Raw genomic sequence first — 288,358 nt, 5'->3', positions numbered from 1 at the left:
TGGCATCTGGTCCTATCACTTCATGACAAATAGACTGAAAAACAGTGGAAACAGTGGAAGACTTAATTTTGGGGGCTCCAAAATCACTGCAGATGGTGATTGCAGCCATGAAATTAAAAGATGTTTGCTCCTTGGAAGAAAAGCTATGACTGACCTAGACAGCATATTAAAAAGCAGAGACATTACTTTGCCAACAAAATAGTCAAGGCTATGGTTTTTCCAGTAGTCATGTATGGATGTGAGAGTTGGACTATAAAGAAAGCTGAGCGCTAAGAAGTGATGCTTTTGAACTGTGGTGTTGGAGAAGACGCCTGAGAATCCCTTGGACTGCAAGGAGATCCAACCAGTCCATTCTAAAGGAAATCAGTCCTGAATATTCAATGGAAAGACTGATGTTGAAGCTGAAACTCCAATACTTTGGTCACCTGATGAGAAGGGCTGACTCATTGGAAAAGATCCTGTTGCTGGGAAAGATTGAAGATGGGAGGAGAAGGGGATGACGGAGGATGAAATGGTTGGATGGCATCACTGACTCAATGGGCATGAGTTGGGGTAAACTCCGGGAGTTGGTGATAGACAGGGAGGCCTGGCATGCTGTAGTCCATGGGGGTCACAAGAATCCGACACAACTGAGTGACTGAACTGAACTGACTGAAGAATTTTGAGATTCATCCACCTTGCTGTGTTTGCCAGTAGCTCACATTTTTTTATTACTAAGTAGGCATCTTTTAGATAGACCTCATTTTGTTTATTGACCCCCCAATTAATGGACATTTGGATTGCTTCCAGGTTTGGACTTTGTAAATAAAGATGCAATGAACATCCACATAAAAGTCTTTGCATGGACATATGCTTTCATTACTTTTGGATAAGTACCTAGTAGTGAAAATGCTTGGTCATTTGGTAGGTGTATGTTCATATCATTTTATGTCCCCACCAGTAGCGTATGAGTGTTCCAGTTGTCTCATATCCTCTTCAACACTTGGTATTGTCAGTGTACATTGTTTTAATTTTATTTTTTTAATTTATGTTTGGTTGTGCTGGGTCTTTGTTGCTACACACAGGCTTTTCTCTAGTTCCTGAGAGAGAGGGCTAGTTTTTAGTTGCGGTGCACAGACTTCTCATTGCAGTGGCTTCTCTTGTTGTGGAGCATGGGCTCTAGGGGCAGGAGCGTCAGTATTTGCAGCATGCAGGCTCAGTGGTGCCTGGGCTCAGTGGTTGTGACTTGTGGGCTTCAGAGCACAGGCTCAGTAGTTGTACACGGGCTTAGTTGCCCCTTGGGCACATGGAATCTTTAGGGACCAGAGATGAATCTGTGCCCCCTGCGTTGGCAGGTAGATTCCTACCCACTGGATCACCAAGGAAGCCCAGTATTGTCCGTCTTTTTAATTCCAGCTGCTCTAATGAATATGTGGGCTTCCCAGGTGGCTCAGTGGTAAAGAATCTGCCTGCAAAGCAGGAGACATAGGTTCAACTGAACCCTGAGTTGGTTAGATCCCCTTTAGAAGTAAATGGCAACCCACTCCAGTATCTGTGCTTGGGAAATCCCGTGGACAGAGGAGATAGTGACTGAACACAATATGCACACAATGAACACGTAGTAGAGTTTCACTGTGGTTTTCATTTGTATTTCCCTATGTCAAATGACATGCTTATTTACCATTCTTATATCTTATTTTGTGAAGTGTCTGTTCAAATTTTTGCTCATTTAAGAATTTATTTTCTTTTTTTATTGACTTGGAAGAGTTTTTTATGTATCCTGGATACAATCTTTTGTCAGATCTACCTACATTTATCAATACTCATCTATCTACTTATTTTCCTCCATTCTGTGACTTGCCTTTTGTTTATTTAATGGTGTATTTTGAACAAAAGGTTTTAATTTGAATGAAGTTCAGTTTATCAATTCTCTGTTTTATGGAGTACACCATTTTGTGGCTAAGGAATATTTGAATGTTTAAAGTTTTCAAAGATTATTTTCTTTTACACATTGTTTTAGGAGTTTTATGTTTTGCTTTTACATCTGTGACCCATTTGGGGTTAATTTTATTGTATGATAGGATAAAAGCCTGTGTTCCCCATAAGATATCCAATTATTCTAGCACTATTTTTATCAGGAAGACTTCATTTAAAAAACAAACTTTTTATTTTGTATTAGCGTATAGCCAATCCCAGCACTATTTCTTCAAAAAGACTTTACTTTTCCTTGTTGAATTTTTCTGGCACCTTTGTTGAAACATCAATTATCTATATAAGTGTGGATGTCTATTTCTCACTCTGTTCTATTGGTCTATCCTTTCATCAACACTGAATTGATTTTTATAATTTTATAGAAATAAGGTAATGATATCCTGGATGGCATCACCGACTCGATGGACATGAGTTTGAGTGAACTCCGGGAGTTGGTGATGGACAGGGAGGCCTGGCGTGCTGTGATTCATGGGGTCGCGGAGAGTCGGACACGACTGAGCGACTGAACTGAACTGAACTGAACTGATCTTCTCATTTTGTTCTTTAAAAAATTGCATTAGTTATTCCAAGGCACTTGCATTTTGTTATATATTTCAATATCAGCTTGACAATTTTGGGGATTGCCTACTGAGATTTTGGTGTTTTCAGTTTTTAGTTTATTAATCACTTTGTGGATAACTGACTTCCTAAGAATACTGTCTTCCAATTCATGACAATAGAATGTTTCCACTAATTTAGGATTAAAATTTTTTTCCTGGTAATTTTTAGCAACTGTAGGGGTCTTGCGTACAATTTCTTATGATTTTATTTGTAAGTAGGTTTTGTTTTTGGATACTGTTATAAATGGAATTTATTTTTTGAACTTAATTTTCTAATTGCTTGTGGCCACTATATAGATGTATAGCTGATTTTGTTATACTAACCTTGTAGCTTATGATCTTACTAAACTTACTTATTAGTTCTAGTAATTTTGTTTTCGGTTCATTAGCATTTTCTCTATAGTCATGTCTTCAGCAAATAAATGATTTCTTTTTCTCTCCAGTATTTATAACTTTTGTCTTATCTTATTGCAATGGCTTGGACCCCCTGGTACAATGCTGAATAAACAGCAAGCATGTATGCAATTTCCCAATCTTTTTCATATTGTGATGATAATTTTTAAATCATAAATTGATATTAATCATGTCAAAAGTTTTTCTGACCCCATGGAAGTTATATAGTTTTTCTTTTTTATTATATTAATATAGTGATTGTGCTTATATGATTGATTTTATATATAAAACTACCTTCCAGTTAGATCCTGTATAAACCCTCCCTGGTCAAAATGTATAAATTTTTTTAAAATATTGTTGAATATTATTTGCTAATTTGTGTTAAGAATTGCCCTTTATGTTTAAGCGGGATCTTAATCTGTTATCTTCCCTTTTTAATTTTTTTGGATCATCCTTCTCACCCTGTCATCGTTTGGTAGAGAGGATTTGATATCTGTATAGCAGTGTGCTCTGTAACTCTAGAACCCCTCTTCTAATCAAGATAGTAGTTTGCATCTTTTTATATTAAGAGGTTTAATTAACAAAATGAGTTTATAACATTTATCAATATTAAGAAGATGAAGTGTAAATATTCACAAATCACTCCAGGGCAGCAGTAGTTTGTATTACAATTTCATTTCTGATAAGATGCCCTATTTAAGCTGTGCCTGAGTGGGCACAATTAAGGTTTTCCCCAGTCCAGATGTCTTACCGTAACAAATCTGAATGAGGTGCTTTTAAAATACACTTTTGGAAATTAGGGCTTCTCTGATAGCTCATTTGGTAAAGAATCCACCTGCAATGCAGGAGACCCCTGTTTAAATCCTGGGTCAGGAAGATCTGCTGGAGAAGGGATAGGCTAGCTACTCCAGTATTCTTGGGCTTCCCTTGTGGCTCAGCTGGTAAAGAATCTGCCCGCAATGTGGGAGACCTGGGTTCGATTCCTGGGTTGAGAAGATCCCCTGGAGAAGTGAAAGGCTACTGCAGTATTCTAGCCTAGAGAATTCCATGGACCGTGTATTCCATGGGGTCCCAAAGAATCGGACATGACTGAGTGACTTTAGCTTTACTTTACTTTGGAAGTTATCTGAATTATACTATAGGGGAATTTATATATTCAGAATTACTCACTATTAACTTAGATGTACAATGGTCTTATTTCAATACAAGTTCTCCTTTCCTAGAAAGTGGATCTATAGCCACAGACAACTGAGTCTTATTCTGATGTTTTTCTGCTTCTTTTCTGCTTTGTACTTTTCTATCCTACCTGAGACACTCTCTTCTTAGGTCCTATGCTGTCCTAGGTGAGCAGTGGACATCTTCTTGGGGTATAGTTGGGGTACTGCCTATAGTTGTCCAGAGGTCACAGAGCTTCACTGACTCCCTTTGTGAACTGTGCTATGTCCTTATAGTACAGAAGTTTGCTGCCCTAACAGCAAAAAATGTCCTCTGTTACTGGTGGTCTTTCTAAATTTTCACTGTTCCTTTGCCTTACACATTCCATACAACACCAGGCTTCTTTCTCTTAGCTTATCAACTCCACCCAAGGTTGAGCAGGAAGCAATGGAGGAAAGTTTTTAAGTCTATTTCAAATAGAACTATTATGAAAATCACTCTCCCCTCCAGAAAGCTAGAACAAAGTCTCACTGTGGTTTTTCATTTTCCACTTCAGAATGACCCCTTGGCTGTCACAAAGGAACTAGGATCAAAGGTGCTATCCAGCAGTAAAATGCTACTGACTCCTCTACTAATGTTTTGTTAATAATGATTTTTAGTACATTAATGCAAAAAGACAGCCAAAATTTATAAAAAATTGAATCACTTAGCTTTTACTCCTCTCATATCACACAGGAATATGGGGTAGACCAGTTGGTTATAACCTCAGATATGCAGATGACACCACCCTTATGGTGGAAAGTGAAGAGGAACTCAAAAGCCTCTTGATGAAAGTGAAAGAGGAAAGTGAAAAGGTTGGCTTGAAGCTCAACATTCAGAAAACAAAGATCATGGCATCTGGTCCCATCACTTCATGGGAAATAGATGGGGAAACAGTGGAAACAGTGTCAGACTTTATTTTTCTGGGCTCCAAAATCACTGCAGATGCTGATTGCAGCCATGAAATTAAAAGACACTTACTCCTTGGAAGGAAGGTTATGACCAACCTAGACAGTATATTAAAAAGCAGAGACATTACTTTGCCAACCAAGGTCCATCTAGTCAAGGCTATGGTTTTTCCAGTGGTCATGGATGGATGTGAGAGTTGGACTGTGAAGAAAGCTGATCGCCAAAGAATTGATGCTTTTGAACTGTGGTGCTGGAGAAGACTCTTGAGAGTCCCTTGGACTGCAAGGAGATCCAACCAGTCCATTCTAAAGGAGATCAATCCTGAGTGTTCATTGGAGGGACTGATGCTAAAGCTGAAACTCCAATACTTTGGCCACCTCATGTGACGAGTTGACTCACTGGAAAAGACTCTGATGCTGGGAAGGATTGGGGGCGGTAGGAGAAGGGGACGACAGAGAATGAGATGGCTGGATGGCATCACCGACTCGATGGACATGAGTTTGAGTGTACTCCGGGAGTTGGTGATGGACAGGGAGGCCTGGCGTGCTGTGATTCATGGGGTCGCAAAAAGTCGGACACGACTGAGCGACTGAACTGAACTGAACTGAACTGAGGCTAGGTTGCTGCTACCACCCCTCCTCTTCTGGGAGTTTTAGGCAGTCCTGTGCTGTCTAATCCTTTTGCCTACCCTGAACATTTACCAATAGCTTCTGGAAAATACACTGTCATACAACCATCCTTAAAGATATGATCCTTAGAAGAACAATTCAGTTGGACATTTCTTAAATTTTTCCCAATACCCTAGATTTCTGAGCCTTTAATGGAGACTCGTTCATTGTCTAGTTAGGGGTTGAACTCAACTCTACAATATAGATATATATATCCTAAACAAGCTCTGAATCTAGGGTCAGGGATGTGCCTTGAAGGTCCCAGAGTGACAAGTAACTGCTAATTTTATGAAGTCTTGTCTTTCTTTTAAAAGAATAGGTGTACTATTCTTTTAAGTGTACTTTAGACGTACTAAAATGCCATTTCCTATGAAGACTCACAAAAACATAATGAAAAGAGGAAAAAAGAGTAGACTTATCATTCAATAATTCTCAGTCTTATTGCCTGATTCTTTAAGTAAAAGACAGATCTATCATTGTTTCCTCTGGCATGGTCCCTGCTTGGAGAGGCCACAAGTTACATGAGCCCACCCTATGGCCACAACTCATGACCAGGGTAAAATATCTAATCAAGGGGAGCCAGTCAAATTTTCAATCTTGTGAATCTGCATTAAGAGCTGAAGAGAATAGCTGCCAGCACTGGAAGGTCATGCAGACATGGGTGTGATGGCCAGGTTTTGCCACATGTGAGATGAATAGATACTGCCAGTCAAGCAGTAAGGAGGAGCAGGCAAATGAAGAAGATGCCAGAGAGAAATAAAGACAAGAGATCCTGTAGGCCTAAGAAAGACAGAAAGACTTCTTGAGGGTCTTTCCAGGAGATAAGATACTACTTTTATTTTTAAATAATTTTTTATTTTTAAATAAAACAGTTTTATTTTCTATCCTCGGATTCTGTGAGAACTGGATCTTTACAGTAGACTGCTCTTTTATTTGCACCAGCTTGAGCGGGCTTCCCTGATGGCTCAGAAAGTAAAGAATCCACCAGCAATGTAGGAGACCTGGGTTCAACCCCTGGGTTGGGAAGGTTCCCTGGAGAAGGAAATGGCTACCTAGTCCAGTGTTCTTGCCTGGAGAATTCCATGGACAGAGTCTGGCAGGGTATAGTCCATGGGAGTGCCGAAGAGTCTGACACAACTGAGCCACTAACACTTTCAGTTTTTTCTTCATTTTCAGTAAACTATGTTCTCATCTTGGAAGTTCGCTGCAGCATACTAAAGGCTCTGAGAAGTTGTGCAATAAAGAAATCTACCGAAGCCTACTTATGTTGGGTTTGGTGGAGGTGAGTAAGGCATACCCATTGAGGAAACTGTCAGGTTTAGCATAATGACTCTGCCACCCACCTGTTGGGTGACTTAGACAAAAATCATATTAGGATAATAGTAGCCCTATCTTACAGATTTATTGGGAAAATTAAATGAGGTCTTAAATGAGGAATATAAAGCACTTAGCCAGCACATAAAAGCACTCAGTAAAAGCTGTTCTTATTATTAACATAACTTTTTCTACACCCCCCCCACCCCGTGGTCATGTATGCATGTGAGAGTTGGACTGTGAAGAAAGCTGACCACTGAAGAATCGATGCTTTTGAACTGTGGTGTTGGAGAAGACTCTTGAGAGTCCCTTGGACTGCAAGGAGATCCAACCGGTCCATTCTAAAGGAGATCAATCCTGGGTGTTCATTGGAGGGACTGATGCTAAAGCTGAAACTGCAATACTTTGGCCACCTCATGCGACGAGTTGACTCACTGGAAAAGACTCTGATGCTGGGAAAGGTTGGGGGCGGGAGGAGAAGGGGACGACAGAGAATGAGATGGCTGGATGGCATCACCGACTCTGTGGACATGAGTTTGAGTGAACTCCGGGAGTTGGTGATGGACAGGGAGGCCTGTCGTGCTGTGATTCATGGGGTCACGGAGAGTCGGACACGACTGAGCGAGTGAACTGAACTGAACTGACTGAAACTTTCTGAACTGTACCCAGTAAGTGCAATCACTATTAAGATCTCTCAGAATACAGTCTTTGGAGGATGTCAGGAGGAAAAAAGCTGTTTAAGAGAAGAAAGAAGCAAGAAATGCTGAAAGAGAAAAAAGTGAAATGGACAAAGGTAACTTTGCTTCGTTTATTATTCTGTTTAATTTAGCAATGCTAAATTTAGGCATAGGCCTCTCTTCAAGCCTAGTAGAGTGCAGGCTTATAGCAGGCATTTAATAGAAAGGCTTGCTCTTTAATTAAAAATACAAACTGCAAAAAAACAAATGGCAAGTTTAACTCTCTTGTATATGCTATCACCTTATGTTTCAGAGCAAGAAAAAAATTTTGATCTAGAAAAAGTCTTAAAAAGTACTGATCACTATGTATTTCCAAGCAGCCTGAGAGTTCACTTTCAGGGCTACAGAAGCACTTCTAGTGTTCCAGAGACGGCAAAGCCAAAGCATGTCCCCACAACCCTAGTTTCTTCAGGCTTAGAACCTAAGGCCAAACTCCAGTGTTAGGATGAAAGCAAAATAAAATAACAACACCCTGATCGTTAGAAAACAAAGACTGAACAAGCAGAGACTGATCTGAGCTCTAGTGCAATTTTAACTGCTTTTGTCTTGTGACTCGACACAAGGGTGTGACTAGTGTTACCTCAGCCTTGTGTAAGAAACTAGCAGCATCCATTCAAAAGAAAAATGATAATTGCTCAGTGGAAAGAAAAATAACATAAAAGGCCCTTCAGAGTATTGTTTCAGAAACACCCAAATTAAGAACATATAATTAGGGGTAAACAAGCCCAGCTCTGACGGAAGTTTGATAAACATCTTTAAGTCTCAAACCAGTCTTCAAGAGTTCAAGTTTCATTAAATCTGTCATTGCTTTTGTGGCCAGCACTTCTCCTTTGCTTTTCATAAGATAGAAGGCAGATAGACAGACAGATGCATGGAGAGGAATCTTCCAATGGCCATTCAAATATAAAATGTTCTTATATTGTATGTGCTACACCATCCCCCACCACCGGCAGTTATAGGGTGTCCGACAGACATAAGGATTCAGGAATAAGTGAGGAAAGGGAAAACTGTACAGCCAAAGACAGTCTGCCCAGTGGTTAAGGCAGAGGTTCTAGAATCAGGGAGACCTGGACTCTCAATTATGGCCTCTCCACATAGTAACAATGTGACAGTAGGAAAAGCACTTACCTTCCTCAGTTTCAATTTACTGAAAGCAATGACATCTAAATTTTCAGGTGTTGTAAGGATTCAGTGAGCTAGTAGACATAAAATATTTAGCACAGTGTCTGGCACATAGCCATAACAGCTAACATTTAGTGATCCTGTGTACCAGGCATTGTGCTAAATGCTTTAAATGTAATATTTCCCTGAGTCCTCAAAATAATTTTTTCAGGAGTAGATGCATTGACTAATTCCTCTTTATAGGTCAGAAGTCGGAACTTCAAAGACATTACATAATTGACCCAAATAAGTGGCAGAGCTAGGATCTGAGTCCATGTCTGGTTAACTCCAGACACCTTATAAGGCAGTCAGATGGCAGTTACTGTTTTTACCAAGAAACCACTGTGTGTCTGGAGCATCACAAATTTCACAAATAACTCATTTAATATCTGTTACACTAAAAAGCCAGTGTTTCCTCTCAGTCTACAGATAAAGAACTTAAGGTACCAAGGGATTAACTGTGACTGTCAGGTAGGAGTGGCTCCAGGGTCTTTGACCTGTGCAATTACACAGGACCTTGTGCTTAGACAGGCCCCAAGCTTGGTTTATTGCTGTGCTGTTGCCATCTTGAAATTCTTAAACCATATATATATTTCCTTTCTGTTTTTTTTTTTTTTTTGCATTGGGTTCCACCAAATAAACAGCCAGTCATGCCCTTCCTGCACTGCACTTGGCAGACCGTGGAATTCAAGCTGAAGTTAGGGGGCTACTCCTTTCTCTGAAGCCAGCATTAGTAGAATCAGTGCCTTCAGGATCCTAAAAATAGAAGCCCACCAATTAATGTCTGCAAGTGCTGCCTATGATGGGGCAGTCTTAGAAAATGAATGGAATGGTAATAGAGTTGAAGTAAGAAATTTAAAAATATGCATTTACACTGCATTCTTATAAGTACTCTTCAAAGGAAGGGAAACTCGCGGTCTGCTTTGAAAGTGTTCATGGCAGCAACACCATAGATTTATTATCAAAGAACAGATGTGAGATATATCACATCTGGCCACCACCCTACTCAGTAGAATTTTAGAGAAATGATGCCAAACGTATAAGAAAATACATGTTTATAGTGGCACAGTGGCGAAGATGATGGCTTTGTGTAACGTGTGTTGTAGGGTAAGAAACTGCAACTGAGTTTATCTGGCATTTCTAGGGGAAGAGTACTTAATCACAATCAAACCTAAGCACAGAATAGGAGGCATACTTCCAAACAGAAGAAATGGTCAGAACACTTTGTCTTCATTTCTGGTCCTTTGTACAGTACTTTTTTTTTTTTTTTTTTACCTACAGCACTTAGCATTTTTTCTTACCTACTGTATGCAGGCTCTTTCCAAATGTCAGAAAAAATGACTGCTGTCCACCTAGCTGGAATCCTTGTAGCTTGCAACACAAAAGGAAAAGAGACCATCTCTCTCCCAGATTCCTTATATCAAATCACATGGAAAGGCTGTGATTGGCCCTACTTGGGACAATATTTATGCATTAGACCAATCAATGTGAACAGAGGGTTATAGATACTGTGATTGGCCAGTCCTGGGTCACATGCACTTCTGTGAACATTCTGCTTGGCAGATAGAGTTGGCCATTTATTTATTGCTTTTATGAAATTCTAGTTTAGCTGGATATTGTGTATTTTATCTGGCAACTCTGACACCAGAACCACACAAAAGCTAGAAGGAGCAGTTCTCAAAGGAAGGAAGGGTTGTGGACTAATACTTCTTAAAGACAGAGTTAAATTCTATTGGTTTGATCCCCTTAAAGCTAGATCTCCTTTCCAAGTTCCCTGAGAATATGCTGATTTCTAGGTATAGCCCCAATTTTAGGGCCAAATCCTTCCTTTTTGAGTTAACACTTGATGCTCTAAGTTGATTTCCCTGTCCGAAAACTATTGAAAGTGAAACGTGTTAATTGCTCAGTCGTGTCCAACTCTTTCGGACCCCACGGACTATACCCCAGCAGGGTCCTCTGCCCATGGAATTCTCCTTAAAACTTTTAATTCGTTTCTCTAGTTAAATTAATATTAATGAATCCAACAAAGTCACAGTACTTATTACCATTTATGCATTTGGGTTTGTCATGTTAAAATTTCAATGTAACATTTCGGTTTTAAAATACATGAAAGTCTAGTTACTTTTTTTTAACAAACCAGGACATACATTATTAAAATGTTGAACCAAAAAATATATTTTGCCAAAGGTTTATACAGTCAAATCTTGTTGCAGAAATCAATCTATTTAATTGAAAAATATTTAAGGGAACTCTAGCCAATGGCCCAAATATTACAGCCAATATAGAGTAAAATTAAATTACTGAGCAAAAGGAAAATTTGGATGGCCCTCTACAATATGTTAAAATGTAATTTAGCTTTGAAAACCAAGCTCAAGTATTGTGACCCTGCTGCTACTGCTACTACTGCTAAGTCACCTCAGTTGTGTCCGACTCTTTAGACCCCATGGACTGTAGCCCACCAGGTTCCTCTGTCCCTGGGATTCTCCAGGCAAGAACACTGGAGTGGGTTGCCATTTCCTTCTCCAATGCATGAAAGTGAAAAGTGAAAGTGAAGTCGCTCAGTCTTGTTTGACTCTTTGTGACCCCATGGACTGCAGCCTACCAGGCTCCTCCTCCCATGGGATTTTCCAGGCAAGAGTACTGGAGTGGGGTGCCATCGTGACCCTGAAGCATATTTAAAAAAGAAAAAAGTTCTTCTGCCCTCCCTTGGATTCTTATTCTCATGTAAAACATGATGAAAATGTAGGAAAAAATATAGAACAGCACTGTGCAATTGCAGTATCATGGGAGCCAAATATATAAATATGCCTATGTAATTTTCAAATAGGTGCATTTAGAAACATGAAACAAGTGAAAGCAATTTTACTAGTATATTTTATTTAGCCTAATATATTCAAATTCTTATTATTTTGACATGTAATCACTATTAAAAATTAATAAGGAGATTCTATATTCTTTTTATGTTTATAGTACATTTCAATTTGACACTAATTTAAGTGGGAATATTTGATCTGTATTTAGATTTTACAAAATTTACAGTTAGAAAAGTAGACTAACATACCCAAGTTGTTTGTTCCAAAAATAGTTGATAATTTTCCAATAAGTGAATTGAGTTTTGTTTCAAGATATGTATCAGTTAGGGTCCACTCAGGAGACAAAACCACATCAGTATTGGAACAGAGAGAATTTAATTCAAAGAATTGTTAGCTATACAAAATTTTAGCTTTTGCATAGGACAGGGAGGCCTGGCATGCTACAGTCTATGGGGCTGCAAAGAGTATAACACAACTGAGTGACTGAACAACAACATACAAAATTATCAACTTGATAACTAAACAGTTTTTAAAGAAGGTAACTGCATGTTCTCCCAGACATAGCAATTGCAAGAAGCAGCTGCAAGGTCTGGGAAAACAAAAGGAAGAAATTGGAATTAATGAAACTTAGAAACTTAAAGGTGTAGTCCTGTGAAGATGAAATTCAACCATGGAGAAAGGAGCACTGCTTGCTTAGTGCTGTGTCAGCATTAAAGATTTCTAATGAGCCCTAGTAAAACTTTTATATACATTTTTAAACATTTCAATACCAAAGCTAGTACATTCTTATAGGGCTGCTGAAATGAGTCTACACTCTTTGTAGGCATAAAATTAATAGTATTTAAATTGATGAAGATATGAAATACATGGGTCACAAAAGCTGTGATTTTTAAATTTTTTTATGGTAGGAGGAGATACCAAAAAAAAAAAAAAATGTTTTTTTCAATTTTGAATATTGACAAATGATTGTCCAAGCCAAGTATCAGCAAACGATGGCCCATGGATCAAATCTAGCCTGCTTCTTGTTTTGTAAGTTTTTATTTATTAAATTTTTATAAAGTTTAATTGGAATACAACCATGCTCATTTCGGAGAAGGCAATGGCAACCCACTGGAAAATCCCATGGACAGAGGAGCCTGGTAGGCTGCAGTCCATGGGGTCACTAAGAGTCGGACACGACTGAGCAACTTCACTTTCACTTTTCAGTTTCATGCATTGGAGAAGGAAATGGCAACCCACTCCAGTGTTCTTGCCTTGAGAATTCCAGAGATGGGGGAGCCTGGTGGGCTGCCGTCTATGGGGTCGCACAGAGTCGGACACGACTGAAGTGACTTAACAGCAGCAGCAGCAGCATGTTCATTTATCTATGTATTGTCTATGGTTGCTTTTCCACAATGACACAGTTGAGTAGTTATAACAGAGCTCATATGTTTTACAAAGTCTAAAATATATAGTTTTGCTTTTACAGAAAAGTTTGCAGAACCTTCATATAAATTTTTGCTGAGACAAATGCTTTGCTCATTTAAACATGACACTACTAGCAAAGCATTTCCTAGTGTGCCAGACTATACATATTCTTATATTGCATAGCCAACTTTTGGCATACTGGCATCTGTTTCTTAAAATTGGCTAACTTTAAGCTTTCCCAACAAGCAAATCAAAAATAGCCTGGCTGATGGTATTCCCTCCTCTATATTTCTAAATTCTGTTGTACTTATTTTTTCATGGAATATAATCTAAATTTAAGACTACTGTATATCCACATATTCCTTTAACTCATATTAAAGGATATGAGTTAAACTCCCTCATAATACTAAATAATATAATATTTAGGATAATATTAAACTCCCTCATAATAAACAAACTATTCAGTCAGTACAAGAAACAGAAATAAAAACTCAACACTCATATTGTGGGATAAAATATATCTTATTCATTGTCAAAGTCAGTTGCACTATGAAATTATATTTATTTTTCTACTCATTACATTAAAATTGCATAAAGTGTCAGAATCTTTCCAAATATTTTTTGATAACATAATTTTCCCAGAAATGGGAAAATGAATATTTTTACAGTTATTTTAAAGCTCTAATTTTAAAAAAATTTTGAGGTTTTATTTAGGCTCTCATTTAGAAAGTTTAGTACTTTAGTACTTTGTACTAAATTTTAGTACTTAGACAAAAGCTGTGATTCTTAAAGGAAGGAAAAAAATCTAGACTTCTCTCTTTGACTTCTAAATAATGGCTTTCATATCGGCCTTCATCATGTGGGCATTCCACCCCTTCATGTATCTAAAATCATAGCTAGACACACAAATAAACAAGAAGACAATAGTCACTTATATTACTTAAAATGTAACTAGCTCTGAAATTTGGGCTTAAAATAAAATAAAAAGCTTACCATTATGGGAATAATGAGCAGTAAACTTGCCTGATCTTTGCCCCTAAAGGGACAGATTACTTTTATTCTATTGGACAGTAAGTAAATTTGCTTTTTGGACTGGAAAATGACACAATCTTTGTCTTCTGAGGCTGTTTGCCATACAAGAACTCTTGAAAAGGTATTTGGAACAAAGAAATGCTGGAGAAGACTCTTGAGAGTCCCTTGGACTGCAAGGAAATCCAACCAGTCCATCCTAAAGGAGATCAATCCTGGGTGTTCACTGGAAGGACTTATGCTAAAGCTGAAACTCCAATACTTTGGCCACCTCATGCGACGAGTTGACTCACTGGAAAAGAGTCTGATGCTAGGTGGGATTGGGGGTAGGAGGAGACGGTGACGACAGAGAATGAGATGGCTGGATGGCATCACCGACTCGATGGACATGAGTTTGAGTGAACTCCAGGAGTTGGTGATGGACAGGGAGGCCTGGCGTGCTGTGGTTCATGGGGTCGCAAAGAGTCAGACACGACTAAGCGACTGAACTGAACTGAACTGAAGGAATAAGGGCATAGAGAAATTGACTAGTAAAAGCAATAAGGTAGATGTAATAAAATTATATATAATACTTTGTTTCCTACAAACTCAGAGTGTGCATTTTTGTATGACTATAAAACATGCAGAAATTGATGGTGTATTTGACTACAAAGAAAACTTTAAAAAAAATTTTTTTTTTTAAGGAGAATACTCAGAAATCACAAAATTAGAAGCAAGTAAAAACTAACGCCCAAAACATCTTTACATTTTGGAAGTTAAGAAACATTCTCCTAAATAACCGCTCAGAGAGAAATTTTTAAACTGAAATTACATATTATCTAGAAAGCATGCAAAAGCGAGCGTTTAACATTAAACTCTTAATATTAAAAAAACAATTTATTTTCAGAGAACAATGTATAGCCTCAAATTCTTTCATGTTTGAAGAAATTTGAAAATAAAGTAATTTAGACTTATTGTTAGGGCTGAGTTATGTCTTCCCAAAATTCATATGTCGAAATCCTAATACCTAGCATCTCCAAAAGTAACCATATTTGATTATAGGGCCTTTAACAGACTGGTTCCAAATAGGAAAAGGAGTACGTCAAGGTTGTATATTGTCACCCTGCTTATTTAACTTATATGCAGAGTACATCATGAGGAACACTGGGCTGGAAGAAGCACAAGCTGGAATCAAGATTGCCGGGAGAAATATCAATAACCTCAGATATGCAGATGACACCACCTTTATGGCAGAAAGTGAAGAGGAACTCAAAAGCCTCTTGATGAAAGTGAAAAAGGAGAGTGAAAAGGTTGGCTTGAAGCTCAACATTCAGAAAATGAAGATCATGGTATCTGGTCCCATCACTTCGTGGGAAATAGATGGAAAAACAGTTGAAACAGTGTCAGACTTTATTTTTCTGGGCTCCAAAATCACTGCAGATGCTGATTGCAGCCATGAAATTAAAAGACGCTTACTCCTTGGAAGGAAGGGTATGACCAACCTAGATAGCATATTAAAAAGCAGAGACATTACTTTGCCAACCAAGGTCCGTCTAGTCAAGGCTATGGTTTTTCCCGTGGTCATGTATGGATGTGAGAGTTGGACTGTGAAGAAAGCTGAGCACCGAAGAATTGATGCTTTTGAACAGTGGTGTTGGAGAAGACTCTTGAGAGTCCCTTGTACTGCAAGGAGATCCAACCAGTCCATTCTAAAGGAGATCAATCCTGGGTGTTCATTGGAAGGACTGATGCTAAAGCTTAAACTCCAATGCTTTGGCCACCTCATGCGACGAGCTGACTCACTGGAAAAGCCTCTGATGCTGGGAAGGATTGGGGGCGGGAGGAGTAGGGGACGATAGAGAATGAGATGGCTGGATGGCATCACCGCCTCGATGGACATGAGTTTGGGTGAACTCCGGGAATTGGTGATGGACAGGGAGGTCTGGCGTGCTGTGATTCATGGGGTCGCAAAGAATCGGACACGACTGAGCGACTGAACGGAACGGAATGGAGAGAGCTAATTTAGGTAAAATGAGGTCATATGGGTGGTCTCTGATTCAATATGACTGGTGTCCTTATAAGAAGAGATTAGGACACAGACAACACACTGACCAAGAAACAATCATGAGAGAACACAGGGATAAGAAAGTTATCAGCAAGTCAAGGAGGGAGGTGTCAGAAGAACCCAGACCTGCCCACACCTTGATCTTGGACTTCTAGCCTCCAGAACTGTGAGAGATAAATTTCTGTTGTTTAAACCACCCACTCCAAGGTAGTTTGTTATGGTAGTCTGAGAAAATTAATACATTCATCTTAAGAATTAGTAAAAGGATCCTTAGATAAACTGAAGAGAGTATACAGAGGGAATTAATAAAGACAAAAGATAGTTAATAAAATAGGAAACACAAAAATGAAAGAAGGAAAAAATAACAAAAAAGATGTTATAAAAACAATAATAAATTGCTATTAAACTGAATAGGAGAAAAGAACTGGGAAGCCCACATGATACTAAAGCATGTTTACTAATTTTGTTAGTTGTGGTGATGGCGAGTTATATTTAAAATGCCCTTATCTGTTAAACAGGAAGACTGAGGTATTTGTGAGTGACATTATTAGTGTTTGAAATTAAATTTTAAGTACTCCAGAATTTTCTTAAAAAGATATCTATGTGTGATGGGGGAACCTATATAGAGAAAATAAAATTTACAAAACTTTTGAAGCTTAAATGAGTACACTGGGATTCAACAGGTTATCCTCTTCACTTTGGTATATATTTTAAAATATTTCTTATTAAAATTATTAGTTCAGACTTTCAGGTGAAGAAAAAATATTTCTGCTCATGGTTTGGTATGAATGGACATTGTTCAAATTTGCAAATGTGAGCATCATTATTCTTTAGAAATTCAGATCTGATATCTCAACTGGAACAAATAGATATTCGGGAATTCTGTTTAAACTTATTTAACATATATATATATATATATATATGTAGGTTTTTGAAAATGGTAAGGAAAATCATAGGGTAAAACAGATTTGGAGAAGCTGTTGTGAGAGGAAATACATTTGAAAAGCCAAAAAAAGAAATAAAACTGTTGTAAGTTTGTTCTTTCTAAAGTCTTCTTAAGAATAACTGAGACCTTCAGGGTCCCTGGAGAAGTGGATGGCTATCCACTCGAGTATTCTTGCCTGGAGAATTCCGTGGACAGGGGAGCCTGGCGGGCTACAGTCCATGGGGTTGCAGAGTCTGACACGGCTGAGTGAGTAACACACTCTTCAGAGTCCCTGAGAAGGAATAAGGGTCTCCATAGACATGGTCTGCATGTCCAAAGGGCAGTTTAGTGAAAAGGGGGAAATAAAAGGAATCATGAGTATTTTTTACAAATTTATTTATTTTGGCTCTGTTGGATCTTCACTGTGGTACACGGGCTTAGTTAGCCCACCACATGTGGGATCTTAATTCCCCAACCAGGAATCAAACCTGTGCCCCCTGCATTGGAAAGCGGATTCCTAATCACTGGACTACCATGGAAGTCCTCAAGAGCATTTTTAAAGTTGCATTCTCTCTGGTAGACTAGATGTCCAAATCCTGCGAGGAGATGCCCTTAGTTCTCTCTGAATTGGGAGACTGTCAAGTCTATCCTCACATTTTCCTTAGGTATAACTAACTTGCCACACTTGCTCTGTACCTATCCTGCCCACTAGAGTGTAAGAGTCACGAGAACAGGGACCCTGTCTGCAGAATCATTGAGCAACCCCCACCCCGCCACAGTGCCTGGCACACAGTGAGTGCTCAGTGAATATTATTTAATGAGTTTATTATCTTTTTTGTTATAAAATTACTTCCCAATCTCTTCTACCCTATTCTATATGATAAAAGTTTGTTTTTATTGATAAATGGAAAAAATAAAGACTTTAGAACTCCTGAAGATTAAATACTAAAATTTCCCACAATTTTTTGATTTTTATGAGACTGCAGGGATGTGAAGGACATTTGTAATGCCTAATAATGCTCTAGGAAGTTAGCCAAGAACTCCACCATCACCCAGGAGTTTCAAAACCTTGAGAACTTTTCTCCTGGTGTGTTTAAGAGTATTCAAACTCACTCTGCACGAGCAATGCACTGGCTTATGCTGACATTTTTGTCTCCCCTCGGCTCCCCCCTCAGTCACACTGTGGTTTCTTTTCAGGGTCACACGCGATTCCAGCAGCTTTTTTGGTGTGAGGAAGATAGCCCTACATGCTTCGCTCAGCTCTCACGGCTCTAATAAGAGACAATCCCTACAGCCGAATATAGTTGCTCAGCAGGATAAAAGCTAGTTTCTGTAAGGTAATATTTCTCTTGAGAAAGTATAGTTTGTAACTCTGGCACTATCAAATTTCCAGGTCATCTCTGCTTGCTGGGAGAAAGAATCCTTATGAAGAGAAGTTGAACCCTGGAGGGAGAAGAAGGGAACGATCAGCACCTAAAATGACCCTGTGTCCAGCAAGGCTGACTACAGTGGCCCCAGGGAGGCTGCCGAGTGGTCGGGCAGAGGAGGTTTGGGTGACCACAGAAGGGAAGAAGATCTCTGAAATGGAGTGACTTTCCTGGCCCTTCTCTAAAACTTTCACAAACTGGCCAGGATGGTCATCGACTACACTCTGTTCATTTTCAAGTTGCCAAAGTAGCTCACCGGATTAATAGGACTTTGCACACGCACAAAGTCATTTAATGCCATTGTCAAGGGCACAGGAAAGACATCTGATAGCCCTGCAAGTGAGCAAATAACAACATAAAACCATCATTAGCACCAAACAGGGAAAACACTTCATGGGAGAACTCATGTCCTCCCATAGCCCTGCCCTACACCCCCTCCAAATAAACTCTGCTTTCCCATCCCAACTTTACCAGGTCCCACTTCAGATACTGGGTGCCCGACTCAGAACCAGAGGAGGGGAACATCCATGTCTCCTCAACACAAATCCTTTCCTCTTAACGTACATGTGCGCGCATCTCATTGCGTGTCTAGCCTCATCCCAGTCAGAAGAACAACTTTTTTTTGATCTTTGGAGTTTATCTTGATTTTTAAAATCTAGATGGATCTAGTAAAGGGGGAAAGATCACTTGGTATAGAATCCTATCCTGAATAGCTGATTCGGGTTGAGGTTTTACAACATCGTTATTTGGTCATATTTACTAAATGTCTTTACTTGCTCTATTATCTGCCTTTTCAGATGTGTAATGTTTTTGATGTTTAATTGCCCTTATTTCCCAAATGTCTTATTCATTGTATTATCTGGTTTTTCAGATGTGCTCTCTTTTTTATTTCACTGCTAAGAGAGCCTAGCCTAACAAAATCAGTGACTTGCTTAATAATCCAAGAACTGGGAAGCATCCTATGCAGGTTGAGCTGACTGATTCCATGGCAGTGACTGGCGTTTCTGTAAGTCTTCCTTCTTCCAATCAGTGCTTTTTAGAACTTAAAGAATTTACCCTCAAAAGGGAATTTTAGATGCTGACAATTTATTTGATAAGGATCAAATATTTATTGTATCAAATGTTTTCAAATATTCAAAAGGACTGTTTCAATAGTCCTCCCACCATCTTCTAAAATCAAACAAGCAAACAAATAAATCTTTGGAATCTTTTGTAATTTAAAGAAGTTACTTTAGTGCTTCAATTTCTGACAATACCCATGTGGACAAATATATCCTAATATGTCTATGGGAGGAGGTGACAGTGGAAAATATTTCCAAAAAGTATAAAGTCAATGATTGAGTGCAATATACTCCCAATATACTCAATGGCTTCCCTGGTGGCTCAGAGGTTAAAGCGTCTGCCTCCAATGCGGGAGACCCGGGCTCGATCCCTGAGTCGGGAAGATCCCCTAGAGAAGGAAACGGTAACCCACTCCGGTATTCTTGCCTGGAGAATCCCATGGATGGAGAAGCCTGGTAGGCTACAGTCCACGAGGTCACAAAGAGTCGGACACGACTGAGCGACGGAATGGATACTCAATGGGAACAATATACTTTATAATATTTTAGACGTTTACATTTGACTTTTTTTTTCATTTATCTAGTGGACAGAAAAATATTTTGCCTTTTCTATTCTCTTCTAAGAAAATCCAGACTATTTTACTTGTGGCCAAGCACAGAATTAGCTAAAACTCTATACTAGTACTTATTAGCTAGAACTCTGTGCTTCCCTGGTGACTCAGATGCTAAAGAATCTGCCTGAAATGCGGAAGACTCAGGTTTGATCCTTGGGTCAGGAAGATCCCCTGGAGAAGGAAATGGTAACCCATTCCAGTATTCTTGCTGGGAGAATTCCATGGACAGAGGAGCCTGGTGGGCTGTGTACAGTCCATGGGGTTGCAAAAGTCAGATATGGCCGAGTGACTAACATTTTCACTTTCACTGTACCAATACACTTCACTGTACAGATTGAGAGAGGCTGTGAGACAAATCATGTCCAAGAAAAAAATATAGCCATGTAGAGAAAAAGTCTTAAATAGCAGAGCTCATCCCTATCTATTTGTTTTCCTCCTAAGGCTTTTACTTTCATGATGCACTAGACTTTTTTGGCCAACTATATTATCATTTGAGTTTTAATCAATACTTATAAACTATATAGTTTATATGGGCTTCTCTGGTGGCTCAGAGGTTAAAGCATCTGCCTCCAATGCGGGAGACCCGGGTTCAATCCCTGGGTCAGGAAGATCCCCTGGAGAAGGAAACGGTAACCCACTCCAGTATTCTTGCCTGGAGAATCCCATGGACGGAGAAGCCTGGTAGGCTACAGTCCACGGGGTCGCAAAGAGTCAGACACGACTGAGTAACGGAACGGATATAGTTTATATTATATAATGTATGTATAATATGTATGTAAAATACTGTATATATGTTAATATATATATAAAGTATACTTAAATGAATAAATATATATATGTAAAAAGCTGTGTGTATATATTAATATATATAAAATATACCTAAAATGAATTTACAGATCCTTACAAGTCCTTTAGTCACCTTTCATGAATGTGTTTAATTATCAAAGAGATCTTTCAGATTTCTCTGTCTCAAAGTTATTAAAGAACTAACTGCTTTGGAATGACCATCATCAAAAACTCTACAAACAATGAATGCTGGAGAGGGTGTGGAGAAAAGGGAACCCTCTTGCACTGTTGGTGGGAATGTAAACTGATACAGCCACTATGGAAGACGGTATGGAGATTCTTTAAAAAACTAGGAATAAAACCACCGTATGACCCAGCAATCTTATTACTAGGCATATACCCTGCTGCTGCTGCTGCTGCTAAGTCACTTCAGTCGTACCTGACTCTGTGCGACCCCATAGACGGAAGCCCACCAGGCTCCCCCATCCCTGGGATTCTCTAGGCAAGAACACTGGAGTGGGTTGCCATTTCCTTCTCCAATGTGTGAAAGTGAAAAGTGAAAGTGAAGTCACTCAGTCGTGTCCGACCCTTAGCGACCCCACGGACTGCAGCCTACCAGGCTCCTCCATCCATGGGATTTTCTAGGCAAGAGTACTGGAGTGGCTTGCCATTGCCTTCTCCGGCATATACCCTGAGGAAACCAAAATTGAAGAAGACACATGTAACCCAATGTTCATTGCAGCACTGTTTACAATACCTAGAACATGGAAGCAACCTAAATGTCCATTAACAGATGAATGGATAAAGAAGACATGGTACGTATATACAATGGAATACTACTCAGCCATAAAAAAGAATGCATTTGAGTCAGTTCTAATGAGGTAGATGAACCTAGAGCCTATTACACAGAGTAAGGTAAGTCAAAAAGAGAAGGATAAATATAGTATACTAATGCATATATATGGAATCTAGAAAGATGGGACTGATGAACTTACTTGTAGGACAGCAGTGGAGAAACAGACATAGGGAACAGACTTACAGACATGGGGAGAGGGGAAGAGGGAGAGGGTGAGATGTATGGAGAGAGTAACATGGAAACTTACAGTACCATATGTCAAATAGACAGCCAATGGGAATTTTCTGTATGACTCAGGGAGCTCAAACAGGGGCTCTGAATCAACCTAGAGGGGTGGGATGGGAAGGGAGATGGGAGAGAGTTTCGGGAGGGAGGGAACATGGGTGCATCTGTGGCTGATTCATGTTGATGTTTGACAGAAAACAACAAAATTCTGTAAAGCAATTATCCTTCAATTAGAAAAATTAACAAATTTTTTAAAGAGAAAAAAGAACTAACTGTTTTGCAGCCACAATTATTAAGGAATAGCTTCATAAAAGAAATTTTTAGTCAGGAGAAGTTCTGTGTGTCCATAAAACAGATGGATCAAACTATTCTAAGCTTTTTCAGTTTTTTCCTTCTAACTTTAAGGCTTCAGATGACCCAGGAGACTCCACAGAAAGACCAAAAATCCACACACTTTCACATGTTCACATCTGACTCACTTCAACAAATTTTCACTGGGACTAGGCCCTGAGCTTCAAAGATGAGTAAGAGTTCCTCTTCAAGGAGCTATCAGAGAATAAATCGGTAAATAGAGAGCCAACCATGTAAAGCTGTCTGTAGGAAAGGTTACAAGGGTACATGAGAAGAAATGATTCATTCCTCCAAAAGGACGCGTAGAAAGATGATAGATTCTCTATACTGCTGTTTCCCAATATCCAGTTTTCCCTTTGGATCAGATTATAAATAACTGACCCTCCATTTAGGTTCTAGGGGAGAATCTTCATACATGTCAGCCACTCAGCACAATCTGAGACCCTCTTTGAGTGATTAGCTCAAAAATGGATGCTATTATTTTCATTGACTATAGAGTCTGGTTCAAGGAAACTAAACTGGTCCAGTAGGAGTCCACCCTTCCTCCCATTTTCTTTCTATTCTGAGTCTCATTAGTCACCTTCCCTGGTTCCCTTCTTCTCCCAGTCCTCTTAGTTTTAAGGTCCCCATGACTCAGTCCTTGATCTTCTCTTCTTACCTACCCTTGCTTCATTGGAGATCCATACAGTCTTATGTCTTTGAATATTATCTCTATGCTGATAATGCTGAAAGATGAATCAACAGTCTAGACTCCTATCCCAAATGCAGACTCAGGTACATGTGCCTACTCAACATCTACACATGGATGTTGGTGGACTTCTAAAATTCAGTGTGTCTGAAACTCAAGCCTGGATCTTCCTTCTCTTACCTGCTCTAGCTACAGCCTTCTCCATCTCAACAAAAATCTGGGAGTCACTCCTGACACTTCTATCATCTCCCACATCCAGTCTGTTAGGAAATCCTGTTAGTCCTACACTCATTCTCTTTCCAGAATTCCAACATGTCTCATTACCTCCACCACTACTCATCCAGCCACTGTCATATCTTGTCTGGATTACTAGGAGAGGTTCTTACTGGTTTTCTGGATTCTACTCTTGCTCCTTTGTGATCTACTTTCAACCCAGCAGCTGGCAAGATGCTCTTAAACTTGGATTGGCTCATTTACTCTTTGACTCAACATGCTGCAGATGAAAAGGCAAAGCCCTTTCAGTGGGTCCATATGACTTGGTCCTCTTTTGCTTCCATGATCCAGTCTCTGACTGCTAATCCTTCGCTCATTTCACTCCAGCCACACTGGCCTCTCTGAAGCTGTTCAAACATACGGCTCCCAGTGGGGACCTTTGCACTGGTTGTTCCTTACAAACACCGTTCCCCAAGCTATCGCATATCTCACTCTCATATTCTCATGTCTTTCCTCAAATGCCATTTTCTTGGTGAAGTCTTCTCTGATCACCTTATAAAAATGAAACCACTTCCTACACACCCAATCCTCTTTGCCCTGTACTATGTTTCTCTTTTTCCATAGACTTCATCATCATGTAACATGTTATGTGATTTGCATGTGTGTATACACACACATATATATACACATTTATAACTATGTGTGCATATGTGTGTGTGTGTGTGTGTAGATATAGATATTCCAAATGTGTGTCTTCCCTCATTTGAATTTTTGCTCCACAAGGGCAGGAATACTTACTTAGTTTTGTTTACTAATGTATTTCACCACCTAGAAGACACCTCCTCGTAGGCCACCCACAGAAATCTTAAACATGATAAAGGGAATTCATTCATTTCAGAGTAAACTCTTACCCCATACTCCCTGCCTATTTGAGCGGTCCCACCTACCTCTTGGAGAAGGCAATGGCAACCCATTCCAGTACTCTTGCCTGGAAAATCCCATGGATGGAGGAGCCTGGTAGGCTGCAGTCTACGGGGTTGCGAAGAATTGGACACGACTGAGCGACTTCACTTTCACTTTTCACTTTCATGGAGGAGGAAATGGCAACCCACTCCAGTGTTCTTGCCTGGAGAATCCCAGGGACGGGGGAGCCTGGTGGGCTGCCGTCTATGGGGTCGCACAGAGTCGGACACGACTGAAGCGACTTAGCAGCAGCAGCAGCAGCAACCTACCTCCTGGCATGCAGCAGGTACACTATAAATATTTGTTAAATAAATAAATAAGATAGGGAAATTTGTCTGAGGGTAAATCCAATACACAAAGGAAAAAGCTTAGAGAATTGGACCCAAAGCCCTGGTCAAACCATGCCTAAAGTCCATACTAGACTTTTTTCAGTAGCCTGAAATCATCATTGAATTTTACGTTCTAAGCCAGTTTGAGTTCAGTTTTCTTTTACCAGCAAAAGCAACAAAGGAGACATAGACATTTCGGACACAGTGGGGGAAGGAGAGGGAGGGATGATTATGAGAGAATAGCACTGAAACATAGACATTCGGTTCAGTTCAGTTCAGTTCAGTCGCTCAGTAGTGACCGACTCTTTCCAACCCCATGAATCACAGCACGCCAGGCCTCCCTGTCCATCACCAACTCCCAGAGTTCACTCAAACTCACGCCCATCGAGTCAGTGATGCCATCCAGCCATCTCATTCTCTGTCGTCCCCTTCTCCTCCTGCCCCCAATCCCTCCCAGCATCAGAGTCTTTTCCAGTGAGTCAACTCTTTGCCAAAGTATTGGAGTTCCAGCTTTAGCATCAGTCCTTCCAATGAACACCCAGGACTGATATCCTTTAGAATGGGTTGGTTGGATCTTCTTGCAGTATAAGGGACTCTCAAGAGTCTTCTCCAACACCACAGTTCAAAAGCATCAATTCTTCAGCAATCAGCTTTCTTCACAGTCCAACTCTCACATCCATACATGACCACGGGAAAAACCATAGCCTTGACTAGAGGGACCTTTGTTGGCAAAGTAATGTCTCTGCTTTTTAATATGCTATCTAGGTTGGTCATAACTTTCCTTCCAAGGAGTAAGCATATTTTAATTTCATGGCTGCAATCAGCATCTGCCGTGATTTTGGAGCCCAAAAAAATAAAGTCTGACACTGTTTCCACTGTTTCCCCATCTATTTCCCATGAAGTGGTGGGACCAGATGCCATGATCTTTGTTTTCTGAATGTTGAGCTTTAAGCCAACTTTTTCACTCTCCTCTTTCACTTTCATCAAGAGGCTCTTTAGTTCCTCTTCACTTTCTGCCATAAGGGTGGTGTCATCTGCATATCTGAGGTTATTGACATTTCTCCTGGTAATCTTGATTCCAGCTTGTGCTTCTTCCAGCCCAGCATTCCTCATGATGTACTCTGCATATAAGTTAAATAAGCAGGGTGACAATATACAGCCTTGACGTTCTCCTTTTCCTATTTGGAACCAGTCTGTTGTTCCATGTCCAGTTCTAACTGTTGCTTCCTGACCTGCATATAGGTTTCTCAAGAGGCAGGTCAGGTGGTCTGGGATTCCCATCTCTTTCAGAATGTTCCACAGTTTATTGTGATCCACACAATCAAAGGCTTTGGCATAGTCAATGAAGCAGAAATAGATGTTTTTCTGGAACTCTCTTGCTTTTTTGATGATCCAGCAGATGTTGGCAATTTGATCTCTGGTGCCTCTGCCTTTTCTAAAACCTGCTTGAACATCTGGAAGTTCACGGTTCACATATTGCTGAAGCCTGGCTTGGATAACTTTGAGCATGACTTTACTAGTGTGTGAGATGAGTGCAATTGTATGGTAGTTTGAGCATTCTTTGGCATTGCCTTTCTTTGGGATTGGAATGAAATACATTACCATATGTAAAACAGCCAGTGGGAGTTCGATGTATGACACAGGCAACCCAAAGCCAGTGCTCTGTGATGACCTAGAGGAGTGGGATGGGGAGGGAGGTGGGAAGGAGGTGGGAAGGGGAGTTCAACAGGACAGGGACATATGTATATCTAATGATGATTCATGTTGATGTATGGCAAAAGCCATCACAATATTGTAAAGAAATTAGCCTCTCATTTTTGTTGTTCAGTTGCTCAGTCATGTCTGACACCATGAACTGCAGCACACCAGGCTTCCCTGTCCTTCACTATCTCCCAGAGTTCACACAAACTCATGTCCACTGAGTTTGTAATGCCATCCAACCATCTCATCCTTTGTTATCCCCTTCTTCTCCTGCCCTCAACCTTTCCCAGCATCAGGGTCTTTTCCAATGAGTTGGCTCTGCTCATCAGGTGGCCGAAATATTAGAGCTTCAGTTTTAGCATCAGTCCTTCCAATGAATATTCAGGATTGGTTTTCTTTAGGATGGACTGGTTTGATTTCTTTGCAGTCCAAGTGACTCTCAAGAGTATACTCCAGCAGTACAATTCCAAAGCATCAATTCTTTGGTGCTCAACCTTTTTTATGGTCCAACTCTCACATCGATACATGACTAGTGGAAAAACCATAGATTAGACTATCACTTTATTGACAAAGTGATGTCTCTGCTTTTTAATACACTATTTAGGTTTGTCAGTAAATTTGTCTAGGTTTGTCAGCAATATGCCAGTAAATCTGGAAAACTCAATAGTGCCCATGGGACTGGAAAAGGTCAGTTTTCATTCCAACACCAAAGAAGGGCAATGCCAAAGAATGTTCTACCACACAATTACACTCATTTCATATGCTAGCAAGGTCATGCTCAAAATCCTCCAAGCTTGACTTCAACAGTATGTGAACCGAGAACTTCCAGATGTCCAAGCTGGATTTAGAAAAGGCAGAGGATCCAGAGATCAAATTGCCAACATCTGTTGGATCATAGAAAAAGCAAGAGAATTCCAGAAAAACATCTACTTCGGCTTCATTGACTATGTAAAGACTTCAACTGTGTGGGTCACAACAAACTATGGAAAATTCTTAAAGAGATGGGAATGCCAGACCAACTTACCCGCCTCCCTGGTGGCTCAGATGATAAAGAATCTATGTGCAGTGCAGAAGACCTGGTTTTGATCCCTGGGTTGGGAAGATCCCTTGGAGAAGGGAACAGCTACACACTCCAGTATTCTGGCCTGGAGAATTCCATGGGTTGCAAAGAGTGGGACATGACTGAGCAACTTTCACTTTCACTTTTACCTGCCTCCTGCGAAACCTGTATACAGGTCGAGAAGCAACAGTTAGAAATGGACACGGAACAACTGACTGGTTCCAGATTGGGAAAGGAGTACATCAAAGTTATATATTGTCACCCTGCTTATTTAACTTATATGCAGAGGACATCATGTGAAATGCCAGGCTAAATGAAACACAGGCTGGAATCAAGACTGCCGGGAGAAATAACAATATTAATATGCAGATGACAGCTCAAATATGCAGATGACCACCCTTATGGCAGAAAATGAAGAGGAACTAAAGAACCTCTTGATGAACGTGAAAGAGGAGAGTGAAAACGCTGGCTTAAAACTTGACATTCAAAAAACTAAGATCATAGCATCCAGTCCCATCACTTCATGGCAAATAGATGGGGAAACAGTGGAAACAGTGACAGACTTTATTTTCTTGGGCTCCAAAATCACTGCAGATGGTGACTGCAGCCATGAAATTGAAAGATGCTTGCTCCTTGGAAGAAAAGCTATGACAAACCTTGTTGTTGTTGCATGATCTTAGATTTTGAGTGTTGAGTTTTAAGAGTTTTTTCACTCTCTTCTTTCACCCTCATCAAGAGGCTCTTTAGTTCCTCTTCATTTTCTGCCATTAGAGTGGTGTCATCTGCATACTGTGTGTCAATGGCCAAGCACAGGGCTGGCTGTTCATAGTAAGGGTTCAGGAATTTCAGTTGCTTTGTGCGGCATCCAGCTGCGTGTCACCTCCTCAGGCTGCTTCCTGCAGGAAAGCAAAGGAGAGGTGACCTTACAGAGTGGAGAGGAAGTAACAGTTCCTGCTCAGAAGGCCCCTGCTCAGTATACATTTGGTATTTACTGAGGCCACCTGCTCTCTGCTACAGATTAGGCAACGTTTCTATTGCTTTCCTCCTACCTTATTAGGAGTGATGTTTAGGGACCTAAAATAACTGCTTCCCTCCTCATCAGTAAGGGAAGGGTTCGCTGCAGGCAACATTGTGGTGGGTGAACATCACCAGGGGCCTCCTCTCTCGTAACTCCCTGGTCCTTGAGAATGAGGCCTTGACATCATCCTGACACAGTGAGACTCTGGGGGAAGCTGCTCTCATCCTGCTCCCAACCCGGGGCTCCAGGGAGAAGTTGCAGCAGTTGTTTCTCTCTGATCTTTTCTATCTTCTGTTCCCCAAGTTCTGCAGAGGTGGCTGAAGGCAGCCTGACTAGTTAATTCCCACAAAAGGGACAATGGATTAATGTGCGAAGCCTCTCACATCCTAATGAAGGCTCGTAAGTCTCCACATAGGAGGTGAGTATTCCCAGACTTTAAGGCCCTAGAAGCCAATGGGAAGGAGTCAGGGGACTGAGGAGGCTTTGAGAAGATTGAGAACATGTGTAAGGTCAGAAGGAGCGACTCTGCTGGTCTTTGTTTTACCCTGAAATCTATAGAATTGCCCTTGGCTCTGAAGAAGAAGAGGAAAAAGTTTGAAAGCCGCCAACAGAATTCGGATCCCATATTTTGCACAAAAGGAAACTAAGGACCAGAGAGGTTAAGTGGATTGAATGCGGTCACTCAGCAGCCAAGGCAGGACCAGAACCCAGGTCTTGCTTTCTAGCCCAAGGCTCTCTCTGCCAAGAGCGTAGTTCTAGGAGGCCCTTGGGCCTCAAGGGGAAGTGGCTGTGCTGGGGGAAGGACAGTGCAGCAGGTTCTTAGGGTGGAGTCTTACCAGTTAGCTAGGGCCTCCCTGAATGGTTCCACCCCACCAGCTTTGTTGGGATGCAGCTCTGACCCACAGGGTGAGTTTTCCCCTGAGCCTGCCGGGGAGGCCCTGGGCATTTTAGCCCACTGTGCACATTGCCACCAACAGAACACAGTTCATTTGCGAGACTCTGCTACTGAAAATGATGTTATGAATAGAACTGAGGAATGTTGACTTTCTAAAGAGCATGGAGAGGAAGGATCTGGGATCCCTGAGGGATAGAGGAAGGAAGGAAAGAGGGATGGAAGGAAGGGAGAAAGGAAGGGAGGAAAGTAGGGAGGAGGACCGTTGGTAGCTATTATGTGCTCCTGGCTCTGCCATGTGCTTCCAAAGTTCTCCCCATCAGCTCACCTGAGTTCTGTGACCCTAACCTCCTGCTGAACAGGTCTTATCCTTGCTTTTCCTGTAAGGACACAGAGGCTCTGAGAGCTGAAGTGACTTGCCCAGTGTCACACTAGATGTGGGTTTTGCTCCAGCCCCCGGACGACAGCTGAGTGTCCTGTTACTGTAGCTGCCACTGTATGGGGCATTTCGGCCACTGAATAAGGTCACCCATATAAACTCTTCTGTTTCTTGTGAATTATCTTATGTGTGCTGCATAGACTTACTGAGAAAAGATTGTCTCACATAAAACTGTTCCTCTGAATATCTAGCAGAAATGATGGGAGGGTTTCATCCCTGTAAAATTAGGGAAACTCTCCTTGAAAAGAGGCCCAGATGCCTTGTGCCCTTTTTGATCCCACTCCTTTCCTTACATTGCCCGGGGCGTTCAGTGGGGTGGACGCTCCCACATGTGGCTTGTCTGGTGACGCAGATGTGATTATGGCACCTTAATTAGATACTGATATCCTGGAGTAACTCCCTGCTTCACCTGCAGAAAAAGAGAATTGGGTGCTATCTCTCTCTTTACACACACACACACATATAATACATACATGCTTTTGTGTACACACATACAGGTATGTATGTATATAGAACATTTTGTGGTAGCCATTAGTGCTGTTCCCTAATATTCCCAGTCTCCTGCCTCTAAGTATACACCTTCCTGGCCCCTTTGTGAGCTGGCAAGTTCGTAGGACTGATACTGACCAATGAATGTGATGAGATGTGTGTCACTTCTACACTGAGCCCATTACTGCTGCCATGAAACCCTTAGAGCTATTTTGCCCATCACATGTGACCAACAAAGTCCAAGATAGCCACCACTCCATCACCTGGACATTTGAATGGCTATCACGAGCAGAGCCCCCACCTCACCAGCCAACAGCAGCAAAAATTAGAAATATTTAGTTATTTCAAGCCTGTGACAACATGGGGCTGTTTGTTATGCAGTATAAGAAGCCTAGCTAGACTGATTCAATTTATGTATCAAGTACTTTTGAGGCATATTCTATTTCATCCTACAAGTAAATCTAGTAGGTGGGTATTATTGTCATGCCCATTTTACAGATGGAAATGCCTAGGCTGAGAGAAGTGAATTTCTCTAAGATCAGTGCAGATGGCTAAGACAGTTTTCTGTTCCACATTTCTGTGGCTTCAAATCCTGGTTCTTAATCAGCACTTCCCCCTCTGTTCTCTCTGCCTGGGTACTTTCTGAGCCAAAAGGAAAGTAATACTTATTATGCATTCTCCCAGACCACATATTTGTTTCATCAATGACATTTCACATATAACCTCAAATTTCCTATTGTGGTCAAAATTTGCATGTTAAAAAAAGGAAAATTTGGTTGTGGACAAACAGCATCATAAATTATAGTTTAATGATTGGCATTCTACCACTTTCTAAAAAATATGACCTGGCGATATAAATCCTTCTCACAGCAAGCAGCCCTCAGCTAAGAAAATTAGTTTTATTAACCAAAAAATCATTCTTAGAATTGATGGCTGTGTAGATGACCTTTGGCCTACTGTAATATAGCAATGTGTCTACCGCGGTAAAAATGCCAGAGTAAGACAGGTCCCACAAAAGGCAATAAAGGAACAACATTCCAAAGACAAATGCACTTGAGACACATATGACAGCCATGGGAAGGGCGGAGTAATCAGTTATAAGAAATGACAGTGTTTTGGCAGCCTCAGTTCCTTTAACTGACAGGACAGATAAAACTAATGTAAATTATTTTTTTAAAGAGCAAGTCAAAAGAGTTACAAGTAAAAATCAGAGTTATTTTTGGACTTGGATTTAAGATTACTGGGTATCCCTCCTTTTTCGATGTTCTGAGGTCGGCATTTGCCTCTTACAAACATTAAAACCTTTCTTGTTCTTCTACTAATTTTTCTTTGGTTATTTGATTTAATCTGGGCTTTATTCTTCTGTTAATCCTCTCAGACTTACTTTGCCTTCTGATATTCTCTTTGAGGCATATCTTCATCAGGATGTTCCTTATGGTTAAGTGCAAATCTCGCGTGAATTTCATTGGGAATATAGAGGGCAGTCCATGAAAACAGGCATTGTTGTTTCCAGTGCAAGCTGTTCTAAAGAGAATATGATATATTTTAACTTTTGGACTTTCTAAAATTTAGATCCTAACATACTAACAGGACTTATTTTTTTATGTGACCATCGGTTCTTGCAGGGAGGTAGAAATGAAAGTCTTCCTTAAGCTACGTTCACATTTATTCTGTGACCAGAAATAAGAAACCAACCAAACAAACAAAGAAAATAAATACCCCCTCCTGACGCTAACGCTTCACCAAGCATATCACTACTAGAAGGGGGATGAGCCGGGTCCATGCTATTTGCTGGTCAAAGACAAGGGTATTGAGATTCTTGCTGAAGAACAGGACAGAAATCCAGGGGCTTTTGAAGTCCTTAGTGGCTTAATGTTCAAAACTTTGCTTCCTCAAGATGAAGGTTCAAACACAATTTAGGTCAGAGGTTAAAGAAGTCTGCCACTTCAGTGGACAGATAAGGGTTTTGAAGGTTGCGGCTGAAGCCTGGTGGCTGGGCCAGGCAGGGAAGATAGAGGATAAAGGAGAGCCAGCTCCACCCTCCCTTATCTGCCTCTGGTTTCCTTAAGAGCTAATGTTCATTAAATTCCTCTCCCTTAATAAAGAAGAGAAATTCCCAACAACCGAAAAAGTAAATCCTGTCTTTGTTACGGCAAACTAGGTCAGCATCATGTGTTCCCTGCTGTCAGTTTTCTGCAGCTTGGGCTTCACAATGAGTCGCAGGTATTTATGAAACTGTGCTTGATTAAACTTTTCCTTTTTCCCCGTCCGAGGGCTCCAGTGTCTCTTAGTCAGAGAGAGATTGAGTTGGCGGGTGTTTCTCTCGGAAGACTCCTGACTGCAGACCGCAGATCTGAGGACTACCTTTGCACCAGCTTGATTTGGAACCGAAGCATCACAAACATATACGCCGCCTGCCGAGATGCCACTGCCACATAAAAGCAGCTTAGCAGCATGGAAACTTTATTTTTTTTACAACCCGTTTTAATGGGATTGGATTCAGTGCTATAAATTTCCCCTAAGTCTGCCTTTAAACAAAAAAAAAGAAAGAAACTCATTCACATTTTCTCCAGACTTCTGGTTCTCTCCCCAGACTCGTCAATATTGCTATTTAGCACTTCTGTGTTGATTTCAAAGCCAAAATAAGGATTTTCTTACATAAGCAGTAAGACAATCGCTGTCTTTGGATATAGTTCCGAGGCATCAAAGCAGAGTAGCTCAGGCTATAGATGTCAGTGTGCAAATACAGAAGGCAAATCTCCCATCCACGAGCAGACGAGGTGGCATTCATGATTTCCTCCACGTGCACAGCCTCAGAAATGGAGACAAGGGTTCCCAGGGCAAGGTTTTTGTAAGGGCGGACTCAATAATCACTACAAAAGATGATTTCACGTGTGTGGTCCCGTTGCTAGAGCCAGGGCATAAGAGCTAGGAATTCTTGGGTCTTGTGATCACATCTATGCACCGGAGCCTTCGCTACCCTCCACCTCTGTTTTTCATGACTATAAGTGAGTGTGACTCAGGCACCAGGCAGCACAAAAAAGATGGGAGGGACAATGTTTTCCCTCCACGTCAGGGAGCCTCTCGGAAACTTCTTGACGCATAGCTTCTCCTGTTCGAATAGGTAGAGACTGCCCAGGCATGGAGCTGGCATTCAAGAGCGAGCAGATAGTCACAGCTGTGATGCCAGGTCCCCACTTCTCTTTTCATGCATCCCCAAAGACTTCTTGAGCTGTGCCAGATGCATTGCCATTGGTTAGAAGTGCTCCTGTCTTAAGGGAAAAATTCTCACCTCAAACTACAGATACATCCATCTGAGAGGGAATTAAAGAACAAGAACTTGAAGGTAAGCCTCGGGGTTAGTGATCTGCACACGAGGCTCAGCAGCTGGCCTTCCTCAGGGCTTCAAAAGCAGGGTTTTCGTGGATCACCTGAGCATTGTGTTACATGCAGATTCTGATCAGCATCTCTGGCCCTGAGATTCGAGATTTGGCATTTCTAGCAAGGCCTCCAGTAACGCGATGTTGCAGGTCTCTGGACCACACTTTCAGAGAACAGACTTCATTTTGTGTACCAAAGCATAATATGTGGTTCAAATCCTGGTACCAACAATTGTCACCACAAGTACCAATGACTTAATCTAACTAAGCTTCAGTTTTTTCTTCTGGAAAATGGGGCTGTTTGAGTATTAACTAAGATGGCGTGTTAAAATCCAGATGAAAACAGACAAGGGTCTGAGAGAAGGTAAATAGGGGTGGGAATAAGGACAAATGTCCCTGGGACATTAAGGCACTTGAATGGACAGGACTGACTGAGTGTGGAAAGAATCCAGGGTGATCCCCAGACTTTGGTCATGGACGGCCGGGTAGGAGGGGTCACACTCATTGAACATAGAAGGTACATATGGTGAGTGAAGAGTGGGTCACTCTGGGAAGACATGATGAATACAGTTTTGGACACTTTGAGCTGAGGGTCTGGGCTGGAGATGTAGGAACTCTTTTGGAAGCAAAATGGCAAACGACTGATCTGAATACTTCTTTGACAGAATAGGCCAAACTGCTGGACAAGTTTGAGAAGTCCATGTGAGCTTGAGATGTTCACCGTGCTCTTTGTTGGTACAGAATTTTGGGCTGTGTATTCTACATTAGCTCTAATGATACACCTTAGATAACAGACTTTGTTGCTCTTTTAATTCTTCCTGCTCATGCAGTGACAGGAAAGTCAAAATCTGTCCCTAGATCTAGAAATTGTCAAGTGAAAATTCTAATATGATTCAGAACACAGAAAAGGTTAGGGTCAAAATGAACATTAAAAGTTGGGACTATGACCTTGTCTCATTCATCCTATCATCCTAGATGTTCATAGACCCAGGACCCAGCCCACAGAAGCACTTACTTCACAAACGTTTGTTGAATAAAAAGCAACATAAAATATTGCATTTATCAAGAGCTCTTCAAATCCCACTACTTCAGAGGGCTTTTGCCGACGAATTCTACTCTCAGAAAGCACTTTGTACTCGTGGATTTCTATATAAGCTTTTAATCTTGCCATCTTGCAATTATTATTATTCATGTGTTTTTTTAATTATTCTCTTATTAATTTGTGTGTGTCTGTGTACACACACACACACATGCACGTGTGCTTCACTTCTCCCTTGACAACAGGTGTCTTAAGGCAGATCTTTTAATTTCCCTCTGTTTCGAATTTCGAAAGTACCTTGTACAGATCTTGGCACAGTGTACACTTAAAAATACTTGTTGATGAAATGTCTCTCCTCTACCTGGACTGCGCTGTCAAAAATTTTAAGCACTGACAATAATTCTTTTGCCCCTAGTATATGTGCTTTTCTACTTGACAGAAAAATGAACAATTGGAAATATTTGAGTGCTAAGATTTCATAGAGTGAATTTCTGAAAGAATTAAAATGATTCTTCCCTAGACGTCTTGTAGAGCTTTTAATTTTTGTCAGCTCACTTCCACATGTACCTACAGACTAGTGTTCTGTAGATAGCACGTTACATACAAGATGGAGCGCTTCCACATCAAATATATACAGCACTCTGCTCCTGTAGATCATAGGTAGAACTATACTCCCAATTTCACATGCAAACATACATATTATAGAAAGGATCAAAGCAGCAATCATAAAGACTAATGGAATTCCTTAAGAATTACTTAAAAACAGACATTTCCCTGATGAGCATTCATTTGAATAAGATCATTTTCTGAAAGCAGAAATTTATCCAAGGCAGAGAAGAATCACTTTTTCTGTTAGATGCAACAACATTAAAAGGCTAGGGGACTTTCCTGGTGGTCCCGTGGTTAAGAATCTGCCTTGCAATGCAGGGAACGTTGGTTTGATCCCTAGTCTGGGAAGGTTCCACACACTAAGGGGCAACTAAGCCTGTGTGCCATGCCTCAGCTACAGAGCCCACATATTCTGGAGCCTGCATTCCACAACTAGAGAGAAGCCCGCATGCCACCAGCCTCTGCAACTAAGACCCGACACAACCTAAATAGATAAACAAATATTTTTAAAAGATGGGCTAAGGACTCCCTGTTCATATTTAGGGGGATATAAACATCAAAAGGCAAGTTCTGTTTTTATTGTGACAACCATAATTATAGTCTTCACATTATTATATAACTAAAATATAATATTTTATCAGCTTAGCACAGAATTCACTCATTCATTCAACAGCTATTTATTGAGCTCCTATATGTCAGGTGCTGCTGAGGATACATAAGAAGACAAAACAAAATACCTATCCTCAGCTACAACATTCTGGTTTAATAAAATAATACTAGCCCAATGACATTATACTTTTAAACTGAAAGAAATGGCTAAGGGGTTAATTTTTTTTTTTTTTTTAGAATTGTTGAATATGTAAAACTAAGAATAACACTATGGTAAACTGAGGAGATAATTTCATATAAAAACTTTGAAATATTTTTGATGTAGTATTTCAAGCCCAGCAAATAACTGCATAAAAGAATCAGTACTTATTCTTTCACAAGGGGCATATTGAGCCTCTTAGGAAATGAGGCTCCCAACTTTTAGGCTTTTATGACTGATGACTTGGGATCATCTATAACATACAGCCTGATTAAATACCAGGTTAATTAAAATATCTTTCCTAAGTTTCATAACAAAACTTCATTGACCAATCAACATGAGTTTCAATCCAGACTTAATAGTTTGATTTTTATCTTTGAAGCTACTAGGATGAGCAGTCTTCTGGTGCCAAGTTCTTAACTCAAGCCCCACACAGATAGCTATGCTTTGAAAAGACCATTTGACTGATGGATTCTTTCAGTCTCCATGTTGACCTTATTTGTTCTCTTCCCCAAAGCCATTCATGTTGTGGTTACTGTCATAAAACCCAGCTATTGAAAAGCTGAAGCTATGCCTCATAGCATGTGCTTATCATATGACATGTTTACTATTTTTCCTTCTGTTGGTTTCATGGTACGTTACCACAGTGACATATGAGTCACCATAGGTATTTGTTTTTGAGGTGAGTGAGTTGGCTCAGAGAGAGACAACAGTGCTAGCCACACCTGTGGCTGTGAGCTTATTACTGTAGAATTCCAAGAACTGAAAAGGACCCAAGGAGCTCCTAGTACCTTTGAGCAATATGGCTCTAAGACTGTGATTCACAACTCATTTATTAGTAGGTCTGTTAGTTGGTTTGTCTCCTTCCTCTACTACAAACAAAAGCGAATGAGTTAGGTTACGGGGATGCCAAAATTCTAATCTTCATCTCTTCACCATTCCCTTGTATTGAAAAATTTAACCTCTTTGAGAGAAAAGATCCTTCAGCAACATCATTTAGTCTGATGTAAGAAAGTCCAACTAGTTGATTGTCATGAGGAGAGAAAAGCCAACTATTACTTGTCAATATTACTTAATATAGGAACTGTTATCACATAAGAAATACTTATTTTTAACATTTGCTTGAAAACATTTTTATAAACAAATACAGTTGATTCTCTTGTTAAAATATCAAATATTAGAAAATCTACTTGGTCAGTATTTTTGAGGTCTGCTACTGTGTCACATTGTTTTCCCCATTAGAGACTTTGACTTTCTCATTGGTTCATGATTAAAATTCCTTGGACTGCCTCAAACGGCAATCCCTTAGACAAATTTAGTTGCCTTTAAAAGAAAACACCAGCAATAGAAAGTGCAATAGGAAAACAAGCGGTATTCTAGGAAGCAGCAACCCTGGAAAGACAGTTTTGTTAGTGGAAACACATTAGTCTTTCACAAACTAAGCAGTGATGATATTTACAGAGCAGTTTATGAAAGGTCAAATGCCCTTCTGCCAGCAAGTGATGCAAGTCCCTACAAAAGGAAAAGGAGGTTTTCGAATAGTGGTCCATGAACAGATTCTCAGGGTTTTGAGACTTTTACTTTTCAAAATGTTGAAAATATTTTTCATTGTTTTATTTAAATAACAGGAAAGATGTAAAAAATTAACTTTTTAGCAGTAAATCAAGACAGAACTTTACTTTGCCGTTAAAATTCTCAACTGAAAGGCACTGATGTAGAATAAGATCCTTACTTTTAAGCTGCTATTTTCCAAAGTGAACTCCACTGATATATTGTGGATTGCATGAAGATGCTTTTCCGCATTTAAAAGGGGTACGGGCCTCATTCAAGTTTGAGAACCGGCACCCTGCAGCATGAACCTCTGGCTCCCTACTGCAGAAGTGGCGGGCAAAGGTAGAGGGCGCCACCGTGAGGCTCCCATTTCAACGCTTGTCATTTCAATTGTGGTGGGTTAGAGATCACAGGAAGCAGTGCTATCTGTTGAAGAGACATCAGACAGTGTAGTAAAAAGGGTAATCCATTTATTTTTAGAGAAGTTTTCCACTCAGAGATCATACACGCTGCAGATCACAGAAACACATGCAAGCATGAAATTTAATTTTTAGGAACTCTTTCCTGGGGCTTCCATAGAAAGCAACAGTGAAAGGAAAATGATAATCATGACAAGGCAATTATAGAGAGGTTGGAGGCAAATGAACAACTTTGAAAAACACATAGTTTTTAAAAAAGTTTTCTTAATGAAAAATCATGCAAATGACATTATTTTAGCTCAAAAGAAATAAATTAACATCAGAGAGACCGCACTTTAAAACAGTCAAGAAAAAATGATGCTCAAGCTTTTCCCTCATATGATGTTTTCCCTAGTGATTCACAATTTATAAATGTGATAAATATTGACTTACTAGGCTTCCAACCGATGGAATGAAACACATGGTAAAACAAAAGCAATACATTTGTGCTTTTGGCATGAAATCAGTGAGAGATTAGGCTGAGGCTTCACTAGATTATTAACAGGAAACAAAGTGGATAATATTAGTGTTTATGCAAAACTGCATGCCGTTTTCAGCAAATAAATACAAAGAATTAAAAAAAAACACCTCACAACCATTATTTTTTTTTCCCCAGGGTGAGAATTCCCTTTCCTGTAATTATTTTTTTAAATAAGATTGGTGAAAACCAATAATAAAAAGGTTATGTTCATGTCTTCAACTAAACACTCAGTGAAGATTTATTTCAAAAGAGAATTAAGATTTAACAATGCGAAGAATACCAGTGCAGCAGAAGACTGGCTTACAGAAATTCCCTAGTATTTAGCAAATACGACCAACAGAGGAAGGACTTTTCAAAACTTACACTCAAATCTTCCCTGGTAGCAAAAGGTACAATGTAATGGAAATTCAAATTATAGACAAACTAGTTAATAACTGTGACATGATATGGTCACATTGAAATATAAGAGAGTTTTCCTCAATAAAAAATCTTTGGAAAGAACTTTTAGCTGAAGAACAGACCAAAATGACAATTTTTCCTTGAAAGTATTGGATGAAATAACATATGAAGAAAATGTGAAAATCCATTTAGCGATATTTTGATAGACATAGATATATTTATATAGATAGATACACATATTTTCTCTTTTTATTATATAAACATAATTTTAAAAACAATTATACTTATATAATTGCATTGATATATATTGATTGAATATATATCAATATATAGAGAGATGTATATTGACTGTATATATGTATCAATTTCATTGATACAATGCTCTCTAGGTCCGGTGGAAAGAAGGGAGATCTCAGGGAACTAAAGTCTTACATGTCAAGTTTTCCAAACCGTCATCACGGCAACAAAATAATTTGTTAAATTCTTAAAATTTACAGCCATCCCAGACACAAGGGATTTTGACCAAGTTTGTGTCTTCAGATACGGAGCTAATCTCACTCCTGGAGCTGTAAACATGATGGCCGAAGTGACAGCCTGACTACAGACCTGTCTGGCAGCTTCATTAGACATCTCTTGCCTGACTGATTAAACTGCCTTTAAGACCCACTTTTACTTTTTCAAGCCTTTTGTTTAAATTACAAAGTCACCTTTTCAAGCAAATGATATGCTGCACCCCTTAGTGCAGCACCATAGTACAGTTTCATTATTACTAGTATGACTTTGGGTGACGATTAAACTGCCCAGGCACATGGGCCCCGGTCCTTCCCCTGGGGACAGCCACGACACTGGGGAGGGGGCTGTTATTTATTTGCAGTAGAAACCTAGTGAGGGGGCCTGGCTGGGGAATGATCAAGTTGTTCATTCCCAACAAAATCCTGATGGAGTCCTAATGGGAAAACTGGGTTCCATATGTAGGACACACCGGCAACTTTCCTTTCAAACATTAGCAGTGACTTTTTTATCTGAGTTAAGTGACACCATTTCATAAACCTCCATATTTTATCACTGTCCACTTTTTAAAAACAACCAAACTATCAACTTTCTCAGATAATGGATTATTGCATCAAAAAAATAGAAACACACACCATACTTCAAATAATAAACACTAACTTTTTACTGTAATAAATCAAGAGGTTTTACATAATGTATAAAACAGAGAGCAGGTCCACACTCATGAGCCCTTCCTGAGGGCATTCAAGCTAAACAAGGAAACCTCACTTACTCTCTCCTCAGATTTTTCTGTTGGTGTGATGGCAGATACAGAAGAACCATCCGCGAGATAAACCGTTACCAAGCTATTTTAACTTTGTGGGCAACCACTGACGGCTATTCCCCATACATTTCACAGCAGGCGCAAGATGAGGAGTCGAAAAACTGGAGACCACAGATGCAAGGGATCTCTGCTTTAATGTGAGAGAGGAAGAGACTGTGTCTCTTTGCAGCCCTGTTTTTGCCTTTATCTCACATGGTTTGTATTGTTTATAATGCCTGCCTTTATTTCATAATGTATTTGCCATGCCTCAGTGTGAGACCAATTCCTTTGTGATGAAGTGTATGAAAGAAGCCAGGTCGGGAAGCATCTACACAGGTGTAGACGGATGCTGAGAGAGCCTTATTTCCTAGTGCTGACATTTTTCATTTGTTAGTTATAGAATTTTAAACTTTTATCTGTTATTAAATTCTATGCAAAATTGATTTTGGGATTATATTTTTTTCTTTTTTTTTTCTTTTTACATTTTCAATTATAATTAAATCCTCCATAATCGTGAAGGGTTGAGTAGAACTGCTGTTGGCAAACTCCCACTGAGCGTCAGTAACTCGGTGTGAACAGGGTTAGTGAACCATATTAAAGAAATAGTATTGCCTTTTTCATTTTCATTTCAATGAGATTCAATTTATAATAAATAAATTTGCATATTGATACTGCAAATAAAATCCAAAAATTAAAAAAAAAACCCACAAGTTTTCATGTACTTGAAAGGTAAACAGTTTCTAGATCTTTGAGAATATTACTAGGCTGTCTTAACCACAAAGCCCAAGTTCTTGACACAGATTCACGTCAGCCTAGTTGTGGGAGACTTTGCTGCTGCTGACATGTGGGGAGTTCACACATGGGCACTGATGAGAAAAGAGAATGGAGATTTTTAAACTTAAGGGATTCTTTTTTTTTTTTTTTTGAGTTTTATCTCTCTAAATTTCTGATGCTGAAAATCAAACAAAACAAGAAAGCTGGTTGTAGAAAATAAAATTCAAGTAATGATATCAAGCCATTATTTAACCTGAATAATTAAATCAGTTTAAATACAATGAGTTTTAAATGATTCAGACACCTAAAATTTGATTCCTAATGAAAATATCTTTTGAAGGGTATAGAATTCTAAAACTGCCTGCTTGCAAATTTCATTAGTTAAGAAATTAGTTTTAAGCTTTTTAAAAAACTTGTTATAAAAATATATTAACACATTCTCTAAGATCACTTGAGAAATTATGTGATTACATACAGTTCAAACTTCAAAGTAATTTTAAACTGTAAGATTAATACGAATCACGTAAGCAAGGAAACACATGTAAAGTGCTTTGAACCTAGCAAGTGTCTAGCAAGTATTGGTTGTCCTTACTTAGTTATTGGAGTATTTTCTAGACAACTATCTGACTGCTAATGATCAAAGTAACTGATATTTTACAACATCTATTCCCTATCTTATATTTCAATAAAATAAGCCTATCATTACTTACAGAAAACAAACAAATAAAAGTATTTTCAGGATGTTTTTGGGTACCAAACCCTTTTTAAAATTAATTCAGTGTAAACAATTTTAGTTTAGATGCAAAAAATCCCCCCACATAACAGTGTCAGAGTGTTAGGGAGAAGGGGTGATAATTTTCTAGTCTTTCATATGATGTTTTTAATCTGAAAATAAGAGTCTATTTGAAAATCTCTACCAAGTGGGTCTGAATCCAAATAACTTACAATTTGTTCCACTCACTAATCATGTAAGCTCTAAATATGTTTTCGAAAAAAAGTATATTAATATTGATGGACGTATTTGGCAAAGCAATATCAGCTATATACAAAAGCCATTTTAAACTGCCTTTTTAATAAGGCAGGAGATGAAAAATACCAGCTCACAATAGTATGTGTTTAATTAGGAGGTATACTGTACTTAGGGACATTCTAATGAATAATAAATGATGTTTTATTTCCTGTGTCTGAGACACAAAGCCAAATAATCAAGAATCAAAGCGACTCAAAGTATTAGGTAACAATCAGTAAACTTGGGCAAGATCCTTTTTCCCTCTCAAGTTTAATTGGCTCATTGTTCCCAGGAACTATAAACCAGGGGGTTGGTGGCAGCCTGAAGTTTACTTCTATAAAGGAAGATTAACATATTCTGGAACTTTACACTAATCCTTGTTTTGAGTTAACTCAAGCAGATTGGATTAGTAATTCTTACCTACCACCCACTAGAAGAGACCCCGGCTTCGCTTCTTTGACAGCCCGTGGTATTGTACACCTTCTCTGCATTATCTCCCACTGAAAACATTCTCAGGAAAGAAATTATGTTGTGGGGAAAAGGAACTGTTTTACACTCGGGGGGCCAAGAACCAAGGCCTCTCAGAGTCAAACCCGGTAGTTTTTCTATTATCAACTTGGTGCACATTTGGTCAATTCAGTCGGTGGTGGGGTATTCTGAGAAGTTCATTAAAACTTTCCTTGTCACTGAATTGGCTTTTCTCTGCTCCCCATGTGGGGAGGGCTGCAGCAGAAAGACAAGGGGAAAGACATCTCCCTCAAACCTTCTAGAACCTTTTCTGCATGCTTTCTTTTCTTGTATCCCCTCAACTCTCAGATGTGAACAAACCAATCAAACAAAACAACAGTAAAAAACAAAAACACTGACCAATTCTCTAAGGGAATGATTATTTACCCCTTATTTTATTAGGCTCAGATGGTAAAGAATCTGCCTGTAATGTGGGAGATCCAGGTTCAATCCCTGGGTTGGGAAGATCCCCTGGAGAAGGAAATGGCCACTCCAGTATTCTTGCCCGGAGAACCCCATGGACAGATGAGCCTTGCAGGCTACAGTCCATAGGGTCACAAAGAGTCAGACATGACTGAGCGGCTAACACTTTCAGTCTATTTATTACTGCAGTGAATTCATATACCCCACTGACGTGGACTGTTTATAGAAAGAATACCAACAAATCAAGTTCTGCCAGACTCTACAAGAAAGATGCTCTGGGCCTATAGGTTCAGATCTCATAGACCTAAGTTTGTTACCACATGGCTGAAGAACTTTGATTTTCCCTGTATGAATAAATAACTTAAAATTTCCTTTTTCCCCAGTTTTATTGAGATATAGTTAACATACAGCACTAAGGTTTTTTTAAAATTTACTTACAAATATTGTGAAATGATTAACACAATAAGTTTAGTTAACATCCATCATCTCATGTAGATATCCCTCAAAAAAGCTTTTTTCCCTTGTGATGAGAACTCTTACGATTTATTTTCTGAGCAACTTTCAAATATACTATACGGCAGTGCAACTACAGTCTTCATGTTGTAACTATATTCCTAGTACTTATTTATATTATAACTTTTGACTACCTTTATCCAATTCTCTGTTTATTCCTTTCTTTAATTTTCTAAATGTCTTAAACTGTGAATCACAACTATTTATGATCTTCTTCCTTTCTCTAAAGAACACTGTCATAAAAATCCACTCTGTCCTTATTTTCTTGGTTGCTTCTGCTACAGAGCAGTCAGATGGCCCTTTTGTAATGATGAGGCATAGTTAATTACTGCTTTTACTATTTAAAAAATGACTAGAAACAGATAAAATATTTCATTTTTCACTCTATAAGTGAAAGTCTAAATATTAGTTGTTGTTTTATTCCAAATAATCAATATAATGTAATTTGAAGCAATAAGTGCAAACTTTTTGTCAATAATTTATTGACAATAAAGTAATTTTAAAAATTAATCTGATGTTTAAGATTACTTGACCTCATTTCTTTTAGTAGACTCTAATCAAATGAAAACTATCTACTAATCACTAAACGGGGAAAATTGGTCTATGATTTTGAGGAATTTGAAAAGAGTAAGTTCAGTTCAGTTCAGTCGCTCAGTCGTGTCCGACTCTTTGCGAAGAGAAGGCTAATTACTTAGCACCCAGGTGTTGGCTAAGCAATTTATATACAATCCTGAGTGAAATAGACATGTTTCCCAAGTGTACAGATACAGAATCTGGGAAGTTAGATAATGTGTCCAGGGCTATGCAGCAAGCATTTGAGTTTGAACCCACATCAACTGGCCTGTAATACACACATTGTTGATCAATATCAAGTGTCTTTATGTTTCAGATAATAACATTTTGAGGGCCAGATGTTAACAAATTAAAAAACACTGAACAATACATGAATTAACTTGAATACACTTTTGCCACCAGCACATGACATTGACTGAAAGAAAGAGACGAGCTTGGAGCAAGATCCCCTCTTAGAAGGACAGGCCTCGGTAGGACTTGGAGCATCTGTTGCCTTTGGTAATGATACAACTAGGACAGTAAAAGAATCTTCCTGCAATGCAGGAGACCGGGGTTCAATCCCTGGGTTGGGAAGAACCTGGAGAAGGGAATGGTAACCCGCTCCAGTATTTCTGCCTGGAGAATTCCATGGATAGAGGAGCCTAACAGGCTACAGTCCATGGGGTCGCAAAGAGTTGGACCTGACTGAGCTACAGTTAAAAAAAAAATGATGCCTAGATAGTTGATTAAGGGGGTCTCCAAATGTGGAGGTGAAGGCTTTAAGCAAGAATATCACCTACCTCTAAACCGTGCTTCCTTCATCCCACTCCCATCCCTCTCAGCACTATCTGTTCAAAGCTGGCCTAGAGACCAGCTCTACCACCCTCCTGGCCTGCAGAGGTAAAGCTCCCAAGAGCCAAGGGCCAAGACCCAGGCCCCTCCCCTCAACTCTGCCTCTTAGCAGTGTTTCAATTCCGTTTTCACTGACTCTGAAATTTCGGTCTCATGACCTCTGTGCCCACCCTTCCCTCTCCAGCCCCTCGGAGCTCCTCTGCCAACACTGCTGGGCTCACCCTTCAGCTGGAGAGTCTCCCATCTGGCCCCCTGCTGGCCCTCTAGGGTTCAGTGTCTCATGCACCTCTCACGAGATCTCTTTCTGGGATGGGAAATACTCCCCACCACACTCCATCTCAGGAAACCCTGCCAAGAATGAGGCATCCAGGGCTTTAGTGTGAACACATTGGTCGACTCTTCCTTTCAACCCCACCCCCATCATTGCTCCAGCAGCAGCAGCAGGGTTCAGTCAGGGGGTGTCCTCCCCAAACTTCCACCACATTTTCTGCTCCTGTTCCCTTCCACCCCCTAAGGGAAGGAAACAAAGAGAAAAGGAGACAAAAGGTAACAGTATAAAAATAAGTGAATCTTCCTAAAATGAGAAGGAAATGGCAGCCCACTCCAGCATTCTTTTGCTTCCCAGGTAGCTCAGTGGTTAAGAAACCACCTGCAATGCAGGAGACCCAGGTTCGATCCCTAGGTTGGGAAGATCCCCTGGAGGAAGAAATGGCAACCCACTCCAGTACTCTTGCCTGGGAAATTCCAGGGACAGAGGACAGGCTACAGCCCATGGTGTCGCAAAGGGTCAGACGTGAGTTAGTGACTAAACAACAATCTTGCTAGAGACTCAGAGGCCCATGCACTAAGGTGAGGAACTTTTAAGAAAGGAGGGAAGAGGAGGGAGGGACAGGAAGAGGGGGTCCTCCAAAGCTGGAGTCCTTCCCTGACAGAGATGTGATGGGAATGCGTCCGCCATGCTTCTCACCCCCCCTTGTGCGGCGGCTGTGATGTCTGGGGCACATGATTCTGAGATGCTGCTTTCCTTCCATAAAGAAGGACATCTCACAGGGAGGGGGAAGAGGGAAGGCAGCAACTTGCCTGAAAACCTAGACACTTCCCTCTGCCAACTAGCAACACCAAGGTGTCAGACAATCTTTCCCTTCACACACACACACCAGGATCTGGGTGTGGGTCCCTGAGGAAGTCTCAGAACAATCCTTGCTGTATTTCACCTGCCTCCGGTAGAGGGGACCCTGTTCAAGTCTCGTGTAAGTTGTGCCCCTATGTCTGCCCAGCAACCGGCAGGACAGTGACGGCCGTGCACACTTGTGTGTCAGATGACTTGTCAGGTCTCTTCTGCTCTGGAGTTTGACTGTGTATCTGCCTAGTCTTCTGAGAGGTCTGCTCAGGAAGCACAGGTGGCCACACACCATGTGAAAAAATGAAAAGGTCCATCGTTTTCTTGTGTGTTATTCACAACCATCTCCCTGGTCATGCTGTTTTCTGCAATATTCAATAGTCACCGAGCACCTGCATCACTCTACTGCCCCAGGAACATGAAGAAGAGCGGAACCTTGGCCTTATGGGGCTCACAGTTTAGTAGGTGACAGCAAGTTTGACTAACAAGTTGAATAAAAAAGCACTATTGTGTTCCTGTTAAATCACTTCCGTTGTGTCCAAGTCTTTGCGACCCCATGGACTGTAGCCTGCCAGGCTCCGCTGTCCATGGAATTCTCCTGGCAAAAATACTGGAGTGGGTTGCCATTTCCTTCTTCAGGGGATCTTCCCAACCCAGGAATTGAACCCATGTCTCTTGCACCTCCTGCATTAGCTGGAGTGTTCTTTATCACTGGCGCCACCGGGGAAGCTAGCAAGTTGAATAAAAATCACTATCCAAGTTATACTATTAACAGATGTGATTGCACTTGTTCCTGAGTGTTAATTACTAGTGTCCCTTTCAGTTTAAAAAATGTCTCATTTTAAAGGGTAAATTATGTATTTACCCTAGCTGATGGGTAAATACACACACACACACACACACACACACACACACACACACATGTCCATCAACCAAACTCCTGAGCTTTCCTTAAAGACATACCTACCCAAGCAACAGTGGCAGTTTCTGTGAAAGGCAAGTGACAAACTACATTCTAACCTTTCCTCCTAAGTCACGTGCTGTGACTGGAGTGGGAAATAGAAAGCAAGCCTGCATTATTTAGTTGCTTCCTTCCTGTGTCAGCCAGCCTGGCAAATAGGTTTCAGAGGTGTGTCGTCCCAGCAAGTGGCAGTATCTATGTGGGCGTCTATGGGAGACTGGGCACTTTGTCCATGCTCAGCGGTACAGACAGCATTACTGATTCACGCTGTTGGCAGCATCTGCAGAAGGAGCTAGGGATTGGTTCCACTGGAAAACATGGTATTAGTTTCTGAATATACTTTACAGACTAAATTTCAAAACTCCATCTTTATTTAATAAACTCTGTCATGTGTCTTGGATCTTTCCTTTTCTGTTTCCTCAATATTCCTTTCAGTCCACGCTGGTGAAGAAAATTATCTGACAATGCATGCAATATTTTTCTTTTTACTGTCCTGTATATGTTTAAATCTATAGAATATTCTTTGAATATGCTTTGGGGTGCCCCACGCAGTAGTCAGAATTCTTTGGAGATGTTAGTAACACACACACACACCTACACAATCATATAATGAACAGAGAAGGATTGCTAAGAGCAAATGTCAAATGGCATGCCATATGACACTGCTTCTAAGACTTCCTTATGTTTTCCCTTTCTTCCTTCTTTCTCCTTTCTTTTCTTTCTTCTTTTCTTTTGTTTTTTTCTCTAATTTTTTGAGCATTTTAACACCTGCTATTACCAGGTGGCAGTCGAGACCCAGTTGTCTTTACCTGGATATGCACATAAATATTTGCAGAAAGGATATCTGTGGCTTGGGAAAAAAGTCCCAAGACTCTAACAGAGCACTATTTCCAGAAATACCACGTCACTGCTATTCCCGGTGACACAAAGAACACTGGGTGAAAAAAAAATGTATGGCAACAACTACAAGCCCAAAAATGATTCAGAAGAATTGAACACTGCAAAGAATGAAGCTCTGGAGATACCACTGGTCTTGTTTCTATCTTCTTTTTATTTAAACACAAGAGTAAGGCATCTTAGATCAGTATCTAAATAAGTCTGAAAGAGTTCTTTCAGTATATATAAAATTTCATAACTATGCAATTTACAATCAAGGGCACCTCTGTGCAAAAGAAATAGGTGATGTCTACAAATCTACATGCATTTTCTGCTCACAAGGCTAGGATTATAGACAAGTCCCAAGTTTAAACTGATAGAAGCATAATTCTTCAGTGTTATAACACTATTTCTGATCTGCATTAAAAAAATTTTTTATTGAGGTACAATTGACATATCACATTATGTTAGTTTCAGGTGTACAACACAATGACTTACTTGATATTTGTATATACTGCAACACGATCACCACAATAGTCTAGTTAACATTGATCTGCATATTATGTTTACACATGAGATCATGGGAGGGGAGCTAGGAGAACTTCCTTGAGCTGGTATAATAGAAAGGGTGCTGGCCAATTAGAAGGGAACTGCTCACCAGCAAACTTAGGAGACTCACTTTATCTCTCTGCCTCTCAATTTCCTTATCTGTAACAGAAATTGCGTAATCACTAAGATCTCTTCCGGTTATAAAATGTTTAAAGTGAACAATGGTATATGCTGTATAAACCTAGTGTTCTTACTGCAGAATTACATTGATTATGTTAGAATTTCTCAAGCATGGCAACTATATCACAAAGAAAATTTATTCATAGTAATTCATGGTACCTATTAGAGCAGCAACACTCACAGTTTTTCCTAAATCCATCAAAACAGCACAAAATACTAGGTTAAACATTATTAAATTGTTTTTCTTTTAACCTACCCATGATAAACACACCAAGATATCCAGTGTAAGTGCTAATGAGTTCAGGGTTATTAGGAAACATCAGGAAATAGTAATTCCTAACTACTTTCGGCAGGTTGATTCTATATGTGTAGAAAAGGTGTCAGTCAATTTCTTTTTTTTTTCCTCAAAGAATCAAGAGAAGGAAGTGGTCAATAGGTAAACAGACCAGACCAAAGGCATCCCACAGCTAAGAATCAGAGTGCAAAGAAAAAACAGCTTGGTGTTCAGAATTACATGAAATTTCTATTAGAACACAATGCAGGCTAAATATTCAAGCTTACAAAAAAGTCTTACCAACTAAGAAAAGGAGAAAACATACAATAGAAGTATGGCAACCTAACAATAGCGACGGTCTTTCTAATGAGACTGGGTGCTAACTCCAGCATGGAATATCAAGAATAAAAAATATTCTTTATTTTGTCCTAGTTATAGTCTTATTCCTTTCTTTTCATTGCATCTGCATAAAGACCCCAGGATATTGGTGCTTCTGAGTTTTGCAACGTACATAAAGAGTAAGAAGCAGGAAAAGGAAAAAAAAAAAGTTTTACTTAGCTTTAGAAGGCCATATGCTAACTGTACAGCAGAATCTCCTTGGCAGGTGGTTTTGTATCTTTTTTTTTTTTTGGTGAGGAAATGGAGACAATTAAAGAATGAGTTATCCAGAGTCACAAAAGGAATTGGTTCTTAGAATAACTGATTTCTGAGCCATTGATTATGTGTAAAATCGAGCTCTCATGTCAATGACTGCCTAGGGACATGCACAAGAGCAAAAAAATTTGTGGATAGACATAAGGGCAACTTCTCTAATATTAAAATATAAGATAGTAGAGTATCTATCTGCTGTCAAGGAGGGAGAATGTCCAACCTCTTCCCATTCCAAAAAAAGAGGTATCAGTGAATGTATTGTTCTATAAAACCACTGCTGGCCTGGTATCCTTTCAGACCTGGAAATGTTTGATTCCTACCTATAGCTCTGATAGCTTCTTTCCAGTTTCTTTCAATAACTTACACTTCCTTTTACTATTCCATCATTCTCCTGTGTCTGAAGCTACTTTATCCATAGCATTTTTAAATGCTGTGGCCCAGACTAAATGTAACACTCCAAGACGGTCTGGCCAATAAAGAAGAGTCCACTAGTCCATTAATACTAAAGTATTAATGCAACTAGTGCTCCCTGTGGCTTTTTAAACTTTTTGGTAAATTCTGGCCCCAGTTTGACGGGGTCACAAAGAGTAGGACAGGACTGAGTGACTAAATACCAACAACAGTTGCTTTCATGCCTTAAAGGCAGAGTTGAGTTGTTGTAACAAAGACCAGAGGGCCCTCAACATCTAAAATATTTACTACATGATCCTTACTTTATTCTTTTTTTTTTTGGCTGCACCGAGCTGCTTGTGGGATCTCAGTTGTCTGAAAAGGGACTGAATCCAGGCTGGGAAAGTGCCGAATCCTAACCATTAGACCACCAGGGGACTCCTTTACTGTTTACTTTAAAAGCCAGCCCCTGGGTCTATAATTTGCCAAATCCAACTACTTCCATCTTCTTAACAGCAAACATTCCCCATCTATAGCCTTTCCATGTCTTTTCAATCTTCTATTTTATCTGTTAGATAGTCAATAGTGGTTGGTCAATTTTCTTTGCTCTTTCTCTTAGGGGGACTTAAAATGTCCCCATCATAGCCTGCAAGACCCTTTACAAATGGGCCCTTCCTACTTCTCTAACTTCATCTACCATCCCTCTGCCCTTGTGCTTTCCTGCTAAATTCCATCTTGTTTGGGTTGATCCATTGAAACATGTTTAGATTCTGATTCTCATTAATCCTTAGGACATGCTAGGCACACCCCACCTCAGGATCTACGCAGTTGTCATTCCTTCTGACTGGACGTCTTGCACCCCAGATGTTTACAGGGATGCCCTCCACACTCGTTGGCTGAAGACTCACTTCTCAGTGAACCTTTCCTGACTTTCCTGTTCTAAAATGCAATCACCATCTGTCTCTCTGGAGCATTCCCCCTCTCCATCTCTGCTTTACTCTTCTACATGGCACTTATCACCTTCTGACATAGCTCTTTGCTTACTGTCTGTTCTTCTTCCAACTTCCCTAGAATATAAAACCAAGAGGCCAGATTTTTATCTGCTTTGTTCACTAATATACTTCCAGCCTCTACAACAGTGTCAGGTAGGCAATAATAATTCTTGAGTAAAGGAATGCAGATCAGGAGGCTAACAAATCCATTTGGAGCAACTGGCTACTTTCATCTTTTCACCCATTTCAGGGTCTCTTTAACGTCATATTCTGCAGGCAGGGAAAGCTGGTGAAAAACAATCTCCGCAGCTGGACCCGAAGAGGACTTCAACATGGCAAGAAAAAGAAAACTAAGGCATTAAGGATCTATGAGAGTCTGTATACAGATGTGTCACAAAGGGGTCTGCAGGCAACATTTTAAAACTCAAGATTAAGAAAATCTTGAAAGAGCCAGGTCTAGTAAGCTGCCCTGATTTTTAATTGTTGCTCCAAGGACTTGTCCCTTCCCCACACATACTCATGATTCTCCTTTAACAAAGTTGCTCTGGCTTAACCCTACATGAATGTAATGACCATATCCTAAGAGCTCTGAGAATTTTAACTCATCGAGCCACAAGACATCTTTCCAGCACCTACGTCAGAAATAGTATTTGTTCTTAGAATCTATAAACTTATAAACCCTAAAAAATTTGTCAGAAATACAATAATGATGATAAATAAAAATAAATATGAAGAGACTTCCCTGGCAGTTCAGTGGTTAAGACTCCATGCTTCCAATGCAAGGGGCATGGGTTTGATCCCTGGTTGGGGAACTAAGACTTCACATGCTATGTGGTGCAGCCAAAAAATGAAAACAAGGAAACTTAGCAAAAATTATATAAAAATATAAAAATAATAAATCTGATGATTATACATAAAAGAGAAATTGTATTTGTTCACAACTATTCCTTTGCCTTTTCTCAATCCATAAAAAGGTCTTCAGGGTGATAAAACTGAGAAACCAGCACTCATTACACACAGAGTCTTGCCAAGGATCTGGTGACTAAACCATGCCTGGTCAAAATATATTTGCTTTATTATAAATTTGGCAAACTTTTTATTTCACTGTCAATAATTACTGGCTTTAGGACTGCTTTTACTGATCAAGTTGACTTTAAAATTTTGAAATATGCATAACTACATAATACTGCATTTTTTTCAGCATGAAGTTTTGGTTTTTTTTACTGAACATTTTGAATGCAAGCCTTCAGCACAACTGAATTTTTTGCACTTTCTTGATGTTAACATTTTGTCTTCTTTTTCCCCAAATAAACCTTTACTTTCCAAGTATCGTTTCCTTACTCAAACACTTGTCTGTCTTCACTGTTCTTATACATGTGACTCTTTCTCATCTGGGGATTTAAAATGTATCTTTTGTTATTTTACTTTAGAGAAACATTTTATGAGTGTTCAGGTCATTAAAACTTTGCTTAAGATCTGTAAGATAACGTCATTGCTATTTCAAAGTTAGAGGTGAAGCTATTCTGCCTGAAAGTCTTTGTTCTGTGTCACTGGAAAGAAGCTGATACAAGTAAACTATGAAATGATCTAAGCTCTTTCAGTCATCCTTTAGGTTCTCTTGTATACAATGCTTATAATTTATTTTTAAAATATCTGTATATCTAATAAAAGTATGTTTAAAAGAAAGATTCAATGGCACCTTTAGTTCTAACCTAAAACTGTTTCAAATGACCCCCATTTCATTATTCCACAATAGCCCCTTGTTCTGGGTTTTTCCATCTGTTTGCTAAGCATTTTTCAATGGAAGTCTCAATTAGAAGGAAAAAAAAAAGGAGGGGAGACAATCATTTAATTCAAAAATTAATTTGGAGATCAGGCAACTGACTTAGGCTCATGCCAGCAACTTAAGGCTTTCAGCCTTGGCCACATGATCTGAAGGAACTGAGCAACAACTGTCTGGCGGCTTTAATCCTCCTTAATTTGAGAGCAAAGAAACTCACATGTGTTTCTAAGAACATTTTCGGAGTACAAGAAGTCCGTTTCTGGGGGACACCATTTAATGCCCTTGTTTCACTGATCTCATGCACTCTAAATTCATTTTTAAACTATACATGAGCAGAGGTGGGGTGTGGCAGGATGGGGGTAATAACAACAGTTAGGCAACTGTCCCGTGTTGTTAAAGTAACTACTGAAGGAAGCTTCAAAGACTCCCTTCATACCATGACATGAATTTTCTTTACAGTATGCTAAAGTCGGGCCCAGTCACGGAAAAGACAAAAGTGGAGAATGCTCACCTTACCTTCTCTGAGAAACTGGTGAAAGGTGCACCCCTGGCAGGTTTCTCCCTGCTTTGTGTGGAGCCCTCTAGGTTCACTGGGCTTTAGAATAACTTAATTAAAATCTGTGGATAATTTTCCAGGAATTTGATTAGGCCCTTATGGTAAACACGTTCTTTTTGGGGGCTTTGATTCTCTCCACTTGTCTTACTTGAGAGGGGAAAAGCTGAAAGACTGAAAAGTTGGCAAGTCTCCTATGCATTTCAAGTCTGATGAATCCTCAAAACTTTTTAGCTGGGCTTTACTCATCAAAATGGAAACGCAAGAAACCAGGTAGGATGGGACTTCCTTGGGCAACATTTCAAAATAAAAGGTGTTATTCCCTGCACTGTGTTTCTGCTTTCTTTAACTTCCTCCTGCTTTGTTCCTATCTCCAGTCCTTCGAAGAATGGGCTTCCCTAAAGTAAAACTCTCTTCTTGCCCCTCATCTACACAAAGCCAAAACTTACTCTCAAGAGAGAGTCTGATCAAACCCTTCAACCCAAAGAGTAAATAACAGCTGGTATATCCTGATCTCTCACTTTCTGCCAGGTGTTGTTCTAAGCATTTGACATGTATTTCATTTAGTTCTCCCAGCAACCCTATAGGATAAGCATTGTCTCCATCCCCATTTTATAGATGAGGCTCGGTATTTGCTAAAATTCACACAGGGATTCCAACCTAGGAAGTTTCATTGCAAAGCTTGTTTTCTCTCTCTCTCTCTCTCTCTTTCTTGAGTCATTATTAAATTTGTTACAATATTGCTTCTGTTTTAAGCTTTTGGTTTTTTGACACAGAGGCATGTGGGATCTTAGTTCCCCTACCAGGGATCCAACCTACACCCCCTGCACTGAAAGGTGAAGTCTTAACCACTGGACTGCCTGGGAAGTCCCAAAGCTCATTCTCTTAAACACAGGACTCTGCAGTCATTATGCCTCCGTGCACGGGGACAAGATGACTGGTAACACTGCATTACTTTCCCAGACAGCTGCATCGGCGAGGGGACACAGCCTTAAGTAAAAGAGTGAGGCTGTAACTGTGACAGCTTCTAATCCTCAGTGCCTTCCTGAGTCCTTTGAAACCCAATCCTGGGAATAGTTGCCTATTCTGACCTTGCTATTGGTCTTCATGTACAATAAGGAGCCAATTTGGAAACAGAATCAAATAGTATGCATAAATCGAATGACAGATTTCTGTTAATGACATGCAGGAAATCACAGTCCTTTCAGTTTTATGAATCTTAGAAGTCATCTATCCAACTTTCCATCCAAAATAGGAACCCCCTTTCCAAATCCTTGAAAGATAGTCTTTAAACTTCTTATCTAAAAAGATAGTCTTTAAACCTCAGCCAACTGATCTACCCTAATTGTTACAATGTTCTTATGCATACTTAGTGCCAACCTGTCTCCCCATAAGTCCAATTTGCACTGAGGGTGAGACAGATACAGGCACTGCTTCCTCTTCTCTACTCAGAACTTTCTAAATAGAATGAATGATACTCTCAAGGACCAGAAGGGACATAAGTGGGCCCAGGATTTGACAGCCTATGAGGTCAGCTCCACCAGCAGCTCTGAGAGCAAAGCCACTAAAGTTACCATTTTGCACAGCACTGACACTGCTAGGGAGACTAACTCTGGGAGTAGTCTTTAGTTTCCCCACCCATCAGACATCTGATCTGCCTTCAATCCCCAATCGACACTCTAAATTTCTATGACCTTGATAACATATCCACCCTTTGACCTTAACGCCCCTATCCTGGCTTCTAACAATGACTCACAAAAACAAAGAAAAGAGAACTGTTCGCCTTCAGTGCCTGGGCTGTGGGCCTCACTTTGTTGAGAGCAACCTGCTTTCACAGACCTAAACTATTTGAGGTTTGCAATATGTGATTCTTTTCAGAACTCGTGGCTGTATTTTTAAAACATATTAGCCACTGTGATAAAACAAACAAACAAACAAACAAGCAACACATCAATAAGAAACTGCCTTTAAGATGTGAATAAAGAAAAGGAAGCTGCTGTGAATAAGATGTCTGCCCCAAAAAGCAAGTCTAGTTTGCTCCAGTTTTGATTAGCTGATTTCTAGAAATTAGGCATGTTTTTAAATGTAAAAAGGTCTATGTAGTTTCTGGAACTAAATTTATATGAAAAGTGGAGAGGATAAGAGGAACTGAGGAGCTCATCTTTTGGCCTCCAGACTCAGACCTAGAGTTCACCTTATCCAGGAGGCAGTTCTGGAGCTGGGCCAGGTATTCAGCCTTAATGTAGAAACTCAGCTGATGAAGAAGCACCAGCAAAGTAATTAAAACAGGAGAGGAGAAGGGACAGGAAGTTCTGAAATCTCTCCGGTGTTGATGACAGCCAAGTTCTGGGCAAGTGCCTGGAATAGCTATCCCAAGAAACAGCAGGTGAAAGTTTCAATATTTTGTGAATATATTTTGGGCATGCTGAAATCAGCAGGTTTCATACATACTTTATTATTAAAATGTTTGAATCCTTCTGGTATTTCATCCACTTCTTACTGATTAGCTAGCCGAAGAAGATAGAGCCCAAATTATATGGGTTAAGGATCACTGCATGTTGGAAACAGTACTGTCTAAGAGCTGGAAGCCAGTTTTCTAGTCTCAACTATAAAACAGTTAGCTGTGACCTTGAGCAAGTCACTCAGATCTGTGAACCTGTGAAATGTCTTACATCTCTTCCAATTTAATGTTTCTGCGCAACATAACAGCTCACACTGAAATATATCTCTATCAATCATCTCTCTGTTTATCCATCCGCCTGTCTACCCACCTCTCTATCTATCCATCTATTCATATATCCATATCCATCTCTCTGCAAAATGGTCCAATGTAGTTTTAGTTTCACTGTGTTTCCAGGTTTAGCCATAAGAGGGATTTAAAATAACATAAGAAATGCTCTTGGGAAGGCAAAATGTATGAATTGCCAAATGAATGGCAACTCAATGGCAGATCATAGACCAACCGAACAGGAAGACAGAATGAAATTGCAATGTTGAGAAAAACTTAAATTGAGTAGGGACTACCCTATTTGATCAGGGCAGTTCCCAGCAGGGCACTTTGGTATCTAGAAGGTGCTTACTTAATAGTGAATGAATGGAACACATTTAAACAAAGACCTTCAGAGAACAGATGAACACGCTCTAGGGTAGGGTTAAGTTGTGAGGAAGGGACTACCAGAGTTCAGGTCCTAATGATGACTCTAGAAACACAACATTACATAACCACAGAGAACATTTTGTGTTCATACCATGGGGTCTATGAGTGCTCTGTCCTGACTTAATTAAATCAGAAAAGCGGGGGGAAACAGGAGTGCAGAGGCAAAACCAACCAATATAATATTGTAAAATAATTAGCCTCCAATAAAAAATAAAGAAAAAAAAAAACCAGTTCCAAGTCTGCTTCATGGAGAGTTCCTGCACAGGGTGGTATGGCTCAGATCAAAGGCAGCCCAGCTGCAGGGTGAGCACTGGAAGAGTGAGCCATCACTCCTGCTGCTTCTAGCACGTGTTTCCTGGTGAGGGAGGGTAGGCACTTGTTAGATGCCAGCAGCAGGACCCACCATGATAAAGCAGTCAGTGTTGCCTTCTGCAGCCCAGTGTCCATCTTCCCTGGAACTAGACTTGTTGCTGGCAACTCTGATTCAGAGGCCTGGCAGCAGAAGCTCTGGGGAAGAATCCTTTGGAGCTACTTTTAAAGAAGATCATTATGACCACAGTTTGTTCAACCAGTCATTCAACCACCATATATCATGCTACTGGATGCATCGTTATCCCTCCACACACCCACAGTGGTCAAAATATATTGAAAACCAATGGGTTGGCTTTGAATTCTCTGTGCCTCTGACCCTGTAAAATGGGAGGGCTTCCATGGTTCTTTTGGCATGGGATGTGGTTAATTCCATTTGTGAATGGAGACACCAAATCTGCTCCAAAATTTGGTTCAATTATCCCCTGGGTTACAACTTGCCTGCCTCTGTGCTTCTCCATTTGAATGATATTTTCCCACCCTACAACCAAGGTTTTTACACCCTATTGGCTATTGTGCAAGGCAACTAGAGGACAGCAAAAAGTTAAGACGCTACTATCTGAATGCATTCCAACAACTCCAGAACATCATGTTCTCCTGAATGATGAGAAGCAAAAGCAAAATTCCCCCCTGATATTTGCATCTTCCAAATAAAAGAGCAAAATTGAGGAGGAGGACCAGACTGGAAAACAAAAGAGAGGAGGAACCTCCGGGGGGAAGGTGGCAGATGGTCCACCAGGTGGACCTTGACAGTCCACAGAACTGGCCAAACTGACTGGTGGACCGGGCAATTTTTAGCATTGAGTGCAGTGTGAGCCAGAGTGCACCAGCCATATGGCGCAATGCCAGGCTTCTCTCCTAGTGACATTCCAACCAGATAAACAAAACATTCATTGCTGGAAGGCAGCTGAGGGGCACTAGGGAGAAAGTTAAGAAGAATGGGCGGGCAAGCAAGATGGAACAGGGATGGCATAGACCACACTCGCAACCCACATCTAAGAGGTTCCAACATGTCTGAACAGGTAACTAGTAAGGTGGCTTAACCTTTGGTCTCTGCACACCCAGGAACACTGCCCTGTAAGAAAGATTTGATTTACTCAAAGAAGTAATTAAATCTGGTGGCACAGTGCTAATCAGGATAGCATTCATCAGCACTCAGAGCTGGAAAATTCTTTCTCTCCCCTTTGTAAATGCCCAAACCCTGGGCACCTTATTATTCAGGTTTTTAATTAAAAAGGAACAGGAACAGTTCAATAACCTAGAGCAATCCATCATGCTCACAACCTAATAAAAGAATGCAGGGTGGCGAAGACACCCTCCCTTCTGCAGGGTCCTGTGAGGCTCCACGGCGAGCAAGCCAGGAGTTGCTCGGTTCTTTACCTCTCTGCTGACTTAACTGTCATATTGCATAGTTGCTGCTGAACTGCATGAAAGGTATTTCTAATCTCATGACGGTGACTGGAAGAGGTTGAAGGACTCAAATTAAGTCTTAGAGCAGTACAGCTGAGTAAGAATGGAAGGTCAGTCAGTTGACTCTTCCCACAATTCCCCGAACAAGGCAATTATTCATGAAGGAAATTTCAAATTATTTTCATTAGACTTGTGTTTTACCAATCTAACCAAAGTGATTAATTAGGGATTAAAATATTTACTCTGCACATGCTGCCTTGGCTCAGCACTAGCATATTTAAGCATTGTGCTAAAAGGGTCAGCTGTTTCCAGTATTGTTTGGAATTCATTTCCTATTTTCTGTGTAAAAGGGCACTGACATGCATGTCTATACCATACTGGGGGTCTCTCCAGGCACCAAACTGGAGAAGGAGAAAGAGGCTCCAGAGTTCCCACCCTTTACTCCCAAATTTCCTCTCTGTTAGAAGCACTTGGAGTCAATGGCCATAGTTTGGTAGTACCTGTGCCTTTGTAACTGGAAAAGGCAATGGCACCCCACTCCAGTACTCTTGCCTGGAAAATCCCATGGACAGAGGAGCCTAGTAGGCTGCAGTCCATGGGGTCGCTAGGAGTCAGACATGACTGAACGACTTCACTTTCACTTTTCACTTTCATGCATTGGAGAAGGAAATGGCAACCCACTCCAGTATTCTTGCCTGGAGAATCCCAGGGATGAGGGAGCCTGGTGGGCTGCTGTCTATGGGGTTGCACAGAGTCAGACACGACTGAAGCGACTTAGTAGCAGCAGCAGCAGCGCCTTTGTAACAAGGTATTCAGAATGCCCAGGGTCAACACAACACCCTAATCAATGACTCCTGATACAGAAGTGACAGATGTACAATACGATATACTGTGGCACATGGCTGTGAAGGAGGACATCAAAATGGGAGGATTTTTGAGATTTTAGAGGGATTTTCAGCACTATATGATTAGGAAAAGCAAGTTATTAATATAATAACTATTCCCCATGTGCTGAGATAGTGGCAGCAGAAGTGGTTACTCAGGATGCCCAAGCTTCACTAGCTCTGGGGTGCCCAGCAGGGCCAGAGCATTTATATGAGTTTGCATTTATTGCTGCTTAAAGAGACTTCCCTGGTGGCTCAGAGGTTAACGCGTCTGCCTCCAATGCGGGAGACCCGGGTTCGATCCCTGGGTCGGGAAGATCTCCTGGAGAAGGAAACGGTAACCCACTTCAGTATTCTTGCCTGGAGAATCCCATGGACGGAGAAGCCTGGTAGGCTACAGTCCATGGGGTCGCAAAGAGTCGGACACGACTGAGCGACGGAACGGAACGGAATGAGACTCCAAGGGGACACCAGTGCTGGAGATGTACCTTGTTTATTCATAAGTTTCTAAACTTTTAAAAGATTGTGAAGACCTTGCAAGGACAGGAGGTGGTAGAGGAACTACTCCCTTATATTGCTCCTGGATGCCTTCACAGACAGGATGAGACTCATGGAGATTCCATGACTCAACTCTGAAGGTTTCTAAAGGGTGGTTAAACAGATGCCGATAATGCTTAGGCATTTCTCTTTCACTTCCAGCCAACAATATTAATCACAGCTCTTCAACAGTCCTTACCGAGCCTTTAGGGAAAATGTATACACACACACATACATCATATACACACACATATATGATATGTGGATAAACCAAATTAATTGCTCTAAAAGTAGAAATGGTGAATACAAAGTGATGAATGGAGGGGCAAATAAAACCATGATCCTTACAGGGCACAGTTGGAGAGGAGAATAGTAATTCCAAGACTTTATCAGCAGGGACAGGGAGAGCCCTAGAGGGTGGGATGAAGGGTGGGAAGTGGCACCATTGGAGGAGGAAGGAGCCATGTATGAGGAAAACCTCCAGGATGGGTACCCAGATGCCAAGATTGAAAAGCAGGAGGGAGTCCACAGTACCCCAAGCAGGAGAGGTCCTGGAGGGGTCAGGAGAAGGATTTATTGACAGAGTGAACAGTAGTTTGGTTAGGTTGGCTGGAGCCCAAGGAGGCAGCTGGTGAGGGGATGTGGCTATGGTAGCAGGTACAGAAGGGTAGCACTGGAGTTTAAGAATACTAATAATAATAATGAAAATAATCTGCTGAGTGCTTTCCATGTGCCAGGTACTACACAGGCAATATCTCACTTTCTTTACAAACCTATGTCCATTTTAACACAGCTTTTAGGAGCCAGAATCAGGTTGCAAAGCTAGGTCTGTCAGGGAGCAAAACTTGCGCTCTTTAGGAGCACAAAATGCAGTCTTAATAGAAGAGAAATGGGATGCGGACAAGAGGAGCCAATGAGAGCGTAGTTAGGGGAGCGTTACTGATGGTTACGATGCCTTAAGGAATGACACATGGAGAAGTCAAGAGACATCTCTCACCCCAGAGAGACAATGTGGTCTAGAAGACCCCAGGCAGCACACCTGAGGTTGGAAACCAGCAGTCAAGGATTCTAATTTGATTCCAATCCCCCAAAAGCTTCTTGATCTAAGGAAAACCACTCAACCCTTGTGCCTCAGATTCAAAAGCAGTCCTTAAACAAAAATAATACCGCTTACTCCGTCCACTTTATGAGGCTACTGTAAGGATGAAAAGTATGGTAAATGAGTTCATTTAAATACTTTCCAATTATTTGGCAAATGCTAATAGGCCGGCACTGTGCAAAACATTTCACGTGCACACATTCACCTTGCTCTTATAATAACCCTGTGCACAGGTACTATTATTCCCATGAGATAAAAGTGGAAAACATTTCATAAAATCTAAAGTACAAGCGTATAAAGCTTTATGATATGATTTTGTAGGAAGTAGTACTATCTACTTAAAGAGAAGATGGTAAAAATAATCTCCTCTGAAACTTCTAGAAGAAAAAAAAAGAAGCTGAGGTAAGGTACACATAGGTATGTCATTAGGAATCATGTAATATAACTGAAGTTTCAGCTATAGGGGAAATTTTAGAGAAGTAATATTGGTTACCTGAAATTCTGAATAACTGAATTTGGTATAATCTTGCCTCTATTTCTGAGAGAGAATGTATCAGATATAAAATAAATTGATCTTGGCCAACAGCTTTGAAACATTATCTGCCCTTAGAAGCTGGACATGTTTCAGGGCATTTTAAGTCTCAAGGGAAGTTATACTTTCCTTTACCTTATATCTAACTTTTATAGCCATTGCAACCTCACCAAGATGAAAAAGATGCATAACAGGATTTGCATTCCTTCTCAGAATATGACTGCTGCAAGCAAACAGTTCAGAACTTACTTGTTAGCAATATTATTAGAAGTCTCAACCGTTTTCTCACAGGGCAAAGTGCCCTGAAGGGAAAGAAGTCACCTGCCACTTTCTAATGTTATTTAATCTTTTTAGTCTGTCTGAGCTGTAAACTGTCAATCACAGTTAATGTTTAGTCACCTTGAATGTTGTTTAATCAGGAGAATGATTTGTATGTCTATAAATACCTGATGACACAGGAATTAAGTCTTCACAATAATTACCCCACTACATCACTTGACATCATTACTCACAGGCAAGGCCAAAACCATTTTTAATCTCTCAGAGTTTTTCATGAAGAAATGTTTCATTACGGCTACATAAATGGAATTGTTATTTCATATTGAGAAAATGGGCTACTCAGATCTGCACATTGGGTTATTTATGATATCTGAATGGCCCTGTCTGTTGTTAAATGCTGCCGATGACAGGATAATTATGATCGTGAGAACTGATTGTGAAGTGTGTGCAGCAAGAAATAAGAGCAGCTCTGGTTCAGCATTTGATAAGTGATTTGTGTTACGTGCACTGAGGTTCATGCTGATGTATTTAACTTATTAATCTCATTGAAAGATGATGTTTTTCATGTAAAGAAATGATTGTAGGTCATGAGACAATATGTTGATTATACATGTCTTTGTGTCCATGGGTTTTCCTTCCTTTCTAACTTTTTTCCATTCTATTTCATTGTTTTTTTTTTTTCATTTATTCTTTCCTACATTTTCCAAATTATGTTTCCTGCATATATAATATTTTTAACAAAGAGAAATGTACATTTAAAAATATGTTAAAGTGATAACCATTTAGTAATACTACATAAGCTAAAAACACACTTGGTTTAACATATTGCTATGTTCACTCTGACAACACCAGTTTCAAGCGCCTGCTTGCCATGGGTTCTTGGAATGCTGGTCATAGGACCTCAATCTTCCACGAATGGCTCTGTCAGCATGATTATTGGGATGCATTCAATTTTGAGGGCTGTGAAAATGCTGGCTGGTAAAGATACAGTGTATTTTGTTAGAATGTGAAACCACAGATTTTTCTTCTTTCCTTCTTCCTTTCTCTGCTTCTTCTTCCCTCTTTACTTTTCCCTTCCTCTTTCATATGGTCTATTTTTAAAGAGCATTTTAAAAGTTGTTTCTTCCTGTCTGATTTAAAAGGAAAGCAGAGAATGCATTCACTCATTCTGCAAATATTTCTTGAGCACCTCTATGTGTGACAGACCCTGCTCTAGGTACTGAAATACAGCAGGAAACAAAGCAAACAAAAATCCCTGCCTGCACTGAGCTAAATGCTGTGGAGGGGAAGCCAAAGAAACAACAAAATCAAATAAACTTTATGCATGATGGTGATAACTGCTATGGAGAATCTGAGAGGAGTGCGTGTGGAAGGGTTGCAATTTAAATAAATAGTGATGGAAATTTCACTGACAAAATGCTATTTGAGTCAAGGTGACAAGCGGAGGCCCTGGGACCATCTGGGGGGAAAAACAGGAGGAAAAGAGACTACAAGGTCAGAATGTGTGAGGAGGAGGCACGAGGTGGCCAGCATGGTGAGGGCATCGGAACAGAAATGAGATCAAAGAGGTAACACGGGCTGTTCTGGCAGGATCTTGGAAGCCATTGTAAAGACTTTGGATTTCAGAGAGTGGGATGCAAAGTTATAAAGGTTTTGAGCAGAAGAGTGCCATGATCTGACGTTTGTTCTGACTCATTTTTGTGACTAGGTTAAGAGCAGACTAGAAAGGGCAAAGACAGAAGCAAGAAGACCAGTAAGAGGCTATTATAATATTGCAGATTTTTGACTAGCTTGATCCCTATGGAGATGGCGAGAAGGGGAAAGATACTGTATGTTTTGAAGGTAGAGCCAATAGGATTTATTGGCCAATCAGATGTGGGGCTCAAGAATGGATTTTAGTCTGAGCAACTGGGAGAATGAAACTGAACAAAAATAGAGTTGGTGTGTAAAGGCATGAAATTAGACAAAGTCACAGGAAAAAAGGGTAGAAAGAGAAGAGATTGAGCCCTGGGAACTCAGTGTTGAAAGGATGGGGAGATAAGGAGCAATTTAGTCCAGTTATTTCTACCTGCTGTAACCAGAAAAATCAGAAATGAGCAACAGTGCAAGTTTAATAGAAGTACACTTTTCACTCATATAAAGTCTAAAATGTGTGCTCTCACTGGTGGGTGACTCTTCTTCCATTCTGTGGCTCCTCAATCTTCAACACATGGTTTCTGAGGTCATCATGAGTATCTGCCTCATGTGAGGAGGAAGGAAGGAACATGGAGAATGGTGCATGGCAAAATTTTAGGAACCATGCTTAGAAGTAGTACCCATGAGCCAAGGAAGATTCAGAAATGAGAGCTAAATAAGTGCTCATGAGAAACAAGATAAGCAGCTATCTAGAGAGTTGGACTGTGAAGAAAGCTAATCACCGAAGAATTGATACTTTTGAACTGTGGTGTTGGAGAAGACTGTTGAGAGTCCCTTGGACTGCAAGGAGATCCAACCGGTCCATTCTAAAGGAGATCAATCCTGGGTGTTCATTGGAAGGACTGATGCTAAAGCTGAAACTCCAATACTTTGGCCACCTCATGCGAAGAGTTGACTCACTGGAAAAGACTCTGATGCTGGGAAGGACTGGGGGCAGGAGGAGAAGGGGATGACAGAGAATGAGATAGCTGGATGGCATCACCGACTCGATGGACATGAGTTTGAGTGAACTCCGGGAGTTGGTGATGGACAGGGAGGCCTGGCGTGCTGTGATTCATGGGGTCGCCAAGAGTCAGACATGACTGAGCGAATGAACTGAACTGAACTGAGGCTTTGCCACAAGGAAGAACCAACAAAGGGGGCTAAAAAGACAGGCTGGTGAGGTGGTAGAGAAGTCAGTAGAGCACGATGTTCAGGAAACCAAGTGAAGAAAAGGTTTCAAGAAATAGAGAGGGTCAACTGCCCCCAGTCCGGCTGAGAGCTTAAGTAAGATGAGGGCTAAGAACTGACCATTGAATTATTATTATTATTAACATTGTCAGTGACTTTGACAAGGGCAGATATGGCAGAGTGCTAGGGGTATTGATTTGTTGGAATGAATTGGAGAAAAAGAAAAAAAGAAAGGAAATTAGAGTAAGCAGATGGTGATTGCAGCCATGAAATTAAAAGATGCTTACTCCTTGGAAGGAAAGTTATGACCAACCTAGATAGCATATTAAAAAGCAGAGACATTACTTTGCCAACAAAGGTCCATCTAGTCAAGGCTATGGTTTTTCCAGTAGTCATGTATGGATGTGAGATTTGGACTATAAAGAAAGCTGAGCACAGAACTGATGCTTTTGAACTGTGGTGTTGGAGAAGACTCTTGAGAGACCCTTGGACTGCAAGGAGATCCAACCAGTCCATCCTAAAGGAGATCAATCCTGAGTGTTCATTTTGGAAGGACTGATGTTGAAGCTGAAACTCCAGTATTTTGGCCACCTGATGCAAAGAGCTGGCTCACTGGAAAAGACCCTGATGCTGGGAAAGATTGAAGGCAGGAGGAGAAGGGGACGACAGAGGATGAGATGGTTGGATGGCATCACCAACTCAATGGACATGAGTTCGAGTAAACTCTGGGAGCTGGTGATGGACAGGGAGGCCTGGCGTGCTGCAGTTCATGGGGTTGCAAAGAGTCGGACACGACTGAGTGACTGAACTGAACTGAACTGAGGCATAGATAACTCTTTCCAGAACCTGTTGAATGTATATCAACACAAAGGTATATCACCTACCTTCCCTGTCATGGTTGTGGCAGGAAACAGAATTCACTCCAAGTGGTTTAAATGAAGCAGCTTTAAGGAAAGTATTACTTAAGGAAATGTAGGCTGAATTAAGAGAGTAAATAACGGATGGTGAAGTCCCAGGCACTAGCTATAGGGGGAAGATATTATCACCTCTAAACTGAAGGAAGAAGAAGAAATAAGGTTATTAGAACACAATAATGGATGAAAGAGCAGAGAAGAATAACCCAGTGGGAGCTGTGGTTATAAAGAGAACCAGCTGTGCCTGAGGCAGAGTGTGGAATGGAGGAGGGAGCCAGGAAAAACTGCCCAAGCCTCCGTTCTCACCCTCTGATCTCCAAAGGTACATCAAATCTAATTACAAGTCCACCAGCAAGGGAGCTCAGATGAGGTCTCTGTGCCTGGGGTCCATCTTGCCATGGCACAAAGGGCAAGAAGAGTGGCAAACTGGTCAACAGGTAGGGGAGGGAAAGGACAGAAAATAACAAGCTCAGATAGGTTGCTTGACTTTGATTTCAGAAGAGAATGATGTATGTTTTATCACATAAAGGACACACCTTTTGCTCAATTGAGTGTTCAAGAAATAGTGATCATATCATTACTGTTGACTATCACCTGATTACTCCAAATAACACTAAATGGGATCTATGCAGTCACCACATTCGTGGAGATTAGCACACTACAGTTACTCAAAATGGAAACAAATACTTGACTAACAATCTAAAAACTGACTCAATGACAGCAACGATTCCATAGGAAGGGATATGTAAGTTCTACAATATCCTAAGGTAGCAAATCAGTGTCTAAGGAGAGTTACTTAATATCCAAGGCTATTTGCATTTAACTGAAAAGGAAGTAAATTTGTATTGGTAATCCACTTGCGAAGTCGAGTTTGTGATTATACGGCCAGGTGAGGATGTTATACAATCAAGTCATGTGTGTGCATATGTGCATGCACCATTCACAGAAGGGAATTAGGGATTCTAGAGCCTTCCAAAATTAGCATAACCACTATGCCCTCTGCGCCTGCCCCCAGTTCTTCCTCATCTGATTTTGTGAAATAGACACATCCAGGAATCACCTCTCTTTTGTGGAACGGATAACAGCTTTACGCAATGTTCATGTTTTCAATAATATCCCTTGCAGAGCACACTGGAGGTTCCTTTTATAACTCTCCTAATCATCTTCCACCCAATACAATTAGCATTATCTAAATTAGTTATCAGTTTACCAAATTGTCTTCTCCTTTTAAAAAAGTCACATTGTGAAATTATAGGTATAGCCATAGACAGAACCAGTATTCTATGCTTACAGACATTTGGAGAGAGATAATGTTCTTAATCCTAATTAGAATTCTTTTCCTTTCCTATATGAACTTCTCAGAATCAGGAGTGACCTTATTTTCATTTGGATAGAGGCACAGTAAATCAGCTGATTTTCATTTGTCTTGCCACATATCACCTCCTATTCAAGTGTGTTTGTTTAAGCTCTGAGCCTTTTTCTATCTTTCTGCATTACTGCTTCTCCCAAAATATCCATTTGGAATAGATTGCATTCTATTCCCCTCATTCTGCAGTATGATCTTTAGTATATATTAACCATTGTTTGATCCATGAGTTCTGTCTCTTGAAGTTAGTGCTTCCAAGCTCAGCATTATAATGTTTCTATCAGATTGTCTCACAAAGAGTGGAAAACTGATTGTCCACCAAAATCTGTTTTCCCCTCTTTCCATAGCACTAGAATTTGAACTAGGATTATGGATGCACAGTTAGAGACTACATTTTTAGCCTCCCTCACATGCAAGTGTGGTTATGTGACTAAGTTCAGGCCAATGAGATATGTGCAACTTTTGGGACTTTCAGCTTTCAGACAAGCTCCTTGTCTCAATGGCCCTCTCTTTCTTAGTCCCATTAGCTGGGACATGGATGTGACCTTGTCCATGCTTTGATTAAGCAAGGGCAGGCTTGATTATTTGGTCAAGCTGATGCCCTAAATGATGACAAAACAAAATGGGTCCCTGAATGACCATATGGAGTAGAACTTTCCTACCACTGTGGAATATTCTCCCTAGAACTATCTTCTTTAAGCCACTGTATTTATTTATGGTTGCTTTGTTAAAGCAGCTTAAACTCTGCTAACTAATAACCATTTTCAAATGAGTTGAACTTTTCAAACATATTAGAAAAGATGAAGAAATTAGATCTAAGTATAACTATAGATTTCCTCTTCTTGGGCTCTAAAATCACTATGGATGGTGACTACAACCATGAAATCAGATGATTGCTTCTTGGCAGGAAAGCTATGACAAACCAAGACAGTGTGTTGAAAAGCAGAGACATCACTCTGCCCACAAAGGTCCATATAGTCAAGGCTATGGTCTTCCCCGTGATCATGTACGGTTGTGAAAGCTGGACCATAAAGAAGGCAGAGAGCCAAAGAATTGATGCCTTCAAACTGTGGTTCTGGAAAAGACTCCTGAGAGTCCTTTGGACAGCAAGGAGATCAAACAAGTCAATCTTAAGGAAAATCAATCCTGAATACTCACTGGAAGGACTGATGCTGAAGCTGAAGTTCCACTATTCTGGTCACTTGATGCGAACAGCTGACTCATTGGAAAAATCCCTGATGCTGGGAAAGATTAAGGGCAGAAGGAGAAGAGGGCATCAGAGGATGAGAGAGTTAGATGGCATCACCGATGCAATGGACATGAACTTGGGCAGACTCCTGGAGATGGTGAGGGACCAGGAGGCCTGGTGTGCTGCAGTCCATGGGGTCACAAAGACACAACTGGGTGACTGAACAACAGAACTACTCATAGGACAGTATCATGCTCATGCTCAGTCACTTCAGTCATGTCCAACTCTTTGTGACCCTATGGACTGTAGCCCGCCAGGCTCCTCTTGTGCATGGGATTTTCCTAGCAAGAATACTGGAGTTGGTTGCCTTGCCCTCCTCTAGGGGATCTTCCCGACCCAGGGTTCGAACCTGAGTCTCCTGTGTCTTCTGTACTGCAGGCAGATTTTTTACCGCTGAGCCACTGGGGGAAGTCCAAGGAAAGTATCACTTTCCCTTAATTGTGGTGTTTGAGTAAGCAAAACATGGATTGATCCAGAATATTTTCCTTCCTAACCTTGATGAGGAAGTGTAAACTACAACTCTCACCCTCAACTTTCCAACATCTGGTCTTTTTCCAAACACTTTACTCATTCAAACTAGAATCTGAAAATGGTAATTATTTCTAAATAACATTGTAACTATAAAAATAGGATCAATTATCCAAGAACAATAATTTATTTTTTTAAATGTATTCTTTTTTTGAGAATTTCCAAAATCAGGTTCAAATGGCATGAGTCATCAACAGTAAATAATAATAATATACTCAAACAAAAACAAAAACAGAGAAATTTGTGTCTTTGTCTTTTTGATTATCCAGTGGGAGTAACTGGCTATCCATCTGCTTGTTTTCTACAATGATAGTTTGTGTTTTTAGTATAATTATATGAATTGTCATTCAAAACAAGAAGACAGCTTCTCAAAGAAAATTGACTCATGGAAGCATTACGACATATAGAAACGCACAAGATTTCTTTGTATTTCTTAAGAAAGTGTTCTGCATCTTTAATAAAAGAAAGAGCTTAGATGTGGCATTTGCTGCAATAATGAGGTGTTTTTTAAAGTAACAGAATGACTCAGCACAAAAACTTTCTCATGCCCTGAGGCACTCAAGCAATTTGATACAAATATCCTTTATATTGTCTCTTTTCTTTTCTGATTTTGGGGTCAGGATGGCATGTAGGTTCAAAACCACACACAAGTGGATCCCTGTCAAAGAAATTCAGTTCAGTTGAGTTCAGTTCAGTCGCTCAGTCGTGTCCGACTCCCTGCGACCCCATGAATCACAGCACGCCAGGCCTCCCTGTCCATCACCAACTCCCGGAGTTCACTCAAACTCACGTGCATCAAATCGGTGATGCCATCCAGCCACCTCATCCTCTGTCGTCCCCTTCTCCTCCTGCCCCTAATCCCTCCCAACATAAGAGTCTTTCCCAATGAGTCAACTCTTCGCATGAGGTGGCCAAAGTATTGGAGTTTCAGCTTTAGCATCAGTCCTTCCAATGAACACCCAGGATTGATCTCCTTTAGGATGGACTGGTTGGACCTCCTTGCAGTCCAAGGGACTCTCAAGAGTCTTCTCCAACACCACAGTTCAAAAGTATCAATTCTTCGGCGCTCAGCTTTCTTCACAGTCCAACTCTCACATTCATACATGACCACTGGAAAAACCATAGCCTTGACTAGACGGACCTTTGTTGGCAAAGTAATATCTCTGCTTTTTAATATACTATCTAGATTGGTCATAACTTTCCTTCCAAGGAGTAAGTATCTTTTAATTTCATGGCTGCAATCACCATCCGCAGTGATTTTTGAGCCCAGAAAAATAAAGTCTGACACTGTTTCCACTGTTTCCCCATCTATTTCCCATGAAGTGATGGGACCAGATGCCATGAAGTTAGTTTTCTGAATATTGAGCCTTAAGCCAACTTTTTTCCAAATTTGCTGGCATATTGAGTGCAGCACTTTCACAACATCATCTTTCAGGATTTGAAATAGCTCAACTGGAATTCCATCACCTCCACTAGCTTTGTTCATAGTGATGCTTTCTAAGGCCCTCTTGACTTCACATTCCAGGATGTCTGGCTCTACACTCAAAAGATTAGTGTGAGCCATTGACCTTGTGTTTCCATTATGAGATCAGCTTCAGGTTCTTGTGATCAGAAGAAATTACTTGGTTGTGGCAACTAAACCAATACATTAAGCCCCAGTCAGGTGACCCCTGCCTTGCAGCTATATATTTAAGTTTTCTACGCGCTTCTAGGTTCAAGTGAAGCAAGTGCAAGAGATTGAAGCTACACCAAGGATCCAGACAGACACAGAGGTTGCTGGTGCCTCTCCTGTGTCTGTGGCATCAGTCATTTCTAATCAGCTTCTCCAGAATCAGGCCATCTTCCACACCTCCTTCCACCCTTCTGAGTTTTAAATGTTGTTGTTTCTAAGAACTCTGACCCTTAATCTTTTACTAAGGTATTAAAACTTTTACTAATGTATTAAAACCCCCCCGCTCACTCTGGGGGGTTTTATTCACGCTTAAAATTTACATAGAGAACTGTCAATTTATTATTTCCGACTGTTCCTCCCCCCAGAAATCTCAAACTCAAAAGAAGTAAGATTCAGCTTCCAAAGTTCCCTTCAAAAGTGCCTTGCCCTCTATTTCTTAGTTAAGGAATAGTACTATTACTATCCACACCAGAAACCAGGGGGATAGTCTTCCCTCTTCATTCTCCACAAGCCCCTCCCTCTGAATCAACTTCTCAGCTAAAATCTTGCTGATTCTACCTTTAAAGTGTCCGCTGTATCCCCTCCTCCTTATGACCAACTGTTTATCGGTCCTATTGTCACACAAGTCACTCGTAAGTTTCTGAGTTGGATCCCTGGATCCTGGTTTGTGAGCCTCTCACCTTCAGTACACTCTCCTGTTGCCACCAATACGTGAAATTTTTTCTCTCCAGTGGTCCTACACTTAAGAAAATTGAGGCGCTTCCAATAGAGCAAAGCCCAAAGCTCTCATCAAAGCCCATGTGCTTTCCAGCTACTCATCTCCAGTCTCTGCCCTGGAAGCAGTTCCTGCTTCCAGCCTTGCTCCAAACAAAGTGAGCTTCTTATCTTGGCATTTCAAGCATAGGTGATGACTTTGTCCACACTATCAGCACCACCAGAATATCCACTCTGCTCTGGTCATCGCAGAACTAGCTCACACTTTTCTCTTGACTGTCCTGTCTGCATCTATGTACACGGAGTTGATCATACCCTTCTTCGCACCACTGGGTGCTTTGCACATTTGTCTTCCCAGTGGTCATCTCACTGTAGAGCATGAGTCATTTATATTGTTTTCTGTTTCTCCTAATTAACTGAATCCCTTGAGCCCTGGGATCAATTTTTTAAAACATCTTACCATCTCAGATCCACTACAGAATTTGGCACATAGTGGGCTCCACACATGTCCACTGAATGAAGGCATGAACACGCTTGCTGAAGACACGGTTACTCAGAGTGGCTATATTAGTCTAGGTTCTCCAGAGAAACCAAACCAATAGAATACACACATGTATACATAAACTTAAATATATAGACATACATAGGAGGAGGTTTATTATAGGAATTGGCTTACGTGATTAGGAAGGCTGAGAAGTCCCACAGTCTGTCATCAGAAAGCTGGAGACCCAGGAAAGCCAGCAATGCAATTCTAGTCTGAGTCCAAAGGCCTGAGAACCAGGGGAGCTGACCTCTTTTGAGGTTATGCAAAGTCACTAGAAGAACAACAAATAAATCAGTTATCTCATTTCTGCAGCCATATCTATAGAACAAGTTTATAATCTAAGTTGTAAATGTATAAATGCTGTTTATAGAAGTCTCACGTGTTTATAAATGTCCCATTTGGAAACTTCCATGGCCCCTTTCACCATTAGTTTTTTGGGTTACTTCTAAGAGATAAAGGGCAACTATGTCATAAGTTCACATGAAGACAGAATCAGTCTTATTCACCTTTTAACTCTCACAAGCCTAATACAAACAAATAATACAAAGATATAAGAATTGAGAAAACTTACTCTTAGCTTTGGGGGAAAATCTTTTCATTTATCATAGGAATTGATAGTTCAAGGTAATGAATGTGTCAGTTCAGTTCACTTCAGTCACTCAGTTGTGTCCGACTCTTTGCGAATCCCATGAATCACAGCATGCCAGGCCTCCCTGTCCATCACCAACTCCCGGAGTTCACTCAAACTCACCTCCATCGAGTCGGTGATGCCATCCAGCCATCTCATTCTCTGTCGTCCCCTTCTCCTCCTGCCCCCAAACCCTCCCAGCATCAGAGTCTTTTCCAGTGAGTCAACTCTTCACATTAGGTGGCCAAAGTATTGGAGCTTCAGCTTTAGCATCAGTCCTTTCAATGAACACCCAGGATTGATCTCCTTTAGAATGGACTGGTTGAATCTCCTTGCTGTCCAAGGGACTCTCAAGAGTCTTCTCCAGCACCACAGTTCAAAAGCATCAATTCTTCTGCACTCAGCTTTCTTCACAGTCCAACTCTCACATCCATACATGACCACGGGAAAAACCATAGCCTTGACTAGACGGACCTTGGTTGGCAAAGTAATGTCTCTGCTTTTTAATATGCTATCTAGGTTGGTCATGACTTTCCTCCCAAGGAGTAAGCGTCTTTTAATTTCATGGCTGCAATCAGTATCCGCAGTGATTCTGGAGCCCAAAAAAATAAAGTCTGACACTGTTTCCACTGTTTCCCTATCTATTTCCCATGAAGTGATGGGACCAGATGCCATGATCTTAGTTTTCTGAATGTTGAGCTTCAAGCCAACCTTTTCACTCTCTTCTTTAATCCACAAGTTTTAATTATCAGAATAGTTTTTAAAGCTGGACAATTATACATAAATAAAGCTTATGCCTCTTGGACTGCAAGGAGATCCAACCAGTCCATTCTAAAGGAGATCAATCCTAGGTGTTCATTGGAAGGACTGATGCTTAAGCTGAAACTCCAATACTTTGGCCACCTCATGCGACGAGTTGACTCACTGGAAAAGACTGATGCTGGGAAGGGTTGGGGGCGGGAGGAGAAGGGGACGACAGAGAATGAGATGGCTGGATGGCATCACCGCCTCGATGGACATGAGTTTGAGTGAACTCCAGGAGTTGGTGAAGGACAGGGAGGCCTGGCGTGCTGTGATTCATGGGGTTGCAAAGAGTCAGACACGACTGTGCAACTGAACTGAACTGAAAGCTTATGTCTATGTTTGAAATTATAATTTTCTTAAAATACTTGCATTGCATTTGAGCTCAATGGCTAGGAGCTCTCATTTTGGACTCAGACTTATGTTTGAGCCTCCCCTCTACCACTTGTGTCTGTGTGACCTTGAAATGTTGCTTAAACTCTCTGTGCTCAAACTTGAAATAGTAGTAGTGTCTACCAAATAATGTCATTGAAAGAACTGTTACCAGGAAGAGAGTAAATGAATAATAAATGGAAGCTAATTCAAATCATTTATTCATCCACCAGTAATTTCTTCTGTTCCGTTCAGTCGCTTAGTCGTGTCTGACTCTTTGCGACCCCATGGACTGTAGCCTACCAGGCTTCTCCGTCCATGGGAGTCTCCAGGCAAGAATACTGGAGTGGGTTACCATTTCCTTCTCCAGGGGATCTTCCCTACCCAGGGATCGAACCCGGGTCTCCCACATTGGAGGCAGACGCTTTAACCTCTGAGCCACCAGGTAATTTCTTAAGTGTCTATTAATACTTTATGTTAGGCAATTTTCTGGGTGCTAGGGATTAACCAATGAACAAAACAGACAAAAAACCCTCCCTGCTCTCAAGGAGTTTAAATTCTGGTTTGAAAAACAGATAGCAAGCAACTTTAAAAAAATTAAAAATATGTTAAATATTGGTAAGTTTTAAGTTAGAAAAATAGGCAAATCAAAAGAATAGTGTGTGTGTGTGTGTGTGTGTGTGTGTGTGTGTGTGTGTAGGGGATGTTGATATTTTATATAATGTGATCAGGAAGACCTCACTGAGAAGATGACATTGAATAGAGACTTTAAAGAGGTGAAGGAGCAAGCCCAGTATATGACCAGGGAGAACATTCCAGGAAGATTGGACAGCAAGTGCAAAGGCCCTGAGGCTGATGAGAGCATGGTGTATTCAAGGAACAGTGACAATTCCAGTTGTGGCTGGGACAGAAGGGATAGAGAAATGCGAGATGAAGTCAGAGAGATAAGAGGGGCCAGATCATAAAGGGGGGTTCGTTTGGGTAATTGTAAGAATTTCGACCACTATCATACAGGAGATAGGAGACCCAAAGAAAGGTTTTGAATAGAGGAATAGTATGATCTGTCTGACTTTGTTTTTTAATAGGATCACTCAGGCTGAAGTAGAGCAAGGGTAGAGAGGAGAGACTAGATTATTTATCTAGATAAGAGACGATGTTGGCTTCCATTAGACCATAGCAGGATATTGAGAAGCCATAGAATCCTAGATAAATTTTTTTATGGTGTGGCTATCTGTGTTTGCTGACACATCACATGTGGGATGTAAGACAAAAAAGAAAAAAAGAGTCAAGGAAGTCTGAGCAGCCAGAAGGGTGTGGTTGTCATTATCAGAGATGGGAAGACTGGAGAAATGAACTTGGAGGGTACCAGCTTGAGCTTCATTTTAATCATATTAAGTTTGAAAGGTCTATTAGATATACAAATGGAGGTGTTGTTGGCAATTGAGAGATGATAAGAAAACGACACAGCATGCTAATAAGAAGAGAGGTTAGAAAGATACTGAAAAACCAAGAGTCTTAGAAGTCAAGTGATTCATCTTCCTTAAGGAGGAAGGTGGATCAATAAAGTAAAATGCCACTGATTGGTCAAGTGAGGTGAAGCCAGTTAACTTACCTCTGGATCCAGCAATGTGGTGACCTAGATAGAAACAATTATAGTCAATATCTTGTAATAACCTATGAAGGAAAATAATTTCAAAAATAATATATGTGTATTTGTATAACTGAATCACCTTGCTGTGCACCTGAAACATTGTAAGTCAACTACACTTCCATAATATGTATATTTTCAAATAAATAAAATTTTAAATGCTGAAAAAAAAAGAAACCGTTCTAGTTGGACAGGTAAGAGTAAAATCACCTAACAGGAGTGGGTTCAAAGAGAATGGAAGAAGAGAAACTGATGACAAAAAGTATAGACAACTCTTTCAAGTTCTTCTATGAAGATAAGGAGAAAACTGGGAACAAGAGAGTTTTTTTTTAATAGATAAATGATTGGTGCTGAAGGAAATGAATGATCAATGAGGGGGATCAAAAATCTGATAACCAAGAGTGAGACAGAAAAAGGAAGGAACTGATATAAGTGAAGGTGGGAGCTAATACAAAGCAATTATCTGGATTATTTCATAATTTAATCCATAAACCAGGGGTAGATTGGCCATTTCTTTCAAAGTTCAAAACTCAGTTAACTAGACTTATTGTGATGATCATTTCACAGTATATACACGGTTGAATATCTGAAACTAATAGAACATTCCATGTCAATTATCCCTCAATTTTTGAAAAGTGGAAAGTTTAGGATGCAATGAGATAACCTGAGCACAATTATTTACATTTTGTGCATTTAAAAACACTACATTTCTTCTGTAAGAGCAGAAGGGTGAAATAAAAAAGGCTCTCACAATTTCTCCAAAATGAGAACCTTGAAGATCACACGCTAACAAAGTAATGCTTAAAATTCTCCAAGCCAGCTTCAACAGTACATGAACCGTGAACTTCCAGATGTTCAAGATGGATTTAGAAAAGGCAGATGAACCAGAGATCAAATTGCCAACATTTGTTGGATCATCAAAAAAGCAAGAGAGTTCCAGAAAAACATCTACTTCTGCTTTATTGACTATGGCAAAGGCTTTGATTGTGCGGATCACAACAAACTGTGGAAAATTCTTAAAGAGATGGGAATACCAGACCACCTGACCTGCCTCCTGAGAAATCTGTATGCAGGTCAAGAAGCAACAGTTAGAACTGGACATGGAACAAAAAATTGGTTCCAAATTGGGAAAGGAGTATGTTGTATAGTCATATACAAAGGCAGTATATTGTCACCCTGCTTATTTAACTTATAGGCAGAGGACACATGTGAAATTCTGGGCTGGATGAAGCACAAGCTGGAATCAAGATTGCCAGGAGAAACATCAACAACCGCAGATACGCAGATGACACCACCCTTATGGCAGAAAGTGAAGAGGAACTAAAGAGTCTTTTGATGAAAATGAAAGAGGAGAGTGAAAAAGTTGGCTTAAAATTCAACATTCAGAAAACTAAGATCACGGCATCCAATCCGATCACTTCATGGCAAATAGAGGGGGAAACAATGGAAACAGTGAGAGACTTTATTTTGGGGGGCTCCAAAATCAGTGAAGATGATGAGTGCAGCCATGAAATTAAAAGATGCTTGCTCCTTGGAAGAAAAGCTATGACCTACCTAGACAGCATATTAAAAAGCAGAGACATTACTTTGTCAACAAAGGTCCATCTAGTCAAAGCTATGGTTTTTCCAGTAGTCATGTATGGATGTGAGAGTTGGACTATAAAGAAAGCTGAGCGCAGAATTGATGCTTTTGAACTGTGGCATTGGAGAAGACTCTTGAGAGTCCCTTGGACTGCAAGGAGATCCAACCAGTCCATCCTAAAGGAGATCAGTCCTGGGTGTTCATTGGAAGGACTGATGCTGAAGCTGAAACTCCAATACTTGGGCCACCTGATGGGAAGAACTGACTCATTGGAAAAGACCTTGATGCTGGGAAAGATTGAAGGCAGGAGGAGAAGGGGACAACAGAGGATGAGATGGTTGGCAATGGATATGAGTTTGAGCAAGCACCGGGAGTTAGTAAGGAACAGGGAGGCCTAGCATGCTGTATAGTCCATGGAGTCGCAAGGAGTCGGACACGACTGAGCGACTGAACCGAACTGAAGATCAAATGGCATAGAGAGCACTGCCTGAAAGAAATAGACTTGGGTTCCAGGCCTGGCTGGTCCATGAACTTGCTGGTTTGACTCAGAGCCTCTTTGAGCTCTTGGTTCTTCACTGCACTGAGTAAAGGAAGAGCTTGCAAGTGTTTCCTTTTCAAATGCTTTGTGATGCTGGATCTCCAGCTTGATTTTCACAGTCTGCCACAGAGCAGTGTTCAGGATGTCAGATCAAAGAGCAGACATGCCCCTTTCAGAATGTCCAGAACCCTGGAAGTTGCTTGACCCCAAAACTGCAAGGCGTATGCACAGTGAAACACGTCTATTGTTTGAGTCACTGTCCCTGACTGATTCCCAACACCTTACCGCAGCAGAATCATCAGGGTGCTGCTAGAGTTACGAAGTTCTGTCCTCACTCTAAGATATTCCCTAATCTAAGTGAGGCCATGGAAGCTATTTTACCATAGGTTCCCTCACAAGATCCAGATAATTGGTCAAGTTTGAAACTATTGGTTCAGAGGTCTGAACCTTTCCTATGCATTTAAATTTACATATGTTTATTATATGTACATTATGTTACATTGTTATTATTGACAGTCTTATTTGCCATACACTTCAAATATTATTCATCAGCTAAGTGAGATAAATGAGAAAACAGTTCAATCTGTTGATTGAACTATATTAATCTTTCTCCTAAATATTAGAGCATGAAATAAAGTACAGTCTACCATAGTGAAAGCTACTCATTTACTTTTCTCCATCTTATTATAAAAAGTTTCAAAAATACAGAAAAGTTGAAAGGATTGTACAGTGAGTAGTTATATACCCACCACCTAGATTCTACTATTAACGTGTTATTTTATTAGCTTTATCACATATCCATCTATCCATCAATGCATCTCACTCTTAGGATGCAATTCAAAGTAAGTGGCAAACATCATTACACATCACTCCTAAAGAATAGAGCATGTATATTACCAATAGAGTTAAATGTTTGTTCATGAATTTTTACTTTTGAGGCAAAATTTTCTTACAATTAAATGATTATATGTGTACTATTTAATTAGTTTTGACAAATGCATATGCCTGTACAGGCTAGGGACTTCCCCACTGGTTCAACGATAAAGAATCTGCCTGCAGTCAGGAGACATGAGAGATGTAGGTTCAATACCTTGGTCAGGAAGATCCTCTGGAGTAGGAAATGGCAACCCACTCTGGTATTCTTGCCTGGAGAATTCCATGGACAGTTACCTGGTGGGTTGTAGTCCATGGGGTTGCAAAGAGTGGGACATGACTGAGCAACTGAGCACGTATAGCCTAATCCCCTATTTAGATAAAGAACATCATCAATTGCTTCCACCCCAGGAGCACCACAGGTCAATTTTGCATGTTCTAGAACTTCCTCTATATGAAATCATTCTATATATATTCTTTTGTGCTGGCTTCTTTTACCCTACGTAATGTTTTTGAAATTAATACATATTGTGTGGTTTAGTAGTTTGCTCCTTTTTATTTCTGGGTAGCATTCCATTCAATAAATTTAAAATGATTTATTCATTCTCTTGTTGATGGACACCAGGGCTGTTTCCAGTTTGGGCTGTTATGAATAAAAAGCTTTTATTCTTGTAAAAGTTTTTTTAACATATGTTTTCATTTCTCTTGGGCAAAAACCAAGGAGTGGAATTGCTGGGATGTAAGATAGGTATACATTAAGTTTTAGAAGAAATCATCGGACTTTTTTCCGAAGTGGTTATACCATTTTACATTCCTACCAACAATGTATAAAAGTTCCAGTCATTCTACCTCCTCACTAATATTTGATGATATCAGTCTTTTAAATTTGAACTATTTTGATAGATGTGTAATGGTGTTTTTTAAATTGAAGTATAGCTGATTCACAATCTTGTGCTAGTTACATGTGTACAGCTTGTAATGGCATTTTGTTGTGGTTTAAATTTGCATTTTCTTTAAGAATAATAATGTTAGGCACCTTTTCTGTGCACTCAGTCATTTATATATCTCTCTTTACTGTTCAAATCATTTTCTAATTTTAAATTGTATTATTTATATTTTGAGTTGTATAAGTTCTTTACACAGTTTGGATGTACATTCTTTGTCAAATATATATTTTGTGAATATTTTCTCCTCATCTGTGATTTTCCTGTTCCTTTTCTTAATGATGTCTTTTTATGGGGAAATTTATAAACTGGGTAAGATCTAATTTATCAGATTTTTCTTATTATTGTTTGTGCTTTCTATGGCCTTCTAAGAAGCAATTACCTACCCTCAGGTTACAAAAGTATCCTATACTTGAAACTTCTTTCAAGTTCTAGCTTTTACATTTAAGTGATATATCTTGATTTTTCTCTGTGATGTTATATAAGATCAAGGTTGTTGTGTTGTTTTTCTTTTCATTTTCTCATATGGTTATCCAGTTGTTTCAGCACCATTTGTTGAAAAGATTTTCTTTCTTTATTGGATTACTTTGGTGCCTTTATCAAAAATCAAATGGTAGTAAGTGTGGGCTATATTTGGTTTCATTGCCTATTTATCTGTCTGAATGCCAATATCATGGATTTTGACTACTGTAGCTTCATAGTAAGTCATAAAATCAGATAGCAAAGTCCTCCAAACTTGTACTTCTTTTTCAACACCATATTAGATATTCTAGTTTCTTTGCATTTCCGTACAAATTTTAGGATCAAAATCTACTCTTCTACTTTTAATATACAATTAGAAACTGAAGTTTAAAATGTTTAATTACAACCATGCATCCAAATTGAGGCCCATGCATTCAAGAAGTGTTATATGTGTTCTTGTTGCTGTATTAATCGCGCCACTATCATCTTATGATCACTCACGTCAGCGTAAGAGTCAATTTTTCTTCCCATTGGTGCATCAACTACTTTGGAATCACCTGGCACATTGCCTCTACCAGTGAGCCACTTGTCCATAGTTAGCAGCTCCACATTTTTCGAACTGGATTAACTAACCAGATCGTATCACATCAGAAACATAACCACCTACAATGACAAATTAGCTCATTACTGGGACTGGTGGTGGTTTAGTCACTAAGTCGTGTCCAACTCTTGCAACCCCATGGACTGTAGCCCACCAGGTTCCTCTGTCCATGGGGTTCTCCAGGCAAGAATACTGGAATGGGTTGCATTTCCCTCTCCAGGGAATCTTCCTGACGCAGGGATTGAACATGGGTCTCCTACACTGCAGGCAGTTTCTTTACCGACTAAGCTACCAGGGAAGAATTCAAATATCAAAATTTTAACTGATACATTTTAAAAAAATTGACTTGTTTGTTTCAAGCTAATCCTATTGAAGAAGTTCAAACAAAATTTATAATTTCTAAAGAAAATGGAAAAATTCATTCCACTGGCTGAACTAAGTTTTAAATAGAGATTTCTATAAAGAAAAGCTTACTGTGACTTAAATATTCTTTCTGCAGGGTACCATAGAATGATTCTTTCCAAAGCCAAGTTATTTTATCCATCATATGGTAATTAATAGCAACGGGATAGCAGCACTTCTCTTTTTTTCTAACTTGAGAAAATGGTTTTGAAAAAAGAATAACTAGTGGAAGGGGAAAGGAGAAAAGAAGTCTTTCTTATAAAATCAAATCTTCTTCAGCAGACACTGGTGTGTACTTAACATATTCACAGAAGTATCCCCTCCAGTTATGTTGCAAAAGCCATGCAAATAATAATTGTGGCTAAGTGCACTTTACTGACAGTCAATATTGTATTTTCCAAGCTTGTACTCATTATTCTTTATAGTATTCATGCATTTTTGTGAAAGATCAAAAGATTTACATATCATATGGAGTGCTTTAGGGAATAACTTGCTGAGTACTTTAAATGCACAATGTTCCATAGCCTTTTAAATACGGATTTCACTTCTCTCTTCTTTGTGATAAAGAAATGACATGATAAAGCTAGATTTTTTTTCTATATATAATAAAATGTCTATTTTAAAATATAAGATAAAAGTTTGATATTTTTATCTGTAAGTCTAAATACAAGTTTGCAATCCAAAATAATAAATTATGGTTTTTCTTCCATATGTGTGTTGAAAAAACATCCATAGGACCCAACTCCTACAGACTCTCAAGCAATGTTAATAAATATCAATAATAGGCAGGCCCAGTGACACTGCCTGAAGACACTGACAGCGCAGCCTTTCTGCAAACTGAGAATAGGACTCTATTTCAAAAAGCTTTCATATAAAATAAGGTGGGAGGAGCTAGCAATAGGCAGTTTTCAATAGGCATGGATATAAAAATATCAGGGAGAAAATTCTCAAGAGAAAAAGAATCTGGTTGACTGGCTCCAAATTTCCCTTACCTGAGACAAACCAAAAAGGAGTTTGAAAGGTGTGCCATTCCAGATAACTCATAAGCTCATCAACATTTCTCCCACCTATAAGATTATCATCAACAATTACATTAATAGGAAGTTATCAACATGAACAACACCAGCTGAAAGACACTTCTCTTCAAACAACAACTTTGAAGAGAAAACACAAAAATTTCCTAATATCATCTGTGCCAGGGTGAACCACACCAGAAAGACATTCTCCCAACACTCCCCCAAAATATTAGTGATTAGGTATTTTAGGAGCACTGCTCTCCAGGCTTATTATTTTCTTTTTTGGCCCAATAAGTCAAACTAATACTAGTTATCTATATCAATAATTTCAATATAGAGGTTTTTGTTTTTGCTGCAGTGACTTTACCCTGGTGCTTTCTACAGCATGTACATTCAACTGAAGAATAAGGAGGAGACACCGAAGCAGCAGAGGGCAGGAAAGACCTTAGACTGTATGAGGATAGGAGGCTGGCACCATATTACCATAGCATACTGAACAGGTGACACACTTACGCTTTCCAATCTAGCCAAATACTTGAAAATTTTGCAGCACAGGAAAGCACCCATGAAGGAGGCTGAAGAGTTCGTGAGTCAGTTCAAAGCATATGCTTCAGCAACTGGCAGAAGAATGTCACTCACTCGTATGTAACCACTTTGCACAAGGATGCACTCAAACACCCTATATTTTATCCATTCCAGTCACAGATCAAATGCTGGTAGAGGAGCATGGATAAGAGAGGAGGGTTCATCACCATAAAAAGCGTGTCTTCCCGAGAAGTCCTTGTCTTCCTACGGTGGGGGAAAAAAATGCTGGGAAAAACTGGAGAGTGTATTGATTTGGAGCATTTCACTTTACTCTAGAACAAACCGAATGAAAACTGTTCTTTAATGAAGCATAACAGTGTAGAGAATTCTGCTTAAATATTTGCTCAGATAATATTTTCTTACTCTGAAGCTATGAATCTGGCAACAGAGACAGTTTAATAATAGCAATGAGCCCTGTGGCTGTTTGAAGAGAGACTCTGTGTATGCAGAGGTAGCAATCAAATAAGCTTTAATAACTTATACCACAGAACCGAATATGGAGTGCCAGCGGGGCTCTCCTCTGTGAGCCCGAATGTTTAAAGCAGTGACACTGCCCCCTCTATATCCTAGAGTACTGCACTGGAGAATGCTACTGAAATTACAAAGTCGGAAAGCACCTGAAATGGTGCCATCTGATTCACTTTCAGAGACAGTATTTCACTGGATGTTATTATTTTCCATTCTTGTCAGTTCAACAGGTAAAAATCATATCATATTTACATTAATGTACTCCTGGGTTACTTCTTTTTTGTTACTAGGAAAAAATAGTTTTTTCAAAGCTCTGCTCATAATTTTAATTTCATCTCTTGCCAAATTGCTTATTAATATTCTTTACTCATATGGGACAGTTATCTTTTTATTACTTTATGCATTAGAATGACAACTTTTGTTCATCATACATATCATACATAATTTCCCTGTTTGTCATTTTCCTCCTAATTTTTTTATTGTGTTTTTTAAAGTACAGAAAATCTGACTTTTTGATGCAGTTAAGTTTATCCTTTTCTGATATGGTATCTCAGTATGTGTCATGCTTTTCAACCAGTCCTCACCATACAGTTATAATATTTATCTATAATTTTTCTGGGTTCTTTCTTTCTTTTTCCCATTTAAACTTATCTGGAGTCTATTTTAATCTAAAATGTGAGACTGAGTTCTAAATTTTCCTTCCAAGTGTTAGCCAGCTGTCTTAAGACTATTAAAGAATCCACTTGCTATGAATTGCTACTTTTAAAACATATTAATATTTATATTTATAAAAAATAAATAGTATTTCAAAACACAAGAAGAAAAATTGCATTTTTTTAAACCTATATCTACATTTAACATCATGATAAGGAAGATATCTGGATAATAATCCTGAACTAAAGAAGCTAAAAACATAAAATAGTGATCTTTAAGGAGAAGAAAAAAAAATATATATATATATAACTTTTTTAAGGAGAGGAAGAAAACAACAACTATCAGATCATTTATATCCAGTGTCATGCAAAATAATGGGCATAGCATAGGTGCTGGTGACCTTGGAAACTGATCCAACCTTTGTAAAGAGCAATCTTCCAGTACATATCAAATATCTTTAAAATTGACTTAGAAATTCCTCCTCTTACACTGAGGAAATAAATAGAAATGAATGAAAGGTGCTCATTTTATCTTTGTTCATAACAGTTGAAAATTAAAAACAAATTGAATATTCAAAATAGGGGATGTGCTAAAGCATATATGGAAGATATATACAGTATCTACTAAATATTTAATATCTGTTTTTGATATTAATATGCAGATTTGATATGAAAATATATTTACAATACATCAGGTGGAAAGCATATTACAGAGCAATATTTTTGTCATGTCCTTGATTTTATAAAATATGTGCATTATGTATGTCCAAGCACAGGAAAAGTAAAGCAATTATCTCAGGTAAAATGTTTGTAAATAAACTTCTGTTATTTTTCTTATTCGTTTTACTGTCGCCTAACATACTTAATGGGGCTCCCCAGGTGGTTAAGTGGTAAATAATCTGCCTGCCAAAGCAGGAGATGCAGGTTCAATCCCTGTGTTGGGAAGATACCCTGGAGAAGGAAGTGGCAATCCACTCCAGTATTCTTGCCTGAAGAATCCCGTGGACAGAGGAACCTGGTGGGCTACAGTTCATGGGGTCACAAAAGAGTCAGACACAACTCAGCGACTAAACAGCTATATACTTAATATGTACATAAATTCATTTTACAATCAGAACTAAAGCTATTATATAAAACTGTTTCCATTTTGAACAAAGAAAAACGCAATATATTTTATTTTAAACTAAAATCTTCTTTGACTGCTTAGTACCAAATTCAACTTTAATACATCAATTTATACTTAAGTGGTTATATATATTTTTTGAAAAATTTAGAAACTTTGACCGAAGGTAGCACTATGAGGAAGGGATCAGTCACAGAGAACAGAATCCACTCTGGTTCACTGAGACAGAGACGGACTTACTTCACTGTACAGCATGGCTTATGCAAGAGGTCGTGTGGCCAAAGACGCAAATTCTAGGTTGAATTTCCAGGAACTGCCCAAAGCAATAGATCTGTTAATTCTTCTTAATTCAGTCTTTGGTAAACATTTGTGATTGGTGAAATCAAACTGTATCTGACCTTACATATAGTCTGCAAGGGAGTCGAGGAAATGCAGTTTTCAGATTTTTAGTTTCTGTAATATAGGAAAGCATACAAAATGGTTGGATGGTGAAGGGGTCAATCCCAGGTAAATGTATGCTTCAGCAATTGAGTAGAAGAATGTCAGTTAATATGTGGAGAGATTTCTATTACTGTTTTGCCAAATGATTGTCATAATCCCTTTTTGCAGAGTTTCTATTCATCTACCAAGCCTGATGGAAGGAAAGAATTGTGGATGGAATATATCTAAAAACCAAAGAGGTCAGGAAAAAAAGTTGGTAAATTCATCGATTATCCTTCTCTGTGTACTTAAAGTTGTTCAAATAAATTCTTTAAAAGTTTTAATGAGATATCTTTTTAAAACAATTTTAACTTAATATGTATGTTTCATGAAATTTGAACACTCTTTTCAAATCCAACACCGTTTTATTTGTTAATAGCCTTTAATCAAAGTACGTGATCTTAGCTAAATAATTACCTTTCTGAATTAAATGATAGCATGTAAGCTTAGTTCATAAATTTTTTCTGAGTTTTCCCTTGCAGAGGTATTTTCTGATATTTTCATATGTCTTTTAACATATAGGTGCATGTACCTGCTCCTAATCTTTCACTGGCAATGATGATGTTTTACCCACTTTCTGACACTGGGAAAGACTTGGGGCAGGAGGAGAAAGGGGCGACAGAGGATGAGACGGTTGGATGGCATCACTGATTCAATGAATATGAGTTTGAGCAAACTCCAGGAGACAGTGAAAGACAGAGAAGCCTGGTGTGCTGCAGTCCATGTGGTCTCAAAGAGTCGGACATGACTTAGCAACTGGACAACAACAACAACACTTTCTTTAGAAAAATACTATTTTCTATTTTTGCTAGAAAAATACTACTCGGCCTTTAAGACTCAATTCAAATATCTCCTCCTGTAAGGACACTTTCCAAATTTTACATCAGATTTTTATTATTTTCACCCTCTTTCTCTGTACTGTCATTACTAAAAGACTTTAGCATCGTGTATTACAGACAGCTTAAGACCATCTCCATTACTGCCCCTTCCTCTCACACTGACAGCAATTGGAGAACAGGTTTTGGTTGTGTGAATACCTCAGGAGCTTAGGGTTGGAAGTATGGTGGTGAGCATACTAAGAATGGAGAATAAGTGGAAGGATGATTCTCCAAAGGAAAATTCGCATCTCTTATCAGAAGAAGGAGGAAGAAGATCAACGAATGGTCACTGCACAGTAAAGAAAACATCCCAACTGGATCCCAAAGGCATTTCAAAGGAGAAAAGTCCATCTCAAGACTCTCATCTCTCTCTCCCACCCTCGCTCTCTGTCCGTCTCTGTATTTGTAGGTGTACACACAAAACGACATCTGAAAATATGCACATTTAACGTATTGATAATAATATTTCTTGTAATTGAACTTGAGGTGATTTCAAAATATTCAGCATTATTTGTCAATGTCTGATTCTTTTCTATGTGTGTTTCATTTTTATTAAAATAGTGAAATACTTTTCTTCTATAAAAATATGGATATAAAATACGCCACAGAAACATTAGAAAATAAGTTAATTTGTTCTTTCTAAGTGGTGGATATATTAAAAATGTTTTTCTTTGTACTTTAGTAATTTTCAAACTTTCAGACATAAATAATAGTTTAGCTAAAAAAAATAAAAGATGAGTAGAGTGGCAACCTGAGAAGATAGGGAAGACTTTTCCAATATCTGAAATTTATTATTGAAATTAAGGCTAGATTAAAAAAAAAAAAAAACCCCCACCTCAGGTGGACAAGAGGATCCAGAAGCACTGGGCTTCATATTTAGGTTCCTTCTCTGCACTGTTCTAAATCACTTATATTTTTCTTTTTTAATAGATATGCACACTAACCAGTTGACAGTATGAGTACCGTCTCAGCAACGGGTTTTCAACCAAAGATGTGGTGCTAGAGTTTCTTAGCCCTGTTGATTTGAAGGATATCTGTGAGTGCTTCAGTTCACATGGCTTCATTTGCTGCCCTGGGAAAGGACTGGACAGGTCTCCCAGCCAAATAAAAGCCTCTCTAGGAAATGAGAAAGATGTGGAGCAAGGTGAAAATATCACAGAGATTTTAGTAGAGAAATCTGAGAGTAGGGTTCAGGGAAGAAAATCTACTTCAGGCACCACCTAAAAGATTAGGCGTCAAAGCCCCTTGGTGTGAAATATTCTGACTTCTAAGACAGTCCCATGTCTTGGAACATGCATCATATTACAATGAGTTTCCTGTTAAAGGCTGTCACTACTCAAACACAATCTACTTTAAGATTTACATTTTACAAGTATTTCCAAAGATCCTACTTTGACACTGGCTCACATTCATATGCAGAGCTGTGTGGGTTGTCCCACCTAAATGAAGGGAGAGAGAAATGGGGACTTGACCCAAACCAGCCAACTTTACTGTGAAGCACACCTTTCATGACTATGGCCAGAGAAGTGGGCTGGAATTGAAGAGCAGAGCTGACCTTTCTGGGAATCAAATTACAACTTAGAGGAGCATCTGCTAATCAGTACAGCTAACATTTATTATATGCTTAAGATGGACCTGCAACTCTACTAAGTGTTTGACATGGTAAAATACTAAGTATCTTACTTAATCCCCTTGATCTCTATTACATTTATTTTATAGATGAAGAAATTGAGGATTGGAAAAGTTAAGAAACTCACCCAGGTAGTTAGATAGTCACATAGCTGGGTAGCACAGGGCCCAAGTGAAGACTGGACAGTGCCATGCACTGAATGTCTTTGATATCTGCTGCCAAAAGCGGGGTTACAAAGCCACAAGATCTGACAAACTTCAACCTGGGAAGCTAGAATTCCTCCTCTTGATTTTAAACCCCAGTATAATTTTTTCTTTTACTGTTACATTTTCTCACACATATTTATTCAATTAATCTCATCAACCGTTTCTAATTATACCCCAGCACAATTTACATAAGTCTTCCCCAGTGTCTCAGCGGTAAAGAATCTGCCTGCAGTGCAGGAGACACAGGTTCAATCCCTGGGTTAGGAAGATCCCCTAGAGGAGGGCATGGCAACCCACTCCAGTATTCTTGCTGGGAAAATCCCATGGACAGAGGAGCCTTTCGGGCTACAGTCCGAAGGGTTGCAAAGAGTCAGACTTGAGTGAAGCTACTGAGCATGAGCACAACTTGTATATATTATGGCCAAATATGATAATACCAAAACAACACAAATTGAAAATAACAATACAAACAAAGTCTATTCTAGAACCACACTTAACCACTTAAAAACCCTCTGGATTTATCAGAACAGAAATGCCTAACAGTATACGAAGCCATCCAATTTGTCCTGAGACAGTATCATTTAACAGTTAATATTATTTCTTTATAGCGAATGTAATTTTAATCAGATGATAAAGGTTTATATTTAAGAACCATAGAAAGTAGATAATACAAAAACCACTTAATATTTTGCTTCAACTTGCAATTTATATTATTTTTGTAGCAACAGCTTTACCTTCCTATTGAATGTTGTTTATTCAGACTAGTAAATCAGTTTGTCTTCCCTGAGTGTAAACCAATTGAGTAATTTGGAGAGTGTTCACAGATTAAGAAGAAGTAAGAGGGTACCAGGTAGTAATAAACACACATTTGCTCCATAGTACACAGATCATCTGGTACAGAAGACTGGACTCCTCATCCTTTGAGGACATTGAAGAAGTCCCTGCCCTCATGGAATTTATGGTCCAGTTGCAGAGATACTCTGAAAATTCAAAAACTCAGCATTCGGACTAAGTTGTACATAAGGAGTCGCAGACACCCATGTGCCACAGGTTCTCTTACATCAACCGTCTAAGAGTCGCACTGTAAGAAGTAACAATCTCTTCTCCTCTCCACCATCTGCTCGGCAGCCACAAAACAGCAACTGTGTGTGAGTGCATCTCCATCCACATTGGCCAGGCTGGTGTTCAGATAGGCAATGCCTTCTGGGAGCTCTACTGCCTGGAACATGGCATTCAGCCCAATGGCCAGATGCCAAGTGACAAGACTATTGGGGGAGGAGATGACTCCTTCAACACCTTCTTCAGTGAGACAGACACTGGCAAGCATGTGCCCAGGGCAGTGTTTGTAGACCTAGAATCCCCACTCATTGATGAGGTTTGCATTGGCACCTACTGCCAGCTCTTCCACCCTGAGCAGCTCATCACAGGCAAAGAGGATGCTGCCAATAACTATGCCCGAGGTCACTACACCACTGGCAAGGAGATCACTGACCTCATCTTGGACCAAATTTGGAAACTGGCTGACCAGTGCACAGGTCTTCAGGGCTTCTTGGTTTTTCACAGCTTTGGTAGGGGTCACCTCCCTGCTGATAGAATGTCTTTCTGTCGATTATGGCAAGAAGTCCAAGCTGGAGTTCTCCATTTACCCAGCCCCCCAACTTTCAACATCTGTAGTTGAGCCCAACAACTCCATCCTCACCACCCACACCACCCTGGAGCACTCTGATTGTGCTTTCATGGTAGACAATGAGGCCATCTATGACATCTGTCGTGGAAACCTCAACATTGAGTGCCCAACATATACTAACTTGAATAGGTTGATAGGTCAAATTGTGTCCTCCATCACTGCTTCCCTGAGGTTTGATGGAGCCCTGAATGTGGATCTGACAGAGTTCCAGACCAATCTGGTGCCCTATCCCTGCATCCACTTCCCTCTGGCCATATATACCCCTGTAATCTCTACTGTGAAAGCCCACCATGAACAGCTTTCTGTAGCAGAGATCACCAAGGCTTGCTTTGAACCAGCCAACCAGATGGTGAAATGTGACCCTCGCCATGGTAAATACATGGCCTGCTGCCTGTTGTACCGTGGCGACATGGTTCCCAAAGATGTCAGTGCTGCCATTGCCACCATCAAGACCAAGCATACCATCCAGTTTGTGGACTGGTGCCCCACTGGCTTCAAGGTTGGCATTAACTACCAGCTTCCCACTGTGGTACCTGGTGGAGACCCGGCCAAAGTACAACGAGCTGTGTGCATGCTGAGCAACACCACAGCCATCACTGAGGCCTGGACTCACCTAGACCACAATTTTGACCTGATGGATGCCAAGCATGCCTTTGTTCACTGGTACACGGGTGAGGGCATGGAGGAAGGAGAGTTTTCTGAGGCCCATGAGGACATGGCTTCCCTTGAGAAGGATTATGAGGAGGTTGGTGTGGATTCTGTGGAAGGAGAGGGAGAGGAAGAACGAGAGGAATACGAAAGGCAAAATGTCACAAGGGTGCTGCTTTTACAGCACCTTTGCTTATTCTGTTTTAAAACTTGAAAAGTTGTGGTCTGATCAGTTAATTTGTATATAGCAGTGTATTCTCTCATATACAATTACTGACCTATGCTTTAAAACATGGCACTTTGTTATAGACCCAAGCTATCCATTTCTCTGATGAGTTTAAATAAAGTATTTCCTGTCTTAAAAAAATAAAACAAACTCAGCATTCATAAAACTAAGATCATGACATCCAGTCCCATCACTTCATGGTAAATAGATGGGGAAACAGTGGAAACAGTGACAGACTTTATTTTCTTGGGCTCCAAAATCATTGCAGATGGTGACTGTAGCCATGATTTTAAAAGACACTTGTTCCTTGGAAGAAAAGCTATGACCGACCTAGATAGCATATTAAAAAGCAGAGACATTACTTTGCTGACAAATGCCCATCTAGTCAAAGCTATGGTTTTTCCAGTATTCATGTATGGATGTGAGAGTTGGACCAAAAAGAAAACTGAGCACTGAAGAATTTATGCTTTTGAACTGTGTTGCCGGAGATAACTTGTGAGAGTCCCTTGGACTGCAAGGAGATCAAAACAGTCAATCCTAAAGGAAATCAGTTCTGAATCTTCATTGGAAGAACTGATGTTGAAACTGAGGCTCCAATACAATACTTTGGCCACCTGATGCAGAGGACTTTTTCATTGGAAAAGACCCTGAAGCTGGGAAAGATTGAAGGCAGGAGGAAAAGGGGATGACAGAGGATGAGATGGTTGGATGGCATCACTGACTCAAAGGACAGCAGTTTGAGCAAGCTCTGGGAGTTGGTGATAGACAGGGGAGCCTGGCGTGCTGCAGTCATGGGGTTGCAAAGAGTCGGATATGATTGAGTGATTGAACTGAACTGTAGAGATAAAATGTACACATACAAGACACCTTAAACTTTTGAGGCAAAACATTAATAAAAGCCAAAAAATAAGATATAAACTATACTTAAATACAAAAGTTCTAAGGATAAGCAATGAATAAAATGATTAGAACAAGGATATAACTAGTAAGTGAAGATTTTTGAACTGAGTTTAAAAGTGCAAGTGTTAGTCACTCAGTCACAGCTGACTCATTGCAACCCCATGGACTAGCTTGCCAGGCTCCTCTGTCCATGGGATTCTCCAGGCAAGAATACTAGAGTGGGTAGCCATTCCTTTCTCCAGAGGATCTTCCTGACCCAGTGATTGAAACGGGGTCTGCCACATTGTAGATTCTTTACCCTCTAAGCCTTTTGAAGATGAAAACCTTATAAAAGATATTTCTCAACACTAGTCTAGATTAAATAAAGGTTGCTGCTTGATGGCTTTTTTTTTTCATGTTAAATATGCAAAGAGACATGTATGGTCCTTTATCAGAAGAGTTAATAAGTGAATTCTGCTTTTCCTTTAACAAGAAGACCTTCAATAGTTCTTTTGGTTTCGCTTTGTGAAATAAAAATTTCAATGCTTTTCCTAGATATTGGAGGCTAACAATGCCACATGTAAATTGCCTTTTATTCCATACATATTTGGATTTATTTAAGCAGAGAAGCGTGGGCATAAAAGTCCTAATTTAATATACATTTTTAAGGATAAATAGCTATTAGTTCTATTATATTACGCCAAGGTGAAGAGTTAGATGACTCATAGCCAATAAGGAAAATATCACTACACAATCCCTTAGAGGTGAACTTGAAATATATGTTATAAAAGAGATTATTTTAGCTCCAGAAGAAACTTGAACATATCGTGGTGCCTCTCAATATAGAATGACTTTCACTTCACTTTTGTGCATGAAAGTTCAGAAATTAACTATTTTGCCAGAACACCTGCTTTCTTGCTGTGCGCATGTCTCTCAGGCCTGTCATTACCAGCTCTCTTTTATTTTCTATTATAAATGCCTTCAAATTCCATACTCTGTAATCCTGACATGACTCATAATGATCAGACAGCTGTAAAAGAAATCCCAGGGGAACCATTTCTGTCCCTGAACTTCCGCTCAGCTCTTTTTTATATCTGTACAAGATAGCCGAACATGATCTAACTCATTATTACAAATTAGCCTTAGCATAAGGATCCCAGATTGTGGGAATATGCATTCGATTTCACTGGCCACTAATGGAAACTGTCACAAGAGAGCATCAGAGAAGGGACAGTTCAGTAAGTTGGGCTCCAAATTCTTTAACACACACACACACACACATACTTCCTTTCACTTCAGCTCTACTTTGCGCCCCCTCCACCCTTTTTTTTTTTAAGACATATTGGATAGCTGTCTATTCTTTCTTCTGAACAAAATAAAATATTCTGCTACTTTACAAGCATGTTTTAATTAATTTTTATTGGAATATAGTTGCTTTACAATGGTGTGTTAGCTTCTCCTGTACAGTGAAGTGAATCAACTATATGTATATATATTTCCCCCTCTTTTTAAAGATTTCTTTCCATTTAGGTCATCACAGAGAATGACTAAGGTCCCCTGTGCTATACAGTAGTTTCTTATTAGTTAACTGTTTTATACAGAAAGGGAAAAACAAATATTATGTATTAAGACATCTATGTGGAATCTAGAAAAATGATATAGATGATCTTATTGGAAAAGGGGAAATAGAGAACAAATGTGGATACCAACGAGGGAGATAGGATGAACTGGGGGATTGGGATTGACATATTAAAACATACATGTTTTAAAACCATTGTTCTAAAAGATGAGATATAATGCCTTAATGCTATCTTCCGATTTAAAACCACTACATTTAGAGTCAAGTTCTCAATAAGAAATACTGTCTATCAATGAAGAGAAATACAGTGAAGGAATTAGTTCATCAAATAAAGAGCATTCAAAATAAGTGAAATTAAAGAGCAGTACTTAGTGGGTCAAAATTGTTGATTTCTTATTTCTGAGAAATATGATCAAGGGATTCCACTTAAGTGTTACTCAACATGTCTAAATAAAATTCTTTGCATGAGTTTAAGATTTTGTAATCTCATAAAATGAGTTTGTACTTTCTAGGATTCTGCCTTGTGCACACATAAACCCAAAAGATTGAGCTGAGTCCAGTGGTCTCAGAGTCATCTGCCTTAAACGTGTGCCTTGGGTTTCATTTTAGGCTCACTCTGAGTGGATGCTGCCACAGCATCAGTTCTCTTAGGGAAAGCTGCCCTTGGAAGTGGCAGGCATAAATTAACTTGAACATACTGACAATGTTCATTCCAACCACTGTGCTGAGGTCAGATTCAGCAAAGAACTTTGAAACAAGATCCAGTTTATTCTTATCCAAAATGAGTGTGATGTACAATAAAAAAATAACTACTAGAACATCACAGTTTCAAAGTGCTCTTTCATTACCCACTAACTCAATTGGTCTCTGAATAATCCTCACAAGGTAAGCACTATTTCACTCATTTTATATTATATTGAGACTAGGAGAAGCAGGAGGCTAATTTGACAGAAACTCAGATTTTTCTGACTCCAAACTCCCCAAAGGGAACAAACTCACCTCTGGCTTAAAGTTTGACATTCTTTGATTCAAGGGCAGTATCAGAGTTTCGGTATCTTATGAACCCTATAGGCAAAAATTCCATCTCTCTCAACGTGTTTCTTCAAAACATTATCTATGCAAGAAAGAGAAAAAGTATTTTGAAATGAAGGTAGATGAACATCTCAAGTATGTTGATATCCATGAACTTTTTTGCTAGTTCTTCCTATTATTTATTATAAATGGAGTCATGTAAATATAAATTTACAAGAATAACTCTGAAGGCATAAAAATGCAATACAAAAGACCAGGGGTGCAAATGCTATTGCAGAATTATGGCAATTAAGTCCTTAAAAGCAACAATTCACTTAAGCTGATTTATGTGGCTGAGGAAGAAAAAGAACTCTATCTCAATTTAAACTCATAATAAATCTTTTGACTACATTGCCTCTTATTTTCTAATTAGTCACAAGAAAGTTGAATTCAACTAACCAAGTTACTAATCTATACTAATGGTCAAACTAGATATGTGTGACATCAAACTCACACACAACACAAAAGGAACCTAGAAATTAAAGGTCTAGTACTCAACTTTAGGGGGCTTCCCAGGTGGCACTAATGGTAAAGAACCTGCCTGCCAATGCAGGAGACATAAGAGATGCAGGTTTGATCCCTGGATCAGGAAGATTCCCTGGAGGAGGGCATGACAACTCACTCCAGTATTCTTGCCTGGAGAATCTAATGGACAGAGGAGCCTGGAGGGCTACAGTCCATAGGGTCACACAGAGTTGGACACAACTGAAGTGACTTAGCAGGCAGGCAGGCACTCAACTTTAGAGCTTAGTGAGAAATAAGTTTACTTTATTAATTTAGTTTTTATACATTTGAAAACATGGCATCAGTTCAGTTCAGTTCAGTTCAGTCGCTCAGTCGTGTCCGACTCTCCGCGACCCCATGAATCACAGCACGCCAGGTCTCCCTGTCCATCACCAACTCCCGGAGTTCACTCAAACTCATGTCCATCGAGTCGGTGATGCCATCCAGCCATCTCATTCTCGGTCGTCCCCTTCTCCTCCCGCCCCCAACCTTTCCTAGCATCAGAGTCTTTTCCAGTGAGTCAACTCGTTGCATGAGGTGGCCAAAGTATTGCAGTTTCAACTTTAGCATCAGTCCTTCCAATGAACACCCAGGATTGATTTCCTTTAGAATGGACTGGTTGGATCTCCTTGCAGTCCAAGGGACTCTCAATAATCTTCTCCAACACCACAGTTCAAAAGCATCAACTCTTCCGCGATCAGCTTTCTTCACAGTCCAACTCTCACATGAAGGAAAGTTATGACCAACCTTGATAGTATATTAAAAAGCAGAGACATTACTTTGCCAACAAAGGTCCGTCTAGTCAAGGCTATGGTTTTTCCCGTGGTCATGTATGGATGTGAGAGAAAACTTGGCATAGGTACACAATAATAGAAAAAATTCAAGCAGCACAAAACAGTGCACAGTAAAACCTGAATGCCAGATCACTGGGCTTCCATTCCCAGAGTTAACCACTGTTACTTGCTTGTTTATCTTCTGGACATAGTCCATATATAGATAAACATATATGTGCATATATGTGTAGTTCTTTTCCATTCTTACACAAATGATAACACATTATACCCATTATTCTACACTTTACTTTTCCCCTTGTGGTATGTCTGAAAGGTTAGCCCATGTCAACACACACAGAGGTAATTCATGAATCTTAACGGTTGCATAATGCTCTTTGTTACATCTTATGGATGTACTATCAATGAGATATGCCCTACAGGTGGACCATTAGAATTTTCCCAGCCTTTTGCCATTATTTGAAGCTATGCTGTATTCAATATCCTTTATGTACATATGTAAGCTATATGTGGGAAATAAATTCCTAAGACAAATTTTTGATTCAAAACATGTTACTCAACTGGGAATTTCTAACATTACTATTTTAACTGAAACTACTCAAAAAGGATTTAACATCATTAATAGAAAAAGAAATGCTAATGATCACAAGAGTGTTAATGATCTTCCAAACACCACACTGAAATGAAGTGAAAGGTTTTCTCAAGGAGTGCTTTGTGTGTGTATTTGTGTGTGAGCATGCACAGTGTTAGAAGGTCAGAAAGAAGAAGAAGGGGTAAATTCGATCACTCGAGGTCTAGTTACTCATTAAGACCTCTGGCAGAAAGGGTATCAAAAACAGTAATCCACAAAGCTTCTCTCTTCCTTCAGGCTTTATCTCTCTCACCACCCCTGCTGCCTGCTGACATGAAGTGGCTGGAATGATATATGCTATAACATATATAGGTGGATAGATCTTGCCTCTAAACCACACAGTGGCCTGTGAAGAGAAACACTCCCTCATCCAGACCTGAGACTTCTTATCCCTCAAGGGTACCCCTGGAGTCTTAAGAAAAGATAAGAAGAAATTAGACATATCTGACACTTCTCCATCTTAGGAAGCAATTTTGTAGGCAGAACCAAACTTTCCTATAACATCCCATTGCAATTGTGAAACTCTTTCAGCTTAGCTGAGAATCCCCCAAATTTCAAGGTGCTCAAATAAAGGAAGGGTCTGGGTGAGCATAATGTTTGCACGAGATAAAATGTAAAACCCCATCTATTCTTTCTTTTGAGAAAAAAATTAAAATTACCTAGCATATTTTTCTAACCAACTGCCAAAAACCTGAAATGGAGTTTTTTTTGTTTTTTTTTTTGGTCTTGCTCTTGACTGCTGATGCTGGCTTCCTTCGAGGCAATTCAGGACAGCATCTGGCTTACCTCATGTTCCACTGAAATACAGGTTCTGAAAAGCAGGCTGAAGATGACATTCTGGAAAGAGGAACTGTGTTCTATGTGGACCGAGGGAAGGACTGGGGAGGTGGAAACAGGGAGCAGTGTTAATGCAAATGTATTCCCCGGGCTTATTTGCTGGCAAACTGAGTCGACACCCAGCCATTTGAATCTGGGCCAGCGAGTTTGGCACATCTTCTGCTGGCAGAGCACGAGCCCAGCACAGCATCCTGCTGCTGTTGGCGTGTGTACAGCTGTCTTTCTTCATCTGACTCTCCACCACGGCGGCTGACTCAACAGGTGTTGCCAGGGACACAGTGTGTTTGGCAGCTGTCAACTTTCAATAATCATCTTTGTAGCATATCCCTTCCTACGCTTCCCACCCCAGTTCTTCCCCACTTGCCACCCCGCTTCAAAGCTCCCAGCACCATTTGGGTCTCTTCGAAGGGCAGAGTGGGGCAGATACTGAGCGAGGCACGTGGTCACCTGGAGGGTAAAATCCTGTCTGGGTTTCCACTGAAGTAGGACAGGATTTCTACAGGGCCTTTGAGGTGCACTCAATTATCCTTTTTTTATTCCCTACTCTGAGGCAAACTGTTAGCCCATGTTTTCTTGACCTTTATTTCTTCCATTTTCTATTAGTTTTTTTGAGTGCTAGCTCCTCTCCTTACAGCCTGAGAGATCTTAGCCATGTTCTTTAACTATTCAAACCTTGGTTCTATCATCTGAAAAATGGAAATAATAATATTGGCTGTCTATACCAATGAGACAAAGTGGGCAAAATATTTAACACTAAGTGCCAGTATGCTTTAGTGATTCTCCTCTTCGCACCCCCCCACCCAACTGCCCTGGAGTTTCATCCTTAAAAGTCCTAGGTTTTGGGACTTCCCTGGTGGCCCAGTGGATAAGAATCCACCTGCCAGTGCAAGGGACATGGGTCTGATCCCTTGTCCAGGAAGAAGCCGTAGGGCAACTAAGCCTATGCATCACAAATACTGAGCCCTAGAGCCTGTGTTCTGCAACAAGAGAAGCCAGGATTATGAGAAGACCGTGCGCCACAAGGAAGAGTAGCCCCCACTTGCCACAAGTAGAGAAAGCCCACAGGCAGCAACGAAGACCCATGTAGCCAAAAATTAGTTAATTAAAAAATTTTCAAAAGCCCTAGGCTTTAATGATGGCCATTGAATTCCAAAGATGTGACCCCTTGTTCTGTTCTAGGGCTTCTTTTCTGTTCTTATCATAGTCAGAATCAGAAAACGCACTGGCCACTAAAAGTCTGGGCTTCCTCAATGGCCCAGTGGGTAAAGAATCCTCCTGCAGTGTAGGAGACATAGGAGATAAAAGTTCGATCCCCGGGTCAGGCAGATCCCCTGGAATAGGAAATGGTAATCCACTCCAGTATTCTTGACTGGGAAACCCCATGGAAAGAGGAGCCTGGAGGGCTACAATCTATGGGACTGCAAAGAGTTGGACATGACTGAGCAACTAAGCCTAACACATACAGTTATTTATTACAGCCTTATTTATAATTCTAAACATTGGAAATTCCTACATGTTCACTGGTAAGAAATAGATAAATTGATGAAGAAATAATGGCAGAGTAAGTAGTAGGTAAAATTAGATTAAGTAATTAGATTAGTCAAAGAATTAATTAACTAGATTATTGATGTGTGTGGTCCTTACTACATGTCAGATGATTTCTATATATTAACTCATCTCAACCCTGTAACCACTCAATGTGGTGGATACCATTATTATCATCATATTTGCTGATGAGGAAACTGAGGCAAGGGAAAGCAGAGCCCCTCATATATATACACATGAACACAGATTTCATAAACAAGGTCAAGTGCAAAAAGCAAGTTGGCAGGACAACACATGAATCGAAGAATTGATGCAAAGTTAAAAAACTCACAAGGGAAACACATATATAGAAGATTATACAAACAAGGAATGAGAAAAAACACCCCAGGTTCATATTGTAGTTGCTTCAAATAGAGGGGAAGGAGGGTGGAACTGAGAAGTGTACAGGGGAGACTCCACTTTTATTTGTAAGGTCCCATTCATTTAATTTTTAAAAGGACATGCTAGATTTTTTGATGATGGCCATTTTGACTGGGGCGAGGTGATACCTCATTGTAGTTTTGATTTACATTTCTCTGATAATTAGTGATGTTGAGCGTCTTTTCATGTGTAGGAATAAATCTGCCATATGACCTAGCAACCCTGAGATACTGGGCATATACCCTGAGAAAACCATAACTGAAAAAACACATGTGCCCCAATGTTCATAGCAACACTATTTACAATAGCCAGGACATGGAAGCAACCTAGATGTCCATTGTCAGATGAATGGATAAAGAAGATGTGGTACATATATACAATGGAATATTCAGTTCAGTTCAGTTGCTCAGTCGTGTCCGACTCTCCGCGACCTCATGAATCACAGCACGCCAGGACTCCCTGTCCATCACCAACTCCCGGAGTTCACTCAAACTCATGTCCACAGAGTCGGTGATGCCATCCAGCCATCTCATTCTCTGTCATCCCCTTCTCCTCCCACCCCCAACCTTTCCCAGCATCAGAGTCTTTTCCAGTGAGTCAACTTGTCGCATGAGGTGGCCAAAGAATTGCAGTTTCAGCTTTAGCAACAGTCCTTCCAATAAACACCCAGGATCGATCTCCCTTAGAATGGACTGGTTGGATCTCCCTGCAGTACAAGGGACTCTCAAGAGTCTTCTTCAACACCACAGTTCAAAAGCATCAATTCTTCGGCGATCAGCTTTCTTCACAGTCCAACTCTCACATCCATACATGACCACGGGAAAAACCATAGCCTTGACTAGACGGACTTTGGTTGGCAAAGTAATGTCTCTTCTTTTTAATATATTATCAAGGTTGGTCATAACTTTCCTTCCAAGGAGCAAGCGTCTTTTAATTTCATGGCTGCAATCAGCATCTGCAGTGATTCTGGAGCCCCCAAAAATAAAGTCTGACACTGTTCCCACTGTTTTTCCATCTATTTCCCATGAAGTGATGGGACCAGATGCCATGATCTTTGTTTTCTGAATGTTGAGCTTCAAGCCAACCTTTTCACTTTCCTCTTTCACTTTCATCAAAAGGCTTTTGAGTTCCTCTTCACTTTCTGCCATAAGGGTAGTGTCATCTGCATATCTGAGGTTATTGATATTTCTCCCAGCAATCTTGATTCCAGCTTGTGCTTCTTCCAGCCCAGCGTTCCTCATGATGTACTCTGCATATAAGTTAAATAAGCAAGGTGACAATATACAGCCTTGACGCACTCCTTTTCCTATTGGAACCAGTCTGTTGTTCCATGTACAGTTCTGACTGTTGCTTCCTGACCTGCATACAGGTTTCTCAAGAGGCAGGTCAAGTGGTCTGGGATTCCCATCTCTTTCAGAATGTTCCACAGTTTATTGTGATCCACACAGTCAAAGGCTTTGGCATAGTCAATGAAGTAGAAATAGATGTTTTTCTGGAACTCTCTTGCTTTCTCCATGATCTGGCGCATGTTGGCAATTTGATCTCTGGTGCCTCTGCCTTTCCTAAAACCTGCTTGAACATCTGGGAGTTCACGGTTCACATATTGCTGAAGCCTGGCTTGGAGAATTTTGAGCATGACTTTACTAGCGTGTGAGATGAGTGCAATTGTGCGGTAGTTTGAGCATTCTTTGGCATTGCCTTTCTTTGGGATTGGAATGAAGTCTGAAAAGTCTTCATTGGAAAAGTCCAGTCCTGTGGCCACTGCTGAGTTTTCCAAATTTGCTGGCATATTGAGTGCAGCACTTTCACAGCATCATCTTTCAAGATTTGAAATAGCTCAACTGGAATTCCATCACCACCATTAGCTCTGTTCGTATTACTCATCCATAAAAAGGAATGCATTGAGTCCATTGTAGTGAGGTAGAAGAGTCTGCTGCTACTGCTGCCAAGTCACTTCAGTCGTGTCCGACTCTGTGTGACCCCATAGACGGAAGCCCACCAGGCTCCCCCGTCCCTGGGATTCTCCAGGCAAGAACACTGGAGTGGGTTGCCATTTCCTTCTCCAATGTGTGAAAGTGAAAAGTGAAAGTGAAGTCACTCAGTCGTGTCCGACCCTTAGCGACCCCACGGACTGCAGCCTACCAGGCTCTTCCATCCATGGGATTTTCTAGGCAAGAGTACTGAAGTGGCTTGCCATTGCCTTCTCCGAGAAGAGTCTAGAGCCTGTTATATAAAGTGAAGTAAGTCAGAAAGAGAAAAATATAGTATATTAACACATATATATGGGATCTAGAAAAATGGTACTGATGAACCTATTTGCAGAGAAGGAATGGAGACCCAGGTGTAGGGAATAGACCTTGTGGAGAAAGTGGGACACATGGACTTGGGAGTGAGTGGGACAAATGGAGAAAGCAGCATCGACATATGTACACTATCAGGTGTAAGATGGATGGCTGATGAGAACGTGCTGTGTAGCTCATGGAGCCCAGGCTATTGCTCTGTGATTGATGACCTGGAGGGATAGGATGGGGGAGGGGAAGGCTAGGGGGAGAGAGCTTGTATGGATAGTTATGACTGATTCACGTTGTATGGCAGAAACCAACACAGCACTGTAAACTTTTTTTAAAAAGGACTTCCAAGTTTTTTTAAAAATTAGGTCACTATGTGTAAAGCATATAATGTTTTAAAGTATATTTTCTGCTGTATTTTCTGTTTTGTAAAACAATGTATATATCTGTTCTGTTCTGTTCCGTCGCTCAGTCATGTCCGACTCTTTGCGACCCCGTGGACTGTAGCCTACCAGGCTTCTCCGTCCATGGGATTCTCCAGGCAAGAATACTGGAGTGGGTTACCGTTTCCTTCTACAGGGGATCTTCCCGACCCAGGGATCGAACCTGGGTCTCCCACATTGGAGGCAGACGCTTTAACCTTTAGAAAAGGGCATAAATTATACTGATAGGGTTTCACAATTATTAAGCAAAAGCATGTGGCTAGCATTCAGGTCAAGAAAAGGATTGTAAAGGCTCAAAGGCAGGCCTGTGGACCCTTCCTCAATCATAACTCCCACGGAGGGGATCTCCATCTGAGCTCTGAGATGCTCACTGCCTGTTTCTCCCCTCCAACTCCCCCATCTGTGTCTATATCCTAAACATCAGAGTCCATTTGTCTTGTTTCTGAACTATAACAAGTGGAATCATGAAATATGTACTTTTTTCATGGTTATCTTTTACTCAGTGTTGCTCTTTATTCACTGTTGTTGAATAGACTTCCACATTTAGTTATCCTACTCACTCTTGATGGACATTTGGATTGTCGTCTCTATAATCTGCAAGCTCAAAAGAAAAGACAGATATTTTGTCCAGCAGATACCCAAGAATAGTTATCTTCAAATTTTTCCTTAGCTCATCTTTCACAAAGGATGAGAGTAGCCTTACTTGTTTAACTAAGAAAAACATTTTCCTTTGGACTTCTTGTCGATTTATTTTCTTGAGTTTCTTCTTCACTTCCCTAAGTCAACAGGTTGCATTTCTTTGCTACTTTATTTGCCTTACACTGGGAAGTATTATTAGTATTGCTGTCCTGAATGGGATCACTGAAGCCATAATCTAAATCAAACCCTTTGTTTTACATTTGAGGAAACATGCTTTTGTGCCCTGCAGCTCATTTTTAAACACATTTTAGTAGCTCTGAGATTTATAGGTGGTAACTTGGTCATTGGAATAAGAGTTTTAAATGTTCTATTGTCTCTGGCAGCTGGTTAATCGTATGTTTAAGAAGAACGCGTTGCCAGCGTTTCTCTGCAGGGAAAATCTATTCTATATGAGACCCATACTGAGAGACACAAAGATGTTGCCAAACGTCTAAATGAATTTTTCCCTCCTCATTATTAATCGTTATACAGCATTGCTTTAAAAAAACACTACCCCAGGACCCAGTAGTGAGGAGGATAGAGCCCACGAAACAGCATTATTCTCCCCGCACATACCAGTAATCAAGCAGCAAAGGCATTTTTTATTGTAAGGACCTCAGCACTGCTGTAAAAGGCATCTTCTGGCTCTCCAATACTGCTATTAATATGTAAAAGCTTAAGCTTGCTAAAGGGATTATTGCACATCATATCAGATGGTAAACTGGCATTGCAATGATTACATGTATCTTTTCGTCATTTTCTCACAAAACATCTTACTCTTGAACAATATAATTGGCGTCTTACTAACATTAATGATTAAACTGGCATAAATGTAACACCATTTTAAACGGAAGGCATGTGTGCAATCTCTAGGGTCTTGAATGTATGCTTTACAGCACGGTCATTATACTCAGTGTGTGTATGTGTGTGCATGCACGCACCCATATATAAACATATACACAGTATGTACATTTTATGGTAACAGAAAGCACAGATTTCACAAACGGGTCTTTGAGTGCGATGTCCTTACTTTCATCTTGGCTTCATAGACCCACATATTCTAGACATAGGAGACAGAGTACCATATATCGGGCAGTGGTTTAATGCATATACCACTTCCCAGGAGACAGCACCCCAACCATGCAAAATGTTCTCCCCACAACCAACACCTTGGCTAAGGCTTCAGTAGGCTGTTCAGTCATCTAATCCATGTAACGAAGCACATGGTAATGCTTTGGTCATGAGATTATTTTCACAGCCCCCCTTTTTGGCCATAAAATGGGTCCCTTGACCTGAGGCAATTTGTGGGATATATAATATCGATGGATCAGATGGTAGTATTAGTGGAGGTGCTGTAAGCAGGCAAGGCAAACTCGTCATGATGAACTGCTACCCCCTCCCAGGGGTAAGGGGTTTAGATGTAGTTGACCTACCACTATGTGGCTGGCTGGCTTCCCGGAGGAATGGTGGCGAGTCGAGGGCTCAGTGTCCATCTCTGCGGCAGGTAGGAGCTGGTTCAGACCCACCTAGAGGGATCCATGCTATTGTGTCACACAGCCTTCATCCCTTCTACTATGAGCACTGTATTTATCGGTCATTAGGTAGCACTAGTGGTAAAGACTCCACCTGCCAGTGCGCAAGAGGTAAGAGATGCGGCTTCGATCCCTGGGTCCGGAAGATCCCCTGGAGTAGGAAATGGCAACAAACTCCAGTATTCGTGCCTGGAGAATTCCATGGACAGAGGAGCCTGGTGGGCTCTGGTCCATAGGGTCGCAAAGAGTCCGACACGACTGATGTGGCGTAGCACACACGCACTCAAGCAAGCATCAGGATGGCTAAGGAGAGAGTCTAGCCGGCATCCACAGCATGGGTCAAACTCTTGGTTAAGAGCCTCTTCCAGAGATAATTCACATGAGACTCGAAGTCACACATAATTTGTGCGACTCTCATGGGGTCTCTACATACTCCTTCCCCAGACTCTTGTCACCAGTCTTCCAGTTCTGTTCCTTCTAGATTCCCTCGTTAACCAGTCAAGATATTTACCATTGATCAGGAGTCTGTGTACATTCCATGTATATCCATCAAGCCACCTCTCCCTCCACACACAGTAGACAATTCATGTGTAATTAGAAGGCCATAACAAATACTCCTCCTCCTTTTCCACTCTCAGTTTCTGCTGGTCTAGGTGGCTTGCCTAGTGGAGTGATTCAGACTCTCATCTCTACGGGACCTGAATCCCTGGTGACCATGCCCTTCTCAGGTCATGGCTACCATACCTATTCATTTATTGTTAAAATTGGACATGAAAGAACCAAGAGGCACGCCAGTGGGTATACCGAACACAAACCTTACTCTTCCCTGCTCCCATTGTGTAGCAGTGTCCCTCCTGCTCCTGGCAATTTACCATCTCATGGCTCCCTACAAGTCAGATCTCTCCTGGTACCACTCTGACTTTGCCATTGATTGTGGTAATTGCACTTACCTTGCTTCTGATGTTTAAAGACCAATGACTACAATCCCCTTTGTTCTCAGAGAGCCTAATTCTGTAGCAGCATCTCCACCACCATTCCTGGCCTGAGCTAAGGAAGAAGAAAGCTACCAATGAGCTTCTCAATGATGCTGGTGGCCCTCACCTTCCTGAAGAAGGTAAATACTTGGTTAGTAAGAGTTTTTAGACTTATGTAGTGTTTTCATTTTAGCATGCCCGCATTTTGTGCCTTTTGATCCTTTCCTGTACTACCTACCATGGTAGTTATGCTCTTTTCTCAACACTCAGTGTGGCCATCAATTTTTATAAGCTTCTTGGAGCATTCCTAGCACTGTATTAACACAATCTCAGGGATCTTTCACAGTCTATTAAATCTCATTTCCTAAACTCTTCCTTGTTCAATTTTATGTTCTACCCTCTTTATTCAATACCAGTCCTAAGCATACTCTCCTGGCAATAGCTCCTTCTGTATTTAGTCTTCTCTCCTTCCTCAGCCTAGCACATTCCTAGCTAGGCTTTGCTGAGATTTGACCTTTGTTAACAGCCTGGTTATTTGGAGAGGAGATGGAATACAGAGAGGGAGGCATGTGGGAGACAGCATGGTCTTTTAAAGCACTTGCATTATTTGAGTCTTCTGTATGCTCTTCAAGCATATCCTGACAAGGAGAAGGGCCCCCTTCTGCTGGCCCAGGGGCTTCAAGAAATTCTGAAGTTCAAAGTCTTCAAATACTTATACCTAGTCGGACCAAAAAGAAGGCTGAGCACTGAAGAACTGATGATTTTGAACTGTGGTGCTGTAGAAGACTCTTGAGAGTCCCTTGGACAGCAAGGAGATCCAACCAGTCAATCCTAAAGGAGATCAGTCCTGAATATTCATTGGAAGGATTGATGTTGAAACTGAAGCTCCAATACTTTGACCACTCGACATGAAGAGCCAGGTCATTGGAAAAGACCCTGATGCTGGGAAAGATGGAGGGAGGGAGAAGGGGGTGACAGGATGAGATAGTTAGATAGCATCACCGACTCAAAAGACATGAGTTTGAGCAAACTCCAGGAGACAGTGAAGGACAAGGAAACCTGGCATGTTACAGTCCATGGGATTCCAAAGAGTCAGACATGACTTAGCGATTGAACAACAGAGACAACAAGATAACGCCATCTCGAACCACAGGGCCCACGCTGAGCTTGGCATGAAGCTCCACTATTTCAAAACTCTGAGTCTGGGCCTTCCTGTGTCTACACTTTGGCAACAAGACATTAGGCTCCACTTAAATGCTACCCATCAGGTCCTCTAGTTTTCACACTCTGCCTTGAATTGGTTATCAATCACTAGAACCTAACTTTTTCTCTCTTCAGATAATCAGTGGCACTCAATAAGAGCCACACATTCCCATTGTTCTTATAGACTGATGTTTCTCTTCCCCCTTACACAACAGAGATACTGCACCAAATAGCACATACCATCCACTGGTCTGCCATCCCAGTTTACTACTGATGAAAGTTTTAACAATTACCTTGTGACAGAATGCTAGGGGCTAATCACATTCCACCCTTTCTCAGTGATAGAGTTGTTGGTAGCTGCTTGTGAGTGATCCAGCACCAAATTCCCATTTCAGAGTCAGTTTCATTCCCAGGACACTTGTGACTGTGTTGAACTGGGTTCCCTGGAAACATGCTTTGAGTGAAAAATTGCATGCAGAAGGTTTACTGGGGAGTACTTGTAGGAGATACTTCTGAGGGAAAGGGAAAGGAAAAGATGGGACTGAGGATAAAGCTGATCCACAGTACAAGTGTCATTGATTCAACAGAGCGCTCTAGAACCAGGATAGACCTTGAGACTTGTCAAAAATTAAGGCAAGGGGGCCAGGCATTTGTACCTCCACATCTTCTGTTATTAGTCAGAGGCCACTGGGGAAAGGTCATAACCTTGAATGAGGCATGTCCTGGCAATAGACATCTGTGATCTGTTACCCATCAATATTCCCAGCAGCAGGATGCACTGGCCTTGGGAAAGGGATCTAAGCAGAGCTCCACAGTATCCACTACATATCATTAAGAGTTTCTATCAGATCTCTGCTATTCCCTATCCCCTTATCCCTAATGATAGTAGGGAACTAAATTCCAAGGCTGAATTCTCCTGAGTCTCAACATACCTCTACAATACAGCCACCAACAAACTGATCAAAAAGGAGAGTGCTGGGTCTTCCCTGGTGGCTCAGTGGTAAAGAATCTGCCTGCCAGTTCAGGAGATGTGGGTCTGATGCCTGGTCCAGGAGGATCCCATATGCTGTGAAACAACTAATCCTGTGCACCACAACTACTGAGCCAGTGCTCTAGAGCCCAGGAGCTGTAACTACTCAAACTTGCATGCTCTAGAGCTCATGAACCACAGCAAGAGAAGCCACGGCAATGAGAATCCGTGCACTGCAACTGGAGAGTAGCCCCTGTGTGCTGTGACTAGAGAAAAACCCTTGAAGCAACGAAGATGAAGCACAGCCAAAAAAAAAGTGAGTGCCTCCTCTCCAGCAAATTTATTGCTAAAACAAAGACAGTGTCTTCCAGACCCTTCCAGGGGATATAGTCGGCTGATGGGCAAGTACTTGGCATAATATTAAGTCTTCAGTGATAGAATGAAACTCCCCCTGTCAGTGAATTTAGCCTTATATTCCATCCCCTATTCTAAACTTCTCAAGATCATTTCTACTGGAATCCTTCCTTTCCTGCCAATATATAATAGCCAGGAGTTACTACAGTATTCCTTTGCCAATCTTATGGAAGCTAAGCTACTGGGAAATTTATCAAGACCAGGAATCAGTCATGAGAAACTGAGGCAAGAGCATAGTCAATGGAATTGAAAACAAAGTGAGATTTGGTCTCAAGAGGCAGTCCAGTGGTTAGAACACCACACTTCTACTAGAGGGGACATGGATTTGATCCCCGGGTCGGGAAATGAGTTTCTGCATGTTGAGAAATAGAAAAGAAAAAAGGTAGAAGCAGAAGCTGAAGGGTGGTCAGATTTTACCAGTCAGGGGAGGGAGCATTTAAAATGTATCATCACCCCAAGATAACCTTCTTTCAGTATTTTCAACGGCTCATTTTTACTGAATGTTTTCCTTAGCCCTAGTTTTCCTGATGACTTTTCAGCTCTGTCACCAGACAGAAGTCAACTCAGGGTTAATCAAGTACAATATAAGATCTGGTAGGGCAGGAAGTGTGACTTCAGATGTTGGGCTAGAGTGCCTTCATTTCCCTTGACTCAGAACTAGATTAGTTCTAGAACCAAAGAAGGGACTGAGCCGAGAGATGGGCACACTTTGAGGCATTACACAGAATTGCTAAAAACCTGGAATGGGAAATAAGATACAGCCTCCACTCAAATCTCAGCTACTCTACTTAGCACTTGAGTGTCCTTGTGGAAGCTACTAAACTTGCTAAATTTCAACTAAATACTCATTTGTAAATTTGGGATGATAACACCCACCTTAGTGGACTGCAGTGAGGACTCAATGAAAATGCTACATGTGGAGTGCTTAGATCCATGTCCAGTACCTAACTAGTGCTCATTAACAGCAATAGTGACAGTCACGGGATTGTTCTCACTATTAAGGGTTAGAAGGGAGGTTGGAGGCGGAGAACCAAGCTGTTAATTATAAATATTGCCAAGAGAACTGTAGTCTCTGGCTGATGCAACAGGGGAATTCACAGGCCAATACCTAGGAAACTTGGGGAGAGCTATAAATATTGTGAAGACCTGGGCAACCTTGACAGCCTAGCAGAAGACAAAGCATGACTGGCAGAATAATGAGCATACCATACCACCAAGTAGATGCCAGGAACCCTAGAGAAGCAAGTTAAATGCTGTGAACAGAGTTCCTTATAAATTTTTAAATATATGCAAAATTGGCAGGGGGTAGGTGAAATAATATTCGGGAGGATAAATTGATAGAATCCTTTGGAAAGCAGCTGGGGAATCTATCAAATGTTTTAAAATGCTCATAACCCAATAAACCACTTCTGAAAACCTAAGAAAATAATTCCAAATATATCAAGATCCCTAAAAGTAAAAATTAATTCTGTTATATTCATATCACGTTATTTATAAAAGCAAAACACCAGAGGTACTTCCCTGGTGGTCCAGTGATTAAGAATCCACCTTCCAATGCAGGGGACATGAGTTCGATCCCTGGTCAGGGAACTAAGATCCCACATGCCCTAGGGCAACTAAGCCTGCATGCCACAACTAGAGAGAAGCCTGAAAGCTGCAGCTAAGACCAGACAAAGTAAAAAAAAAAAAAAATTAGAATAAAAAAAAGCAAAGTACCAGAAGGAAACTAATATTCAACATGAGGAAATAGTTATGAAAATAATAATATAAATTACATGAAATTTACACATTCATTCAAGTATTTATAATAAAACAAAAATAAATGTTTCATAATAAATAAAAAATAGAACACAAAACTGGCATATATTATGATAATGACTAAGAAAAAAGAAACAAAACTTTCTTTTTTAAATTTTTAGTTTATACTGGAGTATGCTGAAGCTGAAGCTCCAGTACTTTGGCCACATGATGTGAAGAGCCAATTCTTTGGAAAAGACCCTGATGCTGGGAAAAATTGAAGGCAGGAGGAAGAGGGGATGACAGAGGATGAGATAGTTGGATGACATCACCGATTCAACGGACATAAGGTTGAGCAAACTCCAGGAGATAGCGAAGGACAGGGAAACCTGGTGTGCTGAAGTCCATGGGGTCACAAAGAGTTGGACACGACTGAGTGACTGAACAACAACACAACCGATTAACCATGTTGTATTAGCTTCAGGTGTATAGCAAAGTGATTCAGTTATACATATACATGTATCTATTCTTTTTCAAATTCTTTTCCCATTTAGGTTATTACAGAATATTGAGCAGAGTTCCTGTGCTATACAGTAGGCCCTTATTGGTTATCCATTTCATATATAGCAGTGTGTACATGTCAATCCCAAACTCCCAATCTGTCTTTTTCCCCTTTCCCCTCCACGCCAGTAACCATAAGTTCATTCTCTAAGTCTGCGGGTATGAGAAACAAAAATTTCAGTCAAAAAAAAATGCTTAAGGAAAATCCACATGTCCTCCGACGCTTCTCTCTAGGCCTACTAAATACATGCTGAAAAACAGATGCAGGTGAAGGATTCATTCTAAAAACAGTAGAAAATAGATCTCGTGTCTTCCCCCAACACCAAAGGATGGACAGTGGCTGCACAGAGACTTGTCTTAGAATTCTGAAGCACTGGGTCTGGTTCCACTGGAAAGAGGATCAAGATTGATTGATAATGGCTGCCATGGGCAAATTCAGGGACAGTAGCAACAATTGCTCTGAATATTTGGCATTTGTGGAAACGATTCCTCTTCCAGACAATAATTACAGCATAAGAAATATGGGGAACTGAGTGAAGCTGTTGTAGAGGAGGTCACTTCACTGAAATGCGTTCATGTCAGTACATCACTTTCTACCTACATATCAGGATAGAAGTTTCCTTCTAACCCTGAGAGTCATAAGTCAAAATATTTCAGGCCGTCACAGAACCAGCAAGGGATATGTTTTGGGGGAGCTGGGAGCATAAAGGAAATTCCAGAGCCCCTCAAAAGTGGCAACACAACTGCTTACTTCATAGGCTTCGTCCACAGGCTGCCCAAAGAGAATACCATGATTAGTGATTTCTCACACAGCCCACCATCCCAAAAGAAAAATAGATAGAAGCCATTTCACGCAACAGTTCTGAAGAAGCAATTTGCTTGTAAAGATTTTGCCCAGAGTCTATCAAATTGCAGGTGTATTTGTATATCAGGTTTCACTGCCTCCTCTGTTCCGTCACTCAGTTGTGTCCGACTCTACGCGACCCCGTGGACTGTAGCCTACCAGGCTTCTCCGTCCATGGGATTCTCCAGGCAAGAATACTGGAGTGGGTTACCGTTTCCTTCTCCCGACCCAGGGATCGAACCCGGGTCTCCCGCATTGGAGGCAGACGCTTTAACCTCTGAGCCACCAGGGAAGCCCCCTGACCAGGAAGTAATCAGCCTGTACACTTGACCTAACCTAAGAGTTTCTGAGAGTAAAACATAGAGCCCTCCAGCATCACCCAAATTATTCACATGTCAATGATATTTTCACCACTCTAGTCAGCGTCAGGTTACTAAATTGAGTATAAAGTTTTCCCTTTAAGTTCATTCAAAGGTTAACTTCTTCAAAGGAAACTGTCAAAACCTGACATCATGTGTGGTTTGCAATGTGATGGTAATATTAAACGTACAAACATGCTCCCCTCACTAAGTCTTTGGGTTATGGTGGAACCAACACGTGTCGGAGTTCCAAGCAAAAGCTGGCCTGTGGCAACTTGCTTGGGAAGTGAGGCTCGCCCCAGCAGGCACAACACAACAAACAAAAGTGGCTTAAAATAATTAGTTCCCATGCAGAGTGATCCACACAGTGTTTTCCTAGACAAGGTGTTTGAAGCTTCAGCTTTCTTCATAAAGAAATGGGCTGATGGGCAGGGGGAGGAGGCTTGAGATACAGGTTGAAAAAAGAGTTTTCCAACATATTATAGAGCAGAACTAAGAACACAAAAGTTGGTTCTCAAGGTCACAGACACACTGAAAGGCCTTATAAAACCAAAATTTCCTGTGAATAATTAAAAAGTTTTGGGCCATCCAAAACTTATCTTTTAGTGGTCCAACCATCTTCCGTTTCAGTTGAAAATTACATTTTATTTGCTAGTGATCTCCAGCTGGAAAAGTTTGCTGTGATCTTTCTTATTAAAGGCAGTGTTGTTTTTCTTTATATTAAAGACAATGTTTTGGCTGAAGTTTCTATGAAAGTAAAAGTGAAAGTCACTCAGTTGTGTCCGACTCTTTGCAATTCCATGGAGAGTAGCCTGCCAGGCTCCTCAATCCAAGGGATTCTCCAGGCAAGAATACTGGAGTGGGTAGCCATTCTCTTCTCCAGGGGATCAATCCCAATCCAGGGATTGAAGCTGGGTCTCCTGTATTGCAGGCAGCCAGGAGACTAGGGGAGATGTTAGTTTTTTGTCCGTTGAGTTTATTTGCCAGGAACATTTGGATGGGTGAAACAGTCAAAGCAGCCAAAATTATTTTTGCTTCACATTTTAACCAAGAGCTGCCAGTCCTAAGCACATTCAAAATTAGAATATGAAGTGCAGATGTATCTGGAGAATTGTAATAAAAAGGGCCTTTGCTGCTTGACCTGATTACTGGTATGTTTCAGATTTATAGGAGATATTTATTTTAAAGGTAAAGATGTAAGTTTAATTTCAGGCTTCCTAAGAAAACAAAGGGATTGCTTTTACCATTTATAAATGGTAAAAATAAATTGCTTTTACCATTTATAAAATAGGCATCTCTGAAGGGGGGGGGTGCCATTCTTTGATGCATCCTAACTTGGATCTGTTTTATGATCATGTTGAAAATTGTTAGCATTCAAAGATATTTACTGTATAGAAACAGAATTAATCTAGGTCTTACTTCGTTTCATAAATCTGGGAGCACTGATGGCCATTCAATTAATTAATAATGGAAGAAGAGTCTAAATATCAGACATTCCTAAAAGCTCTTCAGCTTGATGAGCAGCAGAAGATAAGCATTTCATTAGTGCAATGACCACTTGCACCTAATTCTTTGATGTGCCCTAGATAAGCAACTCTAAATGTAATTACAAGGGCATTCTTGGGAGATGGTTGCCAGCTGTCATAAAGAGAAATGGCTCTCTCTTTTTTTTTTTAATTCTAATATCTTAATTCAAATAGATTCCTATTGAACTGACTGCATTTTATATATAAAATATTTAGAAACCAATTAGCAATAATTATGCACCAGATAAATTTCTTGAACTACTCTACTGCCAAAGGTTAAAGTATTTAGACTTTCATGTACCACCAAACCTGCTCTTGTGGAATTCCTTCTGTGATAACAGAAAATTTCCCTAACCTTGGAATAATGGAGAACATAGAATCCCAAACTTCTTTCCAATCCATCTGCCTCCCACAACAAGAGTTTTCTAGCTTTAATTAGCAGCTCCTAAATAACTTGTTCTATTTTGGAAAATTGAAGCTTAAAATTGCTTTATACATATATTAAATCCAAGCCTTCTTCCTTATAATTTCCACCAATTTATTTGTGTACTGTCCTCTGGAATCATATTGAAGGGGTAATCTACTGAAATGTGTTTTTTTCCAGGATAATCATCCATAGTATCTTCCACCTTGTCTCATAGTTTTTTCTTTTAAGGCCCTTATTCCTATAACTCTCTTTCAGTTTCAAACCCCAGCTTCCCCACTCTCTTAGTTGGCTTACCTTGGTACCATAACCATGTCATTTTAAGTAACATATTGCTCATCAATTTTTTCAAGTGGAAACCATAATAGCAGCAACTTAAAAGGTTGTCATAAGGACTAAATACAGTATCAAATGCAGTATATGCTTAATAAATGCTTGTTTTCCCTTTCCATCTTAAAGTGAGGCACCCATAACCAAATGAGATGAAATGGAGCATTTGGGAGCACTCATCTTCTATTGGCTTCCCAGGTGGTGCTAGTGGTAAAGAACCCACCTGCCAAAGCAGGAGACATAAGAGACGTGGGTTCAATCCCTGGGTTGGGAAGATCTCCTGGGTTGGGAGAAGGAAATGGCAGCCCATTACAGTATTCTTGCTTGGAGAATTCCATGGACAAAGGAGCCTGGCAGGCTCTAGTTCGTAGGGTCGCACCAAGTCCAACACTACTGAAGTGACTAAGCACATGCACACTCCCTCTGTTAATGAAACATACAGGTTATTGTTTCCTGTAGCTGTGTCACACTGATAACTAAAGTTGCATGATATGGACAGAATTGCATCCTCCAAAATTCATATTCTGAAACCTTCACCCCCCAGTGTAACTATATTTGAAGAGATAATTAATGTTAAGTGAGGTTACAGGGGCTGGGCCCTCATGTGATAGGGCTTGTACCTTTATGAGAAGAGGAAGAAAGACCATCTCTCTTTCTTTCTCTCGGTCTTTCTCTGTTTCCATACTGCAGAGGAAAGGCACTGTGAGGATGCAATAAGAATGTGGCCACAAGCAAGCCAGGAAGAAAGTTCTCAGAGAAACTGAGTTTGTTGGCACGTTGATTATGGACTTCCAACTTTCGGAACTGTGAGAAAATCAGTGTCTGTCATTTAAGCCACCCAGGCTGTGGTATTTTGATATGGCAACCTGAGCAGACAAACACACGATGCCCACTGTCAGTCAAAATCTCTACATTTCCCCTTCATATGCTGCTGTCAAGTCCTGTCTCACTAACATTCCTAATGCCATGAAAGAAAGAACAAAAGAGCTCAACAGCATCTTTTCAGTGATACATGAATAATTCTTCCAGACAAAAGTAAATCTTACCAGGGACCTATGTCAGCTCATCAGGTTACAGTGGCAGAATCATACAGTTATGAAAATTTGGAACTGCCCTTACTCCTCTCCAGATTTCTGTAACTGCTCCATTTCTCCCACTTTTTTTTCCTCAATAATCATAAAAATAGCAGCCATTGCTAGGTCCCGTGCTAAGCATTCTAGATGGATTAACTAACAATCTTCTTGTGCCTCGGTTTTCTCACCTATAACATGTGGATGATAAAAAATAATCCCTACTTTATTATGTTATTGTAAAGATTAAGTGGGCTTCCCCAGTGGCTGAGCAGTAAAGAATTCACCTGCACTACAGAAACCGCAGGAGACGTGGGTTCCATCCCTGGGTTGAGAAGATTCCCCTGGAGTAGGGCACAGCAACCCACTCCAGTATTCTTGCCTGGAGAATCCCATGGACAGAGGAGCCTGGCGGGCTACAGTCCATGGGGTTGCAAAGAGTCAGACATGACTGAAGTGACTTAGCATGCACGCAAAGATTAAGTGAGAAGGCCAAAGTCACGTAACTTATACAGGGTAGAGTCCAGATTCAAGCTAGCTGCAGGACCTTTAGCAAGTGATTGGACCTTTTTGTGCCTCTTTTATCTATAAAAATGAGGACAATAATGGTACTTAGCACATAGGGCTAGTTCAAGGATTAAACTACTTAACATGTGTGAAATGTTTGCAGCTCACATACTGTCCTATAAATCACCCAATTAAGGTCTGGCCCCATGGCCTAGGATAGAACCATCAGTTACATGAGCACAGGGAATGGATTGTGTCTTATTCTCTGGTCTATTCCCTGCTCCTCATGCAGGACCTGACACGCAACAGTCATTTAATGGGTATTTGTTGAATGAGCCAAAGGCGGGTACGAAGTAGTTAAAAGTGGTGGAATAAAAGTCAAAAATAGGAAAACAGAATGCAGGAAGAGTCCTGGAGAATTAACTTTTTCCCTCCAGCTGCTGTGACTCCAGTTTACCCCGTTTGTTATTTTCTGTATACAGGCCAAAGGGTATTTCAGAGAAAGCTGATGTAGAAGGAGCAGCAAGCTCCCCAGCCGTGGACTCCCACACCTCCACAAATCTCCTTTCAAAGCCCGCTTCCTAGCACTTGGTCTTCCCTGTTGAACTGTTAAGTGCATCACTCACCCTGCTCACCAGTGGGCTTCAGTGCTCTGCACTGGAAGTCACTCAACAAATACTTGAATGAAAGAACGAAGGAAGCGGGGAGGCGGCGGAGAAGAAAGGGACCTAGAGGAAGAGAAAGAGAAAGAAGGAAACAACAGAAAGTCTCTGGGAAATTTTGTCCAGGAGGTGGGGGGTACAAAAAAGCAAGAAAGGGAGTGACCCAGAGAGCAGAGCTGTTGGTACCTAATTCATCTAGGCTGGGAGACCTTCATTACTGCACACAGCTAACCGTTCTTTACAGTCACCGCAATGTCACAGGTTCCAGCTCATCATGGTCAAGGTTTGATCTCCCTTCCAGTCTATCAATGATCATGTTCCTTGGTCCTGGAGAGACCATAAAATGCACATGTGGCATGATGACTAATGACACCACACAGGAGATCCAGGAGGAGAGTCCAAGAGAGGTGCAGAGGTGGGGAGGAGAGTTGCATGCTGGGGAAGTTGAGGGAGCCTCCACCAAGGAGGGTGGAAAAGCTAGCCCAGGAGAGGTAACCACAAAGGGCGAGAAAAGATGAGGGAACAGGGACCTCACCAGCCTCACGAAGGATGGCACCTAAGGACAACTTGATAATTGTGAAAATGAAATAAGGACATTAACGATGGCTAACATGGGGCACTTACTTTGAGCCAAGAATTGCACTAAGTGTCTGACAATATATCAACATCTATTAATATATGTTTATAAGTATACATATATATATTCATGTGTAGAATACAACTATTATTGTCACCATTTTACAAGAAGGAGCTGTGTCAGAGGTGTGATCCTATTTGCCTGTGATCACCCTGTACGAATGGTAGAACCAGGAGATGAGGCCATGGGCGCAAGACCCAGGCAGTCTGGCCGACAAAGATTGTCCAGGAAGAGTGCAGACTCTGAAGACAGCTATGTTGCAAAATACAAAACTTGCAGGCCTCAGGGATTACCCTGGGAAGCTGAGAGGAGCAGGAGAAGCCACTCCCAGAAAACAGAGATAAGAGGGCGTGGATAAAAAGGAAGAGGTCAGAGTTACTGAGCGTCCACCTGACCTCACACCGCATGTTCCTTCCACTACTTGTGACACAGAGACAGAGCTTTTAGAATTCCCCTCCTACTCTGCAGGTTGAGGACATTTATCAGTCACGTGCCCCATTTATCTAGAGAGAGACACGCACACACAGAAAGCAGGGTACCACCATGGAGCCGCCCAGAAGTAGGTCCCATCTCCTCGCACAGCAGAGCCAGCCCAGCCTCACACATGAGCGCTGAGACATTTGAGACCAAGCCTCTTTTTCCCTGGACTCCCTTCAGCTGATCATAGCTCTGTTCTACAGCGTGGTCCTGCTCTCTTCTCTAGTAACAAGCTTACAAACATCACCAGACAAAAGAATTTTTGTGAATAGTGCCAGCCAACCTTTCGAGTAAGATTTATCTTCAAAAATTTGCAAAACTTCTGGAATGGGGCCATGGAGTTAGGGGATGGTGAAACTTGAGCAAGGATCTCTAGTAGACGCCATGAGATGCCAGCCCACGTCCTCCTTCAGGACTGAAAAACTGAGTCCCCCAGTTGCTGGGGCACAGTGCCCTCTCTGGGAATATTCTGGCTGAAGAGAGCTTTTCTGGGCAGCATGTATCGTGGGTTTGAAGGCCCTGTCCCCATAGGGGCACCTTGCTCTGGAGCTCCCTGGAGGCGAACTGAGACCTCAGTTGAGTCAGTATCACAGCTCAGCTTCACCCTCTGCATAACCCATGCCCTTCCCTTCCTCAGTTGTTAATCCCAAGAGCTCTCCTAATAACTGTCCTGGCTGCTAATTTCCATTCTAGATTCCACTTCCCAGGGAAATCCACTGCAAAAGGATCTGATCAGGTCACCTTTAGAGACGATGTGCTCTAGTTGCCTCTCTACTCACTGTCTTCCCATGAAAAGTTAGTGCATATCCAAAGTATGTTTCAGAAGAAATATTTGAGAGCTGGAGGAAAACCTAACTGCTAGCCTATCTCAGGAGGAACCATACCTCACTTTCCTTTTTCTCCATGTCCCTGCTTCTCTTGCTTTTTCATGCTATTTCATTCTGTGAGCTGCTCTAGGGTAGTGCCAACTCTGTACACCTTGTGGCCCCTTGGTACCTTGCGGAGATCATAAAGTGCTCAATACCAGACCTAATGCCTGTCTTCTTCTCTTATCCTCATTAAGTCCCCAAAGCATTCATATCTTACTCCTGCTACTTTCCCAGCAGTTCCTCACAAATAAATTACAGGCTAAGGTGCTTTAGGGATGGATCATATGATAATCATTTAAGTAGACATTTAATCATTAGACTCAGACTTTGTATGTCTGTCCCAAGATTTCTAACGTGTAGTAGACCCTGATGCTGGGAAAGATTGAAGGCAAGAGGAGAAGGCGACGACAGAGGATGAGATGGTTGGATAGCATCACCGATTCAATGGACATGAGTTTAAGCAAGCTCTGAGAGTTGGTGATGGACAGGGAAGCCTGGCGTGCTGCAGTCCATGGGGTCGCAAAGAGTCAGAAACGACTGAGCGACTGAACTGAACTGAAGGTTGACTGGTGGCCCTAAACAGATGTGCCCACATCCAAATCCCCAGAACCTATAAATATTACCTTATTTGGAAAAAGGATCTGTGCAGATGTAATTAAGTTAAAGATATAGAGATGAGACGATCCTGGATTACCAGTTTAGGTCAGTTCAGTCCAGTTCAGTCACACAGTCGTGTCCGACTCTTCGCGACCCCATGAATCACAGCAAGCCAGGCCTCCCTGTCCATCACCAACTCCCAGAGTTCACTCAAACTCATGTCCACAGAGTCGGTGATGCCATCCAGCCACCTCATTCTCTGTCATCCCCTTCTCCTCCCGACCCCAACCTTAGACAAGTGTCCTCATAAGAGATCAGAAATGAGAAGATACGGAGGGACAGAAGAGGAGAGCCAGTGTAATGGGGAGGGTGATGGCAGAGACTGGAATGACAGCTGTACCAAAATGACTGGGTCTACCAGAAGCTGGAAAAGGCTAGGGACAGACTCTCCCTAGAACCCTCAAAGGAAGGCTTCTTGATTTCAGAACTCTGGCCTCCAGAACTGTGAGAGAATAAATTTCTGTGGCTTTATGCCACCAACCATGTGGTGATTTGTTACAGCATGCCTGGAAAATTAGTTCATTATGCGTGGGAACTGGAAAATCCAGAGAGGTTCCAGCAGTGCTATAAAATCTATGTGTTGGGACATGGATATCTACTCCAGCCACTCCCAGACAACACCCTGTATCTCTTCCTCTGCAGATGACCTCAGCAGCATGTTCACAGGGAGGGCATTGAGGTCACCCAGTCAATTTGCAGCTGCCTCTGATGCTTGTAGCATAGCACTGGCCAAGTCGGGGGGTTAAAGAAAGACCAGAGCACCAGATACGCCAGAGGAAGGCAATGCAGCTTCATTTGGGTGACTTTCTAATACTTAGAAAGATTTTATTGAGTTAATAATCCAAGCGCTCAAAAAAAAAACCAAAGCAAACCTCAAGATAAGGCAATATAATTAGATAATGAATCACAGGCCTTACTGGAGTAGAAAGTAATTTTTAACAACCATAAACCAAAACTGAGAAAACTGAGGTGGCAATGTCTTGATGGGCTATGGCCACATACCTAGTTGGAGCAGAGCCTGAAGCAGAACACAGGAGCAGGGATTCTAGCTCAATATTCTTCACCAGACTAACATATAATCCCAGAACCTCTCTTTTTGGTTTTTTTAACATTTCTAAATTACCACAGAGGATTACTTATCTATGCATTTCCAATGAGCCATATAAAAGTAAAATATTAGTCTCGATTTTGAAAATAGCTGTGTTGTGGATAGACATTTAGAATTCCACACCAGTTTGCATCCTGGTGACATTCAGCTAGATGGAAACAGAAGCAAACAAACAAAAGGAAGGCTTAAGAACTGACCTCCCAGCTGCATGGGAAAATGGCTTTGAGGCGGTTAACCCCAGCTAGGAAGAGCCCGGGGAAGCAGCAGGTCTACACCCTACCCATATATATTCAGACGCTTTGTCAAAAAAGCCCAGTGCTGGAGCATTTCAATTAACAAAGTGGGATGGTTTACCTGATAAAATGCTCCCTGTGTGAGTGTAATTACATATTTATACCCCACAGAGATTTTTTAATTTCTGTTTGGTTTGTTTGCCTTGAAAGTGTTTGTCACTGGGAGTGTTCTTGATGTGCAATTTTAAAGCAGTGTTGGCCAACTGTGTGACTTGTTTTCATTTGAGATTCATTACGGTTTGAAGATGATGCTCTTCCCCTTGTCTGCACACAATACTGATACTTCCACAAGAAGACAATGCATCAAGGAACAGGAAAAGCATTAAAGAGTACTGTCAAGTACCTGTCTTCTGGTTCTCCCCTAGTAGTTTTCTCTTTTTTTTAAACCCACCAGAGGCTATTAATTGAATTGAAAATACTCGACAATAGGTTTTCTTTCTTTGCAAGTTTGCTTGTTTCCTGTTGTCTGTTCATAAAGCTTTTCCTTCACTCCTACCCTGTCAATATAGCAAATAACACTGAAAGAAAGCTGCTCTTTTCTCCACCCCTCCCTTCCCTGATGAATACACAAACACACAGATACAGATTGCTGATTAACTGGAATTGCTTTCATTCCATCACTAAGCAGCCAAGTCCCTGCTATGGGCCAGGGACCACTGTTCGGCTTGGATATACAGAGCTAAGTCTTTGTCCCTGATCTCATGGAGCTGTATGCTAGCAGAGGAACCAGGCATGGAGAGAAGCAATTATAGCCTAGCCTAGCAAGTGCTGTCACTGAGGTATGCATGACGCGCCATGGTGGCACTGAGGAGGCAGAAATAAATTGTGGTGGCAGAAATAAATTGTGGAGGCAGAAATAAATTAGTGGTGGCTCCTAAAAAGATCTTCTCATATGATAGTTCTGTTTTTAGTTAAGGAAACACCATACTGTTCACCATAGTGGCTATTCCAATTTATGTTCCCATCAACTCTGTAGGACAGTTCCCTTTTCTCCACACCATCTCCAGTATTTATTGTTTGTAGAGTTTTTTGATGATGGCCATTCTGCCTAGTGTGAGGTTGTACCTCATCGTAGTTTTGATTTATATTTCTCTAATAAATAGCAAAGGAAATCCAAGAAAGAGGAGATATATATATATGTATATATTGCTGATTCACTTTTTGTACAGTGGAAACCAACACAACATTGTAAAAGTTTTATAAAATTTTTTTGTAAAACCAATGAAAATTTTTTAAAAAAGAGATTGTCTCGCAGACATGAGAGTTCACCAGTTGCTCAGATCAGAAATAAAGCTCTGAATAAGATCAACATGGTCCCTGAATTCATTCTTCTAGAAAGGAAAAGACACTAAGGAAGAGAACAGAAAAGATAATTGGAGATGACTATGATCAGTGCTGTGAAGGGACTATATTGATGGAGATGCCATAAGGAAAGGAATTCCTTTATATGGCTGGTTAGAGAAGACCTCTCTTAGGAAGTGACACTTGAGTTGACACATGAAGGATGACAAAGAACTCGTCATGTGCAAAACTAAGGGAAAGGCAAGTGCCAGGCCCAGATAAGGGCTGGAGTGGGCAAGGAGTGGAAAAGTAGTGTAGCAAGGCACACAAAGTGGGGAGCTCGGCTGGAGTCAGGTCCCAGAGGGCTTTCGAAGACACAGAAAATGTTCAAATTTTACTCCCAGAAATGCAAATCTAAACCACAATGAGGTATCACATCACACCTGTTTTGAAAGCCTATCACCAAAAGGCAAAGAGTAACAAAAGGAACAAAACATGTAAAGAAAACAAAAATTGCAAAGACAAAGGAACCCTTGTGTACTGTTGGAAATGTAAATCAGTGCAATCACTGTGGATAATTCATGGATAATTTTTTGCGATTATACCTTACGCAAAGAGTTGACTCACTGGAAAGACTCTGATGCTGGGAGGGACTGGGGGCAGGAAGAGAAGGGGACGACAGAGAATGAGATGGCTGGATGGCATCACCGACTTGATGGAGGTAGGTTTGAGTGAACTCCGGGAGTTGGTGATGGACAGGGAGGCCTGGTGTGCTGTGATTCATGGGGTCGCAAAGAATTGGACACGACTGAGCGAATAAACTGACTGACTGACAACAAAAAATCAAAAATAGAACTATCATATGATCCAGCAATTTTACTTCTGGGCATGTATACAAAGGAAATGTAAATAGGATCTTGAAAATATATCTATGCTCCATTGCTCATAGCAGCACTATTCACAATAACCAAGATATGAAAACAACCTAAGTATTCATTGACAGATGAATGGATAAAGAAGATGTGGGGAGTGTGTGTGTGTGTGTGTGTGTGTGTGTGCGCGATGGAACATTACTCAGCCATGAAAAGGTGGGAAATCCACAACATGGGCATTATTATACTACAACATGGGCATTATTCTAAGTGAAATAAGTCAGACAGAGGAAGATAAATACTGTATGATCTTTTAAAAGTGGAATCTAAAAAAGCTGAACCCATAGAAACAGAAAGTAGAATGGTGATTTCCAGGGGCTGGAGGGTGAGGTATATGGAGAGATGTTGGTCAAAGAGTACAAATTTACAAGTGCAAGATGAATAAGTTCTCGGAATCTAATGTACAGCACAGTGATTATAGATAACAATACTGTATTACAGTGTATTGAAAGAGAGTAGATCTTAAATGTTTTCACCACAGAAAAGAACTGGTGATTATGTGGCGTGATGAAGATGTTAACTAACATTATGGTGGTAAACATTTTGAAATATACATGTATCAAATCAACACCCGGTACACCTTAAACTTATACAATGTTATATGCCAATTATATGTCTAAAGTTAAAAAAAGTTACAATAAAAAGATTTTATTTACAGAGAAATAAAAAAGTCATTGAAGTATTTTAAGCAGGGAAAATTATGTAATTTGATATAGTCTGCTAAAAAAAATCAGTTTGGCTACTGTTTGGAATATGGGTAAGGGAACAAAAGTTGATATGATAACAAAACTGAGAAGGTAACTGGGTAATTCTTTGGTTAGGGTCTATACTCTCTTTGTTGTTGTTCAGTTGCTCAGCCATGTGTCTGACTCTTTGCGACCCCATGGACTGCACCATGCCGGGCTTCCCAGTCTTTCACTATCTCCCAGAGTTTGTCTATACTCTTCAATAGATTGCAATTGCCATAGGGCAAGAGTAATGTAATGACTCATATCAACATGCCAAACACATGGTAGAATTCAAGAAATAATTACTGAATGAATGCATGACATTCTGAGCCAAAACCAGCCTATGCAAAGGCAAGGGAGCTTACAGACTTTACAGCTTGTCACAGACCAGAATACTTTCCATTCTGGGAGAATCTGTGCCATGGTCAGCCAAAGGCATTCCCATATATGTCTACAAGGAAGCCAACCTGCACCACACTTCTCTCATCAGCTCACCCCACTGATTCAAACATTCATCAGAATGGGAAGGGGGAATGCATGTGGAGCAGAAGCAATCAACAGACTGAGTTGTGCTGGCCTAGAATAGTAGTGAGTGTCACTGAAGCCCTACAACAAGACGCAATATGGTCACTAAGTCAGATGCACAGACCTTGGCATCCAAGGCTAGGCTTAAGCTGCCAAGTTAGCAAAACAATCTGAGTGACTGTTGGAATCCTTGTTTTGATCTGCTTGGTATTTGTCTCTCTTCCTCCTCCTTCCTTGGAAAAGCACCCCGTTTCCTTGTTCATTTCAAACAAATTTTAGTAGAATTTTCAATCACAGTAAATCATTCCACTTTTGGTCACAGAGCTGAACATGTGACTCAGACTGAGCCAGTTACGGTATCATTTAGCCCTGACCATTTAGACTGGTCCAAGAGATACAGCTTGGTTGCTAGTAGACTCCTTTATCTCCCCATGGTGAGAATTTCTCACAGCAGGAAAGAATAAGACCGATATACAGAGAGAAGAAGAAACGCACAAAATCAAAAGACAGACAGGGACAGAACAGACCTCATCACTGAGGTCCTGGATCCAGCAAAGCCTGACTATAGGTAACATGAGTCAGTGGATAGGCATTTTTGTTTAATCTGACTGAAACTGGAGTCCTGCTAATTGCAACCAAAGAATTCCTTTCAGTCCCCTCGTTGGCTCCATCCACGTCTCCTGCTTTAGGAACCTAGAAGAGAAGTCATTTGCTTGTAGGCAGAGATTCTCAGTTGGAAACTACAAATTAGGTTGTGAATTCTAGCTGAGAGCCAGAGAGACAAGCTCCAACATAAAATTATGCCGATTCCATTTGTAATAGGTCTCTGAATTTCCAGCATTTTATATTCATAGGATAGCTTCTTTTATCATGCTTAGAAGAGCTCCATTAACAGCATCCAACAGGAGTCCTTTACTGGTTACTCTATCTGGACCCTGAGTTGCTCACTTCCTAGAGAATTGCCTTTAAGAATAAGAGTACTGACTATTTTCAAATAGCTGTGCCAGTCCATGGTGAAGGCCCACTCTCTGGGAGCCAGATTCTGCCCTGAATGTCATGGTGATCATAAACAAATTACCCTCTGTCATGTGACCCCTGCTCCCCTAATTTTCCTAAACTTCTTTTTTTCTGTTGTTAACTTTTAATTTCCCTTCAAATAAAGTGAGCATGCCATTGGATGTTCCAATAAGCTCATGCTGACTACTATGGAGTCAAATTAAGGGTCTCATTCCTATTTGCTATAAAACTAATCAGTCAAATAAAAACATCTGCCAAAGAATAGAGAACTTTGAGATGGGGTGTATTGTGAACTAGACAAAAGACTCCTCTTATAATCAGATCTTTATAGAGTGACCTTACAGTTTAGTCTGAATTTTGATGCTGTGGATACCTGTAGCCTAAGGCACACTCATATATAAAGAACACTGAGGGACTTCCCTGGTGGTCCAGTGGCTAAGACTCCACACTCCCAATGCAGGGGCCTGGGTTCAACTCCTGGTCAGGGAATTAGATCCTACACACTGCAACTAAGAGCTCACATGCCACAACTAAAAGTCCCGATCCTGCAATGAAGATCAAAGTTCCCACGTGCCACAACTAAGGCCCAGTGCAGCCAAATAAATTAATTAAATATTAAAAAAAACCCACACACATTGTGAACACGTGCATACTCAGTCATGTCTGACTCTGCATCCCCATGGACTGTGGCCTGCCAGGTTCCTCTGTCTATGGAATTTTCCAGGCAAGAATACTGTAGTAAGTTGTCATTTCCTACTCCAGAAGATCTTCCTGACCCAGGGACTATGCACCCCCTCCCCACGTCCTGCTCCTCCTACCTCCACCCCTACCCCCTACTCCCCCCCACCCCCACCCCTGTCTCTTGCGTCTCCACTGGTGCCACCAAGAACATACAAACACAATCTGATTCTAATGAAAACTTATTTTGGAGCCGCTTAGCCTCCTTCTAGGCATCCCTCACTGTTCTTGATCTTTAGAGTTACTCTCAAAGTTTCACCTAATACTAATATTGCCTTAATTTTTCTTAATCAAAGATTGCCAGCCAATCAGTCAGTGAACATGGACTCAGAAGCTCCTATGTAGCCATGTTCTGGTAGACCTTCAGGTAAGGGAATAAGGAACAGTCAAAGTAAAAAAGTCCTGAGCAGGAAGGGTGGTATTTGAAGAAGTACAAATACTCCCAGAGTGGCAGCTTGCATGTTACCCCAAGAATCTCACTTACAAAGGGAATGAAAGAACCACATGGGATTGACCTTGAGACCACCATTTGGCAAGCCAAAAGCTGTACATCTTTTTAACCTGGGGATATGGAAGGCTACCTGGAGAATGTCTCTGGGAGCGAGAATGGTGGGTGGGAATAATAACTGGGCCAGTCAACCAGAATGGTTACATTTTAGTGGTTTCTTGAAAATCTCTCATAAAGCTAGGTTATATGATAGCAATTAATCACTAGGGTTTATTGAGCATTTACAATGTGTTCTGTGCTATTCTAAAAGCTGTAAAGACATTATTTTATCCTCACATACTACCCCTATTTTTAGATGGGGAAAATGAGGCAAGAGTAGTTAAGTGCTTTGTCCAAGGACACACAGCCAGTTGATAATCAAACTGAGATTTGAAGCCCATGTTGAGCCATATTGATGCTCACCAACCTGTTGGGATGATATAATTATCCATACTGTCACTCATTATCCATTCATCTTCTTTGCATTTTACACATTTGGGGTCTTCATTTCAGCTACGCAATCATATTTCCCAAGGAAAAATTAAATATCTGTATTTATTCCCTTTCAGTTCAGTTCAGTTCAGTCGCTCAGTCATGTCCGACTCTTTGTGACCCCATGAACCACAGCACGCCAGGCCTCCCTGTCCATCACCAACTCCCGGAATTCACTCAAACTCATGTCCGTCGAGTTGGTGATGCCATCCAGCCATCTCATTCTCTGTCGTCCCCTTCTCCTCCCACCCCCAATCCCTCCCAGCATCAGAGTCTTTTCCAGTGAGTCAACTCATCACATGAGGTGGCCAAAGTATTGGAAAAACTCTGATGCTGGGAGTGATTGGGGGCGGGAGGAGAAGGGGATGATAGAGAATGAGCTGGCTGGATGGCATCACCGACTCGATGGACATGAGTTTGAGTGAACTCCGGGAGTTGGTGATGGACAGGGAGGCCTGGCGTGCTGTGATTATTTCCCCTTTTAAAAGGTATGAAATTTAGACACCCACAACTCTCCACAAAAATAACATCCATATTCTATGCACGTGCCCTTCTTTCGAATTTTAACGGGCTCTAGTTGTGGATTTGTCCCACTGACTCCAATTTGAGAACGTGCTCAGTGATCCAGTGACGATAGTAAAGGGTCAACTCAAGGTCTTTCCTGTTGGTGTGCAGGTGTAACACATTGGAAATGGTGATGTGTGAAGTTCAAATGCTTGGGAAGTTTGCTGCATGAACCATTAAAAAAATTTAAAAACAATAATTGCCTATTTATTCACTAGGCCACCTGGAACAGAGTCACATTACTTTAGTCAGCATTCCAGGAAATGCAAGGTTTTCATTTTTCTCTCTCTTTTCTGGAAGAAAGCATACTGCTGAGACTATTAAAGAAAAGGCAAATCTCCTAGCTGCTTGGGAAGCCTCCAAAAGAGTGAAAGTGAGCAGTTGTTAACAGCAGTGTTTGGATGAAAATGTAAAATCTTTGTCTTTAAAAATTTTGCCTGTTTTTTAACTGAGGAAAGTTTACACGGCTTGTGGAGAATTATAGTGGAAGAAATCACATTTTGCTTCTACAATTATTCATTTTCTCCACCTGCCAATTGCCCCCATTTCAGTCTGCTGGGGCATGGGCGATGCTTAAAATGATCAGAAAGAAACAATTTCTTATTAAGATGAGGAAGAATTCAATTAGCTCAGAATGAGAAATTTGCATCCCTCCTGGTCCACATACATTTGGAATAATTTCTTCTAAAATAAGTTTGTCAGTCAGATTTTTATTCTGCTTTCTCCTTGTCCATTGCTAATGAACAGGGTAGTGAATATTTGGAAAGTTCCTAAAACCACTGACCCTTTGGCAAGAACAGAACTCTGTATCCTGTAAGTATGCAGTAAATACTTGACTAAATTTTAAAAAGGAAGTTCTTACATAAATTAGTGATCAATTAGTGATTAATGATCAATGAATGGATTTATTTAGGTGCTTTTGGGGAAAACGCCACTTGAGGCAGAGGGAAGGGAATGAATGCTTAGGTTTCTCTGTAATCTTCTCCTGTCTCCTCCTTCCTAAACTCCTCCCTCACTTTCAGTCAACCTCAGATATGGGCACATAGGTAGATGATGATTAATAATGGATAAGCAAAATGTGACCGAATGGTCCCTTTGCTCCAAGTTTCCAGAGCTTAAGTCTTAGCATACCCATCAACAATTATTTCTTCTCATATTAATATAGAAACTATAAATCCTAGGAATGTATATCTACTCCTTATCATATTGAGATGATAAAGCGGCGAAAGGAAAGATACAAAAGTACCACATCAGGCTGTCAAATTGAAGTTTAGGAGGCCTCTGATGGTTTCTAATCATGGGATTCATGTAGGGAAGCTTTTTTAAAAATCTCATGATTCTGGGGGCCGTCCTCACCCCAAAATCTGCTTAAGTGATCATGAGACCTGGGGATCTAAATTTTTTTTAACTTCCTTTCTTGGTGTCAGCCATGTCTACAAACGATTTCTTCACATCACCACAGTACAGTCCCCAAGAAATATTCAAGCACATGTAGTATTTAGATGACAAACAAGAATACAGGAGATATGGGTGTATTATAAAGCATGTATTTGGTTTCCTGTGAAGCAGAGACTTAGATGACTAACATATTAATATTAGATTCTAGATTATATTCATTTTATGTTGATTGCTCTACAATGGCCTGGAAAACAACTGAGTTGTTTTGAAATAAGCACCTTTCTACTCTATCAAGGTCAAACCTTCTACTTGATGTACTTAACTAACCATGTAAAATATTACATCAGCAAGCCTACAAGGCACTTAGAGATATATTCACATTTGCATAATGTCCTCTGTAAGTTAGTCTTTGGTCCTTAAGGGTGTTTAGAATAACTGCATGCAAGAATATACTTAATCCAATCTCATTTTAGCTTTTGCTCTTTTAAGATTTCAAAATTAATAAATCCTCCTGATACTCCAAATTACCATGAGCTTTTATAAGCATAACTTTGTAACTTTAACCCATTTATGAACATACCCCACAGGCAAATGTACTAATGAATAAGAAATAACATTAGAAGTTTAAAAGATGGTCTCTTTATGAAGTAATGTAAGAAAATCCTGTTAGCTGGATCAAGTACAAAAGTGTGATTTCTTAAAAAATAGAAAATCCGTCACAAAATTACATGTAATTACAATAACCAAAGGATAGAAAGTAAGAATAGTTCAAGTACCATGCATTATTTAACTTAGTACATGTTATCACTTGCTTGCATATGGATGAAAGCAGGAAGAAAGGAGCCGACAAACTCTCTGCCCGTGGCTAAAGAAATTGTGGTATTTTGTACCTGACTTCCTGGTATGTGAATTCTTGACCAAAGCTATCAACACACCTGACAGGTAGACTATGCTTCAAGTTCCTTGTCATTACCTGCCTGTCCCCTGGCTTCTTTCACGCCCTCTTCACTGCCTACCTCATTACATGGTTACACCACAGAGTAAAGGCAGTACCAACAGCAGTCTCCTTCAGAGTCCTAAGAAATGCTAAAATCAGCTTCATTAACACATCGGACCCCTCTTTTGAAAGGGCAACAAAATTACAAAGTATATATTGTTATTACAGGCATGCATGCATGTGAATTTCTACCTTCCTAACCATTCTGTAGCAATCTCATTCACTACAAAAAAATGCCATAAACACCATATTGCAAAAAGACATATTATACACACCTCCAGTTCACTGATTAGGACACTGAGACACAGAGGGGATAAATCACTTCCCAATGTCACACAGCTAGTCCCTGCCCAAGCAGAAAATATAATTTAGATTTGCTGAGAATTTAATCTTCTATGGTTCACTGAAGTGATATACAAAAATAGGATGAAGTGTTCCATAAAGAATTTGAAAGGAAGATTATGAAGAGCAAGAAATGATGTTAGATAAGCCCTGAATACAGAGCAAGAGTCCAGCACAGGGACCATCAGAGCCTTAATGACAAAATAGAATATCTAGTGTGCCATCTGTTGCTGAGATGACCAGGCTCAGTCTGGCCCTGGGAGAGGTGAACCAGTGGATGCTTCCAGACTGGAAAAGTGGAGGCTGACTTCTGAAGGCCATTCCTGGAACAGGCGCTCTATGATGTTGCTAACAACTGTCCTGGAAAGCACCTTGGCAATCAAAAGTTTGTACGCTTCATGTTTTAAGTAAGACTGAAATGTAGGCAAAAACTTATCTTCAAAAGTTAACTATAGACTTATATGGTGAAAAATTAATATTAAAGAATAACTTAAATATCCAACAAATGGAGAACAGTTAGGTAAATTATGATATAGTTATGAGACAAAATATTATATGTCATGAGCAAGTACATTCTCTGTAATGTGCATTGAGTCAAAACAAAATACATAAACTTATCTGATAAAATGATTCCCAATAAAAGGACACTAAAATGTTAGTGATTTTATCTCTGATTGGAAGGACTTTGACATTTTCAATGGTTTCCAAATTCTCCTAAAAGATGATGCTGTAAAAGTGTTGCACTCAATATGCCAGCAAATTTGAAAAACTCAGCAGTGGCCATAGGACTGGAAAGGGTCAGTATTCATTTCAATACCAAAGAATGTTCAAACTACCACACAGTTGCACTCATTTCACATGCTAGTAAGGTCATGCTCAAAATCCTTCAAGCTAGGTTTCAACAGTATGTGAACTGAGAACTTCCAGATGTACAAGCTGGATTTAGAAGAGGTAGAAGAACCAGAGATCAAATTGCCAATATCCATTGGATCATAGAAAAAGCAAGAGAATTCCAGAAAAACATCTACTTCTGCTTCATTGACTACGCTAAAGCCTTTGACTGTGTGGATCACAACAAACTGTGGAAAATTCTTAAGAGATGGGAATACCAGACCACCTTACCTGTCTCCTGAGAAATCTGTATGTAGGCCAAGAAGGAACAGTTAGAACCAGACATAAAACAATGGACTGATTCAAAATTGGGAATGGAGTGCGTCAAAATTGGGAAAGTTGGGAAAGGCTGTATATTGTCATCTTGATTATTTAACTTATATGCCAAGTATATCATGTGAAATGCCAGGCTGGATGAAGCACAAGCTGGAATCAAGATTTCCGGGAGAAGTATCAATAACCTCAGATACCCAGATGACACTACCCTTATGGCAGAAAGCGAAAAGGAGCTGAAGAGCCTCCTGATGAATGTGAAAGAGGAGAGTGAAAAAGCTGGCTTAAAACTCAACTGAGATCATCGCATCCGGTCCCATGACTTCCTGGCATATATAGATGGGGAAACAAGGGAAACAGTGACAGACTTGATTTTCCTGGGCTCCAAAATCACTGCAGATGGTGACTGCAGCCATGAAATTACAAGACGCTTGCACCTTGGAAGAAAAGTTATGACAAACTTATATAGCATGTTGAAAACCAGAGACATCACTTTGCCTAAAAAGGTCTGTCTAGTCAAAGCTATGGCTTTTTCAATAGACATGTATGTATGTGAGAGTTGGACCATAAAGAGGGCTGAGCACCAAAGAATTGGTGCTTTTGAACTGTGGTGTTGGAGAAGACTCTTGAGAGGAGATCCAACCAGTCCATCCTAAAGGAAATCAGTCCTGAATATTCGTTGGAAGGACTGGTGCTGAAGCTGAAGCTCCAATACTTTGGACCCCTGATGCAAAGAGCCAACTCATTGGAAAAGACCCTGATGCTGGGGCAAAGGAGATGACAAAGGATGAGATGGTTTGATGGCATCACTGACTCAATGGACATGAGTTTGAATAAGCTCTGGGAGACGGCGAAGGACAGGGAAGCCTGGCAAGCTTCAGTCCATGAGGTCGCAGAGTTGAACAGGACTGAATGACTGTACAACAACAATAAAATTCTCTGCAAGGAGCATATGTTACCTTTATAATCAGAAATACAACAAACATTTAAAAATTGCCATACTGGATTCTTATCTTCTATTGAAGAAAAGATGGGTTAGCAGTGTTTAGTGTGCAGGGGTATATGTAAGAATGTTCATTGAGAAATTATTTGCAAGAGTAAAAAATTCAGAAGAAACAAAAGTCTTTCAGCAGAAAATGGGCAAATAAATTAATAATAGTATTAAATCATTTTTATTATTGAACAGGTAACATGTATTTATCCTATGTGCTAGACACAGTTCAAAGCACTTCAAATGTCTTAACATTTTTAATCCCCACCACAAGTCTTTGAAAGACATACTACTCTTATCCTTATTACAGTTGGGATTTTATATTCATATAATATTCATTATATGAAGCTTTTAAAGAATGAGATAGTCTGATGTTCTGGCATGGAAAGTTATCTATGATACAGTGTTATGCAAATAAAGATATCATAGAAAAATATTTAAGATGATTGGGGCTTCCCTGGTGGCTCAGATGGTACAGAATCTGCCTGCAATACAGGAGACCTAGGTTTGATCGCTGGGTTCAGGAAGATCTCCTGGAGGAGGGAATGGCAACCCACTCCTATATTCTTGCCCGGAGAATTCCATGGACAAAGGAACCTGGCGGACTACAGTCCATGGGGTCTCAAAGAGTCAGACACAATTGAGTGACTAATACACACACATACCTCCTTTGCTTTTAAAAAAGTGAAAGTGAAGTTGCTCAGTCGTGTCCGACTCTTTGCAACCCCATGGACTGTAGCCTACCAGGCTCCTCTGTCCCTGGGATTTTCCAGGCAAGAATACTGGAGTGGGTTGCCAGTTCCTTCTCCAGGGGATCTTCCCAACCCAGGGATCGAACCCAGGTCTCTCGCATTTTAAGCAGATGCTTTACCATCTGAGCTACCAGGGAAGTCCGCTTTTAAAAAATGTATACACAAAAATGCATGTAAGCATTTGTACTTGAAGCAGTCGGCAACAACAAACTAAACTATTGATAGGGCTTTCTCCTGGGGAATGAGAGTGACATTTTCCTTCACATACTCCTAAATTTTTATTTAAAACATAAATATTACTCTTGTAATAGAAATATGATTATAGTCTTAAAAGAACAAAATATAAAATAAAATTACCCTACTTTCATACAACAAATACTTAGGAAGACAAAATACAGTAAAGCTGGAAAAAATCCACAAATCATCTAATAGAAGCTGACGGATATAAGCCAAAAGATAGCTACTATTATCTTAGCCAAGAGGGAATGCTTATAAGAAAATTACTTAAAGAATGATAACTACAAGTTTAGTGTTAGTCAGGAGAGCAAAAGGTTAAGCAAAGAGTTTTTTATCAGTAAACAGAGAAAATTAACTGATGAGGTGAAATAGTCTTATTATTTAGCATTGAATCCAGTAGGCATCAGGGTTTCCCTGGTGGCTCAGATAGCATCCGGTAACTACTGTAACTTCTACAGCAAGAAATGACATGGTAGGTCACAGAATTTAAGAAAAATTCATCTTATAGATGATTCAGATGACTTGGCAGAAGAAAAATGCATAGGTGGCTAGAGCTATTTCAGTATCAGTATACAAGACAACTCGAAGCAGGACTAAGAAATGGAGGAAGAGACACATCAGGACAGTTCCATCCTTACAGCCAGGCAAGAGAGTTGGGATCCCAAGCTTTAGAGGGCTCTATGTACCACAAAATTCAAAAAATTTAAAGTTAGTAAAAAACACATGAATGGGTTTCCCTGGTGGTCCAGTGGTTAAGAGTCTGCCCTGTAATGCAGGGGACACAGGTTCAATCACTGGTCCAAGAAGATTCCACATGCCTAAGATTAAGCCCGAGTGTCACACTACTGAGCCCATGGGCCCACATCTACTGAAGCCCAAAGGTCATAAAGCCCATGCTTCACAACAAGATAAGCCACTGCAGTGAGAAGCTCACACACCGCAACAGAGTAGCCCCTACTTGTCTCAACTAGTGGAAGCCCTTGCACAGCAACGAAGACCCAGCACATCAAAAACAACTAGATAAATAAATACAAATTTTTAAAAAGCACATGGACAAGTCTTTCTGGACCCAATGTTCTGCACCAGCATGGCTCAACCAATATCTCTAAACATTCACTCTGCCGACTAACACCTCTCAGGCCTGAAGGCAATGCTTTTCCACCTTCCTTGCCCTATACCCTTAAAACAGAATGCAGTGGTGTTCAGGCACCTGTGTCCAGTACCATGAAGGTGTGGGCTGCACTGCTGCTTGCATTGGAGGCAGACACTGCGTTGGAGTACAGGAGGGCTTCAGCAGCAGGAGTGTTTAGATTCAAGAAAAGATAATAATTTATGAAGTCTTCCTCCCAGCATGAATGCAATAGATTCTTGCATAAAAAATATTATTTCCTAGTAGAGTTGAGCATCCATTTTCTTGCTTCTCTTTGTGTCCCAGTTTGTGGTTTCAGAGTCCTCATAAATAAGGGAATATTTAAAACAATTATGCATGGAAATTGAAGGACATTTTGCTATATTCAGTTCAGTTCAGTTCAGTCACTCGTCGTGTCCGACTCTTTGCGACCCCATGAATCACAGCACGCCAGGCTTCCCTGTCCATCACCAACTCCCGGAGTTCATTCAAACTCATGTCCATCGAGTCGGTGATGCCATCCAGCCATCTCATTCTCGGTCGTCCCCTTTTCCTCCAGCCCCCAGTCCTTCCCAGCATTAGAATCTTTTCCAGTGAGTCAACTCGTCGCATGAGGTGGCCAAAGTATTGGAATTTCAGCTTTAGCATCAGTCCTTCCAATGAACACCCAGGACTGATCTCCTTTAGAATGGACTGGTTGGATCTCCTTCCAGTCCAAGGGACTCTCAAGAGTCTTCTCCAGCACCACAGTTCAAAAGTATCAGTTCTTCGGCGATCAGCTTTCTTCACCAAACAATTCATTTACTGTCAAATTTGAGTATCTAAATACAACATGTACATAAAAAAAATCTTTCACTGCTGCTAATAGTTCCATTTTTGGTAACAACAGTTAATGAAATTGAATTCATTTTTAAAAATTAAATTAAAAAGATTCAGTTCAGTTCAGTCGCTCAGTCGTGATTAGCTTTATCTAAATAATTTTGCTTTAAAATATTGAAATTCATTATTATTTGTATTTTACCTTTTAAATTTTCATATGTAAATTTAAATATTTTAGAAGAAAATAACTTTTGGGGAAGCCTATTAAAATAATTTTAATTTTTCATATTAATGTTTCAACACTTATTTTTACTTTATATTTTTGGTGAAAATATATTCAACATTTGTACACTTGAATTGCTTTGTTTTTCAAGCCTTTACATCATCCCAATTAATAGAAGACAAACTATGTGAAAATCTTCATTATAAAAACATAATTGGTGATTTGGCTAAAAAGAAGACAAAAATTTTAATAATACATACACAGTAACTTATGAAATATGTATATCTTTATTTTATCACTCATTTAAACATTGTCAGACCATCAACAATACATGTGCAATTATATTTAAATTCAGTTATTTTTGACATTTTGCCAAATTTCAGTCACATATAAACCATAGCTTCACTCACACTTTTCTATTGTGTCATTATGAAGGTATTATTTGTCCAGACAAAAGAGAACATTTCGGTCGATAGTTGTGAGCTTGACTTTTTATAACTTTCAAGTATCTAGGAACAGGCATATGGGCCACTATTATTTTACTCTTGCTCTGAGTCCCTCAAATAAGAGAGGCAGTCCCGACATCAAAAAGAAAGACACAGGGAACTTGAAGGATATAGGTTACAGGGAGCAAAGGAAATAAAGACGTTAAAGATGAAAAAGATTATAAATCTGGTGGCCCCACTGACAAGAAAAGGGAAGCTGAAGAGGGTAATTTGTATCTATCTGTCCTTTCATGAAGCCTGGTGAGAATGAGTAATTGCCATCAGTCATAAGTGTGCAGTTGTAAACTGAGGCACTACAAGTTCAGAACCAGTAGCATTAGTCAGGATAACAGGAGCATGCCCTCATGGCATCAGCCCTATCAGGACACCTCTTGTACAGCGGCCCCTGACGGGCAATGACTGAATGAACAGAGTCTGTTGGGTGAAATAGATTTGGGTATTTCTATTACGGATTATTTCAGAGTAGCTCTTTAATTAAAGTTCCAGAAACGTAGGCATTATGTCAGAATTTCTGAATCACACCATGGGGTTTTTAGAAGCAAATTTTACTAAATAAAACATATAGAACTTTCTTGTTACTGTACTCTGAGTACAGAATAGTACTTTTTCTCTTAAGTAGCCTATGCATCTAAGCATTGACTGACATGTGGGCTCCACTGCTCTCATCTTCATGTTTCTCCATCTTACACCAGTCTCTTGGATTGTTTAACACTTTAGAAAAGGGAACTAACCACCTTCTACTTGGCCTCAGGTCTAGGACTTGACTGGTCACTTTTTTTTTTCTCATAACCTTCACCACCCAGGTGGTCACAGCCAATGGCTGTTCCACTCAGATTTCAGTGAAGGAAAAAAAGAGGATCTCTGAAAAGAACTATGAGGAAGACTATCACCCCAAACACAGAACAGCCTTTTCCTTCCTTTCTCCCCATCCCACCCCTAACTATCATCTCCCAGGTCTTCAGCAATCTCCCAGGATCAAAGAAGTGCTTTTGGCAGCTCTGACTCACAGAAGGCAGTCTTTCAACACTTTTAACGCTTTAATAGACTGTCCTACTCATTTTTTGAGGTTAAGATGTAGCATCCCTAACTTCTACCCACATTCAATTTATGTTGTTTTATTTATTTATTTTTAATCAGTTCAAGTCAGTCAGTCATTTCCGGGATAAGCCTTATTAATGTGAGTATTCTCAGTTTGTACCCCACTCTCCCACCTACTCACACACTTACATTCCCCCCTTACCAGCTAAAAGAATGTTATCCACACTGCCCACTCCCTCATACTCTAAGCATATTAGGCGTTTGCCAAACCAGTCTGGGCTCTTCTTGAGACAGAATTTGAGGAATACGTAGATGGAAAAAGGACCCAAAAGAAAGGAAAATGGGGGAAGAATCTTGCTAGTAGGGCCACTTTAACTGCTCTCCTTTGTTGTAAAAAATCTAGGGGATGGGAAAAACAGAAAAGATTTCAAAGAAAGAATACAAACAGTTTAATTGGTCTACACAATTAAGAACAGAGGAAAAAAGGAGGTACAGAGACAGAAAATACTACAGGATGGGGTGTCTAGAAAATACTACAGGATGGGGTGTTATTTCTGGGGTAGGGTTTATAAGAAACGGCCACAGGATATGGGAGAAGGGGAGAGTGGATTTTTTGTCACCATGAGATATGAAGTATGCCTCCTAAAATGTTTTTAAGTGATTTAGGTAAGAATTAAACTTCTTCTAGTTTCTTGTGGTTGCTGGGCTTCTTAGCATATAATGCCTCACAGAAACTAGGTTACTTGTGCCTAAGTTAACATTTAAGTTATATAATTATAAGCCTCTGGTTAGAAAGGTATTATCAACTCCTTTTTACAATCAACGGGGTGAAGGCTCTCCACACAGCAGGAAGAGAAGGGGCAAAAGGCACAGAAATATGAGAAATGTTCAAGCAACAAGGAAAGTCCTAGCTGGCATCGAGATGAACCCAGAATTTCCCATTGACATACTTTCCTTTGTTTCCCCCCTTAGGAATCTTTCAAAAATCAGCTTCAAATGTTTCTTTTATTATTTTCCTAGGAAGAAGAAAGAGTTTAAAAATGATGGCCTTTTTCTACCTGAGAAAATTTTCTATAGGTGGGCTTGCCACACTCTATTCCTTGGCCTGGTAGTGGATCCATAAATGTTAATTGTGACAAGTCACTGGGCTACACATTATTTACTTTTGCACCTTTCTTATGTGTGTGTATGTATTTAACAATGAAAAGGATAAAAATTATCAAAAGCGTTTCTTACTACTGTGTTGGTCACTAATAATTGAGATAACTCAAAATGCTGAGAGAAAAATTGAGAGAACCATAATTTGACTATCTTGGGCCAGGTCTCAAAAAGCCCCTAGAGGGAGGAGGGGATTGCGACACACAAACCTGAGTCACAGACTCCTCCCTAACAAAATCCCGCCGGCGCCAAGAATTAAGAAACTCCTCCTAAGGAAAGTCCCGCCGGCGCCAAAAGTCGAGCCAATCAGAGTAAAAATGGTAAAACCCCCCCCAAAACCCCGTGTGCGCAAAAGCTGGCCAATGAGCTACCGTGTATGTATAAACTGACCAATAAGCTACTGCCAGGTTGATCCTTTAAACAGAAATAGGTGCTTGTGTAACCTGCCGCCTCACCCAAAAGACCGCCTCATTGGGACCTCGCTTTTAAATCAGCCAATAGAGACCCAGTAACTAAGCTTCTCGCTTCTGTACCCGCGCTTCCCGCCTCCGCCGTTCCTATAAAAACCCCTCACTCCAACCGTTAGGCGCGCAAAGACTACAGACAGACTTTGTCGCCCCAGGTACCTGGCATTCGAATAAACCTCTTGCTGATTGCATCCGGACGTGAGTGGTCTCGTTGTTCCCTGGGAGGGTCCTCCTAGAAGGAAGGATCTCTGTGGAGGTCTTTCATTTGGGGGCTCGTCCGGGATCGGACCCTTTTCTTACCCAGGGACCACCGACCCACCACCGGGAGGTAAGCTGGCCAGCGCTTCTACACTCTACTCTGTGTTTCTCTGCTTCTACGCTTCTGTATTGTACATGTGCTCTAGAGTTCAGCTGAACAATCTGTATCTGGCGGAACTGAGAAGGAGCTGACGAGCTCGGACTTCCTTCCGCAAGCCTGGAAGACGTTCCACGGCTACCCGGAGCCCGATTTTTCGGTGCTCATCTGTCTCAGTCCACGGACCAAATCGGACTTTTTGGGGCTCAGCCTCTGTCCGAGGGGTACGTGGTACTCCAGGGAGACGAGGGAACCGGACCCTCATCTACGTCTCCATCTGAGTTTTTGCTTTCAGTTTTGCGCAAAGACCGCACTGTGCGATTTTGGTGTTGTGGTGTCTGTCTACTGTTTGTCTGTTTCATTGTGGGATTTGTCCTTCTAGAAGAAATGGGTCAATCCGTAACCACCCCCCTAAGCCTTACCTTACAGCATTGGAAAGATGTCCAGACCATCGCCCGCAACCAGTCAGTTGAAGTTCGTAAAAAGAAGTGGGTTACCTTCTGCTCGTCCGAATGGCCAACCCTCAACGTGGGCTGGCCACAGGATGGGACATTTAACCTTGACATTATTTCTCAGGTGAAATCCAGAATCATGGATCCAGGACCGCATGGCCATCCTGACCAAGTGGCTTACATCGTAACTTGGGAAGCCCTGGCCTGTATTCCCCCGCCTTGGGTCAAACCCTTCGTCACCCCCAAAGGCCTCTCTCTCCCATCGGCTCCAACCCCTCCGCTCCTCCCTTCACCCGCCCCAACCCAACTACCTACCCACTCTTCTTTATATCCAGCCCTGACCAAAGCCCCTAAAGATAAGAGGCCACCTACGACAGTTCCGGTGTTACCGCCGGAGGAAGGCCACCTCATAGATCTCCTGACCGACGACCCCCCACCTTATCAAGGCCCTGCCCCAATGAGAGAAGCTGCCCCAGCAGAAGCAGCTCCCAGCGCCCCGACCGCTCCGGCGCCCTCACCGGTGGCCGGACGACTGCGGGGCCGCCGCGAACAACCCCCAGACTCCACCTCGCAGGCCCTTCCTCTGCGAACGGGGTCAAATGGCCAACCCCAATACTGGCCCTTTTCTGCCTCCGATCTCTATAATTGGAAAAATAACAATCCTTCTTTCTCCCAAGACCCCTCCAGGCTAATCTCCTTAATTGAGTCCATTTTAGTTACTCACCAACCCACGTGGGACGACTGCCAACAGCTGCTGCAAGCACTGCTAACCACTGAAGAAAAGCAGCGAGTCTTTTTGGAGGCCCGAAAAAATGTCCCGGGCGAAAATGGCCGTCCCACCCAACTACCTAATGAAATTGATGCTGCTTTCCCCTTGGGGCGCCCTGACTGGGATTTCTCCACGGTTGAAGGTAGGAACCACCTACGTCTCTATCGCCAGTTGCTCATAGCGGGTCTCCAAGGGGCAGCAAGACGCCCCACCAATTTGGCCCAGGTAAAACAAGTCGTCCAGGGTCCTGAGGAGTCCCCCTCCGCCTTCCTAGAGCGGCTTAAAGAAGCCTACCGCATGTACACTCCTTATAACCCTGAAGACCCGGGGTGCAACCTCCCCATGTCCTTTATCTGGCAGTCTGCCCCAGATATTAGAAAGAAACTAGAGAGATTAGAAAATCTCAAAGAGAGCTCCTTACAAGACCTAGTAAAAGAGGCAGAACGTATATTTAATAAGAGAGAGACACAAGAAGAAAGAGAGGAAAGGCTTAAAAAAGAGGCAGAAGAGAGGGAAAATGCAAGAGACCGTAAGAGAAATAAAGAGTTTAGCAAACTGTTGGCCACCGTAGTTTCAGGACAGCGGCAGGATAAGTTAGGGGGAGAGCGGAAGGGGCCCCGAGTAGATAAAGACCAATGTGCATACTGCAAAGAGAAAGGACACTGGATTAAAGACTGCCCAAAGCGACCAAAGGGGCCCCGCCGACCGAGGCCCCAGACGGCTCTGCTAACTTTGGAAGACTAGGGCAGTCAGGGCCAGGAGCCCCCCCCTGAGCCCAGGGTAACCCTAGACGTTGGGGGGCAACCTGTCACCTTCCTGGTGGACACCGGCGCTCAACACTCCGTGCTGACTCGCCCAGCGGGACCCTTGAGTAACAAGTTGGCGTGGGTCCAAGGAGCCACAGGAGGCAAGCGGTATCGGTGGACCACGGACCGGAAGGTACATCTGGCTACTGGAGAGGTAACTCATTCCTTCTTGCACGTGCCTGACTGTCCTTACCCTCTGTTGGGCCGAGACCTCCTTACGAAACTAAGAGCACAAGTACATTTTAAAGAGACAGGAGCCCATGTTACCGGGCCCCAAGGACAACCCCTTCATGTCCTGACCCTAAAATTAGAAGATGAATACAAACTTTTTGAACAAGCAGGACCCGACAGGACCAAAAACCTTGCTGCCATCACCCCCTGGCTGCAAAACTTTCCACTAGCTTGGGCCGAGACCGGGGGAATGGGGCTAGCCGTCCGACAGCCGCCACTGATAATACCCCTAAAGGCCACAGCCTCCCCTGTGTCGATCAGACAATACCCCATGTCCCAAGAAGCATACCAAGGGATTAGGCCACACATTAAAAGACTTTTGGATCAGGGGATTCTGATCTCCTGCCAGTCGCCATGGAACACCCCTCTCCTCCCCGTAAAAAAACCGGGGTCAGGAGACTACAGGCCAGTCCAGGACTTGAGGGAAGTCAACAAGAGGGTGGAAAACATTCACCCCACAGTCCCTAACCCATACAATCTACTAAGTGGGTTGCCGCCGACACACACTTGGTACACGGTGCTAGATCTCAAAGATGCCTTCTTTTGCCTAAGACTGCACCCAAGTAGCCAACTCCTCTTTGCCTTCGAGTGGAGAGACCCCGAGCAAGGGATATCCGGCCAGTTGACATGGACCCGCCTCCCGCAAGGGTTCAAAAACAGCCCAACTCTTTTCGATGAGGCACTACATCGGGACCTGGCTGACTTCAGGGTTCAACATCCAGCTCTCATCCTACTACAGTATGTAGATGATCTTCTGTTAGCAGCAAAAACGGAGGAAAGCTGCAAAGAAGGTACGTCTGCCCTCCTTGAAACCCTGGGGACTCTAGGATATCGGGCTTCGGCAAAAAAGGCCCAAATCTGTCAACAACAGGTCACCTATCTGGGATACCAGATCAAGGGAGGGCAGAGGTGGCTGACAGAAGCTCGTAAACAGACCATTATGAACATCCCTGCCCCCAAAAGCCCCCGCCAATTGCGGGAATTCCTGGGGGCTGCAGGGTTCTGTCGCCTCTGGATACCAGGCTTCGCCGAAATGGTCGCACCTCTGTACCCCCTTACAAAACAAGGAGCCTTGTTTGACTGGCGGGAGGAACATTCTGTGGCCTTCAAAAATGTCAAAAGAGCTCTATTGACTTCCCCGGCTCTCGGGCTCCCAGACCTGACCAAGCCCTTTAGACTGTTTGTAGATGAAAAACAGGGCTACGCAAAAGGGGTCCTGGTCCAAGATATAGGACCCTGGAAACGTCCTGTAGCCTACCTCTCGAAAAAGCTAGACCCCGTGGCTTCAGGCTGGCCACCCTGTTTGCGCATGGTGGCGGCTATTGCGGTCCTCATCAAGGACGCCCACAAGTTGACCATGGGGCAGCCCTTAACCATCTTTGCCCCACACGCGGTTGAAGCCCTCATCAGACAGCCACCAGACCGCTGGCTATCCAATTCCCGGATGACTCACTACCAAGCCATGCTCCTGGACACAGACCGAGTGCATTTCGGTCCCATCGTGGCACTCAACCCGGCCACCCTGCTCCCGATCCCGGAAGAACCCGAATGGCATGACTGCCACTTGATTCTTGCGGAGGCGCATGGGACCAGGCCAGACCTGACAGACCGACCATTGCCGGACGCGGACTTCACCTGGTACACCGACGGTAGCAGCTTGGTAGACAACGGACAAAGAAAAGCGGGGGCAGCTGTGACTACAGAAACCGAGGTAATCTGGGCAGAAGCCCTTCCGCCGGGGACCTCAGCCCAGAAGGCCGAACTCATCGCCCTGACCACGGCCCTCCGGATGGCAGAAGGTAAGAAGTTAAATGTGTACACCGACAGCCGGTACGCATTCGCTACAGCCCACATCCACGGAGAAATTTATAGACGCAGAGGGCTCCTTACCTCTGAGGGTAAAGACATCAAAAATAAGACTGAGATTCTAGATTTACTAAAGGCCCTGTTTCTTCCCCAAAAACTCAGTATAGTACATTGCCCAGGACACCAAAGAGGAGACAGTCCCGTGGCACGAGGAAATCGGATGGCCGACAGAGCGGCCCGTGAGGCGGCCTCAAACGGGCCACCCAATGCCCTGCAAATCCTCCCTCTGGCCTCGGGACTTGTCAATACTTATGTCTCAAATCGGTCGTTCCTGTATACTGAAGAAGACATAGGCCTACTACGGAAGATGGGAGCTTCCTATAAACCTGAAGAGGGATGCTGGACTTATCAACAAAAGCCAGTAATGCCCAAGAAACAGACTCAGGAATTCTTTGACCATCTACACAGATTAACTCACCTTAGCCCCCGAAAAATGAAGGCCCTCATAGAAAAGGAAAACCCATATTATTTATTAGAGGGAGACAGGCTCTTACAGCAAGTGGCAGGCGACTGCAGGGCCTGCGCCCAAGTTAATGCAAACAAGGCCCGATATGGGGTCGGAGCCCGGGTGCGGGGACACCGACCAGGCATACATTGGGAAATCGACTTCACCGAGATAAAACCAGGACACTATGGCTATAAATATCTCTTGGTGTTTGTGGACACTTTTTCTGGCTGGGTAGAGGCCTTCCCCACGAAACAGGAGACGGCCCGAACGGTCACCAAGAAGCTGCTAGAAGAAATTTTTCCCAGGTATGGAATGCCCCAGACACTAGGGACCGATAACGGGCCAGCCTTCGTCTCCCAGGTAAGTCAGCTGGTGGCTAAGCTGTTGGGGATTAATTGGAAATTACATTGCGCCTACAGACCCCAAAGTTCAGGGCAGGTAGAGCGAATGAATAGAACCATCAAGGAGACCTTAACCAAATTAACGCTTGCAACTGGCTCCAGAGACTGGGTGTCCCTACTGCCCCTGGCCCTATACCGAGCCCGAAATACCCCAGGGCCCCTCGGCTTAACCCCATTTGAAATACTATATGGGGCCCCACCGCCGGCCACCACTCTCCTCGGTCCCCATATTGCTGGACATGCTAACAGCCCTTCTTTAAAAGCCCATCTGCAGGCGCTCCAGATCGTGCAAAGAGAAGTGTGGAAACCACTGGCCGCAGCCTACCAGGAACAGCTAAACAAACCCGTGATCCCACACCCGTTTCAGATCGGAGACTCTGTCTGGGTCCGCAGACATCAGACTAAAAACCTCGAGCCCCGGTGGAAAGGACCCTATACAGTCCTTTTGACTACCCCAACCGCCCTGAAGGTAGACGGCATCGCTGCTTGGATCCACTCCTCGCACGTTAAGCGTGCCCCGTCATCAGGCTCCGCCGACACCAGCCAAGACAGCCCAGACGGACCGCCCCGATGGAAGCTTCAACGCTCTCAAAATCCACTCAAGATAAGACTTTCAAAGATTATATAACTATAATCCTTATAATCTTGAGTTCCCTGTCACCTGTATCCCCTGCTAACCCCCATACCCCAAAACAAATAACCTGGAAACTTCTCGATGGGCTCACTGGCGAGGTACTCAACTCAACCACCGAGACTCACCCCCCCAACACTTGGTGGCCAGATCTGTATTTCAACTTCAAAGACATTGTACAGATAGATGGGACTGGGGGACTTCTGCAGGCCGACGGGTTTTGGGCATGCCCAGGGTACCTGAAAAACTGGAAAACTTGCGGGGGCATGCAACATTATTGGTGTAGTTCTTGGTCCTGCGTGACCTCTAATGACGGCAACCGTAAGTGGGACGTTGGAAGCAGGGATGGAATTACCTTTTCGTTTGCACTAAAGGCCCCCGACGAGGGTGCATATTCCCCAGGCCCAGACGGAAAAGATAAGTATGCCCAAGTTAAGATAACGTTCAACCAAGAAACAGCAAAAAACTCCATTGGGCTTCGGGGCTCAGCTGGGGAATTCAGACCAATGCAGGGCCCACCTGGTGGGGCCCCTTCTACGGGGGTATCATAACCATCCTCCAAACCATAAAAACACCAGGCCCCACTGCTGCTGTCGGACCCAACACCGTCCTGACAGCTCCAAACCCCCAAGTCCCTAAAAATAGCTCAGGAATCAAAAGTAACACCCCCTCACCTAGTCAGTTGACACCTCTGTCAGGACCATCAGAGACCCCTACACCAGAAACTAGGGTTCGATTATTCAACCTGGTACAGGGAGCCTACCTCGCCCTTAACGCCTCTGACCCTGACAGGACCCAAGAGTGCTGGCTGTGCTTAGTGTCTAGCCCCCCTTATTACGAGGGTATAGCAGTCGGGGGCAACTACTCCAATCATACCCAGGTCTCCGGCCGATGTACTTCTGGCACTCAGCACAAACTAACCTTGTCCCAGGTATCTGGGAAAGGACTTTGCCTCGGGACTGTTCCTAAAACCCACCAGGCCCTATGTAACATCACCAAAAAGATAACCAGAGGCACCTACTACCTAGAAGCCCCTAATGGAACCTATTGGGCTTGCAGCACCGGGCTAACCCCATGTGTCTCTGCCGCAGTGCTTAACGGAATCACTGACTACTGTGTCTTGGTTGAGTTATGGCCTAGAATAACTTACCATAGTTCTGAGTATGTCTATAACTATTTTGAAAAAAGGTTTCGGTATAGGAGAGAGCCTGTTTCCATCACCCTGGCCGTGCTGCTCGGAGTGGGAGGAATAGCGGCAGGATTAGGCACGGGGACGGCAGCACTCATAGAAACTAGTCAGTTCGGACGGCTCCAGGCCGCCATGCACACGGACATCAGAGCATTAGAAGAATCTGTAAGCGCTCTAGAAAAGTCACTTACCTCCCTCTCCGAAGTAGTTTTGCAAAACAGGAGAGGGTTAGATATCCTATTTTTGCAGGAAGGAGGGCTTTGTGCAGCCCTAAAAGAAGAATGCTGCTTCTATGCAGACCATACCGGGCTAGTGAGAGACAATATGGCTAAGCTAAGAGAAAGGCTCAAACAGAGACAAAAATTATTCGAGACTGAACAGGGATGGTTTGAAAGCTGGTTCAATCGCTCTCCCTGGCTCACGACCCTACTCTCCTCCATCATGGGCCCTCTAATCATTATCCTGCTCATACTATTATTTGGCCCATGCATTTTCAACCGACTAATGCAGTTCATTAGAGACAGGCTGTCAGTTGTGCAAGCCTTGGTCCTAACTCAGCAATATCACCAGGTAAGACAAGGTGAATATGAATAAATTAAAAACCTCGAATGGAAGATTCCATTCTTATTCACAAAAGAAATGGGGGAATGAGAGAACCATAATTTGACTATCTTGGGCCAGGTCTCAAAAAGCCCCTAGAGGGAGGAGGGGATTGCGACACACAAACCTGAGTCACAGACTCCTCCCTAACAAAATCCCGCCGGCGCCAAGAATTAAGAAACTCCTCCTAAGGAAAGTCCCGCCGGCGCCAAAAGTCGAGCCAATCAGAGTAAAAATGGTAAAACCCCCCCCAAAACCCCGTGTGCGCAAAAGCTGGCCAATGAGCTACCGTGTATGTATAAACTGACCAATAAGCTACTGCCAGGTTGATCCTTTAAACAGAAATAGGTGCTTGTGTAACCTGCCGCCTCACCCAAAAGACCGCCTCATTGGGACCTCGCTTTTAAATCAGCCAATAGAGACCCAGTAACTAAGCTTCTCGCTTCTGTACCCGCGCTTCCCGCCTCCGCCGTTCCTATAAAAACCCCTCACTCCAACCGTTAGGCGCGCAAAGACTACAGACAGACTTTGTCGCCCCAGGTACCTGGCATTCGAATAAACCTCTTGCTGATTGCATCCGGACGTGAGTGGTCTCGTTGTTCCCTGGGAGGGTCCTCCTAGAAGGAAGGATCTCTGTGGAGGTCTTTCAAAATGAAAGAGCATTTTGATAATCTGAGAGTGGAGGGAATTACTCCTAAATTGGGAAACACTTAGATTTTCACTTTCACTGTTCTTCTCTCACCCAGCTGAAAACATCAGAAAAAGATGGATTCATTTTAAAACTACTCTTCACAGGCTTCCCTGGTGGCTCAGTGGTGAAGAAGCTGCCTGCCAATGCAAGGGATGTGGGTTTGATCCCTGATCCAGGGAGACACCACATGCCGGGGAGCAGCTAAGCCTGTGCACCACAACAGTTTGAGCCTGTGCTCTAGAAGCCCACACATCGCAACCAGAGAGTAGCCACCATTTGCTGCAACCGAAGAAAAGCCTGCAGCAACGAAGACCCAGCATAGCCAAAAATAAATCAATAAAATCACACACACACACAAAATCCTACTTTTTACATATTTACAACAGAACAAAATCCTGGAAATCCTTTACCAAAATACTACACAGTCCCATTATTGTCACTTCACTACTGAAATGCATAGATTTTTTTTTTAACTTAACAAGGTGATGTAGATTTTTGCTTATAACTCTGCCATGTGTATTACTCCAAGAAGTGTGGATTTTCACCTGTCAGAGTTTGAAATCGGATTTCAAAACAGGCCCAATTTCTGAACAAGAACCCGTAGAAATTAAGACCCATTTCCATGAGGACATAATCCAGCTCTAGAAGCAGTCACAGTCTAAGTATGCCAGATTTGAGGATAAAATCCCTTTTGGTCTGTGAAGAGGGTTGAAATTTTAATCAACTATTTTCTAGCTCACAGGATCCCATATGGCGTTGGGTCATTTTGAACATGGGGAACACTTTGACACCGCATGGCACTTTGGTTTCTCCCCCTACAGGAAAGCTGCAGCACCATCCTCTATGTGAGGAGCTGCACTGGGTGGAAGCTCCTTCCAAGAGCCGGTTGCAATCTGCTGGCAAAGTCACTAGAGCAAGTCACGCACCAGTGGTTTCCTTGCTAATGTTTTGGTTTGCCATGCTTATGCACTGCTAAGTCTTTGTCAGGAATGGACCTGTTGCCCATGTTTGTTGTTCATCCCTGCTGTTATTAGCTTTCTTTCTTGCCCTCCCCTACAGCAATCACACTCCGTTGTAAATGGGAAGAACCAATAAGGAAGCTGAAGGTTGCTGTCCTAACGTGGGCTTGCAAGAGCAAAAGGAGAAGAGATGCATTGCAAGAGAGAGGAAAGAGGAGTGTATCAAACAACCTCAAGAAAGGAAGTTCACTGGTATGAATTCCTATGTCTAAAGCAGCTGTACTCTACTTTGACTGCATATTGTAATCACTGAGGGAGACTTGAAAAGACGTCTGCACCCCTTCCCCATGATTTAATGTGTCTGGGGATAGACCTAAGTACTAGCAGTTTATTTTTTTTAAGTTCATGAGATGATGCTGATGTGAAGTCAAGATTAAGATCCACTCTTCCAGACTCAGTGAGTCATCACAATGATGATTATTCTTGAACCCCTTCTATCTTCTACTTAGACTCATTGACTTGTGCCCTCTCCATCATCATGGCACCATTATGTTAGAGCCATTATGTTAGAGCCATCCAGGACCTGCAAGATCAGCTAGGCATGCCTTCTTTTGAGGCAGTTATGATGTAACAGGAAGAGCACTGGATCTAGGTTCAGGTGTTAGACTCTTCTGTTCATAGTTTAACTACAGAAATCTTGAAGAACAAGTCATAGCATCTCTCTGAGTTTCCCTTTTCTAAGATACTGGACTCTGGGAAATCCAGTGACCATTATGAATGTGCCTGACTCAGTTTCAGGCATATGGTCATGTACAGCTTGGAGAAGGAAATGGCAACCCACTCTAGTATTGTAGCCTGGGAAATCCCATGGAAGAGGAGCCTGGCAGGCTGCAGTCCGTGGAGTTGCAGAGCAGTTGGACATGACTTAACAACAGAACAACAACAATGTACAATTGTCCAGTAAATATTTTTTGTTTCTGTTTTTATACAGAAGGGCAAATTAAAGCCCAAATAGATGAAGTAACTGTTCAGAGATCTTTCTATTATATCTAGGGCCATCAACAGTTTTCTTGTTTGAGCGTATTATTTTTTTTAATAATCAAACCAATTGAAAACATGTCATTTAACTCAATGCATGGGTCACCCTTCACCCACTTCCTCTATCAACATACAAACACATATACTCACAAATATGGTTCAAGAGGATCTACAGTCCAGGAGCAAACAGATATTTAAAGCTACCTCAGGATTTCTAGGGCTTGGACTGCTAATCAAATCCCAGCTCTGAAAACATTCCACTTTGAAGTCCCAGACAATTTATCTATATCTCCCCTGCTATCTACTCCATCTACAAAATGGAAAAATTCCACCAGAGATTAATTCTTGCCTGCATAGCACTTTAAAGATTAAAATGCACTTCATAAAAAAAGCAAAGCATTAACCATAGGGCGGAATAGGAAAATCACCAAGGGAAGAGGTAATGACAAGTGAATCAACCAGAAGGAAAGCTATTGCTGATAGTGAGCCATACAATTGATTGAACTTAAATTTCCTGTCTTGATCTTTGGAGTATCTGAGGGATTCCTGATTGAGACATCACTAAAATCACATTTCCAGGCAAAGCTTCTGTGTTTATACAAAGTGCAAGCCCATTTTTTAAATGAGAAAAAATTCAGGGTAAGTTAATTCTTAGATGAGCATTTGGACACTTTTTCACTTTTTCTCTTTTTCTCCATCTCTCTTTCTCCTATGTGTTATCTTTACATTAAAACCTGTCACAGATGATGGTTTTAAAGCAATGCATTGGCACAGCTAAATATCTATCTGTAAAAAAAGTCCTTCCTCTAGTGCCAAAAGTGTTTAGAGGTCATCAAATATTTTGAAAACAGCAAGCACCATTAGGTACCAATACAAACTCTTGTCCCTTACTATTACTTCAAAAGATTCCAAAGTTCCCTAAATATATCTCATTTTGTTAAATACATACTAAATCAGGTACATGTTTCCCAGAAAACTGCAAAATAAGCTTAGGAGAATATTCTCTACTTAATATTGTAAAGCTTGTCTTTTCTGACATACTATATTTTACATTTCAAGAGATCTTTGCTGCTACAATATACATTGGAATAACTACTCTCCAGGTTTGTAAAATAAAAGAATAACAAAAGATTTTTAAAAGACAGTAAAAGGTAAATTTGAATACGACAAAATTAATGACTGGCTGCCATTGCCTGCCAGCCCTGTTCTCAAAGATGCTGGTGGATAGGAAGACAAGCAACTTGGAAGGGAAAGATGAACCTTTGCAGGTAACCCCATCAGGAATCAGGGAAGCCAAGGGTGGTCTCCATGTCCCCAATTTCCCTGGATTGAGCTAATGAAATGGGTGCCAACTTTCTGGGAGATTCCTGGAATTGCTGCCTCTTTCCTGGAAGTCCTGTCAACCACAGGGCCCAGAATCTTTCCAGGTACATTTAAGCTGGAGTGGACAACTGCCACCAGGTGGCACCAAACTGAGGCCAGGACCAGGGCAGATTTAGATGGCAAAGACCCCTGGAACTCCCAGATGGCTTGTTGGACAACCTCACTCTGGTCATTTCATTAATCTTGCAGTATGATGCCAGGTTTTAAGCAAGTGAATTTGTTGGAGCATGCTTCTCTTGTCATGAAGAGAGTTCTACTCAACTTATTATTGTACTCAATTTTCTTATCCAGTTATCTTTGAGTTTGTGTATTTGAACCCCCAGGCAAATCGCAAGCTCACTGAGAAAAAGAATCATGTTTTCTATCACTCTTAAATATACCACAACATCTAGCATGGTATGGATGAGGGGTAGACACTCAACAACTGACAATTTTATTACATTGCTGAAGCTTTAGTACAGCATGAACGGTCTCCAAATAGATTTCTTTCACTACCTGGTTATAAACTTATCTACTATAGATACTCTTCCTGAAAATACATCTCCCCACACACAAGAGGCCCTGGCACTTGACTCTATCATTAGCCAGACTTACAAGCAGTTTACTCCTTTGTCAGGGAAGTTAACAAAGGAATGAAACATCTTTATTCAAAATATCTTTGAATTCCATTGCTCATTTATAAGCACAACTTTCTACTTTTTCTGGTTTTGCACAGAGCTACTTATCAGATGGCTATTTATTTTTTCCTATCTATGCTTAGTGATCAAGGAAAATAGAAAATACACACACACAGACACACAGAGTGTCCTTCTCGGAAGGAGTCACCAGCACAAAAGTCTGGAATGTGCTTGGCTTTGCACCCATCACAGCAAGGCATTAGAAAGATTGGATTTAGTGTTGTGTGTCCACAGATATAAAATTAGGCCGACAGAAGTCTGGATCTGGGCCTCACTCCACACCACTAACTTGTAGAGCGCTGGTCGCCAAAAGGGTTTGGAACGGTTGTCTCTCTACAGACGCTGCCACTCATTTCTGTGGGAACAGACCACTTACATCTAATTACAGTTTCTGCTTAAATTAACAGGACAGATATGACAGCAAAAACTTCTTCAGACTAACTGGTGGGGAGACCTTTAGCTGACACAGCTTATGAAGCAGTTGGCTTGCAGCAAAGTAATGTCAATTTTAAAAAGTAATTTAGAATTCATATGATTCCATCCAGCAATTTGCAGCAGCCCGAGAAAAATATGTGGGGTGGGGTGGGGGAGAGGACGGGGCAGCAGAGGAAGCAGGCAGGAGCTCACATCATTTCAGAAAGAAAAATAGATTATCTTACAGTGTCAACAATTTTAGACAGATTAGGTTCTTTTACACAGCACCATTACCAGCTAATAAGTGGTGAAGCGGATGTTTGAAACCTGACAGTTGAACTTCAGAGCCCTTGTTTTTAACCTTGACTGCCTCTGATGATATCTAAAGCTCTAACTCATGTTGAAAATGCCACTAACAAACAATGAAAGGGGATTCTGTGCCTAACGCTATTTGATGAGTTTTATTGGTCTTTCTGACTAGTCAACTTTATGCTGTGGGAGTCAAGGTGAACTGACCCTTCAGGACTCTAAAAATCCCTTAGAATGGGTCACTAAGTAGCCTACAGAGTTCATTTACTGTTAAAATTGGCCTCCAGCCAGCAAAAGGTGCCAGGCTGCCCTTGAGAAGGGACATCTCTGTCCCAGGGTTCAGAGAATTTGCCTCCAAACTGCTTTCTTGCTTATTTGACACCATCTCTTTCAGTGCTCTAAATCTATCCTATCTACCTAACCTGCCAATTCCTGCCTTTGAGACCTAGGATATGATTACCATCCTTCTTTACCTTAATCAAAAAAGCTGACCAATATTGGCTTGAGCACAGGGCAGCCAGAGAGCCACAGACTCCCAAGTGCTGCCCCTTGGGCAGCTCTCACCTAGAATAAAACCACCCTGGAACTACTAACAAACATATGATGGATCGGGATGCTTGTTTCCCTTGGAGTCTAGCCAGAAGGAACCCAATCTTGTTCTTTGTGAAAGCAACTACTAAAAAAAAGTTTGAAAAAGATGTTGCAGAGTTTCACAGCATGCTAGATATATGTATAGATATATTAGATATGTAGTACAATATATGAATACATATGCAAACATGCACATTTATATTTTCTCTTTTTATATTTATTTTTATGTATTTATTTATTTGGCTGGACCAGTAGTGGCACATGGGATCTTTAGTTGTGGCATGTGAGATTTAGTTTTCTGACCAGGGATTGAACCCGGGCCCCCTGAATTGCAAGTGTGAAGTCTTAGCCACTGGATCACCAGGGAAGTGCTGCACATATATATTTTCATGGGGAATATGCCTTATTTAAAAGTTGTATTTTAAAAGGAAGTACTTAAATTCTCTTAATTGCTCACCCTAATTCCTGATGTGAGGACTGGAAATCCCTCACTTAAAGGCACAGTTCTGGAGTCTAAATCATAGGAGTCAGAATCATAAAGATTCTTGTCTACTACTAACTGATCCTTTTATTTTTTTATCTGGTTTAATTGTCTACAGTTTAAAATAGCAAATTTATTCCAAGAAGCCCCCAGATCAGAGGTTAGAAAACCACAGTCCATGCACCAAATTCTGGCCCACTACCAATTTTTGTAAATAAAGTTTTATTGGGACACAGCTACACTCATTTGTTTACATATTGTCCACATGTACTCCCACTCTACAATGACTGAGTTAAGTACTTGTGACAGAAATCATATGACCCACTAAAGGAAAACTGTTTCCCTTTTCTATTCATAACACTCTGACACTAAATGATGTGTTAGTATTCCCCCCAACACCAACCAATTCTCCAACTCTCCAAACACCAACTGGGTGATCCACAATTCAGTTCTATCACTCACTACCCAGAGTTAGTACAGACCCCCAGATTAAGGGTACAGTCTCATGAGACTTCCCTCACTTCAGATGCCAATCACAGGTCTCAGGTTGCTACCTATGCTTCTGACCAACAGGTTATAAATTGGGAGTTCCTGCAAACCCTCCTCAAGCTCAACAAGTTGCTATAATGGCTCGTATGAACTCAGAAAAACACTTAGATCTACTAGTTTATATATAATAAAGATACAGATAACAGCCAGATGAAGAGGTACACAGGGTGCAGTCTGAAGGGTCTAATGCACAGGAGCTTCTCTCCTCATGAAGTTGAGGTGCACCATCCTCCCAGCATGTGGGTGTGCTTCCCAACACAGAAACTCTCCAAACACTGTAGTTTAGAGATCTTTATGGAGTTTTCCTCATGTAGGCATGACTAACTCCATTTCCAGCCCCAGAGGATGGAAGATGTGGCTGAAGTTCCAAGCTTCTAATCATGGCTTGATCTTTCTTGATAACTCCCATCCTGAAGCTATCAAGAGGCCCCCAGTCACTGGCCCTCTCATTAGCATACAAAAAGACACTCACTCCCAGGAATCCAAGGTTCTTGGAAGCTCTGGTATCAGGAACGGGAACCAAAGATCAAATATTAGAACAAAGGATGCTCCTAGCACCCCTATCATTCAGGAAATTACAAAGATTTTAGGAGCTCTCTAGCAGAGAGCTGGTACAAAGATCAAATATATTATTATATGGCACCACAAGACCTGAGATATTTACTACCTGACCCTTTACAGAAAGTTTGATGACCCCCTGACCTAGATGAATAACTCAGGACAGCTTTTATGAATAGCTTTCAATAATATCATATCTGATGTCTGAATTCAGAACAGACTGCTCCAAAGAGCTGATTTTTTAATTCATTCGCTTCATACTCAAATTGCTAAAAACCCAAACTTGAACTTAAATACCAAGACATTTTTGCCAGCTACTTTCTCCAGGGGTTACTCAAGTTATAAAATCAAATCATCATTCTTTATTCACATCATCTCAGACTAGTAAGAGTATATATTTGCCTGGTCGATTCAAATAATGAAGAATAACTGAAAAAAAAAAAAAGCAGTTTACAGGGTTAATACAAGATCTCCATTTCTTTGGAGGTAAAGAAAAGAGTTAGGGCAACAGTGATAAAACTTTATTTCTTGTTGGGGGAGCAGAATACTGCTTCCAAGTAATTTAAATAATTAAGCAGCATTTGACTGCATAATGGGCTTCCCTGATAGCTCAGTTGGTAAAGAATCCTCCTGCAATGCAGGAGACCCCGGTTGGATTCCCGGTTGGGAAGATCCCCTGGACAAGGGATAGTCTACCCACTCTAGTATTCTGACCTGGAGAATTCCATGGACTGTATAGTCTTTGGGGTCGCAAAGAGTCGGACTCAACTTTCACTTTCACTTTGACTGCATAATAATGAGATCGACCTATAAGTTTGTGGTTTCTGACCTTCTAAAATCTCTCCTAAACACAGAAAATAATTCTAAAACTTGTACAATGAGCCAAATAAACACACTTTTACCTGTGAACTTCAGAAGGTTGTGAAGGGAGATTCCCAAGTTCACTTTGCCCCAGAGTCAAAGGAACAGAGCATAGGAAGTTGGGAAAGCACGTGCTGGGTTCAGGACTATGAATGAAACCATCTCTGAAACCTTGGGCATGTGTATTAAAACTGTCTTCTTTTGAGGGAAAAAAAAAAAAAAGTCGTCCTATTTTGAGTCTGATTCTCATTTTGCTCATTTTAGTCTCTTTTCAAAAGATGTTTCTGTTTAACTGATGCTAAACTATTGTGCAGATTACTCTTTTGGTTGAAGGGAAGGAGAACAAAATTTGCAGTATCTTCGGTATATGATTGCCGCACTAACACTTATTGTTCAAGGGAGGTAGAAAACGGTTTGGGCTGAATATCCAATCACAGATTTGGGTCTCAGCCCATTTCTGTTCAGCTGTATGATTTAGATCATTTTCCTTGCAATGGATTCCTATCTTCTCCTAGTTAAAGTTCTCAACATTTTGAGGGAAGAGTTTGAAGCTTCAGGGAAAAACACTGGGAAGCAGAAACCTCACAATGCTATATCCTCCCACCCCATATCCCTCTAAGGGTGGATGCAAAGGAAGGTAATTATCTGGGAGATTTTTGGAATTGTCATTATAGTCTGTCAGTTTCAGAGAGCTATAAGACCTGGAATGATCTCCATTGATATGTAAGCCAGAGTGAAGTATCGCCACACATGGTGCCAACAAAAGTTGAGAAAGGGATGGATTTGGATGGCTCATTTTTACCCAGAACCCAGCAGCTAGTTGAGCAGGCTTGTCCTGGCCACTGGACAATTGGTAATAATCTGGTAATATTGTGATTCACATTTCAGCCAGTTGATTTTTTTCAGTCCTTGCTTGTCAACTTAGGATGAGTCATGATAACAAAAATTAACTGACTCAAACGGGAGTGAAAGTCAAAGATCACTAGCTCTCCCATGAAGTATTTAGTGGTGAGAATATGAGAGAATCTAGTATACTGGCTTTAATGGTAAAGTTTTGGTGAAGAGCTCATTGCCACACAGTAGAATCTTGAATCTGTGATCAACTGGTGAGAGTGAGTATTAATTGCTCAGTCGTGTCCAGCTCTTTGCAATCCCATAGAATGTAGCCCACAAAGCTCTTCTGTCCGTGAAATTCTCCAGGCAAGAATATTGGAGTGGATTGCCATTCCCTTCTCCATGGGATCTTCCCGACCCAGGGATTGAACCTGCATCTCCTGCATTGAGATTCTTTACCATCTGAGTCAGAAGGAAAGCCAACTGAAGAGGGGAACTTATTTAATATGGAACCTATCTCAGCGAATCCTAGAGTTAAATAACAGTCAGAAACTACCATTAAATGTGTAGGTCCTGAATAGGCCTTTTCAATTAGAACCTTCTGAGAAACAAACGTTTAGGGCTCAAGACCCCAAAGAAGACAAGGAAAATATTTTTTCTTTATATTTACATAATATTACTATTCAGATATTAACATCATAGAGGTGATCATATGCAAAACAAGAAAATATACAATACTAGCTATTGGTTAAAAGTTTACTCAGATCTCCAGCACATTTTGAAAGTGAAAATTGACACAGAACCCTACTTAGAGAGTGAGTATGACCAACAGTCCCTCAGATAGCCACTCCAGTGGGTAAAGAAAAAGTGATAGAAATGGAAATTTTAGCCTTTAGCACACTGGTACTATCCTCCTTCAGGCCACCAATATGTGTTATGATCAAAGGAAAGGCAATTTAAATTTGTTGGGCAGAATTTTTTTCCCTCAGCCTATGGGCAAGCCTGTTTTATTTGCTTGACCCTCTCTAGTCCTAAAACTATTTATGGTCAGATATTACCAAACGTGTGAAGAGCCACAGAACAAAATTACATTTCTTTTAACCAAGGGTAGGGGAAATAAGTTAATTTCATGCTATTTCTTGAGGTCAGATAACAAAATGCACATTTACCCAGGAAGAGAAATCATATGCTTTTCTTCCCAAAATTGTTAAGCCTAAAAGTAAAGGCAGCTGAATTCAGGAAGTTGATGAAGCAAAGCTCTGAGAGAGCAGTTAGCTGGATGGAGAATCCAATGCCAGCCAGTCAGGCTGCTTTCAGAGCACAGGGCCACTGATAATGGCTTCTTCATTGGGTGACTACAATAGGGTAACTAAGAGAAGCACCCAAGGATTGTCATTTCTACTTTCAATGAACCCGGGAGAGAACACAGGTGGTCACAGCTTCCTACATCAGTAGTTCTCACACTTTAATGAATCAAAATCATCTGGAGGGCTTTTAATAACAGACTGTGGGGCCCCACTGCCAGAGTTTCTAATTCAGAAGCTCTGGGGATGGAGCTGATGCATTATTTGCATTTTTAACAAGTTCCCTTGGTGATGCTGCTTCTGGGCTATCACACTTTGAGAACTACTGTCCGAAATCAAGACATAGATAGCCTAATACAGAAACGGACAAACAAGCCCCAGTGTTTCCTATTGAATCATATTTGCATAGCAGATTCTACCATACAACACTGATGAAGAATCACAAGTCCTATCAATAAAGCTCTTACTCAGAAAGTGTCTTGGGTTGATATTACGGGAAACTCACATCCCCGAGGAACTGCAGACCACAAAGGTGCCCTTTAAGGGCTTAGAGATTGGTGGACCCAAAGCTAAGATGGTGATCTTGAGAGAAAACTGTTTCTGTAGCTTCAAAGTCACATGGCTCACTCTGAGTATCACAAACTGAAGAGCCCTGGCTAAGGTCAGATCTGCCAACCTTCCCAGTCCATACAAATCTCTCTCAAGTCAGATTCTGGGGCAGAGCACGCAATGAGTGATGTGCTCAGAGGCTGGTGATTGTGACTCTTGAACTGCGGCTACAGGAAGGCCAGAGAATGATCAGCAGATTTGTTCTGAAATGACCCATAGACCAAGAGCAAATATCTTAAAAATATCCCCAAGTAATCCAGTCCCTTTCATCCTATCCTGGTGGGCCTCCCTGGTGGCTCAGATGGTGAAGAATCTGCCTGCAATGCAGGAGACCCAGGTTTGATCCTCAGGTTGGGAAGATCACCTGGGGAAGGGAATGGCTACCCACTCCAGTATTCTTGCCTGGAGAATGCCATGGACAGAGGAGCCTGGTGGACTACAGTCCATGGGGTTGCAAAAGTTGGACACGACTGAGCGACTAACACTTTCAACACTTTCACTTTCATCCTATCCTGAAGAGCTTTAACAGGCTTTCCCTGTGGGAAAGCCATAGAAGGGGGAAAAAATCCTTTGCACAGCATGTTACATAGTTCATAAAGCAATTTTCACATATATTGTCATTCAGTTCTCATAATTTGGCAGTGTATTAGCATCATTCCCATTTTGCAGATGAGGAAACAGAAATCAATCAGGTTTTTCCAAGGACAAAGACTTGAGATTCAAATCCAGGAAGCACACGCTCAGTGCATGATGCCACACTGCCTCTCAGAGGCTGTGGATCTGACGTACCACAGAAGCCCTGGAAAGTGTTCTAAACAAGTCAGGACAACCAACAAAACCAATTAATATTCTTCATGCCGAGTACAGTGACAAGTGAACAGGGCGAGGGGCAAGCTGTTTAGGCTAGCAAATGATGAAGAAGTTCACTAAAGCAAGATAAAATTGGATTGGTGGTTTTTTGTGTGTTTTTTTTTAAGATATTTACACAGTGAATTCACAATAAAAAATATGACTTATTTCTCTAAGGGCACACTTGAAAGTTCTTACAGAAACTGTCCTAAGGGATCCTTAAGCAAACACCTCGCTCACCACTATACCTATAGACATTTTAATACTAAATTTTGCACTAATTTTTATCTTATGATTTTCCAGGAAGACTCAGTTCTACAGGAATTAGAAGTGCTTTGTTAGAGGTGGTCAATTTCCGAAGCACAGTGATGTTGAGAATGCTTGTTGAGACAGTTTTTAAATATGTATTCATGAAGATGCACTTCCCTCATAAGCTCATTCTCCTCCTCGCCTCTTATCTCTCTCATGTCCTGGGTCAGAGCCAGCCCTGGGCAAAACTGACAAATAGAAGTTTATTTCAGCACTACCTCCTTATTCCTAATCTCCACTCTCCCCATATTCCTTTAAAAACCCCAGGTACTTCCTCCTACCTCCCTCTGCCCAAGGATTCAGTTTTCTTTCCTTTCCAATCAAAATCTGCCCTCCAGAAAGGATATGATCAAATTTTTCACACTCTAGACCAGTGAGTCCCAACTTTGGCTGCACGTTAAAATCACCTTTCATTTTTTAAAAATATATACTAATGCCATGGCCCTACCGTTGACCAACTCAATCAGAATCTCCGACAATGAAGCCCTGGCTTCAGTATTTTAAAAACAAAACAAAAATCCCTCCAAGTGATTCTAACATGTAGCCAGGGTTGAGAATCACTGAAAAGACATTAATGGGAAGGCTTCTTATCCTCTATGGAAATAGTAGTTGTATTTTATATCAAATAACAAGGCCTAAATGATGAGATTTGCAGGCAGACCACAAGATTGATGCAGAGTAGAGGTAGAATTGGAAAGGGAAGATCTCTGTGTTGAAATTGCCCCCCAGTATCCTATGGTTCCTATCTCCACCAGTGAACCTCATGGAACTGGACAAGGAGGGTCCTTTAAACACGTGCATTTGGCCTAGGATTGTTCTATCTCATGCTATACTTCTCAGAGACACTGGCCTTTGAGTGGTGTTCATGCCTGCACTGAGACCCTCCAGTTATCTTTATTTTGTCAGATATTTTCCTTCTTAGGTCTAAGTCAAATACCTGCCCATGATTTCCAGCACTCAGCTAAGGGAGCAAAAAGCTCCGATTTTTTTATCATGGTAAATACTGTCAGATGGTCCCTGGGTCTTTCTATAAAGAGATGGACTTAAAATGAAAGAGATGCTTCTTTCTGCACAAGTCTCATGGGGTGGCAGTTTGTTACGATCATCAAGAAAGTTGGGTCTGGATCTCAGCTTGGTGGGCTTTGCACCAATTCTATCATTGTACCTGAGAGTGATCAGGCTTTCATGAGGTGGCTCATACACACGTCGTAATACCAACATATTCATTTTTATTGGGATCTTTGGTTGCCAAATGGACTATTCCTGTTGGCTAGTGTACACCTTAACTTAGGAAGTTTAATTAAAGTCAAGAGCTTTCTCAGGGAGAATAAAGGTAGAGCAAAACACATAACAAAAAAGTGCCTCTACAAAATGCTTCCTGAGATCCTGAAATTCTAGAAATTCTAGAAAACCACAGATTCCTATGTTTTAGCCACACTCACTGCCCCTCCTTCTCCTTGCCTTTGAAACAGAGACCTGCTTTCTGAGATTTAGGCTTTGGGAGTGGCAGAAGGATCAATCCATCAGAATACCTTATTTTAGAGATATTGTAGAGTCAATTATCCAATATCCGATGTAGTCTCCTCAACTAGACCAGTGGTTCCCAAGCTTTTCTGCATACCAGAATTACCTGCTAGCTTTAAAAAAACCTGATACCTACATTAACCCCCAGACCAATTAGATCAGGGCCCCTACAGGGAGGGGGGAAGTCCATGGCATCAGTATATTAGGAGTTCAAAAAATACCACAGAAATGTGTTGCCAGTGAACTCAGGTTGTTTTTTGAAACTACCCAGAGGTGAATCCAAAGAAAAGTCAACTTTGTGAACCAATGAACTATATCTGTTAATCTAATTAGCATGTCCGCAGTCAGAGTTGCTTCTCCTCAGATAGGGCTGGAAATAAATCCTAACTCCCTTTTTGTCTGCCATCCTGCTTAGGAGGGTTCAGGGTAAGGAAAGTTTATATTTTTATGAGAAAGTCTTTATGTACTTTGTTCCATCAGTTCTGGACATGGGTTGCACATCCCAGTCCACAGTGCTGAGCTTCCTGAAATCACATATGTCAACCATAATTCTCCCTGGGTCTCCTTAAACAGAAACTCTGAGACTGGGTGCTAGGAAACAAGATTTTTAAAACTCTGCAAATGAGTTGATTCAAAAGTAGGTTTGAGAATTGTTGAGCCATGGAGATCACCTGGAACTTGTGATATCTGTTGGCACTTTTCATAATGATATCCTTCTTTATGCAGAGCCAGATTATACAGTGGACCCAACCAGGCCAATTGGTAGTACCAATATATTCAGTTCAGTTCAGTTCAGTTCAGTCGCTCAGTCGTGTCTGACTCTCCGCGACCCCATGAATCACAGCACACCAGGCCTCCCTGTCCATCACCAACTCCTGGAGTACACTCAAACTCATGTCCACAGAGTCGGTGATGGCATCCAGCCATCTCATTCTCCGTCGTCCCCTTCTCCTCCCGCCCCCAACCTTTCCCAGCATCAGAGTCTTTTCCAGTGAGTCAACTCGTCGCATGAGGTGGCCAAAGTATTGCAGTTTCAGCTTTAGCATCAGTCCCTCCAATGAACACCCAGGATTGATCTCCTTTAGAATGGACTGGTTGGATCTCCTTGCAGTATAAGGGACTCTCAAGAGTCTTCTCCAGCACCACAGTTCAAAAGCATCGATTCTTCGGCATACCACAAAGTGTGTTGCAGCACATGCCTCCTAACATAAAGGGCAAAATGGAACACGGTCCCATTTCTATTGAAGTACATACACTTTTGGAGAAGGAAATGGCAACCCACTCCAGTGTTCTTGCCTGGAGAATCCCAGGGACAGGGGAGCCTGGTGGGCTGCCGTCTATGGGGTCGCACAGAGTCAGACACGACTGAAGCGACTTAGCAGCAGCAGCAGCAGCAGCACATACACTTTTAGAAGAAACTAAAAGGGAGAAAAGAAAGCATTCTTGCCAGTGTTGACCCCTTCCCACTAAACAAATGTTGAACAAGTATATTCAACATTCACGGTGTTCACACATATCAGTCTAGCCCTAATTTCAAGTCAGGCTTTCATTGATGCTATTTGTGTTGTTTGCTTCCAGATAGAACAGATGATTAAATAAAGCCAGTGGCACTGCCATTTCTTACGACTTACTATATGACTGATGATGCTAAGTCTTACTTCAGCTTCTTACTTGCTTCTTACCAAAAGTTCTCACAGGAAGAGTACACATTCACTTATTCATTGATTCATTCAACAAGTATTGACTGCCTTCTGCAGGAAAAGGTAGTGTTTGATATTTGTAAGTACACAGGCTTTGGAAAGAGACAGCATGAATTTGAGTCCCTTCCCTGTGAGCTATTTGTTGTATGCCTTTTGATAAGCTATTTATTCCTTATAAGACTCAAGAGTTTCCTTCTGTGTGTGTGTGTGTGTGTGTGTTAGTCACTCAGTCGTGTCTGACTCTTTGCAACCCCATGGCCCACCAGACTCTCTGTCCACGGAATTCTCCAGGCAAGAATACCCGGAGAATGGAGTGGGTTGCCATTCCCTTCTCCAGGGGATCTTCCCAACCCAGGGATCAAACCCAGGTCTCCTGCATTGCACACAGACTCTTTACCATCTGCACCACCAGGGAAGCCGTTCAGTCTCTGTAGGATAGGGTTAATAAAATTACCATAAAAGAGTAATTCATTAAACCACTGGACACAGTATCTAGTAACTATTCAGTAAGAGTCATAGCATCAGAAACCATTATCACCACGATGCATGCTAACTGTGCTGCTAGGCTGGGTGCTAGACACCTTTATCATAAGAGTAAATTCACTCATCTGTTTGTTTATTCATCTATTTAGTAAGTCAATCAGTCAACAAATCATTTTTTAATGCTGTGCTAGGCTGTGGAAGCTCACAAGTAAGGAGGAGACAGATAGTAAATAAATGGTGGAAACCGGAGTTGATGAGAGCCGCAGAGGAGCTGTGTGTGTGTGTGTGTGTGTGTGTGTGAGCAAAGATGTGTGTGTGTGTGTGCGTGTGTGTGTGTGCAAAGAACCCTGGCATTGTGGAGGGAGGTGTCAGAAACCTTGCCAGGGGCAGGAGGCAAAGGTTTCATGGCACAGGAGACAAACGAGCAGCATCTCCAAGGAACAGTACAGCCAGTGACGTGAGGGTGTGAGGGAGGGAGGCAAAGAGCACACCAGGGAGAGGGAAAACCATGTGACTGGAATAGGTTTCTGGGATGATGGCCATCGCTGACTGGAGAGGAAGGTCCTTGACTTTTCCCCGGATTTGGCATTCTGAGGGCCTGGGATTTAATTTTTGAGCTTGTGGACTTAGGTCTACCTTCTCAGAAAATTCTCATAAAGATTTGATGAGTTAACCTATACAGTTCTTATGAACAAATTGAGCAAAGCTGTAGGCAAGTAGTGTTTTCATTTTTGCAATCACTCAATCACTTACTGGCAAGAAACCGAAGGTCCAAAGGCAAAAAGGAAACTTGGGTTTAATAACTGTTTGCAATGGATATTCTAATATGATTTTCATACTATTTTTCTATCACTTGGATTTATTTTATTAGCCTTTAAATATCAAACACATGATTCTGCTGCAAAAATGTGCTTTTGAAATGTTAACAGAAAGTATTATCAACATTCACTTATTAGGTTAGAATATATTCTAAACACAAAGGTTCCTATCACTGGGGTTTCTATGGGAAGAAAGCTCTGCTACTATAAAACACAGACCAAACCTATAGCACTTTGTGTCACTAACCCTGGCTCCAGGCCGCCCGGGACCCTTTCTGAACACTTCTGCACACTGTCAGCAGCCAGAATGTCTCCTGGGAGGTATATTTTCGCCCTTAAATCTGGATTAAAGCAAGATAAGGGGAAAATAATTGGGATTGAGGGTAATATTTATTTTCTGTTTATACTTTTCTGTATTTTCCAAATTTTTCTATAATGAATGTGTTTTACTTCTTACAAATTTCCCCCAAATTACATAATTAAAAACATCACAATAATGGGAACACAAGTTAAACACTAAATCACTTGGGTTTCACATAATAGCTTTCTTTCCCTTCTCATAAGCTCATCTTGCTTTGTTTAATGCATTGTGACAGAGACATTAATGGTAGTGATTAAACCTCAATGAAAACCACATTTGTTGTGACTATTTTCAAATTAATCTGTTAAATTTCATGTCTGTGAATTTCCTTTTCTTAGCTATATTATGTTTTAGAATTTATAACTTAATTCTATTTTAATACTGTGTTTTTAAATCAATTTATTGTCTCAAATGATAAAACAATAGGAATACAATGGCTGAACATTGATTTTTTTCTTACAAAAACTTACCTAGAAACCTTGTAATAGGAGCAGGAGAATTGCAGGTAATTCTCTAAATTTTTCCCAAGGACTTAACAAACCACACGAAGCCAGTAATGAAAACATTTTAATCATCTGGAAATACCAATGGCTAATATTATATTTTAAGGATCAAATCAGGATTATAATATAACCTTATAGACTGCTTCTTTTCTCGAGAAATTAAATCATAGGGAAAAAACGTCATCTCCTGGTCATAGCCTAACACAGCAAGACACATTTTAATTGTAAATGTGTCTTTTAGAGCCTTTAAATTTCAAAAAGATGATGAGGAGGACGGATCCTGTGTACTTACTAATCTGTAAATAGAGTACCAGGCCAGGAATCAATTCTGAAATGCGGCATCAATTGCACAGGCTTCCACTTAGTTTTAGTTGAATAAAAGCCCTACTAGATACGCAAATAACATCAAACTTGCCAGATTAAAGAGAGGCCCCTCATACTCTAAATCATGATTGTCAATCATCACCCAGGATTAAGGGATATATTTTAAAAACCTAAAAGCAAGCGCTTCCTTTTAACTTCTGCCTACTGCGCATTTTGGATTATCGCCCAGAAATAGTATTACTTGAAACAAGACTGCCTCCCTCCTACCATCCATGAGAAGTGCATTGTTACCATCTGCTGTTGTCTATTTGGAATAAAACTCAGCAAGGCATGCAGCTTAATGTTCAGAGCCCTTCAGCAGACTCTGCTTGTGTTTAGAACACAGCTTCACATTTAAATGGAGCTGATTTTTGGTTTAGTCAGTGTTTTCTCAACATTGCTCTCCTCCCCACCAGAAAGAAGCAAATTAGTCTAAGGACTAAGACGACGACAACATATTCATGTTGTAAAGTGGAAACTTCCTTTAAACCCTGCAGTGGCCAGTGAAGCCTTACTTGTAAACTCTCCAGGTTTTTTCAAGTGAATAACTTTTCCCATTTTGTATTTTCTCATTAGCATTACCCTCTCCAGACATCCATATTACTTTCACTATTACAAAACAATTTCTTGTAAAAGGCATGTTCTTAATAAATAATCACCCAAAGATGTGATTATCAAAGGGCCTTGAATATAAATAGGGAACTTATAAAAAGAGTTATAATCGATCTAACAAAAAACAGATTTCGTGAATTTGTATGAAAGAGATGTGCAAATAACATCTCTAAAGTATACACAGGAAACTAATGACAGATTTCTTTAGCTAGGGGTGGAGGGAGACAGACTCTAAAGTGGGAAAGATTGACTTTATATTATTTTATGCTTTTTATTTTTAAGATGTAAATATATTAAATATTTTTATAAATAACCAATAATTTTAAATTGTGAAAAATAAAGAAATACATACTGAATCTTTAAATTTAAAACAAAATCATATTTTAGAACTAACCTTATCAAGAAACAACCTTTTAATAAGGTTATTAAAACAAAGTGTTAATTTATGAAAAGTTCAGCATTCTATTAAATTGCTAACAAAACACTGAATTACAACCCAACAGGTTGCTTCATTGAATTCATTCATCCACTCCTGGCAAAGACATTCCAAATTTGAAGTTAATTAATATTCCTTCTTCTGGTTTCCATAGTTTCTTTTTAAACATGAGTACCAGTAGAAACTGGCAGTAACTTCACCCATATTCTCAATAATAACCCCCTCTGGCTGTCAATATGTATGAAAAGGACATTTTTTTCCATACTCAGAAGAGCTGGCATTTTCATGTCTATTGTTTAAAAATATGCTGGTAACATTTCTTTCTCCCTCTTTTTTTTACTTTGTGTATGTAGTTTGACATACTTAACTCTTTCCCTGCCTGTGGTTCTCACAATGCTCAGTTGAAAAGGGAATGCTCCAGAGTAGTGTTGCTGTTCTGGATCGAAATATCAGTCTTCCATTCTACTTTCCCAGAACCTCAAAACAGCAGTGATTGATGAACTGGGGCCTGACAAGTGTTCTGATAGAAACCAATATCATGGCTTAAAATTTATGTGGGTGCAAGATTCTTTTGTTTCTCTTCTAACACCTGAATGAAGATCTCTCTTGGCCACTGTAAATTATGAGTTGGCTCCTTACCAATTCCTTTTTTTTGGCAGCAACTCAAAGCAGGTGGAACTTCCCCGACCTGGGATGGAACCTGCGCAACCATTGAACCACCAGGGAAATCCCTGTCCCTGATTCCTTATTGGTAAGAAAATACATCCATATGAGTAAATGACATGGGGGTCCACTAAAATGGTTAATTTGGGTACAACTAATTTGTTACATTCCACACATTTATCCTAAGGCTAGGCATTTTCCCATGGCCCACAGAGAGAGAAGCTGTCTCAGACTGGTGGTACCTCTTCTCTCTGCCTCCTTTCCTCTTGGATCCGTGTTTGTCTTGCGGGGCTGATGCCCTCTGGGAGTCAGTGTCTCCAGCAGTATGCTCCTGGGTTGCAGCTGCCTACCAAGACATCTCTGTGTCCACTCAATTTTAGTCTAGAATGTTCACCTGTTTCTGCCGTAACACTGTTGCTGCTTTTCAGATTTTGCTCCTCTTTTTCATCCGTTTCCATCTCTGTGCATTTGCACATCTGACACTGCTAGTGAAAATATTGCTGCTGACTAAATGTGTCCATTGACGTTTACGATAACATTTACAGACTTCTTGATCTGGAATGAGCTTCATTTTCCTTGGTTTGCACAAATCAGGCCTGGGCCACACAACCCATCAGCCCCTGTGGTCTCTGCTTGTGCTGCTCTTCACATTCAGCCCTCAGTGGCCACTGGTGTCAAAGGTATGTATGTAGACCCCACCCAAAGGCGTGTGGTCAGTCACCTCTCTGGCTACTTCTCTTTGGCCTCGCTGACAGCCACGGGTATCCCAACAGTTAACCACACAGAGCCGTCTGCTCTCACGGCTTCGTCTTATCCACTTCACTGAGATTCACTGATCCCTCTGCACCCCCCCACCGAAATAGATTATTTATTCAATTCCAGTGGGTCTGAATGAGAAGAATAAACTTGTAAATGAAGGATGGCCAGAAGTACAACATGCCAGGGAACGAAAGACTATTTTGTTCCTAGTTGTGTGTTTTTCCAGAACTTTCACCCTTCTCCTATGATTTTAAGTCAAAAGACAAAATGTTAATTTTTAATATGAAAAAGATGTCCCTTGCATTGAAACTGCTGTTTCCCCAGAAAAGTCCTAGGAATAAATTCAAATAGAATTTACATTTAAGTAAATTAGAAACGTGCTGACCCTATATAGAAAACATCTATATAATATCACCAGAGGACATTTAAAAAGATAGAAAAGCACACCCTTTTCTTTAATTGGAAGAACTTAATAATCTACAAATGCCAATTTCCCCCAAATTAATATACCAATATAATGCAGTCTCAATTGGAATCTCAATAGACATGGCAGACATGCACATTGTACATACAGTATCTCCTCTGCTTATACACATATTCCATTGTCCCATCAAACTTCACTTTAAAAAAGTTAAGTGCAAAGATAAAATTGTTAAGAATTTCAAGATGATGTGCACAGAACCTCAAACCTTCTGAGCCTGGGCTTGCATAACCGCACAGACGGCACACATATAAACCTGCTGCTGCTGCTGCTAAGTCACTTCAGTCATGTCCGACTCTGTGCGACCCCATAGACGGCAGCCCACCAAGTTGCCCCGTCCATGGGATTCTCCAGGCAAGAACATTGGAGTGGGTTTCCATTTCCTTCTCCAATGCATGAAAGTGAAAAGTGAAAGTGAAGTCGCTCAGTCGTGGCCGACTCCCAGCAACTCCATGGACTGTAGCCTTCCAGGCACCCCCGTCCATGGGATTTTCCAGGCAAGAGTACTGGAATGGGTTGCCATTGCCTTCTCCGATATAAACCTGACCCTGCCATATTTAAGAGAAACTCTTCCTTACCAACTCTTCGTTCTCTTTATACTCTATTTTTTCCCCCAAAGCACTTATTACTTTCTAATGTACAGTAGAATTTACTTATTAATTGCATTGATTGGTTTCTGCTGCTAGAAGCTCAACAACATCTGGGACTTTGTTCACTGATAAGTCCCATGTACCTAGACCAATGCCTAGCATATAGATGTTCAGTAAATATTGAACTGAGTGAATGAAAAATAAACCACTCAGTGCAGATAGAGCCTTTATCCTAGGCTAGTAAGACTCTATGAGATAGAGCTGTGTGGTGATTCATTATTGGAAATATGTCTTCTGAACATTGGGTACCCTTCCACGAAGACCAAAAGAGACATTGAGTCCTCTCCATTCACATCTCATATTGCTGCTCTTTTGCAGGTTTGTCAATTGGGTCAGAACCTTAAAATTAGTTCAAGTCATCTTCATTGACCATCTTTAAATCTGGAGCAGACTTTGGGTCTGGCCTAGCCAAACACTGGACATGAACTTGGGCAAACTCTGGGAGATAGGGAGGGAGAGGGAAGCCTGGCATGCTGCAGTCCATGGGATCGCAAAGAGTCAGACATGACTTACTGACTGAACAACAATTACCAACTGGCCTATGAATTCTTACCCACTGGCTCTAAATAACAAAGGAAAGGCTCACTCCTTAAACTCTTCAAGGTGGTTCAGGTATTTTCATCCTCTGCCCATGCTCTGTTCAGGGTCACATCAATGCTTAACTTGCATATTTAAGGTGAAAAGTATAGATTTAAGAGGAAGAACAAGTGTGAGAAGCTACCCCAGTCAAAATTCATGACATGACTACTAACAGAGTTCAGTGAGGAGCAGGATTCTTAAAATTTTTCACTTTTTCAATGTACTAGTTTTGTGACATGATATGGGCTTTGGGGGTTGCTGGATAGTTTGGGTTTCTGATAGTAGATAAATCCATTATATTCTGAGATGTACCCTATGTTTTGGGGAAATTATCCAGGGTAGTCTCTTATTAAAAGAAATAGATGTTTTCTTATCACAAGAAAAACAATAGTTTTTCAGATGATCTTGGAGAAACACGTGAAGCCGTCAGAAGTCCAAATCCAGATGATAGTATCTGAGCAGCTGATTTTCCAAGAAACCAAACACAGTGGTTAGGAATACATGTACCAATGGCTGATTAGCCATGTTCAATCCTGGTTCTACTTTCCCCTACCTGAGTGAATTTGCTTTGGGTTTCTCCACATCTCAACTCTTTTATCCATAAGATAATAATGACAATATTAGTATCTACCTCAAGGAGCTTTTATGTAGACTTAAACTCACTAAAACAACATCTGGCATAAAGTAAATGTTCCATGAGCATTAGCTATTATGAGGAGTTCTGTTTAGCAACCAGATATGGTGTTGCTGGTGCTGGGCACTTGAAGCACCAGAGAGATGCTTTCCTATATGTATATTTAGATAGGACTTTCAGTGTTCCTTTGCGGTGTTATTAAAATGAACTTACTTGGGCTTTGAGAAATCCACTCTACTGTGACTGACCATCTAGTCCCTCTGTCAATCATTTTAAAGCAGAGAAATGAATGGGCCTCGGACCAGGAGTGTGGGGGTGGGACAGAAAGAGATTCTTTGAGTCTGGATTTGGAGCCTCAAAGCTCTTGGGGTTTTGTTGATGGGCGTTAAAATTAGCCTCAACATCTGGGAGCCAGAGAGAAACTCCACAGGGTCCCTGATACTGAATTATGGGCACATGAACCTGAGAAAAATCACTGCCAATGGCAGAGTAAAATCACTTTTGGAGCTGTTATTTGGTTACCCCCCCAAGCATGAAGTGAAGCTTTATTAACCACTACAACCTTAGGTTTGAGGGAATTCAAGGTGTTGGATTTACATCTTCAAATTTTAGCATTTAAAAAAGATTGACCTTTTGCAATCCAAGTCAATAAAGCAAGGGTACACCGCCTATATATTTCTGGTTATATTACACTGTGTATTTCTGTAATGTCTGGGGCATTTGTAATGTGTATATATTACTTTATAAAAGAGGAAAGAGAAAAAATATTGTATATATATGCATGTGTTTTAATCCACCTACACAGGTGAATTAAATCCATCTACTAGTAGAAGTAGATTAATCTACTACTAGATGTAACAGATTAATCCATCTACTACTCTAGTAAATCTTATCCTCTGAGGTCATATATTCAACAAACAAGCAAGGAGCTGTATTATATCCAGAAAGTTCTAGAAAATATGCCTCTAAATTTTTTATTATTTTTAATAGCACCATTAATGGCTATTAACAAAACCAGAATAGTTCTGTTTCAATTATTTAAGTAACCTCTTAAATAGAATATAACTTAAATTCAGAAAAGCGTACACTCTGTAAATGTACTTCTCTGTGAATTATTACAAAGTGAACACACTCATGTAACTGTGCCCTAGATCAAGAAATAAAACAACACTCTAGAACCTAAGCTCTTGAACTACCTCCTCAGATACTACCTATCCTTCCCCTCAAAGGAATCAGTGGAGTTGCTGGGTATGTACATTCAGTAGAATAGCAAATAGCCACCCAAATAGCAATACATCTGTTCCTACCAGAAACAAATACTAATCCCTCTTGCTTCACATTTGCCAATATTTGGAATTCTCAAGTCCTCTTAATTCGTGCCATTCTGGGGAATGTGTTAATAGTACTTCAATGTGGTTTTAATTTGCAATTTCCCGATAACCAGTGAGGCTGAGTATCTTTTTATATATCTGTTGGGCACTGAATATTCGCTTTTGTACACTGTGATTCAAAATCTTTTGCCAATTTTTCTACTGAAATATCCTTAATGATTTATAGAAGTTTATTCATGTTCTAGATACTAATCTTCTTTTCAATTATGCATACTTCAAATATTTTCCTTACACTGAGACTTCCTAATTTAAATGCAATTAAATTAATTTAAATGTAACATAGAAGTAATTCTTTTTGTTACCTGCAAAGATTTTTTTTTTCCTATACCACCACACGGGGCTTCCCTGGTGGCTCAGAGGTTAAAGCGTCTGCCTGGAATGCAGAAGACCCAGGTTCGATCCCTGGGTTGGGAAGATCCCCTGGAGAAGGAAATGGCAACCCATTCCAGTACTCTTGCCTTGAGAATCCCATGGAGGAAGAAGCCTGGTAGGCTACAGTTCATGGGGTCGCAAAGAGTCGGACACAACTGAGCGACTTCACGCCGACGACGATACCACCACACAGATATTTACCTGGTATCTTCTAGATTTATTATCTTTAGCACTTGGGTGCATAAGCCACCAAGAATTCCTTTTTGTGTATGATATTAAGCAGGGAAGAGGGATCAAAATTCATAAATATACTACTCCTCAGCACCAACTTCATCATAAATGGAAGTATCTATGTATATATCAGTCCAATCTATTTCTGTGCCCTTTATTCTGCTCTGCTACTCTATTTTTCATCAATATCACACTGTCTTAACTACTGTAATTTTTTAATGTGCTGAAAGTTTTCCAAGGTTTTCTTCTCTAAGAAATTTTGGCTATTGTTGGACCTTTGCACTTTCATATGAATTTTGTTGTTCAGTCCATAGGTTGTGTCCAACTCTTTGTGAGGCCATGAACTGCAGCACACCAGGCTTCCCTGTCCTTCACTATCTCCCAGACTTTGCTCAAACCTGTGTCCATTGAATGGGTGATGTCATCCAACCATCTTATCCTGTCACCCCCTTATCCTCATGCCTTCAATCTTTCCCAGCATCAGGGTCTTTTCCAACGAATTAGCTGTTTGCATCAGATGGCCAAAATATTGGAGCTTCAGCTTCAACATTAGTTCTTCCAATGAATGTTCAGGGTTGATTTCCTTCAGGATTGATTGGTTTGATCTCCATGCTGTCCAAGGAACTCTCAAGAGTCTTTTCCAGCACCACAATTCGAGAGCATCAGTTCTTCACTGCTCAGCCTTCTTTATGGTCTAACTCTCACATCCACACATGACTACTGGAAAAACCATAGTTTGGACTATATTGACCTTTAGCAGCAAAGTAAGGTCTCTGCTTTCTCTTTAAGGTGGTCCCATCTCTTCAAGAATGTTCCACTTTGTTGTGATTAGAGTCAGTCAATTTTTACAACAAATGAGCTGAAATTTTGATTAGGACTAAGTCTACAGATCACTTTGTGGAGGATTGAGTTATAATGCTGAGTCTCCTGAGCTATAAATATGGTCTTTCACCCCTTTTAAATTGTTTTATAATGTTATGCATAAAGGTCTTACATGTCTTTCACTAGTTTCATTCTTAGATATTTGATGTTTTTGTAATTTATTTTAAAATTGTTTTAAAATTTTTATCTTAAAATTGTTTATTGGTATAAAGAATAATTTCTAATCTGTAGTATACAGAGTTTGTAACCCTGCTAATTATTTCTAATCTGTAGTATACAGAGTTTGTAACCTTGTTAATTTCACTTATAACTTATTTGTAGACCTTCTATGTAATCACAATATCTGCAAATAATGAGTTTTCTTTCTTTCTGCCTTTTTTTTTTTGTATTGTATTGGCTAGGATCTCCATTACGGTACTAAACATAAGTGGTGGTAGCAAGCATTTACTGATCTCAGGAAAACAGTTTCCATTCTTACCATTACTAACCAAGGAAGTCATCTGAGCCTGTTTCCTTCACAGCAAAGTCTTTAACGAAGTAAATATTTTTAATAGATATAGAATTGTTAATATTTTCTAATTTATATCAGCATAAAGTTTTTAAAAGTTTTTGAAGCATAACCTTTATATTTTTAAAGTTCATTGGCAAAGAGTTGGTAATATTAATCTTTCAGTTCAGTTCAGTCGCTCAGTTGTGTCCGACTCTTTGCGACCCCATGAATCACAGCACGCCAGGCCTCCCTGTCCATCACCATCTCCTGGAGTTCACTCAAACTCATGTCCATCGAGTCGGTGATGCCATCCAGTCATCTCATTCTCTGTTATCCCCATCTCCTCCTGCCCCCAATCACTCCAAGCATCAGAGTCTTTTCCAGTGAGTCAACTTGTCTGCAGAATATGTACAGAACTTCATTCTTCTTTCCTCAGATAAATTTGTGCTTTTTCACTTGTTCAATCTTTCAGAGGTTTATCAATTTCATTAGTCTTTACAAAACATCAGATTTTGTTTTTACTGATTCTCTCTTCTATGTTTTAATATTTTTTAATTTTCTTTCCTTCTTTCCTATGTGTTTAATCTGATGCTTTACTCTAAATTTTTGAAATAGATTTAAATGTTTTCTTCTTCTCTAATATATTCACATTAAAGGCTTCAAATGTTTCTCTATGCACTGCTTTAGCTGCATCCCACAAGTTTTGGTAAGTCGTATTTTTACCACTCAGTTCAAATATTTTTTTTATTTCCAGTGTAATTTTTCTGACTCCTGAGTTATTCACAAATTTTATTTTTTTCCAAATTGATTCATTTCTAACTTTACCCCATCATAGTCACAGAACATACTCTGAATGTCAAATTTTTGAAATTGTTAGGACATTATAGCCCTAGCACAGTCAATTCTGTAAATTTCCATGTGCACTTAAAATAAATATGTATTCTGTAGTTATATGTGACTATCATTTACTTTAGAATCAATCTCCTTTACAGAAAAATCAAAATATTAAAATCTACTTTAAAAACACATTTCTCTTTACTGATAAAAGTTAAATATGTATATTAAAATATTTACTAAATTACAAAATTTTTAAGTGTATCCATAATTTTCTTAGGTAATAAAAATACTCAATATTCTGTATATCTCTTCTGATCAAAGCCATTAGTAATCATAATGAAAATAATTTTATTTCATTGTGTTAATAAAATTGCTAAAGCAGACATACAGGTATCTGAAGGGACTTCCCAGGCAGTCCAGTGGTTAAGACTTCACCTTCCAATACTGAGGGGTGCGGGTTTGGTCCCTGGACATGTCTCACGGCCAAAAAACCAAAACATTAAACAGAAACAGTATTGTAACAAATTCAGTCAAGACTTTAAAAATGACCATCAAAAAAAAAAAAAACTTTAAAAAAGAAAGGCATCTGTAGTATAAGAATGACAATGTGTGTTTCTTTTTTAAATCAAATTCAGAAATAAATTACTTCTAGAAGATTTTGCTAATCCTTTGGTTAACTAGTAGCCTGCTTCAGACAACTCAGCTATGTAAAACTTCCAAAAGATCCAAAAATATACCTTCAAAATGTGTCTGAAACCCATCAAGTACAATTAATTTGTGATATATCCGTAATTTGTATTCATGCTTTGCACATACTATTTCTAAGGAGTATTGTTAACCTTATTGAGATAAACATGCAGTCTTTGGGATTTCAGTTAAATATGATGACTGAGAACTGTTACAGATCTGCAGCACCTTCCCAGAAGACACTTGATATCCCCCAGGTTAAAGATTAAAATTCTGCATCTGAATTGGGAAATCGATCCTGAATATTCATTGGAAGGACTGATGCTAAAGCTGAAACTCCAATACTTTGGCCACCTGATGGGAAGAACTGACTCATTGGAAAAGACACTGATGCTGGGAAAGACTGAAGGCAGGAGAAGGGGACGACAGAGGATGAGATGGTTGGATGGCATTACCGATTCGACGGATAAAAGTTTGAGTAGGCTCCAGGGGTTGGTGGTGGACAGGGAAGCCTGGCATGCTGCAGTCCACGAGGTCACAAAGAGTTGGACATGACTGAGTGACTGAACTGAACTTACAGTCCAACTATAGGAAGTCATACTTTCCAACTTAAATTTTCTAGGACTGGTGTCATTTGAATCTACCAATTATATTCATATACTGAAATGCTATAAAGCTTTTTTTAAAAAAAAAGAACAAAAATTCAACAACTATACATTTATCAAATATTATTCAAATTTCAAAATCATTTGTGTTTCAAACCCATAAAAAAAGATATTTTTCTTTTGCCACAATTTCTAGTATCTTTGAAAAAATGATTAAAAAAGCATACTTTTGCTAATGTATATAATGTAAGTCAGTGTTAGTCTTCAACAAGTTATTTAAGAATCTTTGAATCATTTCGATTCCTTCTTCCTTGCCTTCCATATTCAATAATCAACAATTTATGTCCCATTGGTTTAATCTTCCAAGTGTTTCCTGAATCCATTGCTTCCTCTGCATTCCCGTGCTACTCCCCTAGTTCAGGCCTTCAACATCCAGATTAATGCAGTAGTCTGGCTTCAGCTCTATTCTGCCCCCTCAATCATGTCACATATTCCTATCAGCCATCTTTTCAGAGTGTTCATGTTCTTCACCAACAAATGGTTGGTTTTTTATTTTTATGTAAAGCCTAAACAACTTGCATAGCACTTAAGATTCTTAAGAAACCAACTTTGATCCAAATATTCCAGCTTTACTTGCTTTTTTGATAGACCACATACCCTAAGATCTGCTCACAGTGAATACACCAGGGACTCATGCACCACACTTTTGCAAGTGAGTCACCTCTACATGGAATGCCCTCTACCTGTTCCATTTTCTGAAATACTCTTTTAAAAGCCTAGCTGAAATCTAACCTCCTTTTGTGAAATCTTTTTGGAGGTAGAGGTAATAGAACAAAGTGGTTAAAGCACTGGCTCTGGCAACCCATGGTGATAGTTTGAATTCTGACTGTTACTTATTCAAGTTAGCTATCTTCGCTGGGCCTCATTTACTTCATTTGTAAAATGGGGGTAACAACAGTACTTAGCCCCCATTGTATTAAGTGCAATAACCAATGTATTATTAGTAAGGTGTCTGACATATAATAGTGAGTCCTCAGTCGTGTCCAACTCTTTGTGACCCCATGGACTGTAGACCGCCAGATCCTCTGTTCATGGAATTCTCCAGACCAGAATATTGGAGTGGGTAGCCATTTCCTTCTGCAGGGGATCTTCCCAACCCAGGGATCGAACCCAGGTCTCCTGGATTACAGGCAGATTCTTTACTGTCTGAGTCACCAGGGAAGTCTGCCTGAAACGTAATAGGTGTTTAATAAAAGGCATTCTGTTAAGAGCCTATCGTGATATCAGAAATAGATTTAGGTTAAGACGTCATGTCTTAACCCAAAAAAGGATATCTGAGAGCTAGATCCTCTTACAATACTACCAGCTTGCAGTGACCATATACCACTTTGATTAAGAGCTAAGGCTTTTAAATCAGCCCAACGACAGATGTGCATCGTGACTGTCACTATGTGACCTTGTGCAAGTATTACAAAGTGCAGAGGAAAGACACTGGTGATTGTTTTTCATCTCTTCTGTCAGCTTTTTAAAGGTATTTCTAGTCCTATGTGGGATAATCTCACTTATTTTTCATCTAACAAACATTTATTGAAATGTCCTTTGTTCAGTACAGTATTAGAAATTAGGGATATTAAGTAAAAAGATCCTGCCCTCAAAAGTCTAGCCTACTGAGAAAGTTAAAGTATGCAGCCAATAATAAATGTTATAATGGTAGCATGAAACTAGGTGCTGCAGAAGCCCACAGCAAGCTGTTACTACATTTGTTAGTTGGTGAGGATGGTATGTAATTAAAACTATTAAAGTTACCTTTTACTAAACACCTGTAATAGGTCACAAGTGTCTTTTCTCCACACTTTATAACACTTGCACAAGGTCACATAATTAGTAAGTGACAAGGTCACGATGCACATCTGTCATTGGGCTGATTTAAAAGCCTTAGCTCTTAATCAAAGTGGTATACGGTCACTGCAAGCGGTAGTATTGTAGGAGGATCTAGTTCTCAGATATCCTCATTTGGGTTCAGACATGACTTCTTAAGCTAATCTATTTCTGATATCACTATAGGCTCTTAACAGTATGCCTACATTTGGAATTACAGAATTTTAGCTTGCAATAGCAGTGATCACAGAGCACTAAGAAGGAAACTGAGGGCTAAACAATTTGCCCAGATATATGCTCCTATTTCAAATGAAATTTAACATGTATTAAATCCAGTCTAGATACAGACTTTCTTATATAAAATTTATCTTACTTAAATGTATTTTTATTTATCAGCCTGCACAATAATTTTAAGATCATTTTCTTTTGAATTTTATTAGTAAAGATATCCTATTGGTATTTAGTCCTTAATGGTCAGATTTCCATTCTCAGAATTGGTTTCTCTGATGTACTTTATCAATTAACAACTACTCACAATAGCAAGGACATGTATTATAGAGAAATATATGATTTCAGTTCAATTCCTTCGAAATAAATACAAGTTTCACGTTTTTTACATAAACACTTTACCCTTCTCAAATTCAGTGTTACTAATTTGATCACTACAATAAAAGAAAATACACCAAAAATTTGTTGTTTCTGAATAAAGTGATTATGAGTAATTTTTATTTAGAATTTTAAAATCTTTACATGTTTTCTGTAATGACTGTTTTCATTCCCCCTACCTTGTTCTACGGCCAAAGCCTCAGAGGCTGAGTGAAGTGAGGAAGCCCCCCTCTTGCATGGGGGAGGAAACACAATATGCGTACTGGAGCTCAAATGAGGTAAAAAGGATATCACATAGGAGAGTGCATGTGTATGTAAATTTAAAAACATATGTGTATATACACACACAAAGCCCCATTGCACCATCCACTAAGAAGGAATGGTGGCACAGACATTTCAATTATAGCATATCTCATGTACAAACTGTAGTTTCTAAATACCAATTTCCACTAAAAAGATAAAGAAACAGCTGATTCAAACTATGGGGCAGGCAGATACAAGGTGAGTTTGGAGAAAGCTGTGTGCCCAATGTAAGAAAGTAACTTAAAAGATGATGACAACATGTCAAAAGGACACAGGAGCCAACTTGAAGGGGATCCCATTGACCAAATGTAAGACAATTTGAGATTCAAAATAAGCAACAGGTTATAATCCTTTGACCAGAAAACCATTACTTCAAACTGAAATTTTGATTAGCAGCAGGATAGATACATAGTTTCGAACTACCTTCTCACAAAATTATTACAAAGGGAAAAAGTAACTTTACAGTAGAGAACCCTGATAGGTAGCAACATAAGCAAGTGATTAAAATGAGCATTATCAGAAATGGTGAACTGAGATTGTGCACTACCTCATAGGCTGCAATGAGAACAGACTTGCTTTTGTAATATCCCTGCCAGAAAAGCACAACTGGAATATATTCACGAGGAAATAAATTCAAATTTAGGAACATTTTACATAACTGGCTTATAATCTACGAAAGTGTCAAGGATAGCAAAAGTCAAGGAAAGACTACGGAACCATTCCAGAGTAGAAGAAAGTAGAGATACTACAACCTAAAACACGACATGATTTTAAAGTGGATCCTTATAAATCATTATAGGGACAATCAGTGAAACTTGAAAGGGGTCTTAGGATTAGATGGGAGTAATATATCAATGTTAATTTCTTGATTTAGATAATTGTATTATGACTATATAGGAGAATTTGTTGGAAATACAAAAGTATTACAGGGTAACGGGGCATCATGACAGCAACTTACTCTCAAAATGGAAAAATTTTATTTGTACAATATTTTAAACCTTTCTGTAAGTCAGAGATTGTTTCAAAATTTTTTCCTTAAAAACCAAAAAACTAATCAGTAGATTCCTATTAGAGTTGATAAAGGAATTCTATGAGATATGTAGCCCTAAAAATAAATTTTAATTATGACGAACTCTTCTGTCCAGCTCCTGGGTCCACTGTGAACATACATGTTCTTCAAAACTGTTTTAGTTTTACGTCATTAATTCACTCAGATAATTCTATTCACATAGGATTTTCAGAATCTTAAAAGACACACACACACTCACACCCTCTTCCTGTTAGAATAGTGACATGTTCACAGGTGCTGTGAGAGAGAGAAGCTATGTAAGTTCTATTGTTTAATGGAACAAAATGTTTGTAAGTATTACTATAAAAATAACTCCTCCCCCTTGTGGCAAAAACTGAAAATACATTCTACTGAAGAAACCTAATATAGAGGCACTTAGTATTTCCTTATAAAGTATTTTCACATATTTTTATGTGAATCCTCTAAAAAGCACGCAGCATTTGTAAACAATATACTTAAGAGGTAGTGTCACAGTTTTCTTTATTTCAGCACTGTCCAGATTCTATTTGGATAAGTACTCTATAGCAAAAAGCTAAAGGTTTGATAGATTGCCACACAAAATGCCAGAGTTCAAACAAACCAAATTTTTATCCACAGTCTAAAGATTAAAATGACACATAGTAAAAAGGGGTGGCCCCATTCCAAGGCATCTGTCTATTTAACATTACAGGGAAACCAAGAAGGCTTCCTACCTCTCAAAATTTAATCTAAAAAATCTGAAAGAATACCGCTGAAGATTAATTCCTTGGAGTTGGTTCCATCCAATCTTCAGACTTAGTTTATTAATGTGAAAATGCTCTGGGAAAAAGACATTTTCCTTAAGATTGCCAATGGTGAAAACAAAAGAAGGTAACTCATCTGAGCTATAAATGAAATTTAACTTATTCCAGATTCTTATCCCTCCTCTTAACTTTCTACTTCTTCCTATTAAGTGACCAGTCACTGATAACTATGTTTTATTGACCTTTCAGTGATTATAAAGTAATTTAAGTGGTTTTTGAAAGTAAACTTAATTCCAGTTTCAGACTTTTAAATTAAAAGTGGCTCAGTCGCATACTGTCTCTTCAACACAGTAATATAAATATTAGTATCTCGGCTAAAATGAATTATTGACAATTTTAATACATGTTGCACAGTACATATTAATATAGAAAAATACATGTTATCAGCAGCATAATGTTGACCATGTTCTAATCCATTCCACCTGCTCAAATATTAGTGAAAATAATTATATATTTGTAATGCATCACTGCTGTCTAGCACAAATCTATGCCTTCTGAATAAATGACTTTCCTCTGAGCTTGTTTGCTGTTTGGAGTATGACTGTGATATATTCATATTTCAATTGGCTTCGTATGTACAGTGAGGCAGATAGCAACCTACTAAACCACTTAGGAAATGAGCAAGTATGGTTAATTACTTGTCTCTCCCCCACAAAAGTGTTATTAATCATAAGAACTGAAGTTTAGCGTTACCTCCCAGATGTTCAAGTATACAAAGAAAAAAGTGTTCATCACTTAGTTGTGTCAGACTCTTTGAGACCCCATCGACTGTAACCTGTCAAGGCCCTCTGTCCATGGGATTCTCTAGGCAAGAATACTGGAGTGGGTTGCCATTCCCTTCTCCAGGGGATCTTCCTGAACCAGGGATCAAACCCAGGTCTTCTACATTACAGGCAGTTTCTTACTGTCTGAGCCATCAGGGTAAGCCCAAAAGTATACAGTGAAAGTGAAAGTCACTCAGTCAAGTCCACTCTTTGCAACCTCATGGACTACACAGTCCATGGAATTCTCCAGACCAGAATACTGGAGTGGGTAACCTTTCCCTTCTCCAGGGGATATTCCCAACCCAGGGATCGAACCCAGGTCTCCCGCATTGCAGGCAGATTCTTTACCAGATGAGCCACAAGGGAAGCCCCAAAAGTATACAGGGCCTCGTTTAAAAATATCAGTCTTGTTAAGCCCAGGGTTATCAACCTAGGTGCATCAAATCACCAGTTGAAATTCTTATTTTCTAATGTGTCAGATTTCTCTTCTACATACACTTGAGGGTTGTTTCTCCCCTTAAATTAGGAGAGAGAAAGACTGATCAGTAGTGAGAATAAAAGTTAAGAGTTAAGGCAATTTTAAAAAGATTAAATATGCAATATTTGATTACATGAAAATGATAGCCTATTGCTAACACATTGAGTACATTTTTCTCTTATGTTTTCACTCCAGCATTAGCTATTTTAAAACTACCAATGCACTAAATGATCAACAGAATTGGCAAACTTATGACGTTAAAATAGTTTGTTTCTGAAGGCAGAAATACTGATTTCTTCGTATCTTTAAAGGTGGAATTGTCGTTCACTCCTATGTTACAAAATATGGCACAAAATATCTGAATTCTTTCTACTGCAAAAATTATAACTCAAGTAGCACTATGATTACACCAAATAATACTAAAGAACTTTTTGAAGGAAAGATTTCTAGTAGGCACAAACTTAATATTCAATTAAATTGCATGACCACTTATACAATTTTAAAACCAAATTTAAAAAGTATGACCACACAATGGACACATTAAAAAAAAGTCTAACAGTAAATTAGTTATTAGCTCTGTATCTCAACTTCATAATCTAAACACTACAATGAGAACCAGCTACTGGATGAAAGGAAAGATTAAGCAAAACTAATGAACCCATCAAACTAAAGGACCTATTTAATGTTACATAAGGAGAAAAGTGTATAAAACACAAAGAGTGAGAATGATTCAGGTTTCAATCTGAGCCTTTTAGCTGCAGACCTTGAGCAGATCTACTTAAAACTTTCTGGGCAATGAGTATCTTCAAATGGAGATAACAGTACTCTGCTCTTAGGGCTGCTTTGAAACCAAATGAAATAACCTATGCAAAGGGCTTAATTAGCACAGTGCACAGGACTAAGTCAATAAATGTAGCTATAATTATCTTTATTATGCATCAAAAATTTTTAAAGGCTGTTTTTACTTTATGTAGAATTACTTACAAGTAACAATATGGACTGGTTCTTTTCCTCCAAAGTACACAGCGTATTTCAGGACAGACTTTCTCAAGCAAACAGAAGTTACCAGAGAACTGAATACAGCTAAACTAATTGGATGAAAGCACACAATGCTTTGTATGTCAAATTCTCCACTAGAAATTATGCTTCTAGAAAATATCTCACACTTCTGAGTCAATGGGCAAATAAGAGTAATACACAGAATATCTCTGCATTAAAAAAAAAAAAGCTAAACTCCAAGATGTGAGTTTTTGAAGTCACTAACAAATTACACACCCAGGGAACCTGACTCTCACATGCAGTTCAAGCATGCCTTAGGCAATATATAAACATGACCACCTTAACAGGTTTTCTGGCATTTCAGGAACAAAAATTTCTTTATCTAACTAGATGTAAATATTCATCATCATAGATGAGCAAAAGGCATTTTTAAGGAAGCAACAAATTCTCCACTTTGAATCTATCTACTGGGTGATAATTATTTTATGATGTGAAATATTTCAAGTGAAAGAGAAAAGAGATAGTCTGAACTATACCATAAATAACTTACTTAGAAGCTCTCTTTAAAAGAAGAAAGGTGCTAGGGATTTGCAACAATGGTGGTACTCAAAATGAGGTTACTAATAATTGTCTTACAACAGTCAAGACAGCCAACTGTCTAAGGATGCATCCAGCCACTATTTAATAATTCCTCATAAGAAGTATTCATCTACTTTGATTAGTTGTCGTTTTCAATATCACCTGCATTCTCTGTTTCACTTTCTGTATCATTTTATGAAAACATAATACACTCAAGCTTTTTCTTGAGTGTTTCTGCATATTCTAAAAATGCAGTGTTTAAGAGCATATTTTTAACTTCAAAATATCATCTAAACATTGCATGTTAGCTCATGTGAAACTAGAAAATTATGAAGATTCTCCTTATTCAAATGTTGGGTAAAGTTACTAATGTACAAAGCTCCATTATCACTACCTAAAACTTTACCATATGCATATGAAGACATTTTACTTACCTATCATCTCTTTTGAGTCATATATATTTGGGGCAAGATTTCATACTATCCACTAATACGAAAACTACTTTAAGAATAAAATATAACGAATCCAAAGAATGCACACTGTTTTATACAATAAATTTTTTTTTAGAGAAATTTTTTGTCCCTAATTTTGATTATATAGTCAAGTATTTTTCTGCTTCAAAAGGAAGTGAGAAGACCTATGCCATGAAAAATAAGGAACATCTTAAAAATTTAATAAAATATAATTTATAAAATTCAGTATGATATTTTCAAAATGTAAAAATGGAGTGAAATAAACAACTGCAGGGAATTTGTTTATTGAGCAATAATGTTAACACTTCTAAATTAAGTATTCACTTAAGAGTTTTCTTTGTTAGTGTCCTGTCAATGGTCATAATGGAAAATATTGCACAGAACTCAAATATAAAAATTAACAAAATAGCTAAGCAACAAATATAAGCTTTACATTTTAAAAATTAATCCAAACAAAATAATTTGAAACACTTCTCTGATGTGGAAGTCTTATAATGTTCTCTTATGTTTTATTTGATATTTTTTCCCTTTTTTTTTAAACAAATTGACACTGTGTACAAAGAGTTCAAATGGCCAGTAAAACTACTGCTTTAAAATCGTTGGCTTTAAGTAACAGAGGTATAATTTGAATTCACATCAGAGCTTTCTAAGATGGCAATAGTACAAGCATATGACTTTCTCTAATATCCAAAACCTGTTCTGGCTTTCCTTTGGCTAAGGAATAGAAAACTAGACAGCCTTCCAAAGCTGCCACAATTTCCTAAAATGCTTTGATAAATGTTGGCATACTTTATTTCTCTTGTTTACCTTGATAATACTGGGCTAAACAGAAAATGAAGAAAATTCAGTTAAAAGTAACTTAAACAGTAGCTAGCTCACACTGGACCTGGAGGTTTTGGTAAAGTTGAACATTCAGAAACATATTCTTAAATGTAGTTTTCCAAAATTAGGCCAAAAAGCCTACATTAGAGGAAAAAGAAAAGCCAAAAATGAGTCAAACATTCAAGTTTATCTGTTCCTGGAAGACTGTGAATAATACAATGGAAGCTGAAAGACTACATACAGCTAAGAATGCATTCTTGCAGAGAAAGTTTATAGTTAATAATTTTTTTAAATTTCCACTTGATATTTAAAATTTTATAAGTGATTTATTATGTCACCATATTCAGTTCAGTTCAGTTGCTCAGTTGTGTCCGACTCTTTGTGACCCCATGAGTCACAGCACGCCAGGCCTCCCTGTCCATCACCAACTCCCGGAGTTCACTCAAACAAGCCAATTCAATTAACTACACTCAGTAGGAATCACTTCAGAAATGCCTTGAAAAAGATAATGACAGACACTATATATTTTAAAACTACTAGTCCTTACAAAGTTCATCTCTGGACTAGAATATAATGCTGACTATCAATTCCCAATTCCTCTTAAAATAGAAGACTACCTGGATGTTTAGCCAATCCATCTTATTTCAGTTTAGCATAAGGATAAAAATCTTAAAGGATTGCATTGCTGCTAAACACTGCCAATAATTCTCATATGCACCATTTAGACTATACCTCACTTTTTTACTTCCCTTTTAATATTAAAATAATGAATAAATATGGTCCTTTAGTTAACATCCTTTACTTTAAGTGAAATATAAAATAAGGTAGCTTTATTAATTTCTTGCTAGCATTGGCTTAAAATCTGTTTACCAAATAAGAAATTGTAAACTTTTTTTTTCCTTCTACCCAGAAAGCAGATGTATTTTGATCCAGTGCTAATACCTACATAAAATGTATTTCATTTTAGTTTTCTTTATAACATTTTTTTTGGAATAGTATTACTGTTGTACCTCAGAAAAAAATTCAATGAACCAACTACAGAAATTATGCCCAATTTTTAACCTTTGAAATAGGTAAAAAGTTATCCAGGAAAACTTAAAAAATAATCTGATTAACAATTACCAGTGCTGAAAAGGTCATTGAAAAATGATAAATAATAAATGAGTCCTGCTGTATTTCACCCATCATTAGTGCTAAACAGGATGCTGAAATTTCCCAATGGACTATGTTAAAGAACATGAACTGGAATATTGGTAACAATCTCATTTACCTTTTGACACCAACATTTTCCAGGATGAAAACAATGACATAGAGCTTCACAGAGTTTGAAATTTACATAAGTTCAGAAATGGAATTAAAATTCAACTTAAGGAAAAAAGCAAAATATTCTTAGTACTGTCCAAATTTCAAATAAATCCTTAAGGGTAAGTATGGCTGCTGTTTTTCCAAACAGTCATTTTTCAATAAAATGTTGGCTGTGTCATAAGAAACCTTCTGTGCTTTCTATCAACCAAGGCTTGCTGGAGTACAACACATTTCCCTTGTAAATTCAACCTCAGCTGAAATGTCGAGCAAGGCGGGCAGATCTATAGTCAGCACGAAGTTGTACAAAGGAGTGAAGAATGTTCTTGTCCAGATTAGCAAGTTGTTCTCCTGAGCAGACTTGCTTTAAATTATCTGGGTTTACTACCAGAAGATTGCAAAGTGCATGCAGAGTATCAAAAAGCTGTAATACCAGAGGAATCTGAATTGAGATAAGAGAAGGAAAAAATATTTCTAGTTTTATAATCAGTTTGTAAATTTTCTCACTTATGTACTGTCAGGACTTAACTAATGTTAAAAAGTTCAATGTTAGAATTTTTAAAAGCTACCAAAGTGTTAAAAAATTCAAATATTTCAGATGTTATATAAACTCAACATAATCTTTTTGAAAAGATTCATATTGTGTCAATTTACTCAAAGAGTAATAATCATTTATACTTTTGTGAAGTAGAACTAGTTATCATTAATTTACAGCTTTTATAAATAATTTAAACATTGGATGGAAACTAATTTCAGAGATAGATACATGAAGAAAGAACATATTTTCTTAATATATGATATACAGCATTAGTTATGGGCATTAATAAGGTCATCTGGACTATGGAAATAAAATACGGCATTTTCTAAAAGCTCAAAGCAAAAATGTGTTAATACTGGAATTACGATTGGAATAATACTTTTTCATTTAGGAAATGTCAGATCTGTCTCGTTGCAGTATCAACAAGTTATAAACTTTCCACTAATGATTATGTCAATACACATTTTTATGATCTGACTTATGTTCTTGAACTTATTTACAAGTTTGATATTTGTGAATACATACCTTGAAGTCTTTGGCACACTTCCTATACTCAGCTACATCACAAATTGCTAACATGCCACCCATACAGCTATAAGAATATTGTTGAAGATGCTCATAAATAAGTCGATGAAAACGTACTCCAAGTTCCATCAAAACTGTATCCACATTCTTCCCATCCATGGAATTTTTAATCTTCTCCACTTGTTTTCTTACGTAAGCACAGACTTTAACACAGGCCTGTAAAATTTTGTCTACACTTATTACAGAGAAATATGTATCAGCTTAGCTAAGGAGAAAATACATATAATTTCTCATTAATCTCTAAGTATAAAAAGAAAAAACTTGGAGAATAAGATACATCAATGAAATGTTAATAAGAGTACGAATGAAGCAGATATTCTTACTAGCATATTAAATCATTTTACTCACATTAGTATACTGAATCAAAACATTGTTTTCATCTTCTGGCTTAAAATCTGTTTTCTTTTGTTCTGCAGCCAAGATATGCTTCATTTGTCCAATCATACAATTTAATGTCCTAGAGAATTGAGAATACCATGTATTTGATCTGTTTACTTTACTTTACTTTATATTATTTATACTAAATTAAATTTAAATTATTTAATTTCATGTCACCATAAAACTATTTTACTATTGGTATACTTCAGATTTTAAAACAAGTAAATTCTAGATCTTGACAGCAAAGAGATCTTAGTTTTATTAGCTTCCTGCTCAAAACACAGGGCAAAGATTCATTTGTCCATTACTTTATTTAAGGAAATCTTAAAGATCTTAGAAGACTGTCACTAATTCATTTCCTTCATAAGTATATTTGGAGAATGCTTAGGAAGGGAGTAAGATAGAAGAACTTATAAGGAACGGCCAAAGTTTGGAAGAACAGGTGAGAAGAACCTGAGTTTCACAGTCTAAGGATAAGCAGGAGGCTGAATAAGTGGTAGAGAAGGCCCAGTTGAGAAATGAAGTATGAGTTTGTAATGTCAAGAACAATGTCTGAATTTTGCGACATTCTCCAACAGCAATGAGCCATCCAGTTATCAGAAAAACAGAATCTGCATTAATCCAGAGTTTAGGATCTGTAAGATAGTTATGATCAAAGGAAATAAATTTGAGGGTAATTACGAGGGAGTAATTAAAGATATGGAACAAGCAATCTAAGCGTTAACAGTGAATAAAACAAAGCTGGGAAAGGACAGATTGGCAAGAAACAAAGCTGGAAAGGAGAGATTGGCAAAAGGCAAAGATATTTAGAGCTAGAGTTCCTATAAGTAACTTATATTCGTATATGTCTTCTTGAATGGAAGAGAAAGGAGAATTATAGGAAGTAAAAATATGCCCAAACCTGGTAGCATGGGCTTTAGAATTTGAGCTCCAGTTCTACCAGCATTAACTGTATGATCTCTAGCAAACTACTTCACTTCTTTAAGCCTTCACTTCCTCATTTGTAAAATGGAAATGGTATTTCGTACTTGAATGAAATTATACAGGCCTTGTACTGTGCCAGTGAAAGAAAGTGAAAGTAATAATCACCCAGTCATGTCCAACTCTTTGTGAACCATGGACTGCAGGTCTCCAGGCTCCTCTCTGTCCATGGGATTCCAGTATTCAGGCAAGAATACTGGAGTGGTTTGCCATTTCCTTCTCCAGGGGATTTTCCTAACCCAGGGACCAAACCTGGGTTTCCTGCATTGCAGGTGAATGAAATTATACAGGTAAAGATCCTTGTATTGTGCCAAGCATATAGAAAATGCCTGATAAATGCTTGACAAATAGATGATTATTATCAGCAACATATGTTCACTATCATCTCAAAAGACAGAATCCACCGCTTCATATTATGAACAGGTAATTAACTAAAATAAACATCAAATATTTTTTCGAATGTAGCGTTTACACTCACTTAATGGAAGTTAATTTTAGAAAATTGGTATATTAATTTAATGCATTTCAGATGTAAGCCTGAAATCTTCCAGGTTACATACCATTTTTAAGGAGTCTGGAGAGAGGAAGAGGGAGAGGGAAAGGGAAGGGAGGGAGGCAGGGAGAGAGAGGGAGGAGTGGGCAGAGAAAGAGACAGAGTGTCTACAGGAGGCAGCATTTACCAAAAAAAAAAAAGATTTTCAAATAGAATTGGTCTAAAGTTAATCTAAACCTGCTGACTTCCACAAATAATAAATCTGGAATCCAATAAAATAACATTATTAGGACCAAACAAATATGTAAAAATAAACCAAACATTATAGCAGAATAGTGGAATTCAAATAAGACTTTTTTCTTGTCTGAAAATAATTTTCACGTTGTTATAATGGTGTTTTTACAAATAAAAAAATGCGAGAGAAATAGTAAAACTAAAAACTTGCCTATCAATGCCGGTATCCAATTTCATCTCCATCTGTTCAATTATTTCTTTTTTTTTCTGAAGGCATTCAGATAACTTAGGAGAAGAGCTATTGAATGTTTAAAGGGGGAATAAAAATCATATTAGTAACCTTAGAATTCTAAAAGTTTTCACAATTCCTGCTTATTGTTACATACCTAGACACACACACACATACAAGCATATAAACAGTAATTATTTAGTATTCACTATGCTGAATTCATTACAACAATAATGCTAGGAAAAATTTATCAGTTAAAACAGGAGGATTTAGATTTATTATTTTCATCTCTGAGGAGGTATCCCTTTAGAATATAAACATGATTTTGGAATTATTTGGTTTCCTTTTTAATTAAATTTCTGGTGTAATAATAAGAAAAATAACAGTGTCTTGAAACTATAGTAAATTATATTAATTAAAATCTGTAGACTAACACTCAATCCACTTATATTTAGCTTTCCTATATTAAAAAACAAAAACCAACAACTTGGTAGTCATATTTGCCTTCTGAATATTACCTAAATGTCAAATAACACCCAAAATACTAAAGAATATGCAATCTTAATAGTTATATGTGAATTCTTCACTGTGTGGCATTTAGAGCTTGTTAAAAAATAAATTTCCTTTCAAAATGTGATTCAGAGATCACAAGTAATCTATATCTTTGAGATCATTTCTAGACAAATAATTTCTTGGTATATCAATGTTTATAAAAAATGTCTAGAATTTTATCTTTTATATGAATATTTTTCCTCTTTAATGATACACATACAATTTTATAAAGCATGTTCACATACACACTGCTTTACTTAATTCTCATATGCTTCAAAAGTTCACATAAATTGACAGGAAGATATAAACCAAATCTTATTTAATATCTCATCAAAACTTGTCCTACTGATGGCATAAAACTGTTACTGTACATCTTTTCATTATAACAAGTGGGAACAAGCTAGAAGTCACCTTTCATACAGATTTAGGTTTATGACACAGTGTTTTCAAATAAAACAAAATTAATACCACAGAAGGAAGAGAATACAGAAGGCAAGGAAGAGTTTATGTTAATTTTTAAAAATTTTCTTTAAACTTCACATCTTTGAAACAGATATTATTATTTCAATACAAATTACCACACTACATTATTTGCAAATGGTAAATGTTAAATACCTGATGTCAAATTTCTGCTGTGAGAGAGGAAGGGGAGGGAAGAAGCAGGTTACAAATGTTTACATACACCCTGAGAGCAACTAGGGTGCTTCTTATTTCACACCCTCCTGCCCTGTTTGATGTTTCAATGAACAGCTATTACTTTTAAAATTTAACATAAAGTAGAACATTATAATATTCTTTGAAATACAAATGAAAATCAGACAATTTGACTAACCTTATTAGTGGCATAAGGTGATCATTAAACTGCTTGTCAAAAAGATGAAAAATAGTATTGGCCTGGTGCACAACATCCAAAAAATAGAGATTTGCATTCTTAGAATCTGAAGAAGGAATTCCTAAAGTTGGGAGACATCTATACGTTAGAATCATATTAAAGAAATTTATCTAGGCAACAGAAAAAAGAATGTGGTTTTGTATATATATAACATGCATAAAAAAGAACTGCTGTTTCAATAAGTCAGCAATAATTTTTGTGAACAAAAAGTAAAATTAAGCTCATTAATAACAAAGTTTTAATGCCAAAATTTTCACCATATACTCAAGTCTTCATTGTTTGCTGAGATAAATCAAAAACTAAACTTGTAAGTGAATCATCTTGGACTATACCTTCTCCTTCCCCACCCTCTTGTGCCTAAAGATTCACATGAACCATGAACACACTTCTATTAATACCATTTTTCTTATAACCAGGCCTCATTACCTCTGATAAGTTAAAATAGTTTTCTTATTAGTTCAAATTTCCTTATCTTTTATGCTATAGCTTGCTGCCAGAGTAAGGTACTTAACATATTTCACTATGTTCTCTATCTACCATTTCCTCAAAAATATTCAAAGACTCCTCATTGTCAGCAAAATAAATTCCTGATTTTCAGCACCGTATTCAAGCCACTTCACATTCTGACTGCAAAACAGACAGCTGACCTCTTCAGATTTCAGTTTCCTCTTTTGCAAAACAGTAATAGTTAAATTCCAAGGTGCCTACTAACCGTAGACATTTATGTTTCTAGCTAAAATTAAAAGGCATAAAGGGCCAGGAGAAATATTCAGAGAAAATGAGAATTAAAAGTTTAATATCTAGAGTTCTTTACAGAAGGATGATTTTTTTTCCCCAAAGTTTTAAAACAAGGTTTTTATTTTCCCACAAATGATAAAATCACAACTGGCAAGAAAACTAAAAACTCCAATACAAACTTACAAGAGAAAAAAGTAGTCAATACATCTGTATGTATTAAATACTAATCCTGGCTATTAATGAAAGACATGAAAGGCAATAGTTATGTATGTCTTTAAATTACTAAATTATTAAAGTTCTTAGAGAAAATTCAGTGAGTGTAGAAAAATGGGTATAAGCATACATGCCATGAGCAGTATAGATTAGTGGGGGAAAAAATCCTTAGGAAAAGAGTTTATATGCACAGATATTTAAAAAATTTGCAACACACTTTGATACGGTAATTTTAGTTCCAGAATTTTATCCAGAGAAAATAATTCAAAAGACGGAAAACTCTGTAAGTTCTACAAAGTTCACTACAGCCACATAGAAAAATGTGTAGGAATAGAAGGCATATTCTCATCCTACCAGAAAATTTCCTAAGCCCTTCCAAATTATGAATACTGCTATTAAAACGAAGATGCTAGGCTTCCATACTAAAGAACAAATCCTTCATACCATATGGAATCAAATTTGCTATTTTTTTATTATCTTCACTAATCTTCATATCTTTGAGGTAGATATTATCTCAATATAAATGAACACATTAGGTTATTTGCAAATTGCAAATGTTAAATACTTGATGTCAAGTTTCTGCTATAAGGGGGAAGGGGAGGCAAGCAGGCTACAAATGTTTATGCACATCCTGAGAGCAACTAGGTTAAAATAATAATAATAAAAAAAGCGGGGGAGGGGGAGAATAAACCCCAAGGTTATGAAATTATGGGTAATTTTGCTTTAACCTTAGAAACTTTAAAGAAAGATGCTACACACAGTTTTGAGCATGTGCTATGTGAGAAGGAAATGGCAACCCACTCCAGTGTTCTTACCTGGAGAATCCCGGGGACAGGGGAGCCTGGTGGGCTGCCGTCTATGGGGTCGCACAGAGTCGGACATAACTGGAGCGACTTAGCATCTCAGCATGTGTTTTCTAGTAGCTTCAGTTCAATTCAATTTAGTCACCCAGTCATGTCCAACTCTGTGTGACCCCGTGAACTGCAGCACGCCAGGATTCCCTGTCCATCACCAACTCCCGGAGCTTGCTCAAAGTCATGTCCATCAAGTCGGTGTTGCCATCCAACCATCTCATCCTCTGTCATCCCCTTCTCCTCCTGGCTTCAATCTTTCCCACCATCAAGGTCATTTTTGATGAGTCAGTTCTTTGCATCTGGTGGCCAAGTACTGGAGCTTCAGCTACTGCATCGGCCTTCCAATGAATATTCTGAACCGATTTCCTTTATGATTGACTGGTTGGATCTCCTTGCAGTTTAAGGGACTCTCAAGAGTCTTCTCCAACACCACAGTTCAAAAGCATCAATTCTTCGGTGCTCAGCGGTAAAGCAATATCTCTGCTTTTCTAAAATATGTTGTCTAGGTTGGTCATAGCTTTTCTTCTAAGGAATAAGTGTCCTTTAATTTCATGGCTGCAGTCACCATCTGCAGTGATTTTGGAGCCCAAGAAAATAAAGTCTGTCACTGTTTCCATTGTTTTCCCATCTATGTGCCATGAAGTGATGGGACCAGATGCCACGATCTTAGTTTTTTGAATGTTGAGTTTTAAGCCAGCTTTTTCACTCTCCTCTTTCACTTTCACCATGAGGCTCTTTAGTTTCTCTTCGTTTTCTGCCACAAGGGTGCTGTCATCTGTATATCTGAGGTTATTGATATTTCTCTTTGCAATCTTGATTTCAGCTTCTGTTTCATCCAGCCCATCATTTTGCATAATGTACTCTGTATGTAAGTTAAACAAGCAAGGTGACAACATACAGCCTTGACACACTCCTTTCCCAATTTTGAGCCAGTCCATTGTCCAGTTCTAACTGTTGCTTCTTGACCTGCATACAGATTACTCAGGAGACAGGTTAAGGTGATCTGGTATTCCGATCTCTTTAAGAATTTTCCAGTTTGTTGTGATCCACACAGTCAAAGGCTTTAGTGTAGTCAATGAAGCAGAAGTAAATGTTTTTCTGGAATTCTCTTGTTTTTTCTATGATCCAGCAGATGTGGGTAATTTGATCTCTGTTTCCTCTGCCTTTTCTAAATCCAGCTTGTACATCTGGAAGTTCTCGGTTCACGTACTGTTAATGACTCGCTTGGAGAATTTTGAGCATTACTTTGCTAGCGTGTGAAATGAGTGTGATTTTGTAGCAGTTTACATTCTTTGGCATTGCCTTTCTTTGGGATTGGGATGAAAATTGACCTTTTCCAGTCCTGTGGCCTAAATTTTCAAAAACTGCTGAATTTTCCAAATTTGCTGGCATACTGAGTACAGCACTTTAACAGCATCATCTTTTAGGATCTGAACTAGTTCAGCTGGAATTCCATCACCTCCACTAGCTTTCTAGGTGCTAGATTATAATGCAATTAAGACAAATAAGATTCCTATCCATGTGAACTTACATGCTATTCTCTCTGCTTAAAATACTCTTTCTCCAAATATTCAATTTATTTCTTCACTTCATTCAGCTAATTCATGTCTTCTGAGGCCTTCTCTGACCATCCTTTCTAAAAAAGCCCTCTTCCCCTTGAATTCCCATTCTACCTCCCATTACTATTCTCTATTTCTTACTCAATTTTATTTTTATTCACTGTACTTACTAGTCATTTGTCAATCTTTTCCATAAGAATGCAAGTTCATAAGATTAAGCACTTAAGAATATGTTCAATGAGTGACGCGAATACCAATGGATGAAAATTTTATTGTAACAAGAGCTATGAAAAAAGTTAATCCAATGATGAAATAATGAGTAACTAGGCTGGGAGATGGAGAAGGCAATGGCAAGCCACTCCAGTACTCTTGCCTAGAAAATCCCATGGGTGGAGGAGCCTGGTAGGCTGCAGTCCGTGGGGTCGCTAAGTGTCGGACATGACTGAGCGACTTCACTTTCACTTTTCACTTTCCACTTTCACACACTGGAGAAGGAAATGGCAACCCACTCCAGTGTTCTTGCCTGGAGAATCCCAGGGACAGGGGAGCCTGATGGACTTCCATCTATGGGGTCACACAGAGTCAGACATGACTGAAGTGACTTAGCAGCAGCAGCAGCAGGCTGGGAGAAGTGGGTCACTTTAGCTAGGTCCATCAGCAAAAGACTCTCTAAAAATGTGGCACCTTAGTTATGATAAGAAGGCTGAAAGGAAAGACATGAGAAGAGCTGAAGAAAAAGAAATGCGGGTCGGGAGGGGGGACACCAAGTGCAAAGAACCTGAGTGAGGAAAAAGAATAAAGGCCAGAGTGGCTGGGGTAGTGAAGAGAAATGCAGATGAGATAAGGATGAATATATAAGGGGAGGCCAGATCAAAACTATGCTTTTATAAAGAGTTTGTTGCTGTTTTCCCCCTAAGTGTTATCAGTTCAGTTCAGTTCAGTCACTCAGTCGTGTCCGACTCTCCGCGACCCCATGAATCACAGCACGCCAGGTCTAAGTGTAATAGGAAACCACTAAAAGGTCTTAAACAAAAAAAGTTTAAGACCCTTAAATTTATAACATGACTGTTACATGGAGTCAGTTATTTGGAAAGGTAAGAACGTACAGAGAGACCAGTTAGGAGCAGATGGAGATCATGATGTTTAAATCAGGTTGGCATCAATGGAGATGGAGAAAAGTAGGAGAATTTGAGTTATATTTGACAGTATATAGACAGGATTTGCTGACAGACTGGTTTTCAGGTTTGATGAAAAGAATAATTATGGCAACTCCTGGGTTTGGGGCTTGAGTAAATAGTAAATAGCAATGCCTTTTAAAGACATGAGAAATAATGGGAAAGGAAGAAGTTTAGATGGAAGATAGAGAGTTTCATTTTGGATACATTAAATTTGAGATGTACACAGAACAGATGAGAGAAGTCAAGGAGGCAACCGAACTAATGGGCCCTGAATTTAGGGAAGAGGTCATTATTATCTTATTAATAGCAGTAAACCCAAAAGGGCAAAAACAAAAGAAAAAATTTCATATGAATCTATTTCTTTCCAGGCTTATTGATTAGGCTTATTTTCCTTACCAAACTTTACATTACTCAACTGTCTCAAGCAGAATTGCTGTCATTTCCATTTCTGCCCCCTTAGCATTTAATAACTTACAGCATTGTATTACAGTCTGCCACACACTGCTGTGACTTATGTAGTTTATCCTGCCCTGCTCAATGTAAGCAACATGAGAACTGTGTCTTTGTATAGCTTTTCACATCTGACAAATCCTTGCACTACAGGAAGTTCAAAAAGCATTTTGCTGCATTGACTGAGATGAATATATATAAAACAACAGTATGCATACAGTTTAACCAAACAGGGTCAAAGGAATTTAAGATGAAGTATAATACAAATAAATATACTTACCAGCAAGTCCTGTTTCCAAGGCATAATCAATATGTTCAATACATAAAAATTCCACAAGAATGGTAAAAATTCTAAAGGCATTCCGTGGTAAATCAGAAGGATCAGAGAGCTTTAAAAAGAAAAACCAAATACATCACTCCTCAGGTTTACTTTAAAAAAAAAAAAAAAAACGGCAACTTTTTTTTTTTAAAGCAATCTACTTTGTATAAGACATAGTGTTTTGGTGTCAAACGGTAACTTCAATCTCTTTCACCCACCCAAATGTCTTTCTCATATACATATAGTTAGAGTGCTCCATATTTGTCTACAATTCTCCTGGCATAAATAAAATTACTGTTTTCTGACCTGGATTGCAATCCATGTTAACCGTGACAGGAAAGAAAGAAAAGGAGAGAGAACCAATAGAAAAGAAAATCTAAAGTACACGTTAAAGCCAAGTATGTTTTAAAGAAATACACACAAACACAACATACACATCAGTTCAGTTGAGTTCAGTCGCTCAGTCATGTCCGACTCTCTGCAACCCCATGAATCACAGCAATAATATATATATATTATTACATATAATAAAGTATACTCAACTGCCATGTAAAATGCCTTTCTTAATGCCATAGTAAAAGAAGTCTGAAAGTCACCTACTGAATAAAAGCTATTTTAGTAAAACTCAGAACCAGAAAGGATTCTTCATTTTATTGGAGGGTGGGGACAGGGAAATCAATAACAGACACTATAAAATAGGTCAGGCTCAATCCCACTTTCATCACTTCCCATTGAGTGAACCCTTGAGATGTTATTTAACCCCACCAAATCTCAATTTCTTCATCTGTAAGGTAGGAATAGTATTAATGGTACTTATATCCTAGCCTTGAGATGAAAATAAAGTATGAAAATACATGTAAGATATTTTGAGCTTAGTGTCTGGCACATAAGTTCACACACAACAATAAATGTTCATTTTGATGTTGATATTGCTGCTGATTAACTACTTAGTAAAAGACTCATTAGCAAGTTATGCTGAGAAAATTAAATTCCTCTTAAAATGTTGGAAAATAACCTCTCAACTTCTTATAACTGCTGCCTACATTATTAATCAATTGATTGTTGCCTATTTGTTTTCTCTATTCATGCTCCCTCTGAGAGTAATGCTTGTTATCTGATATATACAGCTGGGTGTTAAAAAGTGCATAACCCACTTTAAATTCTCTAAGTCTCTACTGCTTATAATTATTAGTTTGGTATTACTTGATTCCCTTGCTAGTCTTAAAACCACCCCAACATTTACCCTTCTCTACCACAACTCTCACCTCCCTTCTTTGCTCAACGATGCTTTACAAATGCCATTAGCAAGCCATTTTCCACATTCCTCCTCTCTACATCCATATATTCATGCATAATTGAAAGAAGAAGCAGACTGAAAAATGTGTAAGGATATACAAGACAAAAATAACTGTTAACCAATCGGACCTAATTGACATTCATAAAACATGCTATCCAACAATATTAGGATATACATTTTCTTTAAGTATTCATAAAACATTTACCAAGATGGATCATATTCTGGGCTAAAAAATAAGTCTCAATAAACTTAAAATAGATTCACATTACACAAAATACATCCTCTAACCACAACAGAATCAAAACTGAAATCATTAACAGAAAGATATCTAAAAACTCCTCTTAATATCTGGAAATGATATAACACACTTCTAAGCTACTCTTCAGCCAACAGAAATCAAAAGGGAAATTTAAAAGTATTTTGAACTGAATGAAAATAAACACAACACGCAACAAATAAAAATTTGTTATATGAAGCTAAAGCAGTATCTTAAAGAGAAAGTTATAAGATTAAATCCTTATATCCGAAAATAAGAAGGGTCTCTAAATCAATGATCTCACCTTCCACCTTAAAAAACTAGATACAGAAGGTCAAATGAAGCCCAGGTAAGCAGAAGGAAAAGAAATAATAAAGAGTGGACATCCATGAAATACAAAACAGGAAAATCAATGATACCAAAGCTGATTCTCCAGGGAAACCAATAAACTGATAAACCTATCACACACACATGACACAAATCATAAAAAATGAATAGGTGACATCACTATTGATTCAACAGGTTTTAAAAAGATAATAAGCTACTATATGTGTAATAAATAAGAAAGTCACAGTGTAGAGTACAGCAAACTATCTTCAATACCTTATAATGACCTATAATGAAAAAGAATATACATATTATATATTATATACATAACTGGATCATTTTTCTATACACCAGAAATTAACACAAAACTTTAAACAATTTTTTTTGATTAAAAACACACACACACACACACACACATCAACTGAACATTAAAAAAAAGGATAAGGCAATAACATGAACAACTTAATCCCAAAAAATTCAACAATCTGTGTGAAATATACAAATCTTAAAGGACACAAACTACCAAAGTTCACTTTAAAAGAAATAGGTAACTAAAAATGTTCCGTATCTACTAAAGAAGTTGAATTTGTAGTTAAAAATACTCACAAATTTAAAAACTACAGGCACAAAAGACTTCACTAAGTTCTACCGAATATTTAAGGAAGATATAACACTAATTTTATTCAAACTCTTCTAGAAAATTAAAGAGGAAGGAATATTTCCCAACTCATTCTATGAGGCCAACATTACCTGATAACAAAGCTACAAAGACATTATGAGAAATATGTATAAATCAATATCCTTTGTAAACACAAACAAAAAACTTCTTAACAAAAGTTTAGTAAACCTAATCCAACAATACATAAATAGGACAATACATGATGACCAAGGGGGGTTGATTAAAAGAATGCAAAGTTAACATTTGGAAATCTATCAACTATATTCACAACGTTAACAGAATAACAACAACAAAAAAGCATTTGACAAAGCCTAATATCCATCTTTATAAAAATACCTAGAAAATTATGAATAAAAGAATTTCCTTAATCTGATAAAGAGTATCTATGAAAAATAAATGGGTCCTAATCAAACAGGGTTTCTCTGGTGACTAAGTGGTAAAGACTGCCTGCAGTGCAAGAGACGCAGGTTCCATCTCTGGTCAGGAAGATCCCCTGGAGTAGGAAATGGCAACCCACTCCAGTATTCCTGCCTGGAAAATTCCATGGACAGAGGAGCCTGGTAGGCTACAGTCCATGGGGCTGCAAAGAATCGGACCCAACTAAGCACACGCACGCACACACACACATGTGAGTGTGTGTATATGTATGTGTTTGTGTATGGACCTAGAGGTTATCATACTAACTTAAGTAAGTCAGACAAAGACAAATATCATACAATATAGCTTATTTGTAGAATCTAAAAGAAAAAGAAGACACAAATGAACTTATTTTCAAAAGAGAAAGAGACTCACAGACATAGAAAACAAACTTATGGTTACCAAAGGGAAAAAGGGGATAGGGGAGGGATAAATTATGAGGCTGGGAAAAACATACACAACTATGTATAAAACACACAATCAACAATGACCAACTGTATAGCACAGGGAACTATACTCAATATTATGTAACAATCTATAAGGGAAAAAATATATATACACACATAAATATATGTATAGCTGAACTGCTATGCTGTACACCTAAAACTTAGGCTTCTCTGGTGGCTCAGACAGTAAAGTCTGCCTGCAATGCAAGGGACCTGGGTTCAATCCCTGGGTTGGAAAGACACCCAAGAGAAGGGAATGGCTAGCCACTCCAGTATTTGTGCCTGGAAAATCCCATGGACAGAGGAGTCTGGTGGACAACAGTCCATGGGGTTACAAAGAGTCGGATGTGACAGAGCTACTAATACACACACAAACACACATTCTGAAACTTACATGATATTATAAATCAACTATATTTCAATAAAAATTTTTTTAAAAAAAGGAAAAACCTACAGTTGGAATCATATTAATGATAAAAGACAATACTTTAAGAGTATGCAAGGTGTATGCTCTTCACCACTTATATTCAGCATTGTAGTAGAGGTTCTGACCAATGCAGCAAAGCAAGAAAACAAAACAGGAATCTATATTGAAAGGAATAAGTTAAAACTGACTTTATTGGCAGAAAACATGATACTCCATACAGAAAATCCTATGGAATCTACAAGAAACATTATTAGAATAAGTGAGTTAGGCCAGATTGAAGGTATAGAATCAACATATAAAAATCAACTGTATCTGAAAACTCAGTTTTGCTAAAATGTCACTTCTCCACAAACAGAACTATAGATTCAAAGTAGTTAGTTAGTTAGTTAGTTAGTTAGTTAGTTCAGTCGCTCAGTCGTGTCCGACTCTCCGCGACCCCATGAATCACAGCACGCCAGGCCTCCCTGTCCATCACCAACTCCCGGAGTTCACTCAAACTCATGTCCACAGAGTCAGTGATGCCATCCAGCCATCTCATTCTCCATCGTCCCCTTCTCCTCCTGCCCCCAACCTTTCCCAGCATCAGAGTCTTTTCCAGTGACTCAGCTCGTTGCATGAGGTGGCCAAAGTATTGCAGTTTACTTCAGTCTAAATACCAAACTTCTTTCCCCCCAGAAACTGACAAACTGACCACGTGAATTATATGAAAACACCTCCTATGGAAATGTTAGAGGATTTTCACTACCTGATTCAAGATTTATAGTTATAGTGATCAAAAAAGTGTTAAATTCTCAGAAGAAAACAGAGGCAGTATGCTCTTTGACATAAGTCTTAGCAATCTTTTTTGGATCTGTCTCCTAAAGCAAGAGAAGAGAAACAAAAGCAAAAATAAAATGGTACACAATCAAACTTAAAAGTTGAGCACAGCAAAGGAAACCACCAGCAAAACAAAAAGGCAACATACTGAATGGGAAAAGATATTTGCAAATGATATGCAAGGTAAATGGTTATTAATATCCAGAAATATTAAAAAGTCATATAATTCAATATTTAAAAAAAAAAAAACTGATTAAAACTTGGGCAGAGAATCTGAACAGACATTTTTCCAAAGGCGACAAACAGATGGCCAGCAGGCAGATGAAAAGATCCTCAACATCATTAATCATCAGAGAAATGCAAATCAAAACACATACCTCATACAGAATGGCTATCAAGTCTACAAACAACAAGTGTTGGCAAGGATGTGGAGAAAAGGGAACCCTAGCAAAACGTTAGTAGGACTGTAAATTGGTGCAGCCACTATGAAAAACAGTATGGAGGTTCCTCAAACAACTGACAGTATAATTATCATAAGACCCATACCTGGGTACATAGCAAAAAAGATTCCATACCTGGGTACATAGCAAAAAAACAAAAACACTAATCCAAAAAGATACATTCATCCCCATGTTCACAGCAGCATTATCTACAATTGCCAAGATAGGGAAGCAACCTAAGTGCCATTAACAGATGAATGGATAAGAATATGTGATATATATGTACTACTCAGCCATAAAAAATTGAAATTTTGCCATTTGCAGCAACATGGAAGGACCTACATAGCACTATGCTAAGTGAAATAAATCAGAGAAAGAGAAATAGTGTATGATATCACACATGAGGAATCTAAAAAAACACAACAAACTAGTGAATAGAACAAAAAAGAAGCAGACTCATAGATACAGAGAACAAACTAGTGGTTACCACTGTGGGGGGATACATGGATATGGTGTAGGAGACACAAACTATTGGGCATAAGACAGGTGCAAGATATTGTACCACATGGAGAATATAGCCAATATTTTGTAGTAACTGTATATAACGAGTAATCTTTCAAAATCATATTAAAAATGTTAAAGGTTTTTTTAAGAAAGAAAACTTAAAGGAAACAAATACAATAAAAGAAAATATAAAAGGAAATCTTTGTGACCTTAGGTTAGGCAAAGATTCCTTATATATGATACCAAAAATACCTCCCATAACAGAAAAGTGTCAAAATTAATAACTTCTACTCTGAAATACTGTTTAGATATGAAAAGACAAACCACAGACTGAAAAAAAAAATCTGCAGATTAGGTATCTGATAAATGAGTTTTTCCCTGGTGGCTCAGACGGTAAAGCATCTGCCTGCAATGCAGGAGACCTGGGTTCGATTCCTGGGTTGGGAAGATCCGCTGAAGGAAATGGCAATGACTCCAATAGTCTTGCCTGGAAAATTCCATGGACGGAGGAGCCTGGTAGGCTACAGTCCATGGGGTCGCGAAGAGTTGGACACAACTGAGAGACTTCACTTTAAACTTTAAAAAAAAATGAGTTTTAACTAGATATACAACTGTCAAGAAATAAGAACCCAATTTTTAAAAATGTTACTAAGGAGAAATGAAAGCTTATGTCTGCATAAGGATATATACATGAACGTTCAAAGCAGCTTCATTTTTAACAATCAAACACTGGAGCCAATCTAAACTGCCATCAATAGGTAAGTGGATAAGCAAAACAGTGAAGAATCTGCCTTTAATGCAGGAGACTACGGTTCAATCCCTGGGTCAGGAAGATCCCCAACAGAAGAAAATGGCTACCCACTCCAGTATTCTTGCCTGGAGAATCCCATGGATAGAGAAGTCCATGGGTCACAAAGAGTCGGACATGACTGAGCAACTAACACTTGCACTTCTTTTCCATTAAATAAAATACTATTCAGCAATAAAAGAGCATACTAATACACACAACATGAATGAATTTCAAAACATTTATGCTGAGTTAAAGAATCCAGAAACACATGTATGTACTATAATCCCATTTATTAAAAATTCTAGAAAATTAATCAACTTCTTGAAAATCCTATTTAGTTTTCAAGACTCAGTCCTGAGTCTTGACAACTTCTTTTTGACAACTAATCTACAGTGAAGGAGGTCATGGTTGCCTGAGGACAGAAACAGAGGGAGGAGAAAAGGAGAATTTACAAGCAAAAAAGGAAACTTCGGGGGTGATGATCTGTTCATTACTTTGATTGCACTATAGCTTCATAAATGTACACATATTTACCAAAGTTATCAAACTGTCCAGTTCAAATACATGCAGTCTACTCAATGTCAATTATATCTCGACATTTCTAAGTTTTTTTTAAAAAGAAAAATACACCAAATCTTATTACACTGCCCTGTTTTATATCCTTTAATATCTCCATCAACATCTAACAAGGTCAAGTCCAAATTGCTAAGTATGGTATAAAAAGAGTTTTTGTCTACATTTTCAAATTCCTGTCTCTCTCCCCATATCCTTTTTCAGTACAAGCATTTCATGCTGCATGATTGTTCTCTGTATATGTCTTTGTGCATGTAATATTCTCTTTTCCTGAAACCGCCTGCCAGAATCATCTTCTTGAAGATACTCTATTTATCTTTCAAGACCCAGACCTCAAATGTCCTCTCCTTTTTGAAATCTTCCCTGAAAAATCAGTTCAGTTCAGTTCAGTCGCTCAGTCGTGTCCGACTCTCCGCGACCCCATGAATCACAGCACGCCAGGCCTCCCTGTCCATCACCAACTCCCGGAGTTCACTCAAACTCATATCCACAGAGTCGGTGATGCCATCCAGACATCTCATTCTCCGTCGTCCCCTTCTCCTCCCGCCCCCAACCTTTCCCAGCATCAGTCTTTTCCAGTGAGTCAACTCGTCGCATGAGGTGGCCAAAGTATTGCAGCTTCAGCTTTAGCATCAGTCCTTCCAATGAACACCCAGGATCGATCTCCCTTAGAATGGACTGGTTGGATCTCCTTGCAGTAGAAGGGACTCTCAAGAGTCTTCTCCAACACCACAGTTCAAAAGCATCAATTCTTCGGCGATCAGCTTTCTTCACAGTCCAACTCTCACATCCATACATGACCACGGGAAAAACCATCGCCTTGACTAGACGGACCTTTGTTGGCAAAGTAATGTCTCTGCTTTTTAATATATTATCAAGATTGATCATAACTTTCCTTCCAAGGAGTAAGCATCTTTTAATTTCATGGCTGCAATCACCATCTGCAGTGATTTTGGACCCTGAAAAATACTCGCTCTCAATTCCTTAACCAGTCAGAGCCGGCTGCTTCTTCTTTAGGTCTCAATAGTGTGTATCTGTTGTTCTGTTCAGTAGCCCAGTCCTGTTCGACTCTTTGCAACGCCATGGACTGCAGCACATCAGGCCTCCCTGTCCCTCACCATCTCCCGAAGTTTGCCCAAGTTCATGTCCATCACATCGGTGATGCCATCCAGCCATTTCATCCTCTGAGGCTCTCTTTTCCTTCTGCCCTTAATCTTTTCCAGTAACAGGGACTTTTCCAATGAGTCAGCTGTTTCACATCAGATGACCAAAATGCTGGAGCTTCAGCTTTAGCGTCAGTCCTTCCAACAAGTATTCAGGGTTGATTTCCCTTAAGATTGACTGGTTTGATCTCCTTGCTGTCCAAGGTATTCTTAGGAGTCTTCTCCAACACCACAGTTCGAAGGCATAAATTCTTGGTGCTCTGCCTTCTTTACAGTCCAGCTCTCCCAATGGTACATGACCACTGGGAAGACCATAGCCTTGACTATATGGACCTTTGTCAGCAGAGTATATACTGTCTAGGTCTGTCATAGCTTTCCTGCCAAGAAGCAACTGTCTTCTGATTTCATGGCTTCAGTCACCATCCACAGTGATTTTAGAGCCCAAGAAGAGGAAATCTGTCACTATATACTATATACATAGTGTATATCTACTTGCACTAATTCTTTTTTTTTTTTAATTTTAAGTTAATGGTCTTTTTATTGGGAAAAAAAAAGACTAGCATTTACAACTTGGAATAGATGTAAATTGTAAATTTCTTGAACAGCAGTGTTGATGGTTGTGCTCAAGTCCACAGCCGCAGCCTACTCTGCCAGCTCCAAGTCATGGTTCAGAACGTTTTAAAAACAGAGAGTCCAAAGATGCTCCCTTGATAAAAGTTTCTTTTTAAAAATTTGTATGAATGGTGATAGCCTGACACACATTCCGCTCAGCACAACGCAGACAACCTGCAGACACACACAGGCACGCCACCAGGGTGTGTCACGGTCACCAGGGGCGTTACGAGGCCCGCCTGCAGCGGTGGGGCTGCGCCTGGACAGTTCTCCTACACAGCATCCTGAGGTAAACCAATCTGAAATGCCTCTTCTCAGTAAACCAGCTACAACAATTTACACTAACAATTTGAACTAGAACCCCTCTGAGTAGGTTTTGAATTTGTTTTTTTCACGTTTTCATTTTTAATACAAACGCCTGACTGTGCTCAATTGTCAAGCTGCATGCATGAAAAACTGGCCAGCCCAAACAGTGTTATTAATCATGAGCAGATGGACCTGCCAGGAGTCCACTAAGTGCTTCCTTATTGTTAAGGTAGGACAAGTATTTATATTGGAAAACTTTAGGGGACAGGACCACCAACTAATACATGCAGATTTGTATGTGGACAGAAGGTACTTCTGACATTCGGTTTTGCTATATAGAAACAGAATGAGGAAATTAACTTTTTTTTTTATTGCAAGAGGTAAGTAAAGAGTCAGTCTGATTCTTCTAGAGGGGAAAGGAGTTGAAAGCAGGTCTTCATTTTGCAGTCATCATCTGTACGAATTCTTTGTAGTTGACTTGTCTGTCTCCGTCGATGTCTGCTTCTCTGATCATTTCATCGACTTCCTCGTCTGTCAGTTTCTCTCCCAGGTTTGTCATGATGTGGCGGAGCTCTGCGGCGCTGATATAACCGCTGCCATCCTTGTCAAAGACTCGGAATGCCTCACGGATTTCTTCTTCATTGTCGGTGTCTTTCATTTTTCTAGCCATCATAGTCAAAAATTCTGGGAAGTCAATGGTGCCATTACCATCAGCGTCCACCTTGTTGATCATGTCCTGCAATTCGGCTTCTGTTGGGTTCTGACCCAACGACTTCATGACGGTTCCAAGTTCCTTGGTCGTGATGGTGCCATCACCATCTTTGTCAAATAGGGAGAAAGCTTCCTTGAATTCAGCAATCTGCTCTTCGGTCAGCTGATCAGCCATGGTGCAAGCGAGGCAGGGAGGCCGAAAGAGCGAGGGTGGCTGCGCCGGGGCCGGGACCGAAGGGCGCCTCCGCTACAGCTGCTGCCGGGTCGCCGTGTGCGCTGAGCGCTGTGCAGCTGCCAACCGCCGCCACCAACCGCGCCAACGGCTCCTGCCCGCCAGGCTCTCAGCACCGCCGCCTGCACTAATTTTTAATGTATCTACCTCTTTTCTCACTATTCAAAAGTAATATGTATGTTTTGTATTTATAACCTTAATGCCTAACATGGCAGGTGGTACAAAGTAAACACAAAATAATGTTTGTTAGATCAGACTGCAATGAATTAAACTGATTTTCAATTTTGTCATTATCCAGACAGAAAGTCATGATTTAAATCTAGTTACCGAGTGTGACTCACGGGTTTCCCAGGTGGCGCTAGTGGTAAAGAACTTGTCTGCCATGCCAGAGATATAAGAAACCTAGCTTCAATCCCTGGGTTGGGAAGATCCCCTGGAGAAGGGCATAGCAACCCACTCCAGTATTCTTGCCTAGAGAATCCCTTGGACAGAGGAGCCTGGCAGGCTACATCCCACAGGTTTGCACAGAGTTGGACACAACTAAAGTGACTAAGCACACACTGTGGCTCAAAACAATAAATATGTTGACAGCTTCAGGTTTGATGATCTGATGGTGTAGAAATATTTTAACATATTTCCAGTATTCAGAAGAGTAGAGCTATTACTATATCAAATATAGCCATCACAAACCCTGAGGTGTCATATCTTAACATTTTTCCAAATGTACTTCAGATTTTTTTCTCCTGTGGTGGCAGGGGGAGTCCAACATTATAAAGTGCCTTAGGTATTCCTCCCAAGACAACCACTGCTCTGAAATTGTTCATCACAGCCGTGTTGTGTATGTTCCTGAACAAAGTATTTTTATTTTTGAAAACTTTATATTGTGGTATAATGAATATATCTTTCCCCATCTTGCTCTTTCCACTAAACATTGTATTTTTGAGATTACTCATGCTGATACATGTAACTCTAGTTTAGTCATTTAAATTGGTATATTAGCTTTCTGGTATATGAACAATGTCTCTTTATCAATTCTTTCTACAGCACACTTAGTTTGCTTCTAATTTTTCACCATAACAAACAATGTAGCTTATGATGTTAGACATGTCCTGTGAACCCACAAATTCTCTAAGAAATTAACAAATTACTCTCCAAAGTATACCAATTATTACTTCCATTGGCAGTGTATAAGAATTTCTATTGCTCCACATCCTTACCAAGAGTATCAACAAAATTTTTTCCAGCCTATCGAGAATTAGTATTTTCCCTGTCTTAAGTTTCATTTCCCACCAATGAGACTAAATATCTTATTGATAACTCACATTTTCTGTATTTATGTATAGCCTTTGACTTCTTTTCTATCGATTTATATTTACATATACAGTCTATATTGATCCATCAATATAAATATATGGACCACACACATCATACAAATAAAAAATTACAACTACCTCAACTCTCAATTTCATACTTAAGAAATATGTAGCTCAGTTTCCTCCTCTGTAAAACAGAGATAACAACCTCACAGAAATGTTACAATGACTAAATGAGTTAATGAATACCTAAAGTGCTTGGAATAGTGCCTGGAACATAGTATGTGCTGTACAATTACTAACAAGTATTATCTGTTTTATAAATCTGCTAGTAAAACTGGTTAAAGCCTTCTTTTCACACCCTGGCTTAACTGTTTACTTTGTTAAAGTGTGTTTGTTGAAGGCATTCTAAATTTTTAATGGAGTCAATTTTTCCTTTCCTTTGATATCTGTTCTTAAAACATCCTTCTCTCCCTACTTCTGTATTTCTTTATGATCTGGTTCTAACCCTCACTTTCATATCTTGATTTAATATCTCACTGAAAAAAATTCGGTATGCTCGTTTAAAACCATATTAAAATATACTTATAAACAATTTAAAAATAATTTTGTTCCCTAAACAAAAATCCTACTTTTTCATTATGATAAACAGGTGTTCATAACCAGACAGCAGAGCTACATCTTAGTATAAACAAGCAAAACTTAAAATACACAGCTAGATATAAATTAAATAAAGGTACAATTCTTACCCTATGACATCTTTCAAAGGCTTGTTTGGTTTCTTGCAAAAGATTAACCACCACTTCCTGGGACAGGAAAGTCTCTCCATGAGTATCAATACTTGGCCCCAGTGGTAAGTTGGTACGTTGTCTAATTCTCTCCTTCAGATCTTGAATACTAGTGCATAATAGAAACAAATGAAAAAAGAAGACTACTATACATAGATTTCAATTTCAAGTACTCTGAAACTTAGTATACATGAACTAATAAAAAGAAAAAAAATGGACCAATAGCAGGAGACCTAAAACTTCTAATTTCAATAAGTAGTTCTATAAAGTGAAGCAAGCATTAATCTCTAAATAGAAGACTAACATATGAAAAGTGAGTAGATCTGCAGTTATTATCTCTAAAGTCTCTTTTAGGTCTACAATTCTGACTCAATAACCAAAAACTCCTTGTTTGGTTTCCTTAGGAAGTAGGCTTTTCAAAGTAAGCTAATATTTCAGATAATTAAATGGCCCCACTTAACACAAGCTTTAAAATTTTAAAGCTTTTTAAACATACTAACTACTTAAGCATACCGTACATTTCTTTATTACTAGTAAACATAATTTAGCTTTTCTAAATGACCGAGGGTTATTAAGAACATTTATAATATTTATAGAAGGCTAGATTACTTTTGTTCCTATTAATAGAATATATAGCTCCAGATTGTGAACTTTTTAAAAAAATTCTTATGGTTGTTTTTTAGCTTTTCTCTTTTACTTGCTACTGACTTTAGATGTCACTTCTTATTCCTAATTATAATCTCTTCATGATCATTATTTACTATATAACAAGCTGGGAAATAAGCTGATTTAGCTGTATGCATATTAATGAACCATCAACTCTCATAGTTCACAAAAGTCATTTTGATTCATCCTAGAATCAACTAAATTCCAGATAGGTAAGATCTAGATTACTGAGCTGCCACCAATTCTTATAGCAAATCATTTTATTTTCTTTTAGAATATGAGTAAATTCAGCTTTTAATGTATTCCTTAAACAAGTTAATGCCCAAGTCATTTAAAAAGCTCAGGTTATCAATTTGCAGGGGGTTTTGTTCTTTTTAACCACACCTGCAAGAGCAGCAATAAAAGAATTTACTTCCTAATAACCTGAAATAATTAACTCAGTTTGAAAAAAGGAAAGAACGGAGGATGGGAGGAACTCTTTATGGCACTGATATTCTGTTTTACATTTTAATAATGTTATATTAGAATATTTCAACATGTGGCTCAAAACAGGATTTGATAAATGGTATAAAAAAACTGAAAAGAATTTTTCACAGAAAATTCTAATGACTATCAATATTTCACAAGTTATCCAAATATAAAAGTTTTTAATATCTTTAAGTTCAGTTCAGTTCAGTCGCTCAGTCGTGTCCGACTCCTTGCAATCCCATGAATCACAGCACGCCAGGCCTCCCTGTCCATGACCAACTCCTGAGTTCACTCAAACTCATGTCCATCGAGTTGGTGATGCCATCCAGCCATCTCATTCTCTGTCGTCCCCTTCTCCTCCTGCCCCCAATCCCTGCCAGCATCAGAGTCTTTTATAGTGAGTCAACTCTTCTCATGAGGTGGCCAAAGTATTGGAGTTTCAGCTTTACCATCAGTCCTTCCAGTGAACACCCAGGACTGACCTCCTTTAAAATGGACTGGTTGGATCTTCTTGCAGTCCAAGGGACTCTAAAGAGTCTTCTCCAACACCACAGTTCAAAAGCATCAATTCTTTGGTGATCAGCTTTCTTTACAGTCCAACTCTCACATCCATACATGACCACGGGAAAAACCATAGCCTTGACTAGATGGACCTTTGTTGGCAAAGTAATATATCTGCTTTTTAATATGCTGCCTGCTGCTGCTGCTAAGTCACTTCAGTCATGTCCAACTCTGTGTGACCCCATAGACGGAAGCCCACCAGGCTCCCCCGTCCCTGGGATTCTCCAGGCAAGAACACTGGAGTGGGTTGCCATTTCCTTCTCCAATGTGTGAAAGGGAAAAGTGAAAGTGAAGTTGCTCAGTCGTGTCCGACCCTTAGCGATCCCATGGACTGCAGCCTACCAGGCTGCTCCATTCATGGGATTTTCTAGGCAAGAGTACTGGACTAGGTTGGTCATAACTTTCCTTCCAAGGAATATGCGTCTTTTAATTTCATGGCTGCAATCAGCATCCGCATTGATTTTGGAGCCCAAAAAAATAAAGTCTGACACTGTTTCCACTGTTTGCCCATCTATCTCCCATGCAGTGATGGGACCAGATGCCATGATCTTAGTTTTCTGAATGTTGAGCTTCAAGCCAACTTTTTCACTCTCACTTTCAACAAGAGGCTTTTTAGTTCCTCTTCACTTTCTGCCATAAGGGTGGTATCATCTGCATATCTGAGGTTATTGATATTTCTCCCAGCAATCTTGATTCCAGCTTGTGCTTCTTCCAGCCCAGCGTTCCTCATGATGTACTCTGCATATAAGTTAAACAAGCAGGGTGACAATATACAGCCTTGATGTACTCCTTTTCCTATTTGGAACCAGTCTGTTGTTCCATGTACAGTTGTAACTGTTGCTTCCTGACCTGCATACAGGTTTCTCGAGGCAGGTCAGGTGGTCTGGTATTCCCATCTCTTTCAGAATTTTCCACAGTTTGTTGTGATCCATACAGTTAAAGGCTTTGGCATAGTCAATGAAGCAGAAATAGATGTTTTTCTAGAACTCTCTTGCTTTTTCCATGATCCAGCAGATGTTGGCAATTTGATCTCTGGTCCCTCTGCCTTTTCTAAAACCTGCTTGAACATCTGGAAGTTCATGGTTCACGTATTGCTGAAGCCTGGCTTGGAGAATTTTGAGCATGACTTTACTAGCGTGTGAGATGAGCGCAACTGTGCAGTAGTTTGAGCATTCTTAGGCATTGCCTTTCTTTGGGACTGGAATGAAGACTGACCTCTTCCAGTCCTGTGGCCACTGTTGAGTTTTCCAAATTTGCTGGCATATTGAGGTCAGCACTTTCACAGCCTCATCTTTCAGGATTTGAAATAGCTCAACTGGAATTCCATCACCTCCACTAGCTTTGTTCGTAGTGATGCTTTCTAAGGCCCACTTGACTTCACATTCCAGGATGTCTGGCTCTAGGTGAGTGATCACACCATCGTGATTATCTTGGTCATGAAGATCTTTTTCGTACAGCTCTTCTGTGTATTCTTGCCACTTCTTTTTAATATCTTCTGCTTCTGTTAGGTCCATACCATTTCTATCCTTTATTGAGCCCATCTTTGCATGAAATGTTCCCTTGGTATCTCTAATTTTCTTGAAGAGATCTCTAGTCTTTCCTATTCTGTTGTTTTTCTCTATTTCTTTGCATTGATCGCTGAGGAAGGCTTTCTTATCTCTCCTTGCCACTCTTTGGAACTCTGCATTCCGATGCTTATAGCTTTCCTTTTCTCCTTTGCTTTTCGCTTCTCTTCTTTTCACAGCTATTTGTAAGGCTTCTTCAGACAGCCATTTTGCTTTTTTTGCATTTCTTTTCCATGGGGATGGTCTTGGTCCCTGTCTCCTGTACAATGTCATGAACCTCCGTCCATAGTTCATCAGGCAGTCTATCTATCAGATCTTATCCCTTAAATCTATTTCTCACTTCCACTGTATAATCATAAGGGATTTGATTTAGGTCATATCTGAATGGTCTAGTGGTTTAACTGTAACATTTAACAAAAATACTTACCCTCCTGTGCCAATGGATCTCTTTTGATGATTTTTTGAATCATAATAGCGCTGTAGGATCATAGCACTTCTGCTTTTCAAATAGGCAGTCTCTATTTCAATGTAGCTCTCCAAATAGGAAATGAAAATGGACTTGATAAGCTTAGACAAGAAAGTCTGTTTATCAGTACCTAAGTTAAACTCCATCAACTTGCTGGAAAGGTTTGTGGTTCTTTTCATGGAAAAGAGGGGGAAAAGATAAATGTATATTTTAGGTATAGTAATAATATTAAGAAATACATATTTTTACAATGTGACTTTTGAAAAACTTATGTTAAACCACCATTTCTTAAACCCTGGGAAGTTACTTAGGATACAGAGAGCAACTGGTTATATAACTATATTAAGTAAAATGTATATTACAAATAATATCATGGTTTTGAAAACTGCCAGAAACTCCTACAGACAACTCAACAAGAGTAAACTGAGGCAACCAACCAGTCTAGAAATGGCAGAATGGCTTCAAGTATGCCATTTGCAACATGGTACGAAGTCAAAATACTTCCTCTGTTCATTCTCTTCTCTGGACTTGCCTCTAATTTTCTGTTTCTCACTGCTGAAGACAGACTCACAATAGTGCTGCTGTTCAAACAAACTTCCTGATCATAGTTACTTTTGAAAACCCTCTTCTCAAAATGACAATGAAGAAAAGCAACAGTATTGGAAAAACACTCCACATGAAGCTTCTACAAAGTATAACACTGCCATTTACAAAACACGAGACAAATTTTCACATCAGACTTAAGTCTGAAACTGTCATTTGTTAAGAATCTGTCTCTCCTTTTCTCAACTTCTAAAGCTTTAACGAAAATAAATGTAATTATTACTCATTCTTAAAAAAAAATTAAAGAATAATGAACTAGTTTACAATTAAGATCAAAAACATAATTCTCAAGTCTTAGTTTAAACAAGGTTTTATACTTCATTAAAGTATATTAACATAAAGCATAATATCTAATACTCAACATGCTAAGAAAGATACTCATACAATACTGTATAGACAGCCAAGTATTTAATGCTAAAAGCTATATTGCTATCTGACAAACCGTTATTCAGAAACACCTGAATACTTTCCAATTTTCTATTTGAAGAAAAGAAAATGTGAGATATTACTATTTTCTAATAATTAAAAATATACCTTGTGTATAAATCATAGAGGCTTTTGAGATACTGCTCTGCATCAGACTTCCAACATTCTTGTAACTGGTCTTTCACAAAGCTCTAAAAAGAAAAGTCAACATTCTGTTAATTAAATAGATATTAAATTATATAGTCAATATTTTTTTCCTCTAGAATTACTCCACATTCTTGAACTGTTCTGACTTAAAATCCAGTGGCAAATGCAATGCATAGGAAATAGATCAATATAAAAAAATTTAAAAATAGGTTTTTAGTTTACTGCTTCTCATATTTACTTGTACATTTATATCAGTGTTGGGATTAAGCATTAAGAATCTCAAATATCTTGTCTTTTGAAAAAAATCCCCAAAACAACACTTGAAGATATATCAATATGATCAGTTCTTTAAAGTAGCATTTCCCAAACTGCAGTCTAAGTAACACTAGTGTTACTAATGTTACTAATGTTACATAGTGTCTTTGAGACACTAAGAGACATTACAATAAAATTAGGAAAGGCAGTACATTACATTTCCACTTCTAGAGGATCACAATATATATTAGTACCTCTAAAGGATATTAAAAGTCGTGTTTTTAAAACAACATTTATTTAACACTGCTGAATCCACTGGTAAACAGTTTAGGAAATGTTGCCTTAAAGTACAGAGCTATGGAAGTAAAGGCTGTAAACGAAACGTTCAGTTTTTTCTTTTCATGTCAGTGCCATATGATAAAAAATTTTATAGATCTTGTAATTCCTGTTCAAATTTACTTTACTAAGGTAAAATAAGGTAAGCAATGTCAATGCTAAGTATCAGTCTTAGCATTTCAAAAATGCTATCAATTGTCTGAGGTAAGAGCCCAGTGAATATTAAAATCTGAGGCTAATCTATCACACCTGTTACTACTACTACTGATACACACGTAATTTCACACACATGCTCTGATGACAGTGAGTGGCAACTTTTAACATTTTGTTTTAAAGCTTGGCACTGCCACTCCTTCCCCCTATACTTAATAAGTCAATTACTGTTCCTAAGGATATTACACAAATAAACTCAATTTTTAAAAACTCTTAAAACAGAGGAAAAAAAACATTGTCTTAAGAACTACTTAGTCACTGTTTAAAATTACCTGTAGTTTGATTTCAAATACATTTTGAATAAGTTTAGCCAGTACTGTTTCTGGATTACTAAAGATATCGCCAACTTGTTTGTTCACCCGTTGACAGAGTATTGCTGCATCTTCAAATATATCATTTCTCAAGTAAGCACCCTAAAGAGCAGAGGAGTTTTATATAATGAATATATAATTTAAAATGCTTTTTAAAACACAAACTAGCATGAAATAAAATCAAATGAAGTGTACTGTTATGTTACCTCCTGGCACTGCTTTATATAAACATCAACACAATGAGAATAACCCTAAGAAGAAGAAAGAAATACACATCACTGTTTTGGTTAAGTTATAACAACAATAACAATGTCAATAGCTATCTCTTTGCCTCAATAAATGGCCAACAGTAACAGCTACTCTCTGGTTTCTGTATTCTAACGGACACTTAAGGTCAAGCCTTCTTACTTTTGAATTATTTCATAAAATGTTTGACTAAAAAAACAATAAATAGCCAGAAGGGAGACAATTTTCTACATCAAACTATATAAAAATTCAGGGATAGTTTATTATTAATAGCATTAATATTAATTAACAATAAAAGTATTAATAGTACTGAATATAAGATCCTTAAGACCTAGGATTTAATATCATTTCTGGAGAAACATAAAATATTTACATTCAAATTATCCCAAACAATGAAAATTAACACTGTGATACACTAAAACAACAGGGCAAAATCAGACTGTAATACACCCTGGTGGCATAGTGGTAAAAATCTGCCTGCCAATGCCGGAGACACGGGTTCAATTCCTGGGTGGGGAAGATCCTCCAGAGGAAGAAACAGCAACCCACTCTAATATTCCTGGCCCGGGAAATTCCATGGACAGAGGAGCCTGGCAGGTTACAGTCCATGGGGTCACAAAGAATCACAACTTAGTGACAAAACAACAACATACAGAATTCACATCATCTCTACATTCTTTAAGACTAATCTGCACTTTAAATTTTTTCTATGTACCTTAAAATGAAGTAAAACAGCTGCTACTTCTCTCATTCTGGAGATTTCACCTCTTCTTTGAGCACCGGTAAACTCCTGAATCAACTGGCATTCTAAATCATGGTATTTACCTAAAAACAGAAAGTCATTCAGCTACAATGAGACAAAGTACATAGGTTATTTGTACGTATATAGTTTCTTTATAAATATAATGACTATGACTCTAGCTTTCTTTTAAAAGAATTGTAAAAACCATGAGATTACAGGTAGTGGATCAAAATCCTATAAAATACTAAGGTATATAAATCTATATTTTCAACACACACAAAAAATCTTCCCAACTGGCAAAACATATCAGCTCCTATAGTCTGGCTTCCATTTACGACTATGGGAAAAACCTCCTGGATGTCATTTCTGAAAGCAAGAGATAGGAAAAATCTTAAACCTGACTTTAGAGAAAGAGTAAAGAGAACTATCAAACTCTTTACTAGAGTTCAAATGCCTTTACCATGAACAAACGCAGATTCAATACCATATTATACCTTAAGACAACATGTGGTATTTGATTCACTACACTCTTGGGGCTATTACAGTACACTTTTGGCAAAACAGGTGATTTTTGAACTTCAGTGAGTTCCTGAACAGTGACTTAGAGCCTGCAAATACAGTGGCTATTCAAGAAATCTGGAATGATCTTCCTAAAATACAATCTAAAGAACAAGTTGCAAGCTACCATGTACAGAGTTATATAGGTACTGAAATGGTCATAAAAGCTTTTTTTTTTTTAAAAGAGACTGGTATGTATGGATACAAAAACAATGTCTAAGATATGTTGTTAAAAACACAAGGTATCAAACAATTTGTATAGGATGCCACCAATTTTAAAATACATGGGGACCACAGAAAAAAATTATACATATTATATATATGATTTATGTTCTATGCTTACATCAAGATATCCATAGAATACTATGGAAGAATACACAAGAAACAGATAATATTTAATCGATGTTTCAAGGAAGAGGAATCCAATTCACGGATGGGGTGGGAGGATGACATTGTTACCACTCTCTTCTTTTACAATTTTCTTTCTTTTATAAAAGTAGTTTGATCACCTATCCAAAACAGTTAAATAAATAGAACCCCACTTACTTGCAATTTTAGATTTAACTTCTGAAAATCTGAAAGATAAAAACCAATGATGAAGTTCATTATTTGCGACAAATGTACCATAGTAATGTAAGATATTAATAAAAGGAAGAATGAGGAACTCTCCATACTAAATGTCTTCATAAAGGAAGGGAAGGTGGGGAGGGAGGAACGGAGGTGAGAGGGAGGGTGTGACCAAGAAAGCAGGGCAAAGACAAGGCCAGAGGGGAGAGAGTACTGACAGGAAGCATGCCATTTAACAAAACTGAAACTGGGTAATTCAGATGGAGTATCTAGTTCTCACTGAGGAAATTCACACTGAATAACCAAATCCCTTTTAAAGAGGGAGGAATTCTGAATGACACATTAATTAACTGAGCCAGTCCCAACAACTGAGTTATTGTCCCTACTCATATTCATTGGCATTTTAAATTCACTTGATATTTGTCTCTTTTTCCTTCTGTTGGGATTTTCTCATATGAAGTTTCATTATTGTCACTTAAAAGAAAATAAACAATAAGTATATATAAATGAGTTATTTTAAAATTGGAAAAATAAAATAGAAGCCATAAAAAGGACCCCGCGTGTGCCTAGCATTCAACCTCTGCAAATTCAGAAATTAAAATACCAATTAAAATACACTAGAACTTTTTCAAATCATAAATATCAAAGGCGAATGCACAACATGGAAAATTAACGCTGAAAGATCTCACATAATTAGTTTAAAGTGATAGGTGAGGGGATGGCAAAAAAGATGCCAAAGATAGATAAAGAGGGTAATAATGCAAAGAGCTATACAAAATTGATACGGGCTTCCCAGGTGGCTCAGTGGTAAAGAATCTGCCTGTCAAGCAGGAGATGTGGGTTTGAATGAACCCTGGGTTGGTAAAATCCCCTGGAGATGAAAAACTTGCTCCAGTATTTGTGCCTGGGAAATCCCATGGACAGAGGAGCCTGGCGGGCTACAGTCCTCAGGGTCGCAAAGAGTCAAACACGACTTAGCAACTGAGCACACAGACAGCAAAATTGATATATCAAAGTCATGGTTTATCACAGAGTACAGAATACATGTTAGGTTATATTGATCTCTGGGAGAAAATTAAATTTGATTAGGATGTAAATTCAATTCTAAGGCTTGGGAGAAAGGTTAAAACAAAACTATAAGAGAAGTATGTAACTGAGAAGTGGGAGAAGATGAGTACATGCCTGATGTTTGTATGGGTGGGAGAAAATTATCATGTACCCATTGTGAGCCATTCATTTTATCCATTTAAGTAAACAGTTTAACTCTGAAATAAAAGCTTTTTTGTGGGTGACATTAAAAATCATTGCTTATGTTGGACAAGCATGAGAGTATCAATAATAACTAAACGGTTATTACTGCTAACTCTTTATGATGACACAGAGTTCAAAGTAAAATAAATTTACGGGTAGGGAATTCACTTTCACTCTATGTTTGGGACATAATGGGCAAACCTTAAGTACAGTAACACATTTATATTCTACCTGTACCCAAGGATCCTCAAGTACCACAAAAGGAATAAGATACATTATCTGTTTTAAGAGGAGATATGTTTTTCCAGATATTTAATTGGGAGAACCACTATTAATAAAATTTAATTAAAGAGTCTGACATTCCATGGACTAAAGGAAATCATGAAAGGATTTTCTTCTCAGTGAAGCTTCTTTAAGGATGAAACCATTAATACCTGACTTAGCAATGGTCCTAAGGCCTGGCATCTAAAACAGGACTTTGTAACCTTAAGGTCCCTAGGAAGGAGCCTTCAGATAGGTTAAATGGTCTAAAACTCCAAGAATTCGTATAGAACAGTCTGTTTATTTGAACTTTTTTAAGGCAATTTCATAGCTTTTACCAGCTTTTCAGAGGTGTCCAAGACTCCCAAAAGCTTAAGAACTCTCATTTAGAGGAAAAAGCAGCTCAAGAAACCATGTTTAATCTTTCTCTGCCCTTCTACACTGTTATCAAAGTTCAAAAAAAAAAGAAAATTCAAAATGTCACTTGTCAATTTCAAAATTCTCCATCAATTTTTTTCAAAAGAAAAAGAATTGAGATTATTTCAACATATATCATTAAATTTAGTTGCTAAGAGACCATATTTTTTCAATCAACTATTGCATACTATATCTTTTAAAGGCAGTCCTTAATAAGTTCTTGTTGAATTAACGAGTAAACTAATACAGGTAAAAGTACAATTTTATTCCATACATTACACACCATATAGCCAAATTAACTCTTGAGAAATAAACTTGCCTATCAAAAGGTAACTCTTGGGCGATCAGGTGCAACTTCTGAATGATGTCTGCTGCCTCCTTTATCTATTAGAAAATAAAAGCAATAATTTTTAAAAAACCTTTATATGTATCAAAAAATAATTTTGTATTTAAAAATAGTAATATTCTCCTATGTATGTCCACAGACCCTCACCCAAACAATTTTCTCTTAAAATACACAATAAAATCTTGTGAGCAACAGGAATACATCTGGGGTATCACCAATAATGAGTCATTGAAACAGAAACATTTGTCATTATGGTATTGAAATCTTGTGATTTTATAATGCCACAATCCCTTCCCAATGAAACCTTCAGTTCAAGTCTACTCTGAAAATATTCAAATAATTGACTGCCGAAAGCGAGTAAGTATCTCCTGAGTTTACGAACAGAGAAACAAGATTTATGAAAATAATTCAGACCATCCTGGTGCATATACACCACTTTAAGTGAAGAAAATAACAAAATGCTTGTCATTTAATGAACATATCAAGTTTTAAAACTTGTTAACATGAAGTCTTCTGAATAGAATATGATACAAAAATGTCTGTACTTATTTAAGTTGTGTAACTAAAGGATTTAGACAAGGGGACTAAAATTTTTTAAATGCAGAAATTTGTGCTTATTCATAATAATGTATAGTTATATATGCTAACTTTTGAAAACAAACTTCAAATAAGCATCGGCATACCTTTAGTAACTGATTTTATCATTCACTTTCTTTAAAACTAAGGAAAAAAAAAGAAAAAAAGACAGAAAGAGACTCCTACAAACGCTGACAGAAGAGCTGAGAACCTTTAAACAGACCTTTCTAAGTAAGTACACACGTGAAGTCTGGCAAACAACAGTGGAAAACAAGAGCAGGGCCAAATGATACTGCTGATGCCAAACAAGAGTGAATACAGGCAGCATTTCTGCTTCAACTACTTCTCTCCTAGTCAGCATGTCACCGCCATTTTCAGTTACCATACGCTCTGTCTAATTCTGCACGTGAGCACAGATTAAGACTGCAAGATCACTTTTCAACATGCCATTTAGTGGTACTAGCAAGGTCCACCATCTTCTCCTCACCAATACTCCCTTCAGAAGGAACCTGCAGGTACATGCTGTATGTTTCCATCAGGAGTTTGTTCTTGTTAAGAGATGGAAGTCCCCATTATGCAGTGTTTGCAAACTACACTTAATATAGGAAGAAGTACAACAGAGTAAATAACATGATTTTATGGAATTACCATTATTTTACAAAAACTATTTCAAGCACTAATAGTTCTTAAAGTCATCCGTCAGTTAAAATACACTCTAGGCACAGAAGTTTTCAAAACCACAATCTAATAACCTGCTTACATCTGCTACTGATGTCAGCGTGAGGTGAGAGACCACCCAATGCTAACGTGTTAAACATAATCAGGGCCACCAGGCATTATCTACATGGAGAACATCAAGTTGTGATTCTAAGAAGAAAAACAACTAACATACTTTGTAAAGATGGAGGTAAGAGGGAATATATACTATGGACATAAAATGTTTTTTTCTCCCCCCAGAGAAGAAAATTAGAAGATTCTGAAAAGCAAAGATTAAAAAAAACAGCAAAAATGACTATGGAGTAGGAAGCAAAAGGACGAAGGTAAGATGTGTTATCTTTTCCCATTCTAATTCCTTCCACAATCACACACCGACATGGGTGATTTTCCTTTTCTTTCCACTGGGAAGGTGGCTGGTACATGGTGCAGAAACTGAAACAGCCAGAAGTTTACCTAATAATTAGCAATCAGAACCATATATGAGGTTCCTAAATGTAGTTAACTGTGACAGTATCAGGCCAAAAATAATGACTCAATAGTAACCCAAAATCTATGGGAGACATGAGAGAAAAACAAGACAATTGTGAAAAGAGGACTAAAGTATAAGAAAAAAAGAAACAAGATGAACCAAATGAGATATGGGAGAGAGTGAAGCAAAGGAAAGAAAATAAGAGGAATTAGCTTAAACACTGTTAAGTCTGTATTTATTCCTCAAAAATTAGACAACTAGTGACCATGTGGATGAGGTAGCTAGGATATGAAGATCTGTTCATCTCTCAATAAGAATCTTAAAAATTAAGAGACAATAGTAACATCATGAACTACACAATTACTTGAGGATAATTAAAACGTTTAAAGTGTAAAGAGATAATTTAAAGAAGATAATTTCATTATATAAAACATTATAAGCAATACAAATCAGGTTAAAATATGTGTGCAATCACTATCAACATCATCACTATTATATCAAGCTTTAGGGATCCACTTATTTGTAACCTAATATGTATGCATAACAAGCCTGAACTTTTGATGTCTTTCTAGAATGCCACAATATTCATCATCGAATTCAGTTGAAAGTAAACTTCTTGAAAACCAGAGCCAATGTTATTTGATTTTGCATAGTTTTGGTGGTTCAGACAGTAAAGAATCTGCCTGCAATGCACAAGACCTGAGTTCTATCCCTGGGTAGGGAAAATTCCCTGGACAGAGGAGCCTGGTGGGCTACAGTACATGGGATCACAAAGAGTCAGACATGATTGAGCGATTAACCCTTAGCATGATACGGAGAGTACTTAATCCTCAGTGATGTTATTTAGAGATGAAAAAAATAAAAATAGATGGATGTGTGAGTGATTGAAACATTCTATACTTAACTACTTTCAACTTGTGCCCCACAAGATCTTCCATACAAAGACACAATACTCTGCAACAAATAGTAAAATCATTCTTTTTCATTTAAAAAAAATATATGTGGCACTAGTGGTAAAGAATCTGCCTGCCCATGCAGGAAATGCAAGAGATGCAGATTTGATCCATGGGGTAGGAAGATTGTCTGGAGAAGGAAAAGGCAACCCATTCCAGCATTCTTATCTGGGAAATCCCATGGACAGAGGAATCTGGTGGGCTACAGTCCATAGGATAGCAGAAGAGTAGGATACAACTGAGCATACACACACACACACACACACACACATGTAATCAGTCAATTTTAAAATATTTACTTCTCTCTAGATTCTAAATGGCTGGTTTGAGCTGCATGAAATGAACTCACACTGGGTAAAATATCTGCATTTTGTTTATAACAAAGCATAAATATACTCTACAGTCCAACAAGTATAATCCAAGTAACCCAAGGTATAAGACTTGAATTACACACAATTTTATATATATAAAACAATTTTTAAAATACATATAAGTATTAATATATATCTTTATAATACATTAGAAATATGTATGTTTCATGTAGGAAACAAAACAAAAACATTCAAACAAAACAAAACTACCATGAAAAACAGGTTGGTGTTCAAGCCCTGTGTGTATGTGTGGTGTGTGAGAAGCACATGAATGTATAAAAGTCAGATATTGTCAGTGTTTTACAAGTGTTTAGGTATGATTATGTTCTTGATATTAATCTTATCAGCTCTACTTTATATTATAAATATAATTCCTTGACCTCATTATTTAAAATACTGTCTTTTCTATAGAGGAATTTTCTCTACACATATAAGCATTTCTTTCAAAGATCTCTAAAAATTATAAACTCTAATACACAGAAGAACTATACAAAAAAGATCTTCACGACCAAGATAGTCACGATAACGTGATCACTGACTTAGAGCCAGACATCTTAGAATGTGAAGTCAAGTGGGCCTTAGAAAGCATCACTATGAACAAAGCTAGTGGAGGTGATGGAATTCCAGTTGAGCTATTTCAAATCTTGAAAGATGATGCTGTGAAAGTGCTGCACTCAATATGCCAGCAAATTTGGAAAACTCAGCAGTGGCCACAGGACGGGAAAAGGTCAGTCTTCATTCCAATCGCAAAGAAAGGAAATGCCAAAGAATGCTCAAACTACCGCACAATTGCACTCATCTCACACGCTAGTAAAGTCATGCTCAAAATTCTCCAAGCCAGGCTTCAGCAATATGTGAACCGTGAACTCCCAGATGTTCAAGCAGGTTTTAGAAAAGGCAGAGGAACCAGAGATCAAATTGCCAACATCCACTGGATCATGGAGAAAGCAAGAGAGTTCCAGAAAAACATCTATTTCTGCCTCATTGACTATGCCAAAGCCTTTGACTGTGTGGATCACAATAAACTGTGGAAAATTCTGAAAGAGATGGGAATCCCAGACCACCTGACCTGCCTCAAGAAACCTGTATGCAGGTCAGGAAGCAACAGTCAGAGCTGTACATGGAACAACAGACTGGTTCCAAATAGGAAAAGGAGTACGTCAAGGCTGTATATTGTCACCTTGCTTATTTAACTTATATGCAGAGTACATCATGAGGAACGCTGGGCTGGAAGAAGCACAAGCTGGAATCAAGATTGCTGGGAGAAATATCAGTAACCTCAGATATGCAGATGACACTACCCTTATGGCAGAAAGTGAAGAGGAACTCAAAAGCCTCTTGATGAAAGTGAAAGAGGAGAGTGAAAAGGTTGGCTTGAAGCTCAACATTCAGAAAACAAAGATCATGGCATCTGGTCCCATCACTTCATGGGAAATAGATGGAAAAACAGTGGAAACAGTATCAGATTTTTTTAAAGGGCTCCAAAATCACTGCAGATGCTGATTGCAGCCATGAAATTAAAAGACGCTTGCTCCTTGGAAGGAAAGTTATGACCAACCTAGATAGCATATTAAAAAGCAGAGACATTACTTTGCCAACAAAGGTCCGTCTAGTCAAGGCTATGGTTTTTCCCGTGGTCATGTATGGATGTGAGAGTTGGACTGTGAAGAAAGCTGATCACTGAAGAATTGATGCTTTTGAACTGTGGTGTTGGAGAAGATTCTTGAGAGTCCCTTGGACTGCAAGGAGATCCAACCAGTCCATTTGAGAGGAGATCAATCCTGGGTGTTCATTGGAAGGACTGATGCTGAAGCTGAAACTCCTATACTTTGGCCACCTCATGCGATGAGATGACTCACTGGAAAAGACTCTGATGCTGGGAAAGGTTGGGGACGGGAGGAGAAGGGGACGACAGAGAATGAGATGGCTGGATGGCATCACCGACTCTGTGGACATGAGTTTGAGTGAACTCCGGGAGCTGGTGATGGACAGGGAGGCCTGGCGTGCTGTGATTCATGGGGTGGCGGAGAGTCGGACACCAATGAGCGACTGAACTGAACTGATAAACCTATAGATTTCCTACTCACAAAACAATGTGTTGCTTAATTCAAAGTGAACTTCAATACAACTTAGCTTTTAACATTCCACTACCTGAGATATCCCATGGAGTAAACCTGGAAAATATTCTGGAAGATTGTATTCAACATATTAATAGACAATGTTATTACTATGTGCATATACTATCCATAAGAATGTCTATTTTTTCATGCACTTTTAATTTTTTTCCCCTGAGGGGAAGAAAATGAGCTGAATAACCTTCTCCCAAGATTGTAGAGTAACGAATACCATACAACCTTAGACCAGGATTAAGTGACTAGAGATATGAAAAAGATAAACATGAATAATTAATTCAGATTTTTCAATTCTTTTTGATCCAAACTATGCTTTAATTTTTATAAAAGAACTTTATTCAAGTAACAAAAACTAGAAGCTCTGAATTTCTTGCACAGAAATATACTTCAGTTTGTAAATGATTTAGGGTCACACCACCCCCTCACCCAGGGGACTATGACTATTAAATTATTTTAATATTAAAAGTCAATTATGAAAAAGAAATACTTATTAACATAGCTAACTCAATATTTCTAAATCATACACATTTCATAAACAAAATGCCAGGCAATCCAACTAAAAATTTGAATATAAATTTTGTTGGCAAGTGTATTTTTCAGAATAAAGACTTTTTAATAAGTTAGCTACTCAGTGATTTGAAGTCTGACTCTGGAAAGCAGCAATTGTAGTTCATAATTAGAGCATTGTTAGTAATGTTATTACATGCTTTTATCCTTCTGACAGTGCTCACCTTTTCAGAATTTGTAAAAACATCAGATTTCAGTTCTCCATCTAGAAATTCATTGAAGTATTTCATCAACTTCTGAGCCTCTACTGCCCGTTGTCTGGGTGTGTTTACCCCCTCCAACTGGTCTCCAAGGTGACAGACTTTGGTTGCTACATAGCTGATGTGCTCATCTAGTTCTTGGAAATGTTGGAAGGCAACCTAGGAGAAACATGCACAAGCATAAAATACAATCAGAGAACCCAGATTAACTATTAATACTATTATTTTTACCAAAGGGAATTTGCATTAGAAGTATTTTGAATCTATTACTTTAATTACTTAAAAAAACATTTACATAAGCTAATGTAAATTACTGACTTTATTAAATATTTTCTAACAGTTATACAGGCTTAAGTGAAGGAATCTAAACATGAAAACTGAGTAGAAATCAGCTTGCTAATCCCTAATACTAAAGAACAAACAACCCCTACAAAGCAGTAATGCTAAACATGTTCTTCTAACTACACTTATAAAGGTCAATCAAGTTCCACATCAGGCTCAGGATGTGAAAGAGGTTCAGAGGTTCCTAATTAAGTCTAGTGCCTAAGTAAGAATGGCTAAGAAGCTTGGCCTGTGTACCCCAGAGTCACCCTAATGGTCTAGTTTTACTCCAAAATGGACTGAGGAAGAGTTCTGCATCTGCTTTTCCCAGTTACACCAACATTCTCATTAGGGTATCTGTCTCACGACTTCTGTGTAACTTCCCAGACCAGGTTTCCTCTAGGGAAAAATCTGATCCAAGCAATAGTTGGTCTGGTATTATTACTTTGCTTTATGATTAAATGAGAATGCAAATAAATACCTAAATATCCAAGCTATTCATGACTCCCTAAAAATACAGGTCTGCTGAGGTATCATTCTTAAAAATTTGCATTGTTAAGAGAGGAAGCAAGGACCACACTGTACTGAATACCATCCCATCCTAAGAAGGGAGTACTCTGACCCCAAATCATCACTCAGTAGCAAACAAGTGCACCAAGAGTGCCTGGTAACAATCTATTAACATTTTATGACATGAGATGGCAGCAGTATAAAGAAACCTCAACAACTACTATTTGACTAGACTTTAAAAAAAAAAAACTGAAAACTGAAAGGATATAAATATATTAAAGTCTGTATATTCATTATTTAATTAACGGTTTACCTGATTGCTTTTCTGGAGTTCTTGTACCTTCCTGGCAAATTCCTTAGCTTCTTTCTGACACTGTTGCTCTAGTTTCTCTACTTTCCTTTGAATCCTTTCATCCATTATCTGGAGCTCCTGAATATGATTTACAAATTCTTCTAATAATCTAACAAAAGAAAATTAGAATATGTATCAATCCATCTATAATTGATCACTAGGTACTGATCAGTTCACTTACAGGTAAAGCATTAGTGAGCATTCCTTGAGGTAGGGATGAACATGTTAATTTTCTCTCTAGTATCATGGTAGGGATTATCTATGATATAAATGAAAACCTCATAGGAAATCCCCAGATTAACCCTGAGAAATGAAACCAATTTTATAGAAATAGTTAAAAGGGTAAAATGTACTATATAAACATAATACTCACTGGGGTATGGTGAGTTTTTATGCCCCCAATTTACAACAATACTTAAAACAGCATACTCAACATGTTTTATTTTAGAGGTATAACCAATAATTTCTAATTTATTATTAATTGGAGAAAATATTAAATTCTCATAATGCAATAAAATCCCTTCCCCCATGTCACTTAAAGTCCTTCTCTAAAATAAAAGAAACATAAAAGGAAAAAAAAATAAATCTCAAGCTTCTAATGCTTCTTTCTTTTATTGGCCAGTTGTTAACTCCCTTTTCATGAATATTGAAAGGAATTCCAACAGTCACCTCTGTTCCAGACACAAACTTGTACTAGATTGGGTCTATGAAAAAAAAAAATTTTACTTCACCTTTTAGGATCAAAAGCTTCAGGTCCCCCTCTAGAGCCTCCTCCCGGGGTTCTCCATACAAGACGTTCAATATACTCATCTGCCACAAAAGGCTCCTAGTTTACAAAATAAATGTTCTTTTAAAAGTTACATACATCATAACTTACTACTACTTACAAAAATGAAATAGGTTATACTATGTGAGAATGGAAATCAAACTACTAATGAAATATATCTAATTATTAAAATGTACAGGCTTTTTCTATTTAAAAAGTCTTTAATAAACAAATCATTTAATGAAAATTAGGATATTAAAGAGTTTGATAAGCAGTAACAAACTAATGGAAAAATGAGCAAAGCAAACAATTTATAGAAGAAATAAAAATGGCCAAGAAACATGAAACATAAAGGATATAAACTGAAAGGATATAAATATATTAAAGTCTGTATATTCATTATTTAATTAACGGTTTACCTGATTGCTTTTCTGGAGTTTGATTACTAGTAATCAAATAAGGTCAAGTTATTTTATTTTTTTGGGCCTCACACTGGTAACGTTTTTTCTTTTTCCTCAATTACAATATTTAAATACAATATTTCCTTAATTATAATATGCAGTACAGGAGCAGGTAAACTGAAATTCACACTCTCGTTACTGTTACAAAAGTTAAAATGTACAATATTTTTGGAGGGCAATAAGCAACATTTTGGTAACATCAACAGGTCTACAAATGTTCACACTGCTTAAACCAGTAATTCTACTTTTAAAATTCTAAGGGAAAAAGTAGATATGAACGCAAAATTTCTGTACTATGTATAATGCTGAAAAGTTACTTACAGAAATATAAACAATCATTATTGAAAAATTATAGTCAATTTATAGGATAAAAAATTATGTTCCTATTAAAATCATGTTGTAAAAAAGTTTAATGAAATGAGAAATAATGCTCACATATAATATCTAATATTAAAACAGCAAGACAAAATTTTCTAAACTTTATAGAAAAAAAGAGTTTAAAGAAAAGAATATCAGAATAGAAGGTCCAATTAAGAAAATTATCATTCAAATGTTCACCATCAGCTGACAATAACACATGAATTTACATATTTTCCATGTTACCCTATTTCATATAAATAGGTACCATATATATTGCCTCACACTTAGCATATAACTTAAACTGATAGCATTTGTTGGTGATTTCAGTTTGAATTCTTGTATCTGTAAAACTTTCCATTCTTAATCATACTTTAAAAACATATTTTCATTGATGAACATTCACTGAACAATAAAATTTCCACTGCCAAGCAGTCTGTTAGGCTTTGAAATAAAAAGATGTATAAAACACAAATGGCACCCTTCAGAAACTTACAGCATAGCATGAACAGGGAAAAAGTATAAAGAATACAGTAATAGTATGTGACAAGTAAAATTTAAAATTTGTGCACAAACTTCAGTACTAACATTGCTGAGAGAGTTGTTAACTCAATAGGTAGTTGAGTGATGGAAATAGGATATTTCTTAATTCAGCAAATGTTTAGAAAACAACTACTCTTGTGTTGAGCACTGTGGCAGGCACTAAGAATACAGATGTGAATTCAGTACAGAAGTCTCTGCAAGTTCTCACAGAAATGATCTTCTACTAAGGATACAAACTTCAAACAGTAATTACAGAAATAACTAATCACAATTGTGATAAATGTGAGGGAAAGAAATTCCTGAACGCTCTAAAAACAGCAACAGAGATGAAGGAAGATGGAAATGAAAGAAGACTGGTAAAAAGTGAGTATTGCAACAGGTTTACTTTCTGAGAGCATGACACCTTAGCTGAGACCAGAGGAAAGAAGAAAAGTCAGCCAGAAAAAAAATGGAACAGTTTTCCAGACCATTAGGGAAAGAGAAGATAGAGCTTAACCCATTAGAGGAAAACGGACTAAATCACAAATACCACATACGGAAGGATGTAGAGAGAAGTGACAGTTAAAACCCACAGATGATAACCTGTCCTTTTATCATCATCAACATCACATTGGAATTTGAGAGAATGGCTTACCTGTCTGATGTGAGAGGAGGACTGAGAGGATAAGCTTCAGTCAGAACAATAACCATCAGAAAAAGAGGAGGAACACCAACAAGAATAACAGCTCACATAGTCATTTAACATTCACTATGTGCAGTTCCAAGGGAACATTTCATGCAAAGATGGGCTCGATAAAGGACAGAAATGGTATGGACCTAACAGAAGCAGAAGATATTAAGAAGAGGTGGCAGGAATACACAGAAGAACTGTACAAAAAAGATCTTCACGACCAAGATAGTCACGATAACATGATCACTGACCTAGAGCCAGACATCTTGGAATGTGAAGTCAAGTGGGTCTTAGAAAGCATCACTACTAACAAAGCTAGTGGAGGTGATGGAATTCCAGTTGAGCTATTTCAAGTCTTGAAAGATGATGCTGTGAAAGTGCTGCACTCAATATGCCAGCAAATTTGGAAAACTCAGCAGTGGCCACAGGACTGGAAGAGGTCAGTCTTCATTCCAATCCCAAAGAAAGGAAATGCCAAAGAATGCTCAAACTACCGCACAGTTGCACTCATCTCACACGCTAGTAAAGTCATGCTCAAAATTCTCCACGCCAGGCTTCAGCAGTATGTAAACCGTGAACTCCCAGATGTTCAAGCAGGTTTTAGAAAAGGCAGAGGCACCAGAGATCAAATTGCCAACATCCGCTGGATCATGGAGAAAGCAAGAGAGTTTCAGAAAAACATCTATTTCTGCTTCATTGACTATGCCAAAGCCTGTGACTGTGTGGATCACAATAAACTGTGGAACATTCTGAAACAGATGGGAATCCCAGACCACCTGACCTGCCTCTTGAGAAACCTGTATGCAGGTCAGGAAGCAACAGTCAGAACTGTACATGGAACAACAGACTGGTTCCAAATAGGAAAAGGTGTACGTCAAGGTTCTAATATTGTCACCTTGCTTATTTAACTTATATGCAGAGTACATCATGAGGAACGCTGGGCTGGAAGAAGCACAAGCTGGAATCAGGATTGCCAGGAGAAATATCAATAACCTCAGATATGCAGATGACACCACCCTTATGGCAGAAAGGGAAGAGGAACTAAAAAGCCTCTTGATGAAAGTGAAAGAGGAGAGTGAAAAGGTTGGCTTGAAGCTCAACATTCAGAAAACAAAGATCATGGCATCTGGTCCCATCACTTCATGGGAAATAGATGGAAAAACAGTGGAAACAGTGTCAGACTTTATTTTTTTGGGCTCCAAAATCACTGCAGATGCTGATTGCAGCCATGAAATTAAAAGACGCTTGCTCCTTGGAAGGAAAGTTATGACCAACCTTGATAGTATATTAAAAAGCAGAGACATTACTTTGCCAACCAAGGTCCATCTAGTCAAGGCTATGGTTTTTCCCGTGGTCATGTATGGATGTGAAAGTTGGACTGTGAAGAAAGCTGATCGCCAAAGAATCGATGCTTTTGAACTGTGGTGTTGGAGAAGACTCTTGAGAGTCCCTTGGACTGCAAGGAGATCCAACCAATCCATTCTAAAGGAGATCAATCCTGGGTGTTCATTGGAAGGACTGATGGTAAAGCTGAAACTCCAATACTTTGGCCACCTCATGCGACGAGTTGACTCACTGGAAAAGACTCTGATGCTGGGAAAGGTTGGGGGCGGGAGGAGAAGGGGACGATGGAGAATGAGATGGCTGGATGGCATCACCGACTCTGTGGACATGAGTTTGAGTGAACTCCGGGAGTTGGTGATGGACAAGGAGGCCTGGCGTGCTGTGATTCATGGGGTCGCAGAGAGTCGGACACGACTGAGCGACTGAACTGAACTGAACTGATGTGCAGTTAAGACCAGAGGTTCTATTTTATCCCCAATTTATAATGAGGAAGCTGAGATTTAGAGAGGATACTTACTTGCCCAAGGTAACACAAGCTGTATATGGCAGAGTTGAGATTTAAAATGCTGTTTCCACTGCTATATAACACTTAATAGAAACTTTGGGAAACTACAATAGCTCCTTGTGTCTAAAGTTTAGGTGGTGAGAATAAGAGGTGAAGCTAAAAAGGTGAAAACTGCCACATGAAGGCACATGCACATCACTGATTCCATCTTTTAAAATTTCTTCTTATATTCATATGGCATCAAAAATACAAGCCAATAATTTTATCAAACAATTGATAAACTGTCACATGCTTTGTGTACATAAAATCCATGATCAACTTTCAAACTGTACATATTTTAAAAGAAAACCATACAGCTTTTATTATTATTAATATCAGTTATTGCTAAAAAATAAACATCAAGTAGCAAGAACATATAACAATATAAATAGGTTTTTAAAAAATTTTAAAGACTCTTTTTAAAAGGTTCTTTTATAGTGGTCAAAATAACTGAAAAATAGCAGACACAGTAATCCAGTTCTAGGAAATAAAAACATCCGATTATGATCAAGGCATGAAAAGCAAACTAAACTGCTAGCTACTTTTAAAAAATTCAGTTCAACCCAGATTTTAAAATGGGCAGAAGAAATGAACAGCCATTTTTCCAAAGAAGACATATAGATGGCCAAAAGGCATATGAAAAGATGCTCAACACGGCTAATCTATCATCAAAAAGAACACAATTAACAAATGATGGCCAGGATGTGGAGAAAGGGAACCCTTGTACACTGTTGATGGGAATAAAAATTGGTGCAGCCACTGTGGAAAACAGTATGGAGATCTCTCAAAAAACAAAAAATAGAACTACCATGTATGTTAGTTCCTCAGTCATGTCCAACTCTTTGTGACCCCATGGACTGTAGCCCACCAGGCTCCTCTGTCCATGGAATTCTCCAGGCAAGAATACTGGAGTGGGTTGCCACTTCCTTCTCCAGGGGAACTTCCTGACCCAGGGATTGAACCCAGGTCTCCTGCACTGCAAGCAGAATCTTTACCATCTGAGCCACCAGGGAAGCCCAGGACTACCATATGACCCAGAAACTCCATACCCAGGTATATATCTGAAAAAACAACAACAGTAATTTGTGAAGATACATGCACCTCAATGTTCGTAGCAGCATTATTTACAATTGCCAAGATATAAAAGCAACATAAGCGCCCGTCAACAGGTGAACTGATATAGAAGGTGTAGTACACAGATAAAATGAAACACTACTCAGCACATAAGGATGAAATTTTGCCATTTGCAGCCACACAGATGGACTTGAAGGGCATTATGCTGAAAGTGAAATATAGCAGACAGAGAAAGACAAATACTGTACAAAACCATTTATAATGGGGAAACTAAAAAAATACAACAGACTAGTGAATATAACAAAAAAGAAGCAGACTCACAGACACAGAGAACAAACTAGTGGTTACCAATGTTAGGGGAGAGGACAGTATCAGGGTAGGGCAACGGGACGTACCAACTATTGGATGTAAGATATGCTACAAGGATGTATTATACAATTTGGGGAATATTCCAATATTTTGGAATAACTGCAAATAAATAAATTCAGTTTACGCAGGCGCTGACACGATTGATGATTAAATCGTAAGGATGAGTTAGATATTCTGCAAAGTAAATATTCTGACCCTCTAAACTACAATTTACGCATTTAGCAAAAATATTTATATAATCATACCTGAGTCTACCTCACTTGAGACAAAAGAGTTGACATGTCTAACAAATCTTAATTTACAAGCACAAACTGAGAAACAATGACTAAAAGGAATTTATACTTAGAGCTACTCAGAACTTTAGAAAGACTGACAAACACATGAAAGACTTGTAAATAACATGGTTCAGTTCAGTTCAGTCGCTCAGTCGTGTCCGACTCTTTGCGACCCCATGAATCACAGTACGCCAGGCCTCCCTGTCCATCACCAACTCCCAGAGTTCACTCAAACTCATGTCCATCGAGTCGGTGATGCCATCCAGCCATCTCATTCTCTGTCGTCCCCTTCTCCTCCCGCCCCCAATCCTTCCCAGCATCAGACTCTTTTCCAGTGAGTCAACTCATTGCATGAGGTGGCCAAAGTATTGGAGTTTCAGCTTTACCATCAGTCCTTCCAATGAACACCCAGGATTGATCTCCTTTAGAATGGATTGGTTGGATCTCCTTGCAGTCCAAGGGACTCTCAAGAGTCTTCTCCAACACCACAGTTCAAAAGCATCAACTCTTCGGCGATCAGCTTTCTTCACAGTCCAACTCTCACATCCATACATGACCACGGGAAAAACCATAGCCTTGACTAGATGGACCTTGGTTGGCAAAGTAATGTCTCTGCTTTTTAATATACTATCTAGGTTGGTCATCGGAGAAGGCAATGGCAAGCCACTCCAGTACTCTTGCCTGGAAAATCCCATGGATGGAGGAGCCTGGTGGGCTGCAGTCCGTGGGGTCGCTAAGGGTCGGACACGACTGAGCGACTTCACTTTCACTTTTCACTTTCACACATTGGAGAAGGAAATGGCAACCCACTCCAGTGTTCTTGCCTGGAGAATCCCAGGGATGGGGGAGCCCGGTGGGCTTCCGTCTATGGGGTCACACAGAGTCGGATACGACTGAAGTGACTTAGCAGCAGCAGCAGGTTGGTCATAACTTTCCTTCCAAGGAGCAAGCGTCTTTTAATTTCATGGCTGCAATCAGCATCTGCAGTGATTTTGGAGCCCAAAAAAATAAAGTCTGACACTGTTTCCACTGTTTTTCCATCTATTTCCCATGAAGTGACGGGACCAGATGCCATGATCTTTGTTTTCTGAATGTTGAGCTTCAAGCCAACCTTTTCACTCTCCTCTTTCACTTTCATCAAGAGGCTTTTGAGTTCCTCTTCACTTTCTGCCATAAGGGTGGTATCATCTGCATATCTGAGGTTAAACTGATATTTCTCCCAGCAATCTTGATTCCAGCTTGTGCTTCTTCCAGCCCAGCGTTCCTCATGATGTACTCTGCATATAAGTTAAATAAGTAGGGTGACAACATACAACCCTGACGTACTCCTTTTCCTATTTGGAACCAGTCTGTTGTTCCATGTACAGTTCTGACTGTTGCTTCCTGATCTGCATACAGGTTCCTAAAGAGGCAGGTCAGGTGGTCTGGTACTCCCATCTCTTTCAGAATTTTCCACAGTTTATTGTGATCCACACAGTCAAAGGCTTTGGTATAGTAAATGAAGCAGAAATAGATGTTTTTCTGGAACTCTCTTGCTTTCTCCATGATCCAGCGCACGTTGGCAATTTGATCTCTGGTGCCTCTGCCTTTTCTAAAACCTGCTTGAACATCTGGAAGTTCATGGTTCACATATTGCTGAAGCCTGGCTTGGAGAATTTTGAGCATGACTTTACTAGCGTGTGAGATGAGTGCAACTGTGCGGTAGTTTGAGCGTTCTTTGGCATTGCCTTTCTTTGGGATTGGAATGAAGACTGACCTTTTCCAGTCCTGTGGCCACTGCTGAGTTTTCCAAATTTGCCGGCATATTGAGTGCAGCACTTTCACAGCATCATCTTTCAGGATTTGAAATAGCTCAACTGAAATAACATGGTAATGACAGCTAATTTTTAAAAGTATTTACTATGTGCCAAATATGTGCCTAGCACTTACAATCTTACTTAATACATACTTAACAAGTCTATGAGGTAGGTTATATTAATATAGACTAGTTTTATACCTGAAAAATTGTGATACAAGGAGGTATTTAATCCAAGGCCACATTGGTGAGCTACAATCCATGGGGTCACAAGATTTCGTTGGAGGTCTGGGTTCCAACAGACGCAACAAATCATGATGTCAAACAGATCCAGGAACTATTCATCATAAGATGGAAGTAGTAACCCCAGGATCAAACAGGAACAGAACCAGAAAGCAAACTGCATAAGCAGGTAGCCCATGTTTTTCACTACTATTGCACTAGCATGCTTGCCTTAATTCATATGTATGGCCTTATGGGAATCACTTAAAACCAGATGACAGAGAAGGAAAAAGCATGAGCTTGCTTCATGAAGAGTTGGCTAAGCATGTGGTGTCAAATAAAAATGAACAGCAGCTGCAGTCACAACTTCCCTCAGCAGTGGCCTTGAAACTCGGTGGCAAGAAAAATATCCTCCCAAAAGGCAAAGACTGGTCATCCTCATGGGTGGTCAGAAAACTGACCTAGTTAGAATATACATGGACTCATGGATAGTGGCCAAGGACCTAGCTATCAGAGGAGAAAGACTGGAAGAAAGAGAACAGGGAAATCTGGGGTTGATGCACATGAATGGACACATGAGACTGGGCATGAAGTATGAAGATCTTAGTATCACATGTTAACATCCACAAGGAGACATTTACTATGGAAGAAGAATAAATAACCAGGTAGACAAGATGACTCTGCCATTCATCGCACTTCTAATTTTCCTCCCGGGTAAGAACCCCAAATGGAGTCCTAGAAGAGCTACCTGCCTCCTCCCCCCGACCAATGTATATGAAAACATGCAGCTTAGTGGCACAGGAGTGTTCTGCAGTGAACACAGATGTGTAGTCCAGATATCCCTTCAAGAAGGGTCCTGCTCTAGCTTCTAGCAGTGCTGTCAGCAGAGCATTCACCTGGCAGTATTTTCAGGGATCCTTCAGCTACACAGAGCTGCTTCACTCAATGTCATACTTTTCCTAATGTTGTCTGTGTGTACTCAGTTGTGTCCAACTCTTTGTGACCCCATGGACTGTCTCCTCTCTCCATGGAATTTCCCAGGCATGAATACTGGGGCAGACTGTCATTTCCCACTCCAGGGGATCTTTCCGACAAAGGGATCAAACACAGGTCTCTGTGTCTCCTGCACTGGCAGACAGATTCTTTTACCATTGCACCACCTGGGAAAGCCATGTGGTCTCTATCTAATTACTAAGACGGTGATATAAAGGCCTGACCACTTGAGTAAAAATCAGGGCAACTCTGAGAGGTAATTTTAGTTTCAGAACTTGCCATAGGAACCATCACCACTGTCGCTGGGTCAGCTGCTGCTGCTGCTGCTAAGTCGCTTCAGTCGTGTCCGACTCTGTGCGACCCCATAGACGACAGCCCACCAGGCTCCTCTGTCCTTGGGATTCTCCAGGCAGAACTTGCCATAGGAACCATCACCACTGTCACTGGGTCAGCACTATACTGCTATTTCTCCTAAGACCCAATTTTGTTTATCTACCCTGTCCTTTCACATATACTCACCCAAAGGATTCAGTTCAGTTCAGTTCAGTCGCTCAGTCGTGTCCGACTCTTCGCGACCCCATGAATCATAGCACGCCAGGCCTCCCTGTCCATCACCAACTCCCGGAGTTCACTCAAACTCATGTCCACAGAGTTGGTGATGCCATCCAGCCATCTCATTCTCTGTCGTCCCCGTCTCCTCCCGCCCCCAACCTTTCCCAGCATCAGAGTCTTTTCCAGTGAGTCAACTCGTCGCATGAGGTGGCCAAAGTATTGGAGTTTCAGCTTTAGCATCAGTCCCTCCAATGAACATTCAGGATTGATCTCCTCTAGAATGGACTGGTTGGATCTCCTTGCAGTCCAAGGGACTCTCAAGAGTCTTCTCCAGCACCACAGTTCAAAAGCATCAATTCTTCGGCGATCAGCCTTCTTCATAGTCCAACTCTCACATCCATACATGACCATGGGGAAAACCATAGCCTTGACTAGACGGACCTTGGTTGGCAAAGTAATGTCTCTGCTTTTTAATATACTATCCAGGTTGGTCATAACTTTCCTTCCAAGGAGTAAGTGTCTTTTAATTTCATGGCTGCAATCAGCATCTGCAGTGATTTTGGAGCCCCCAAAAATAAAATCTGACACTGTCTCCACTGTTTTTCCATCTATTTCCCATGAAGTGATGGGACCAGATGCCATGATCTTCGTTTTCTGAATGTTGAGCTTCAAGCCAACCTTTTCACTCTCCTCTTTCACTTTCTAATAAATATTCTGCACACTAAACTGTCTTAAAGTCAGCTTCTCTGAGAAAACCTGCAACATTGTAGCAGTCTAGTCAAGAGATGCTAATGACTCAGATCAAAGTAGCAATGTAAGGGATACTGTCATATCGCCAGGTTCATGACCTTTTAAAGGATCTATTCATATGGACATGAGAGTTGGACTATAAAGAAAGCTGAGTGCCAAAGAATTGATCTTTTGAACTGTGGTGTTGGAGAAGACTCTTGAGAGTTCCATGGACTATAAGGAGATCAAACCAGTCTATCCTAAAGCAAATCAGTCCTGAATATTCATTGGAAGGACTGATCCTGAAGTTGAAAGTCCAATATTTTGGCCACCTGATGCGAATAACTGACTCAGTGGAAATGACCCTGATGCTGGGAAAGATTGAAGGCAAGAGGAGAAGGGGACAACAGAGGATCAGATGGTTGGATGGCATCACGGACTTGACGGATGTTGAGTTTGAGCAAGCTCCGGGAGTTGGTGATGGAGAAGCCTGATGCTGCAGTCCACGGGGTCACAAAGAGTCGGACACAACTGAGTGACTGAACTGATACAGTGAGTGAACTGAATGCTGACAAACTGGATGTGGGAAGAAATTTTAAAAGGGAATCATGATGACTCACAGAGGTTGCAACCAGAACAACTGTATGAACAGTGAGTGGTACCATTTACTGAGACTGGGAAGGAGATGGAAAAGGAGTGGGGAAACAAGAGCTCTATTCTGCATATTATATGCTGAAGATGCCAATCTGATATACATGTGAAAAGGTAAAGCACATAGTCAGAAAAATAAGCTGTTTTACAGGGAAGAAACTGGTGCTAGATATAATTTTAAAGTTATTTAAAACCTCAGAACTGGATCAGGTCACCCAGGAAGAAGAGCATGCCAACATGTGGAAATAGGAAGAGGAAAGGAAACCATCAAGAGACAAAATAAGAGGGACCAGTAAAGGAGGAGGAACTATTAGGAGAGAACAGTATCATGGAAGTGAAATATAGGTTTTATCTTCAGAGGCAATCAAATTATCACAAGAGTTAAAGATAAATCAGTTGCTGATTTTTAAAAAATGGAAGTTTTGAAAAACAAACAAAAAAACCAAAATCTTTTCTGCTTATAAAACTAAATAAATCCCAGTAACTTATTAATACTTAGCACTACAAATGCATTTACAATGAGGAAAAGATAGGCAAATTAACAAATTCTTCAAGACCTCTAAATGACCAACTCCTCCTTAAGAGGATTCTCAAAGATACTTGTAAACAAATCCCCCCAAAATCTTCCAGAATTTCATGAATCTAACAAAGGTATATCTTAATCTCTATTTTTCTATAATAATTAAGAGCAAAATCAGCCTAAACAATCTAAGTATGTACTACAAAGATACTATCATGTTAAATTCAACTTTGCATGCATGCTCAGTCACTTAAATTGTGACTGATTCTTTGCCACCCCATACATTGTAGCTCGCTAGGCTCCTCTGTCCATGGGATTTCCCAGGCAAGAAAAAAGGAGTGGGTTGCCATTTCCTCTCCAAAGGACCTTTGGATCCAGGGATCAAACCAGCATCTCCTGCAATGGCAGGTGGGTTCTTTACCACTAAGCCACCAGGGAAGACAAACTTTACATAATTTATTACTGTGTTTATCTGTTAAACTGATTTCATATTCTTATAAGTTTCATATTCTGTATTACTAATTTAATAAAAACATGGGGTTTGTGGTCATTTCTACTAAATAAGACCTCAAGCCCTTGAACAGGAACATAAATCCCTAATTTAACACTTTCTCCTTGAGAAAATCCAACTAAGCTTTCTCAAAAAAATTCAATAAAATGTTACAGCCGCCTACAAACTCAAAGAACCTATAATATTTTTGCTTATCTAGGTTAAAAAAAAAATAAGGCTCAGAGGTTTCAGGAAGAAGTATCTCTGGGTCCTATTAAAGCAACTAACAAGTAGGTTCAGGTACTTCCTGTAGAAAGTACTTTTCTTAAAATCACTATGTAGACCACTGTCAAACTAATCTTTAAAACACTACTCACTTTTAGTCAGAAACTTCCCTATGCAATTTCAAAACTATGATGCTCTTAAATCTACCCTTTTAAGTTCTTATTTTATACTACCTAACCTAATTTCTTTGCACCTCAAAATGAACAGGCACACTACCACGAGCCTACTCTCATCTTCTCTTCAAACTCATGTTACTTCTGCTTCCTTATCTGTGACCAAGTTACTCAATCCACAAGGATACTTGTGGGGAAAGGGTTCTTTTCCTAGATTATCTCTACTGATTTCTTCACTCTTAAACAATCCCCATGAAGCTGAAAGGGCTCCCCTGGTGGCCCACTTCATAAAGAATCTGCCTGCAATGCAAGAGACCAGGGTTCAATTCCTGGGACAGGAAAATCCCCCGGAGAAGGAAATGGCAACTCACTCCAGTATTCTTGCCTGGAAACTCCCATGGACCACAAGAGCCTGGCAGGGTACAGTCCATGGGTTACAAAGAGTTGGATATGACTAAACACACACACACGTGCACACAAGGCTTAAAAATTCAAATCCCAACATGGAATAATATTTAATACCAGTAACACTTCCATTTTGTCATTTATTGCTTTACACTAATATCTGTGGGAGAAAGCAATGGCAACCCACTCCAGTACTCTTGCCTGGAAAATCCCATGGATGGAGGAGCCTGGTAGGCTGCAGTCCATGGGGTTGCTAAGAGTACGACACAAATGAGTGACTTCACTTTCACTTTTCACATTCATGCATTGGAGAAGGAAATGGCAACCCACTCCAGTGTTCTTGCCTGGAGAATCCCAGGGACGGGGGAGCCCAGTGGGCTGCCATCTGTGGGGTCGCACAGAGTTGGGCACGACTGAAGAGACTTAGCAGCAGCAGCAGCAGTAACATCTATAAGTTTCTCTCTTCTTACACTTAAATTGAAAGCAAGGGCAGGTTTTATCATCCATTTCTCTTACTTTCCAGCTGTGGTCAACAGAACAACGTTGAGCACATCGCAGATGCACAATAAATCAAAACACTTGTTTGCCCATAGCCAAATCCCCTTCTGAGGACCTTGAAAATCAAGATTTGCCCCTCATATCCAAAACCAAAAAAAGGCAGGACCACCATGCTCCACTCCAGAAATAAAAAATAGGCATTCTATGGTGCTATAAATCCAACACTCTACTAGAAACCAAACATGAGCTTTATACAATTCCAGCACTGGAACTAAATGAATTTTACCCATTTGGCTTCTCCTTTTAACCACATTTGATTTTATTTTCATGAGACTGTGTGTTTTGTGGTGGATTTAAATGAATTACATTTATTGAATACTGGTTCTTTTGAAAAGCACTACAAATGCTTTGTTTCAGGCTAGCAAAATGGGATTCATCCTACCCAAGGAAAGGCTGAAAGAAAGCACACACAAGACAACTAACAGGGTAAGTGATAAGTGTGCCAGGAGAGCTTTTGTTCCAGTGGTCTTTGATCCTGGTTCCTGACACAGTCCTCCTAAAACTCTTCTAATCTGCTAAGTGACAAAGTTGATAGGAGTGGTTTACACAGAACTCCTAAATCTCTTGGAATCTCCTGGGAGCACCTTTGGCTCTAATGAAGCCACTCTTGGTGGGTTCCTGGATGGGAGCTGGTCACCAGAAAGATAAAGCATGATTAGAAGCCCAGAGCTTTCAGCTTCATCCTCTATACTCTGTGAAGAGGAGAAGGGTTAGAGATTGAGTGAATAATTGATTCTCTACATGATGAAATCTCCATAAAAATCCCTAACGTGTGAAGTTCTGAGAAATTCCTGGTTGTGGAGCACATCAAGTTGCTAAAAGGGTGGCACACCCAAGGAGAGAACGGCACTGCGGTACTCCTTCTCCACACTGCCTTATGCGCCTCTTCCCTCTGGTTGTTCCTGAACTTTTCAATAAACCAGTAATCTAGTTACTAAATTGTTCTCCTGAGTTCTGTGAGCCATTCTAGCAAACTAGTGAACCCAAAGAGGAAGTCATGAGAACCTCCAATTTATGGCTGGTCAATCAGAAATAGAGATGACAACACTGGTCCAAAGTGGGGGCATTTTTGTGAGACTGAGCCCTTAACTTCGAGCCCTTTGTGGGACTTAAGCTAACTCCAGGTAAACAGTATCAGAATTAGAGTGAAGTGTAGAAAATCCAGTCAGTGTCTGTTGGAAAACTGAATTGTTGTGGGGAAAAAATCCCCATCTCCATACATCTGGTGTCAGAAGTGAAGCAATATTGAGAGTACTGGTAAAGTGTTGAGAGAAGAAAGGTTTTTTTTTTTTTTTTCTTTCACTCCCTCAACTAGATTTTTAACTCAAACCATCTTTTAATTTCAGTACTGGAAGGATTTCTGGCCTAGGGTAGGTAAGGTAAGGAAAGCTAAATGCTTACTGAATGAATCCATTTTCTCATATACATGATACTATAATCGGTGGCCAAGTTCCATAAATATGTATTTAATAGCTAATATGGCTAAAACAAGTAGCATATCAACATCTTGAAAGTAAAGGAGTGGTCCTTACTTGTATATTTCATGGTCATTACTAACTAGTTAATTGAACAACAGAATAAGACTTTTTTAATAAGTCTTCAGTCGGTGTAACTTAATTTGTAACTCTAAGAGACATAAATATGTTTTTATAAAGATGTGTTCTTCACTATTCAAATTCTAATCTAGAAGTCAAAGAGCCATTGTCACCACAAATTACCTGACTTCAAACACTATTATTAACGTATCCACATTTACAAAAGAGAAAAAAAAAAATCAAATTCCTAATCCTGGTATTTAGAACCTCAACAATTAAAAACTCACCACTCCTCATCTTCATGCATGCTATACTTCATGAACTAAGATGAACTCTTCCCTTGTTTTGGGGGTCTACACTTGTATCATCTGCTTTATTGGAATGTCCCTCCACCCAGTTCCACAAACTCTAATTTATCCTTTGTATTTCATTCAGATGCCACCTTCTAATTCTTTCCCACTTCTAGAGGTAATCTTCCTATTCTTTCAACTTCTATAGCACTTTACCCAGACCCCTGATACCATTTATAACTTTATTTCAAGAGTATGTAGCTATAATATCTATCTTCTCTCCCCCTATTTAACATTAAGGGCAAGTTCTATTTATAATTCAACATTTTCCAATGTTCCATGGAATTCACAAGATTAACAGAAAATAAAACAGTCTCATGGTCAAAGAAGTTTGGGAAATGAACTTAAAATCTTTAACACACCAAGGAATATTGTAAATCTCTAATGAAATAAAGCATGCCCATATCCAAAACTTCTTTGGGCTCTGAACCAGTTGTGTTTTTTGCTTCACATCTCAAAGGATTAATATGTCTATAGCAAATTCTTTCAGAGAAGGCAATGGCGCCCCACTCCAGTACTCTTGCCTGGAAAATCCCATGGACGGAGGAGCCTGGTACGCTGCAGTCCACGGGGTCTCGAAGAGTCGGACACGACTGAGTGACTTCACTTTCACTTTTCACTTTCTTGCATTGGAGAAGGAAACGGCAACCCACTCCAGTGTTCTTGCCTGGAGAATCCCAGGGACAGGGGAGCCTGGTGGGCTGCTGTCTATGGGGTCGCACAGAGTCGGACATGACTGAAGCGACTTAGCAGCAGCAGGGGCACCAAATTCTTTGAGACATGAAGTCTCATTAACTTAGTAGGTACTCAACAGACTCTGCTTAACAAAGAATGCTCCCATAAAGGTAACTTGCCCAACCAGAAGAATGACAGGAGAGAAAAATAGCAAGTGAGAAGGGAGTATGAAGTTCTCAGCAGTGCAGTGAAAAGAGAAGAATACTTATGACAACAGACAAAAAATTTACTATCCCAGCCACTTTTTATATGTAGAAGACATAACACAAACCACATATGAACTCTTTTTAGAATGTCCATCCTGAGGTGATCATTTAGAAACACTGCAGACAGAACCTTTAAATCATTTCTGTCAATTGAGGAAATATCTTGTAGTTCGTTTTTGTTGTATGAAGGTGTTTATGTTAAAAAGGAAGTCTCACAGGATCAATAAGATTTTAAAAGAAACAGGGTTAACACTTAAGACATTTCACAGATTCAAAGCATATTTCTTTTTCAGTGTGAAAAAATTAAGGCACAGTTCAATTTACCAGTGCATTAAAGCCAGGATGCATAAAAACTTAATATCCTTGACTACATCCTAAACTGTTTTCCATAGTTCTCCAGCTGTGACTAAGGAAGGAAAATAGAGAAAAAAAGGCACTCCCTGACTTGTCCTACAACCTATGTTCTAAAGGCAATAGCAACAGGAAATGGCAGCGATAACTGAAGTTTGGTTCTTGTTTTCTTTTTTCCTTCTCTCTGTAAAGCAAAGAAACCAACTTTTCACTTGGTGGTGAAAACTTATTCAAGGGTAGAATCCACTGTAGGGCTGAAAAGATAAATACACTTATCATTCCTATTAACATTTAATTTTAACTATTAATGTAATATGCTTTTAATTTTGATGAAGCAACAAACTACACACAGTCAGCAAAAAGAAAGTCACATGTGTTAAGAACTACAAGCATGTTCAATCAAGGGCACTCTATAAACCCTGAGGACACAGGATTAGCTGTCTGTATCATCACTGTTAAGTATTACCTGCTCTCATAACTGAAGTCATTGCATTAACTCAGACCCTAATTTAGTTTAACTACCTTACTAAATAGCAAGACATGAGAAAGCAAAATATACACATATTTCTCTACTTCCTCTCCTTCCCCCATGCAGAACAGAAATCAAATACATTTTCAAGGAAATATATGTGAATTCATATGATCAAACATTTAAAGAAAAAAAGACAACTGGGAAAATTCATAAGCCCAAAGGTTAATATCTTATGAACGGTATGACAAAATTAACAGTTTTCCGTATATTAACAGCTGGCTGGTTCCCTATTTCATTAAAGATTTCAACTTCATAAATTAGTATCTGGCTCAGGAACACACAGTAAAAGCTTTAAGCAAAAAGAATGTCTCCCTGCTCCTGTCAATCAATAAACAAATGGCACAAGTTTGGAGTTAGAGAAATTAATGCAATAAATATATGTCCCTACACTTAAATCTGAGGAAATATAATTAATATTTCCCAATTCTTTCTAATAATTATACTCCTTCACTCACAAATTACTATTTTATTACAATTTATTATAACAATAGCATACAGTTTCTCAACAAATGCATTATCTAGCCAAAAGCTGACAGAAATCTAAACTATAGTTAAATTAACACTAACAAATAAAAAGTTCTCAGTTGTTACAAAAGCTGTGGCATTCAAATTTTAAGCCAAAAAAAAAAAAAAAACCCAAAATAACAAAGTCTGCTAAATCTTACGCAGAAAAAAGAACCCAATTTTCACCTATGGAGAAATTATCTATTGTCAACTTAATTATTGACTTAAATATAGTCTTAATTATTACCTACACTTTTGTTACTCAGTATGAAACATAAGCACACACAAAAACAGTCCATCCTTCTCTTTCCTTCACATCTCAGCTTTCATTTCTTTCACAAAAGAAGATACCCTGTTGTTCAGTTCAGTGGTCCAATTAGAATTTTCCTCTTCTATTATCTCAAGCATCACAGCTTCTCACACTGGATTCCCCTTAGCTCAATTTTAAGTTTTAGAGACTGAAAACGGTCCAGGACACACATTAGAATGTCAATGTCTCACGCGTTAAGGATTCTCTAACTAGCAGTTGAGGGGGGTTATGTTACACTTCAACTCCTCAAGACCCGAACATAAACGTTAGTTTTAGTTTTGACTTTTTTCAGTGGGAAGGGTTTAGTAGGCCTCTATTGTCCTTAAAAAGAGACTACAGCCTTGTCAAATGAAAAGGTAAACTGGTAAAGTGCCGCTTCCAACACTGGTTAACGGAGTCATTACTCAATCACGAGAAGCCCCCTGTCGTCCCAATCTCAAGGGGCCCCCCCCCAGAATATTATGCGGGGATCCAGGCGACAAGACGGAACTCGCCAGACGTGGGTCAGCCTCCTCTTTCCGCGCCCTACGTCATCCCGTCCCATCCCGAGCTCATCGCCCAAAGCCCGAGGCTCCCTTCCAGCCGACGCTGCTCTGCTGGGACTCCAGGCTCGCACCCCTGCCCACCTCCCGACCCGGGGCCGCAAGCTACCCCTCCCCCGTCACGCTCCGCCTGCGCCGACACCCGAGCCACCACCCCACTCCTTCGCCTTCGCACCTTCCTTCCGTCGGGCTGCTCTCGGGCAGCGGCGAACGCCCACTCGTCTGCCCGCCCACCTCGCTGCCTGCACCCCGGGCCTGCCTCTCCCTGAAGAGCCGCGGGGACCCACCTCGAAGAGCTCGGCCGTCGTGGCCATCCCGGCCGGCTGAGAGGCTCGCCTCGCGCTGGATGCCGTCTCCGCTTCACATGCTGCGCCTCAGCGGCGCGGTACACAGGTCCCCGCTCGGCTCGCCAGCTCCGGCTCCCGGCCGCTGCGGGCCGCCCGGCTCCCCACAGAACCCAGGCGGGGCGGGAGAACGGCCATGAAGAGAAGCCGTAGACGCCTGTCAGCTGCCTCCCGGCGCCGCCCGCGCCGCTCCCATTGTCACCGCCTCGTACGCCGGAAGTGGAGCTGCGCGCGCCCGGGTGGCTGCTGGGAGGGGCCGGCGAGGAGGCGAGCAGCGGGGAAAACTGCAGAAAGGCTCCCCGCGCGAGCGAGTGAGGAATCATGAGTCTTGCGGGCCACCGTCCCGGAAGTGGACTCCGGAGAAAGAAGGTAGATGGTCTGATGGAGATAAGTTTATGAGGACTTAAAGTGCGGATTCACAGAACTTTTTGTGGCGTGCGTTGTCCCGGACAGACTCAAAGGTTTTAGTTATTTCACCTGAAGGAGTTAGCTTCTCTGCTGAGCACGATCTCTTTGCGGTGGAGCAGAAGGTGGCTCTGAAGACGCCTGAGAAAGCCCGTCTGCACTCTGCCTCGGTAACCACCTTAGTGATAAGCTGATGCCTTAGTGGCTTATCATGGCCCAGCGGGCAGTGTGGCTTATAAGCCACGAACCAGGAACTCCACTTTGTGGCATTGTCAAATTCTCCAGGTAAGTGCAAATCTGTATCCTTAGGCGTGATAGATAGGATGGATGGATAGTGTAGCATAGTTTTGTGATACTGTGCATCCCTGGTCCAACACTTGGGCAAGTTACTTAACCCTTTATAACGTCTATTATTAATAAGTGGAGACTGTGATACTGCTTCATAGTGTTGTGAGAATTAAATGAGTTGATGCCTGGCACATTTTCCCCTGAGTAAAGTGAAGTGAAAGTCGCTCAGTCGTGTCTGAGTCTGCGACCCCATGGACTGTACCTCGCCAGGCACCTCTGTCAATGGGATTCTCCGAGCAAGAATGCTGGAGTGGGTAACCCGTTCCCTTGTCCAGGGGATCTTCCCAACCCAGGAATCGAACCCAGGTCTCCCGCCTTGCGGGCGGATTCTTTACCAGCTAAGCTACCAACGAAGCTCTGCCGTCTTACCAGCCTTACCACCTGCGTAAGATTGGTACAGAGGTGATAAAAGGAAAAGAAACTTTCTGAGCAGTAAATGTTTCAGATTTTTCTACTTTTGTTAATAAAAATCGTGCAAGGACATTTTAATTCATTCTTCAGGAAAGTCCTTGCTGAGCAGTATCAGAATGTTACTTTCAGCTTCTTATGTTTAATTGCTAGAAGTTCTGTTTACTTCTAAAGTTCCTAATTGTTGAAAATTGAAAAAATACAAAAAAATTAAACAATTCACTTTTTTTAAATGGTGTAAGCTGATCTGCTGCTGCTGCTGCTAAGTCACTTCAGTAGTGTCCGACTCTGTGACCCCCAGGCTCCCCCGTCCCTGGGATTCTCCAGGCAAGAACACTGGAGTGGGTTGCCATTTCCTTCTCCAGTAAGCTGATCCAGTGCCACTTATATAAAATTTACCACGTTTTATCAAAATAACTCTGTGAAGAGTTACACATACAGTAACTCATTGTAAAATATGGGTGGCAATTGAGTAACTTGTTTCACCTTTTATTCTCCATGGTGGGTTCTTGTAAACATTCATTCTTCCCTGAGAAAAGCTCTGTAGTGAAGTATTAATAGCCAGCTCTGAATCTAGATTGAGGCTGATAAAGATGAGTGTATTTTAAGTGAAAAGTGGTAGGCAACGTTAATATGAATAATTCCCTCTTTCCTACCTAAACAATTTCTGTTACTGGAGACATAGAGACTTGGCGTTTACCATTTTCTCAGGGATAGTTAGCTTACATTTTTTGTTGTTGTAGTACCTCAGGAGGTTATTTATAATCTTTAATATGGTTCTTCAACCTTTTTGGTCTATCCTCCCCAGATACTCCTGCTTTATTTATATATTTTATTTGTTATCTTTATTTCTGCCATTTGCCTACCTCATATGATTGGTGTTACGGTTTTGTTTGTGTGTTCATGTGTATATACTTTATATAATTTAACGATACAGATGTCATTCCCATTTCTTAACATTTGTCAGATTTCTCAGCATAATTTTTTTTTTTTTTCTGCACTGGGTCTTCCTTGCTCTGTGGTCTTTCTTTAGTCACAGTGAGTGGTAACTACTCTCTAGTTGTGGTGCACAGGCTTCTCGTTGCGATAGCTTCTCTTGTTACGGAGCATAGGCTTCAGTAGTTGCGGCGTGCAGGTTCTAGGGCACAGTAGTTGTGGCCCACGGGCTTACTTGCTCCACAGCATGTGGGATCTTCCCAGACCAGGGATCGAACCTGTGTCCCCTGCATTGGCAGGCAGATTCTTAACCACTGGACCAGCAGAGAAGTCCTCTCGGCCCTATCTTTAAGAAATATCCAGGTTACTTTGTGTTCATCTTGGGCATCACTGTTCACCACTTTAGTTATGGAAATGGGAAATGTTCCAAATCTCTGCTGCCTAATTGTAGCCACTAGCCACATGTAGTTGTTGAATTTTTGAAATGTGGCTATTGTAACTAAGGAACTCAGTTTTTAATTTTGTCTCATTTTAAGTTTAAAAAGCCATCTAAGGCTGGCAGCTACTATACTGGATAGTGCAGATCTAGGCCATTGTTTCTACTTGCTCTGTAGTACTCCAGGGTTTCCATCTGCCACATTTTACATATCCCCTTCTCCTGCTGATGATCTCCCAAATTGCCTCCAACTCAGCTATCAAAACCATGCTGCAGTAGATAACCTCAAACACTTTACATGAGACATATCTATACTGATTTTGACTACTACCAAATAATTAGCTCCTCAGGATACTTTGACCACTGTACACTCTCACCATCACTCTCTCTATTCTTTTCTAACACTTACTGCACTTTTTGCCAGTGTTGGTATAAAGAATATCTTACTTTCATTTGCATTTCTCTATGGTAGCAACAATGTTAGCCCTTGAGCTTTCCTTTTCTGTGAATTGCCTATCCATATTCTTTGTTTTTTCTTTGAGATTTGCTGGCTTTTTCCTGGTAATTTGTGGGAGTTCATTCTGTAATCTTGATATTAGTCCTATGTCATTTTTAGCTATTACAGATACTTGATCTTATTATCATGGTCAATGAACTTTTCATTACTTTGGTTAACAGAAACCCTTAGTTTTGTTACATAGTAGTTAGCCTTTAGGGGTTTTGTTGTAGTCTTTCCCTACCCTTATTCCCCAAAGATGTCTTCCTACGTTATTTTCTCTTGACTTTGTCATTTTATTTATTATATTTAGGCCTTTAATCCATCAATAGTCCATCTTTGGATGTGACATTAAGTAGGAATCTTACTTTGTTTTTCTCTGTACTATGGGCCAGTTTTTCTGAATCATCTCCAAATGGTATGTATTTTCTTCATTGATTTGTGGGCTGTTTTGATAGTTTTTTATGTCTTCCATTGGTTTGTCTCAGTTCTATTACTTTGTTCTTCTGCCAGAACCATACTGTTTTTATGTCTGTGGCTTTGTAGCTTATTTTTATATCTTATAGAGATAAGATTTTTGTACTGCATACAATAACTAGTTTCTTGAAGAAGTTGTGCTTGTTTCAGAGTTTTTCCCCACCATTCTCAGAATATTTCAGAACAAAACTTCAGATATGTTTGGGTGGACTTTTCAGCATCTCTATGAAGGCAGCAAGTTGGGTTCAGATAATTCATCTGTCACTTGTTTATCTTGTATCATTGAACAAATTAATTAGGTTTTATTTTATTTTTTTCTGTTTTCTGACTTCTTGGGGCTAGAGTTAGAGTGAAACGAGTATATGTATTATCCACGTATTTGCCAAAGAATAAAGGCCGTCAGAGATTTGAGAATCCAAATGATCTTTCCTCTAACTACTTTTTTCCCCACAGCAAAACTTGATTTATATTCTGGTTTAGAGATTTTCTGTCTGGACAGGTAGTAACAGCACCACTCAAGTCTAGCTTAGGTTGGTATTTTTCCCTATAGTTGTGGGGCCATTTAAAGTTCAAGTCCTACTTTACAAAAGGCCTAGAATAAATCTGAAAAGACAAATTGAGTTATCCAACAAAGTATTTATTGCGCACATATTGAAGTATCATATAAGGACCCAGGGGGCTTCCCAGGAAGCACTATTGGTAAAAGAACCCACCTGCCAATGCAGGAGACCTGGATTCAGTACCCTGGTGGGGAAGATCCCCTGGAAGAGGGTATGGCAGTCCACTCCAGTATTCCTGCCTGGAGAATCCCATGGACAAAGGAACCTGGTGGGCTGTGGTCCATAGGGTTGCTAAGAGTCGGACACAACTGAAGCAATTTAGCACTACGCATAAGGTCCCAGATTGATTTATTTTTACAATTTCAGTCATGAAATTCTTGCACTTAGAATTTTAAGAGAACACTTAAGAGCTAAATTTTCCCTTTCCTCAATCAAGAAAACACATCAAAATGTAAATAAGTGAGGTTCACTAATCATGAATAACTTTAAATACATTCTCATTTATCTTTTTAAAAATTATTTAAACACCAGTTTGTCTCAGTTCTGTTACTTTATCTGTTTTTGTGCCAACAACATATTGTATTTATATCTGTGGCTTTGTAGCTTATTTTAATATCTGGTAGAGGTAAGGTTTTCATACTGTGTACAATAGTTTCTTGAAGAAGTTTTTCTTGTTTTGAGTTTTTTCCCACCATGCTCAGAATACTTCAAAACAAAACTTCAGATATGTTTGCGTGGACATTTCAACATCTCTATGAAGGCCACAAGTTGGATTCAGATAATTCATCTGTCATTTATTTTTCCTATATTAATAAAATATTAGTAGTGTTAGAGATCGGAGAAGGCAATGGCAAGCCACTCCAGTACTATTGCCTAGAAGATCCCATGGATGGAGGAGCCTGGTAGGCTGCAGTCCGCGGGGTCGCTGGGGGTCGGACACGACTGAGCTACTTCACTTTCCCTTTTCACTTTCCACTTTCACACATTGGAGAAGGAAATGGCAACCCACTCCAGTGTTCTTGCCTGGAGAATCCCAGGGACGGGGGAGCCTGGTGGGCTTCCGTCTATGGGGTCACACAGAGTCGGACACGACTGAAGTCACTTAGCAGCAGCAGCAGCAGCAGTGTTAGAGAATTAGTAGAAAAACATTTTGGCTAGGTGTGTTCTTGATCCTTGATCAGAATTGCTTGCATATTCTGTAGCCATACCTTATTTTACAAATAAGAAAATAGATTTTGGGAAGTTAGGCAATTTATACAAAAGCTGTGCTGTGCTTAGTCTCTCAGTCGTGTCTGACTCTGCGACCCCATAGACTGTAGCCTGCCAGGCTTCTCTGTTCATGGGGATTCTCCAGGCAAGAACACTAGAGTGGGTTGCCGTGCCTCCTCCAGGGGATCTTTCCAACTCAGGGATTGAACCAGGTCTCTCACATTGCAGTCAGATTCTTTACCGTCTGAGCCACCAAGGAAGCCCTATACAGAAACCAATAGCAAATAGTTGATTTTGTTGTGGACTTTGGAGTGGAGAAATAAGGAATAGGGGAAAGTACTTTTTTTTAATTAAGAAAATGTGAGGTAACATTCTTGTAAATGAGCAAAAAGTATCTCCTGTTTCTCCCAAAAAGGGATGAATTAGTAACTTACTGTTCAGCACAGAGCTTGAAAACCATAAAAGGTTATTCTTATTTTATTCTTTTTGTTACCTCATAGTATCTTCCACAGAGAGGGCAACGGCACCCCACTCCGGTACTCTTGCCTGGAAAATCCCTTGGGCGGAGGAGCCTGGTAGGCTGCAGTCCATGGGGTCGCTAAGAGTCGGCCAAGACTGAACAACTTCACTTTCACTTTTCACTTTCATGCATTGGAGAAGGAAATGGCAACCCACTCCAGTGTTCTTGCCTGGAGAATCCCAGGGACGGGGGAGGCTGGTGGGCTGCCCTCTATGGGGTCGCACAGAGTCAGACACGACTGAAGCGACTTAGCAGCAGCAGCAGCAGCAGTATCTTCCAAGGCCATATAGATAAACCACTATTACTAAAATGCCCTTACATATTTTTGTAAGGGTTGGCAAGAAGACTCAGGGTACTAGTGAATTCCTAATGTGGAGGATTAAATTAAACCACTTTTTTTGATCCTGCTTTGCTAAGATGGAATCAGAAAAAATATCCTGTGGTGGGGTGGGAAAAATTTATGAAGGGAATCAAAAGGTACAAACATGGCTATAAAATAAGTAAGTCACAGGGTTGTAATGTACAGCATGGTGACTATGGTTGAATTATACCGCACTGCATATTTGGAAGTTGCTAAGATTGGAAGGACTGATGCTAAAGCTGAAACTGCAATACTTTGGCCACCTCATGCGACAAGTTGACTCACTGGAAAAGACTCTGATGCTGGGAAAGGTTGGGGGCGGGAGGAGAAGGGGACAACCGAGAATGAGATGGCTGGATGGCGTCACCGACTCTGTGGACATGAGTTTGAGTGAGCTCCGGGAGTTGGTGATGGACAGGGAGGCCTGGCGTGCTGTGATCCATGGGGTCGCGGAGAGTCGGACATGACTGAGTGACTGAACTGAACTGAACTGAAGACAGGAAGTCTTAAAAGTTTTCATTATAAGAAAAAAAAATGTGTAACTATATAAGGTTGTGACAGATGTTAACTAGACTTACTGCAGTGATTATTTTGCAACATATATAAATATCAAATCATTATGTTGCTTCCCTGAAACTTATATAATGTTACATGTAAATTATGCCTCAATTGGAAAAAGAAGGAGGGAAGAAGGAAAGAGAAAGGGAAGGAAAAATAAGAAAATCTTCTTTGCAGTCTTATCTGTAACAACAAAAGTGATATTTCTACCAATGGGAATCCAGATAGATTGTAGTTCCTTAACCCAATGGAATACAATGCAGCTATAACTTCATGAATACTAACTTGGAAAAAAGTAAGTTTCACTGCAAAATGTATCATTGTTTTTTAAAAATAACAGTGTGTGTATGTTTTAAAGGTATACATGCCTTGCTTACCAAGTGGGAATCTGAATAGCCAAGAGTCTAGGATTTTGAATTAGAAACAGATATCCTACCTATTTAAAAAATGAACTAAATTCAATTTTTAAAAATAAAAGAAAATAGTACTCTATCATTTGAGATATCTCAAGTACATAAGTTTAACATTAATATAATATTTTTTTGGTTGTGATTTTCATGTGTCAGTGTATGTATTTTTTTATTATTGTGTGTTTTGTTAGTATTTGCCTTGTGTTGGTTTTGGACTTCCAGTTTTTGCAGGAATTAATTATGTTTTTATTTCCATTGATGCAGAAGGTATCCAACTGTTGAAAAAAGAGCTAAAGTCTTCAATGGAGCAAGTTATGTGCCTGTTCCTGAAGATGGTCCCTTCCTGAAAGCACTGCTTTTTGAACTGAGATTGTTGGATGATGACAAGGACTTTTTGGAGAGTCGTGATAGCTGCTCACACATCAATAAAACATCCATTTACGGACTCCCAGTAGGAAGTGAAGAACTCTGGCCAGTTGTTGCTTTTCTGAAGAATGGCATGATATATGCTTGTGTTCCTCTGGTTGAACAAACGTTATCCCCTCGTCCACCATTAATTAGCATTAGTGGAATTTCACAAGGCTTTGAACTTCTTTTTGGGGTCCAGGATTTTCTTTCCTCAGGTCAAAAAACTGACAGTGAGCTAAATACCAAATTGAGCCAGTTGTCTGACTTGCTTTTACAAACTTGTCCCTTTGGCACTTTGTTAGATGCCAACTTACAGAATTCATTGGACAGTATTAATTTTGCTTCTGTTACTCACCCACAAAAACAGCCAGCCTGGAAAACTGGAACATACAAAGGAAAACCACAAGTTTCTATTTCTATCACTGAAAAGGTAAACTCCATGCAATATGATAAACAGGAGATAGCAGATACATGGCAGGTCGTTGGAGTTGTCACTTGCAAGGTGAGATTTTCTCTGATACTTGTTTTATCATACCACTTAATATTTATGGAGGAAAGTAAATTTCGCTGACTTTATTTTACATTATAATGTGACATTCTTGATTCTTACCATAAACAAGTCATTAGCTATTATATTCAAGTGAAAGTTTATGATGTTATCTTTTTGCATTCTTTACTAAATATACTAGCTATATGCAGTTGACCCTTGAACAGCATGAGATTGAACTCATAGGTCCACTTATATACGGATTTTTTTCATTGAATACGTACTACATTCAGTCCCATACTATCTGCGATTGGCTAAATGTACAGTTAAATCCATGGATGCCGAACTTGGGATACAGACTGCTAACTGTAAAGTTATACATGGATTTTTGACTGCACCGAGGGTCAGCTGCGTTGATTTGTAATGAATTAACCTGTCATCATAACCAATAAACATCTACTATACTTATTGTTTTTGTAGGTCAGGACTTTAGGAGCAACTTAGCTGGGAACTTCTAGTGTGGATGTCTGTCACAGTCAATATTTCAGCTTTGGCTGTAGTCACCTGAAGGTTTCAGTGGGACTGGAAGTTCTACTTGTGAGGTGGCTCAGTCACATGGCTAGCAAGTTGGCTCTTATTGGTAGGAAACCTCAGTTTGTTTCCACATGGACTTCTCAACAGGCCACTTAAGAACATTCTCACAACTTAGTAACTTCCCTTTGATCAAACAGACAATTGAACCGGCAGCCAGCCAGCCATCTGAGGCACAGGTGAAAGCTATTCTTATTACCTAGACTGAAAGGTCACATAGCATCACTTCTACCACTTTGTGTTCACCAGAAGCAGATCACTTTGTCGGTCCACATTCAAGGGAAGTGGAATTAGGCTCCATCTTTTGAAACAGTAATATCAAAGAACTTGTGAAAATATTTTAAAGTCACTATACTTATTTTCCATTTTTTTCTAGAGAGGGTGAAATTGACAAATCTTTGACTTAATATCTGAAATCATTTTCAAAGACTCATGTTTTATTTAAACAAGTCACAAGTAAATATAGGGTTCTCTGGTTTGAGGTTAAATAATAGGAAAAGACAATGAAAATAACACAGTTAGCAGTGATAATTGCCACATTCAATAATGATCAAAAATAGAAACCCTCCAAAAAAGAATGCTTATACATGTATATTAATATTCTGAGGTGTCTTTTCTGTTTTCTTCCTTTATCTTCTGCACTAATAAACTTTTTGTATATCATATTAATGTTGAGTGAGTGAAAGTCACTCAGTCGTATCTGACTGTTTGCGACCCCATGGACTATACAGTCCATGAAATTTTCCAGGCCAGAATACTGGAGTGGGTAGACTTTTCCTTCTTCAGGGAATCTTCCCAACCCAGACCTGGATTGAACCCAGGTCTCCTGCATTGCAAGCAGATTCTTTACCAGCTGAACCACAAGGGAAGCCCAAGAATACTGGCGTGGGTAGCCTTTTCCTTCTCCAGTGGATCTTCCCAACCCAGGAATCGAACCAGGGACTCCTGCATTGCAGACAGATTCTCTACCAACTGAACTATCCGGGAAGCCCATATTAATGTTAAGTAACGACTGAAGTGACTTAGCAGCAGCAGCAGCTATGTAAAAATATAATAGCTTAAAAGTAAATTTCAAGAACAGAGAATTAAAACAGTCCTGGCAGACAAATTGAGTCTTTATTTTTCTTTTTAACCTTCTCTGCAAGCAAAGTCATTCAGTTGTGTCCAACTCTGACTCTTTGAGATCCTATGGACTGTAGCCGACCAGGCTCCTTTGTCCATGGGATTCTCCAAACAAGAATACTGGGAAAGGTTTCCATGCTCTCTTTCAAGGGATCTTCCCAACCCAGGGATTGAACCCATGTCTCTTACTTTCCCTGCATTGACAAATGAGTTCTTTACCACTAGCACCACGTTGGAAGTCCCTTTTAACCTTAAAGTGACCTAAAAATGTATGTGTGTGCTTTACACTCTCTTCTATTATGGTCAAAAATGCATTCCAGTTATTACTTTCAATGGAAATAATTATCGTAAATGTCTCCAACTTAAGGTGTTTGCAGATTATGTCATTCACACCTCTTAAAGTTGTTGAATGCACTTCTCTCTTAAGTTCTGTAAAATAAAAGTAGGGAAATTCACTATGTGTTTTTTCATTCTGTGGTAATGAACAGGGAATATGTTATATATAATTTAATATTAATTCATATCATGGTATTTAAATAAGTCTTTGGTAGACTGACCCTAGTTTTTTGCTTCTGGGAATTTTGAATTGGCTCCTATTCTTGGTCTAATACAGATAGATGATCATGATGTTTAGTATAGGAATGAGGGTTTGTTTACTCAAGTATAAGAGGAGCTGAGAGAGTAAGTCTCTGATCCTCCGACAGTCACTAATGACTCTAGCCTAGAGACTAGGATAGACCGAGAAGCCAGAGTTAACAGAAAAGCAACCACATCTTTGTTACAACCCCAAAGCAGGAGTTCATGGAAAAATCTGAGAAAGTGCTGTGTCTGGCCACCACTGCCTTAAAATAGAGCTCAGAGTGAGGTTTGTGAAGCTATTATATCTGGTTTCCATGACTTTCCTACTATAATGACTTCCGTTTCCCTTCTATCTCCTAAATCTCTCATGAGTACCTCTCATTGGCAAACTAACCCAGACCACATAGGGACGAACATCCTGGGCTTCTCTGCATAACAAAGGTAGGCTATGGAGGTGACAATACAGAATATAAGCCTTCACATAACACATGTAATTAATTGACTTTTTAAGAAGAAAAGAGCATTGTTGCTGGAGGGAATAACACATTCAAAAGCGTAGATATAAGATATGATTTATTCAGGTAAATTCAAGAATCCAGTAAGTCTAGAGCATTACTTTAGGAGTAGAAAATGGTCAAAGAAATAGGTGGGAACCAAACAGCAAAAGGCTTTAAAAGTAATGTAAAACTGAGGGGCAACTATTGAGAGGTTTTGACATGGGTACAATAGAATTAGAATTATTTTATTAAGATAGCTCTGACATTGATGGAGAATCTATTGATTAGAGGAAAGTGAGTCTAGATACATTTAGAGGGCTGTGACAGATATATTTTTTGTAACACAAATAGAGAAAAGTAGTTTTTTAAGGATTTTAAATAAAAGCAGAGGGTTCTAGGAAGGCTCCCTGGTCTCTGTCTTGGTGTCTGAGAGCGTAATGGAATCATTATCCAGAACACAGAAAGCAATGAGAATCATTCCTTGAAGGAAAAGTGAGTCAAGTTGTGAAAAGTGCCTCAGATAAGATGACTTCTTCAAAGCTCTTGGTGATATCTGTTTGTGTTGCAGTGTGATCTAGAGGGAAGCATGCCAAATGTTACCATTAGCTTGAGTCTCCCTACCAATGGATCTCCACTTCAGGATATTCTGGTTCATCCTTGTGTGACGTCTCTTGACTCTGCCATTCTGACTTCTAGTAGCATTGATGCAATGGATGATTCTGCGTTTAGTGGACCGTACAAATTTCCGCTCACTCCACCGTTAGAGTCATTCAACTTATGCTACTACACTTCCCAGGTAAGCAACCTTGGAGAAGTTGGCACTTTGCTAATCTTTGTATCTATGCATTGTGTTGTTAGGAAATCACCATACTTTTGGTCCAAACAAAACCTTTTCGTGAGTTACTTACCAGAAAATTCAGATTGTTTCCCCTTAGTCAGCTTTTTCTTGACCAATTTAAGTGACTGCTGACCTGGGAGGGTGGAGGGGTAAAGATACAAGCGGAGCAGTAGGAACTGTGGGCGTGTGTCAGGGATCAGTATGTCTAGTGCATGTTCTGTGTTGCACGTCATAGAGAACCTGGAGGAGGAGAATCTGGACAAGCAAGAGTAGGAAAAAGTGGATGTGACCAGTGATAGAAGCAAGGTCCGGTGCTGTAAAGAGCAGTATTGCATAGGAACCTGGAATGTTAGGTCCATGAATCAAGGCAAATTGGAAGTGGTCAAACAGGAGATGGCAAGAGTGAACGTTGACATTCTAGGAATCAGTGAATTAAAATGGACTGGAATGGGTGAATTTAACTCAGACGACCATTATATCTACTACTGTGGGCAGGAATCCCTTAGAAGAAATGGAGTAGCCATCATGGTCAACAAAAGAGTCCGAAATGCAGTACTTGGATGCAATCTTAAAAATGACAGGATGATTTCTGTTCGTTTCCAAGGCAAACCATTCAATATTACTGTAATCCAGGCCTATGCCCCAACGAGTAGTGCTGAAGAAGCCGAAGTTAATCGGTTCTATGAAGACCTACAAGACCTTTTAGAACTAACACCCAAAAAAGATGTCGTTTTCATTATAGGGGACTGGAATGCAAAAATAGGAAGTCAAGAAACACCTGGAGTAACAGGCAAATTTGGCCTTGGAGCACGGAATGAAGTAGGGCAAAGGCTAATAGAGTTTTGTCAAGAGAACGCACTGGTCATAGCAAACACCCTCTTCCAACAACACAAGAGAAGACTCTACACATGGACATCACCAGATGGTCAACACCGAAATCAGATTGATTATATTCTTTGCAGCCAAAGATGGAGAAGCTGTATACAGTTAGCGAAAACAAGACCAGGAGCTGACTGTGGCTCAGATCACGAACTCCTTATTGCGAAGTTCAGACTTAAATTGAAGAAAGTAGGGAAAACCACTAGACCATTCAGATATGACCTCAATCAAATCCCTTATGATTATACAGTGGAAGTGAGAAATAGATTTAAGGGACTAGATCTGATTGATAGAGTGCCTGATGAACTCTGGACGGAGGTTCGTGACATTGTACAGGAGACAGGGACCAAGACCATCCCCATGGAAAAGAAATGCAAAAGAGCGAAATGGCTGTCTGAGGAGGCCTTACAAATAGCTGTGAAAAGAAGAGAGGCGAAAAGCAAAGGAGAAAAGGAAAGATACAAGCATCTAAATGCAGAGTTCCAAAGAATAGCAAGGAGAGATAAGAAAGCCTTCCTCAGTGATCAATGCAAAGAAATAGAGGAAAACAACAGAATAGGAAAAACAAGAGACCTCTTCAAGAAAATTAGAGATTCCAAGGGAACATTTCATGCAAAGATGGGCTCGATAAAGGACAGAAATGGTATGGACCTAACAGAAGCAGAAGATATTAAAAAGAGGTGGCAGGAATACACAGAAGAACTTTACAAAAAAGATCTTCACGACCAAGATAGTCACGATAACGTGATCACTGACCTAGAGCCAGACATCTTGGAATGTGAAGTCAAGTGGTCCTTAGAAAGCATCACTACGAACAAAGCTAGTGGAGGTGATGGAATTCCAGTTGAGCTATTTCAAGTCTTGAAAGATGATGCTGTGAAAGTGCTGCACTCAATATGCCAGCAGATTTGGAAAACTCAGCAGTGGCCACAGGACTGGAAGAGGTCAGTCTTCATTCCAATCCCAAAGAAAGGCAATGCCAAAGAATGCTCAAACTACCGCACAATTGCACTCATCTCACACGCTAGTAAAGTCATGCTCAAAATTCTCCACGCCAGGCTTCAGCAGTATATAAACCGTGAACTCCCAGATGTTCAAGCAGGTTTTAGAAAAGGCAGAGGCACCAGAGATCAAATTGCCAACATCCGCTGGATCATGGAGAAAGCAAGAGAGTTTCAGAAAAACATCTATTTCTGCTTTATTGACTATGCCAAAGCCTTTGACTGTGTCGATCACAATAAACTGTGGAACATTCTGAAAGAGATGGGAATCCCAGACCACCTGACCTGCCTCTTGAGAAACCTGTATGCAGGTCAGGAAGCAACTGTTAGAACTGGCCATGGAACAACAGACTGGTTCCAAATAGGAAAAGGTGTACGTCAAGGTTGTATATTGTCACCTTGCTTATTTAACTTATATGCAGAGTACATCATGAGGAACGCTGGGCTGGAAGAAGCACAAGCTGGAATCAAGATTGCCGGGAGAAATATCAATAACCTCAGATATGCAGATGACACTACCCTTATGGCAGAAAGTGAAGAGGAACTCAAAAGCCTCTTGATGAAAGTGAAAGAGGAGAGTGAAAAGGTTGGCTTGAAGCTCAACATTCAGAAAACAAAGATCATGGCATCTGGTCCCGTCACTTCATGGGAAATAGATGGAAAAACAGTGGAAACAGTGTCAGACTTCGTTTTTTTGGGCTCCAAAATCACTGCAGATGCTGATTGCAGCCATGAAATTAAAAGACGCTTGCTCCTTGGAAGGAAAGTTATGACCAACCTTGATAGTATATTAAAAAGCAGAGACATTACTTTGCCAACCAAGGTCCGTCTAGTCAAGGCAATGGTTTTTCCCGTGGTCATGTATGGATGTGAGAGTTGGACTGTGAAGAAGGCTGATCGCCGAAGAATCGATGCTTTTGAACTGTGGTGTTGGAGAAGACTCTTGAGAGTCCCTTATACTGCAAGGAGATCCAACCAGTCCATTCTAGAGGAGATCAATCCTGGATGTTCATTGGAGGGACTGATGCTAAAGCTGAAACTGCAATACTTTGGCCACCTCATGCGACGAGTTGACTCACTGGAAAAGACTCTGATGCTGGGAAAGGTTGGGGGCGGGAGGAGAAGGGGACGACGGAGAATGAGATGGCTGGATGGCATCACCGACTCGATGGACATGAGTTTGAGTGAACTCCGGGAGTTGGTGATGGACAGGGAGGCCTGGCGTGCTGTGATTCATGGGGTCGCAGAGAGTCGGACACGACTGAGCGACTGAACTGAACTGAACTGAACTGAACTTGAGAATCATGTAAAAAATGTGTTCGCTTTGTTTCCAGGTCCCTGTTCCACCAATTTTGGGTTTTTATCAAGTGAAAGAGGAAGAAGCACAACTAAAAATAACAGTTAATTTAAAACTTCATGAAAGTGTGAAAAATAGTTTTGAATTCTGTGAAGCTCATATACCATTTTACAACAGGTAGGAATAAAATTACATGATGCTATGATTTCTGCCTTCCTCAGTACATTGGCACTGCCCTATAATAAAGTTGTCTTGGTTTTTACCTTATTTTTAAGATCTACAAATTTTGTGTTATTCAAATGTATGTTGATTCTGAACCAAAACATCGTTGTAAAAATAATCTCTTGTTTTTAAATGTCACCATTTTTCTGGTTAAATTTGCTAGTAAATTATAAGCTTCAGCCAGTATAGCTTCCTCAGGGATTATTTTTCTACTGGCTTTATTTCTAGCAATTTCTCTACACTGTGCCTATATTAATAAGTTAAGCCAATGATAAAACCTGGTGAATTAAGTCAGTTATATGATTTTTCCTTACCAGTTCTACTTTTAAATTTGTTCTACAGCATAGTTCTTTTCAAAGGCTACATATTATATAGTAAAAATCATAGTTTTAATGTTATGTCAATTCGTATGCCTGTATTAATACATTCTGTGAGACTTTGTAGTCATCTTTAGAATTAATAATGAAATGTATAGCATCACCAAAAGGTTTATTGTGTTTCTGTGTTTTTTGAGATATGATATTCATTATTTATTCTGCTCTGTTCTGCAAACTTAAATGCAGATCTGCTTTATGTTGTCCTTGTATTAAGTGACAGTAGCAAGATTTGACATTTATCTCTTCAAACTTAAATCTGTGATTTTTTTTTTCCCCATTATCTCCATTTCTTTTTTAAAGAGGTCCCATCACACATGTGGAGTACAAAGCTAGTTTTGGCCAGCTTGAAGTATTTCGAGAGAAAAGCTTATTGGTCTGGATTATTGGTAAACTAGGTTTTGTTTTTTTTTCTTTCATTCATTTGCTGTAGAACCTATATTTAATTTATAATAGTTGATTGGTGTATTTCCATTTCTAGGACAGAAGTTTCCCAAATCAATGGAAATTACTCTTTCTGGAACTATAATTTTTGGAGCCAAGAACCATGAAAAGCAGCCATTTGACCAGATTTGCATCGGAGGTACAGCATATTTAAAGGTAAATATATTTATATAGCTCACTACATTAAAGATCTTTCCTTTGTTTCTGAAGTACATGTATCTTATTGATTTTTAATGTTTTCTAATCCTTTTGGGGGGTAGGAATTCTTCTTGTCTAAGTCCTCTTCTAGATTTTAGTAAAATTCTATTTATTAATCACTTTCTATTTCACGTAATACTTAAATATTTTAAGATGAAAGACTTATGTAAAATTTAAAACACTTCAATTTAACCTCTTTCTACCCAGCTCTTAAGATACCACATTTGAGATTTGGATACAAAGAATATAAGATACAGTCTTTGCGCTCTATGGATTTTTCAGTGATGCTTGTCAGTAATTAATCAGGACTGCCTACTTTTGGACTTTCAAAAAAAGACTAAGCTCTTCCAACCAAAGTGGTCAAGGGAAGCTTTGTAGTAGTGATGAACTTTAAGGAAAACTCTGAGGCCCAGATAAGCATGAATATGAAACCTTGACGATGGACTAACATGTGTATAGGTAAAGACATGGTTTAATCATGGGAATGAAGGCTAACTAGGCATATTTAGGAACCCATGCTAGAAATAGTAGTCACACAGAAGGCTGGATAAGTGATTTAGGTCTGGACTGTAGTGGGTTTGAATCTGGCTTTCACTGCTTGTTAGAAAATGTTATACTTTTTTTTGAGTATGGGAGTGGTGATCCTTCAGAAAGTGGTACTTTATGAGGATCAGCGTGAAATGGATGTGAAGAAGATGAGAGAGGAAAAAACTAGAGACAAAGAAACTTTTTTAGTATTTCAGATGAAAGTTGATAAATAAATGATGCTGAGATAGTACATTGTCACAAAAAAAAGAAAGAAAGGGAAAAAAAGAATAGAGCTGTGAAAAGGGTAAATCCTTTAATCTCACTAATTAAGTAGAAAGATAAGAAATCAGAGATCTTAAATCATATTTTAAGTCAAAGATGGTGTCATTAAAAAGAATTATGACTTAAACCAGGGGCTTCCCAAGTGGCTCAGAGGTAAAGGATCTGTCTGGCTAGTGCAGGAGAAACAAGAGACATGTGTTTGATCCCTGAGTCGAGAAGCACCCCTGGAGGAGGAAATGGCAACATACTCCAGTATTCTTGCCTGGGAAATCCCATGGACAAAGGAGCCTGGCAGGCTACAGTCCGTGAGGTCACAAAAGAGTTGGACACAACTGAGTGACTAAGCAACAACAGACCAGACTTGAAGCTCCCAGAGAGCAGAGACCACGTGAATCTCATTCATTATGTTATTCTGAGCATCTAGTTCAGTACCTCACACATAAATATTTGAAGAATGGATAAACATACTTAGAAGAAAGCTCTATTTCTTAGAAGAAATACAGAGAAAGTTGAGAGGGAGTGGACTTCATATCACATTGTTGCAGGTAATAGCAACTTATACCAAGGTGGGTGTCTAGTAGGGGCTAAAAAATCTAAAGTTGATTCTTAAGAGAAAGTTCAGCTGTTCATAGGATCTAGGAGTTATCCACGGAAAAGAAATAGTTGAGGCAGTAGAAATGAATAAGGTCAGAAAAAGATAAGGGAGAATAGGAAGATTTCAGGAGAATCAGTGAAGGAAAGTGAAAAGGTGATCAGAAAGGTCACGGGAAAATCTAAATAGAATAGTATCAAAGAAATCAAAGAAGATAGATTGAAATCTATACATAGGAGTGACTAGGGGAAATAGTAGTGAAATCAGAAGTAAACTGATGGTATTTCTTCTGTATTGACTACAACTGTGTCCACAAGGTTTGTTTCAATGATGATTAAAAAAAATTCCCACTTCTGTATGTTTTTCAGAAAAAAAAAAAAAAGGTGGGATGTTAACTATGTTATATGCTTTTTCAAAGGTAGGGACTATAACTTTTCTATTCATTTTCATCACCTAACCAGTTACAGTGTCATAGAAAGCATGTAATAGATATTTGTGTTCACTGAATAGATTTATTTTTATAATATCTAGTTTTGTGGAAATCTGCCTTTCATAACTTCCAGTATCCAGAATTATGCCAAACAAGGAAGCCAAAGCTCTTTACTGTTAGATAATTTGAGTGGCAATAGGGAAAAAAATTGCTAAGGAGACCTGAAAATTATATCTATGCATGTGATCAGTTAGTTTGACAATCAAAAAAAGAAAGACAGGAAATGAGAGAAATATTAAGGAAAAAAGTATAGGAAAACTATCAGGCTATGCAAATTCAAAAGCTTTTAGCAGCAAAGATGAGGAGAATCACAACAAAAGGAGTCTGGTCTGTGATAGACCTTTCATAGTTTATGTGGCTATCACTGTGCCTTCAGCAAAGGTACTAATGGCCCTCTCTGTTGTAGCACAGTATATTAACTGGCATTTATTCTAATGACACTACATGATCAATTAAATTCAGGAACTTACATTCATTCATTACATTCGTTGATTACATTTTAGAAAAGTTAGTTCTACAGAAGTTAAATTTTAGTTTTCTGAAAAATTAAGTAGAGCATTTCATTTCCTCCAAAACCAGATAAACTGGTGTTCCCTTTTTAGTAATTACATGCTTGTGTTTTGCTAAAAGGTGTGTAAAAGTATTATGATCTGAACTATATCACAGTCACATAGTCTTAGGAGAGAACATACAGAAGGACAGACACCACGGGGAAGGACCAGCAACATTTGTAATCAGTCAGTTCTGAGTTCAAATGCCAGTTCTACTACCTAAGTGGTTCCATCTCTGAACCTCAGTTCCCTTGTTTGTAGAATACAGACAACTTGCAGTGTAGATTAGACTGTATATTAGTGATGGGCCTGGTGTGTGTTAAGCACTTCATAATGGCAGCCTTACAAAAAAATGACTCTAATGCAAAAGGGAAAGATTAGTGTATATGTGTCTGTGTGTACACAAGTGTACACACGGACACATAAACAGTATTATTTGTGATTTTTATTTTGTGAACTGTGTGAAATAAATTCCTAAAATTGTGTCAAGGGAAAAAAATGTGACCATCATTTTTACCAAATAATCACCTTAACTTGGTACATTTCTCTTCTGGTTCTAGCTTCATTTTAGGATCTTAGATTACACACTCACTGGATGTTATGTTGATCAGCATTCAGTTCAAGTTTTTGCATCAGGAAAACCAAAAATAAATACACGTAAGTTGCACAGATTCAAGCCAACTTGAGAGAATTAAAGTGGTGTTATGTTATTATTAACTAAGATGAAATTAAAATGTGAAAGAAAAAGATAAGAAAATAATCCCAATTTATAAAATTTCTGGCCTTATCCATCCTGTGTTAGTAGGTTATGTACATTGCCTTCTGCCTTCTCCTATTTATGAAGTGGTCTGAATGAGCAAGGATTGACGTAGAGGTGGGCTCGAGTCTGAAGCTGAATTTGCTTTGCTCAGTTTATAATACACTCTTTGACTCTTGGGCAAGTTAGCGAATTCCTTAGTTTTAATTTCCTCATGTGTAAATTAGAATTAGTAGTATTATTTATCTCAGGATTGGTATGAGGTTTAAATAAAATTTATATTGATCAAGCACTCAACGTAATATTTAGCATGTAGCATGGATTCAATAAATGTTAAGTATGAGTATTAAAATTTTAAATATTTTTAGCCAGTGTCATAGTCAGTGACCATTACTTAGTACCCTGCTTTACCAAAAGGAGAGCAATAGAAAGTTTCCTGCCTTTAGTGAGTTTGTTAGTGTTTCATATATATATATGTATGTGTTTCATATGTATATAGTGTTTTATATATATATAAACACATATGTGAAAATATAGGTAGAGGAAACAGCAATTTAGTTAAAATTATTGAATTAAAACTGTAATTCAGATCAAATACAGACATATGGCTTAAAACAAACAGGTAGTTAGAATGAGGGTAGAGTTAGCTGAACATAAGTAGAAACCTTTTTGCCTCATATGTTAAGAATAAAACTATCATGTTTAGATAAGTATATCTAAATCATCAGGGCTACTCTGGTTATTCAGTGGTAAAGAATCGACCTGCCAGTGCCAGAGATGCAGGTTCAATCCCTGGGTTCGAAAGATAGCCTGGAGAAGGAAATGGCATCCCACTCTAGTATTCTTGTCTGGAAAACCACATGGACAGAGGAACCTGGCGGGCTACAGGCAATGGGGTCACAAAGAGTTGGACCCAACTTAGCAGCTGTAAAACAACAATCTTAAATTAAGGGTTAGGGTCCTTAAAGTAGGAAAGATAAGACAAGACTTTGTCATTTGAAAGTTTCAAAAGATTATAACACTCAGAACTACTGAATTCTAGGTAATTACTTGTGAATGGCAGTAATAAATTCTATGAGGTATAACCAGAATAAGCCATATTCTTTACTGCCATAGGTTTTCCCTATGCTTTCTCCTATATCATTTTTTGGTGTTTGTCTTTTTTTTAAGAAATTCATACATATGAAAGAATCTTCATAATACTTTTTAAAAAAATTTTTATGAAGGCACAGTATAGTTGTTAGTTTGGACAAACCAGAAGTATTGTCTAAATGTAAATAGACCAGTGTTTCTGTGGGAAATATGTTGTCTCTTTAGATAAAATCTAAAATATTGTTTAAGTATATTGTTAATATTACTAAACATTGTAGTAATTTTCAGAGAGCATAATACAGAATGGAATGTTTCAGTAATATACCTGCTTCTTAATATATGAATGAAAGAGGTCATTTTAAATGGATAATTATAACCAATCTCTTATTTCCTTCTTCTTTTAGTTTCAAAATATAGCTATCACTTTGTGCAACTATGTGAAAAACTTTATTTTGCCATCATCTTGAGGAGAAAATCTATATTTATAATATATAACTTAGTTCTGATAATAGTTTAATAATGCTAATGATGGTAATTTAAATAATAATAACTAATCTTTATTGCTTACTATGTGCCAGGCATAGTTCTGAGTACAGGCTAACTCATTAATCCTCAGAATGCCCTATGTAAGTGTTATCTCCATTTGAGGATGAGGATGCTGATGGAAAAGGGAGATTAGGATCACATAGCTAGTAAGTAGCTGAACTGGGTGGGACTCAAATCCAAGGGTTACTGGAGCCTGACCACCTAACCAATATGCTGTTGCCTCTCAGTGTTACTAGGTTCTCAAACTGAAGTAACAGTGAAAAAAGGCAACAAGGTAATGTATCATTGTTGTTGTTCAGACACCCAGTTATGTCCAACTCTCTGTGACCCCATGGACAGCAGCATGCCAGTATTGTACGCCTATCCTTTTCATTATGAAGAAGATGCATGAAGAAGTATTGTAGAAAAGGCAGGATTGGATAAACAGAGATGTATGAAATACGAATTTACATGTATCCAGCTCCAAACAAGCATTATCATCTCAGATTTACATGTCAAAAAACTTTAATTCAAAGAAGTCATCATTTATTCAAAACTATTTAAACAGAAACCTTAAATCTGATCAAAACTATAAGAAACCACTAAAGCAACCTTTTTAAAACATTACTAAAAATTTGAGTATGTATTTCTATCTATGAAGCTTTGAATAGATAGCTTTATGAAGCTTTATGAAGCATAAAGAATAGCAAGAATAGAATCAGAACTGTGATGAAGAGGTTACAGAAGGGAAACCAATAAAAAATATTTTTAATGTTTTTGTAGCTGAAGTAATGTTCTATAAGAAACAGAATTTAGGGAAGATGTGAGAAAAAAAATTAGCAAGTTTAGCATGAGGGATATCGGCATAAATTTGGCATATATAGGCTGCTGCTGCTGCTGCTAAGTCACTTCAATCGTGTCTGACTCTGTGTGACCCCATAGACTGAAGCCCACCAGGCTCCCCCGTCCCTGGGATTCTCCAGGCAAGAACACTGGAGTGGGTTGCCATTTCCTTCTCCAATGTGTGAAAGTGAAGTCGCTTAGTCGTGTCCGACCCTTATATATATAGGCTAAAAGATGGATTATTAATGTATTTAGTAAACCCATACTTTTAAAGTGGTACAAGTTATAATAATGCCTTGATAAAAACTGAATTGAAATGACTGTCTCAAAGAATTTCTTTCCTTGAAATAATTGTGTTCCAAAATTTTAAATACCATGACTCTGCTTTCTCATTGAATTTTTGTTAATATAATCTTATCTTTTTTGTTAGACCGGAAGCTAATTTCTTCTGACTATTACATCTGGAATTCTAAAGCTCCTGCTCCAGTAACATATGGATCATTATTACTGTAATTGTCTCATGTTTAAAGGGATTTATACACTAATAACAATTTAAATCATAGTCTTTTATTTTTAATGTATATGCACATAACCTGTAATTGAAAATCATTTATTGAATGATAAAACATTCTTGTTCAATGTTTTTAGTCTGATTTAGTTTGAAAGAACATTTTAAAAACTAATGTATCCAGTTTTTTTTACCCTTGATTTTACTTAAGTATGATTCAGAGCATGAAATCTAGTGATTCACTTTCAGCTTATTTTAGACTGCTTCTTCTTTACATGCTTCTTCCTGCCCCTGTGGCAGACATGGCTAATCAATCACAGCCCTCTTTCTCCATTGGGCATTCCTGGATTTGGAATCAGGCTCCTTCTCAGTCCAGAGCTGCAAGCTGCCACTCCCAGTGGATTGTAGATGATATATGTGTAAGATAAAAAAAACTATTTGCTCTTGGAAACCTGAGTACTAAGTGCTAGTACAATGCTTTGTTACAGAATACCAGACACCACATTAGAAACAACTGTAAATCTCTTGAGAAAATAGCCAATGAAAATGAAGGAAAATCGTTTAAATAGTAACCTGTTTTTAATAAGAACTATCCTACTGACTAATAAAGAATCTGCATAATTCTGTTTACAGTGCTTATCTCTGTTCTAAAGTTACTTTTCAGGCAAACTTACTAAGCTGCAACAGTAACATTTTGTTTAGGATGTCAGTAAGCATATTAAGAGGGGTGGGATACCTTATGAAGATGAGCATAGTGTTTCATGATTACTGAGTATCTGCAGCCAAATTTTTAAAGATAAATTTAGATATAGTATTGGTTTTTCTCTGTTTTAGTATAATTCATTAATGGATGAATTCAGGTTAAAATTCAAAAGCTATTTTATGGATGTAGAATATCACTTAATCTTAGTTCAGTTTCATGTAGCACATTATCTTTACATTTGTCACTCTTGTTTCCTTATTGGCATGCTCTGGGTTTCTTTAGGAACCATCCAGTCATACTCTATTCTCTACCTGTTTTTATAATTATATATCACATTCTGTTTTCCTAGTAGCTCATTGTCAAGTTGGACTTTAAAGGAAAGATGAAATGCAAGAAAAGATGAAATCTCAAGATCCTCAAAACTTACTCCATGTCAAGTTTCTTTTTACAGAACAGAAGAGTTATAAAAAATATGCATCACAAATTAATATTCAGTTAAATTGTATCTTGGTTTCTTTTTTATGAATCTCTTAAGGTAAAGCTTAGAAAAAGCTGTGAACGTTGTGAAAGAGAGCTATGATACTTTGAAATGAGATTGCATGTTAATTTAGGATTTGAAATATGATTTTTAAAATTAAGGTCATTTCTACTCATTATAAATTCCTTTTCTGCAAAGCATTATGGCATAATGTTCTATGCTCAGAATTATCCCAAGTAATGAAAATAGAGTAAATTCCAGACCAGGACTTTAGCTTGTTATTCTAGGCTAATCAGAGGTAATCAGTAGTAAAAAAACTTTCCTTTTGAAAGAACAAATCATTCCCCTCAAGTTTTTTTTAATCTCTTAAACTCAAGCAAAGTTTAACATTTCACTTATATTAATGGAGCTATTTGTACATCTTGATTGTATAAATGTTTATCCTAGTACACGAAAACAGGGAAGAGGCATTTCTCTATTGAGATTCCATATAATAAACCCCTAGGTAAAACTTTTTAAGCAATCAGAAAAACCAGTGAATCTTTGCTCTGACATTTCTAGAAACCTGAGGAAAATCTAAGTAGTACTGGAGAAGTATAGGGACGATGGGGAACCTGATGCCATCTGTTGCCATTCCATTCTAACATACCGCTACAGAACTTAAACTAACTCATGTTTTCATCCTGTTGAGATCAGCTGGGCACACTGTGATGCTTTTGATTTTGTCTAGAAACCTGTCACTTCAGGATAATTTCTGAAGACAAAGTCTGTTTCCCGTTTGGTAGGTGACCTGTTTAATGTTTTCTCTGTGTCTGGGAACTCCTTAGTGTAATTAGCGACCTTTGAACTCCACAACTAATCCTCAGCTATTTTGTATTCCTTACTCATCTTTAAGGCTGGACCTTTCTTTTCTTCAGAGTCCGCTGCCACAATTAAAGAAGAAACAGCTGCATTTCAAAGGGATTCCGATTCCAGAAGCTTAATCGTGATTGACATGTTCTTATTCTAAGCTATAAGACACTCTAAGAGTCCTTTCTTGGGTTAAAACTTCAATCATTTTCTAAAAAATTATCCCACTATGGATTTTATTCATTTTCTTTGATAACTATTCTTTGCATTTTTTAACTTGAAAGATGCTGTGCATTTGCACTGAATATGAGCACCTACTTCCAGTTAAAGATTTGGATGGTGTCAGACCTACTCCAGAGGCAGAATTGCTAAATTCCCTTATAGTGCCAAAATATGATTATGAAATCTGATGTCTATCATATCTTCAGTAGATCCAAAATGTACAAAAAGTTTAAACTTCTGAAAATGTACTCCAGAAAAGATAGTTCATGATTTTGATAAAACTCTTCATTCCTTTATTTTTTACAAACAGTATTTTTTAAACTTTTTAAAGTAAGCAGTACCCTTACAGTGTAAGTCAGTCCCCTTACAGTGGTGGGCAGTTTTTACCTTTTACTTTTTAAGTAATTAATTCAAATGTGAGGTTTGAAGTAAATAACCTATCAAGAATTCTTAAATTATTTGTTTAAAAAAATTTTAATTAAACATTAGTCTTATAAAATTAATTTATTCACACTAACAGTATTTCTAGTGAGTTAAAACTGTAGTTTTATACATCATATGGTTTAAGGTGTTTCAAAGCACAATTTTATACATAGAACAACTGCTAGTATTTTTCTTCTAGTTTTTATTGTAGTATTTCAGAATCCTTCATAGACATTCATGGACTCCTGCACCACCCCTGAGAGGTAGGTAGGTCGAGTTATCATCCAGAGTCTCTGCTGGGACCGCTGCCACAGCACAATGGTTGTTTCTAAGACAAAGGTCAGAAAAGGGATGTTAATAAACAGTCCTCAGGTTTAAGGGACTTTTTTAGGATTACATCTTAAATTCCAACAAATCAGATTTAGGAGTTACTGAAAGTGAAATTGATCCATCCCTCATCCAAACTTTGCAATACTTTCCTGTTCTGACATCATTTAGATAGTTAGCTGTATTATCAGATTAGAAACCATTGTACCAGCCTGCTGAAAGGAAAAGGAGGCAAAAAGCTAAACATGGGATGAATTCTGAACCTTTTAACCTGGCTGAAGTACGTTGGTCCCTGTTATGCAAATACCTTCAATCCTCTGCTAAGTTCAGTGGAAATAATTTTCTTGAATGACAGGTTTATTCAGCAAGGATTCAGTTGGTGATTAATCCCCCTTTGATCTAGGGTATTTCACTTAACTACCAGTTACCTCGTTCTGACAAAGTGCAACTGAGATTAGGGAGATCACTAGAACACTACCAGGGTGTGCATTTATTCTCCATAACCTTTTAAAGCAAGGGCCAAGAATGCAATTTATTTTCAGTATTTGAAGATGTAAAAGTCCTGCCTGCTAAGTTAGAAAGTCAATTGAATACCAAATGAAGTTTATTTCTTACGTAATAGAACAAACGTTTCTTTTTACTTTGCCCAACAATGATTTTAGGAAACTTAGGCTTTGAAGTAACAAAGACTACATTCTAAGTATATCTTCTAGTTTTGTTTCATATACTAGAGTGTATATATATCGGCCCTGAGATAACCCAAAAATCAAAGCTGCAGCTTAGGCTGAGAGAAATGCTTCTATTTTATGAAACTGCACAATTTCTCCCCATCTGCCCCCATTAAAAACTGTCATGGAATGTGGTAAATCCAATTGGGGAAAACACGTCACAATATATAATTACTCATCTTAAGACTTGTGATTTCAGAGCTTTATTTAACTTTGTATTTCTTGAGGAAAAAGCTTATTATCTTCCCATCATAAATCAAATCTTTTTCACCAAGATACCATTACAAAAATACTTCAAATTCATCATTTTAAATTTATCAAAATAACTATTTTCCACAGTATTGTTTACTATTTTACTAATTTTTCTGCCTTTTTCTTGCTTAACTGGGTACCCTTCTTCCATAACTCTAATCTTTGAAATATTCTATGAAAATTTGTACAGTATTTGAAGAATAAACTTGTAAGATGTTTCATGCTAGATTTCTCAAAGAATTCACTTTGTAAAACTATTATAAATATCGGTGTCAATGTTTACCTTGCCAGATGTCAAAGTTGGAGATTTATTTCTCGAGTATATTTTGAGAACCTTAAAAGTAGAAACAATGATGTATAACAAAATTTGTTTTTAAATAGTAAATTCTTAATAACTAGTGTTATAACTATAGACAAAGATTTTGTAAATGCTTTATAGTTGTTCATTATTCAGTATTAATTTGTAGGTTATATATTTGGTTAATTTTCTTGTACATCTTTTTGGCTCAGACTTTTATGATCCAATTTCTAAATAGAAACAGTGACTCAAATAAGGGCATATCTAACTTATGTTGATGCTAATTGAGCATCTCTAATTTGAATTTAATAACTAAACTTTCTGAATATCTTTTAATAGCAAGTTACTTAATCATGGTAAAACTGAGGATCATAAAAATATATAGAAGGCAGGCTCCCTGACCATGTTGCTAAGAAACTACAATAGTATTTTTAATAATTATATGGTAAATTTTTAGTTAACATTGCAATATATTTTGAAATATACTATCACAGAAAGAATATATATAAAACATAGATGTTTATGTGCATGTATTTATATAATTATATGTTAGTGTGTCCAACTTGGGAGGTTTCCCTATGAAATATTTCATTAACATGTCAGGAAGAATATTCGAAGTCAAATATTCAAATATCTTCCATCTAACCACACTTAGTGTAATGAAGAGAAGCATAAAATGAGTATTGCCAAAGAACTCTTGAGGTTACTCTTATAAAATGTTTAAAACTAGTATGAGTTGAAAGTTTCTCAACTATTATTATCAACAGCTGTTTTATAAATATGATAACATTATTGTCTATATATAGCTTGAAGCAGTGGAATGCCTTATCTGTATTACTAGTTTACTGCTTTGAAAGCAGATTATTCTGAGTTCCAGATTGACTTTTCTCAGGCTTTGCCCAATCTGTATATTTGATGGCAGTATAGTGTTTAATATTTGATGCACAGCATTTATAGATGGACAGATGCTCTGAAATGGAAACCACCTGCTAAATTGTTTTTCCAGTAGGACATGTGAAAATTTGTATATCTTAATATTCCATTAAACATTTTAAATGAAGCTATGTTTTGTTTAAATATCTTCTTTTTAAATGATGGTTTCTGTAGGAAAAAAACAGATTGTTTAGTTAACACACTACTAATAAATAAAAATGAAAACCTCTTAAATTTTTTACTTTTTCTTTCAAGGGACTTGAGTGCCCTCTACAGGTTATAGAGATAATCAATGACTGTAATTTAAAAAACAAAAACAAAAAACAAGCTCCAACCAGTTTTATTAAAGATAAACTGTACATGATTTACTTTTCACCAGTTTGTTCCAGTCTTCTAATACCAGAATTACCTAGAAAATAAAGCACAATAATTTTTCAATTCATTTAATGGTAACTGGTAATCATCAAACTAGCAATGGTTATCTTCAAAAGTTATCACACTAGCTGTGCTGCCATTTCTCAAGGTTGATCAGATACCTAGAGTCACAGACACTTCTCACACAAGATGTAACATATAAATTGGACTTGGTTTAATCACCAGCATTTATAAAACTAGACCTAGGTAAAGAACTAAATCTGGGGGCACATGCAGGGTCTTAACATAGTAAACATTTGGCCTGCCCTAATTACAAAATCAGAACAGTGAGAATATTCACAGTGACTGTATTTTTAAACTCTGTGGTTTTTCCCTTTTAGAAGCAAAGCCTATGTGATCTATTTTATTCATATTGTTAACTTTGTTAATTTGCCAGTGATTGAACTAAGAGGGGGTTTTTTTTGGCCAGTTTTATAGTTCAGTGTGAAGAATATAATGTTAATACCATTGAATTTTCCAAGTCACTTAGCTGGCTTTTTTTTTTTTTTTTTGGTGGAACTCTTTAAATGTTAGAACTGTAATAAAACACATTCTCTTACAGAAAGCAGATTGGGAAAATATTCAGGTATTTTGAAATTTATTGAAAATGTGGAGAAAAACTTGATTATTTCCAGTTACATTTTTAGAATATTATACATCGAAATAAATAAGCCTTTCAAATATGCATAATTAAATTTATTAAATTACATGAGTTTTATTTCTTAATCTTGGTGAGTGGTGATTGTGTTCAAGCTCAAAACATAAGGCCAAGTTAGAATTTCTTTATTTAAACAAAGTTAAGATTGAACAGATAATGCTTTGGTATTGTTGTTGCATAGATCTACTAACTAGAAAGAGTATTTTTACTTGAACGAAAGGCAGAGGTTTCATATCTGAGTCACTCATTTCAGAGTACCCATACTTTCTCAACAAGTGTAACAGATTTATTTCAAAAGGATATAGGAATTCATTTTTTGTATGAAACTAAAGAACTGGAGCACTGGTGGCACTTCTGATTCACATAAAACTGCCAGGGAAACTAAATATGATGAGAACTAGAGGAATGACTGGATCAAGTTAATAGAAGTAGATCCTTTTGCAAATCCTGATCATCAACCTTGAAAAGTAAATTAGAACAAGCAAATTGCTGTTGAAAAATTCTTTCAGCACTGTGCTGTTGCTACTCAGCTAGTCATGGTTCAGCCAGAGGCAAGGAAAAAATGCACTCGGTTTTGCATTAACAAAAGAAACATTATTAAAGTGAATGTTTACATTCTGTTTATTGAAGTGTTCAAAGAATGTTTGTTGCATCTTCAAGCAACCTGCTGTTCTCTATTACAGTGCATGAGTGATAATAAAAATGAGTCATTTGTACATTTAAAAAAAATAAGTAACATTTAACTTAAAGTGTTCCTGAGCCATCTTACTTCAAAATACTCAAGTATCAAGAAAAAATAAGTATCAATACTTTCTCTTTTAAAGATTTTTTTGTCACTAGGAAAAGTATCCTATTTAAAAAAGAAAATTCATTCACTGGAATACACATTCAAGTTATTTCCAAATGCTTTAGGTAACTTTCCTCCCAGACTGCAATGCATGAGACATAATAAAATAACAAAAACAGTTATGAAATTACTTAAGTGAGTGTGTTACTGGATATATGTGTATTGGAGAAATAGCTTGATAATTCTAAGAGCTTTTTTGAACTACCTCATAAAGACTAAGTTGAGAATTAAACAAGACATCAGTGAAAAGCAGGAATGCCAATCTCACATTTAAAAATTTAGTATTATATGTATTGGTAAAATTGAGGAAAGCGATAATTAAAAATTCAAATTTTTATCTTTGATTTACCGGAAATGAACAATGTGAATCACTTTAAGAAGTAGAAGTGTAGTAGTGAATAGGGATCTAAGTACCATATTTTACTTGGTATCTTAGCAGATGTTATGGAATACAATTCAGTATTCTGTAATCTGATGGATTAACTAATTTTTGAGGAAAATTTTCTTAGATTCATCAAGATAATAAGTTGTCAGTCTTCTGTATTTCAGCCTAAAAATTTTTCTGTTATACTTAGCAAAGATTATTAACCCATGCTATAGGCTCTTGAGATCCTCTTTGCCAGATATTTTATTATTTACCATTTCCTATGGTATTTGCAAAGCAGCATATATTTTTTAAAGTCTAGAAATGATTAAAATTACTTGAGTTAAACTGGATATTTTATATTTAAAATATCCTATGGAACTTCAATCTTTGTCCATAATCTTTAAAAAAAAAAAGTTTTTAATCTAAAATAAGGCAAATGCCAAGCTTCTAACTCTGGTTTTGCTAGAGAAATCACCAGGAGAAGTGGTTATAAATGCTTTCAGTTTTGTAACTGGTAGTAGCAAGAGGACTTTTTAATATAAGTGGCTTCAGGCCCATAATTAACATATTTCCCTTATACTTAAAAGTCATATAAAATTTAATGTCAAATTTAATAAACATTAAATTTTATACTGTTAAAGGCCTAAAGCAAAAAAAAAAAGTTGCTGAGTGGGCTTCCCTGTTAGTCTAGTGGCTAAGAATCCTGCCAGTGCAGGGGACACGAATGCAATCTCTGGTCTGGGAAAATCCCACATACTGTGGAGCAACTAAGTCCATGAGCCACAACTATTGAACCCACTTGACCTATTACTCCGGATCTGCAAGAGAAGCCACTGCAACTAGAGAGTAGCCCCTGCTCACCACAACTGGAGAAAGCCCATGCACAGCAACAAAGATCTAGCACAGCCAAAAGTAAAATAAATCTTAAACTGCCGAGTAATCCAGCTGAAATTGAGACATTAGTCAAGTAAAATGCGTAATTAATACTAAACTTTTACTGTGCTCCTATTACATGCCACTCCAGAACTAGACAAAAAGACAACAAACAGTACCTGATTTTGAATGGTACATGGTAACTCCTGCAATTTAGCACTGTAATATGGAAGACTATACATTGTACGGAAATTGTCCAAAGAGGTGGGATGGTTGAAGTTCACCAGGCATACAAAGGAAAGAAGGGCATCCCAGGGACGAGGTCATAAACCTGGATGTCTAGTTCTCTGAAAAGAGCATCCCAGAAACCTGAGCGTCTAATATAGTAAGTATGTACATGTGCATACAAGGGAATATTTTTTCCTTCCACATGTTCAATATTTGGATATTTAGATAGGTATAAATTTCTAAGGAAAGCAATTACTATGTTTAATTTCCACCTGAATATGCAGGCATATGAACACATTCCTAAAGACAAATATACACTTCCACACTCTGTCTCCCCTCTCTGCCTTCCTTCCTTGCTAATTATTGAATGCATGTTCACACGTGCTCATGAGACTTAGCTCTGCATTATCAATGGAGAAAATATAAATGTATAAATAGGACTATAGAGAAAATATATGTGAAGAACTGTTATATAATCTGTTGATACGTTAATAGCATACTCAGTCAACTGATAAGCTAAATTTTTTAGTACACATCCCATAGAACTACCATGGAACACATTCTTAACTATGTTTCATTTGGGTATATACACATACATATACACACAAATGTACATATGTGTGTAAGTAAAATAAAAATGAGGGCTCCAGAGCACTGCTCTTACATACTAGTTTGCAAATTTTACCCCACCTCTCATACTAATATCTTGAACTTCTTGAGGACAATGAGATTCATCTCTTAACATCTTTGTATTACAAGTGCCACCAGAAACACAAAACAAGCTTAATCTCGATTCATTAAGTGAAATGTTAAAAATGAGGTAAAGCAGGTTGTTCTCCCACTTCACACAAATCAGCGATGTCTAGTGATTATGGTTTTGCATGTGTATATTAAAAGTCCATTGTGCAAACTGTGATTCCATCCACATTCAGCACAGGTGATTTCTGCCCTGTGATTGTCATCTCTAACACTATTTGGAGGATTTATTGTTGTCCATGACACTACCCTTCAGATACACACTGCAGAGTTTTTGCTCAACCTATTCAACTAGCAACAGCTGAGGTCTGCATTTACTGCCCATCCTAGGACACATTCTTTGCAATTATGCTTCAGTGAACCCTAAAGCATTTGGCACTCTCATCTTGGGGATTTCCTTCTGGAGCTCACTCTCCAATGGCTTTGTGAGCTCCCCACTATTTACCAGAGTTTATCCTGATTTTGTTCAGTATAATATGACCTGATAGATGCTATGATTCCCCTCACCCCATAAAGCCACAGCTTTCAGTGAGTTTCGTGTGCTGATGAAATATAGTTGCCTGTATCCAAGAATTCCAAGTGATTATTTTGAAATTTTCCATTTATCATAAAGGCAGAATGGTAGAGAGGAAATATATAGTCTTTGAAGTCATACGGGCCTGATTTCAAATCCCAGGCTCTGCCATTTACAAGCTGGGTGGTCCTGGATGAATTAATGTCTGAGTTCTTCACTTTTATCCAAGCTTCATAGGGTTATTATAAGCATTGAATTATGCAAATTTCTAACTACGCAGGTATTCAATTTGTGTTCATTCCCTTCCATATCAAAGATTAAAAATGGCCTTTTCATGCAACTAGTTATTAGATAGTTATGCCTTCAGACTATCAAAATTATATGTATTGTCCATTTGCCCTTCGTTTTAAATATTCAGCTGCATATTACATTGCAGGAATGCCTACTCCATTGCTTGAATGGGTCTTCGGGATTTAATAAAATGGCTATAGAACTGAGTAGACACCTACTCAGTGTTTAAGTGTTTAAGTTTGCTAAAGTTTAACAAGTTATCATTATTCATGGAAAGATATTTACTCAAAATTCACATATTAAAGATGACTGAACAGCCACATTCTGCCAAAAGTGGGACTGAACAAAAATAAAATTAATCCACAGGAACATTGAACAAATACAGTAATAACCCACAAAATATTAATGGAGCTCAATTAACTTCTGGAAGTCTTTTCTTTATGTTGTCCAAGATACAGTCTGTACCATTCATAACTAATTGTGGAAGTCATTTCTTAAATTTTCTTGAGATTTTTTTCCTAAAAGTAGAAAAGTTATTTGACAGTATAGTCATTTTTTTAAATGTCAGATTGATTTATTGATTTAATGAAACATTTAAATTGTCAAATTTAGCTCCCTAGAAATCTGAAGTTTTAGATCAAGGCACTTAAACCTTAGTAATGCTAAGAAGAGTTGAAAACAAATTGTTCTCTTCTCACAGGATAGTAACGTTTTGCTTTGTGTTATTGCACTAGCCCTTTCGTCCAAATTAGCTCTATGAATAAAGTACTCTGAGTTGCAGCTGCAGATTTCTAATACCAGTGGGCATACTCCTTCATCTTCCCTAGGCCTGAGTCTCTACCACCATGCCAAGCCTCTCTTGATATCGGAAAGTAGAAAAGTGAGTGACGTGATAACATCCTCCAGGCCTGGATGTGAGCCCCAGGAAACTCCTGCTGAAGACACTGCCCACAGCGAAGAGGGGAGGAGCTTCCTAACTCCCGAGTCCTGCAAGGAGGCCACCCTATGTCGGCACTGCCTGAGAGCTTCCTGCTGCTGCTGCTGCTAAGTCGTGTCCGACTCTGTGCGACCCCATAGACGGCAGCCCACCAGACTCCTCCATCCTTGGGACTCTCCAGGCAAGAATACTGGAGTGGGTTGCCATTGCCTTCTCCAATGCATGAAAGTGAAGGTGAAGTCGCTCAGTCATGTCCTACTCTTAGCGACCCGATGGACCGCAGCCTACCGGGCTCCTCCGTCCATGAGATTTTCCGGCAAGAGTACTGGAGTGGGGTGCCATTGCCTTCTCCACTTCATTGTGCTACTGAGCATGAAAAAAAAAAGTGAAAGTGTTAGTTGTTCAGTCCTGTCTGACTCTTGCGACCCCCTGAACTGTAGCCCACCAGGCTACTCTGTCCATGGAATTCTCCAGGCAAGAATACTAGTGTGTGTGTGCTTAGTTACTCAGTTGTGTCCGACTCTGCAACAAAATGGACTGTAGCCCTCCAGGCTCCTTTGTCCATGGGGATTCTCCAGGCAAGAATATTGAAGTGGGTTGCCATGCCTTCCTCCAAGGGATCTTCCCAACCCAGGGATCGAACCCAGGTCTCCTGCATTGTAGGCAGATTCTTTACCATCTGAGCCACCAGTGGGTACCTATTCCCTTCTCCAGGGGATCTTCCCAACCCAGGGATCAAACCAGGGACTCCGACATTGCAGGCAGATTCTTTACCATCTGAGCCATCAGCATGGTTTCCTAGGAACGCTTTTGGTGGGGTTAGTAAACAGCGTGGTCAGTGGAGTATATAGTGTGGCTTTCAGGTTAGGCAGACACAGTTCAAAAGCCATCTCTTTTTTAAGGAAACCTTGGCCCCAGCATCCTCATTTGTGAAATAGGAATCTTCATAAGAATTGTATATCAACAAAATGACACAGCTCGTATAAAGTGAATGGTACATAGGTGATGGCATACATTCCCTTGACTCTCCCTCCAATAAAGATATCAACTGTTTTATTAACGACTTAGGAACTGGAAGTAGCTCACTATTATTTACAACCCAAGTATTTTTTTTGTAATGTGATAGCACAATCAAGAGACCAAGTGAAGTCACTCAGTCGTGTCCGACTCTTTGCAACCCCATGGACTGTAGCCTACCATGCTCCTCCATCCACTGGATTTTCCAGGCAAGAATACTGGAGTGGGTTGCCATTTCCTTCTCCAGAGGATCTTCCCGATAGCACAATAGGGAAAAGTAAAATATTAAATTCCCACATTTACTATAGGACAGAGAAATTTATAGTTTGTATTAATAACATACACACACATAGGTATTATTGTTCTTGTAACAGATCATTTTCCTCTCTGGTAACTAGGAAGCTGAGAGCTGAAATCTTGACCTTTTTTTAAAGAGGTGCAGAAGTTTTCATATATATTTTTGTCATCTTTGTATTGAATCATTTTACTGTTCTAACTTTATTTTCCCTTTGCCTCAATTTCTCTTTTTATCCTACTATATCATATTGTACTACCCTAGCCTTTATATTGGACTTTACTAATATACTGATATAGCCTTTATTTTTAATTTCTTCAAGTCATTTTTGGAATGAGGCTGAGAATAATTATATATGCAAAAGGGTGTCATTGATCCACCACTGATAATGTTCCCGGCAAAATTTAAGAGAAAAGGATTGGAAAAAATTTAATGTGATTCTGAAACTGATTGTGTCAGACAGTTTCCTGACTTCTAACATGAAGTATTTCACTTGCTTAAACACAGCTAACTTAGTTATGCCACTGTCATTGTTTTACATCAAAAGCCATTGGAATCCATTCGGCCATCTTTTAAAAATGGGACTTGCATCATCGGCAACACCACCAGTTCCAAGTACTCAAATATATACATGTTGTCCTTTAGATTAGTCTTCTCTATAGGTGATTCTAGTGAAGCTATCAGAAAGAAAAATATTTGGAGTAATTTCTTTGCAAAAGCCTTCAAAGCTAATTTAAAAGCTGCAGATGGAAAATGGACCTTATGATCACTGCTTTGTATTAAATACAGAAACCATTTTATCTGGCTTAATCAACCATCTTATAGTCATGGGGCTTAAATTTAAGAAATCAAATATTTGGAAGAATATGCCATGCCACATGGCTTAAAGGCTATTCACGAAAAAAAAAAGGAATTCTCAGGAAAATTTGGCATAAAGACAGAATCATGGAGTAAGTGTGTAGTTAACCAAAGACTACTTCGAAGCTCAATTGCAAATTCTGGTGTGTTTGTTTTTAAACGAGTCTCAGTAATAAGCATACCCCATACAGCATAATCCTGTGTACTTCTAGCAAGCCAAAATATTTTCAGTATCAGGATTTATGGGTTCTGTTTGTATAAAGCATAAAGATAAATTTTTTAAATAAAAATAATAATTTGGGGGTCTTTTATAGCAAAGTTCTATTTTGACAGGAAAATTATAGCAATTGTACCTTAGTGTAAGGGACTGGGACTGTTTAAAATGAAAGAAAAATAAAAAAAGAGTATTTGTGCATGTGTTTTCATATTCTAACGTGGCTACTCTATCAAGAGAAACTAAAAATTATGTTTGATAGGTCATTCTCATTTTTTATGACAACCTTTTTATTTCTTGTATTTAAGGTTAAATATTTCCTGACATTTTTACTTCAATTATTTTTAGCTATTCACCCACAAATGCAGGAAGGCTGACATAATTACCCCCTTTTAATTCACAAAAGACGTGTATTTACCTATTTGCTGTAAGGCTTTTCAAGCTAGCATGCTGTTACTGTGACAAGACTACTTTGAACACACAGTAGGTAAAATCATATCGTATACTGCACAGCAACCTCAATAGCTGAATGTTAATTTAACCAATAAAGACAAAGTAATTACAATAATAAGAATTCTTATCTTTTGATGGGGTTAAAATGGAACTCAAATTGTTATATAGCCCATTGGCTTAGTAATCACTAGAAAAATTAACCAAAGACAAAGTATTATTTGCAAAGTTACTATTTGTTACTAGAGATGCCAGTAGAAGATCACAGTGTAATGTCAGGTGTAAATATTTGTGGCATATCTGGAATATTTAATATATGGAGTAGATCATTTTTTAATACTTCTCACTACCAAATGACAAAATTATTTTCTGTAAGACCAAAGGAACAAGAATGATGGCCAAAAAAGGGGTGCAGATAGTAAAAATTGTCTTTCATTGAATATATATGTACATATGTGTGTATCTCATATATGTATCTATATGCTATGTATATAATAATAATCATAAAAATACAAAATGAGATATTTATTACAGAACAAAATTTAAATGTCCTTACTTTTAAATTTTATTAATGTATTTTTAAAGGGGGTCGTATTTATACCTACATATCAGTCTGATACACAAATAATAACATTACAGTAATTGATAAGTGAATTTTAATAAAACCAAAATATATAAAAAAAGGTACAGTTGAGACAACTAAATCATACCACTGATGTAACATTCTATTTTCTCGGTATTCTTATTTTAAAACAAATATTAACATGAAAGTATTATTCTAATTAGTAAAAGATTTAATGTTTGAAACAAAATTTACACTTCTCGAACATTGTACCATACCTTAGAGTTAGCATGCTGTTTTACTATTGTAATAGAAGTTGCCCAGAAAGACTGAATCGAAGCAACTCAGGTTCTATTTCTTCATCTTTCCAGTCACTGTGCAAAACTATTAATTTCAAAAAAATTACTGCTTAAACAGTATTATGTAGTGTTGCAAAGCTTAGATAGAGAACTGCTTTTGAAGGAAGCTTCAACAATCCTTAATTGTTATTACTCTGGAAAGGAATGGCTGCAGCCAGCTCCACATGTGGGGCCAACAGTATAATCGACAATTGTCCAAATAAATTTACATGCAGGGTACAATGTTTATTAAAAGATAAGTTATCAAAATGTGCTCATTTAAAACTTTATTCTATTTCAACTCAACAATAACCACAGCAATTTTTTGGTTTGAATTGACTAATTCAGCCTTTACCTGAGAATGCCAAAGCAGTCCACCTGAGGACCTTATTAAGACGTGCCCTGGGTCTTGTCACACTCTCTCTATCCACACCCTGACTCGTCTTCTCTTTGTGGACCCTCCCAGGGGGTCATAGACCTCCTCCAGGACCTGTGAATAATAAGCTTCTCTATTTCACTGGTGGTTTTCACTGACAACCCAGGGCCCTGCTTAACAAATGTTAGCTAAGTCATAACAATAGGTAAAATATGGGGTCTGTTAGTAGTGATAAATTCTTTGAAATTAAAACAAGGGGGGTGGGGGACTTCTCTGGTGGTCTAGTGGCTAAGACTTTGCACTCCCATTGCAGAGGGCCTGAGTTCAAGCTCTGGTCAGGGGACTAGATCCTTCACGCTGCAACTAAGAGTTCACGTGTGGCAACTAAAGATACTCCAACAAAGATCAAAGATCCCTAAGTGCTGCAACTAAGACCCAATTCATTCAAAGAAATTAATTAAAATAAATAATTTTAAAAAAAAAAAAAGGAAAGGAAGAAGGATGCAGAGGTCCAGGGCTATAATGTTTACAACATAATGCACAGTGGCCACAGAAACTGAGGGTGCTGGTGGCAGGGACAAGAGTGAGCCTTCTGGTAACTGGGAAAAGAGCAGCAAGTGTTGTGACAGTAGCAGCCACACGATTCAGGAAAGGAAGTGATCACGCTGGTCACAAGTACTTTTTCTCAAACTCAGTACCTTGTTACAAACGTAACGTTTTGAAAACAATTGCGATAACGTCACCAAACACCTTAAGCCTAATTGCAGTCACAAACTATCTTCTGAAACAGGAACAAAGTCCACAGACACTAAGGATAGTAATGCTTGAAACACTCTCCTAGGCAATGTTATTGTTCAATAAGGTACAGTCTGCTACAGGACTTGCCCTACTTCTTTCCAACTTTCATCTCAATAACTATTATTGAAAGTCAGAGGTTGGAAATTTGTAATCCAGGAGGCCACTCTAAGGGTATTTCAAGGGTTTAAGCTGAGAAGTTGCCCAATCCCTAGATGTGTCAAATCCAGGGAAGGGTGGGGAGAAAGGGTTATGGGTTAAACCAATCCTGACCCAGAGTTGCTGAGGCTGACCAGTACTCTGCAGGACTCAGGGTGTAAAACAGAAATAGGCATACCCTGGTCAAAGCCAGCTGCAAGGAAGAGGAGTTAGCCTTCATCTAAGATGGGCTTTGTCCTACTCAAAGATGCCTGCTTACAACTTGGATGTGTGGACATTTTTCAACAGCGACTCTGCGGAGCAGTAAGAAGCACAGCAGCTGTGGACTGGTGAGATCAAGGTCAGTATTCTGCTTCTTTGGGTGGAGCAGGTGAACCATGCAAAAGTCCCTTGTTCTCTAAATAATCAGGCTTGGTGGGGGGAGGCATTATTTGCCTCTATTTATCCATGTTTTTTGGGGCTTCCCAGGTGGTGCATTGGTAAAGAATCTGCCTGCCAATGCAGGAGACGCAGGTTTGATCCCTGGGTCTGGAAGATACCCTGGAGCATGAAATGGAAACCCACTCCAGTGTTTTTGCCTGGAAAATTCCATGGACAGAGGAGCCTGGCAGGCTACAGTATGTGGGTTGCAAAGAGTCAGACACAACTGAAGACATCCATAATTTTATGAATAGCTTATAGAGCAGTTCAGTCACAACTCTAGATTGCAAAAATATCCTTTTCTTCTCCTTAAATTGAGATGAAACCAAGTAAACTGTTTACTCTCTACCACCCAGGTTAAGTTTAAATTTTGGTCTCTAGTAGGAAATTTTCAGTATTCATTACCACACAAATATTTACTCTTACCATACCCAAATGCATGACGTTTAGGCCGATTTTGAACGTGTGTGTGTGTGTTAGTCACTCAGTCATGTCCAACTCTCTGTGACCCCATGGACTGCAGCCCGCCAGGCTCCCCAGTCTATGGAATTCTCTAGGCAGGAACATTGGAGTGGGTTGCCATTTCCTTCTCCAATGTGAATTTTAGTCATAGTAGTTTAGTCGCTAAGTCGTGTCTGACCATTGCGACCCCACAGACAGTACCAGGTTCTCTGTCCATGGGATTCTCCAGGCAAGAATACTGGAGTGGGCTGCCATTTCCTTCTCCAGATTTTGAAAATAGATGATAACAAATAACATTTGTTAAGCACTTGAAAGAAAGTGAAAGTCACTCAGTCGTGTCCGACTCTTTGGGACCCCATGTACTATACAACCCATGAAATTCTTCAGGCAACAAACTGGAGTAGGGAGCCTTTCCATTCTCCTGGGGATCTTCTCAACCCAGGGATCGAGCCCAGGTCTCCTGCATTGAAGGGGGATTTTTTACCAACTGAGTCACAAGGGAAGCCCAAGAATACTGGAGTGGGTAGCCTATCCCTTCTCCAGGGGATCTTCCTGACCCAGGAATCAAACTGGGGTCTCCTGCATTGAGGGGGATTCTTTACCAACTGAGCTATCAGGGAAGCCTCTGGTAAGCACTTACTGTTGATTAATTCCTAGGCGTTTTCTCTCTTAATCCTTCCAATAGCCTGTGGAGCTTTGGTAGCTCCATCTTGCAGATCAGGGAAACTGGTGAGGTTAAGTGTGGACCAGAGTCAGAGCATAGGGCAGCCATCTGATTTCCTTGGCAGTTGTAATCAAAGACTTCATATCTCTTCCCTCCCCCCACCACCCTCCACCCTGTGATCTTCTTAGCAGAGATAACAAAGAAGCTAAATTATTCACATTGAATCAATCCATCTTTTCCCTAATATGGTTGGTGTGAACGAATGTTTCCCTGCTCTGACCTCTCCTAACCTTCCCTTTTACAAAGGACACCTTTCAGTTGACGTGTAGTCTCCAGCAAGCCTGCCAATAATACTTGGTAGTCATCTCTGAACTAAACTTTCATCCTGACTCCCTCTGTTTCCACAAGCAAAATGACTCACTCAGATTTCATAGGCAAGAGGTAAGAGAAATGTAAATATGATTCTTTAAATATCTCCTTTGGGTTCAGGGAATGCACTTTGTAGGGGCTAACTGTCAGAAAGTTTAATTGTTACCCTGCATCTCCAGCTTCCCTCCTGGAGCACCACAGGTGCTAATAGTGAGAAAATTTGACTGTGCCTCCGCTGTGCTCTCTTCATTAAGCTAATGGAACATTTTCCTCCCATTTTCTCCCTAGGGTAGCTGTAGGAGTACAACCTTATAATTGTTGCTCTTAACTGTAATTGAGGGTAGTAGGAGTATATATAATCATATTGTCTTTCCTATGTGGTGGTAGTTTATTTATGACCTATTGATAATAGGTCCTAGCCAGCAGCAGAAAACTGTATTACATTAGCATTCCCTCCTTGAAGAGTGACTGCTAAACAAAGACTATTATTAACCAGAAAGAGCACATGCTAGGGATGGTCCATCGCACCAAATATAAACTTCATTACTGCAAAGATTGACTCCTCTGGATGTCATGGGTGGTTTTGTTTTACTAAAATTAGTGGAGAGCTCATTTTACTTCTTTTAAGATATGTGACTAAGCTTCATTAGTCTTTCAGAGAGGTTCCCAAAGGCTACTACCTACCTTCTTCAAAGTGATGTGGAGTTTTGTTTGGTCACTAAAGTCCTTGGAGTATCATGCACCTGGAGAAAAACTCAACATTTAGCAACCATGAACCCAAAACAGTATTCTTGCCTGGAGAATCCCATGGACAGGGGAGCCTGGTGGGGTCACAAAGGGCCAGACACAACCAAAGTAACTTAGTGTGCACCCACCTACCCTGATTCAGTAGTGCACTTCAGTTCAGTTCAGTTCAGTCGCTCAGTCGTGTCTGACTCTTTGCGACCCCATGAATCACAGCATGCCAGGCCTCCCTGTCCATCACCAACTCCCGGAGTTCACTCAAACTCATATCCATCGAGTCGGTGATGCCATCCAGCCCTCTCATTCTCTGTCGTCCCCGTCTCCTCCCACCCCCAATCCCTCCTCGCATCAGACTCTTTTCCAGTGAGTCAACTCATCGCATGAGGTGGCACACTGAGTATAGTTTAGGGTCAGCAGGACCCTCCCCAAAAGAGGGATGCCAAAATGCCTTGGGAACTTGTTGATCCAAATACAAATGAGTTCTGCTGAGGCACCAACTCTGTATTGCTACATCATGACCTCTTATAAGTATGTTAATACTTTGATGAAATAGCCTTTTGACTATCTTTTACAAGTTGTAGCATTCTTCAGGACACTAGGTTTTCTCTGAACATTCTCCACAATTTGTGTGTTGCATTTGGTCTTCCTTTGACTTTCACTTTTCACTTTCATGCATTGGAGAAGGAAATGGCAACCCACTCCAATGTTCTTGCCTGGAGAATCCCAGGGATGGGGGAGCCTGGTGGGCTGCTGTCTATGGGGTCGCACAGAGTTGGACACGACTGAAGTGACTTAGCAGCAGCAGCAAAAAATCACTAAAGAGAACTTGAATGTTTACCATTTGTTTACCTGCTGTTTAAAATAGTTCTATTCAAGGACTGCCCTTTATAATAGAAAGTATTTTCTAAGATCAGTACACAGCGCTCATAAATGTATAAAATTAGGTTGGCGTCCATGAGAACATAGCATTGTGTATTCTGCCTCTACAAAGATACTGAACATCTAAGAATTTATTGCTGGACAGAATACATAGTCCAATACCTGAATTATTAAAATTTACAAATAGGCATTGGTCAAACATCTGTTATGTGGAAACACAATGCTAAGAATCATCACTGATATTGTTTCATTCTATACTGCTATAGCAGGCAGAATAGTTACCTCCAAAGGTGTCTTTATTCTCATCCCTGAATTCTGTAAGTGTGTTACCTTATATGGCGAAAGTGAAAGTGTTAGTTGCTCAGTCATCTCTGACTCCTTTCAATCCTATTGACTATAGTCTGCTAGGCCCCTCTGTCCATGGAATTCTCTAGGCAAGAATCCTGGAGTGGGTAGTTGTTCCCTTCTCCAGGGGATCTTCTTGATCTAGGAATCGAGTCTAAGACTTCTGCATTGCAGGCAGATTCTTTATTTGCCATCTGACCCACCAGAGAAGCCTTATATGGCAAAAGGGAACTTAGAGATGTGATTGAGTTAAGGATCATGATATGGGAAGATTATCCTGGATTATCCAGTGGGCCACTATAATCACAAGGATCATTGTAAGAGGGAGGCAGGAGGGTCAGCATCAGAAAACAAAATATGAGCGCAGAAGCTGGAGGGATGTGGCCATGAGCTAAGGAATGTGGGTAGCCTGTAGAAGATAGAAAAAGCAGGAAAATGGATTATCCCTCTAGAGACTCCAGAAAGAATACAGTCCTGTTGACTCATTTTGGACTCTGACTGCCAGAACTGTAGATAATAAGTTTTTGCTGTTTTAAGCCACTAAGTTTGTAGTAATCTGTTGCAGCAGCTACTGCTGCTGCTAAGTCACTTCAGTCATGTCCGACTCTGCAACCCAATAGATGGCAGCCCACCAGGCTCCCCTGTCCCTGGGATTCTCCAGGCAAGAACACTGGAGTGGGTTGCCATTTCCTTCTCCAATGCATGAAAGTAAAAAGTGAAAGTGAAGCTGCTCAGTCATGTCCAACTCCAAGTGACCCCATGGACTGCAGCCTACCAGGCTCCTCCCATGGGATTCTCCAGACAAGAGTACTGGAGTGGGCCACCATCAGCAATAGGGCACAAATACAACCCCCAATAGCTCTGCAAAACAAACTAATCTCCATTTTACAGATGAGGAAACTGATATTTAAAGGGCTTCAAGAGGCTTAGTTCACCCTGTTTCCTCTCACAAAGCAGAGTGTGTAGATATTTTTGAGTATAGCAGCTTTCTCTCTTAAAGCAATGAACTCTCCTAATGAGCTGCAAAAGCTGCAAGATGCATGAGTCAGGTGACTCACTAACTGAACACCCAACCTTTTGTCATCAATCATCAGGTTAGATGACTCCTTAATGAGCTTAGCTGAGTTTTTTATTCTCTAAAATTATGGCAGTTATGAAGATTAATTCAACAGTTACAGAGTCAAAGCTTCTTGCATTACTCCTTCCTTTAGCAAACATCTTCCTTTGTCTCATTATTTAAGTTTGGACTTGGAAAACTATTTACATCAGGAATGAATAAACAGCAAGTGAAGGGAAGGGACCTAATGTGTTTTCTAGTTTTGCTCAGTTCAGTTCAGTTCAGTCGCTCAGTCATGTCCGACTCTTTGCGACCCCATGAATCACAGCACGCCAGGCCTCCCTGTCCATCACCAAATCTCCAGTTTTGTTAGAGCACCTTTAATCAGGTAGGGTCTTAGAGAAGGATATCATGTTATAAAGTTCATAACCCGCAAAAACAGAGAGAAAACTTTTATATGATTAATTGTCATTTTCCAAGTCCCTAGCATCTTGCAGCAGAGAAGGCAATGGCACCCCACTCCAGTACTCTTGCCTGGAAAATCCCATGGATGGAGGAGCCTGGTGGGCTACAGCCCAGGGGTTGCTAAGAGTCGGACATGACTGAACGACTTCACTTTCACTTTTCACTTTCATGCATTGGAGAAGGAAATGGCAACCCACTCCGGTGTTCTTGCCTGAAGAATCCCAGGGATGGGGGAGCCCGGTGGGCTGCCATCTGTGGGGTCACACAGAGTCAGACACAACTGAATTGACTTAGCAGCAGCAGCAGCAGCAGCACCTTGCGGATCCCTAAGTTCTGCAGTAAGTCTAGATAGGAAGGCTTGAGCCACAGGGATTTGGATTTATTTTGGTTTAAAGCATATTTGGCTCTTTAGTAAAGAATTTACCTGCAATGCAGAAGACACAGGAGACGTGGTTCGAATCCTGGGTCAGGAAGATCTACTGGAGAAGGAAATGGCAACCCACTCCAGTATTCTTGCTTGAAAAATCTCAAGGACAGGGGCACCTGGCAGGCTTCAGTCCAAAGGATTGCAAAATCCTCTGCAATCAGACACAACTGAGCATACACACACTCTGGCTTTGCAACATTGGGTGAATATTCCTCCCCTTCCTATGTGGTACAAGTGAGAGCATCCTCACCTTCCCATGTGACCTGGGCCTGGGCAGTTGGAGTATTCTATCTCCTGACCACAGGACTGGTTCAGGGATCAAGAAGACTATGTAACCCAAGATGGTCTAGACTTCTCTGTCAGAGTAGGAAAGATGTTTTCTCTTCCTCTTTGGCAAGCTCTCAGAATAATATAAGCCTATGACTCATGCATCTTGTGGCCATTTTTCCTGAACCTTGAGGGTCAGACATCTACTGCAAGGGAGAATACAGCCAACACCCAGGAGCTGAGAACTGAAAGAGAACAAAAACAAGAAAGTTCTGATTCCTCCAGCCATGTCTTACCCCTGTCCTCGGACTCTTCCTGTACATGAACCAACAAAACACATTTTTTTAAACTTGAGTTAGTAGAACATGGATTTGTGATTAAAATAGAATATATTTTAAATTTCATTTGTCAGAAAAGTGATAGTCTATCTGAAGAAAAAGGTATATAACAAAAGCCTCCTTTTCAGATTGTCCCATCTGCCCAGTTTCCACTCCATATGTTCACAGTTGTTCTTAATTTTTTATGTAACCTTACAGATTTATTTCATGCTTATACAAGCAACTGTAAACATATATCTCTGTTTTCCTCTATTTTAACACAAAAGGTATTATATTAGACATTGTTCTCTACTTTGCATTTCATCTAACAATGTATCTTGTCAGTCTTTTCCTATCAAAGGTGAGGGCCTTTCTCCACTCCTTTATGAGGCTAGATACTACTATAGGATCCATTTTGATCAGAAGGAGCTTGGAAAAGCAGGTTGGTTTTGAGGAGTGGGATCAACTCTATATGAGAAAATAGTGTAGCTCCTTGACAAGGAGTGTGCAGCATTTCTAAGTCCATTTTTCTCATCTCCTTTTTTTCACATCTTAACAAGCTTACTATTCCCCAAAGATTAACATCAAACTTCAGGGTTACCCTGGTGGCTCAGCTGATAAAGAATCCGCCAATAATGCGGGAGACCTGGGTTCAATCCCTGGGTTGGGAAGATCCCCGGGAGAAGGGAACAGCTGCCCACTCCAGTATTCTGGCCTGGAGAATTCCTGTATAGTCCATGGGTTCGCAAAGAGTTGAACACGACTGAGTGACTTTCACTCACGTTTACAGTTGCCATGAAAATTTTGAATGACCCTATATAATCTTGATGGAGAAGGAAATGGCAATCCACTCTAGTACTCTTGCCTGGAAAATTCCATGGACAGAGGAGCCTGGTGGGCTACAATCCATGGGGTTGCAAAGAGTCTGACATGACTGAGTGACTCCACTATATAGTCTTAAAAAGTGAACCCAAAGCAAATGGAAGACTGCGACTCAATTTGGTTCACAAATATGTTTTCTTTGAACAATATTTCAAAAAGATTTTTAACTTCTTCAGTTCAGTTCAGTTCAGTCGCTCAGTCATGTCCGACTCTCCGCGACCCCATGAATCACAGCACGCCAAGCCTCCCTGTCCATCACCAACTCCCGGAGCTCACTCAAACTCATGTCCACAGAGTCGGTGACGCCATCCAGTCATCTCATTCTCGGTCGTCCCCTTCTTCTCCCGCCCCCAACCTTTCCCAGCATCAGAGTCTTTTCCAGTGAGTCAACTCGTCGCATGAGGTGGCCAAAGTATTGGAGTTTCAGCTTCAGCATCAGTCCCTCCGATGAACACCCAGGATCAATCTCCCTTAGAATGGACTGGTTGGATCTCCTTGCAGTCCAAGGGACTCTCAAGAGTCTTCTCCAACACCACAGTTCAAAAGCATCAATTCTTCGGCGATCAGCCTTCTTCACAGTCCAACTCTCACATCCATACATGACCACGGGAAAAACCATTGCCTTGACTAGACGGACCTTGGTTGGCAAAGTAATGTCTCTGCTTTTCAATATATTATCAAGGTTGGTCATAACTTTCTTTCCAAGGAGTAAGCGTCTTATAATTTCATGGCTGCAATCAGCATCTGCAGTGAT

General features: G+C 39.4%; 2 protein-coding genes, 2 non-coding genes and 2 pseudogenes across 6 annotated transcripts; 3 read left to right on the top strand and 3 right to left on the bottom strand.

The window, feature by feature from the left end:
- Positions 1-88,515: 88,515 nt before the first annotated feature.
- Positions 88,516-89,830, top strand: LOC129563310 (tubulin alpha-1A chain-like; annotated as a pseudogene).
- Positions 89,831-169,110: 79,280 nt separating this feature from the next.
- Positions 169,111-169,182, top strand: TRNAS-GGA (transfer RNA serine (anticodon GGA)). Its single transcript has one exon. It is a non-coding gene; the product is annotated as a tRNA-Ser (tRNA).
- Positions 169,183-181,284: 12,102 nt separating this feature from the next.
- On the bottom strand, positions 181,285-241,998 carry EXOC5 (exocyst complex component 5). The gene is made up of 18 exons (XM_055437088.2): positions 241,859-241,998; positions 223,522-223,616; positions 222,752-222,899; positions 221,572-221,766; positions 215,596-215,660; positions 213,327-213,355; positions 212,196-212,305; positions 211,441-211,485; positions 211,196-211,336; positions 210,081-210,163; positions 208,905-209,114; positions 205,179-205,326; positions 193,082-193,190; positions 187,750-187,870; positions 186,348-186,434; positions 184,399-184,507; positions 183,991-184,206; positions 181,285-183,369 (listed from the first exon to the last, which is right to left on the bottom strand). The coding sequence occupies exons 1-18, from the start codon at positions 241,883-241,885 to the stop codon at positions 183,181-183,183; spliced, it is 2,127 nt and encodes a 708-aa protein (XP_055293063.1). The 5' UTR covers positions 241,886-241,998; the 3' UTR covers positions 181,285-183,180.
- Positions 202,554-203,193, bottom strand: LOC129563274 (calmodulin-alpha pseudogene; annotated as a pseudogene).
- A 114-nt stretch (positions 241,999-242,112) lies between the features above and the next one.
- On the top strand, positions 242,113-278,670 carry AP5M1 (adaptor related protein complex 5 subunit mu 1). 3 transcript variants are annotated; one of them, XM_088839569.1, is made up of 8 exons: positions 242,113-242,605; positions 249,304-249,949; positions 253,292-253,519; positions 256,776-256,915; positions 257,638-257,723; positions 257,816-257,934; positions 260,980-261,076; positions 275,133-278,670. In XM_088839569.1, exons 1-8 carry the CDS (start codon positions 242,532-242,534, stop codon positions 275,351-275,353), a joined length of 1,611 nt encoding a protein of 536 aa, XP_088695695.1. In that variant the 5' UTR covers positions 242,113-242,531; the 3' UTR covers positions 275,354-278,670. The 3 variants fall into 3 exon arrangements, with proteins under 3 accessions (XP_088695695.1, XP_088695696.1, XP_088695697.1); XM_088839570.1 differs by lacking the exon at positions 275,133-278,670 and adding an exon at positions 264,067-269,591; XM_088839571.1 differs by lacking the exon at positions 260,980-261,076 and having other exon boundaries at positions 275,133-275,266.
- On the bottom strand, positions 269,946-270,074 carry LOC129563628 (small nucleolar RNA SNORA72). The gene has a single exon (XR_008687372.2). It is a non-coding gene; the product is annotated as a small nucleolar RNA SNORA72 (small nucleolar RNA).
- Positions 278,671-288,358: the final 9,688 nt, after the last annotated feature.

Source organism: Moschus berezovskii, chromosome 9, assembly GCF_049115385.1.
Source record: "Moschus berezovskii isolate FMDL1 chromosome 9, NW_MosBer_1.0, whole genome shotgun sequence".
Classification (NCBI taxonomy): Eukaryota; Metazoa; Chordata; class Mammalia; order Artiodactyla; family Moschidae; genus Moschus; species Moschus berezovskii.
The sequence above is the reverse complement of the archived record's forward strand: the minus strand, read 5'-3'. Positions and strand labels throughout refer to the sequence as shown.

What these genes read in the sequence shown, in the direction of transcription:
- EXOC5 (XM_055437088.2), bottom strand. Translation starts at nt 241,885, where the DNA reads ATGGCCACGACGGCCGAGCTCTTCGAG. An exon ending in AACTCCAGAAAAGCAATCAG is followed by an intron (nt 221,767 to 222,751) that starts GTAAACCGTTAA and finishes TGTTTCTCCTAG; the next exon opens with GTTGCCTTCCAACATTTCCA. An exon ending in AGTGTGCCAAAGACTTCAAG is followed by an intron (nt 183,370 to 183,990) that starts GTATGTATTCAC and finishes ATCTCAATTCAG; the next exon opens with ATTCCTCTGGTATTACAGCT.
- AP5M1 (XM_088839569.1), top strand. Translation starts at nt 242,532, where the DNA reads ATGGCCCAGCGGGCAGTGTGGCTTATAAGCCACGAACCAGGAACTCCA. An exon ending in TATGCTACTACACTTCCCAG is followed by an intron (nt 253,520 to 256,775) that starts GTAAGCAACCTT and finishes CTTTGTTTCCAG; the next exon opens with GTCCCTGTTCCACCAATTTT. An exon ending in CTTATTGGTCTGGATTATTG is followed by an intron (nt 257,724 to 257,815) that starts GTAAACTAGGTT and finishes TTCCATTTCTAG; the next exon opens with GACAGAAGTTTCCCAAATCA.